Source organism: Balaenoptera borealis, assembly GCF_965194805.1.
Source record: "Balaenoptera borealis genome assembly, chromosome: 13".
In the NCBI taxonomy this organism is placed as follows: domain Eukaryota; kingdom Metazoa; phylum Chordata; class Mammalia; order Artiodactyla; family Balaenopteridae; genus Balaenoptera; species Balaenoptera borealis.
Window position 1 is genome coordinate 42,563,041 of NC_138870.1, and position 288,358 is coordinate 42,851,398.

The 288,358-nt window shown below is 41.8% G+C and overlaps 8 protein-coding genes and 3 long non-coding RNA genes across 21 annotated transcripts; 4 read left to right on the forward strand and 7 right to left on the reverse strand.

The window, feature by feature from the left end:
* Positions 1–462: 462 nt before the first annotated feature.
* On the forward strand, positions 463–23,022 carry ASIC1 (acid sensing ion channel subunit 1). Of its 3 annotated transcripts, XM_082352444.1 has the most exons (11): positions 463–1,191; positions 1,762–1,957; positions 18,282–18,432; positions 19,068–19,195; positions 19,488–19,638; positions 20,016–20,072; positions 20,558–20,711; positions 21,095–21,186; positions 21,383–21,462; positions 21,551–21,655; positions 21,813–23,022. In XM_082352444.1, exons 1-11 carry the CDS (start codon positions 830–832, stop codon positions 21,915–21,917), a joined length of 1,581 nt encoding a protein of 526 aa, XP_082208570.1. In that variant the 5' UTR covers positions 463–829; the 3' UTR covers positions 21,918–23,022. The 3 variants fall into 3 exon arrangements, with proteins under 3 accessions (XP_082208570.1, XP_082208569.1, XP_082208571.1); XM_082352443.1 differs by having other exon boundaries at positions 21,551–21,904; XM_082352445.1 differs by lacking the exons at positions 463–1,191; positions 1,762–1,957 and adding an exon at positions 14,708–15,794.
* LOC309610118 lies at positions 8,442–15,381 on the reverse strand. Its single transcript, XR_014233723.1, has 3 exons — positions 15,316–15,381; positions 12,673–12,792; positions 8,442–9,085 (listed from the first exon to the last, which is right to left on the reverse strand). It is a non-coding gene; the product is annotated as an uncharacterized lncRNA (long non-coding RNA).
* Positions 23,023–24,188: 1,166 nt separating the features above from the next.
* SMARCD1 (SWI/SNF related BAF chromatin remodeling complex subunit D1) lies at positions 24,189–38,619 on the forward strand. Of its 3 annotated transcripts, XM_082352476.1 has the most exons (14): positions 24,189–25,014; positions 25,692–25,879; positions 26,148–26,190; positions 26,287–26,409; positions 26,891–27,013; positions 28,083–28,199; positions 29,486–29,587; positions 29,879–30,040; positions 30,121–30,218; positions 31,440–31,575; positions 33,176–33,298; positions 34,416–34,517; positions 35,192–35,245; positions 38,314–38,619. In XM_082352476.1, exons 1-14 carry the CDS (start codon positions 24,838–24,840, stop codon positions 38,428–38,430), a joined length of 1,665 nt encoding a protein of 554 aa, XP_082208602.1. In that variant the 5' UTR covers positions 24,189–24,837; the 3' UTR covers positions 38,431–38,619. The 3 variants fall into 3 exon arrangements, with proteins under 3 accessions (XP_082208602.1, XP_082208601.1, XP_082208600.1); XM_082352474.1 differs by lacking the exon at positions 38,314–38,619 and having other exon boundaries at positions 24,199–25,014; positions 34,649–36,361; XM_082352475.1 differs by lacking the exons at positions 29,486–29,587; positions 38,314–38,619 and having other exon boundaries at positions 24,193–25,014; positions 34,649–36,361.
* On the reverse strand, positions 37,519–40,904 carry LOC309610123. The gene is made up of 2 exons (XR_014233728.1): positions 40,816–40,904; positions 37,519–37,823 (listed from the first exon to the last, which is right to left on the reverse strand). It is a non-coding gene; the product is annotated as an uncharacterized lncRNA (long non-coding RNA).
* GPD1 (glycerol-3-phosphate dehydrogenase 1) lies at positions 39,301–44,966 on the forward strand. The gene is made up of 8 exons (XM_082352500.1): positions 39,301–39,356; positions 39,886–40,063; positions 40,899–41,039; positions 41,635–41,773; positions 42,013–42,125; positions 42,810–43,043; positions 43,268–43,374; positions 44,320–44,966. Exons 1-8 carry the CDS (start codon positions 39,316–39,318, stop codon positions 44,414–44,416), a joined length of 1,050 nt encoding a protein of 349 aa, XP_082208626.1. The 5' UTR covers positions 39,301–39,315; the 3' UTR covers positions 44,417–44,966.
* Positions 41,417–42,917, reverse strand: LOC309610113. The gene is made up of 3 exons (XR_014233714.1): positions 42,789–42,917; positions 42,304–42,487; positions 41,417–41,522 (listed from the first exon to the last, which is right to left on the reverse strand). It is a non-coding gene; the product is annotated as an uncharacterized lncRNA (long non-coding RNA).
* A 1,965-nt stretch (positions 44,967–46,931) lies between the features above and the next one.
* Positions 46,932–52,017, forward strand: COX14 (cytochrome c oxidase assembly factor COX14). Its single transcript, XM_082352567.1, has 2 exons — positions 46,932–47,179; positions 51,610–52,017. Exon 2 carries the CDS (start codon positions 51,618–51,620, stop codon positions 51,789–51,791), a length of 174 nt encoding a protein of 57 aa, XP_082208693.1. The 5' UTR covers positions 46,932–47,179; positions 51,610–51,617; the 3' UTR covers positions 51,792–52,017.
* A 10,446-nt stretch (positions 52,018–62,463) lies between these two features.
* Positions 62,464–101,030, reverse strand: CERS5 (ceramide synthase 5). 4 transcript variants are annotated; one of them, XM_082352490.1, is made up of 13 exons: positions 100,693–100,795; positions 93,340–93,387; positions 77,407–77,512; positions 76,665–76,795; positions 75,901–75,958; positions 73,591–73,641; positions 72,810–72,902; positions 71,040–71,168; positions 70,832–70,938; positions 69,870–70,026; positions 69,501–69,593; positions 68,923–69,031; positions 67,225–67,360 (listed from the first exon to the last, which is right to left on the reverse strand). In XM_082352490.1, exons 2-13 carry the CDS (start codon positions 93,369–93,371, stop codon positions 67,353–67,355), a joined length of 1,074 nt encoding a protein of 357 aa, XP_082208616.1. In that variant the 5' UTR covers positions 93,372–93,387; positions 100,693–100,795; the 3' UTR covers positions 67,225–67,352. The 4 variants fall into 4 exon arrangements, with proteins under 4 accessions (XP_082208614.1, XP_082208616.1, XP_082208613.1 ...); XM_082352487.1 differs by lacking the exon at positions 93,340–93,387 and having other exon boundaries at positions 100,693–101,030; XM_082352489.1 differs by lacking the exons at positions 69,501–69,593; positions 93,340–93,387 and having other exon boundaries at positions 100,693–101,027.
* Positions 101,031–104,120: 3,090 nt separating this feature from the next.
* LIMA1 (LIM domain and actin binding 1) lies at positions 104,121–190,290 on the reverse strand. 4 transcript variants are annotated; one of them, XM_082352388.1, is made up of 12 exons: positions 190,156–190,277; positions 187,488–187,521; positions 160,175–160,316; positions 147,257–147,302; positions 136,894–137,358; positions 125,862–125,946; positions 124,585–124,733; positions 121,821–121,928; positions 117,283–117,340; positions 115,634–115,746; positions 107,980–108,113; positions 104,121–106,476 (listed from the first exon to the last, which is right to left on the reverse strand). In XM_082352388.1, the coding sequence occupies exons 3-12, from the start codon at positions 160,291–160,293 to the stop codon at positions 105,468–105,470; spliced, it is 2,286 nt and encodes a 761-aa protein (XP_082208514.1). In that variant the 5' UTR covers positions 160,294–160,316; positions 187,488–187,521; positions 190,156–190,277; the 3' UTR covers positions 104,121–105,467. The 4 variants fall into 4 exon arrangements, with proteins under 4 accessions (XP_082208514.1, XP_082208515.1, XP_082208513.1 ...); XM_082352389.1 differs by lacking the exon at positions 187,488–187,521 and having other exon boundaries at positions 115,634–115,743; positions 190,156–190,290; XM_082352387.1 differs by lacking the exon at positions 187,488–187,521 and having other exon boundaries at positions 190,156–190,290.
* Positions 190,291–263,364: 73,074 nt separating this feature from the next.
* On the reverse strand, positions 263,365–265,431 carry FAM186A (family with sequence similarity 186 member A). The gene has a single exon (XM_082352434.1). The coding sequence runs from the start codon at positions 265,212–265,214 to the stop codon at positions 263,448–263,450; it is 1,767 nt and encodes a 588-aa protein (XP_082208560.1). The 5' UTR covers positions 265,215–265,431; the 3' UTR covers positions 263,365–263,447.
* Positions 265,432–265,686: 255 nt separating this feature from the next.
* LOC309610064 (protein FAM186A-like) lies at positions 265,687–269,024 on the reverse strand. The gene has a single exon (XM_082352498.1). It carries the CDS (start codon positions 267,126–267,128, stop codon positions 265,995–265,997), a length of 1,134 nt encoding a protein of 377 aa, XP_082208624.1. The 5' UTR covers positions 267,129–269,024; the 3' UTR covers positions 265,687–265,994.
* Positions 269,025–288,358: the final 19,334 nt, after the last annotated feature.

Here is a 288,358-nt window from a genome sequence, read left to right on the forward strand (position 1 = left end):
CCGATCCCCCCGCCTTTGGCTGCGGGACTCCCCAGCGCCCCGAAGCCGGGACTTTCCTCCCCTCTAGCTTTCCCCAGCTTCTGGGGCGGCTCAGTGGCTGGGGAGGGGGGCGGGGGCCGAGCAGGGGATCTGGCTGCGTCGAGAAGCTAGAACGGGGTTGGGGGGGGGGTGTCCGGGGCGGGGACAGCTCGCTGTCAGAGGGAACCGCGCCCCCATCTCTGTGCAGCCACCTCGGGTTGCCCTCTGCCCCCACCCCACCCCCATCCCAAACATGCACACATACAGCCTGCGCTGTTCGGAGAACCGGAGACGCCCGCAGGTGAGGACTCAGGTGGGCCCCTCCCCACATCCCTGGGGGGTTTCTGGCCCAGGTCTAGCTCATGGGGGCGAAAGCCCAGTCCTGGGGACACCCTTGACTGGGAACTCTTGACCCCGGGTTCATCCCATTTGGGGGAGTTTTCGTCTCCAGGATGGGTGGACATTCCCGTCCCAGAGTGACCCCACATCTGGAGGAAACTCCTGTGCCTGCCTGTGGGAGCACTGGGACTTTCCTCTCATCCTCGGGTGACTGCATCTGGGGTCTCCCCTGGCCTGGGAGTCTTCCCTGGGAGAGCATTCTCTTGGCCTAAGCTGACTCCCAAACCCCTGCATTTGGAGGAACCCTCTTCTGAGAGTGTGTCCCCCAGCCAGCCACCTCTGGGCTTGCACACCAGAGACAGTGACCTCTGGAGATGGGGATGGACACATCTGGAGGGATGCTGTGTGTACTCTCATCCCAGGACCATGACAGACTCCCCCACCCCCTTCCCGCAGGATCCCCTCGGCCAGGATGGAACTGAAGGCTGAGGAGGAGGAGGTGGGTGGCGTCCAGCCGGTGAGCATCCAGGCCTTCGCCAGCAGCTCCACGTTGCACGGCCTGGCCCACATCTTCTCCTATGAGCGGCTGTCTCTGAAGCGGGCGCTCTGGGCCCTCTGCTTCCTGGGCTCACTGGCTGTGCTGCTGTGTGTGTGCACCGAGCGCGTGCAGTACTACTTCCACTACCACCACGTCACCAAGCTCGACGAGGTGGCCGCCTCCCAGCTCACCTTCCCTGCTGTCACGCTGTGCAACCTCAACGAGTTCCGCTTCAGCCAAGTCTCCAAGAACGACCTGTACCACGCTGGGGAGCTGCTGGCTCTGCTCAACAACAGGTGGGAGGTTCCCACCCATCCCGGCCGCCAGACCCCCTGTCAGGGTGCTTCCTCTCTAAGCCACCATACAGCCCATACCACCCTGCCCTCCAGCCCCCCCAAACCTGCCACTCACAGCAAAGAGATCGGGGTACTGCCAAGCACTCAATTAGGGGCACCCAATCTCTGATCCCAGCTGTGAGACATGGCCACCCTCCCTGGAGTGATCTTTGCCCACCCTCCCGCCACTATGTCTCGATATTCTCCTCCCTTGGGGGATCCGGGCATACCATCTTTAAAGGGTAGAAACTATGGTATAAAAGCCATAGTTCCTGCCCTGATCTCTCTGCCCACCCATGTGCTCAGATGCCCAGCCCCTGGGCAGCCACTGCGATCCTCTGCCTTCTCAGACCCCACGGGGCAGATCCTCTAGACATGCCCAGCTCTCCTTTCATGCCTCTGTCCAGGGTTGGATGCTGCCCTCCCCCCAGGGTTGGGCATGGGACACCAGAGGCCAGACGGAGGCAGGAACTGAAGGTCCTGCCGATCCGTGCACTGCTCACACCCCCACCACACCCCACCCTGCTCCAGGTACGAGATACCAGACACACAGATGGCAGATGAAAAGCAGCTGGAGATACTGCAGGACAAGGCCAACTTCCGCAGCTTCAAGCCCAAGCCCTTCAACATGCGCGAGTTCTATGACCGTGCGGGGCACGACATTCGAGACATGCTGCTCTCCTGCCACTTCCGGGGGGAGGTCTGCAGCGCTGAGGACTTCAAGGTGGTGAGTGAGCCCCCTGGCTGGTGTGGGGCGTGAGTCAGCCAGCCCCCAGAGGAGGAGGGGACTAGGAGCGGGCGGCCTCTGGGGAGGAAGTTGTGTGTCCCTAGGGTTCGCTTCTGGCAGGCGGGTACTTTGTTCAGCTCAGGGACGCATTTGCTCTTAGTGAGGGCCTCGGCTTCAGCCTTGTGTCCGTGATGGCAGGAAAGAGAGCCTATAGTGTGCGCGCACACACACACACACACAGCCTGGCAGGGCCCCTGACCCCATCAAGCTTACCTTCTGGGTCACAGGTGTCAGAGCTGGGGGTGGTGATGGGTAAGCTGCAGTCTTGTTACTCAAAATGAGGTCCAAGAACCATCATCTGGGACCTTGAAAGAAATGTAGGACTTTGCCACCCCACTTCCCAGACCTACTGAATCAGAACCTGCAGTTTAACAAAACCCTCAGGTAGTTTGAGTTAAAGTCTGAGAAGCACCATGAAACATGGGAAGTAAGGGAAATTTTCTCTTAAAAAACTGGACAGGTATTCTCTCTGTGCCACCCCTCCCCTACCCCAGCCATTTCACACACACACACACACACACACACACACACACACATACTGTCTGATTGGGTTCCCCCCTTGCCAGCCCACAGAGTCAGGGTCTGAGGAAGAAGAGATGACTTGGGCTACACAGTCATGGCTGAACTGGAGACTCCCTTTGCTTCTTAAAATGGAGATGCCCCACAGATACTCATACCCTCCACACACAGATGGGGCTGCCTCAAAGCCAGTGCCCCAGGGAGGGTTAGGGGAACTGACTGGCATTTCATGTGCCAGGTGATCATGGGCAAGTCATACAGGTTCCTGGGGGGTTAGAAACAGGCAGGGACTGTGGAAAGGGGTCAGAGGACCTGCAGCCATGTATGCAAAAGTATACCAAATGTGAGGCTGGTGCTTGGAACTCTTCCAAATGCTTTCTAGACTGTCCTTCAATCTCCTGGATGAATAGTCATATTATCTCTATTTAACAAGCTGAGACAGAGAGGTAGAATGAGTTGCCCAAGCTCACAGAGCTGGTTAGTGACAGACTCAGGATTAGAACTCATGTCTCATTCAGTCCCAATGCAGTGTGCTCTTTGCGTTAATATTGCTGACCCTGGAGTCATCATGTCCACTTCCAGTTCTGACAATTGCTCTTGAAAACCCAGGCTCCCCTAGGAGTCTTTTTCTGTCCATGCCTGCCCCCAGTTCTCCACTCTCAGATCCTCCCCTTTTCTCCCACACTTGCTTGCTTCCTCCATAGTATTATGGCAGCATGAACTGCATTTGTTTGTGTAGAAAGGTTGGAACCATAGTCATGCTTGTTTTTTCCTGCTGAAGTTACACACGACTTCCCAATCTCTTTAAGTCTTTATCTGAGACCAGTTTCATGGGCCTCTGTCAATACTGCTGGACAAAGTTTACATGACCACAGTCCTTGCTGAGCCAAGCTCATAGGGAGCTTAGCATGATGCAAGAACCATTTCCTTCCCACTTTTCCTTCCTCAAAACAGGAGAGTGCTGGATTCCCCAGGGCCCAAGACCAAAGGGCTCCCAGGCTCACCAACTATATTCCCAAGGGTAGTAGAACTGTAGTTGAAGGTGGAAGTGAAAGCCAGAGGCCTCCTGCTCTGCAACATACCCCACACACAAACAGAAGGAACCATCAAGAAAGATAGAGAAAACCCATTAGATTGAATAGTTTGTAGTGTTTGGATGAGGAAGGGAATTGCTTGGCTCAACCTGGGAAGGTGCTAAGGAACAAAGTGGAGTTCATAGAAAGTATACAGTTGAGGCTCCATCTGTCCCTCACGTCCAGAAAGATTCCAAGTGGTGGTGCTAAGATATGTTTGGTTCATGGAAATGGAGACCCTGAAATGTGATTGGTCCATGTTGTCTGAGGGGACAACCCTACACAGTCAGATGGAGATATGATTGGTTCACAAAGCTCTGGAGCAGCGTGAGTTCTTTCTCTTGCTGGGGGAGAAATACATGGCTAGGATCCCACAGGCCCAGCACTGGCACTTCTTGGTTCTGGGTTGTCAGGAACCAGGTTTTTGCTGTCTCTGAGCCCATGTCAAAGGCCTGACCCTGAACGTAGCTGGACCCAAACCCCTCAGACCTTCCTTCTGCCCTCTCAGGTTGATCTCAACAGCCCCTTTCTACTCTGCCCATAAGAGATGTCCCTACACAGATGGGAGTCTCATTGTGAGTCCGTGTCTGACATCTCCCTGGTGGAGAAGAAGAGCGCTGGCACTCTCCTCCAGCTCCCTGGTCCTAAGGGGCACAGATACCCCTTGCCTGATGCTCCACCTTCTCCCTCCTCTCCCTGGTCCCATAGTTAACATCTGCCTCTCCATCCTTGCTGGTCTCCGCTAGGACACGAGGCGTGTGTCTAGCCCCTGGACAGACGAGGCACTGACAGAAAACATCTCTCTCTCAGGTCAGAGCTTAGGGGAGACGATCTTGGCATCTTCTGCTACCTTGAGAGCAGAGGTTCTTAACTGGGGGTCCGAGTCCAGCTCAAAGTGTTTGCAAAATAGAGTGTGCACAGGCACATGTGGACTTTTTTGTGGGTTCCAAGTGCGACCATCATCCAACAATAGGAATCTTGCTCCTGGAGGACAGTGCAGGGGGCATAGGAAGGGCATCCTCTGGTCCCTTAGATACCTCAGCTCCCATGGTGGGGGTCTGCAGCGACAAGCATTCCCCCCAGATGTGCTTCTGAATCCAGCTGAACCTCAGGGGATGAACGTGGTCCAAGAAGTGTTTGGCCAGGTCCATCCCCCAGCTGTGGCTGAGTCAGCTTGGGAGAGTGGGGGGAACCTGGGCTAAACCTGGGAGAAACTGGCTTGGAAACCCTTTGGGACTGAAGAGGCAGAGGACAATGGGAAGAGTGTCCCCCCAGCAGCCCAACTGGGTAGGCCTCAGTAGCTCTCTCCTGAGCTACCAAAAGAGCTACCAAAGACCCACCCACAGGCCCCCTCTTCCCTCCTCTTTTCCTTCTTGGTGGGGTGCTTGGTTGCCAGGGCAACAGGGTCTGAGGCTCCACTCTCCCACCCCACTTTGAGGCCAGCCAGGCCAAGGCAGGATAGGGGTTCCATGGCGGGGGCCCGGGGGTGCAGCTGTCCGCCGAAGTCTGGGTAGGAGTGGGGTGTTGGGGGGGGTGAGCACAGTCGCAGCTGGTGCCAGCCTCCAGCTGCACCTTATCTGTCCCTGGCAGTGGGAGCTCCGATGTGGCTGGAATGCTGAACAGCACCAAGGGGAGGGGGCTGGCAGATGGTGGCCTGGTCTGCCCTATGCCACTGCCCTCTTCCAGCTGAGTCCCAGAGCCTTTGCCTGGGGGAGAGAAGTGGGAATTCATTTCTGAACCCTGGAAGAGATGGAAGGGGAGGGCAGAGAATGGAAATCCTGGGGGTGGGTATGCAGTGGGGATAATATTCTCTCAGGAGAGGGTGGAATTGGGGGACAAGGGATAGGAGGACAAGAGTCCAGGGGACCCTGGAGTGGGGGCAATCTCCCAGAGGAGAGGTGGGCAAAGAGACCCCCCCCAAGGTTCTGGAGGTGAACAGGACTCTTCTGGAGCACCTGGAGGAGGTGAGATGCTGATATAAAAGGGGGGTGATCCTGAGACCCAGAGGTTGGAGGGAGAGGTCATCTTAAAGCAAGAAGAGCCAGGGATGGCAGGTCCCAGGGAGAGCCAGGACTAGCAATGGGAGCTTCCTTATCCCCAGGGCCGGCTCTGCCCCTTCACTGACACCCCTCATCACACCACCCCACAGCAGCTCAGACCTGGAGTCCCTGGGGAGGGCCCGACCTCACTCCCTGGGCCTGTTCCCTCCAGCTCGGCAGGGGATGGAGGGGCTGCTGAAGGGAAGGGCTGCCCACACTGCTACACACAGAGAGGAAAGGAGGGTTTGGGGGCTGCCCCACCCAGAAGCCCGGTGGTCTTTGTGTGGGCTTGTGGTGGGGTGTGGACGGGGGAGCACGCAGGGAGTGCAGAGGGATAGGAGAGGCTGGAGTGGAGAGGTTAGCTTGGGAAGAGGGGCACCCTGCCCTAGCCGTTCTTGGATACCTCCTCCAGCCTTACCCTTCCCTTCTCTCCCTCCCTCCCTCCCTCAGAAGTGACTGAGGTTGGAAGGAGGAGACTGGAGTTGAGCCAGTTGCAAGAATCCAGGGGACCCTACATTGGGGGTCTCTCTCTCTCTCTCTCTCTCTCACACACACACACACACACACACACACCCCTCCCTCAGGTGACTCAGTTTCCTCTCTCACCCCCGCCCTCTCCTCCCCCATCCCTTGCCATTTCTGACTCTGCCCCTCTCCCAGACGGCTGTCAGCTAAGAGGCTACTCTCAGTTAATTGATCTCCGGCTGTTGGCTAAAGTAATAGGGAGTTGATGTAAGTCAGCAGCTCTGGGGGCAGAGCCGGAAGTGGAGGGGTGGGGAGGAGCACTGCTTCGAAGCCCTGGGCTTTCTCCTGCCCCAGCCCGTGGAGAACTCCATGGTAGGGCCGCCACTGCACCCGGTGTGCATCCAGGAAGCAGAGGGGAGGCCTGCAGAGAGGTCTGAACGTTTCTGCTGTGGGTGGAGGTGGCTTGGGAGCATGCTTCAGCTTTGTGGAAGGCAGTTTCAATTCCTGGGGGATGGTGAGGGAGACTGAATAGTAGGCACGAGGGGCTGGAGTTGGGAGTGTCGAGCTCCACTTGATTCCTTCCCATCAGCGACAGAGCCCCTTGGGAGTGCCAAGTCTCGTGCTGGGCACCAGGGGGCGGCGGTGAACAGGCGGAGCCTGTCCCTGCCCGCAGGGAGCTTCGAGCCACGTGCAGTACTCCCCGGAGGTTCAGAGTGCAGGGTGGTACTAAGGGAAGCCGAAGGGCTTCGGAGCAGAGAATCACGTGCCAGGGATGAGAGGACCCTCCACATCTAGGTGGGGTCCTTCCAACCTCCCCAGCCCAGCTCAGCTATTCAGAAACGCCAGTTCTGGGAATTCCCTGGCGGTCCAGTGGTTAGAACTCTGTGCTCTCACTGCCGAGGACCCGGGTTCGATCCCTGGTTGGGGAACTAAGATCCCACAAGCCATGCGGCGCAGCCTAAAAGAAAGAAAGAAAGAAACTTCAGTTCTGCAGAATGTGTGGTGTCACCCCCAGCCCAGCCTCTCCCAGCTGATGACCAGTCTAGTTCTCTCCAGCAAGGGTCATGGTCTTTGGTCAGGTTCCCGAGGCACAAGCCTTCCCTTACTTTATGTCTGTACCCTGTATGTCTGTACCCTCTGTCTGAGAACCTTCTGGTCAGAACTCTGGCGTGGGGATTCTGGGAGGCAAAGCAGGGAAGGAGACAGCTCGAAGGAGAAGGGAGCCTGGTTTGGGTGGAGGACGCGTCTGGGACTCCTGGGTTCTATTTTGGGCATAGTTTCATCTGGCTCCATTTCTCAGCTTCTAGGCTCAATTTCCTGTGAGCAAAGGGGGCTGTAAATGGATTTTTAAATTATTCTTTGCCGAGGGGCAGCCCCTCCTTCAGCCCCTGGGACACTCTGGCTAAGCCCCCCGCTGGCCCATGTGTAGAATGGGTGTGCAATACCGTTTCCTGGACACATGCATCAGACATCTTCCTCGTGGAAAAGTTTAAAACGAACATGAAACTGCTGTGTAGTCACCTTGAGGGAAAGTTCCCTTAAGAAGCTCTAAGGACAGAGGCTCTCACTCCAGGCTCTCCAAGGCCACTCCTGAGGGAGAGGGAGGGCAAGCTGTGATTTTTCTGAGCTCCTATGAATTCTTGGAAAGAAAACCCTTTCCCACTCCTCTCATCTGCACCCCCTCGATGTGGCTGACAGTCCTGGAGGCCTGGGAGGTTGGGCTGTGTAGCTGAGTATCTGCTGTGTAGCTGAGTGTCTCTGATTGGTGTGTCGGCTCTTTGTGCCCCGCTGGGAACATCCCTCGGGGAGAGACTGCTGCAGTGGCCTTGACCATGGAGAGCAGCCAACTCAGGCTTCCTCACCACACACTGCACGTGTGCCCCAGGTGTGCAAGCACACATGCGCACCTCCCTGTGCATGTCTGAGAGCGGGAGAATGCGGACGTGGACTAGGGTGTGACGTGGACAGGCATGGATGTGCACAGGGGCACACGCAGCTCTCTTCATGTGTCTGCAGGAGAGAGCTCGTGTGCCCACGAACCTGTGGCCCCATGCAGAGCACATACCCGCCAAATTAATCTTCTCTTTCTGTCATGCTTTGCAGTTTACAAATTCCCTTTACTTTAGCTCCTGTGATCCTCCTAATTCTGGGAGGCAGGAAGATGTTAGTATCTTCATTTGAAAGATGAGGAAACTGAGGCTCAGAGGTGTTAACATGACTTGCCTGAGGCCACACAGCCAGTAAATGACAGAGTGACCTCAGATCTTCTAAGCCCGGGTTCTTCGTGCGTGACCATAGGAGCAGGGATGTGTGGTGGAGGAGGCTGCCCATGCTCTGTAAAGAGGTGGTGTGATGAGGCAGGAAGGGAAAAAAAAGGATGCGAAAGAGAAGAACCCCAGCCTCAGTTTGAGTACACCATCTTGTAACTCCTCTGCGTCTTCATTGCACCATTCGGCCAAGTCCCAGCCTTAGATGGACCCGCCACTGGCTTCCTCAGCCACGCTCTACCAGAGGAAGTCGCACGGCTTGGAATCACATTGTGTTCATGATCAACATGCCAGTGCTGCCCTGGCAACCCCACTGTGTTTTCCCGTCAACTTGCTCTCCCCAGTGATTACTGTAAATTTTTCTAGGCCTCTCAAACCACCACCCTTCCTAGCCCCCCTCTCACCCTCAGCAGATGACCTCACCTCCCACTTCACAGAGAAGATAGAAGCCTCAGACAAGATCTCCCCGCTCCTCCGGGTACCTGCCCCGAGAGGGGAACATCCATCTTCTCTAGGCTGAAATCTCAACCTATTCTTACCATCTGATCTCCTTCTATCTTTATGGGAATTTTACCTTAAAGATTCTGCCTCTCCCTCCTTTGTAGTCGGTCTCTCCCTCCTTTGTAGTCGGTCTCTCCCTCTCCAGTGGAACCTTCCGATTGACACTGAAACATGCTTAAGATTCTCCCATCTTAAAATGTATAGCTAAAAAAAAAAAAAAAAAAAATGTATAGCTATAGGGACTTCCCTGGTGGCGCAGCAGTTAAGAACCCACCTGCCCTGCTGGCCTGGACCGACTGCACGGAGGCACTTGGCCGTGATTTTGTTCCCTGCACGCAGAGGAGACACAGCTATTGAAATCTTACTGGGTAAATTCCCAGGTACTGGGAAGTTCATAGATAAGAATCAGCCCAAGTCAGCTTTAAGGGATTTACCGTGACATTGAGAAGAAAAGACCGGGCTTCTAAAAAAAAAAAAAAAGAACCCGCCTGCCAATGCAGGGGGACACGGGTTCGAGCCCTGCTTCAGGAAGATCCCACATGCCACGGAGCAACTAAGCCCGCGCGCCACAACTACCGAGGCTGCGCTCTAGAGCCCGCGAGCCACAACTACTGAGCACCACAAATACTGAAGCCCGTGCGCCTAGAGCCCGTGCTCCGCAACAAGAGAAGCCACCGCAATGAGAAGCCTGGGCACCACAATGAAGAGTAGCCCCCGCTCGCCACAACTAGAGAAAGCCCATGCGCAGCAGTGAAGACCCAACGCAGCCAAAGATAAATAAATAAAATAAATAAATTTTTAAAAAATGTATAGCTATAATGACAGCTAACATTTATTGAGCACTTACTATGTACCAGGCTTTAGGTTAAGATAAAACCCAATAAACAAACGTCTCTCAACTCCACAGCCCCCTCCAGCTCCCACAGTATCTGTTTCTTTTCACAGACAAAATTCTTAAAATTGATGCATAGATTTCACTGTCTCCATTTTCTCATCTCCATCTCACTCTCTGATCCACTCGGGCTGCCTTCCTCCCCCGGCCCCAGCACTCCACCAAAATCGTTCTTGGTAAGGCCGCTAGTGACCTCCATATTTCCAAAACCCACAACCATTTTTTATCCTTGATGTCTCAAAATCATTCCAAATGGTTGACCACCACCTGTGTTTTGCACTATTCTCTTTCCTAACAACGGTACTCGCCTGATTTTCCTCCTTTGTCTAGCCACTCCTGCCTCTGTGCCAGCTCATGCTCTTCCACTTGGCCATTAAATGTTGGCACTGCTCAAGTCTCAATCCCAAGCTTTCCTCTTCTCTTAAATTGTGGGGCTATGATTTAATGGAACAGCTTGATGAATTTTTCATTAGTATATTTTTACATTGGTGTATCTTACGATGTAATATTTGACATATTACATCGGTATGTATTTACATTGGTATAAAATTGTAAAACATTTCTAGTGTCCTGGAAAGTTCCTTCGGGCCCTCTCCTAGTCAACACTACCCGACAAGAATTAACCACATTCAGGCTTCTGTCAGTAGAGATAAGTTACACCCGTTCTTGAACTTCCTAGACTATATGTATCCTCCATGCAGTGTATACATGTCTGTGTCTGTCTTTTTTTGCTCGTGACTATGTCTGTGAGATTCAGTCTCGTTGTATATAGCAGTAGTTAGTTCTTTTTCAATGCTGTGTAGTATTGCCTTATGTAAATAGAGCACAATTTGTTTATCCATTCTACTCTTGCTAGACATTTGGGTTGTTACTACTTCGGGGCTATTATAAATAAATCTACTATGAACGTCCCTGTTCATGTCTTTGGGTTGCCATATGCACTCATTTCTCTTGGGTATATAACTAGGAGCTGTGGTTAAGTCACAGGTTAGGATTCTGTTTAGCTTGGGTGGGTACTGCCACATCAGGCCATTTTTCTTTCTATCTCTTCTAAAAAAACTTTGTATTCTATTCCTGAGTAGTCTCATCTTCACTCGTGATTTCAGTTACCATCTACACACCGACAACTGCCAAATGCATGTCTCAGCCCGGCTCTCTCCTCTTAGTATCAGTTCAGTGGCCAATTTCCCACTTAACATCTCCACTTGGATCTCCCCAAGACTCTAAGACACCAGCATGTGTCAAACCAAGTTCATCGTCTTAGCTCCCAAACTAGTCCTGTACTTGTGTTCCTGATCTAGTGAGCCATTCACCCACTTATGCAAACTAGAAACCATCCCTGACACTCCATCTCCCTCGCCTCCCTTACCAGGTCTGCCAGTGTTGACTCCCAAACATCTCCACTCCATCCCCCTGTTCCAGGCCACCCCACTGCTCCATGTCTCACCTAGACCGCTGCAATGGCTTCCTAACAGGACTTCTAGAATCCCTCAGGCTCCTCCAGAGTGGTCTCTTCAAAACACTGCTCTGATCACTTGAAATCCTTCCATGGGGAATGGGACCAGAATCCTTACCCAGCCTCCAAGGCCCTAAGGGCCTGCTCTCCGGCTATATCCTCCTCTTCTCAGCTCTCTCCTCTCGGAGCCTTTGCACTGACTCTGTTCTCTAGAACACCGCCTGCCCCCCAACACATACACACACAGACCTTTACCTAATCACTCCTCCTTATTCTTTAGATTGCAATTCAAACATCACTTTCTCAGAGAAACCTTCCTCAGTTTCCAGTCTGGTTCAGATTCCCCTGTCATTCACCTCCATGAAACCATATTATTTTTTTCATATCACTTATCATAGTTTGCAATTAAATATTTATTTTTGTGATTAAAAAAAACTCTCCCTCATTAGATAATAAGCTCCACAAGGATCCAGTCCCTTATCTGTTCTCCACGTGTCCTCAGCACATGGACATTCAGGAAATATTTGATGGGTAAATGAAAGAAAGGAGAAGAAGGAAGGGATTTAGAGAGGGATGACCTACTTCCAGTCTCAAGCCTACTACTTGCTCTCCACGAGACTTGAACAGGTCATTGTGCCTCAGTTTCCTCATTTTTCAAATGGGGTGAAATTACTCAAACCTGCTTATTTTGCTGGGTTGTATACGAATCCCCTGAGGCATCAGTTGAAAAGCAGGAGACATTCCACAGATGTGAGGGGTGACCGGAGTTCAGAAAGAGATGTGGAGAAAGTCAGAAAGCACTGGGTGGCCACACACAGCTTAAGAGACCTACCGGGTAGGGAGTGATGTGGGGAGGGGTCGCATCTTTGGATAGAGGGTTCAAAATTGAGTGTCGTTCTGCGAGCGTGTCTGCTTGGGTCCTTCTCCTCTGTGTATGCTCGGGGGTCTGTGTGTGCTGCTTGATCCTTTCCTCACCTCCCCATTACTGTGAAAAATGTGGATTTGTCTACTAGATCGAGATGAGGAGGAGAGAATGTTAGAGGATGGAGGAGGGAGGAAGAGTAGTTGGTGTGTGTGTGTGTGTGTGTGTGTGTGTGTGTGTCTTCGTTGCCCACAAGAGGGCTGTGTGTCTGTGTGTAGTGCTGTGTAGGTGTGCAGTGTAGGTCTTTGTGTTCGTGTGGGGGAAGAAGTGTCCAGCCACACCAGATTTGCTGTCCTCTGAAGCTGCTCCGTGTGTGCACACCCTACTCTCTGGTGAAGCGCCTGGAGCTTCCCAGCCTTAGTTTCTTCCCTCTGGAAGTCCAATCTACTTCCTCTTCCAGAAAGGCTGCAGGAGGGGAACGATGCCCTCTAGTGGGTGTGGGGACGCATGGGCAGCTGCAGCTTTCCCAGCCCAAGCCTCCACCTAGGCTGGCCCACCTCCAACCCAAGTCTGGAACTCACCTCTGAAACGCGTCCTGGGGACGTGCAAAGCCCTCCAAGAGCTGAGGTCCCGTAGGCAGGAAGAAAATGCACACAGGACAGGAAACAGAAGAAGAACCCGCGAATTCATACAGGAGAAGCCTGAGGACAACAGCTGAAGGTGGGAGGTCTCTCCTCATCTCTGCAGTGATTTATCTCTGGTTCCTGTTTCTCCACGTGGCCCCTGGGTCCTGCTCTTTCATTCTCACAGTCCCTGCCCTTAAGGAGCTACTGATCACTACTCATGCTTGAAGGGACTGGAGCAGAACTGGACCTTTCAGTCTGTTCCCTGAGTGGGCACTAACTATGCCCTGTGGAGTCAGGGAAGGCTTCTCGGAGGAGGTAACCTGTGAGCAGGGTCTTGAAAAATGAGTAGAAATTCTCCAGGTGGAGTCCAGGGAAGGCATGGAACTGTGGATGAGCCTCGTGTGTCTGTGGGATGGGAGAAAGACATGGTGGCTGGATGCTGGACCCTGGACTAGGTGGGATGGAGGGGTGGAGAGGTGAGGCTGGAGGGTGACTTGCCAAGGCCGTGTAGGTCCGGGGTGGCGGGGGTTGAATTTTACCAGGAGGCACTGGGGAGTGAGAGAAGGTCTTTATGGGGAAGGGTGGTCGGAATTACGTAGCATGGACTAAAGGTGGGGAGAAACTGCAGGGAGGCAGGGAGTTAGGGAGACCAGCTGGGAGGCGGTTGTTTAGGTAAAAGTGGGAGATCAGTCTGAGGGCAATGGCATGAGGATGGAGAGGGACCAGATCTCAAAGGCTGCTCTTCTTCCCGGGCCTCTGTGTCCCTAGCGGCAAAGCTGAGGCCAGAGGTCCCACATCAGTCAGTTCTGCTAGAACCTGGCACCCTGCCTGCCATCCCCAACACGCTCCAGGCTCTCTGCATGCAAACGGAGGAGGGAAGACATGTGGGAGCAGGGAGGGGGGAGGGAAAGGGGGGCAGGAGCCTGGGGTTGTGGGATGTTTAAGGAATGGAAAGGCCCAAGTAGACTTGTCTGACCCCCACTGGTCCTCCTCTGGCTCTGTGGAGGTAGGGTTAATACGTTTCCCCTCCCTCCCTCCCCTCCTCTCCTCCCCTCAGGTCACCTTCTAGGCCCTGGAGACTTGGCTGGTGGCTCAAGTTCCTCAACCAGTGGCCCTGAGTAATCAGAGCACACAGAGGGGCCAGGGGCCTGGGGGCAGGGACTGATCAACTGGGAGCGAGAGGAGACTCAGAGACTGAGGGGCTGGGGGTTTCTGCGAGGCTGAGGGTTTGGCAGTACCCCAGGTTATTCCCAACACTCTCCACTTGACCCAGGACCCTGTCCCGGTTCTGAGCTCAGTTTCTTCCACCCACCAGAAGAGAATTCCTCCACCTGCTCTCCTGGACTGCTGGGGGATGGGCAAGCTGGGAGGGGGAGCGGTGATCTGCCAGGAAGCTTTTCAGCTGCAAGAGACAGGGTCCCTCCCCCCAGTGCCAGGAACTGGCCATAAGTGAGTCTGTGGTCAGTGAGACACCTCTGCTAATGGAACCTGGGCTGCCCCCCAAGCCACAGAAGGGAGTGCAGCTCGGTGTGGTGGTGGTGGGATGCTGACTGAAGTAGAGTTGGGGGGGGGGTCAGGGGAGGGAGGGGAGGATCAATGGCGTCAGGGATGGTTGGAGGGAAACCGGAGGTCAGGGAGAGAGTAGGGGTTCGGGGCAACCAGGGGTTCAGGAAGTAACTGAGAGTAAATTGTGGTCAGCCCAGTGATCAGAAGGGAACTGAGAATCAGAGGAATAATTAGGGGGAACCGCAGTGTAAGGGTGTATGGGGAGAACTGCGGGGCTCTATAAAATATCTGGGGAGATTCCAAGTCAGGGGGAATTAGGGAAGAATTAGAGGTTAATTAGAGGTGCCGAGAGAGTGTGGGGCTCAGATAACTCAGAGGAATGACTGGACCAGGTGGGAATGAGGGCAGCGGACTCAGAATTGGGGTGGGAAGGCGAGGGGCAGGTGGACTGGGGGGTGAGAGGGAGCCTGAAGGTGTGTGTCTTGGGGGATGGGCAGAGACCCTTGCTGGCCCAAGTCGTGGCAGTGAGAGCAGAGGACTCTGCTAGGTCCCAACTCCCCAGGAGCCCCCGGGCTTTTCCAGCGTTTCCACTCTGTCCTCGACCCTGTCTGTCCTGCTGGAGTTGGTGACGGGAAAGGGGCTCCGGCCCCGCTCCTCTCCATCGGCCTCCCTTTCCCACAGCCATCAATTATTCATCGGCTCAGACAGCCGCCTCCCTGACAGGGCAGGCTGGTCCTCCTCTCCTCTCTAAGCCCCTCCCCACCTCAGCCACACTGCCACAGAGGCCCTGGCAAGGGAGGACGGCCAGCCGGGCAGCAGAGACCTGGCAAGAGGACTGCCGGACCCTGCCTAGGATCACATCTCCTCCCCTGTTCTCCTGCCCACCTCCTGGTGCCAGGGAGCCCCTGGAGAAGATGCCCATTCAGATCTTCTGCTCTGTGTCATTCTCCTCTGGAGAGGAGGCCCCAGGGCCCTTGGGAGATATTTGGGGTCCCCACCAGCGGCAACAGCGGGACAACTCAGAATCAGAAGAGGAGGGAGAAGAGAAGGAAAAGGAGGCAGAGAGGAAGGGGGCCAGAGAGAGGGACTTACCGATGGACTTGGTGGCCTTTGCCAACAGCTGCACCCTTCATGGAGCCAGCCACATCTTTGTGGAAGGGGGTCCAGGGCCACGGCAGGCCCTGTGGGCAGCGGCCTTTATCCTGGCACTGGGTGCCTTCTTGTGCCAGGTCGGGGATCGAGTTGCCTATTACCTCAGCTACCCACATGTGACTCTGCTAGATGAAGTGGCCACGACGGAGCTGGCCTTCCCGGCGGTCACCCTCTGCAACACCAATGCCGTGCGGCTCTCCCAGCTCAGCTACCCCGACTTGCTCTACCTGGCCCCCATGCTGGGGCTGGATGAAAGCGATGACCCCGGGGTGCCCCTCGCCCCACCGGGGCCCGAGGCCTTCTCTGGGGAGCCCTTTAACCTGCACCGCTTCTACAATCGCTCCTGCCACCGGCTGGAGGACATGCTGCTCTATTGCTCCTACTGCGGGGGGCCCTGTGGCCCTCACAACTTCTCAGTGGTGAGTGGGTGCCCAACAGTGTCTGCCGTGGCTCACCCTGACCGTCACCTCCTGGGGCTGGTAACCATCCTGTCTCCCCCCCACCTCACCTGGACCACCCACCCTCTGTGAGAGAGGCCTGGCCAGAGCTTGCCTGGGAGCCCCAGGGTCTGCAGCTGGGCTCCATTTCCAGGGCTGTGCCAGTACTGCCCTCCCTGTTAGACTCTTGAAACACATAGTTGGTAATTAGTTGCTGCCCTGAGACCCCTGGTGTCTCCCTGAATATCCTCCAGCATGTCCAGCCCCTTCCCAGATCCAGCAGGGTCAGCACCTTAATCTATCGCTGAGGTCAACCTTTGATCTGGCGGTGGGTGCCTACGCTTGGCCTTAACAATGTTGACTACCACCCCTGTACTGGAGCTGGGGCAGGTGCCCCCTGGTCTCTGGAGGCGCAAGAGAAGGGTGTGGAAGGGAGGCAGAGGGCTGGGGATATCCCCCCTCCACTCCAGCGTGCCTGTCAGCAGCATCCTCACGTGGTCTTCCTGTGCTCCTCCTGCAGTGTGTGTGTGTGTGTGTGTGTGTGTGTGTGTGTGTGTGTGTGTGTGTGTGTGTGTGGTGAGGGAGAATAACAGGCCTCCTCTAAATCCTCCCCACTCCTCCTCCAGCTCTAAGTGGCCAGGGACCCTCTTCCCAGGGGAAGCCCTCACTAGGAGAGTCTAGGGCCTTCCCTGCTGAGGGACCAAGCGGCACCCCATCCTTTCCCCAGTTCAGCTTCCAGTTCCGTCTGGCCCAACAGGTCCCCTTCTGTCCCCTACAAGTGCCAGATGCCAGGCCTTCCCTTCCCATACACCCGTTTCCCAGTCCCCCACCTTTTCCCTAGTGCAGGGGCAGGTGGGTGTCATCATATCAGTGCATCTTGGACTGACTACAGACAGACAGGAACCTGGAGGTTTTGGCCACTGGGCCTCGGACAGGCCAGGAGGTAGAGGAACATGGACCGAGGAAGGGGTCAACCTGGCTTTCTCGGGATCTAAGGCTGGAGCAGGCACTTCTCAGGCAACACCACCAGGTGGCAGCACAGTCCACCGGTCAGCAGCACAGCCCTCCGAGCCAGCTCAAGGCTGCAGCTCCCAGCTGGCCTCAGCCACCCAGGAGTCCCTCACATCCCCAGGTGGGGGGTAGGCAGGGGTGCGTGTCCAGCCTGGACCCTGTGGCTGAAAGCCACAAAGCCTGGTAGTGGAGCTAGGGGATTACAAGTTTTCTCTCTACCTCCTCTCTGGACTTCACCCACGAAATGGCAGATAGCACCGGTTTTCTTTTCCAGAGGGGGAAGGAAGAGGTTGTTCCAGGAAGGGGGAAGGGGGCAAAGACTCTACTGACTAGTAACCCCTACCGCCTCCCTGTTCCAGTCTCGCCTGACACTCTGTCTCTCTCTTTCTTTGGGCTGTGTCTGTATTCACCTCATGACTCGCTTGGTGGACTCTGTCACCATCGCTCAGTAGCTGAAGCACACTCACCCCATTTGTGGGAACCTGGAGGCATTCTGGGAAGCTGTGGGGAAAGGGCCATAAAGAATAGGTTCACTTTTCTCTCTATTGCTGTGTACTCAGGGCTGCAATAAGGGCTGCTCTGTGGCATGGAGTCGGGGGACTGCCCCCAGGGCTGAGATCCCTTCTGCAGCCCTCATAGTTCTGCACCAGCATTGACGAACATGCCAGGTCCTGGATGTTCAGGTTCTGGTGATAAGGGAACAGTGATGGACATAAGGGACTAATGGCAGAGGAAACTATAAAGCATAGCTTGGTCTTGGGGAGAGCAGGATTTCAGATGCCCGGGGTGAAATCCAGGAGAAGAGAAGATAAGTCTCAGAAGGCCCTGGGCCTGAGGAGAGGGTCCCAAGGAGGGACCAGGCAGTGAGGGGCTCCAGATGATGGAGGTGTGTATGTTAGGGTCCCAGCGGGAAAAAGGTTAACACCTGAATAGTTTAGTTGAAAAGACTAACAAAGGGACTGTTTATAGAATTGTGGGCAGAGTTAAGGAAACAAATGAGGGGGCCTGAGGCACCTAGAAATAGTGGGAAATTGTCCTGTTCAAGCTAAAGGAACATCAAGAGGCAACAGTGCTATGCAGGGAGCCCTCTTAGCAGGATTTGTGGTCACGAAGGGTCTAAGCCACCTCGAGAACACTTGCAGATAAATACCCTTGTCTCTCCCTCCTTCTGTCCTCTGATCCCTTGCTGATACCTCCCACTGGTCAAACCCAACCCGAAGCCCATCCAGGTGGCAAAGGAGCACAGGCAGTGCACCCCACAGGGATCAGCCTTGCAGGGCACACAGCAGGGAAAAGAAGGACAGAACGGGTGAGAAGGAGGACAAGTGGAGAGTGGGCTGCTCAGGAGGGGTCATTCCTGAAGGGTTGAAACTCCACCAGTTGGAGGGTCTGGAGACAGTCCCTGGTGGGCAGAGGGTACTGGCAGGACTCTCAGGCTCTCCGCTCTGCCCCCACCAGGTCTTCACACGGTATGGAAAGTGCTACACGTTCAACTCTGGCCGAGATGGGCGTCCCAGGCTGAAGACCATGAAGGGTGGGACGGGCAATGGGCTGGAGATCATGCTGGACATTCAGCAGGACGAGTACCTGCCCGTGTGGGGGGAGACCGGTATGTTGCCTCTCTCAGGGGGGCCCCCCTCCCTGTGGTTCAGGGCCTCAGCCTCCGTCGGGGGGCTCCTGGGCTCTACTGTGGGCCTGAGGCAGGGCGTGGGCTCTCCTCGCTTCCTCCCAGCATCTCGCCGTCTCCACCTCCACTCTACCTGACTGCCACGCTCACATTCCCCTGGCTCCCCCTTCCTGGCTCAGTTACTCTCCAAGGTAACCAGCCATCCCTTTCCATCCGTGGCCACCACTCACTCTATAAATAACTCCGTCTCTTCTTGGGCTGCCTGCCGTCTGTCTGGTCTCAGGGGCCTTGGGACAGAGAGACGTGGGGGAGAAGGGAGAAAAGGAGGGGGAGAAATGGAGAGCCTCTGAGACAGTGAGAAATAATTTGAAACACCGAGATGCCTAACTGAAGCCAGGTAAGAAAAGAAGTATGTAGGATTCAGGGGTCATCAGGGTAGCATGGAGCTGGTGAACCCAGAAGGAGGCTGGGGATGGGCCAGGGGCCCTTGGACTAACTACCCTCCCCCAGTCTCAGTGTATGTTGTGGTTGTCTCAGGGGAGGTAGGATGCCCCCAGCTCTGAAGGAGGTTAGGGAGTAAGAAGCCCTCCCAACACACACCCCTCTCATTCCCCTAGATGAGACGTCCTTCGAAGCGGGCATCAAAGTGCAGATCCACAGTCAGGATGAACCTCCCTTCATCGACCAGCTGGGCTTTGGTGTAGCCCCAGGGTTCCAGACCTTTGTGGCCTGTCAAGAGCAGCGGGTGAGAGGGCCACAGGAGGCCGGTCCCAGGGTGGGTGGCTGGAGGCTCATGATGGAGGAGGGTGGGCAACCAATAACGGGAGGGACGGGGGAGCTAGGGCCTGGGTAGCCATCTGACTAGTCAGAAGCATGAATGATCTAATGAATGGGATGCTCCGTAAACTCGGAGACCCTCAGAGGCTGCACAGGGAGAGGGGGCAGGACCCCTGAGTTCTGCATCGTGTCAGACAAGTCCATCAAGGTGACTCGGGGAGAAGTCCCCACACCCCCCAGCTCCCCGGCTCTCCCAGCAGCTCATCTACCTGCCCCCGCCCTGGGGCACCTGCAAAGCTGTTACCATGGACTTGGATTTCTTCGACTCCTACAGCATTACCGCCTGCCGCATCGACTGTGAGACCCGCTACCTGGTGGAGAACTGTAACTGCCGCATGGTGCACATGCCAGGTCAGGCCCCAAAGTTCCAAACACGGTCCTGGGCCCCTCAGCCTGCACTGCCCCTCACCGGCTCCCCATGCATGTTATCCTCTGCCAACATGCAAGCAAGGCCAGCTGGCTTCTCTCCACCCCAGTTCCAGCCCCACTCCATACCCATATGGCTCTTGCCTCTCCGACCTCAATTCCTGCCTGGACCCATGGGGATGGGTCAGAAGGGTCCAGGGGGTATGGACTTTGGGGTAGGTCACTTCCAGGACAGACTGGGGGCTGACTATTCCTACCCTCCCACCCTCTCCCAGCTCCCAGCTTCTTGTGACGCTGGTACCACCAGCGTCACAAGACCCCTTTAATCTCCACCCTGCACCCCTGTCTTTTCTCCTCTCTAGGGGATGCCCCATACTGCACTCCAGAGCAGTACAAGGAGTGTGCAGATCCTGCCCTGGGTGAGCGCCCCTGTCCCAGGGAAGTCTGCGGGAGGGAACGAGGAGCTGCCAGCCATATGCATAGGGGTTTCAGAGCAAGCTCCCAGAAGCTTCAAATAACTTCTGGATCAGGCTTCACCTGAACTCTCCTGTGTCTGACTTTAGCAAGGCCAGGAATAGCATCTCTAGAGGCCCCTGTGGAAAATGAACAGGGGTCATCTGGGAGGGGTGGCCTTCACCTCCCAGAAGGCCTTCACCCACCTCTCATGAGCACCTCAGCTGGTTGACCCTGGACGGCCCTGAGAGAATGAGATATAGGATTAAGAAATATCCATGGAGAGTCTGGGTGAGGATCAGCACAGGTGGGCACAGGGCCGAAGGGAAGGACAAGTCAGAAAAAGAGAAGGGGGCTCAGGCCTCCTTTGGGCAGGGCCAGGATGTGCGTGTCGGGAAGGTGCTGGCAGAAGGGCATCACTCAACTGGCACCTCTCACCTGGCTGGCACAGACTTCCTGGTGGAGAAGGACCAGGAGTACTGTGTGTGTGAAATGCCCTGCAACTTGACTCGCTATGGCAAGGAGCTGTCCATGGTCAAGATTCCCAGCAAAGCATCAGCCAAGTACCTGGCCAAGAAGTTCAACAAGTCTGAGCAGTACATAGGGTAAGGGCTCTGACTGTGAAGGGTAATGGGCGGGCTCTGATGGGGGTTGGCAGACAGGAGGAAACTGAGATAACATGGGGAAGGCAACCAAAGAGTCTGAGAACAAGCAGAACAAACAGGGAAAGCACCCCTTTCTCTTTCCTCCTCTCTTCATCCTCATTGCTGTAACTGGGATCACCTCACAATTGCTGGTGCATGGAGCGTCTTTTCAATTACACCATCACATTTAATCCTCACTCTAAAAGGCAGGTATCCACATCAGCATCTTGTTTTATAGATATTGGAGACTGAAATTCAGAGAGGATAACTTGCGAAGGTCACCCAGCTAGTAAGGGACAGAGATGTGACTTGATCCGAGGTCTCCTCTCCCAACCCCTTTGCAGGGAGAACATCCTGGTGCTGGACATTTTCTTTGAAGTCCTCAACTATGAGACCATTGAGCAGAAGAAGGCCTATGAGATCGCAGGACTCCTGGGTGAGCTGCTGATGGCACCTGTCCCCTTCCATGCCGCGGGCATGGTGTGACACGCTACCACCCAAAGCAGGCTGCTCACCTCCGTCCCACAAGGCCTCCTCCCCTGCCAGCCCCAGGGGCCTTCCCGTGTCCCAATGAGCTCTGCCGCTCCCCCTGTGTCCTGACCCCACTGACCTCCCTGTGGGCCCCCCTGCAGGTGACATTGGAGGCCAGATGGGTCTGTTCATCGGGGCCAGCATCCTGACTGTGCTGGAGCTCTTCGACTACGCCTACGAGGCAAGTGGGGGCGGGGCGCCTGCACGCAGCCACGGGAGGGGCGGGGTTCAAGCCCGCCCACCCGCCCACCACCCCTCTTCCCTCCCAGGTGATAAAACACAAGCTGTGCAGACGAGGGAAGTGCCAGAAGGAGGCCAAACGGAGCAGCGCGGACAAGGGCGTGGCCCTCAGCCTGGATGACGTCAAAAGACACGTGAGGGAGCGAGAGAGGGGCGCCCTCCCGCCCCATCCCTTCCCCGACCACCCCAGGACCACCCCCCTTGCCACCTTTTCTCCGTTGCCTCCCCCATGCCCCAGCGGCACCTGTGGCCCTTCCGATAACCAGTGCCTGTCCTGTGCCGTTCCCCCAGAACCCGTGTGAGAGCCTCCGGGGCCATCCTGCCGGGATGACGTATGCTGCCAACATCCTACCTCACCATCCGGCCCGAGGCACTTTTGAGGACTTTACCTGCTGAGCCCCGCAGGCCGCTGTACCAAAGGCCTAGATGGGGAGGGCTAGGAGAGCAAGGGGGCCCCCAGCTGCCCCGCCCTGGAGACTCACTCCCCCATCCAAGGCAGCCCCCCACTCCTGGGCGGTCCTTTCCTCTTGTCTGTGGTGAGGAAGGAGTCTTGACCGTAGAGTCGTCTCCCTGCCTCTATCCCATTCTTTTTTTTTTTTTTTTTTTAACAAAACTAATCTAAAACAGAAACTAAAAAGAGAGAACGGGGCGAGTGACCTCAGGCTGCCCCTCTCTGCTCCATGCTGCCTCCCACAGCTCCCAGCCTGAATTCTGTCTGTCTGGCTGTCTGTCATCTGAGTGTCCACCTACATTTTGCTGCCACCAGTCACCAAAGCCCCCTCCCAGTGGGGGGTGGAGGGGATCCTCGGGGTCTGGAATTTGGCCCCAAACCAGAGAATGTACCTTGAAGGGGAGGGCTAGTAGGGGGGGCTTCCCCAGCCTTAAGAGACCCTCTCAGCCCAGTGACCGCCCCCAACCCCAAGTCTCCAGGCAGGAACCCGAGTCGTGTCTGTTCCCTCCCCACCACCTCACACAGTGTGAAGTCTCTAGGGAGGTAGGGGTGGGGAATCCCCTGAAGAAGTGGCACTGGGGACAAGATGTGGCCCTGGTGCTGTAGGCCACATCCTGATACCTACAAGTTCACCCCCACCCCAGAGCTGCTGGAGAGAAATCCCAAGAGGCGGCCCTCCTCTGCCATCCCATAAAACATCCAGCTGGTTGGCTTCCAGCTCAGGGAGAGGGGCACTGGTGCCTAACCTCACTGGTCCCTCTCCCAGGGGCCCCTGCAGAGGGCCACATCCATAAATTTTCTTATGGAACTCTCCCAAGTCCTCTCCCGCAACATCATTTGCTTCTCTCAACAACTTCATCTGCATTTTCTATTTCTATATGATACAGACTCTATATTGCTATATCTCTGTATATACTTTCCCCTGACTCTGTCTCTACTTCATCCCCTCTTGTCTCTAAGAACCACCCTCCCACTCCAAGTTCCCCTTCTGTGTTTCCACCCCCTCCCTGGTCTCTGAATGCCTTCGCCTGTATAAAGAGTTGGACTCTCCCCTGGTGTCTGTACTGTGTACACACATCCCTCTAAGAAGCACAAGGAGACGACACGCGCATTGTAACCTTCGCACTGTCTCGGTGGCGACATAAAGGAAGCTGTGAATTACAAGCTCTGCCTCTTTCTGGCCTCACCTTCTCTCCCCAACCCGGGTACCCTTTGCCCTCCCTGCAGCCTTAACATTCCCTCCCCTGCTTCACCCACACCAATGTCCTTTGCCTAGCTGACTGTGGCCTCCCCATGGAAGGGGGTTGCTACAGAGAGAGCCCCTACCCATGGGATTGAGATCTGCAGAGACAGAGGGAGCTGTGGGTTGATGACTTCTGCAGCTGAAGCAGCGGGGTGCTGACAGGCAGAGGCTGAGGTCTTCAGTCAGTGGCCTTTGCCTCCTTCTGGATGCCCAGGCCTCTTTGCTCACCTAATACCCAAGCCCACCGCTTATATTTTCTGGTAAGGTACAGTTTGGTAGTGGGAAGAAAGAGACAGGCCTAGAGGGGAAGTTGAAAGCTCTGCTGTTCTGTCCCTCCCTTCCTACCTTAAAGAGAAACCAGCGAGGTAGAGTACCTGCCATGCCCCCTCCACCAGGCATTCCTCCCAGGCCAGAGCCCTGCCCCTTCACAGGCCTTCTCTGCCCAGCTGTCTCAGTCTCCAAACCCAGAACAAGACCTGTGGCAGGTCACCTGTGCATTGGCCTGCAGTTGGAGAGTGAGGATATAGGATCTTTGGGAACTCTTGGCTCCTAGGAGTTCCTTAGAGATCAGACTTCTCCAGAGGGAAGCAGGAGCAAGGCCAAAGGGTGTGCTCCGGTTGGAGAACAGCAGGCAGGGCTATGGGTGACGCATGCCTCTGGTCTAATAAACTGGGTTTTAACTATCTCCTCTTCAGTGTCATTCTTCTCTTATTTGAATAGTATTTAGGCCTTCCCACTAAGTGCTTAGAGCTGAGCTTGACTTGGGGCCAAACAATCAGGGCCGGAGTAAGGAGGCGGAAGCAGGGATACTCTGGTCTTCCTGGGATGGGACAGGCTGACCATCACACCAGGAATGGTTTGAACCACTGCGCAGGGAAAGAGGAAGAGGTCAAAGGCAACAAAGACCCCAAAGAGAAGTCCTAGCACAAAGGATTCTTTGGAGAGGGGTCAGGGTCAAACTTCAAAATAAATTTAAAATCTAGAAGCAGGTTAGGTTAAAGGTCACGGGGAAAGTTGGGTTTAAGTTCGAACGTGAGGTAGTTATTGAAGCACTTTATCTATGGAATGAGCCCCAGACTATGAACCAGAAGATCTGGATTCTATGTTTCGACTTCTACTGCTAACTTGTCGGTTGACTTTGCCAAGTTATTTACTCTCTGAGTTCACCTCTCCTGTTTGTAAAATGGAGTAAACAGTGCGTACTCCTCTTCAGCGAGCTGGGCTTAGAGCAGGAAGAGAAGGAAAGGAAAAACAGCGCTTTGTAAAGTTAAACGCATTGCGCCAAGATGAAGCAGTTACTCCATCACCCTGGGCTGTGGTCCCCCTTTCCAGTTCCTTGTCTTCCTCCGTCGGCCTGGGGGCGCCCGCTCGCCGGACTTCTCTATCCCAGAGCTCCTCTCTATGGTTTTCCCTCCCGGACCGTGAAGGCCGGAGGGAGTGGTCACACGCCTTTTCCGCTTGTCGCCCCCCTCTAGCCCACAGTCTCGCTGCCCCGAGCCTCCCGTGCCGGCGGGCCGGCCGGGCGGACAGGCGGGCGCGCGGGGGGCGCGGGGGGCGCGCGGGGGGCGGGGGGAGTTCCGGTTCCGGTTCTTTGTGCAGCTGCAGCAGCGGCTCCGGGAAAGATGGCGGCCCGGGCGGGTTTCCAGTCTGTGGCTCCGAGCGGCGGCGCCGGAGCCTCAGGAGGGGCGGGCGCGGCGGCTGCTCTGGGTCCGGGCGGGACTCCGGGGCCTCCGGTGCGAATGGGCCCGGCGCCGGGTCAAGGGCTGTACCGCTCCCCGATGCCCGGAGCGGCCTATCCGGTGAGTGGGGCGGGAGGAGGGGCGCGCCGGCCGGGGGCGGGGCCGTGCGGGGGCCTGGGAGTGACAGGGGTGGGGGGAGGAGTAGGAGGGACTCGCCTGGGAGGGATTTCGGGCCGTGAGTCGGGGTGCAGGGAGGCAGTGCGGGGAAGGGAGGGGAGGCAGTTAGCATCCCCATCTGCTCCTAGGGGCATTGTTTTCTTGGGGAGTCAGGGTGTACAACCAGGGTGGACGAAGAAGTGGGGCGAAGCATGGGCCTGTGAGAGCTTGTGTGCAAAAGGGCCTAGGCAGTTCCAGCGCCCAGAGGAACACAGAAGGTGTAGCTGGCAAATTGAGGTCAGCTTCTGAGGAGACAGTAGCTGGCAGTGCTCTCTGAGCAAACGTGGAATTAGAGATGTCCAATGCGCCAGATGCAAAATAGACTGGGGAGAATTGGAGTGTAATCTAGCTGTCTTAGCTTTGGGACTTTATTTTCCTGTGGGGTCACGACTGGAGCAGAGGAAGCTCCAGTTATCTAGATTTCGCAGAGGTAGAGGGCTCTCCTCCCACCCCACCATTGTGCTCCACCCCACCCCCTCAGCCTTGTTTCATTCAAAGAACTCAGGCCTCCCCCACTTTCCCTTTCTTGGTGGGGTTTGCAGGGGAAGCCATGACATTTCTGGGTCCTCTCCCCTGTGTAGAGACCAGGTATGCTACCAGGCAGCCGAATGACACCTCAGGGACCTTCCATGGGACCCCCTGGCTATGGGGGGAACCCTTCAGTCCGACCTGGCCTGGCCCAGTCAGGGATGGACCAGTCCCGCAAGAGACCTGCGCCTCAGCAGATCCAGCAGGTCCAGCAGCAGGCGGTCCAAAATCGGAACCACAAGTAAGATGACCCCAGGGCGGAGGGAGGGAGGGAGGGAGGAGGCCTGTGAGGATGCAGGTGGTGGGAGTCCCTCAACCAAGAAGTGGTGGTGCTGTGTCAGCAGACGGTGCTCATTCTTGAAAATGCTTTGCGTTTTTTGGGGATGGGGGTGTCTGACTTGAGACGGGCTTTGCAGTTCCTTCACTTCACTATAAACGGAGGTGTGGACAGCCTGTCTTCATGTTCTGGCTAGTTCCATCCCATGCTGATAAGAGTTTATTCCAAACAGTGCAAAGAAAAAGAAGATGGCTGACAAAATTCTACCTCAAAGGGTGAGTCCAGGCAATATAGGTCTTCTTGAGGGTGTGGCCAGCTTGAGAATAGAGATGGTCAGCTCTAGATCCCAATGATATCTTTCTGCTCCTAAGATTCGTGAACTGGTACCAGAATCCCAGGCCTATATGGATCTCTTGGCTTTTGAAAGGAAACTGGACCAGACTATCATGAGGAAACGGCTAGATATCCAGGAGGCCTTGAAACGTCCCATCAAGGTAACGCAGGAGAGTGCTAGGCAGAGAGCCAAAGGAGAGGACGTGGGAACCTTCAGCAGGCTTGGGATGAGAAATCAAAGGCGTAGCACAGCTCTCCTTGGCATTTAAATTACATCTCTCCCTTCCGCCTACGAACTGAGAATTACATTAGAAGCATAAGAACAGAACAGCGAAGGGGGAGGGGCTTTTGATATTTCTTGCACCAGAAATATACCCTGTTGGTGTTTTTGCTACAACTGCTCTGCCACCTTGGGAACCTGGCACCTTGCATGACTGTCCATCTGACATCCTGGTGAATGCACTTGCACTCAGGCCAGTGGCCTGTACTCCTCTTCTAGGTGGAATCTCCATCCACCCACCCCAAGGACTGGGTAGACAGTAAGCCAGTCTGTTAGGAGTCATTTTCAGGTTTGGGGAGACCCTTGTCTTCAACATCAAACCACTGAAGCCCCACTATCAATCCTGTTTCTGCCTTCCTCAGCAAAAACGGAAGCTGCGAATTTTCATTTCTAACACTTTCAATCCGGCTAAGTCAGATGCCGAGGATGGGGAAGGGACGGTGGCTTCCTGGGAGCTTCGGGTAGAAGGACGGCTCCTGGAGGATGTGAGTTCAAGGTCCACTGTGGTCGGCATTTAGGGTGGGAGCTGCTGGGAACAAGCAGCATTGTCTGGTTGGCAGGAAGCCTGACTGGTGCTTACAGCTCCTGTTGGGAAAGGCAGGGAGAGGGTCACTGTGTTCCCTGCACTAAAAGACAATGGTTCTTTGTTTCTGGCTCCCACAGCTTGGCCCCCTCTGTGGTATCATATCGAGAACCTTATTGTCGTGGGATTTGATTTGTTGTTTACCTCCTTCCTGATGCTGCTAGCCATTGGACTTGGCAGTATCTGCAGATTTTTCAGTTAGGTTTTTTTTTTTTTTTAAACCAAGTGAGTTTGCACTTAGCATTTAGGCCATGCTTTCCTCTCTGAGTCCTTGAGGTCCTTGATCTCCACTGTGGCATCTCCATCTTCCCAGCTTCCATTGGAGACATTTCACAGTTTACATGGGATAGATTTCTCTGACAGGCTCTTTGTTGCTTCATGGGAACATCAGCTGACAGGTGATAGCCCCCAAACTTCCCACCCCAGAAGCTCCTTGGAGAAGCTCACCTGCCATTCCCTTATACTCTCTGGCTCTCTATTTTTAGCTGTTCACAGGCAAGCCAGTTTGAGTGCATTTTTCAGGAGAACCAGGGCTCAGTGTCAGAGCCTCCTTTTTCTCTATATAGGTCTGGTCCATCTACCGGTGGTGTCATGTCATCCAAATAAAGCTGTTTTTGTTCTGGCTTTTTATTACCTGTGATTCATTTCCCCTCTAGAGTCAGACTTTTCTCTGTTTAGACTCGCTTTATTATGTGCAGAGGTTTGGCTTAACTTGCCCCATTTCCCTTGGGGAAATGAGGTGGGTAAGTCAATCACCCTATATGTGTTACAGGCTGCTTCTTCAGGGTTCTGTTTCAACTGTGACTTGTTCAGTATCCACAGACACCTACCTTGCCATCTCCTAAGAGGTTCTCAGAAGACATTTTTGAGTTTTTTTCCCGTTGCTTTTGTGGGTTCCTTTTTTATGGGACTTTGTTTTGGGGAATATCTTCTGGCCTTTTCTAACATGACCTTTCCTCTCTCTCCTCTAGTCAGCCTTGTCCAAATATGATGCCACCAAACAAAAGAGGAAGTTCTCTTCTTTTTTTAAGTCCTTGGTGATCGAGCTGGACAAAGACCTGTATGGGCCAGATAACCATCTGGTGGAAGTGAGTAGTTCTGTCCTCTAGGCTTTGCGTTGACTTTATGACTGGAGGATGATGGACTTGGGAGCCAAACATTAATGTCTAGGGAAAGGGGAAGGTATGAATAAAGGGTTACCCCAGGTGTACAGTTCCTCCAACGCAGTTTGCACATTGGCCTCCAGGTGGCACTAGCTGTTCAGTTCTGGTACTGTTTGGACCCAAGAGCTTTTGCAGTCTGACTCGTCCCACCTTTTTAATTTTACTGTCTTAGTTGCTGCCCCCACTTTCAAGGGAAATTCTGATGGAGGCCTCTTATACATGCCAAGCCATCTCTGCATCTTGCTTATTAGAAATGGTGAGATGTAGTTATCCACACACCATTCAACCTTTTTCCTGGTAACAAGTGCTGTGATTAAGGGCGTTAACTAATAGGGTTCTAGTCTTTGCCAAGGCTACTTTTACAGATCTGGGACTTGCTTTTGGTCCCTGCTCTGTTTAGATTCACATTCCAAATCATCAAAAATTCTTTATTGTAATGCCTGATTACATAGTGTTCTGAAGACTGTGTTGGCAACAGTGTTCCTTGGGATACACTCAAAACCAGAATGAGACAGTCCAGCGCTCCAAGTGAACTTAACCCGCTCCTTTCTTTGCCAGTGTAGCTGCAGCCCCTTAACCTCAACCACTAAGAGACATGGGAAGGTCTTTACCATCTAATAAGGGAAGTAAGTTATAGAATCAATAGAAATTTGTAAATATATTTAACTTTATAGCAGTAGAGCATAGTGGCTAAGAATGTGGACTGTAGAATCTGACACACCAGAGCTCAGATAGCAGCTCCACCACTTATTGGCTGTTGACCTTAGGCAGCTTACTTCACTCTTCTAAGCATTAGTTTTCTCATCTGTAGAATAAGTTTAATCGTGCCTATCTCGTATGGATGTTGTGGGGATTAAATGTGATAATCCAAGTAAATGTCTTAGAATACTCTTGCACATAGTAAGTACCCAATAGATGATAGCTACGTTATTTTACTATACACATGTATAGTATCCATTTTTGTGGATAAAATTATCACTGAAAGTTCAGGCTAATTTAAATGTGACCCTGAGCAGTCATAATTAAAAGGTCAATCTACTTATAGACAGGAATCCCAAAGTCATATGCAGTTTTTTAAAATGTCTCATGCTGTTGCTCTTCTCCAATAGCTTCAGTAATCACAGTTGAATATTCAGTCATTACAGAAGCTCTTCCCTCCCACCCCAGCTCTTCCTCTGGGAGAGCACCCCCTGACATCTTCCTCTCTGTAGTGGCACAGGACCGCCACTACCCAGGAGACAGATGGCTTCCAGGTGAAGCGGCCAGGAGACGTGAATGTACGGTGTACTGTCCTGCTGATGCTGGATTACCAGGTATCCTGTGCTGTTGTGAGGGGGTCCAGCTTTCACAGCCACATCCCATCAGCAGTCGGACATTTAAAGGTTTAAGTCTAGTTGTGGGTAATTTGCCGCCAGACTGTTACCTCCCTAAATATAGGGATAGGGTCTTAGTCATTTCTGAGTTCCTGTTAGTGTTTTTCTGCCCCAGGGAAAGCACAGCATTAATGCCTGCTGAATGGCCTGAACGTATGGCCGTGCCAAGCACCTCATCATGCACGTAGACTCAGCTCATTAGCCTCATCTCTATACTCTGGTCCTCTGCAGCCTCCTCAGTTCAAACTAGACCCTCGTCTGGCCCGGCTGCTGGGCATCCACACCCAGACCCGTCCGGTGATCATTCAAGCACTGTGGCAATATATTAAGACGCATAAGCTCCAGGACCCACATGAGCGGGAGTTTGTCATCTGTGACAAGTACCTCCAGCAGGTGAGAAAAGGACCCATTCTTTTGCTCAAGTCCACTGGAGCGCTAATTGTGCTCTTAGCTGCTTCTCCTCTTTGCCACAGATCTTTGAGTCTCAACGTATGAAGTTTTCAGAGATCCCCCAACGGCTCCACGCCTTGCTTATGCCACCAGAGCCCATCATCATCAATCATGTCATCAGGTAAGCATGTGTGTGCAAGGCAGTGGTGTGCTGGAGCTGGCTTGCACCAGCTGCAAAAGTCAGTTCTCAGAATTTTCAGGGATTTTGCAAGCAGGTTGTTAAACACAGTCATTATTTAAGGTTAAATTATACAAACTTGCAATTAAATACATTATATTAAAAATAAGGGTAATATATACTCAAAAATTCATCATCTCTGAATTATTATATTAGTTTACCGGTGTTTGTGTGTTCGAGGTTACTTCTGTCTATCGTGTCTGTATGGTGGAAATACTATCTAATGATGTGTTACTGCACATCCCTTCCCAGCTCCTTGATCAGTGATATAATGTTGGCATCTTGAAGTCAATCATGTCGAGAATATTTAAAACACAGAAATCAGCAAATGCTACAAGTCGGGGCTTTTTGTTCTTCTTCTTCTTCTCTTTTGGAGAATCAGTTATTAGACATTTACCAGCTCCTCGCTGATGAGCTAATCTTTTCTCTGGGTGGTAGGACATTGCAAGCTGAGACTCCAGCTCCGTTACCTCCATCTGCTTTTCTGTTCAGAGATGGATGAGCAGGGCATCTCTAGGCAGATACGGAGTGAAGGAAGGCAGTTTCTCCTCAAAGCATGTCTTCTGGCTGGATGTAGTCTTTGCCTTCTTTCCCTTATCCCATATTAATTAGCCTTCTTTTCATTAGACCCTGAACCATCATCACTCAGCCAATAATAACTCCTACAACCCATACACTGGGTCAGTAGAAGCTAGTTTGTCCTGTATTCATGGGCTTAAAGTTAGGCCACTTTTTATTTTGCGTGGTATGTGTTTTATTTGAATTAATTTTCAGGGTCAAGTTTAGTTTAACAGGGGGAAAGATACAGAAGATACTATAGTGATGGTCTCCTTGTGGGGAGGGAGAAACTGACTTTTCATTGGATATCTTTTGTAACATTTGAATTTTTACCATTGAGTTTTTTAAAAAAATTAACTCTGTTGAGGTTTATATGCAATATATTGCACCCACTTAAAGAAAAATTTGATGATTTTTGGCAAATGTATACATCCTGTAGCTATCACCACAAGGAACGTACAGAACATTTCCGTCACACCGAAGAGGTCTCTTGTGCCCTTTTGCAGTCAGCTCCTTGCCCTTCAGTCTTAGACCATCTTTTTGACCCTGTGTAATTAGGTCTTAGGGGACAAGCCCTTTACCAGGCCCCTTTGGTTTCCTCCCCAGTGTTGACCCGAATGATCAGAAAAAGACAGCTTGTTATGACATTGATGTGGAAGTGGATGATACCTTGAAGACCCAGATGAATTCTTTTCTGCTGTCTACTGCCAGCCAGCAGGAGATTGCTACTCTAGACAACAAGGTAGGGACCATGCCCTGGATAGTTGGGTACCACCAGCCCTCTATCACAGCTTCTTGGCTTCTTTTGATTCTTGATATTCACTCAAAATGTACTGCCACCCAGTAAATGCTAGGCACTCTGTTTGGTGCTGGTTGGAGCTAGACACACATGAGTTCTGATTCTTGGCTATACCTCTTAATAGCTTTGAGCTTCAGTTTCTGATCTGCGAAATAGAGACCATAATACGTATTTTTATAAGGTTGTTATGAGGATTAAATGAGACAATGTATGTAAAGACATGACATTGTATCTGGCACATAAAAACAAATGGCAACTGCTGGCTCCTGTTGTCATTATTGATACCATTATCAGACATAGTCCATGCAAATAAAGCCAGAAAGGCTCTGGGAACACAAAGGAGAACAGGGAGGCCTTCCTGGAAGAGCTGATGCCCCAACTAAATCTTGAAGGACGACATGGGAGTCAACGAAAGGGGAGAAAGGAGGATGGTGCTTAGGGGCGTGGGGGGCAGAGGCCATTCCAGAAAGAGGGAGCAGGGTATATGAAGGCCCAAAGATGAGCGGAGAGCCTGGCATGTTCAAGAAGTACAAGCTGTTTACTGTGTTAGATAAAGCTCGGGGTGCTGGGGAAAAGAAACTGGATAGGGAAGCACGATCCTAGTCATGAAGCAGCTTTGCGGGGAAAACTGGCTTATACTTTGTCCTGAAAACTGGAGGGCCTGGTGCTATTTGCATTTAGAATGATCACTGGCAGGATGGTGGGGAGTGAATTGTAATGGGGGCAGATCTGGAGGAAGGAAGCCCAGTTGAGTGGCTGGTGCAGTGATGCATGTGAGATGTGTCGAGGGCCTAAACTTACGGCCCTGACAGTGAGGATGGAAATGAGTAGGTAGATTTGGAAGGTGTCAAGGTGAAATTGCAGGGATTTGGACACTGGATGGAGACGGTGGGGTGAGGTATGAGGGAGAAGAGGCATTATGACGACCCTCAGGTTTTCAGCTGGGGTGCACAGTTGTAGTTATTCAGATTGGGAACAGGAGGAGAAGCAGGTCTCGGGGAAAGGTAGTGAATTTAGTTTCGGAGAGTTTAAGGTGCCTTGAGATGTCAAGCAGGTGGATTGGTTGGAGTTTGGAAAATGGACTCTGGTCTGCAGACTGGGGACTTATTACCTTGTCAGTGGTACTGGAAGACATACAAGTAGATGAAATCGCCAGGAAGAGTATAGAGAATTGAGAAGAGGACAAAGAACAAAACCCACGGACCACAGCTTTTGAGACAGCTCTCTGTACCACTTCTTTTCTACCTGAGAGTGTTTCGGAACCCATTTGTGCTGTGGATTAAACATCTACCATGTAGCATCATCCACAGTGGACACTGTGGAGACTAAAAGGAAAACTTCCCTCACGTGGGGTGTATAGAGACACGGTGCACACCACCTGCTAAGCGAATGCCGAGCGCCGGAGCAGGTGGGGCAGCAGTGCCATTTCTGGGCCGCACTCTGTTCTTAGGTTGGGAGCGGCACAAGAAGTCACACACTGCCTGCCGTTTAACTTTGCATTTCCCCAGTGTGAAAATGTTACGAGCTTCCTTCTTCCTTTCAGATCCATGAGACAATAGAAACTATCAATCAGCTGAAGACCCAGCGAGAGTTCATGCTGAGCTTTGCCAGAGACCCTCAGGGTTTCATCAATGACTGGCTTCAGTCCCAGTGCCGGGACCTCAAGGTAAAGAACCTGGGACGGGTGCAAAGAGACTTAGATCCGTGAGGCATACATTTGCTCCGTTTCCGTAGCATGAGATAGAGAGCTGGGGGGAAGTGAGGGGCCAGACTTTCTTTAGTGAGTTCCAGGGCCCATTTTACAATTAAGTAGGGAAATGGAGGTGGAACCATCAAGTGTTTATCTAGTACTTACTATGTGATGTCACTGTGCACCGTATTGTAGGCGATACAGAGTGGAAAACCTGATCTCTTTCAAAGTAACACACATTCTGTTCGGAGAAACCATGTTAATGTGATTTAAAAAGTAGTAAATCATGTAAGACGTTACTGGAACTCACCAGTACCAAAAAGGTAATACAAAGGAGAAGGGAGATTGATGAGGCTAGAACAGCTGGGGAAAGCTTCATGGAGAATTTGGGATTTGAGTTATATCCCAGAGAGGGGAGCACCATAAGCTCAGGCAGGAAGGTAGGAATGAGCACAGGATGTGTGAGATGTGTCCTCAGTTCTCGCCTATCCTGTGGTGATTGACTGCAGTTAGCCCAAGAAGAGGAGCAAGGGACAGGGGGTGCCTGAAAGGATCCCTGAACAAGGCAATGACTTGTTGACAGCAGAGGCGACTTTGGGTGGTGTTTTAGTGGTTTGCTAGGGCCACCGTAGTAAAGTACCACAAACTGAGTGGCTTAAACAAGGGAAACCATATTGTCTCATGGTTCTGGAGGCTAGAGTCTGAAATCAAGGTGTCAGCAGGGTTCTTCTGAGGCCTGGGAGGGAGAGTCTGTTCCAGGCCTCTGTCCTAGCTTGTGGTAGCTTCAGGCATTCCTTGGTTTGCAGATGGTGTTCTCCATGTGTCTTCATAGCATCTTTCCTCTATGCATGTCTGTCTCTGTGTCTAAGTTTCCCCTTTTATAAGGACACCACTCATATTGGATTAGGCCCACCCTAATGACCTTATCTTAGCTTGATCATCTGCAGAGACCCTATTCCCAGATAAGGTCACATTCACAGGTACTGGGAGGGTTAGGATTTCAACATCTTTTAGGGGATACAATTCAATCCATAACAGATGACAAGGAAGGAAACAAGTCTCTTCTGTGTCTTCCCCCTCCCATCTCCCTCAGACCATGACTGATGTGGTGGGTAACCCAGAGGAAGAGCGCCGAGCTGAGTTCTACTTCCAGCCTTGGGCACAGGAGGCCGTGTGCCGATACTTCTACTCCAAGGTAGGCACCTGGGGTGCACAGGAGAAACTGACAAAAGGCAAGGGGTCTGCACCCTTGGTGGGGGTCAGTGGTGTTAGGTACCAACTTCTGGTTTGTCTCATCTTCCACTCCCTCCACTATTTTCTCCTTAGGTGCAGCAGAGACGACAAGAATTAGAGCAAGCCCTGGGAATCCGAAATACATAGGGCTTCTCCCACAGCCCTGATTTGGCTGCACCGATTTCTTTATTTGGGCCCTGTGCTGCCTGCCTCATAGCACCTGCCTTGGTCTTGCTTGGGGCCTTCCAGGGGATGCTGTTGGTTCTAGGACAACACCAGAATGAAGAGGGTCTCACATGATACCTGTTACCCTCTTCTCCCACCCCATCCCTTCCTACCCCCAGCTTCCCTTTGCCCCAGAAAGTTCCCATGTGCCTGTACCCTCCCCTGGTCTGCATAGGACCTCTAGATAGTATTAGAGAGAGAACCCGTAGTGGTAATCAGTGCATTGAATGGATTGGGCCTAAGGCCAAGTGGTCTTCAAGGGGACCAGCTACACTGATCCTGCCCTTCAGAGACCCAGGAGTTGGGAGCTTTAGCCCCCTTCTCCGAGACTCAGGCCTGGGGGCACTCTATAAGCTAGTTGATCTTGGCTTTCCTGATAACAGAATCCAGTTTCCTTCCTTCCCTCCACAGGTTTGGAGCAAACTGTCCCTTCACTTGTTGCCCTCTAGCACTAAAGGAATCCTGGTTCTTGGGCTCCACTGAGCCCCAGGTCAGTCCGCAGCCCTCTGGATTGGCCTGCTGTCTCAGTGCTTCTCTTGCTCCCTCGTAGGGGGTCCACGTCAGTATTGGAGTTTGTTCTTTAGTATTGCTCCCTCTCACCACACTCCCTGTCGCTGCTTTTTAGGATTCCCTCCTATCTGTCCTAACCCAGGGCATCTGAGTGGGGGAATCTTGCCTTTCCCTGTCAGAGCCCCAAGGGCCCTCACCTAGGGTACTGTCATTGCCAGCAGAGGCTGTTCCTTCCTGCAGTTGCTTGGAGGTGTGACTCATTCATTCATTCCACCCTGCCTCCCCCATCCTTTCATGGAGAAACAGGCCTAAAATCAAACGGGTAAAAGCCCTGGGCCATCCCTGTCTTCCTGTCCCTTGTCTGCCCAGTTGACACCCACTGGTGACTTCTAGGGCACTGAGGAGTGAAAGCGCCTAGGGCTGGAGAATAGCTCTGAGTTGGGTTTGTGACTCTTCCCTCTCCCTGCCTCACAGGATTGTGACTCCCCAGCCCCTGCCCTCAAAAGCTTCAGACCCCTCAGGTAGCAGCAGGACCTTGTGATCTTGGCCCCTTGCAACTGAGATGGTTTTGCATCTTTCCAGGAGAGCCTCAAATTCTTCTTCCAGGTTGTATCACCCCCGAGTTAGCATATCCCAGGCTCGCAGACTCAACACAGCAGGGTGGGAGACAGCTGGGCACAGAGGGGGAATTCTGTTCAGCATGGGCTCTAAACCCGCAGAACTGACAAAGCCCCTGCTTCCCCACCCCCTCCTCAGGCTTCTGCGAGCACATCCCCCAGCCCTGTATCCCTGACTGTTCCACACTGGGGACAGCAGAACTTTCTCCCCGTCTTCCCCTTCCTGTCATTATCCCACTCCTCCCTTGAAAGGTTCTCCCCAGAGTGACACTGGACAGACAACCTCTGTCCCTGGGGCTGGAACCATGAGAAGGAAGCTCAGCACTCCTACACAGTGTCCCTGAAGATAACTGTTTTTATTAACTGAATTATTATGTTTTTTTCATGGACCAAAATTTTTTTTGTACTGTCCCCTTATCGATGTCACCCAGTTTTAATAAAAGAATCTTCTGAAGGATGGGTCCCCCTACCTACTGATGGAGAGCTCTTCCCTGAGCTTTCTTCTTCGATACCATTAGCCATGCTCATGGTGTTTGTTCATTTTATTTGACAAATATTTATTGAGCACCTGCTGTGTGCCAGCTGCGGTTCTAGGCACTGGGGATATGGTGAAAAACAAGATTTCTACCCTGGGGACCTCAGGTTCTCACCTTAGAGCTTGTTCTGTCAGCCCCGGTGGTCCAAGCAGGCCAGGTGCTGGTTGGGATTAGGGGGCTTCATCACTGGATCTGAGAGTCCTGTCCTCAGTTCCCGTTAAGGAAGGTTCTAACAAGACAGTGGCACTGCCATTCTCTCCCTTGTCCTTCTAAACTCCCCAGGGTACCTGCTGGCTCGAGTGTGCTATCCTTGGGTACCTGTGGTCCCTTACACTTGATGAACTTGAGCCACCTCTAGAATTCTCAGGGCTCCTGTCTTCATACGGGCCAGCGCTGTATCAGGACTGAAGACGTTTGTGGTTTGTGTGCCTGCCATTCTTTAAGGTTCCGCTTTCTCAACCCTGAGTAAGAATTTAGTTCCTAAGACTGGCGTGGAAGTGCTGCGCTGTCATCCTCATACTGTGGACAACCAAGCCTTCACTGGTAGAGTTGAGAAGACTTTGTTCAGGATTGGGTCCCATTAGCAGAAGCATGAAGTTCTGCTGCAGTTTCCATCATATGCCTGCTTCCCACCTGGTGGCTCTTTACTTTCCTCCTTTGTGCCATTATCTAGCTTGGTTCTACTCAAGAAGGGGGTTTAGAACTCAGGGTGAAGGCAACTACATTCCAAAGTTGTAGTTAAAAAATTAACTTTTGCCTCCATGCATGTGAACACTCAAGTATTGTGTATATGCAGTCAAACCCACCAAGGATACAACCACTATTCCCAATCTGGAATGTGGGAGTTTATCAGACTTGAGTAGGGAAAGCAGAAGAAGAGTGTGTGTGGGTGATGATAACTTGGGAGTGGAAAAAATTGATGTCAAGGACATTGAAATGGCATCTGTTTTCACCCAGGCTAATTACATGTGTAATGAATGGCTGATGAACCATTATTAATTTCAAGCAAATAATCTGCAGTTTGCTCTTGGGAAAAGAGCTCTAGTGGTACAGATAACTTCCTGTGACAGGCCAATTCTGAATCTGCACGGTCTTTATTCCTATATAAATGAACAAATTATTTGTCTCCATACTACTTAAAATGATCTTAGGGACAAAAAGATGGAAGCATTTAGGCAAAAACAAGAGGTTATTTTATGCATAAACATCCATTCTTTGAGGTTCTCATCCTGTGTGCCAGGGACAGAAGCATTCTTTCTCTTCCATCACCCATAATCAGTGCTCCCAGCTGGCAGCCTGGCACTGGTGCCTTTGTCGCAGTGCCAGTGCAATAACAGTGATCTGTGGGAGGCTGGCTCTGTAGTAGGCATAATTTTGTTCCTGAAAGAAACAATCAACTGCTGATTTCACGTATGTCCCCCTAAGGGAACTCCCTGGCCATGGGAGTAGAGTATGGTGGGCTTTTTCCAGGCAGTCCCTAGAACTTAGGAAACCATTTCTCCCCAGTCTTGACCTCAGGGCCACTTACCCTTACCCAGTGATTGCTTACACAGACTCCCCTCTGGCCCAGTGCTTATCACTGTTAGCAGCCAGCAGCAGCCCAGGGGGATGGAAACACCCACTCAGCAGTTGGCCAGGCCAGGAGGTCAGCACGTGAGCACACAGTGCTGTCTGCCTTCTAGGCCAAGGTACACAGACAGCTGGAGTGTAGAGGGCCTTTGCCCCACTCTCCACATCAGCCTAGAAACCAGAGTTCCCCCTCGTAGTTAAACAGGTTGCTGTGGGTGATGTAGAGCCCTGAACTGCGCTGTGTGTCCCTTCCATCCTCCCTTCCCCGAGAAGCACACACCCCGCTTGCTCTTGAGTACAGCATCTGAGACCACAAAGCTCTACAGGGGTCACAACTGCCCCAGGTCCTGCCTCCCTTCCCCTTTCTGGCTTCTGCAAACTAGCCACTAACCTGAAGGAGCCCCTAGTGTGGGGTTAGCCTGGAAACCCAAGAAAGAAGTGAAGGAAGCTCAATACCTCTCAAGGGAAGTGAACACTTGGGCTGCCTTTTCTCTCCTATCCTCCTCCTCCTCAAGCCCAGAGTCTGCAAAAGACTTGTGGGCCACTTGGCATCAGAGCCTCCAACTTTGACCTTCCCTACCCCCCTTCCTGGGAAACATTCAGGTGAGGAGAGGCCCACTGGTGTGCTTTGTTTCTTGGGCTCATGGGGTCTTTGTATCCTTGGGCTGGGTTGCCCCCAAAGCAGGCCCTTACCTCTTATGTGCTCTTGTTTTTCAAAGGGGCCACACCCACCCACCTCACTCACCCACAGCCCTGCAGTGGGGCTAGCGTGGGGCAACACGTGACCCGTCACCGCCAGAGGCTGAACCCGTAGAGCAGCTTTCTGGGTCCTGGGGGGACAAGTGGGGCGGTTCCTACCTTGGAAAAGAAGGCATGCCTGTATCTGCTGCTAGGACTGAATACAATTTATTCCAGTGCTAGGGGACGGGAGTCGGGGGGACCGGGCACTTGCTGCTTATCTGGGCCTGGTGTTGGCAGACCTTAAAATGAGACCATTGCGGGGAGGGAGCGGGTGAGGACCTGGGCTGGGGCCGAGGGAAGCGGCATGCCAGCACTGTCAGCGGGCAAACCTAAGAGGAAAAGCGGGCCTGGTCTCGGCCCCATTCCTGTTCCCCACCTGTCTCTACCCTTTTCTTCCCTTTCCCTGGCCCTGCCAGACTCTGTCTCCCTGGGTGCCCGCCTCCCCTCCCCTGGAGGGCGGGGCTTGGCTGCACCCACGTGTGTTGGAGTTATATGCTCCCAGCCGGCAGAGGAGCTGGGGAGAGTGGCACCCAGCTGGTGGCTCAGGCAGCGAAGCGGCACCATGGCCGGCAAGAAAGTCTGCATTGTAGGCTCTGGTAACTGGTAAGCGGCTCTGTCAAGGAGTATGGTGGGGGTGGGGGAGGGGAGGCTCCCTCAAGTATACAGGAGGTTAGGGAGGGAGGTCTGGTGGGCAGGAGGCAGCCGGTGGGTGGGAAATGCCTCCAGCTCCTGGCCCACCCCTGTTGCTGTCTTCTGTGCCTACCCCGACAGGACAGACGATGCCCAGACCACTCCTGGCCCTTGCCTCTTGGGCAGCAGCACCTGTTCGCCATGGGAAGGGAGCCTCCAGAATGCTCCCTGCCTGAAAGGCTGCCTGGGTTAGGGGGTCGGGGGGAGATCAGAAGGCTGGCCCCCTTCTCCAGCAGCAAAGTGTGAGGGAAAGGAAACTCAGTCTCCTTTCTACTGCTAGGTCAGGAGAGACGCAGCGTCACAGGGAGGGGGTGACAAGGAAGGGGGCCAGTAAATGCGGTGGCTTCTGTGACATCCTGAGGTGGAGCATTGTCCCCTCCCCTGCCACCGTTCCTCTCTCACGCCCCCGCTCCTCCACTTTCTGTGCTCCCCCTCCTGCCAGGGGCTCAGCCATCGCCAAGATTGTGGGTGGCAATGCAGCCCAGCTGGCACGCTTTGACCCACGGGTGATCATGTGGGTGTTTGAGGAAGACGTCGGGGGCAGAAAGCTGACAGAGGTCATCAACACACAGCATGAGAATGTCAAATACCTGCCAGGGCACAAGTTGCCCCCCAATGTGGTGAGCCCCAACACCCCGTAGGAAGGGAGAGGGAAGTGGAGGGGGTGCTTCCTGATGGGAGGGGGCCACTTCACGTGCCACCTGTACTTGGGGAGCATCTCAGGAGGGCTACTCCAGGCACAGGGCGTCCCTGGGCACAGCCCCCAAACTGCTCCCCTGAGCACTTTCTGGGACTGAGGAGAACCTGAATGCGTCCCCCTGCATCTCCACCCCACCCCGTGGCTCCCAGGCAGGAAAGGGACGGGGAGAGGATGAGGAAGTTGGTCTCTGTGTCAACCAAAGACAGGTTCTCCGGCCCCCAGACTTGGGGTCCGGGTAGTGCCTGCCTCGGGCTCTAATCCTGTTACTCATTCACTGGGTTATTAGTAGACATGGAGACTGCTCCTTGGACTTAAGGTCTTTGGTCAGATCCATGTGGCTTACTCCCCACCTGGAAAGGGGGAGCAGGAAAGACAGCAGGAAGACTGGGGCTCTCCCTTCCCAGCTGGGAGCCCTAAGGAGCAGGGTGATGAAATCTTACTTGGCCTCTTCCTCCTGCCAAGCCCAGACCTCCTTCGGCCTCCCTCACTGTCCCACCGCCAAGGGCTAGGAGAGTGCTGAGAGGTTTCCAGGAGTCCTCAAGAGCCCAGGACAGCTGGAACCTAGAGGGAATGATGGCTAGGCGGAAGGAATAGAAGTGTCTTGTTCCTCCAGGTTCAGCCCTTCCAGATTCAACCCCCAAATTGCCCTTCCTTCTTCCCCACCAGCCTCACCCTGTCTCCTAGATCTCCTGCATGGGGCTCCACAGGGGCTAGAAGAAGTCTGTCAGGCCCATGAACACTGGTCACCCCCACAGGTGGCTGTCCCAGATGTGGTCCAGGCTGCAGTGGATGCTGACATCCTGATCTTCGTGGTACCCCATCAGTTCATTGGCAAGATCTGTGATCAGCTCAAGGGCCACCTGAAGGCAGACGCCATTGGCATATCTCTTATTAAGGTGCCAGGGACACCTTCCTGTGGATGGGGGTGCAGCTAACTGCTGTGGGGCTCAGGGTGGGTGAAGTGCGACAAACAGAAAACAGCAGATGTAGGCCAGGAGTTTTCTGAAGAGAGGAGCTGGCTTTGGGGAGGCTTGAGAAACAGATGCGGGGGGCCATTGGGAAGGGGAGGTTGGTTGGGGAGTAGATAAGAGATCGGTTTGGAGGCAGATGTCTTGGGGAGTTTAGGAGGTGTACAGGGGATGCCTAGGGGATACAAGAAGTGGGCTGGTTTGAGGAGCTGAGAAGGGAAGCTGGTTTGGAGCAGTGGCTGGGATGGAAGTTGGTTTGGGGTACTCAGGAGTGGGCTGTTTAGGGATGTGGAGGGGCTACATTACCTTGGAGAAGTAGGTTGTGGAAGGAGAGTTTTCAGATGGATTCGTTTTCACATGTTATCTGCTCTCCTCACAGCAAGCTTTGGCTGCATTGGAATAGGGGAGGACCTTTGGGGAGGGACATTGATGAACAGTGAATTTGGAATGGGCAGGATTTCTAGGTGGGAAGCCCTCAGTTGGGGACAAAAGGCACCTGGCCTGAGCTCCATCCTGTGCCCAGGGGGTAGACGAGGGCCCCAACGGGCTGAAGCTCATCTCTGAAGTGATTGGGGAGCGCCTTGGCATCCCCATGAGCGTGCTGATGGGGGCCAACATTGCCAGCGAGGTCGCTGATGAGAAGTTCTGTGAGACAACCATTGGTGAGACCCCACCACCCGCACAGATAATGCAACTCCAGTTACATCGCCTCCCCATGCTATATTCCCCACCCACTTAGCCATCTTCCCCCCATAAGGCAGGTGAAGGAAGAAGATCCCAGCATCAAAGGTGAGGGGAGTTGGGGCACCCCTACGGAAAGAGCTATAGGTCCTGCTTAGGGCAGTTGTGGGAAGAAGAGTCAAGAGTCCCCTCTTAAAGCCTTATCCCCTCCCTACTTCAGGCTGCAAGGACCTGGCCCAGGGACAGCTTCTGAAAGAGCTGATGCAGACACCCAATTTCCGCATCACGGTGGTGCAAGAGGTGGACACAGTAGAGATCTGTGGGGCCTTAAAGGTGAGAGGGCTGCAGAGGCAGCTATGGGGTGGGGAGAAGGTCCTGAAAGAGGGCCTGGCTTAGCTGTACAAGGTTGCTGGGACTCCAGGCACTCACTCCCCTTCCCCACCAAGTCTCATACACATGGGAAGAATTGCAGAAGCAAGGCCAGGATCGCTCAGGTCTGCCGATTACTTACCATCAGACATTGGGCTTCCTTCTTCCTTTCCCCTATAGCCCCCTGTGGGACATCCCTGTACCTGGCTCCAAAGGTTGGTCCAGGGGGAAGAGGAGATGCCCTGAGGGAGCACTCAGGCTAACGGGAGATAAGATGTCCAGGACACCCAGACAGATTGATGGCCAGAACTGGATCCTGGACAGACCTATGGATGGATAGCAGGGGCATAGAACAAAATAGCCGTGGTTGGGAGGGCCAGGTAGAAGACTGGTTTTCAGGAAGAGTCCTCAAGGATGGAGTATAGGGCAGGGTTGGGGAGCCAGAAAGCACAAGCCCAGGCTAAAAGAAGGGAGTGCAGCAAGTGGGAAAACCAAGAGGTGGAAATAGTTGAGGAGCCCACCCACCTTCCTTCACTTATTCAGTGGGCGGGTCATGGCTGATGGAAGGAGCATGAGGCAGGTGCTGAGGGCCCCAAGTGCGGCCTGCGGGAGGGGATCCTTTCTCACCCATGACTTCACTCTTCAAAGAATATAGTGGCCGTGGGGGCTGGCTTCTGTGATGGGCTGGGCTTTGGCGACAACACCAAGGCGGCCGTGATCCGACTGGGGCTCATGGAGATGATCGCCTTCACCAAGCTCTTCTGCAGTGGCCCTGTGTCCTCTGCCACCTTCTTGGAGAGCTGTGGTGTTGCTGATCTCATCACTACCTGCTACGGAGGGCGGAACCGCAAGGTGGCCGAGGCCTTCGCCCGCACTGGAAAGGTGGGCCCTGGGGAGGATGAAGAATGGAGGGTGGGCCCTGTAGGTGTTAAGGCAGAGGAACGTGCCTTGAGGCATCTCTTGAACACAGACATTAAGATTGTTGGGAACATTCCCAGCCTTTCTTTCCTCTTAAGACCCACCTCCTCCCAGAGTCCCAGACTCTCTGTCTCACATTGACAACCCTCCTCTCCCATTTCCATCTGCCTGTCCTGTTTTCTTCACAGTCCATTGAGCAGCTGGAGAAAGAGATGCTGAATGGGCAGAAGCTGCAGGGGCCCCAGACAGCCCGGGAGCTACACAGCATCCTCCAGAACAAGGGCCTGCTGGACAAGTAAGTGTCTGCCCCAGCCCCACTGATGGAGGGAACCACCGTCAGAAGTGCTCTCCCCATTCATCATCTTCCTGAACCCTCCTCAATCTGTGAAGTGGGCAGAGAGGGAAATGTTATCTTATGTTTACAGACAGAGCCTAGAGCTTGGAGAGGGTCTGGTATGCCCGCTGTCCCCCAGCTAGGTCATTGTCTTTGATTTCTTTCCAGTCTAGTGCTTTTTATACCACATTGCTTGGACCCCTCTGCGTGGCCTCTCTCTGTCTTTTCCTCCTTGTCCTCTGCTATGGGGCTCACAGGAATACGCTCCTCTGACTGTTCTGCCTCTTTGTCCATCACCCTCAGTCTAAGCTGCTCCCCCAAGGTCAACCCTTTTGTTCTGTGAATCCTGTCTTGGGTGCTGAGGCGTGAGGAAAAGGAAAGTCTCTGCTTCAAGGTGCTCCTTTTCAGGGAGCACAAGACAGCGGGGGTGATGGGCTGATCAGAGCAGAACTCTGTTGATCTGAGAAAGAATCCTAGAGCAAGAGAGTATGAAACAGGCTCAGAAGATCAGCTCACGGCTGGTCAGGGTAAAGCCTCCTGGTGAAGGGAGCAGCCTGGGCAACAGGTTGGGAAGAAGGAAACTGGCACTTATTGAGCACCTTCACATAATTCATAATCACTTCTTCACTACTTTGTTATATTGACCCCGTTTTACAGCTGATGATACTGAGGCTTGCCTAATTGGAACAAAAAGTTCATGCCAGGGAATCACGTAGGCAAGTTCAATATGATAGGGAGCAGGGCAATAAAAACCTGACCCTAAAACCCAGGGCTAGGAAATTCAAATTCTCAGCGATTGGAAATTGAGAGCCAGAGTCTGCCTGAGCTCGAAGGCAGGAGAGTAGGGAGTGGAGGGTTAGGGGGTTTGCCTGGAGGCCAAGCTGGTTCTGTCCTTCCCCATTCTAGGTTCCCTCTGTTCATGGCTGTGTACAAGGTATGCTACGAGAACCAGCCAGTAGGTGAATTCATCCGCTGCCTGCAGAATCATCCAGAACATATGTGAGCAGGGCTGGGGCCCAGGCCAGGCAGCCTCTTTACCCCAACGGAGACAGGCAGAAGCTTGGGGTGCCTGGCCACCACGATCTCTGGGACTCCCCACACAGCAGCATCTTCTCAGCTTTTCACTGGAGGACAGGTGCCTGTGGGCCCGGCCACCTGCCTGGACATCCTGAAGCACAAGCAGCCCGCAGCCTCCTGCCACCACATCGCACCAGAAATGCAGTTGCCTAGTCCCTCTCCATATGTGGGGCTTTCTCCCTGTCCTCCTCCCAGAGGAGGGGTAGAATCAGCCCCAGTGCTGCCTGCTTTGGGTATGTGGGGGGAGGAGGGGAGGGGAGGGAGGCAAGGCAAGGGCTGCTTACTGCTGCCTCACACAGACCAGGACTCCTGTCCCCAAGCCCAGTTAATGGCTAAAGAAGTACCTCAGCTGCAAGAGGGATGAGGCAAGGGCTGCAGGGAGGGGTCTGGGCTTTTGGGCTGACATAGACCTCTGCCAGGCCCCACATGGCATCAATGGATCTCAGTGTTTGTTCGCAAAATACAAAGATCTCAAAACAACCCCCTTCTAGCTTCTCCTAGCAACATCTGCATCCTCAGAAACCTCTGGTCATCCCCTTTCCCCCTCCCCCAGGCTGCCTGGCACCAGAGTTGCTGCCACGCTGGCATCTCTGGCCATGGGGCTTGTCATTCTCTCTTGGGACGTCCCAGTTCCTAGTTCTTTGCCAGCTCCTCCCCACCATGTGTGACCTTTCCAAGCCTCTCTCACCCTCCCTGCCAGCACCCTCACTGGGGAGCAGAACTTAATCTGCTGACAGAGCTACACGTCTTCATAGCAGGCTCAGATCACTCTACTCCCTGTGACCTTTGTAACTGCCCTGCCTCCCTTCTCAGGAGCTCTAGTGGGGGGAGGTGTCAGCTGGGTTCCTCCTGCTGCTATCTCCCCAGGACATCTTGGATCTACCCCTTACCTCCTAAACCCTGTCCCTAATTCTCAGCTACCCCCAGAGCAGCCAAGGCAGCTAACCAGTTCCTGTATCTGGAGGCCAGGGGGCCAGAGAGTGGGTAAGGAAGGATGAGCAGGTCCCCATCTCTGTGGTCTGAATTCCAAGGCCGGCTCTCCTTTGTCACCTGAAGGCCTTCTCATGAGGTATTGACTACTTCAGCGCCTCAGGAGCTGGGAAACTCGTGGAGGAGGAAAAAAATTCAAGCCTCCCTCCCCGCTGGGGTGAGGGAAGAACAGCAAGGGGAGGAGGGAGAGGAGTGTGCCTTGCAGTGGCCTGGCTCCAGGATGGAATGGCAGCCGGAGAATGTCACAGGTCAGCAGCTTGGACCCCTGGCTATAAATAGAGGCCGAGGGCTCCTGTCACATCCAGCAGAGGGTCTCAGCTTCCTGTGTGGCAGCGTCTGGCACGCTGTGGCTCTGGCCAGCATTATGTTAACCCTCCCTTACTCCTGGACAAACCAGGGAGGCACGCTCCTCTCAGCCCCTCGCCCTTGAGAAGTCAGTCTTACCAATGAAGGGCAGAGCTGCCTGGATCTGCGAGCAGCGAGCGTGAGGGGCACAGTCACCCTAGATCTGGCTGGGCCCAGGTTTGGGCGCTGACTGGATCCAGAGCTGCTTCCCCAGGAGGTCAAAGTCAGGGCAGAAAGACAGCTCTCTTCCCTAGGCTGCAGCTGCGACCCTCTTAGATAGTCAAAAACCTTTGCCTACTTTTGCTCACTCCACAATTAACTGAATCTGAGGCTTGCGAACCAGGCCTACTTGTCTACCCAATAAAGGGTGTTTTTTGCAGAAACAAATTAGGGAAGGGCGCTTAAGTGCATGTGGTAGGGCGTATGCAGTGGGGGTGTATCACTGCATGTATGTTTTCACTCATGCCGGAGGAAAAACGAAAAAAGGAAAACTCCTTCCTCGTTCATCCCAGCCATTCCCGGCCCCTTGCAGGTGTGCCCACGCAGCCCCCCTTCCCCCAAATGGCACCCCCTCCCAACCCCTTCCCGGCGCTTCTTTGGGGCTTTATCAAGCCGCCTGCAAGCGGGGAGGTCACATACGGGACAGAAACATTATGGAGATTCGACCCTCGCGCCCACACCGTGGCCACGGCCAAACCTGCCGCAATCCTCGACGGTCCAGGCCTCACAGGGCGGGGCGGGTTCCTGAGCTCGGCTGAAGGCCGGCCCGGGGGAAGAGGGCAGCTCCAGGCTGTAGGGGGCGCGCAGCCCCCGCCAGAGGGCGGACTCCGAGAGAACCTACCCAGCTACCGGAGACGTCACCGCGCCACAGGCTGGGGATTGGCCGGCTCTCTTCTGTGGTGACTGAGTATCCTAAAAGTTCCGGTTCCAGAGTTTGGGTCGCCAAAGACGCTTTCTCATCGGAGAATGACTACAACCCCCAGAAACCAACGGGCCTCTCCGAGAGGAAGGCTCGTCTGAGGATGCGTAGTAAGGGCGGCTGACCCGGAAGCCGGATGTTCAAAGGCAGCAACCAGTCGGAGCTGCAGCCGGCGCGGGCTCTCGCCTCGGTGGGCGGGGTTATGCTGCGTCTGGCGCGCGGGGCTCTATCTCGCGTCGGGAGGAGAATCCTAGAGCTTTAGCGGAGCGTGGGGTGGGAGAAAGGGTGGTGTTCCGTACCAATAGCGCCTCAGCGTTCAGGGTTGGCCCTGGGCGGTACCCTCACTCGTCTGGACCCGGGTGCTGCTTCCGGCTGCGCTAGGAGGTCGCGCAGGCAGGAGGCCTCGGTCGGAAGGGAGGGAACGGCAGCATCCAGGTACGCCGTCTGCCAGGCCCGAGCCAGGGCCGCCTGTCCGCAGAGGCGCGCCCGCTCGGGCCGGCCTTTGCTTTCCGCATCCTCCCACGCCCAGTCTTCGGGCTTCGGCGCCCTTGAGGTTACCGTGTACGCTGTGCCGCGATCTGCGCCGCTTCCAGCCCAGCAAGCTCCTTGCGGCCGTAGGTTCCTGTCACACCTTGACCGCGCGCCTTGGCCCTCCACGCTCTGACTCCAGTAGCTCTGACCCTTCCTTGTCTTGCAGTCCGCTGCGCCCTGAAATGCAGCTTTCCCGGGCACCCTTCCTGCTTATCGATTAACTGGATCCGCTCCTTTGCTGCTTTCAATTCCTGGAATGCTCTCCCCCTCCCTCTTCTCTACCGGTGTAAATCCTGCCCACCCTTCTAAAACGACAGCTCCCCCCCGCCCCCCGTCCCCACCTTTCTGCTAACTTTCCTTGAGCCTCCACCTTGTCTCTGAACTCTCAAAACGCCTCTTCTCTTCTGGTCACCGGCGTCTTCCACTTCGTCTAACAGAATTTGGGGTGCATAGCTTATCCCCATCAGACCATAAGCTCCTTTGAGACAGAAGCCATATTCTCTGCAGCCTTTATAGCACGAGTAAAAGGTAGACAGATAAGTAAGTAAATTTAGGCTGAGGTGGATGGATCCATTTGAGGAAATGAGTTTTCCAGAGGAGAGACCTGAGCCTTGAGGTCCTCCCATGTTTAGGGGGCAGAAAAAGAGAAAAGAGCCACAATCTGAAAAGGTTTTTGCAGATTGCACCCCTGTGTCATTTCCATTATGGTTCTTGTTTTCTTTTTCCTGTTGTTCTGAAACCTTCAGTCTAACCCCATAAAAGACCTAGCCTTGAGCTTTCTTGAGAAAATGGATGTCCCTCAGATGAGAATGTTCTGCTAACCTCAAAATTTTCTTCATTTCCAAGGTTAATCCTTCTACCTGGGCTTCTAATTTCATCTTTTCCTGGGCCATCCTAGATTTTGTTCCATCCCATCCACCTCACTTTTATCCTCAGTTTAGCCACCAGTTTCTTCTCCTCTAAAACATATTCAAATCTCCTTAAAAATAAGCAAAACAAAACTAGAACTTACTTGACCTTGTTACCTTTTCAGGCTGCTGCCCTATCACTCCCGTTCCCTTAACCAGCAAATCACAAGAATATCAATTCTTATCTTTGGGGCGAGAGGGGGTTATGATCCTTCTAATAATCTGTTTTTCTGCGTCCTGGAAAAGTGCATAGACACATGAACCTCGTGGGACGGGGTTCATGGGGCCTGCTGGGGCTCTGGCTAAGAATCCATGCTTTTTACTTAATGCCTGTTCCAATTTAGTGCATTAAATTGACTTCTGTCCTAGGTTTACCTGTGACCTGGTCACCTGTTCCCATCCAGTGATCCCATCTGACCAGTTTTCATGGCACTTAACTTTACAGTAGTGTTTCCCAATTTTTATTCTGGCCCAATACACCCGAAGATACAGCATACCTCTGTCAGTGGTAGTGACTTGATACAGCAGTGATTTTCAACCACTGTTGTAGTTAAATGAAAATGCATCCCAGATGTTTCTGGAATTTCCTGTTTTCTTTCCGTAATTGTTTTCTTCAAACTGGCGTTCCCTTGGCCTCTTTCTTTTGGGTTTTTTTTGTTTTGTTTTGTTTTTTAAATTTTATTTATTTATTTATTTATGGCTGTGTTGGGTCTTCGTTTCTGTGCGAGGGCTTTCTCTAGTTGCGGCAAGTGGGGGCCACTCTTAATCGCGGTGCGCGGGCCTCTCACTATCGTGGCCTCTCTTGTTGCGGAGCACAGGCTCCAGACGCGCAGGCTCAGCAATTGTGGCTCACGGGCCTAGTCACTCCGCGGCATGTGGGATCTTCCCAGACCAGGGCTCGAACCCGTGTCCCCTGCATTGGCAGGCAGATTCTCAACCACTGCGCCACCAGGGAAGCCCCTCTCTTGGGTTTTATCGTCTGTTTCAGTGACACTTGTTATTTCCATATGTATCCGTAGCCTAGCCTCTCTCCTAGGATTTGTTCCATATTTGCATATCCATGTGCCTGACAGACATCATCACATGAATATTGTATTGAGCATCTTTTCTTTCTTGTTTTTTTTTGGGGGGGCTCTGTTGGGTCTTCGTTGCTGCGCGTGGGCTTTCTCTAGTTGCGGAGAGCGGGGTCTACTCTTCGTTGCGGTACACGGGCTTCTCATTGCGGTGGCTTCTCTTGTTGCGGAGCACGGGCTCTAGGCGCGTGGGGCTCAGTGGTTGTGGCTCGCGGGCTCTAGAGCACAGGCTCAGTAGTTGTGGCGCACGGGCTTTGTTGCTCCGTGGCATGTGGGATCTCCCTGGACCAGGGATCGAACCCGTGTCCCCTGCGTTGGCAGGCGGATTCTTAACCACTGCGCCACCAGGGAAGTCCCTTTATTGAGCATCTTAACTTTAACATGTCCAGTTCATGATCTTCTTGACTGATGCTTACTGACACCACCATCCCCATACACACATAGTGACACACACCTGTTTCTTCTTTCTATTAGCAGTATCCCACTCCATAAAGTTTCCTCAATTGTTAACTTGGAGATATTTTCAGCTTTGCCCTAGCCCATTCAGTTAATAAGCCTTGTTCTACTTCTAGAATAACTTCTTCATCTGTCTTCTCTTTTTCCACTGCCCTGCCTTAGCTCAGGATCTGTGAAAAGTTTTTGTTAATTTGAAAATAGGAGAAATCTCAGGTTGGATTAGACAAGAGAGGAAAATGAGGTTCTAGAAAAATTTCATCTGTCAGTAGATCTTCTGTCACTCTTCTAGGCAAGATGTGCTATCCTGTTTCCAGCCTTCCTCCAGCCCTGAGAAGAGGTGGTCCTATAACTGGTTAGCATCTGGCCAGGGTAATGGGGGATAGGAGGAGAAAGAAAAAGTGAGGGGGAGGTTGAAGGCTGCAGGTCTCTTTGCTGGGAGCTTGTTTATTACCTTAGTGTCCTGCTCTGTGTGTTCTTTTTGTTTGTTTTGTTTTTAATAAATTTAATTATTTTGTTTATTTAGTTTTGGCTGCGTTGGGGTTCTTCGTTGCTGCACCCGGGCTTTCTCTAGTTGCCGTGAGCAGGGGCTACTCTTCGTTGCGGTGCGCAGGCTTCTTGTTGTGGAGCACGGGCTCTAGGCACGCGGGCTCTAGAGCGCAGGCTCAGTAGTTGTGGCGCACAGGCTTAGTTGCTCCGCGGCACGTGTGTGTTTTCTTACTGTCTCACAGCTTGGGGTCCTTTCAAACCCCAGATAACCTGAATACAACCCTTTCTCATCTTGTCCCTGTGCCGTTTGGTTTTCTTCCTCTGACCTTATTTAATGTCACTTTCAATAGTCACTTGGAATTATGATTCAAGGAAGCTGTGCCTCAGTTCAGTGTGGGATCTACCCTCAGGGACTGGCTCAAAGGCAGTGTTCCGCCCATGGGACTTACTCTGAGAAGCACTTAGATGTCACACCCTACCCCTGACCCCCTCAACCAGCTAACCTGAACTTTTCTCCTTTCAAATTCTTGACTTTTAAGAAAACTATTCTCACTAACTTCAGTCAGTCTTCTAATTTTAATTCCCTCAACAGAGAGGAGGCTGAGAATACATTCATAGTCCCAAATTGAGAACATTTTGTTCAAGATGAGAGATTCCCATTCTAAACTTTCTCTTGTTCCCTGGCTCAGAATGTCCAGGGAACAGTTAAATTGGAAGTAATTTATCTCATGCAAATGTGAGTTAATTTGCTGGGGACACAGTAAGTTTCGTTTTAGCCCTTGGGATAGGTTCTTCATTTTATGTTTGGAATTCAGGATTAATGCTGTAGAAGGTTATGTCTAATTGAAATAACATAAACATACTGTTGGCACTATTTCAAGTATATTATGGCTTAAACAGATGCTTGAAGACTAACCTGGGAACCTGAGCACCATAAATAAGATGGTTTTATGGGAAAACAAATTGGATATTGCCCAGAAGGCTCCCATTCGATCCTCCTAGAGAGAATAATTCACTGCTAATGTTTAATCTCTGGCTACTTCAATAAATTCCCTACTAGCCAGAAAAACTGATGTGTGCCTAAAGTAATATACCAATTAAGAACATTTCTGGGTGGTCCATACCAGTCACGTCTTTCCATAAACACGGAGGGTCAGGTGTTAGCTGTAATGTCATTCAGATACACCTGGTTCCAGCTGTGTTTCTGTATCTTGTATGCAGACTTTATTTGCCCTTTTGAATCTTAAGAATTCCCAAACAATATCTTCCAGTATAAGACTCTGCATATGTCTAGGGGCCATTCAGAATAGAGTACAGACAAACTAAGAAGTTATAAAATGGCCTTAAACAGGTAAGTGGGCTGGGCAGATGAGGCCTTATCCTTGGGTCTAAATCTAGTCTGTCTTTGTAGGGGACAACATGCCAACTGCCAAGCAACTAGCCGACATTGGCTACAAGACCTTCTCCACCTCCATGATGCTCCTCACTGTTTATGGGGGCTACCTCTGCAGCGCCCGAGTCTACCACTATTTCCAGCGGCGCAGCTCCCAGCGCCAGGCTGCAGAAGAACAGAAGACCTCGGGAGTCCCGTAGAACTGGGGGGCTTTTTTCCTTGACCAGAGAGACCTGAGGCATGTTGTGGAAAGACCTCACCTGCAATCATTTCTGAGTCAAGAGGATCAGGGCCTTAATGGTTTTCAAACTCTGCTGGGAAAAAGTGCCCATGTTTTCTCTGGTAGTCAGTTTGGAGAGGCTATTGAATCATAACAGGAATGGGAGGGTGAGGCACACCTACAGACATTAAATATTTTGCCATGTCTGTGTCTTGGTGTTTTTGTTTACTTGAACGGGGTATGGACTACAGAGGTGGGGTCTTGACTACCAGTTTTCTAGTCACAGACTGGATTTCCATATCTTGAGCTCTTAGCACCCATGAAGTAGGGGATATACAGTTCTAGGAGTAGTAATCTCAGCTCTCCTGATCTCAGAGAAAAGACTGTCCCAGCATCTGTATAAATCCCCTGAGAAGACTCTGTAAAGACCAAAGCTCTTTTGTGGTCAGTGACCATTCCTGGACCAATTAAACTGTGTCCAGGTAATGGAGTTCTCTGGCCAGCTTGGCCACATGTGCACTTCTGAGTCAAGGAGGCAGAGGCCCTTGTTTAACAGCTGTTAAAATTGCACAAAGTGGAGGCGGATAGTTCATAAAATGTGAAGGGCTTTTGGGCAGCCTACAGTAATGCAGTCCATCTCCTTAAGCATAGTGGATATAGTATTAGCATCAGGGTTCATTTCTCACTGTGCCACTGCACAAGAATCTACCTGCAGGTCTGATTGCAGAGTTGTGAAGAGGATTTGAAAGAAAACAATGCATTCAAGGTAAAATCCAACTATGAAGGATATTCTTGCCATCATTTTTTTTTTGGCCACACGGCATGTGGGATCTTAGTTCGAACCCGTGCCCCCTGCAGCGGAAGCCCAGAGTCTTAACCACTAGACCGCCAGGGAAGTCCCACTACCGTTTCATTCATTCATTCATTTATTTATGTATGTATGTATTTATTTATTTATTTATGGCTGTGTTGGGTCTTCGTTTCTGTGCGAGGGCTTTCTCTAGTTGCGGCAAGCGGGGGCCACTCTTCATCGCCGTGCGCGGGCCTCACTATCGCGGCCTCTCTTGTTGCAGAGCACAGGCTCCAGACGCGCAGGCTCAGTAATTGTGGCTCACGGGCCCAGCTGCTCCGCGGCATGTGGGATCTTCCCAGACCAGGGCTCGAACCCGTGTCCCCTGCATTGGCAGGCAGATTCTCAACCACTGCGCCACCAGGGAAGCCCCCTACCATTTCATTTTGAGCTTTGAGGCTTGCTTGTTCACGTCATTCTTGGTGATCGCCCAAAATATCAACCCCTTTGGACACCTGTCCTCTCTCATGTACGTACTGCTCTGACCTTTGTCCCCCATTCCTAAACCTTTCACCTGAAGGCCCTCTTCCATGATTTAAAAGCTCAGCATTCCTATATACTCAACCCATTTACTCCCATTCTCTCTTGATATGTTAACCAAGGACTCCACTGCCTTCTCTGCTTTCTCACTTGCCTGTACAGACAGTAAGGTGACCGTTCTCTCAGCTCCCCAGTGCCACTTCTGAACAGTGTAAAATCAGTCCTTTTTTTTTTTTTTTTTTTTAATTTATTTATTTTAGGCTGCGTTGGGTCTTCGTTGCTGCGTGTGGGGGCTTCTCATTGCGGTAGCTTCTCTTGCTGCAGCGCACGGGCTTCAGTAGTTGTAGCTCGAGGGCTCTAGAGCGCAGGCTCAGTAGTTCTGGCTCGCGGGCTTAGTTGCTCCGCGGCATGTGGGATCTTCCCGGGCCAGGGCTCGAACCCTCATCCCCTGCATTGGCAGGCGGATTCTTAACCACTGCGCCACCAGGGAAGCCCCAAAATCAGTCCTTTTTGAGGAGCTTTCTTATATTCTCATTTTCACTCTATTCGAGAACTTGAATACTTCAAATCTTTGTATTCCTTTTTTTCCTTCCAATCTTTCACCCCTTTTTGGTCTAAACTGCTTCCCTGTCCAGCCTGTGCCCACAGCTGAGCCCCCGAACAGCTGCCCTGCCTCCAGCCTTACCCTTCTCAACCCCAGACCTTGCTCCATTAGTTATCTAACTCACCCTCTTCCTTCTTCTCAGTATATAAACTTGCTTAAGTGGTAGTTTCTAATTTAGAAGATTGGTTTGAGATTAAATGAGACAATTCATATTAATACTCCAGTACCTGACAAGCGATAAATGTCAGCTATTAACACCTGCTGCTGACCTCCACATCTGTATCTTCCAGGTTGACCTTTTGAGCTTCAGATATATCCAATTGCTTGCTATATCCACTCAAATCCTATAGTCCTCTCTAACTTGTCCACGACTAACAGCGTTCCTTCATATCTCCAGGACCTACTTGTTTTTTTTCCCTTATTTTCACTATCATTTAAGTCAGGAATATGGGAGTCTTATTACACCACTCTCTGTACCCTACTCCCAACCAAGTAATTGTCTTATTAAGTTTTACCATTTAAACATCCATTCAGTCAGTTCTACCCTTGTCATTTCTTGCTTATACTTTTGCAGGAGCCTTTTAGGGGTCTTAGTTCCAATCTTGACCTCATATTTGCCACACTGCTGTCAGAGACATCTATTTGGAACAGATTCAATTATGGCATTCTGCTTCGGAGCCCCTCTGAAGCTCAACCATAGACAATAGGTTAAGAATCCCTGACCTATAAGGTCCAGTCCAGACTCCTTGGTATGGTGTATGAGGTCCTTAAGACTTGACCCACCTTATGTTACTACATCACCCTTTGTGTTCTAGTAAAATCAAATGACCTGTGTGGTTGCACGTTGTTTCTTGTCTCCATGCCTGCTCTTGCTTTCTCTCTAAATGGAACATCCTTTCTATCCTCTTTTTCCTAAAAGGTTTCTCTGACCCTTCACCCTCCCATGCTGGGCCAAGTATCTATAGAAGACACCACTTTTTCTCTAAAAAAATCTTTAAAAGCACAGGTATCTAAGACAATTTTGAAAAGAAACAAAGAAGATGGGTTGGGGTTACCAGATATCAAGACATAGTAGAAAGCTAATAGTACTCTAAATGTTGTGGTACTAGTGCAGGAGCAGACAGATAGATCAATGGCACAGAATAATAAACTCAGACACAGATCAATGTATCTGTGAGAAATTGAATATGATAGAGGATACATCACAAACCCATGGGGAAATTCATACTCTATGTTGTTATGGATACATATGTGATTATAATAAAAGTATAAAAAATTGATTGAAAGGACAATAGTAGTCATTACATTGGGGATGAGGTGAGGTGGAACAGGGCAGAGGTTAAAGGGGGTCTTAAATGGAAACTGTTTACTCACAACACTTCTACCACCAAATACGTTTTTCCCACACCAAACAACTCTCCAACTCTCCAGACACCAACTATGTCCTGCAGTTCAATTCTGCCACTAAGCTACGTGGAGTTAGCGCAGACACCACAGGTTAAGGGCTCAGTCATTCACAAGTAGTGGGGTCCCCAGGTTACCCCCACTTTGCCTGACAGCTACAGATCCGTTCCCACGACCTCCTTCTCAGGTTTGCTGTGATGGCTCACATGACTGAACTCAGAAACTATTATTACTAGTTTATTATAAAGGATACCACTCAGGAACAGCCAAATGGAAGAGATGCATAGTGCCCATCCCTGTATCAGCATCTCTGTGTTCCACCCAGAAGCTCTCTGAACCTCATTGTTTATAGAGTTTTAATGGAGGTTCCATTATATAAGCATGATTAAATCATCAGCCATTCAATGATTAACCCAATCCCCAGCACCTCTCCCCTCCCAGGAGATCGGGAATGTGGGGCTGAAAGTTCCAGCTCTCTAATCTGCCTTGTCTTGTTCCTCTGGCAACCAGCTCCCAACCTGAAACTATCTAGGGGCCCACCAAGAGTAACCTCATTAGCAAATAAAAAGATATATCACTCTGGAGATTCCCAAGGGTCTTAGAAGCTCTGTGCCAAGAACCTGGGACTAAGACCAATTATATATTTATTATATCACAATGTCACAGGTCTCTAATTTTTTATTTCTTTTAAAAATAAGATTTGAAGTAAGACAAAATGTTAGAGGTATTAATTTGGGGTATTGGAAATATGAGAGCATATAGCATTCTTAATGTTTTTTTTTTTTTCCAATTTCTCAAAAAGTTGAGGGGAGAAAAAATACTTTTGATAGCTTCCTATTATTTACTACAGTGGTTCTCAGCAGAAGTGGCACCCCATACACACACAACAGAGGTGAAAGTGTTTTGATTGTCACAATGATTGGGAAGCATCTCTGGCGTCTGGTAGGTGGAGGCCAAGGACGCCAGAATTCTTACAGTGTCTGGGATAGTCTTACACAACATACTGTCCCAAGTCCTGCACAACTATCAAATGTCCCCATAAATATTCAAGTGAAAAAATTTATAATTAGCTGAGACTATAACCTCACTCTTTTACCTATAAATATGAAGTATTTTTTGTACAGTTTTTAGTGTACTCTGAATCCTCTAGGCATGCAACTACTGTATAAATGGAGGGGAGATTGTAGTGTAGTTTATTTAGAACTTTTGTTCACCATTTCAAAAAACCATGCCATTGGTGGCAGAGCCTGTTCCTGGCATTTGAATCTCTGACACAACACGATAGTATCAGTCTGCATTTGTAGCCACTGTGTTCATGGTGAATGTACAGAAGTGCAAGCATCTGAGTGCTAGTATAACTATGCCCAATATTTATATGTGGAAATAGTTTTATTATAAATTCTTCTTAAAACATATCCTTTATATTACTACTAGAACATTATGGTGATTTTTAAAAATTACGTGTACAGTAGATAAGTTAAGTATTAATTGCATTTAAGGATAGTAAAGGGAGTGTTTTACAAATATCTGTAACCACCTGGTTTAGAAATAATCCATTCATATTTGGTCAACTTTTGCTATGGTGTTGAGGTGATGGTTAATTTTGTTTCAACTTGGCTAGGCTATGGTGCCCAGTTGTTTTGTCAAACATCAGTCTGCATGTTGCTTTGAAGGTATTTTTTAGGTGTAATTAACATATCAGCCAACTTGGAGTAAAGCACATTGTCCTCCATAATATGGATGGGCCTCACCCAATCAGTTGAGGCCTTAAAAGCAAAGACAGAGTTCCCAAAGAAGGAATTCGGCATTAAGACTGTAACATAGAACCCCTACCTGAGTTTCCAGCCTGTGGATCTTGGACTGCAACATCAACTCTTACCTGCATTTTCAGCCTGCCGGCCTGCTCTAGATTTCAGACCTTCCAGTCCCTACAATTGTGTTAGCCAATTCCTTGAAATAAATCAGTCTCTCTTGCCCTCACTCTTATTCTCTCTCTAATGTATTGGTTCCGATTCTCTGGAGAACTCTAATAGAGTAGATAATATGTAATATGCCAATATATATCCGTCCAGTCTTTCTTACTTCCTGCCTTAGGTTCAGTCCTTTCCTACCTCATTTTCACTTGGAGTACCTACTGTCATTTCAAATAAGCTTGTCAAAACCTAAACTCAAGCAATTGTTTAGTATTTACTGAGCATGAAGTATATTTAATAAAGAAGAATAGACTTATTTGCTGTCAAATTAAGATGAAGGAATATAATTAAGTTCATTGGTTATTACACTAAATATCAATAGACTGAATTCTCCCATTAAAAGACAAAATCTAATAGACTGGGCTAAAAAAGCAAATCCAAATTATATATAGTTTCTAATAAACATACTCACTAATAAAGAGAAGTTGAAAATAGATGGGTAAGACATACCAGAAATGCAAATGAATGTAAAGCAAGAATGGTAATATTAAGAAAGGTTAACAAACACTAAATGGAATAAAGAGATCATCTGGTAATATAAAAAGACATAAATTATGAAGAAAGGGTGGTTATAAATTTGCAACAAACAAAGCAACTAAAAAAACTAGAGCAAAAATTCTTAGGAATACAGGAGAACAGGTTAAAAATACAATTATGGTGAGAGTCTATCATACTTTGTTCAGACTGAACAGCACTAGAAGAATAAAGTAAGGACTGAGAAGAATAATACAAACAACAAACCTTATACACACGTGTGTGTATATAGAATAAGTAGAGAATAGATCATCTTCTGTGAATATCTGTAGTTCACTTATAAACACTAATTGACTATTCAAAACAATTTTTTAACAAATTTAAAAGTAGGAATTTTACAGATTGCAGGAATTTTACAGACTGTATTCTCTGATCACATCCAATAAAATTATAAATAAATAATGATAATCTCAACTACGTGGAAATGAAATATTCCCGGGCAACCCTCAAATCAAAGAGAAAGACCAAAACTGAAATTTCTTACCTTCTTTAAAACAATAAAACAAAATATTTCATATAAAACTGCAGGACACAGCCCAAGATCATGTCAGGAAACGTATGCCCTTAAGTGCCTTTGCAAGAGAAAAAAAAAATGGTATTGGGCTTTTTATAGAGATGAGAACCACTGGCTACTGGGTCAAGGTCAAATTCCCTATCATGATATTTAAGACCTCTTTTTTTTTTTTTTTTTAAAGTGGGATGAATATCAGGAGTCCCACTTTTTTTTTTTCAATTAATTTATTTATTTATGGCTGTGTTGGGTCTTCATTTCTGTGCGAGGGCTTTCTCTAGTTGTGACAAGCGGAGGCCACTCTTCATCGCGGTGCACAGGCCCCTCACTATCGCGGCCTCTCTTGTTGTGGTGCACAGGCTCCAGACGCGCAGGCTCAGTAATTGTGGCTCACGGGCCCAGTTGCTCTGCGGCATGTGAGATCTTCCCAGACCAGGGCTCGAACCCGTGTGCCCCACATTGCCAGGCAGATTCTCAACCACTGTGCCACCAGGGAAGCCCCTAAGACCTCTTTTGTACTCCATAGCAACCACCCCTTTCACAGCACTTTTAATACTTAAATAATACAGGGCAATCTCTTGTTAATGGCAATACAAGTTTGTATAGTCTTTTTCTATCAAAAATTTAAAGTGTCTATACCCTCTTACCTAGTTATTTCACTGCTAGGACTCTTGCCCTTAGAAGTAGTCACACAACTGTACAATATATTCGTACAAGGTTATTATTTGCAGTATTATGTTAATAGTAAAGAACCTTAAATAAGCTCAAGAATTAGTTAATGAATAATGGTATACCCATAAAATGGAATGTTATCAGTCAAAGCCAGAAGAATATGTATGGTATAATCTCATTTTTGTTTTAAAAGAAACACATTTGTATACATTTGGTTATCTGACAAGTGGTTCTAGAAGGCTATATACCAAACTGTTGATAATGATTAGGGTGAATGGAGATGTCATGTACTTAACATTTTTTTACCATGAGCATATAGAGCTTTTATAACAAAAATATTTTTTGAGTTACAAACATATACAAAAGCTGAAGGAATTTAGAAATAAAACCCACATACTTATTCCTCAGTTTTTAACTGTTTTGAACATATTGCCACACTTACTTCAACAGGTTTTTTGCTTTTTGTTTAAGGAAAAAAAAAATGTGTTCATTTGTATCATATCTACTAGTTTGTAACTTCTTAAGGTCAGGACTCAAAACATGAATATATTTTCAATGGAAAATATTTTAAAATACAGATAAATAAAAGTGCCCCTTGTCACTCCGTCCCACCCCCAACACCCCTTCCCATTTCACTACTCAGAAATTGCCTGTGTTAACAGTTTGGTGTATTTTTTTCTACCATTTTCAATGTGTTTACATGTACATAAAGAAATATATGTTGATTGAATTCTCTTTTTGCTGGTCTCGTCAACTATTCAGAGGCCAAAGACTCAGGAGAGAAGGACTAATGGGCAAAGCTTGGGACACCATAGCTCTCCCCACCCTGTGTTAGTCAGGATCAGCTTTGGTAGCAGGGTTATAGCTTGTCCTAGGAACCCTATTGGAGAGAGAGGACAATGAAGGAAAGAGACCAGCCACAAGGAATACCTCCATAACTGCACGAGCCACAATTCCTTATAATAAATTATTACCAGCAAAGCCGTGTTGCTGCTAGAAAGTTTTATATTGTTTCCTAAAAGTCTTTCATAGAAGTCAGTTGAGCGAAAGCAGATCCCAAATCTACTTTTATAGGCTTAGGGCTTGCGGCTAAACTCTTTTTGGTGAGACCTGCCCTACGAGAGACCTTGCTGAACTAGAAGAAAAAACAGAACTGTATGCCGACGGCTGAGGTGAAGGTGGTACAGATAACCCTACTGTGTATTGCCCTAAGCCAATCCATAGGCCCCTTCTTTAAAAAGCCATTTTCTTTACCTCTCTTAGGTTACGTCCCAAGTCCTAGGAAAACCCTCTCTACAACTTTTAGAAGACTCATCTTACTGCTTTAAAACTTTGTGGCTCCCATGACCTACCAGCTAAAATTTAACTCTTTAGCCTGATAGTCAAGGTTCTTCACAATCTGGCCCCAAGCAACCTTCTTATTCTCATCTCCTGCCACTTTGATCCAACTGCAACAGATCAGAGTTCCCTGAAAATGCCACATACTTGTTTTTACATTTAAAAAATTTTTTAAAATGATGAATTATTCCAAACTTATTGAAGAGCACCAGGAATAAAATTTCATACCAAATCCACACCCCCCACTCCATAAAGGTAAGCACTGTCCATCCTGCAGTTGCTGTATGTTTCTGTATGTTTACTACAGAAGTACCCTAAATATATTTTTGGGTTTAAAAAGTAATGTTAATTGCATCAAACGGGACATATTCTTTTGCAACTTGCCTTTTTCATTCAACATTATGTTTCTGATATTTATCCTTCACACTGGTTGATTTTATGTGTCGACTTGGCCACTGAAGGCCCAGACAGAAGGTTAAATAGTATTCCTGGTACATCTGAGAGGGTGTTTCTGGATGAGATTAATATTTGAATCTGTAGACTGAGTAAAGCAAATTGCCTTCCCCAATGGGGTTGGGCCTTATCCAATCCATTAACAGCCTGAATAGAACAAAAAGATGGAGTAAGCTCATACAACTCAATGTAAAAAAACAACCCGATGGACAGAAGACCCGAATAGACGTTTTTCCAAAGAAGACACACAGATGGCCAACATGCACATGATGCTCAACAGTGCTAATCATTAGGGAAATGCAAATCAAAACCACAATGAGATATCATCTCACACCTGTCAGAATGGCTATCATCAAAAAGGCCACAAATAACAAATGTTGGCAAGGATGTGGAGAAAAGGGAACCCTAGTACACTGTTGGTGGGAATGTAAATTGGTGCAGCCATTATGGAAAACAGTATGGAGGTTCCTCAAAAAACTAAAAATGAAAATAACATATGATCCAACAATTCCACTCCTGGGTATATACCTGAAGAAAATGAAAACACTAATTCAAAAAGATATATGTATCCCAATGTTCATAGCAGCATTATTTAAAGTAGCCAAGATATGGAAGCAACTAATGTGTCCATCAACAGATGAATGGATAAAGAAAATGTGGTGTGTGTGTGTGTGTGTGTGTATATATACTATATATATATATATATAATATATATATATAAAATGGAATATTACTCAGCCATAAAGAATGAAAATTTGCCATTTGCAACAACACGGACCTGGAGGGTATTATGCTAAGTGAAATAAGGTAGAGAAAGACAAATACTTTATGTTGTCACTTATATGTGGAATCTAAAAAATATATACCTGAAGCTGATATAATATAAATCAACAATACTTTAATTTTTAAAAAAAGATGGAGTAAGAGGGCAGTCTGTCTACTTGACTGTCTTTGAGCTGGACACTGGTCTTCTCCTGCCTACGGAGTTGGACTGTGACTTACACCACTGGCTTTCCTGGTTGTCAGGCTTTTGGACTCAGATTGGAACTATACCATTAGCCTTCCTGGATCTCCAGCTTGCTGACTGCAGATCCTGAGATTTCTCAGCCTCCAAAACCATATGAACCAATTCCCTATAATAAATTTTTTAAAAATTTATACATAAATATATATATGCCCTACTGTTTCAGACTAATAGATCCATATTAACAGGAAAACTTAGCTCTTCATTTTAATTGCTGTATAATATTCCAATTACATGAGTAGATCAATTTATTCCATTCCTCTAGTGAAAGATCATTGAGTCTCTTCCACTTTTTCCCTCTTATAAACAGCAATGCAATGAGTATCCTTGTACTAGTTTCTATAAAAGACCAATTACTAAGATTTAGCTTTACTAGTTAAGTTGCTTTTCCAGAGCAGTTATGTCAATGTCACTCTCACCAGCAACATTTCCTCATTCTGTTGGTGTCAAGGGGTTTCTATTCATTTTAATTTACATATCATGGATTTCCAGTAAGGTGATCACCTTTTTATTGATTATCCATTGGCATATTCACCCTCTAGGAATTACCTATTCATATCCCTTGCTCCCTCCCCCTCTCCTTTTCTTGCTATTGGTTGTCTTTGTCATTTTTTAAATTATTCATACTCTGGATACTTGTATTTTGTTAGTTATATGTGCTGCAGGTTTGAGGAAATCTTTTGTAACTTTTTTATTTGGTGGGGGGTGGTGGTGGTAGTGTAAGAATCCCACATTGTCTGCATCATCATGTACAGGTCTTTCCAGAGCAGTCCCATAGATAATTGATCTGAAATCAATTTTCCTGCAAGTTTTTTTTTTTTTAACATCTTTATTGGCGTATAATTGCTTCACAATGGTGTGTCAGTTTCTGCCCTATAACAAAGTGAATCAGCTATACATATACATACATTCCCATATCTCCTCCCTCCTGCATCTCCCTCCTTCCCACCCTCCCCATCCCACCCCTCTAGGTGGTCACAAAGCACTGAGCTGATCTCCCTGTGCTATGTGGCTGCTTCCCACTAGCTATCTATTTTACGTTTGGTAGTGTATATATGTCCATGCCACTCTCTCACTTTGTCACATCTTACCCTTCCCCCTCCCCATATCCTCAAGTCCATTCTCTAGTAGGTCTGTGTCTTTATTCCCGTCTTGCCACTAGGTTCTTCATGACCTTTTTTTTTTCCCCTTAGATTCCATATATATGTGTTAGCATACTGTATTTGTTTATCTCTTTCTGACTTACTTCACTCTGTATGACAGACTCTGACTCCATCCACCTCACTACAAATAACTCCATTTCGTTTCTTTTTATGGCTGAGTAATATTCCATTGTATATATGTGCCACATCTTTATCCATTCATCCGATGATGGACATTTAGGTTAAAAATATGGAACGCTTCACGAATTTGCATGTCATCCTTGCACAGGGGCCATGCTAATCTTCTCTGTATCGTTCCAATTTTAGTATATGTGCTGCCGAAGCGAGCACTTCCTGCAAGTTCTTACCTGGGGATGGGGTTGGAGGTTGTCATGTTTCCCAGACCACACAGGAAGTATACATTCAGGTTCTCAGATTCACATGAAGTGTGGGCCCAGAACTTGAGAAAATTCTCAAGAGCATCCTGACTACACAAGCATTCAAATTTCTTTGCTTTCTCCTTTTGCCAACTGTGTGAATTTTTGATAGTTTCCCCCTTTTGCTGTTGCTCTTTCCGGGTCCCAGCTTTAACTGGAGGTCTCAGTTCCAGCTTCCTGCATGGGGCCACAATCTTGTCTCTTGTCAGCATTAAAACCCAAGTCCTTAGGTTATATTCTCCTCTCCCTTCAGTAACTGCATCAGCTGTTTTGCCTTCTGCTCTAGTTTTCAATACCTTTGCATCTTTTGTGTCCCTTTCTTGGAAGCTCAGCTGTGCATTAAAGAAAAAAAAAAAAACACCACAACTTTATCCACCATTCCTGGATGTTTGTCTCAGGTTATTTTAGTCTACATTAAGACAGAACTGATAGCTTTCATATACTCCCATCTCTTCCAAACATAACACCTTCCTATTCCTGTTTTCCTGGCAAAGCTCTACTCATCTTTAATGGCCCAGCTCTACTTTCAAGTTTTCTCCCACCTTGCCAAGAATAATTTAGGTTATCACATTGTATCATTTTTTTTTTCCTTTCCTAACTGCAGTCTGAGATCTTTGAAGTAGAAACCAGATCTTGTTCATCTTTGTGTCCCCAGCTTCTCTGCCACAGTGCCTATCGTAAAGTAGGCACTAAATAAATATTTTATTGAACTGAAAATATCTTCCTGCAGGCATACTGGATCTAAAGTCTGAAGAACTTGGTTTAAAATCAGCATACTATCACCCACTAACCAAACTCATATGATTATTTTTAGGATTGTGATAATGCAAAAGCTCATGATACATTATAGGCAATCTAAGATGTTTGTGTTTTTTGAACAACTTCTGAGACTCAATTTTCTCACTGTGGCAGACTGAATTTTTCAAAGGTGAATGCAACCATACCTCCCATTGCCCATGCTCTTCTGCAGTGACCTCGCCACTGCTTCAAGAGGTAGAATCTATCTCACCACCCCCTTGTATCTAGGTGGTCCCTGTGACTACTTTGATCAACAGGATATAGTGGAGTAATGTGTGCCAGTTCCAGTCAACATTCTTCTTTTTTTTCCTGGCCACACCGCTCGGCTTGCAGGATCTTAGCTCCCCTACCAGGGATTGAACCTGGGCCACCAGGGAAAGCGCTGGCGGCCCTAACCACCAGACCACCAGGAAATTCCCCCAGTCAACATTCTTAATTGGCCTAGTGACTTCTGCTCCCTGCATCATGGAATGCAACCACCCAAGGCATGGAAAGGTCATGTTTAGGTACGTTAGTTGACAGCCCCGACAGAGTTCTTAGGGAACAGCCAGCATTAACTTCTAGCCACACTAGTTAATCACCTTTGACATCCAGCTCAGTTGAGTCTTTAAACTACTCCATTCCCAGCTGCCATCTGACTGCAACCACATGAGATATTTCCCACTGCGCTCATTCAACCAACCAAACCATGAGAAATAATAATTGTTCTTTCAAGCCACTATGTTTTCAGGTGATTAGTTACATAGTAATAGACAATCAGAACATTCATTTATGGAATGGGGATAATAATCCCTACTTTTACAGAAGTGTTCTGAAGTTCACGTTTTGATGTTGTGAAATCATCTTCAGAGCAGTTAAGCACTATACAAACGTGTTATCTTTTCAATAAATAATAAAGTTAAAACTCTTTTACATTCAACAGAGGAGAGGTAATGCCTTGCTTCTCTTACAAATATTCCTAGTTCTCGGGTAGGGATGATGGGTCTGCATCTAACCTGCTCTGCACTGATTTGGGGCCTTCCTCTCAGGCATAAAACCTTCCCAGGCCATCTATAAAACTGGCCTCATGACAGTCTTGCTGCCCCCCGTTAACACTATTATCTTCCGGCTCTGTATTCAAACTCCCTAGCAACCTCTCTCTCATCTCCCACTCTTAACTATATGCATATAGTTCCTCTTCAGAACAAGACCCTGTTCCTATAACTGACCCTAATGTCAATTCACTCATCCAAGGCTAACTCTAATCAGTCTATGCCTCTGGCTAAATGTTTCTTCAACAACTATTTTTCCTCATACGAAGTCTTGGGAAGTGTTACAGTATAGTGGTTAAGAATAGAGACTCTGAGTTTGATTCTTTACTAGCTGTTTGAATTTAGGCAAGTTAACCTATTTTGCTGTATTTTAATCATATGTAAAGTGCTTAATACAGTACCTGGCATGTAATAAAGAGCTATGTGTTAGCAATTATTACTTTAATTATTATACCACTTGGTTGCACCTTGTGTCAGATTAACTGGGCCAACTAATTCAGATTGTATTTACAAAGCAATTGTTCAAATTTCAAAAGGCAATATACATACCTTGTCTGACTTTCAAAAGCATTTTCATTCATATTTCATAATTACTAATTTATTCAACAATACGGCAAATTGAGGAACTAAATGTAAGACCCTAGTCTTTTAGTCTTCCCGACTAGCTCTGACCAAATAACTATGTAAAACTTTTTAGAACTTAATTTTTCCATGCCCTATAGTAAGTCTTTTTAAAATCCAGCCACTCAGTAAGTTTAGTAGAGTCAATATCCCAATAATGTCAATGAACATCAAATGAGTTATCTGATTCTTGGAATAACCTACTTCTTTCAATTTTTATCCATCTCCCTAACAATGAAGCACACCATATGTCTTAATGTACACAAATATCTGGAAATATTTTGGTAATCTGAATATTCACTAAATGGAAAACTATTCTAAGAGATGAATACTACTATTAGTAATTTTGCCTTGACCTCAACTAGAGAAAAATCTAGATTAGGAAGACTGTTTCTCCATAGGCTAAAAGAGAAAACAGAACTAAAAGAGAACACATCTGCTTAGACTCACTTATCGCAATCTTAAGATGTTAACTGGCAGTCTCTGTATTCAATAAAATGGGAAATACAGGAAATACTCAAGGTGTCTTAGCTCTTCAACCACAGCCTTTGTTGCTTTAGTAATATACATGCTTTCATCTGCTCAGTATTTTTTCTTATGGTCACTACACATGTTTATTTTTTCTTAAAATATAAAGCCCTAAAATGCAGGCACTCTCTTTCCAGCATGCACAGAAAGGAAACACTTGGTGTCCAATGGCCTCTAGAATCAGACCTGAAAAAGTTCTTAATTAGATTATGGGTTCAGGGGATTGGGGACAGAGTCACTAAAGAGGTTGAGACAGCAGATGAGGGTTGAAGCACTTTTAATCACAGAAGAGTAAACAATAGTATAAACCGTTAACAGCTCACCCAGTGGCTGCTGTCCTCCAGCCCTCAGCTCACCTGCTCCTCCCACTCCCCCCACTCCCTGCGTACCACTGAATAAAGAGCAGGGTATCTATCAGCAGCTGTCCATCACTACCAGGTGGCAGGAAGGGGACCTAACTAGGGGCCACAGCAATCCTGGCCATCCATTCATGGTTGTCTGTTTCTATATAACGTCATGTGAAACATTCCAGCTCCAAAGGAGGAACAGTGCAGAAACCTGGAGCTGAACTTAGCTGCTCCATTCAGATGGCCAGAGCTTCAAGAGCCATGGGCAACAAGGGAGGGGACTCTCTGGAGCCAGCATAATTCAAGATGCAGCCAAATCTGGGATTGAGGTGGGTTCAAAGGGGACCAGGCTTGTGCCCCAACCTAGGCAACGAAACTCACGCATATGCACAAATACATATGCACATGTGCGCACATATGCACACACGCACGCACACACACAGAGCAAATAACATTACTGAAAGAACCTGGAGGCTATTAAATACAAAATGGCAGAGTTTTTTTAAAAAAAGTGAAAATATTTGCTTCTTTGATTCTCCTCAGTGCCCTGCACACCCCCTAGTCACAGGAGTGCAGATGCGGGGAGGCCCAGAGGAGTGGGTTGCCAGCAGCCCTACAAGTCCATCTATGCTGAAGTCCCCATACCAACCACCTTACTCTTCAGCCAGTAGCTGCCTCCCATGTGACCATTCACCCGACCGGCACCATTGCTGGAGCTGCGGCCACAGGGGCCTTTTGTGCTACTGGTCATATCTTCTTCTTCTGAGCTGCTCTCCACATCACTGCGATCATCCTTAGATACCTGGGTGGGATGGGGCCAAAGGTAGAAAAGGTAAGGACAGAACTTTTCTAGAATCATAAGACAGACAAAGCCCACAGAGCCCATGTTTGGGCACTGCTCCCAATCTGGCCTACTTTCTGGTGGCACCTGACTCAAAATACTATCTGGACCACAGAGACTGTTGTGAATATCCTTTGCCTGCTTTCTGGGTTTCTCTCTCATCATCTCTAATTCCGTTCTCAATGGAATAAGTAGCCATCTTGGTAGAGGAGTTTATCTTTCAGGACCAGCCTAAAAGAGCTGAAATCATTCACCCAGTCATGGTTTAGGTTTGAAGGAAACTCCACAGACACCCTTTCTCCCCCTGTACCTCAAAAAAGAAAAGGCCAACACAAACAATACATATGGCTGTCATCACTGCTTCTGTCTTCTGGTGGTGTGGCCACTACAGTTTTGGTTATTCAGAGTTTTGCTTTATCCCCAAAGCTGATCCACAACTGGGCTCTTCCTGGGCTCAACTATCAACACCCTATGACTAGTGTCATAGGGTGTTGATAGTTACTCCTCTTGAGCAACCCCAAGATACAGAGTATGGTGAAAAGAAAAGCAGACTGGCAGTCAGCGAGTAAAAATTCCCAGTCCCAATCATGCTACTCTCTATGACTCTTTGCCTTTCAACCTGAGCTTTTTGTTCTATATTTTCAAACGAAGGATTTGGATTAGAGCAGTGTTTTTCAATCTGAACTATCCTGCATACCAAGCAAAGTATTTCAGATTCTCTACCGTGGACCATAAAAGTAAAGGAGAGAAACCCAGTGAAACCTATGTCAGACTTTTGCCCTCCCGAACTGAAGGATAATAAATGTGTGGGTTTTTTTTTTTTTAAAGTAACTAAGAGAAGGGGGTGAGAAGGAAACAAAACTACAATTGCTGTTGCCAAGAGGTGGGGTAATTGCTTTGGTTAGCTCTAAGATTCTATGGTTTATTATAGCTATCGACCTCTGAACCCAGATAACGAACTGATTATCTGATCTTTAGGAAATTTCCACCAGAGGGCAGTGTGTCTAGAGTTGAGGGAAAGGGAGGCTCAAAAAGGAGGGGGGCGGTGTATGGGTGGGAAGGAAAGGAAAACAGAAAGGGAAAAAAAAATGAGCAGACTCTAATCTTGCCTCAATTTAGGAAAAAGAATCTGGCAACTTGAGCTCCATGCAACAATGGCCCAACCTGAGCTCAATATAAAATGGCAGAGTTTTTTAAAGAAGTGAAAATATTTGCTTCTTTGATTCTCCTCAGTGCCCTGCACACCCCCTAGTCACAGGAGTGCAGATGTGGGGAGGCCCAGAGGAGTATGTTGCCAGCAGCCCTACAAGTCCGTCTATGCTGAAGTCCCCATACCAACCACCTCACTCTTCAGCCAGTAGCTGCCTCCCATGTGACCATTCATCCGACCTGCACCGTAGCTGGAGTCAGCAGAGATACATCCTCTGATACAACCCAGGGAAACAGAAAGGAAAGCAGGAAGGAAGAGAAACACATTCAGACAGACATGCTTCACTGAACACTAGAAGCACAGATACACTTACATGCAAGAGATGAAACTGTCCAGCTCCCACCAGGCATAGAAAAAAGGAAGGAGGTGAGAAAAGAGTGGAGAGTACAGAGTCTGGGTCTAATCCTTCCCGGATAGGTCACCTGGTCAGGAAAGAGCAGGGGAGAAGAGAGATGTCCAGTAGCTACAGCAAGATGCACAGGCACACTGAGCAAGTTCTGAAACCAATTGCAGCCATAAAGAATAGTGACACAAGGGATCATATATTCCTGGGAAACATTCCATCCCTTTGTCCTAGAGTCAGTGTATCCTCTACCAGAGCCCCTCCCCTTGGGATTGTGTATTACCGAAGCCTGAATCCCCAGCCTGCAGGCTAATCACAGTCTGATTGCTTCAGAATTTGCAAAATTCAGTTATGAGTTTTATCACTGAATGATCTTTCTTTGTGCTTTTGGGCTCTTGGCATAAGATGGGTATTTGAAACCCTGAAGACCTATCTCACTTAAGACCCCTGCCTCATCCAACAGTAAGGTGAGATTGGTACTTAGTCCCTTACATAAACCATATCTTGAACATCACAGTGTGGCCATCTTGGGGTGGCTTGCGACTTACCAAACTACTCCTAGGCAGTCTAACATCTCTGCTTTTATACAGTTTATATCTTGGAGCTCTGCATATGATTTCCTTTGAAAATAGGCTCCCATGCTAAAAACAAAAATATGAAATCCACGAAGTAGGTAGGTAAGGGGTAGGAAATGGTTGAGGTCATCTCCAAACCTAATCCTGTTTATTATTTTACAATGGTCATTCCTAAGGGACAGGAAGAAGGCAGATCCTTCCTCTGACATCTAAGTCATGTCTTAGATGGCTAAACACTCATACTTAAAGAAAAGATGGAAACTTTGGAGCCCTAGGCTCTTTGCTGGGTAATACCTATTTTCCCACCCAGCCCCAAAGAAAGAAGCCATCTTTCATCCTCACCTTTCCTCGGATCAAGGCTTTGAAAGCAATTCGTGCAATTAGGTAGGACCAGATGACATGCAGAACCTGTAGGATCAGGAGAAGGCCATTGAAGAGCCACCAGGAGGGATAGGGCCCGATCATCTCCCAACTCTCAAAGAGGGTCGTGTTCAGAATCCTGTAAGAGGGAGGCCAATGGTCAGATTCCAGAGTCAAAGCCAGACAGATAGGGATGAAGCTGAATTCCCTGGAAAGCAGAACCTTGTGTTTTCTCCCCATACCTTCTATCAGTTGAAGTTCCAGAGATATTCATCCACAGTGAGAAAAGAATAAAGAAAGGGGCCCATGGAGTTTTCTATCTTTAGGGATAAGGAAAGATATAGAAATCTTAGCAACTGATAGAATAAGTCATATTATTAATCACTTCAAATATACAGAGTTTCACAAATTTGGGACACCGATTTTAATCATCATCCTAGGAATTACTCAGATCCTCAGGCACATATAGGACAGCTGGTAGCTGATTCCCTCAGACTAAGGAGAATCTCCAACCCACAGAGAAAATGACTTTGTATCATAAAGTAGTGAGTGTAGAAGTGAGAGTGGTGTATGTGTGTGTTGGTCAGAGTGGGAGACAGGGTATAGAGCAGGAAAACAAGCAAGAGCCTGAGAATTTTGTAATCAGTACAAAAGAAGGCAAAGGAATTACTTAGGCATAAAATGAAGACTGCTCCTCAGAGATGAGTCAGGAGAGCCACAGCTAAGTGAGCTGGATGCTCTCAGTCTAGATCACACCTCACTAGAAATATTGTGCAAGGGAAATGAGGTCCTTTGAGAGTCCATAAAGGGTCAGGTTAGGTCAAGGAAGAAGCAGAGCAATATTTAGGGTTAGGGAACCTTGGTGGTCTGTTCCCTAAACTGGTGAAAGGTATCACCAGTTTATGGCTACGTATCTACCATAGCTCCACAGCCCTAACACTTACCAGAATGGATAGATTCCTAGACGAGTCACCACAAAAATAGCACTGAAGATCACAAAAAGGGTGTCACAGAGACGCTGATACTTGGCATAATTGGCCAGCTTGGCTGCCTGGAGAAAGGAAGACAAGAATTGAGCTGGGGAGAAAGCCAGTTCTCAGGAAGAAAAGTAAAGAAAGAGGAATAGTGAGGAAAGGGGGATTGGGGTCTTACCTCCAGCAAGAAGTCTGAGGCATCATGTAGACACATGACCAGAGTTCCCACTCGAACCATGTTGTTGATGTAGGAGAAGGTAATGAGCCCAATGGTGGCCAAGTGATGCACAAACATGATCAGGAAGTCCTAGGAAGGAATGGAAATAAAACAGGCAGGTAAAGGCAAGGCCATAGAGCTGCCGGCCAACTCAGTGTCCTGCACTGTTCTCAGAGGGTCTTATCCCACCCCTTAGAAGTTCCATTTTGTTTAAGTTCTCCCTCAAGGAGCTGCCTAACATTTGACCCAAAACTCTCTACGTCAATGACTGACCCATAATCTACGTTAATATAGCTCAAAACACAGAAAAGAATCATTTTCTTTGGTAGTTGCAGAACATGTAGAGCTTGGATGCTGAGCTGACACTTGGAAATAATTTCCCAGGTGGTAGTAAGGCATACAAGCCTTAGATATTTCAGATATCCTTGAAAGTCTAAGACTCTTCTGCTTCGATGAAGGAAATTTCAACCAAAGGGACCTAACGGAAAGGGGAGGTTTGTGAAGGGGGCAAAGCTAAACTATTCCAAAACATTTCAGAGACATGCTAAACAATCCATCTTACTACAAGCACTTCCTGCTTTCAGATTTAAAGCTCAAACTTCCTCTTGGGTTCAAATGCCAAGGTTAGTCCTGGAGAAATCTCTAAATACCTGAGTTATTGGACATATCTAATAAATACTTCCCAGCCCAGTGAGGGAGAGAGGGTGGGAGAGGGCAGGTAAATTTGCATCAGAGAAGCAAGGATATAAAGTCTGTGCTCTCCACAGAGACAGATACAATGGTGTATTTTAGCTCTTGAGTTGGGGATGACTTTACAAATACACATTCTAGAATGTTTTAAAACCAACATATGTATTACAAACCTTTTTATATGTGTCATGTATTAAAATAAAATTTTAGTAAGGAGACCTGTGTCTCCTAATCATAGGAGGGTGAAAGGCATCTGAATTGTGTATCAAGCTTCTAGGTTACACAACAACTAATAACCCAGATCAATTTCAATCCATTCCCACAAAGGCTAACCCTGATTTTCCTTACCAAAGATAACCATGAGTTAGTGACAGATTAGGGTTAGAGCTGCTGGAACTGCATTATGTCAGTTATGTCAGGACACCAATAAAAGGTGAAGATTCTGCCCTTTCTGTCTGCTTATAAAAAACTTAAGTCATTTCCAACTTTGCCACTCTGTGGGCAAGTCAACTCACTTCTCTGAATCTTCGTTTCCTAAACAGTAAGAAAAGGGTAAACTAAATCATCTAAAACCCCTTCCAATTGACATTCTTTAAGTAAGTGGGGTCACCAAGAAGGGAGAACAGAGAGGGAACAAGGGTCCCTAGTGCCAAACAAAAGCCAGATCTAGCTTTTCTGGAATCAAGGATTTTCCTGGATCAGGCCTTACTATCCCCATGTCCTGAGCTTAGGGACAAAGCTCAGACTAAGTTTCCTGAGCTTTGGATATGTTAGAACCTTGGAGAAAATGAGGAAAAGGGTATGCTTCTTAGATGGTTAACTGTTTTCATCCTGGGCTGCCCTGAATGCCTCAAATATACTTCATCATTAGTCAGGTCTCACTTCTGAGAACATTACAAAGAGCTAAAGTCCCATTAAACCTACTTTCTCCCTCTTTTGTGGTCCCAATCAGGGCAGAGAATCTATCACAATGACAATAATGATAGCTGCTGGAAAGGAGGATGCAATAAGTCAGGGAGTTGAGGGAGCCAATGTCCTTACCTTTCTTTTAATGTCTGTAAACTGAGAAAACATAAGAGACCAATAGAAAGCCAATTCCATGATATAATAGTAATAAAGCCCATTTGTGAGAGGCTGGAAAAGAGAAAGAAGTAGTTAGAATACCAGCTAGTCAAAGACTCATTCCATCTCCCCAAATTTCTCCGTCTCAGAGGACCCATACCCCAAATTATTAAATAACCTTCCTCTCCATCATCTTCCAAGATCTGCAATAGCTAACAGACCTTGGATTGGTGCAGAGACTTAAACCTCTTCCCTTCCACATACACATCTTCAGCTCTCATCTTTCAGAGATCAGATAAGGTTAACACATACTATAGCACAATCAAATCAGTGTGTCTAGAATTCTGGGCAATTAGTGCTTTTCAGGGGATTGAATACACTGAGGCCTTTCTTTCTTCTACTGTTAGCAGCCCCCTGACATTTTTCTACTATGGACTAGAACCATAGTAGAAAATCTTGAGGGATTCAAAAGGGACACATGAACCAGAAAGCACCTCATTAAGTGCCAGGAAGCTGTTTTTCTTTCCAGCCCAATTAGGGTGAATATAGGAACCTGGAACAAACAGATCACTGGATTTCACTGCTATGGGGACCCCAAAAATAGATACCCTGAATATATGACTCAAAGAGACTCAGTCCCTAATCCCTCAAGAATCCCAAGGAAATGTGCCATCTTTCCTTGGGACTGTCAATGTACTCTCCCCAACCCCATGTTACACACACACATAAAACCCCTGTCTTGAAAGGGCTCAGATCCTACCTGATAAGGGTAACTGTGCCAGCATTGTCGGGTGTCCCAGAACCAAGGCGACTAAGAGAAAACAGATAATCCAAGTCAGCCTTTAGAATTCTCCCCTGGCTCATCTATGTAATCCCTTTCTCTCTATGCTTGGGGCAAAAGAGTTGGGAAAGAAAAAGGAATCCCTCTTGACAGAATTTAGGGTAACTAAACGGCTAGACTTTTCTTCTAGAACAAGAAAGTGTTATTACAAAGAGAGAAACCATGCTTTGAGGTACGTAAGAGCAATGAGAGCTCTAAGATAGTTTCTGGAAACATCACAACCTGGAATATATAGGAAACTGGGAGGCAGGAAGACAATGATTTCATTTAATAACTGAAAGAGAGATCTCCATGCCAAAGATTCACAAGTCAAAAGTAATAATCTCGAATGGAGTTTCAATTAAGTCCATTTCATCTAAGTTGTTGAATTTATTACTATTAAATTGTTCACAATATTGTCTTATTATTCTTTCAATGTCTACAGGATATATAGTGATAACTTCTTCTTTTTTTTTTTAATTTTTGGCCACACCCCGCAGCATGTGGGACCTTAGTTCCCCAACCAGGGATCGAACCTGCACCCCCTGCATTGGAAGGCGGAGTCTTAACATTGGACAACCAGGGAAATCCCCGTGATAGCCTCTTTTTCTCCCTGATACTGGTAATTTGTTTTCTTGTTTTTTTTCTAAGCGTTTATCAATTTTAATTAAACCTTTCAAAGAACCAACTTTTGGCTTTATTAATTTTCTCCATTATTTGTCTAATGCCTATTTCATCGATTTTTGCTTTTTTTTTCTTTTTCCTTTCCTTTAACTTACTTTGGGTTTACTTTGCTCTTCTTTTTCTGGATCTTAAAGTGAAAACTTAGGTCATTGATTTTAAAGCTTTCTTCTTTTCTAATATAAACATTTAAAGTTATAAATTTCCTCTTAAGTATGCTTTAGCTACATGCCACACATTTTGGTATGTTGTATTTTCAGTATCATCCAATTCAAAATATTTTCTAATTTCCCTATGATTTCTTATTTGATCTTTGGGTTATTTAGAAGAGTTGTTTAACTTCCAAATATTTCTCTAGATATCTTATTATTAGTTTGATTTCTATTTTAATTCCATTATGGTCAGAGAACATATTTTGTAAGATTTCAATATTTTAAAATTTGCTGAGGGCTTCCCTGGTGGTGCAGTCGTTAAGAATCCGCCTGCCAATGCAGGGGACACGGGTTCGAGCCCTGGTCCGGGAGGATCCCACGTGCCGCAGAGCAACTAAGCCCGTGCTCCACAACTACTGAGCCCACGTGCCTAGAGCCCGCGAGCCACAACTACTGAGCCCACGCGCTGCATCTACTGAAGCCCACGTGCTCTAGAGCCTGTGCTTGGCAACAAGAGAAGCCTGCGCACCGCAACGAAGAGTAGCCCCCGCTCGCCTCAACTAGAGAAAACCCGCGCGCAGCAATGAGGACCCAATGCAGCCAAAAATAATAAATAAATAAAAATAAATAAATTTATTAAAAAAATAAAAAATAAAAAATAAATAAAATTTGCTGAGACTAATTTTTTGGCCTAACATATGGTCTTAGTTGGTGTTCCATGTGCACTTGAAAATAATACATATCCTTCAGCTGTTGGTGTAGTGTCCTATATATGTCAGTTAGGCCAAACTGGTTGATTGTGTTGTTTAAATCTTCTACATCTTCAGTGATTTTTGCCTAGTGATTTAGTCAATTACGAAGAGTATTAAAATCTCCAAATATGATTGTATATTTGTCTATTCTCTTCCTTTTCCCTTCTTTCTGCCTCTTTATGTTTCATGTATTTTGAAGCCTCAATTATTGCATTTAAAGGAAAACTGTGGTACAGTGAAAAAAAAAAAGAGGACTCATGAATCAAAAAGCCTGAAATTCTTCTTTGACTCTGACAATTAACTGAAAAGCAGGAATAATACCTGTTTTACCCACTTTAATGAGTTACTAACTTCATTTCTGTAATGTCTCCTCCTTGAAAGAACAGGACTTTGTCAAGTGCTTTGTAAACCATCACGTACTATGCTGATTTAATTAATTTTTTAATTACTAGCATTACTTATGGGAGAAACAGTAGTCACGAGGTTACTGATGTCAGGCCCCAGACAGAAGACAATCTATTTAGCTTATCACAAGAAAAAAAAAAAATCACAAGAAAAAAAAAAAAAGGGAGTGAGGGACAAAATCTAAAGGTATTTAACTCTTATCTTCAGGGATGTAGGCATGATTAGAACCCAAAGGAGAACCAGAGAAAGTTCAGACTCACCGACCAGAGAAATCTAACTCCATAGCAGAATATACATAAATAAAAAGTGAATCTCCACCTGGATGGGCAAGAAGTAGAAGTTAGATACATATTCACTCAAAAGAAAGTCTGTGAAGTAAAGAAGTCAAGATAGCAGATTTGGGGATAAGACAGTTACTGGTAAGAAATTAAGTTCCCATAATAGGGACAAATACTGTTACCGAAAAAGCCAAAGAGATAAAAATCTTCCAGCCTCTGTTTAAAATAGATTTCCACAAGTGTATACTGGCTTTAGTAAACTTTTCTTCCATATTAGACTCCCTGATGATAGTGCCTATTATTATAATTTTTTTTGCATGACAATGAGAAATACAGTGCTCGGTGTCCAGAGGATAATCGGCAAAAACCCAGTGAAATGGATTATAGTATGTCCAGAAAAGGGATGCTTCCCACTAAAATGTCAATTTAGAGCAAGCTGGTATTATCTCTACCAAGGTGTACAAGGGTATGCATATCTACCTATGTAAGTGCCGGTATAGGAATTCATTCCCAACTTATTTGGGAAAGGGGCACAAAATGGAACTACATCTAGCTTGGGGGCAAGCATGTCCAAGAAACTAAGGGTGATCAGGCTTCCAGTTCTCTTCTTCCCAGCCTATAACAGAGTTAGCCCTCCACATCTATTGACTGTTATCCTAACAAGAGAAGTGATTTCCAAAAAGAAAACCTTAGTCCAGTCATACTCCACCCTTCTCCTCACTCCCCACCTCCTTCTGCACACCTACATGCTTTCACAGAATTTAGTGAGCGTTGGGGGCTTGTCCTGATTCCTCCGATGGCGAAACCAGCATTGGATTTTTCGGACATCCCAGTCCAGCTGCTTTGACAGGCCCTCCAGCCTTTTCTCATCAGGATACTGCAGATGTATGACCAGAGTCAGAACATCCCTTTTTCTTCAAACATCTCATTAAATCCCTTTGACTAGCTGAATGGCAAAGCGGCGATAACTATAGTGACTTAAGGAATGTTTTTCTTTCCAGCTTTCATCCCCAAAGTCATTTTTAGTACGAAGTACTATTTTACACATCAAGGACCTTTACCATTCATCTATACACATCCTTGTTTGGTCTTCTCCCTCCAGCCCAAGCTAAGTAAAAAGAGATATTAAAACCCAACCGCAAAGGCTATCAGTACCATCTCCATTTGATTATGCAACTAGGTAATGACAAGAGCTGGAGCAGGGAAAAACAAAATCAAAATATGATGTGTGTCTGGGGGAGAAGGAGGGGTGGTGGTGGCTGCTAGGCCCAGAACTCAAATGTATGTAAACGTGACTTATTTAAGGGATCCTGGCCCAAAGGTATTTCCCTGAGTGGATAAAGTTTTCCTAATAGTTCTATGGACTACCCAAATGTGAAAGATCATCCCATCCTATCCCTACCCTTGGAAATACTTGCTCTTTTATCCTCCCCTGCCCTATGGGATAAACCCCCACACGAATCTTCCTCTGTTTCTTTGCCCACTTACCTTGGTAACAGATATGAACACCTTTTCAAGGATGGCATTAGGTTGGGCCTGATAAGGACCACTGTCCTGGATGCCAACATGGAGTGCACAGGGTTTGGCAATATACCTGTAATGGAGAAAACCCAAAAGCCAATTCTAAAAATGGTTTGCCAAGCATGAAGCAAAGATCCTGATTAGGGGACTGATAAGAGGAAAAAGGGGAAACACTTGGCTGGGAGCCAGGACTTTTTGATTTAGTCCTGGATTCTGCCATTGACTCATTTGAGAAGTGACTTGTTGAAGAAATATTGGAACATAAGCTCTCTTTCCATTTTTCCCTGGCTTCCCTTATCACATCTTGAGCTTTAGAGTCAGAGAGAGCTAGATCAAATCACTAGTCTACCATTTACTGCCTGTATGAACTTGGGCAACTTATTTAATCTTGCTAAAGCTCAGTTCTTTCATCTATAAGATTAAGATTCTTGCTACTCAACATAAGGCCAACAGATAAACAGCATTACTGGTTTTTCCTAGAAGCTTTTTAGAAATACAGAATCTTGAACCCCATCTCAGACCAGCAAAATCAGAATCTGCACTAACAAGATTCCCAGGGGATTCATATTCCCATTAAAATGTTAGAAGCGGGTCTACTTTACATGAATCTTGCAGGTACTATGATATTACATATATGAAGACCGTGACACAAGGAAAGTGCTTAATAAATGGTAATTTTCCTTATATCAAATGATCAAGAAGATCTTAATTGGAGGGAAAAGTAGAACTGAGACTGAGCTCTTCCTAAACACAAATATCCCGGGTCATGGTCACCTTCCTGCCTAATCAAAAGACTATACGGAAATACTTAGAACTTTCAGGAGCTCTGAAGAAAGAAATTGGGAAACTATGAAGAGTGGTAAGAAAGAAATTACCTATTAGTACTCAATTCTAGTCCCAGATCTACCACTAATAAGTCACATAAACTTGGTCAAGTCACTCAATTCTTGGGTTTTGGTTTTGTCGTCTAAAAGAAGGGGTTATATGAGATGACGTATAAGACTTTTTTTCTCGGGCTTCCCTGGTGCCGCAGTGGTTAAGAATCCACCTGCCAATGCAGGGGACATGGGTTCGATCCCTGGTCCGGGAAGATCCCACATGCCGCGGAGCAACTAAGCCCGTGTGCCACAACTACTGAGCCTGAGCTCTAGAGCCCGTGAGCCACAACTACTGAGCTCACGTGCCACAACTACTGAAGCCCACGCGCCTAGAGCCCATGCTCCACAACAAGAGAAGCCACCACAATGAGAAGCCCGCACACTGCAATGAAGAGTAGACCCCGCTCGCCACAACTAGAGAAAGCCCGCGTGCAGCAACGAAGACCCAACGCAGCCAAAAATAAATAAATTAAATAAATAAATAAATTTAAAAAATAAAAGATTTTTTTTCTTTCTAAGATTCCATGGTTATATCATTGACTATAACTAACTTATAACTTTTAGATCTTTGAAAATTGAGGAATTATTCCTTGGTTCTTCAAGAAAGATCTCTCTGTTCTCCACAACCATAGATTTTTATGAGCCTCAGCTCTAGGAAAAGCTTTATGTAGTCACTTTCAGAATAAGTCAAAACCAGTTCTAGCTCTCTTAGCATCTTAGGGAGTCTCATGATGAAATTATAACTGGGAGGCGTAAGATGGAATGCTCTTGACCTATTTTCTTGATCTGCATTCGAATCCAGAATTTATCTCTAAGGGAGGGACTGAAAACAAGAAACTTTGTTTATTGTCTTCCTCTATGAAAACTTCTTTTACCTTTATCACCAAAGTTCCTGAGCCATGGGGAAGCGTTGATTCAGATAAAGTAAGCCACATCTGCAACCCATTCTTTTCTCTCTTTTGCACCAGTGGTATAAAAGTTTCATTCAAATGCCAGTGCTAACAGATACTTTAATTTATACTTCCTAGTATATAATTCTGTGTACAAATATTTTAAACCCCCATTCATGTTTAAACTCCTTGTGAACACAGAGAATTCTGTTTTTGTATTTAGCAAGGTTCTGTACTCAGTAGTTGCTGAGCAATTGACAAGGAACAGGTCTAGTGAATTCCACCCTTATTCTGTTGGAGCTCAGTTTGGACCCAGCATTGATCAGCATCCAGAAGAGTAATTAAGGCAGCCATTCTTGGGACTTCCCTAATAGTCCAGTGGTTAGGACTCCGCGTGTCCACTGCAGGGGGCGCAGGTTCGACCCCTGGTCCGGGAACTACAATCCCATGTGCCGTGCCGCAGCACGGCCAGAAAAAAATTTAAAAAAAAAAGGCAGCCATTCTTTGCTGTTGAGTTGGTGCCATATCAGAGATAAAAGCACTGAATCCTCTCTCCCTGTCTCCTCTCACCTATGTTAACTGAATGAAGAGGTAGATCCAAGAACAAAAAACTGCCTTTCCAATTCCTACTTTTACTCCCTGATCCAGGCCTCTTCCTCAATGCAGTCAGGTGATTAAAGGCCCTGGGGTTAGACAGATTTTACCAGCTAAGAGACTTTGTGAAAGCTACTCACCTACAGAATGAGGATAATAATATCTGCTTCACAGGTTTATTTTAAAGATGAGATGACTTGATGCATGCCTAACCCAGTACCTGACATTTTGTAAACATTCATTAAAAGGCAGCTATTATTATTTTTACTAGGAACAGATAGTTCAGTGTGGGTACTCCCTGACGGTACCTCCAGCAAAGTGAGAAGAGCAAGGAACCCTCTTTTACACAACAGGGATGGGTTTGTACCCTGATCACTTGGGTGAAGCCAAGATTGCTTTATTATCTAGACCTTGAAGCAGACTTAATATCCTAGAGTTGTCATAAGCTCACATCCTGCCCTCATTAGTTCAGAGTTCAATGAAAGACATAAAGCTACTGGCATCAAGTCAGTGGCAGCTGTAAGACTCTAAGAAAATTTGTTTATTTGACAAATATTTATTGGGCACTGATTTTGTGCTATAGCATGAAGCACAAAACCAAAAATAAGGACTTATGATTGGAAAAGAATTTTTTTAAAAAAATTTATTTATTTAATCATTCATTTGGCTGCACCAGGTCTTAGCTGCAGCACGAAGGCTCTTCACTGTGGCACGTTTAGTTGCAGCACACGGGTTTCTTAGTTGCGGCATGCGAACTCATAGTTGCCGCATGCCTGTGGGATCTAGTTCACCGACCGGGATCGAACCCAGGCCCCCTGCATTGGGAGCGCAGATTCCTACCCACTGGACCGCCAGGGAAGTCCCAAGAATTTTTTCTGTGATAAAAAAATTCAAATCAGGGGACTTCCCTGGCGGTCCAGTGGTTAAGACTCCATGCTTCCACTGCAGGGGGCACAGGTTGGATCCCTGGTTGGGGAACTAAGATCCCACATGCATTGTGGCGCAACCAAAAGAAAAAAAAAAATTCAAATCAGAACTTTGAGAAACTTCACACCTAGTCATGTGTTCATTCCACATCATTCACCTGGCATTTAGTATAACTTATAAAATAGGTTGGTCAAACTCCAAAGAGCCCAGCATTAGCATTCATCCTTTCTGTTAAATCAGCACTTCTCAAAGCGTGCCTGGAGACCTCTGAAACCCTCTTCAGGAGCTCTGCAAGGTCAAAATTATTCTCATAATTCTATAGTTTCATAATAATTCTTTTCTCTCTCATTCTCTCATGAGTGTACAGTGGAATTTTCCACAGCTTACATGACATATAGCAACAGATCGAATGCAGAACTGATATGAGACTACAGCTACCAGATATTAAAGAGATTCACAAAAATGTAAAATAATGCTATCCTCACATTTTTTTTTTGTTTTGGAAAAGTAATTTTTCATAAAACATTAGTTATATTACCAATACAATCAATGTATTGTTACTTATAAGTGAACTAATAAATACAATTTAAAAAATTTTCTATTTTAATTTCTAAAACAGTACATATTGGTAGATATTATCCATATAAACAAAAACTCTCTGGGGTCCTTGATAATTTTTAATAGTGTAAAAGATTCCTGACATCATAGTTTGAAAACTGCTGTGCTGGACGACATTGTCAAACTCATCTTGTGATTTTCTGTCCTCTCCAGTATCAAGGTTACCCAAGTTTTAAAATAATTTGTAAGACCAGACTACACTTTGCCTAAATATCTGAATAAGTAGGCATCTAGTGGTCTACAATGGTAAACTACTCCTTTCCACCTGCCACTCCAGGAACATAAGTCTAGTGACCCAACCTGATTGTATTGTATCTGTCCTGCTCTAGGGAGATCATTTCATTCTGCCCCTTTCCTGTCCTCCAGATACATGGCAGCAGCTGACCTAAGCCTGGGTTAATTGTGATGAAATTACTCACTGCTTTGCTTTTTCATACCAAAGACAGGAGCTATATCAACAATTCTATATTTGTGACCCATTGTAACATCATTGACGGATATGAACTATACACAAATATATTCAAAAGTCTAGATCGAGCTTCTCAACTAGTGTGTCATGGAAAGTAACACAGATGGGCTATACTTATGTTGAGATACTGCTCTTAGCTCTCAGGGTGGTCCACGGGGTGGGTGGTAGCCAGACACCCTTGTCTGTAGCCTTTGGCCTCATATATCCCACTGTGTGTGCACATATTATTTTCTATGTGTGCAGCAACATGATTGGGTTGGGAAGCACTGGCTTAGATCAATTTCTGGAAAAACATAAAAATGTCAAAATTGATATATAAAGAAGAAAAATAACCATCAAAGAAACTGAAATACAAAACAAGATGAAGAAGGGAAAAATACAATAAAAAGAGAAAGGTCTTATACAGACTGATGAAGATGGTGTATCATTAGGTGAAGAGTATTGAGTAACTAAATATTTTGAACCTGAATACTCCCTCCACCACCCTCCACATAGAGAGACAGACAGACACACACACACAAACATGGAGAGAAGATAGCTGAGATATTTAGAGGCAAATGCAGAATCTCATAGAAAACATTCAGAAAGTCCTTTCCCTTTACAATTGAATTTTTTTTTTTTGGCCGCGCCACTCGGCTTGCGGGATCTTAGTTCCCCAACCAGGGACTGAATCCGATCCCTTGGCAGTGAAAGCGCAGAGTCGTAACCACAGGACTGCCAGGGAATTCCCTACAACTGAATTCTTAATAAACCAATCACATTAAAAAATGTAAGTAGCTTCTGAAGAGTTGAAAGAGAAGGAAAAAGTAAAAAGGACACTCGGGGGCGGAGTCAAGATGGCGAACTAGGAGGATGGGAAATTCCCGTCTCCTCACAACTAGGGCACCTACCAGGCACCAGAGGGGGACCACAGACACCTAAAGGGACGGGAGGAAGCCCCAGCGATCCGGTAGCGCGTGGGGGAAGTGAAGGGGGAGGAGAAGTGGAGGCAGGATGGGACTGGCACCCCTGAAGGGTGGCTCGGGGAGGGGAAAAGGGGGAAATTGTGGGACCATTGGGAGGGCAGAGGATCAAAAGGGAGCATGGCCAGGTTTCCCCTGCCCACCTGCTGAGACCCCGGGCCTGATCCTCTGCCCACCTAGGCCCCCTCCAGCCCGGTGGGTCCTGAGGGAGTGGGAGGGAAGGGGGAGCAAAAGTAAAGGCCAGACCTCCAGGACCAGCACCCCGAGGGGTGGCTGGGGGAGGGGAGGAGTTCCTACACCCAGCGGGACCCACCCATGGTTAGGGGTCCAGTGGCGATGGGGGAGACCCTGGGGGAGACGGTGGGGGAGGGGCACGAAGGAATGGAGCCAGTGCTTACCCTGTCCACTTAGGCACCGGGAAGCCTGTTGGGCTCTCCGGCCTAATCCTCTGCCCTCGGAGCCTCCCTCCTGCCGTGCAGAGCCCAAGCCCCGCCCCTACACCCCCACCCAGGGCCCTGACTCTACACTCGGAGACCCCCTCCAACGAGCTGGGCCTAAACCCCACCCACACACCCTCACTCAGCGCCCTACCTCCAAACTCGGAACTCCACACTCCTGAGGCCCTCCTTTCCACATGCTGCCTCTCCTCTTCCCCACAGGTCCTAAGCAGAGGCCACGCCCCATGCTTAAACGACACCCACCTAGGCCCCACCCCATGCTCAAACGTCACCCCCCCACCTGCCTAAGCCCCGCCCCACCCTAAACACTGCCCCTGCCTAAGTGCCACCCCAGCCTAAACTCCACCCCCATGGCCAAGGCTTTTTTTTTTTCTTTTCTTTTTTCCTCTTTTAGATTGGGGTTCTGTTTTACACTGTTGATTCATTGTTGTTGATTCTTTCATATTTTTATTTTTTCCTAATAAACCTTTTATTTTTCTAATTTTATTTTATTCTTTATACTTTGTTATTGTTCTCTCCTTTTGGCTTGCCCCGCCCCCCCCCCCCTTTTCCTTCTTTTTTCTGTTGTGGTTTTATTTTACCTTGTTGCAGTTGTTTCAATTATAGTTTTATTTTTCCTAATATAATTTTTATCTTTCTAATTCTATTTTGTTTTTTCTCTTTCATGTTGTGCTGCTCCTTTCTTTCTTCCTTTTTTTTTTTTTTTTAACCGTGCCACAAAGCTTGTGGGATCTTGGTTCCCAGGCCGGAGGTTGGGCCCAAGCTCCTGTGGTGGGAGCTCCAAGTCCAAATCGCTGGACTAACAGAGAACCTCAGACCCCAGGGAATATCAGTTGGAGTGAGGCCTCCCAGAGGTCTTCATCTCAGCACCAAGACCCAGCTCTATCCAACTGCCTGCAAATTCCAGTACTGGACGTCTCAGGCCAAACAACCAGTAAGACAGGAATACAGCACCACCCATCAAAAAAAAAAAAAAAAAAAAAGAAACAACAAAAAAAAAGTTACAGACGAAGGAGCAAGGTAAAAACCTACAAGACCAAATAAATGAAGATGAAATGGACAACCTACCTGAAAAAGAATTCAGAATAATGATAGTAAAGATGATCCAAAATCTTGGAAACAGAATGGAGAAAATACAAGAAACATTTAACAAGGATCTAGAAGAATTAAAGAGCTAACAAACAATGGTGAACAACACAATAAATGAAATTAAAAATACTCTAGAAGGAATCAATAACCAAATAACTGGGGCAGAAGAACAGATAAGTGAGCTGGAAGATAAAATGGTGGAAATAACTGCCAGGGAGCAGAATAAAGAAAAAAGAATAAAAAGAATTGAGGACAGTCTCAGAGACCTCTGGGACAACATTAAACACAACAACATTCGAATTATAGGGGTCCCAGAAGAAGAAGAGAAAAAGAAAGGATCTGAGAAAATATTTTAAGAGATTATAGTCGAAAACTTCCGTAACATGGAAAGGAAATAGTCAACCAAGTCCAGGAAGCACAGAGAGTACCATACAGGATAACCCCAAAGAGAAACATGCTGAGAAACGTATTAATCAAACTATCAAAAATTAAATACAAAGAAAAAATATTAAAAGCAGCAAGGGAAAAGCAACAAATAACATACAAGGGAATCCCCATAAGGTTAACAGCTGATCTTTCAGCAGAAACTCTGCAAGCCAGAAGGGAGTGGCAGGAAATATTTAAAGTGATGAAAGGGAAAAACCTACAACCAGGATTACTCTACCCAGCAAGGATCTCATTCAGATTCGATGGAGAAATTAAAACCTTTACAGATAAGCAAAAGTTAAGAGAATTCAGCACCACCAAACCAGCTTTACAACAAATACTAAAGAAACTTCTCTAGGCAAGAAATGCAAGAGGAGGAAAAGACCTACAAAAACAAACCCAAAACAATTAAGAAAATGTAATAGGAACATACATATTGATAATTACCTTAAATGTAAATGGATTAAATGCTCCAACCAAGACAGATGGGCTGAATGGATACAAAAACAAAACCCATACATATGCTGTCTACAAGAGACCCACTTCAGACCTAGGGACACATACAGACTGAAAGTGAGGGCATGGAAAAAGATATTCCATGCAAATGGAAATCAAAAGAAAGCTGGAGTAGCAATTCCCATATTATACAAAACAGACTTTAAAATAAAGACTATTACAAGAGACAAAGAAGGACACTACATAACGATCAAGGGATCAATCCAAGAAGAAGATACAACAATTGTAAATATTTATGCACCCAACCTAGGAGCACCTCAATGCATAAGGCAAATGCTAACAGCCATAAATGGGGAAATCGACAGTAACACAATCATAGTAGGGGACTTTAACACCCCACTTTCACCAATGGATAGATCATCCAAAATGAAAATAAATAAGGAAACACAAGCTTTAAATGACACATTAAATAAGATGGACTTAATTGACATTTATAGGACATTCCATCCAAAAACAACAGAATACACTTTCTTCTCAAGTGCTCATGGAACATTCTCCAGGATAGACCATACCCTGGGTCACAAATCAAGCCTTGGTAAATTTAAGAAAATTGAAATCGTATCAAGTATCTTTTCCGACCACAATGCTATCAATTACAGGAAAAAAACTGTAAAAAATACAAACACGTGGAGGCTAAACAATACGCTACTAAATAACCAAGAGATCACTGAAGAAATCAAATAGGACATCAAAAAATAACTAGAAACAAATGACAATGAAAACATGACAACCCAAAACCTATGGGATGCAGCAAAAGCAGTTCTAAGAGGGAAGTTTATAGCAATACAATCCTGCCTCAAGAAACAAGAAAAACCTCAAATAAACAACCTAACCTTACACCTAAATCAATTAGAGAAAGAAGAAATAAAAAACACAAAATTAACAGAAGGAAAGAAATCATAAAGATCAGATCAGAAATAAATGAAAAAGAAATGAAGGAAACAATAGCAAAGATCAGTAAAACTAAAAGCTGGTTCTTCAAGAAGATAAACAAAATTGATAAACCATTAGCCAGACTCATCAAGTAAAAAATGGAGAACACTCAAATCAACAGAATTAGAAATGAAAAAGAAGTAACAACTGACAGTGCAGAAATACAAAGGATCATGAGAGATTACTACAAGCAACTATATGCCAATAAAATGGACAACCTGGAAGAAATGGACAAATTCTTAAAAAAGCACAGCCTTCCGAGACTGAACCAGGAAGAAATAGAAAATATAAACAGATGAATCACAAGGACTGAAATTGAGACTGTGATTAAAAATCTTCCAACAAATGAAAGCCCCGGACCAGATGGATTCACAGGTAAATTCTATCAAACATTTAGAGAAGAGCTAACACCTATCCTTCTCAAACTCTTCCAAAATATAGCAGAGAGAGGAACACTCCCTAAACTCATTCTACGAGGCCACCATCACCCTGACACCAAAAGTAGACAAAGATGTCACAAAAAAAAACTACTACAGGCCAAAATCATTGATGAACACAGATGCAAAAATCCTCAACAAAATACTCGCAAACAGAATCCAACAGCACATTAAAAGGATCATACACCATGATCAAGTGGGCTTTATCCCAGGAATGCCAAGGATTCTTCAATATATGCAAATCAATCAATGTGATACACCATATTAACAAATTGGAGGATAAAAACCATATGATAATCTCAACAGATGAAGAAAAAGCTTTTGACAAAACTCAACACCCATTTATGATAAAAACTCTCTAGAAAGTGGGCATAGAGGGAACCTACCTCAACATAATAAAGGCCATATATTGACAAACCCACAGCCAACATCGTTCTCAATGGTGAAAAACTGAAAGCATTTCCTCTAAGATCAGGAACAAGACAAGGTTGCCCACTCTCACCACTATTATTCAACAGTTTTGGAAGTTTTAGCCACAGCAATAAGAGAAGAAAAGGAAATAAAAGGAATCCAAATTGGAAAAGAAGAAGTAAAACTGTCACTGTTTGCATATGACATGATACTATTCATAGAGAATCCTAAAGATGCTACCAGAAAACTACTAGAGCTAATCAATGAATTTGGTAGAGTAGCAGGATACAAAATTAATGCACAGAAATCTCTTGCATTCCTATGCACTAATGATGAAAAATCTGAAAGAGAAATTAAAGAAACACTCCCATTTACCACTACAACAAAAAGAATAAAATACCGAGGAATAAACCTACCTAGGAGACAAAAGACCTGTATGCAGAAAACTATAAGACACTGATGAAAGAAATTAAAGATGATACAAACAGGTGGAGAGATATACCATGTTCTTGGATTGGAAGAATCAACATTGTGAAAATGACTATGCTATCCAAAGCAACCCACAGATTCAGTGCAATCCCTATCAAAATACCAATGGCATTTTTCACAGAACTAGAACAAAAAATTTCACAATTCGTATGGAAACACAAAAGACCCCGAAAGAAAAACAGAGCTGGAGGAATCAGGCTCCCTGACTTCAGACTATACTACAAAGCTATAGTAATCAAGACAGTATGGTACTGGCACAAAAACACAAATATGGATCAATGGAACAGGATAGAAAGCCCAGAGATAAATCCACGCACATATGGTCACCTTATCTTTGATAAAGGAGGCAAGAGAATACAATGGAGAGAAGACAGCCTCTTCAATAAGTGGTGCTGGGAAAACTGGACAGCTACATGTAAAATAATGAAATTAGAACACTCCCTAACACCGTATACAAAAATAAACTGAAAATGGATTAATGACCTAAATGTAAGTAAGGCCAGATACTATAAAACTCTTAGAGGAAAACATAGGCAGAACACTCTATGACATAAATCACAGCAAGATCATTTTTGACCCACCTCCTAGAGAAATGGAAATAAAAACAAAAATAAACAAATGGGACCTAATGAAACTTAAAAGCTTTTGCACAGCAAAGAAAACCATAAAAAAGACAAAAAGACAACCCTCAGGATGGGAGAAAATATTTGCAAATGAAGCAACTGACAAAGGATTAATCTCCAAAATATACAAGCGGCTCATGCAGCTCAATATCAAAAAAACAAACAACCCAATCCAAAAATGGGCAGAAGACCTAAATAGATATTTCTCTAAAGAACAAACAACCCAATCCAAAAATGGACAGAAGACCTAAATAGACATTTCTCCAAAGAAGATATACAGATTGGCAACAAACACATGAAAAGATGCTCAACATCACTAAACATTAGAGAAATGCAAATCAAAACTACAGTGAGGTATCACCTCACACCAGTCAGAATGGCCATCATCAAAAAATCTACAAACAATAAATGCTGGAGAGGCTGTGGAGAAAAGGGAACCCTCTTGCACTGTTGGTGGGAATGTAAATTGATACAGCCACTATGGAGAACAGTATGGAGGTTCCTTAAAAAACTAAAAATAGAACTACCATACGACCCAGCAATCCCACTACTGGGCATATACCCTGAGAAAACCATAATTCAAAAAGAGTCATGTACCACAATGTTCACTGCAGCACTATTTACAATAGCCAGGACATGGAAGCAACCTAAGTGTCCATCGACAGATGAATGGACAAAGAAGACGGGGCATATACATACAATGGAATATTACTCAGCCATAAAAAGAGATGAAATTGAGTTATTTGTAGTGAGGTGGATGGACCTAGAGTCTGTCACACAGAGTGAAGTAAGTCAGAAAGAGAAAAACAAACACTGTATGCTAACACATATATATGGAACCTAAAAAAAAAAAAAGGTTCTGATGAACCTAAGGGCAGGACAGGAATAAAGACACGGACATAGAGAACGGACTTGAGGACACGGGGAGGGGGAAGCGTAAGTTGGGACAAAGTGAGAGAGTAGCACTGACATATATACACTACCAAATGTAAAATAGATAGCTAGTGGGAAGTAGCTGCATAGCACAGGGAGATCAGCTCGGTGCTTTGCGACCACCTAGAGTGGTGGGATAAGGAGGTTGGGAGGGAGATGCAAGAGGGAGGGGATATAGGGATATATGTATGTATATAGCTGATTCACTTTGTTACACAGCAGAAACTAACACAACACTGTAAAGCAGTTATACTCCAATAAAGATGTTAAAAAATAAATGTTTTTAAAAGTTAAAAAAAATTAAAAAAATAAAAAGGACACTCAGGCAGAGGGAACAGCATGTACTAAAGCAAAGAGATAAGAAAGGGCTTAGAGAAGTATGCAATGTACAAATCAGGAATGGAGGTGGTGACAATGACAGGGGAAAGAACTATACAAGTAGTTAGGGGCCAGGTCACAGGTACCTTGCATGTTACGCTAAGCTTGAACTTTATCCTGTAGTTAATGGAGAGTCACTGAAAGGCTTTCGGTTATTGTAAAAAATCCATGCTATAAGTAATAAAGCACTGAACTAAGTAAGGCTATAGAAATGGAAAGGCAAGGTTAGATTCAATTGATGGTGAGAAAGTGAAACCGATAGAACTTGGTGACCGGATAGATGTAGGAGGCAAAAGAAAAGGAAAAATCAAGGGTGTCTTCTATGTTTCCGGATTGGGAAACTAAGTTGATTATGGAGCCTCAACCAAGTAGAGAATAAGATAAGAAAAGCAATTTGGGAGTGAAAGATGAGTTGTGTGCATGCTGAATTTGAAGTACCCATGGAACATTGAAATGCAACAGTCTAGAAGGCAAATAAGCTTGGAAAAAGGGCCTAAGATACATACACACAGACACAGACAAAAAGGTATGAGAAAGAAAAAAGAGAAAAAAAGAGAATGAGAGAATGAGAATATAGGTGGTAGCTAAAATTGTGAGGGTGGATGTGACTACATGAGAAAGGAATATAAACTAAAAAGAGAGCCAAGGTCAGAATACTGGGAAACACCAACATAAAAGGTGAATTTAGGGGACAGGAATGTCAGAGGTGGAGTTGTATCAAATGAGGTAGAGATCAAGTAAGACAAGGATTTCAGTATCCCATGGATTTGGCAATTTGGAGACCGGTGGTAACCTTCACCAAAGAAATTCCAATAAAATGGAGACTCTAAAAGATAGCAATGAGTTATAGCAGTAAAAAGATATAAAGGGGAGGAAGAAAGAAGTGGAAATAGCTAAGACTCTCAAGAATCTCCGCTAAGAAGAGAAGGGAATGCCTTCACTTCCTGCATCAGAACCACTTTATCTAAAACTAATATCCCTGTGCTTTATATCCATTCTCTTCCTGATTAGAAATTTCATTCTATTTATTCCTATTTTTTTCTATTACCTTTGGCTTCATTCTCTACTTGTTTCTTCTCATCAGACCTTGAACATGCTCAAGTTTTCCCATGTTAAAACAGTGCTTCCTGTCCCTCACACCCTCTGGCTCTCACCCACCTCACAACTAAAGTTCTTGAAAAAGTCCTCTTCTCATGACTTCTCTTCTAACTCCCACTCATTCCTCAACCTTCCTCTCTCTCTCATCTGGCTTCTGACCCTATACTTCACTGAAGCTGCTCTTGCCAAAGTCATCAATGATCTCCTTATTGTGAAATCAAATGGATGCCTTTCAGGCCTGCATCTTACCTGACCACTTAGTGCCATTTGACATTATTGAGCATGTTCTCCCCCTTGAAATGCTCTTTCCTCTTAGCTTCCTTTCTGTCACACTCTTCCTAGTTTTCTCCCTCTATCTTTCTGGCAGTAGAACTAGACTTCTTGGTGTGCACTGCTAGTTGGGTCACCTTGGACAAGTTACTTAACTTTCTCCTTGCTTCAGTTTTCTCATCTGTAAAATGAGGATAACCACAGTATCTACCTACTTCATAAAGTTACTATGAAGATTCAATGTTTAGTACTTAGAGCAGTGCCTGGGACAAAGTAAGTACTTATTAAATGCTAACTACTGATATTATCAAATACTCTATGGCTGTCATACCTCTTATCTTCTTTTGGGTTTCTTTTTCCTCTGCCTTTTCCTAAAACACAGTGTTTCCTCAGGGTTCTATGCAGATTCTTACCTTACTCTACACACTCAACCCTGGGTGATCTCATTCAATAACGGCAGAGGGTCTGTATGGTCCACAGACCCCAGAGCATCCCTGAGATACTCACTGGGGGCTCATAAAGTCAAAACTATTTTCGTAATAATATTAAGACATTTGCCTTTGTTATGGTGTTGATATTTACAATGATGATGCAAAAAAACCAATGGTGGATAAATTTATGGAAGCTGAGCACAAATCAGGGCAGTGGCACCAAACTGCAGTAGTAGTTATTGTATTCTTTCTTGCTATAGCCTCTTACTTAACAACAACAACAACAACAAAGCCAGTTTCACTAAAGAATGTCCTTGATGAAGCAATACAAATGATTAATTTTATTAAATGCCAACCCTTGAGTACATTCTTAAAAAGTATTCTGTGATAAAATGGGAAGTACACAGAAGGCACTTTTATTGCATACCAACGGATACGGTTGTCTCAAAGAAATGCACTTGTTTGACTGATTGAGTTGTATGCTGAACTAAAATCACTTTTTACAAAGAACACCATTTTTACCCAAAAGAATGACTGACAGACAAACTACGGTTATTCAGGAACTGGGTATTTCAGAGACATTTTTTTAAAAATGAATGAAATAAGCCTGTCATTTCAAAAAACAAACACTCTTGCCATTGATAAAATTCAAGCTTTCAAGTGAAAATTAGAAGTTTAGAGACCATATATCTGCCTTTGAGCTTGACAACGTCCCAATACTTCAAGGTTTTTCTGATGAGATTGTTAAAGTGAGATTAACTATATGATTTTTTAATACTGTGTAATGAAATGTATTAGCATTTAGGATATCTGTATAACTTAGTGAACTAGTATTTTTCAAGTGACCAATACATGATGTCCATTCAAAGTGTAAGACAGACCAGTGGATTTTAACATGAGTGGAAAGCTCATTGATATGGTTTCAGATTCTAACCAACCTCTAAGAAACTACTCCTTGTGTTCTGGTGTAGTATCAAAGATAAAATACTTCCCCCTTCCAATAACATATCTGTGTAAAGCCAGCTTTTATTTATACACTTCAACCAAAACAACATATCACAAGGGGTTGAATGTAGAAGCTGGCAAGGAGAATCCACCTATCTTCTACTAAGCCAGACATTAAAGAGATCTGCAAAAATATAAAATCAATGTTTTCCTCTGAATATTTTTTTGTTTAGAAAATTATCTTTCAAAAATGTTATTTATGTTAACACGTAATAGGCTTTTTTTTTTTTTTAATTTATTTTTGGCTGCTTGGGTCTTTGTTGCTGCGCGCGGGCTTTCTCTAGTAGCAGCGAGTGGCGGCTACTCTTCCTTGCGGTGCGCGGGCTTCTCATTGCAGTGGCTTTTCTTGTTGCGGAGCACGGACTCTAGGCACGTGGGCTTCAGTAATTGTGGCGCACGGGCTTAGTTGCTCCGCAGCATGTGGGATCTTCCTGGACCAGGGATCAAACCCGTGTCTCCTGCATTGGCAGGCAGATTCTTAACCACTGCGCCACCAGGGAAGTCCTATTTTTGTTATTTTTAATGAAATAATAAATATATTTCTTAAATGTCTCGATTTCAATTTCAAATATGAAAAAATTGAGAGGTATATGTAACCTACATCTACAAAAAATCCTTGGGATCCTCAATAATTTTTAAGAGTAAAAAAAAAAAAATGCTGAGAACAAAAGATTCAAGAATTACTAAATTATACTATTTATTCACTTATGTGCTGTTGACTCCCAACCATATATTATTTTGTATATTCCCTATACATATGCATGCACATCAGTGTATTTTTCTGAGTAAATTCTTAAGAGGACAGGATTTGCTATGTACAAGCAAATGTGTCATATACATTTGTTGTACACATATATGCTTGCTGTGTACAAGGTACTGCACTTCTCAAGGACACCTATACCACCAAATCCAACATTTCTTGCATGGTCAGTGCGCAAGTAATCTTTGCAGGTTTTTTTAAGGACTATTTTTTTTTAATTGGCCAATTTGTTATCTTCACTTAGACCTATAAGAGGGCCTTAAAGAATTAAGATGACTAATAACTGTGCAATCTGATGAACCTACTTGGTACTGTGATGAGAAAGAAGGATCAGCATTCTGCTTACACCTTACCTTATTATGAGAGAAGTAAGTCGTGAGATAATAAGAATTACTTAGAGTATATAAGTATTTAAAATGCTTCACAGACACAAACTAATTTAAGACTAAGTGGTAGCTTTATTATACAGTAGCTAATGAATATTTTACTTGCTATAGAGCAGCAAGTAGCAGCAGTTCTCAAAGTATGGCTGGAGAACAGTTGGAGGTCCCTAAGACTCTCATTGTTTAAGAACTCCTCCAACTACCTACATACATTTCTTTCATTAAACATATTTATCTTTTTAATGGGTGAGTAATTATACTACTTAATGCATTTGCTTAAAGTAGGAACACAAATGCATGCATGTTGAATAAGAGGTGGATTAGAGAAAAAGGTTAACAAAAAGCTCTTTCTTAAGAAGTTTTTACCATCCTTCATAATTCAAGAAACAAGTGTTTGTCAGTGGGACATTAAGCCTGTATTTCAGTTAATAACTGTTAAAAGGAACCGAATCCACCTCTTCCAAATTCCCATGACTTAACCTTGTGCATACATTCATTACACTCTATTTTAACCACTGGTTTTCTTGCTCTCTTCCTGCAGGTAGACACCATGACTTACTTTTTTACCCTTGGCACTTAGTTTGATATCTGGCATATACTAAGCTCCCAATGAATAATTGTTGAAGAATGAACAGATGAACAAATGGGTAAAAACTTAATTCTCAACTAAAAGGTAAAGCGTTTCAAGGAAATGTGGCCACCTGTCCTCCTGGGTCATCAGATAACCTACCAGCTACATGTAGGAGGTCAATGATTTCCGGAGAATCAGTAGAAATTCAAGTTAACTAATTTCAGTCTATAACTGTAGATTTCCCCAAGAAGTATTAAACACAACCACAACAATCTGATTTAGTTTGAGACCCTTTGTGCCTATAATTGAGACTTCTTACAAATGCTGACACTACCCCAGAACTAAAGACTACAAGATATATACCCTTTTTAAGAAACTCCATAGTTTTGAGAAAAATACAATAGTTTGATTATTCTCATTGCCTTATCAGGGCTGTGTAGCACCTCATGTACAATGAACTACTTGACAAACTTATTTGTTTACACATCATTAACTACTGGACTTAGGAAATATATGCAGAAGAAAAAAACTCCAGAGCAATACTTGGCTAGAAGGCACTGTTAATCGACAGTTACTCAAAATAGACTATAACTAGTCATTTAAATCATTCAGAAAATGATTTACATTTTAAAAATCCCATTATTCTATAATTTTTTAGAAAGCCCCACTGTTTAAAACCTGGTCCAATATACTCAGGACTAATCACCTTCTGGTGCTTAAAAACAAAATCAGGGACTTCCCTGGTGGTCCAGTGGTAAAGAATCCGCCTTCCAATGCAGGGGACACGGGTTTGATCCTGGTCGGGGAACTAAGATCCCACATGCTACGGGGCAACTAAGCCAGCATGCCACAACTACTGAGCCTGCGTGCCTCAACTAGAGAGCTGGCATGCCACAAACCACAGAGCCCATGTGCTCTGGAGCCCCCGCGCCACAACTAGAGAGAGAAAACCCACACACTACAACTAGAGAGAAGTCCGTGCACCACAACGAAAGATCCTGCAGGCCGCAACTAAGACTGATGCAGACAAAAAAAAATTAAATAAATAAATATTTTTAAAAAACATACTTTAAAATAAATTTAAAAAAATAAAAAATAAATCAAATGTGAATCTACATTAAAATTCTCTTCTTGGTTATTAATACTTATTTGAATCACTATCATCAGCACCGCTCAATAGAAATAATGTGAGCCACATATGTAATTTTAAATTTTCTGATAGGCACTTTAAAAAAAGTAAAAAAGAAACAGGTGAAATTAATTTTGATAATATACTTTATTTAACCCGATATATCCAAAATACTATCATGTCAATATGTAATCAATGTTAAAAATTGAGATAGTTTACATTTTTTTTCCTGCATTAAGTCTTCAAAATCCAGTGTGTATTCTACACTTAGAACACATCTCAATGCTGACCAGTCACAGTTGAAATCCCCAAAAGCTAGTAGCTACTGTACTATCTAGTGGTTCCTATACTGGAAACCACAGTACTAGATAATTCAGAGAGAATTCATATCTAGGAAAACTGCCTTTGCATCTAGGAAAACCAGTTTCAGATTTTTTTTTTAGTTAGAAGTGACTATGGTTAACTCCTTTTGCAGCAACACCTCAATTAACTTCCCCAAAGATAAAGTAGGAGTGGATTCGACCACAAAGAGCCCATAACTCAGTGAATTCTTTAGAAAGCAGCTTTATCTGCCTAAAACTACCTCTGGTGAGGAAGCCAAAATAGGTACATCTCCCCCTCCCCACTCTATAAGGAGGGTACAGAGTTCACTTGATGCCTCCTCTTCTCCCCATTAATTTCCTCTTTACCCAGCTAGGAGACCCTAGTTTTCTGAATCAGGAAGTGGCTAAAGCAAAAATATCTGACATGTTTCTTTTCTGTGAGAAATATATTGTCTCCAGGGGTAAGCCAGGAACCTGACCTCAGTCATGACAGTATTCAGGGTTGTCTGCAGAGCATCAACACCCACTGCACAGAAAGGGCTGGGGAAATTTTTCCAGGAGAGAGGAGGGACACATGAGGCTTCTGATCATCTGGAGCTTAGTAAGAGGTGGGTTCTTAGATAAGGGCAGAGCCATGTGACCATCTTTTTCAATCTCACTCTGCTGGATCTGCAAACCTGACTTAATTCTGTGATTTACAATTCAATAAGGCCCAACAGAATACCTTCAGGGATGTAGTGGAATGGGCAATCTCCCTTACAACCTAGTCAGCAGCTATGTCCATTCCTCCCAATGCCCCTCTCCAGTCTGGAGGACCTACTAATAACTGGGTCACAATGTTGTGACATGACATGGACCTAGAAGGAAGGCAGCAGGTCTGTCAGGAAGAGGAAAAAGGTTCTTCTTCCTCCACTTGGCAGAAGTGGGGAAGAACAGGAAAAAAAAAAAAAAGGCAGCATGCAGCAGAGGTAGCAAGGTTTACAAGAGGAAGATGAAATGAGTGGTTAAGAAATGTGCACAAAAAAATGAGTCACTGCTCTTGTTTCTAGTTACAAGATAGGCCAGTAAGTGAGTCTGTTAGTCCCCTGTGCCAGAGAATGGTATTGAGAAAGTTCCTTAGACATGCCAGTGAGGTTGCCTTGGAAGTAACAGGAGAGAAGAGGGGACTGGAATAATGAACGAGCAGCAAGGAGAGCACTAATCTATCTCCTGTATAATTCACAAAACAATTTTCTCCTGGCAACATAAAGCTCCTATTGCAATACCATATTCAAAATAAATGAGCCTATGTAGCTCTGATGATATCAATATTAAGTCTCAAGCTCATACTTGATCCCAAGGAATAAGTGCTCAGGGACTAGATATTAAATTTCAAACAATTTTATCTTTAAGATCCAATTTAAGTAAGACACGGCAGACCTAGCTTGGACTATTCATTCCCTCAGGTCTCAATCATCAGTGTAATATTAAAAGAAGTTTTTTTTTATTTTTTAATTTTTTATAAATTTATTTATTTATTTATTTTTGGATGTGTTGGGTCTTAGTTTCTGTGCAAGGGCTTTCTCCAGTTGTGGCGAGCGGGGGCCACTCTTCATCGCGGTGCGCGGGCCTCTCACTGTCGCGGCCTCTCCCGTTGCAGAGCACAGGCTCCAGACGCACAGGCTCAGTAGTTGTGGCCCACGGGCCTAGCCGCTCCGCGGCATGTGGGATCTTCCCGGACCGGGGCACGAACCCGCATTGGCAGGCGGATTCCTAACCACTGCGCCACCAGGGAAGCCCTAAAAGAAGTTTTCAAGAACAGGTGGAAGAGTTTCTTATCTCTCTTTTGATAGGGTATAGGGTAGCATGAGTGTGTGCATCGGGGGTGGGGAAAAAGAAAAAGAAACTGCAGAAAGGTGCACAGCATGCAAATATAGTATGGTGAAATTTAACAGAAACAAAGGAATTATAGTTTTGTCTCTCAGTCAAGCCAAACATCTATTTCATGTTGAAGATCTAGATTCCGGTTACTCCTCTGGGCATCTGAGTAGACAAGGGTGGACCCTTCTCAAACATTCAATCAGAATTTACTGACCACATGCCACATCTAAGGTATTTTGCAAGGTGCAGGCCACCATAATGCAACCACTTAGCAGAGTCCCACAAAGGAAAAAGCCTCTATTCTTCAGTAAGTAATAATCTCCTATATGCAGTTCTTTAGCGAAATAGCTAGACACATTAATATATGGTCAGGTGGCTTTTCAAATCGTCCCTATCAGATGAGGCTACAGTTCTCCAGGGAATGTGGGAACTTAAAGAATAAAATGGGGACTTCCCTGGTGGCGCAGTGGTTAAGAATCAGCCTGCCAATGCAGGGGACACGGGTTTAAGCCCTGGCCCAGGAAGCTCCCACATGCCACGGAGCAACTAAGCCCGTGAGCCACAACTACTGAGCCTGCACTCTAGAGCCCTCAAGCCACAACTACTGAGCCCACGTGCCACAACTACCGAAGCCCGCACGCCTAGAGCCCGTGCTCCGCAACAAGAAGCCACCGCATTGAGAAGTCAGCGCACCCCAACCAAGAGTAGCCCCCGCTCACCGCAACTAGAGGAAGCCTGCACACAACAAGGAAGACCCAACTCAGCCATAAATAAATAAATAAATAAAATTATAAAATAATAATAATAAAATAAACAAATGCTTGGTGTGGTTGATGAGAAGAAAGAGAAAGTAAGGATAAACTGTAAACTCTGTATTTTTTCTTTAGGATATTCTTAAAACAACACAGAGATAATTTATCAAAGGGCATAGTGTAAGACATTAATATATGCAGAACAATTTGAAACAAAAAATGCAAATTTCAGGTCAAATACATTACATTAAATAACCAAGAATAAGATGTACATGGATTTGTTCTCCAAATCCTAGAATAGTAGGAATGGCAGGTTAAATCTTAACTCTTGAAAGGGGGTTTTAAGGAATATGAAAAGTGTCCACATCATACAGTGGAAAGAGAATGGGGCTGGGGAAAACACTCTGGATCTTGGTTCTACCTCCTCCCCCAGGTGAGTATGCAGCCTCTGAAAAGCTGCAAAATGTTTCTAAGCCTTAGTTTACTATTTATATAAATGGAGGTTGGAGTTCTAGCTCTTAACAGTTTATGATTATTATATGAATCACTTTTAGAAACTAAGTAGTTAGGATTTGAGAAAGGAGAAAATGTAGGAAAGAGAATAACTGAACCAATATTTCTGATATATCTTTTTCTATACTCTAAAAGTGGCTTCCATTACCTTTACGGAAGTCCAGCACAGTAAGAGAAGAACTCGTAATCCAGCTGTAATTTCTATTGCTAACTAAAGTGGTAGGTCTTAAAGAGAAATCAAAGTAGCAAGACTGCTTCTAGGCTTAAACTTTCCTAAGGTCAAACATGACATGAACAAGGTACCTGTCCTTACTAGCCAAGGAATATCATGCTAGAATGCTTTCACATCAGTATTCCCATCCACCCCTTCTCCCCTGACACTGGAGCACCACAGAAACATTCAGATAGAATTCCCACAGGTAAAAAGGATCCTTTCCAGTGGCTGTGCCAGGGGATATGTCTGTCTTCACAGTCACCTGGGGGCACTCCTGGGAAATCTGAAGATATATATATACATGCAAGCTTATATAAAATGAGTGTTTAGAAGCAACAAGCTAGTTCCTCTTACCACTAACTTGGGGAAATTTCCATATTAGTATATATTTATATGAAAAGCAGAGAATCTTTTCCTAGGACAATGAACTTTTTTTTTCTCTCCTGAATTGTGTATTTTCCTTTTCAGTCATTATACTGTCTTTCTCTTTTTTTTAGCTCTCATATACAGATGCGAAGGTGGAGAGTACCTGGACCTAGGTTACTCCTAAGAGGGACAAGCGGTTTGTGCCTCCACCCCAGGAATACTTAATACAATGACTATACTTAAACTTCTGGCACAGCACTTTGACGACAATACATAAACACTGTTAAATAATGGATGAATGGTGGGAAACATATAACATATATTTTGAAAGATTTATGTGTCAGAAGTAGTAGGCAAATCAAAGAAGTAATCCAAAACAGATAATATTAGATTTTCAGACAGTAACAGAGTAGTCTATCTGCAATATAGTCCCGTCCAGGAAAGGGCATTCCTGCTCTATAGGCCAAAGGAACAAAAGACGTCAAAGTGCCATCCTCATTACCTGAGACCTATGCAGAAAGAAGTCACCTTTCCCGGGGTATGAGTAGACTCGATCAAAATCACTCACAGCTATAAGTCCACATTGTAAAATCACCACCACAAGTCCTCAATGAATATCTTTATCTTAGACAGCAGACAGGAGCCGCTCACTCAATGAAAAGTGAAAACACTTTTTGTCAAGAACACATGGTCACTTAGAAGCTGGCTCAATACAGCTGTTGTCTCAATACAGCTGTTGTCTCAATACAGCTGTTGTCTCATACGCCTTAAGGCTCTCCATCCTTTCAACATGACCACTCCTCCTTCCATTTCAGGCCTCCAAGGCCTGTTCTGCAACTAATTTGACACCTTTCCATACTCTGGAAGCCTCAGGCTCCACCACACCCTATCCCTACCAGGTTTCTACTCTCTTACGGGCTCTGGCAGAATTTTATTGAAACACACACACACACACACACACACACACACACGCGCGCGCGCGCGCGCGCGTCCATGCGGTGTGACGAACCAAGGCTTAGGGCCTAACTAATCCTGTGCCCCTCAACTCTCTGGAACTAAAGTGCCCTCACAAATCTTATCTTCCCATGAACCCATTCCTTCGGCTTGGAACGTCTGGCTCTTGCGCCGACCCTTCAGCTTCCATGCCCCCAACTAGTTCTGGTTCTGGCAGCCCTTTCTTGTTTCCCGCCTCGGGTTCTCGGTCGCAGCTCACACTCAACCTGTTTCTTGGTCTGCAGAATCCTTGGAGGTTGGGGAGAGGCCTATGAGACACCCACCCCGGGCTCTCAAATTGAATGGGTCCAGTGTCCCCTTCGACTCTCACTCTTTCAATGTCCGAGTCCCAAACTCCCTGTCTTTACCTAGGCTCCACGACCACCTCGGCCACCCTCGGAGCATCCCGCGCGCGGCCCAGGCTCTCCCAGCCCCCTGCTTCCGGGCTTCCCCTGCAGTTCGTCTTCCGGTCCTCGACCTCCGCCTCTCCCCCCGGGCCGGCTTCACCAGCCCGCGCCCACAGCCCTTCGCGCGGCTCGCCCGCGGGCTCTCACCGCTCGAAGAGCAGCCTCACGGAGAACACGCCCGCCGCCAGCGGGAACACCGAGAGGATGTGCCGGGCCCGCGGGTAGCCGTAGCCGTCGCCTGGCCCCTCGAGGTCGGCCCAGCTCACGTTCTGGGGCAGCCAGAAGCGCTCGCTCCACAGCCAGCCCCACAGCAGGCCCAGGGCTCCCGCCGCCGTTGTCGCCATCTTACGCCCACCCCGCGGCCACCGCCGCCACAGCTTCAGCTGCCGCCACGGCCAACGGAACCCGCGGGGAGGCGGCCCCGGGGCGGGGCCGGACCGGCGGCCACCCCCTTCCGGCCCCTTCTTGTCCCCGTCACGTCTCAGCCCGCCTCCTCTGCGGGGCCGGGCTTCTTCACCGCCCATCCCGCCTCCCCGCCCACCTCCCTCACCGCAGCCTCCCCGGTCGTCTCTCCTCGGGACTCCGCCCTCCGACCCCGGCCACGCCCCTCCTTTTCCCGCCCCGCCTCCACCCAGCCCTGGTCCCACCCCGCACAGCCAGTCAACGCTTGTGCCGCCCCTTTTTGCTACCGGTTTCGGCCAAGATTTTCCTCCTCCCTCACTCTCCCGTCCAGCTACGGCTACACCCCTTATTTCAGGCATAGCTCCCTTATGGGGACATTCTTCTCAGTCCAGCCAGCTTAAGCTGTTCCTGCTCCCTGGAAGGCCATACCTCTCTCTCGCTCTCTCTCTCCCCGCTCCCTCACAGCCCCCATCTCTCACTAGGGTTTATCGCCATCTCAAATGGTCCCGCCTACTAGCAGCGTTCTTTTTGCTCCCCACCCTTTTTCTCTCTTCGTGCCCCTCCACGATCTCAACCCCCTGTCCTTGTATATCCCTCAAAATGGACTTTTAAAAATCCTTTTATTCTTCTCATGGGGAAAAGGAAATGGAAGATATCCAAAGGAAAATATAAAGGAAAAAGAAAAGTAGATGATGGCCAATGTTTAATGAGGTTTACTATATGCCAGGTACTGCACTGAACATTTACACACATTATTTAACTTCCTCATTCTATGAAGTAGGTGTTTTATTTACTATTTTATGGATGAGTTAACTGAGGTCCAGAGAGCAGCTTGCCCGAGGCTATATAAACAAGTGGTAGAGCTGAGCTTCTGAACTAGAAAGTCTTTAGATTCCAGAACCCTGAGGCTTTATCCTATAAAGCTCCTTAATTTTAGATTTCCACATTGAACATTGAACGCTTTTGTGGATCTACATAAACAGGGAGGGGAGCCATAGACAAGAAACCTTCAAAACATTGAATTCTAAATTGTCCCTCAACTGCTGGAGAATGCTGAACCCTGGGTGCCAACCGTTCAAACCTGGCTACAAGGTTAATTACCACAGGCTACCTAGAATGATCTGAAAAAAGATTAAAGAACTAATCTTGTCCAAGGACAGAGTATCTTTATACTAGTAGGCATGCTTGCAGCAGAAGATAAAGAGTTTCAAAGGTAGAGAAAGAAGAGAAAAAGAAAGGAGCCACCTTAAGGAGTAGACTAGAAGGTCTGCTTTAGTTCAGTGGTTCTCAAACCTTAGTGTGCCACAGCTCAGACATTAGCTTCTCTCATCTCCCACATGGAGGGTTTGCTAAAAGTTTTCTGGGCTCCATCCAAAGAGATTCTGATTCAGGAGGTTCAGGGTAGGCCCATGAATGTGCATTTCTCATTTCTAACAAACTCAGAGGTCATGCCACTGCTGCTGGTCTGAGAACCACACTGCCTGAAGCCATTTTCGTCCAAACCCAGAAATAGCTTAATGGTAACTACCCTATGTTCAAGATACGTTTTAAAAGAAGTAAACTCACAGGACTTCCCTGGTGGTCCAGTGGTTAAGACTCCATGCCCCCACTGCAGGGGGCATGGATTCGATCCCTGGTTGGGGAACTAAGATCCCACATGCCGTGTGGTGTGGCCTAAATAAATAAATAAATAAATAAAAGAAGTAATCTCTCTCTAATCCCATGGGAATTCAAAGCAGAGCCCCAAGGAACAAAGAACATGCTAACTTAGCATGCAGAGGCCAACACACAATGATCTTGGTCTCAAGATCTATTCCCAGAAAAACACATGTGTACCATTTCTCAACCTCTTGACTGTTAGAAAACATATTGCTGACAAAATATGTAATGAAAGCAAATTTAGTACAGGTTTCACTTTGGTCAGGAGTGATCTGACCAGCAAGCTGGTAAAAGAACTAAGTTGGCCCCTGTAGCAGTCATGGACAGAGTCTCCTTAACCATCTCAAGTCCCAAGCTGGCCCCTTTTCCTGCTTTACCAACAGAAAAATTCACATCATCTTATTGTCAACATTGACATAGTCCAACAAGTTGCCTTCATTTAGAGAGCTGAGAGAATAAATGATAAGCACTTTTTATTTGGCTGTAGGTTCTTTTGTTTTCTAAGAATGTTTAGTGTTATCTGGTCATTCTCTTGATAAGAATATCCTTTTATTATATTGACTATGGAGCTAATTCTTGTCTCTACTGTCTGTACCTATGTCTATCTTAGCCCTTGAAAGGCACAGAAAGGAGTTCTTCCAAGGGTAATCTCAGCCCCCAAGTACCTGATATATGGTGACATACTCAACTGATACCCATTAATGCCAGCCATAGGCACTCAGACTTTTTGTATAAGGTTAGTAGATACAGGGAGTACAATGTGGATGGGTTAGAGCAGCAAGCAGTGAGTCACAGAGTAAAGATAGCTAAACTCAAGCCAAGATTGGATAGTTTATAAATGTCAGCAGGAACTTCTGGATTAACTGTTCAGTGAACAGGGCTTTCTAAATGACTTCAGCCTGTGTTGGGGCCAAGAGCAGATAGTAGTACCCGGACATGCACTTAGAAGACCAGGCAAGATGTTGGAACACCCAGTGACCCTGGAAAATGTTAACAGATGACTCAAAAAGTATTTCTATCTCCAAGGAAATCTACACTCCCATTAAAAAAGGTACCTTAATTGGGGCAGTTGCCTCTGCAAGCAAGGAAATCAAACAACCAACTATGCCTCTGCCCAGGGTAGAAAACAAGTCCATTTTCAGCAGAGGCATTTGGAAATTCCATTTAGCATTTAGGTATACTTGTAAGGTAAATTATTAAATGCGGAGTACAATTAACAATAAAAAACCACCACTGCATTTTGAATTGGTAAAACAAACAGCTCATTTTGAATGTACACAATAATTCTCTTGCCAAGTTGCTTTCAATTTTCAAGAAAAATTTGTTTTCTAGGAGGATGAAAGCCTAAGATCAGCCCAACACCACCACCTAGTGGTGAGAGGTATACATTGCATGTCTCTTCAATTGATACCCATCAGACCCATCTGCCTTTTCTACCCAAACTGCTAAGGTAAAAGCAGGTCCTGAGAGACTGTAACAATGTAAAATAATAATGGAAAAGGAACATTGAAAAGTTCAAGTGTAAATTAAAAGCTTTATTGAATAAAAATTTTTCAGAGTAAGCAAGACTGTAAGAAAGCAGAATATTTTACATCTCTAAAAAATATCAGAGCTAAATCTCTAAAAATGCAGTATAAAGAAAAGCCTATACCTTAAAACACCTCTCTCCCCCAACATACAATTTGGAATATCAATTATGTACAACAAATGTACTCAAGTTTATATTGTTCCAAAAACCTTAATACTAGAAAACCATCTCCCAAAAAAGGCCTAAAACTGGTTTAATTGCACCCTAGGAATACTGTCTGCCATAAAAATCAATACATTTCAGAGCTTATAAGTATTAAAAAACTAGTGTCCCAGAAAGGGGATATCAGAAGTAGAATATAGGGTTTGGGGATCTGAGCTCAAGTGGTTTAAGGCATTTTTTTTTTTTCTGTTATTCCTCCTTTAAACTCATCACTTTGCTCTAATATGCAACATGGCAAACAGCAATACAAAAGATCTCATAAAAATATTGCAGCTTACAGTAAATTATGAGAAGCACAGATACCACCAGAGAAGAAAGTAATCACTTGGGGGTGTAGTCAAACTCATTGGCAAATACCATAGCTTATTTGGGACACAATGAATCTCTCCAAGCACTAAGGGTGCTCAAAAGGTGCTCCAAAAAGATGGTTATGCTATATCTCAATAATCCAGTTCAGGATGTGGTTTAGAAAGCAGGATGCAATAAATTCCCCATATATATTGGAGCAAGCAATAAATTCCCCATATATATCAGAGTAAGAAAATTAACCTAAATTTTTTTTAAAAAGACTAAATATTTGATCTCTTAACAGAGGAATACTAAACAATAAATTGGTATCCATGTAAAAATATACAAACTGTGCCCTTTATACTAAAGTGCATTCGGTCACAATGTTTAGGCCCCTAAATTCCTTCTGCATGTTTCCTAATTCCACAATTGAATTTTTAGTGTAACAATGTACTACTAATCATCTCTCCATTCCCATATTGTCTTTTGGGAGTACAGTGGAAGCTGGACCATATCAGCTGGAATATCCGCCCCCCATACACACACACACACACACACACTCCCAACCCCCAAAAGACCTTAAAGCAGTTGTGTATATCATCATTGCTAAAAGAGAGGATTTAAGTAATGTTATCTAGCATTTAGAATTGGTTCACTTAAGCTGCACAGTATGGGATTTTTTTGAAGCAAGAACTCTTTTCCAAAGTTACTTCCACATAAATTACAGCTCATGCTAAGACAGCTGTTTTGTGCATCACTTTGATAAAGGGCAGTGGCTCACTAACACTAACATAAATTTAAGGCCCAGCATCATTGCAATTTGTTATTCCTCATCTTCATCCTCATCATAGTACCGATTTCTCTTTATCTGTTCCTCCACAGAGAGCTCTTTGACTACTTCTCCCTCCCAGAATCCCACATCCTGGGATTTCTGATTCTGAGTAGTGAATTCTTTAGTGGAGGTGTTGTCTGCAAAGCTAGACCAATTTTTAGACTTGGGTTCTAGTGAAGACTGCTGTGTGAGAAGGTTTCTATCACCTTCATCTAAGTTTGCACCATTTTCTATAAGATTTTCACTCCCCATCTCAAAACTGTGAACTTCCTTACTTCTCCTTCCTGCCTCCTCTCCTCTAGATCCCTTGTTTGGCCAGGTTGTTTTTTCCACACTCTCATTCTTCTCAGAGGCGTTGGCATTTTCCATTTGTTTCCTTTCTGCTACTACACCTCCTCCAAACTCCTCACTCTGCTCTGACATGCTCCAGCCTTTCCTGATAGGTGGGGACAAGGTTTTGGGGCTCTTGACTGAAGAGGTTCGAAATGAAGCTGCTACAGTGAATGGGCGGCTTCTCTCCTTCAGTGAAGAAGTTCGTCTTAGCTTCTTCAGATCCAGATCTACATCCTCAGGAGCTTCAGGCTTGCTGATTTCATCCTCAGGAGGCCATTTAGGCTTCGATACTTTGATCCCTTCCTCCAAGGCACTTCCTGAACTGCCAAGTTCAGTAGGGGGTGGCCAGGCAATCCTCAACTTCTTGGTTTCAGCTGGCTTGTCTTCTTTCTCCAGCGGGGACGAGGCCTTGGCTTCCATACTTGCAGTCAGCACACCAACCTTAGCAATGGGGGCATCTTCTACCCCTGGGCTCTGAGGGGTCTCCCCTGCATTTGGAAGCTGGGCTGGTCTCTCCAATGTCTCTTCGTTTTCATTTTTGCTTGCCCACAGATCCTTGTGTGGTCTGTGTCCAAAGCCTTCATCATAGTTGCCTTTAGATTTAAAGAGTTGATTGAAGTGAGGCTTGCAATAGATTCTCCCATGTAAAGAGGCATATGTTCCTAGACTGTTGTTTTTAAAAAAAAGAGCATAAAGTTAACAAAGCTGTATACTCTTATTTACACCAGTAGGCTGAAACCTGGCAACTCCAGTATTTTCAGAAAATGCTAAGTGAAAAAAATACCTTTAAAAGCACATCAGTCACTGAGGATGTCCTTTTAAGTACATTTGTTTTATTATCCTTATAAAAAACATGCTCAATTCTAGGTCTGAACCTTCACAAGACATTCTTCCACCTGGTACATGCTCCCATTTTCAAGTGATTTCACTCCCCTCTGTCAAAACTGTTGAAAAAGTTACTTCTTCCAGGAAGTCTTCCCTAGGTAATCCCACCTAGCTCTGATCATTCATATATTTCCTAAGTATTTCTAACCTATAACTATGTTTAATGATATTCCTTTGTAAAAAGTTGCGTCTTCTCCCTCCTAGTTTCCCAATCGTGTTATAATTTAAAAGCATGTTTTTACCGGAATGGGTATAATGCTCTGCCAACGCTTGGCACTGAGTAGATGTCAATGACTAAATAAAGGAAAGCTATGGTTAATAGGAGAACGGTGAGCAGTAGCCGGAAGTCGGTCTACCCTAACAGGAGTGCTGGACAGGCCTTTAGGACATCTGGTGTCTCTCACAGGGTAACACATTTTAAAGGGGGGTATAAAAACAACAGCATTTCCACAGAAGAAATATAAAAATTCAAAAATTTAGAAAAATGTGCTCTGGAGAAAAAAATACAGTGGGCAGAAAAAGAACCACTGTGTGGAAGTTACAGAGGCACATTTTGGCTCAACAGAACGGAAAGTTTTCAAGCTAGCGCTAACACTGGAACTAGCTGTAGTGGGGTATTAACCCCCGCAGAAGTGCCACGCGGGTGCCAGGACATCTTTCAACAGTATGCTGGAAAGGGTGCTTGCTCTGGAAGGAAGGCTGGAGGAAATGACATCCTAGTTACTTCCTCCTCCAAGGTTCTATGGTTAAAATGAGTTAATACGGAATGTTTCCCCAATTTGCCACATTTATATCCATACTTTGAGTAACTTGGAAGAAATGATACATAATTATTTTCTCAGAAAATAAAATGAAGCAATATACAGAAAAATATATGCCCTTCAGGATCTATTATTATTGCTCTTTTTACCATATACATAGTGTTTGGGATAATTTCAAGGGCTTCAACAAGTATCCTCTTGGGATTTCTTAACTGTATGATTCTATGACACCAAGGGAAAACATTCTACTAAATTAGGTCACAGGGGCAGTTACCTGCAACTTAGATGATTTAAGCTTCAGTCCTAACATGTAAATTAACATGTGAGAGTACCAAGAAGTTCTAAACACCATTATCATTTGATATAAAATGCCTGTCATTAAATGGTACTTTTTACTTTCTTCAGAGGCCCTCAACAGCACACACTATTAGCACCACAGATTTTAGTACCAGTGTTCTAAAATCCAAAGACTCCCTCTGGAGGTCCAACCACACAGAGAGATGGCTTGTTTTGGTCTGGCTTACCTAAGTTTGTTGTTGCAATAGGAACAACGGAAGCAGCTTATGTGAAACACCTGCTTGTTGGCCAAGAGACGCTCCATCGAGTAGACTGTTTTCTGACATTCCACGCAGGTCTCTCTTGCAGGTGCCTGAAACTTCTAGGAAAAGAAAAGGACAACTTTAGCTAGCAAAGGCAGCGATGAGTTAGTACTCTGCTGAAGTGGGCCCCGGGATTTACTTTGTTATCTAAGGGCTCCCTTACCTGGTCTGTCAATTCTCAGAGGAACACTAAGCCAACTGCAATTCTATCGGTTGACTCTCTTAAGCCAAGAGGCTCTCCTGAATTCCTTACCCAGATTGTCTGGCTGCCATAAGTGCAGCAGCCACTGAGGATGGGTGGAGCTAGGGCTGGACTGCAGAGAAAGGCTTAGACAAACCACCACACACACACACACACACACACACACACACACACACACACACACACACACACACAATGATTCCACGCACAGGAAATGAGGAGAAAATACACATACAGAAGAAAGAAGTTTGATGGTTTGATCCAAGTGCCAAATAAGAAGCAGAACAGACTTTTTAAAGACCAGATTCTGAAGGGGGTAACTTTCAAGGAGAGAAAGCATTTGGCTTTGGGAAGTAGGAAAAGACTTTAAACATCTTTATTTATTTATTTATTTATTTTATTGAAGTCGAGTTGATTTACCATGTTATGCCCATCTCTGCTGTACAGCAAAGTGACTCAGTTATACACATAGAGACATTTTCTTTAATATTCGGAAAAGACACTTTGATAAAGCATCTCTCAGTCCCCTCTGCATATAATCTTGACTGCTCAATCCACTAGACATAACATTTTTAAATAAAGCAAAATTGACACATAAATGGAACATTTTAAAAGAGACACAAACTATTTTATTAGGATTCCAGAAGAAAGCATAGCCCAATAAAGCTATAGGTTCTATAATCTTTTTAAAACACCAAATGGAGAATAAAACTAATGTATTGGGTAGGCGGGTGAGTCACAATGGGGATTCATGAACTGTTTGTAAAGTGTGGAATATGGGCGGGGTGAGCACAGCTGTTGCTGGTAAACTCAGTCCTAAACTACATAAAGTAGGTTGTATTAGCACTGATGAAACCTAGAATTCCAAAACCATAAGCTTTTACGTGATAAGAAATAGGGCTTCCCTGGTGGTGCAGTGGTTGAGAGTCTGCCTGCCAATGCAGGGGACATGGGTTCGAGCTCTGGTCTGGGAGGATCCCACATGCCACGGAGCAACTGGGCCTGTGAGCCACAATTGCTGAGCCTGTGCGGCTGGAGCTGGTGCTCCGCAACAAGAGAGGCCGCGATAGTGAGAGGCCCGCGCACCGCGATGAAGAGTGGCCCCCCGCTCACCGCAGCTAGAGAAAGCCCTCGCACAGAAACAAAGACCAAAAAAAAAAATAGTTACATGGCCACTAGAGGCGGGGGTGAGAAGTCCCTAGGTGTGTGTGACTCTTGACTTGTCCCAACAGAAACAGCTCGACCACTAAATGCAGAAGCAGCTTTAGTTAAGGTGGCCTGGAAGCTCTTTCAGGCACCTTGGTGGCCTCTGCCGCCAAGACCGGTATGGTGGTAAATAATACCATTTAGTCCCAAAGCCCAGGGCCTGAATGGTTAAGGTAAGCCTAAGATAAACCAGCTTATGGGTAAGACAGAATTTTGATTAAAAAATCCGAAAATAGACCCATAAAAAAAATTCAGACTGCTGGTTCACTTGCCACATGATTCACTAGGAAGTAAAGCAAAAATAGGAATGGTGTTCCAAGTAGATTTGGACAGAAAATGAGAGTAGAAAATGGGCATAAAATGGAAGTAAAGGTTAATATCTATAAAAGGGAGTTTAATAAAATTAGTGCTCCCAAATAGCACCAAAGAATTTAAAAATGAAGAAGGAGGGCTGAGTGTGAACAGCAGCCCCTCCATTCCTAGGGTTAGAGTCGAAAAGAAAAAAAGAATCAAAGACCACAGCTACAACTTAAGTTTACCAAGCATAAGGGAGGAATTTAAATATGATCAAATGTTATTATACTGAATGCTGCTGGCAGATATTAGGGCGTTATTTGGAGCTCAGAATTGTTTTTTCATTTTCTTTTCTTAAAATTTATTTTATTGAAGTATAGTTGATTTACCATGTTGTGTTGGTTTCTGGTGTACAGAAAAGTGATTCAGTTTTTCATATATATAGTCTTTTTCATATTCTTTTCCATTATGGTTTATTACAGGATATTGAGCATAGTTCCCTGTGCTATGCAGTAGGACCTCGCTGTAGAATTGTTTTTTCTTTCTCTCTTGCTTTTTTTTTTTTTTCTTTGGCCACACCTCATGGCTTGTGAGATTGAACCCAGGCCCTCAGCAGTGAGAGTTTGGAGTCCTAACCACTGGACCGCCAAGGAATTCCGAAATTGTTTTTTCTTATATGGATCGACACATCTAACAAGATAGGAGCTAAGTGGAGATGTCCTTGCATAATTTAATTAGGTTTCTCTAAAAGGACTAGGTCCTTGTCTAGCAAGCAGGAAATACATTAAAAGGCAGAATAAAATTTGGGTATAATAGTACAATTGGAGCCATTGGAGAGCGGCTGTACAAATCACAATTCAGACAATGTAAAAGTTAATAGGACAAATGTATTTACTTATCAGATTGAAAATCTTTTTCAGTTGCAGGATGAATGTTGTATTTATAATACTTAGGAGAATAAGTGCTCATTCTGGTCGCTAAAGACAGAGCAGGAGACAGAAATTTCCCATGGTAGAGGAGGAAATGGGTATTATTCTGCTAAAGGGGACTGGAGGCCTACAGAGCATGCCTCTGTTACACACACACACACACACACACACACACACACACACACACACACACACACACACACAGAACACACGGTAGGAGAAGGGTGCAGCCCAGTGAATAGAAAGGAAAACCTGAGAGAAAGCTGCAAGTTGAGCTCACATTAGGAGGAAAGTGGAAGGCAGGAGCAGAAATTAGGTACCGGGAGCAGGAAGCAGAAGCTGGAAGAGACAAACAGGAACCTTCAATGAATACACAGCATTTGGTGTGCCCTGGAGGGCTTTTTTTTCTGCAGCTGAACTGAAACTCAGTTACAGACTCATATCCAAGAATAAGACCACATTTTCTTTCTTTTTCAAGTAACTCTGCTAATCGTGGCAAAATCAGCCTCACTCACATCTACCTGAGGCTAGATCAGAGTACCAGCTCAGAAAAGAGAGCTTTTATAGCCTTCACCCAAGGAGTGTCTCATTAACAATTCTTTAGTGTCTTTCTACCTCCCACACCTGACCCCGCCCCCCCCACCCCGTGGCTCCCTCTTGAATGGAGCCTTCACCCACAACAAGTGAAAAGGCATTCCTCTCCTTAACATCAAATTAATGGACTGCTAGCGCCAATATCTGACTAACCACAAGCTTCTACCTCGCCAGACCTACCAGATTCCCATTATTCCTCTTCCTTTTTTATATACACCCTTTTCAATATTATTTAATGAAGGTTGATGCGGCAGCTGCCCAAGGGCCCTTATAACATCATAAAGACAAGAGGAGCCCAACATGGTAATATGCCAAGTCAGAGTGACTGTGGCTGTGCATTCCCTTTATTTCCTCTGTCCTGGGCTCTCAGCCACTTTTCTGTAATCGCCCCCATGTCTATTCAGACAGCAGGAAGCACAGTCAGTGCCCAAACCTCTACCGTTATGGTAGGCCTGGCCCACACCCCGCCCAGGCCGTCATGTAATGCCTGAACTTGCACAGCCACCTTTAAAACACTGCCAATACTAGAATGTCAGGCATTTTTTATCTTTCCAATATATTTTTTCAGTTAGTAAGATGTTTTTTCGTCTCCCCTCCCTCACCATTTTTCAAATGTAGAAACTAAGGTACCAGGATGTCAGATGCCTTATAGAAGTTTGCACAGTCAATAAAAGAATTAAGATTAAAACTCAGAATTCCCGACTCACAAACCAATAGAGTATTTTCTCAGTTGTCCTGGAATAAATTTCCATAACTAAAGGAAACCCTTTGGGGAAGGGAGCAGATGCTAACTAACCCAAATGAACATAATTTCACCACAGCATTTTGAACAAACCACAGTCTTCACTTTGTTTCAAATTAAAATATGCAGATAATATCTTCAGGATATTCAGGAATGAGTGAGATAATATATAAATAACTGATGTCCCTAAACACTGTCATGTCTTTCCCATCTGAGGGATGTTACAGGCCTTCTGTAGATCAGCATTTACTTAAAGCTTTTTTACAATAAATTTTTACGACTTCATCTACATTCTTTCACTCTCTTGTCTCATATATATTTTTTAGTCTAATGAAGGCTCCAGTTGGGGTACATGTCTGTGTGTGGGAGGGGAGCAGGTAGCAGCTGGCCATAAATGGTGAAGCTAATTAGCCTTTTAGACACAGTGAAATCAAAAGAAAAATCTGTATTGAAGTCAGGCCTCCATTCCTCAGATAGAACACTATAAAAAGCCTTTCATTTCCTCCTTCCAATTTGTACAAAATATCTGGGTAATTAAATTGAAATTCTTCACCATATAGTAAATGGTTGGGCTGGCTCTGAAGAGCCTTAACCCTTCCCCGAGCTTTCTGTGAAACTCTTTATGAAAGCATTTTGGAGATATTCACACCTTAAACAGATTGCTCTACATGTAGAGGAAAGGTTAGTGCTCTGAGAAAGCAGTAATGATGTAGGTAGTGAGAAAAGATTCTAGATGCCCTTCTAGCATAATTCTGGTAGATTTGCAAAATAGCATAAAACTGCCTACCCTGTCCATGCAGGAAGGGACAGGGCACAGAGGGTACAGCCTCTCATGCAGGCTGCCATGTTTTCTCTAAACATCCATCAGCAGGACCAGCCTAGGAACCTGGGATAGGGCTATCCTAGACCAGTAGGTGTTCCCAGGGCCAGTCACATCTCCTTCCTTATCCTCCCCCCAGAAACATTTAGGGAGTAACTTATTTAAATGGGAGGACATAAAGCTTAAGAGATCTCTGGGTCTCTTGAGTTGAAAGGTTCTGATCCTTCCGACAGGGCCCACTGAGCTCTAGATCCAGAACACCTATTTTGAGAAGGAACCTGCAACGTCAACTTCATTAGTGCCAAGTCTCATCAACTGAATTATCTGGCCAGTGTTCAAAATAGATAAAATCCTTACTTTTAAAGACCAGTATCATTTGAGGGGTGTTTTTTTGTTTTCTGTATTTTTACTTTATTAAGCTAAAATTTGAAATGAATTGAGTCTTTACCTTAGATGTCCTGTTTTCAATAACACACAGGCACCAAGGAGCAGTTTTACCAGGATGTGTGGGACCCACAAATCTATTCTGAGTGAACAAGTTTATTCTTAGCTGTATGTAATTTCCCAGACTGGAGAAACAACTGCTGTTGCATGGTCTATAGCCACAAGACCAGTTATGCCAGTAGGTCTTCCTATAAACACTAAAGTATCTATATACTTGCCTGCAGAATGTAAAGAGTAACTTTGAGGAAGAGAAAATAAATGGCCTGTAAATAAAGTGGAGATGTGATTGGGTACCACCCCGAGCTCTGTACACCATAACCATTTGAGCTTTGGACCATGGGCAAACATAGGCAGTGAGGCCAGTTTACCCCAGTCTTTATACAATGTTCAAAACCTGAGGTGTATGTCTGGTGCAAGCAGGCTTGTCTGCATTCTACTGCTGAGTGACCAGAGCCAAAGAGGCAGGCATGAATCTGGGGCAGGTACAGAGGGAGCTTTTCCTCCATCTCCTCTCCCTGGTGTGCCAGGAAGACCTAAGTGAGGTGCATTCCTTCGCACACTGCTCCTCAGCTCAGACCCTGGAGTATGAGTCAGGAGGAGCCCCAAAGGTCCAACCCAGGACCAGGAGATCTGGCCCAGCAGTTGAGGGAGGGAAGCAAGACTGGACTGAGAATTCAAATATACTTGAGAACAGATTTTAGTTCTTAGGTCAGCCACAGAATTTCCCTAGTCCCTCAGTCACACAGAATCCATGGCCAAGTCAGCTTTGTTAGCTGTTCTTCATCCAGAACCACAACCCAAGGACTCACATCTGGGCAGGGTTGCTGCTGGAGAAGAAATTAACCCCGTGGCATTTGCTACTTTGTTGGACTTCAGATACTGGAAAAAAAAAAGTGCTGATGCCAGCATGAGCAGAACTTCGAGGCCAGAAGAGAGGGTCATGTTAAGTACATGTGCAGATTCCATCACGCAGCTCAGTTCTTTCTCCCTCATTTACTTGCTTTCTCTTGCTACTTTCTTCACTTTTTGTTCCTTTCAATAAACCTTACTCCCCTCTTACATCTCTGCTTCCTTTAAAATTTTCATGTTTACCTTCTTCCCCTGACCTCCCCTTTCCTGGATTCTCCCCTTTCCTCCCTTTGTTCCAAACCCTCACCTATGTCTTAACCTCCATCCTTTCTTTGTTTTTTTTTAAATTAATTTTTATTGGAGTATAGTTGATTTACAATGTTGTGTTAGTTTCTGCTGTACAGCAAAGTGAATCAGTTATACATATACATATATCTACTCTTTTTCAGATTCTTTTCCCATCTAGGTCATTACAGAGTATCTCCATCCTTTCTGTGCATTAGAACTTTCATCAAGAGACCAATCATGCCTACAGTTGTGCGATAGAAACATGGCAGATGTGTGCATGAGGTTGAGGCAGTACAAACCACCTTAAAACTAATTCTACCTATTGAGTTTCTCTCAAATGTTAAAACCTTTGAAACAAAACCCAGCTACTTAAGAGAGCACCAGAGGAGGAAGACACTAAAGAAGTATAAGATATGTTTGTTATTAACCAAGTGGGTAAATCAGCACTGCATTAGCAAAGCATTCAATTAAAACAAGTTAGGTGAGCAGCCTAAAAGAGGTGTTGGATTTTTTTTTTATCTTTGTTTATTTTTATGGGAATATTTACTTGTTCATAGAAAGGGAAAATACTGCTTTTAAAAATTAGTGAATGAAAGGAGACCACAGATTGAGTAGCCTAGTAAAATTTTCCTAGGGTACAAACATCTTGGACATTCCTTAACATCTAATATTATAACCTAGTGTAAGTGTTATCTGAATGGCCATTTTTATAGCAAATGGACTGGCCAACCCCCACTGGAATGCACACATTCTTTCTTTAAATGCGCTGACCACCAATCATGTTATGGTCAAGTTCCTCAGACCAGGGAGCCACTAAATCTTTAACACTGCACATTCCCATCCAATGGGCTGATTTTAACAGATTTTTCATATTGCTCTTTTTATAGGTTTTTACCCATTCATAGATTTATGAATTTGGACTTAACAAGAAAAAAAGTCAGGTTATTTTCTTTAACTTTGGGTTTTCTTTCATGAGCTTTCCAGATTTCAGACTGGAGCGGTATCAGTGAGGCTTCCCACTCCTGGCTCAAACACCTGAGCAAAAGCAGCAAGATTTCCAGGGAAAGTGACTGGCTCAAGTGTGCCCTTATTTGGCATTTTCATCCCCAGGAAAGCAAAAACAGGTTATAATGAACATAAGGATAAAAGATGCAATGAGCTCTACTAGTAAACCAATGTCTACAAGGCTCCAAGAGAAACTGCCATCATACCTTCACTGCTTTGGGAGGAGAACTTTCAGAAAGGCCGGAGGCTCTGGCATCTGGACTTAGTGGCTTGGGATGCACAGGCTGCTGGAACTCACTCTTAACCTGGGAGTTACCTGCTTGAGTTACAAAAGGAAGACATTTTACAGTATCTCAAGGGAAGGCTCAGAAAAGGTTCCTCCCCAAAGCAAATTTTAGGCACCTCCACTAAGGACAGGTCCTTTCAACACCAGGAAAAACATAGCTTTTCCGTTGAAGAAAAGTATTATTCTAATGCTAAAAACTATGCTCTTACGTTCTCTGTTCTCTCACAAGTCAGGGTGTCAACTCAGAGGCTTTCTCACCCTTTGCCACATGCAGCGGGAATCCAAACCACCCTACATAAGGAAACTTCTGCCCTGTAGCATCTGTCATTTTTTAAGGCTGTTTATAGACTTTGATGGCTTTTTGGTAGTTAGTAATCCCAACAACTCCTTCTGGGGCGTTTCAACTGAACTTGGGAAAATGGGGGAATGTGAGGGGAGAAATTTCATAAGATGTGCTCATGTATATGAGTGTGTATAATCTGACACCATCTTTTTGGTCAGTCCTATAGCGAACATCCATGGATGAAGATTATGGAAAAAGACTCCATAAAGTTTTTTTCATAGTCATTGACGTGTCACCTGCATAAGTTAATTTCCTGCCAATATATTTGTTTTATGGAAAACTCAGAAGAGGCACAGAGAAGTCATTCACATAGTTGCTAAGGAACCATAAAAGAATCCCTAAAATCTAGAGTTATGTCAACAAAGTACTGAAAGATTAAGGCTTATTTTTCAAAAAAATGTTTTGCAAACCTAGTCAAAACTCAGAAAAATTTCTAGTCCAAGCAAAATGACTGCAAAAGGAATGTTCTTGGATTCAAGCTGCAAGTTTCTAAAATTTTAAGGCAGGGTTTACTAGAGATCTGTTTGGCTGATACTTCAACTTCTTGCTGAGTTTTCAATGTCTAGTAAACTAATTAACCTAAGGAGAAGCTAGAAATCCATATATATTTTAAAAAATAATACACTGAACATCAGAATCAAAAGTGGACATAGTAAATTTAAAAACTAAGGTTTTTGTCTTTGGGAGAAGAGAGGCTCAAAATGATTCCAAAATAGGATGAAAAGGTGATCAAATTCAGCACCCACAGGAAAATGTCTAGAATCTAGCCAGAGGGAGGATTATAGCACATATTTAGATAAATAAGAAAAAGATATTTTTTAAAGGTTACTCAAATACCAATTCTTTATTCCTGTAAATGAATAAAGTCCTTCTTGGCCAACCTTCTATTAAAATGAAACTTCAAAATTATAGTTTTTATAGCATTAACCCTGAAAAGGTTTGGTACAAAAGACAGGATAAGTTCAATGAGAGAAGCATCAAAAGTATTCAGCTGGCCACAAGTTAATCATATTTCATTGAATTTAACTTCTCTCTTAGGCATGGGATGTGTGAAGGGTACTCAAGCATCAGTCCTTAAAACCAAGTGAAAGATCTGATCAGCTACATTACTGGGTTTAATATGTTACACATTCTCAGCACTGACAGAACTGGGGACCACCCCCGCCAACCAAACAGGGGCTAGAGAACAAGACCCTCTTCCACCAGACCTAAGAATGAAAGCTTACGGGAATCATCTTCAGCAGGGGCGGAACGGGCTGCCAGGCTATTCTCAGATGCAGAAACCTAGAAAAAGAAAGGCAGGGTTGGGGGGGTAGGGGGTGGATTAAGAATCACATTAAAAATAAAAGAGCAAACTGCTATTAATGCCATTAAAACCTGCTGACTCCAGTCAGTCACTGGCTGCCTGGGGGAAATAATGGCCCCCAGAACAGCTGAGCATTTAAACAAAAGGGAGCAAAATGTCTTTTACGAGGATATTAACATGCCTCTCAATTACAGAGTAACTCAAATAACAGACTGCAAGCAACTGCCAAAAGTGTGCATTATCTTCCTTTATAAAAGAAGTTCTAAACCATATCTTTGTACTCTCAAAAAAAAAAAGGGGGAGTGGGGAGGGTACAAAACAAAACCCTCTATCAGGGAGGGCAAAGCTCCTCACCACAAACCACAACTCGTATAACTATAACTCACTCCAAGGCAAGATAAAGTCTTTACATATAGGAACTATTCTTTTATTTTCCTAACTCCTTATTTCCCAACCAAATGCATTCTGCTGAAACAAGCTTGCTGGTACAGAAGACCTTCTGATAGCTATAAAACAAATTTATCTAAAACCAACCTTTGGTATTATCTTCAAGGTTAGTTTCCCTTTTTAGTTCCAGTCTCAAAATGGCAGTGTTTAACAAGATGGCAAATCTTATGTATAGGTGATTATTTTCCCCATTTGGCATCAAATTTAAATAAAAGTACTCTCTACCAGCTCTCTCTCCTTTCTACTGGCCCCTAGGCCATCCTGGTATCTTCCTCCACACTCAAAATCATGAAGGGTCGGGACTGCCCTGCTGGTCCAGCGATTAAGAATCCACCTTCCGATGCAGGGGATGCGGGTTCGATCCCTGGTCAGGGAACTAAGATCCCACATGCCGCGGGGCAACTAAGCCCGTGCGCCCCAACTACTGAGCGTGCGTGCTCTAGAGCCTGTGCGCCGCAACTAAAGAAGCCCACGCACTGCAACGGAAAGACTCCACAGGCCGCAACAAAGATCCCACGTGCTGCAACTAAGACTCAGTGCAGCCAAATAAATAATAAATAAATAATATTAGAAAAAAAAAAAAAAAGAAAGAAAGAAATGCAGAGAACTTCTAGTGAGGTTATGAGGAAGGAATTCCCCCCCCCCCCCCAAAAAAAATCATTAAGGGTCAAGAGGTGACCCAATGTGCACTCCTCGTGAATATTCTTTCATTCAGATGTCAGGGATTTTATGGGTGATGCTGAGTGTTTATAGCAGGATGTCTAATGTACTGAATACATTTACAATGGAGATTAAGTTGTTGGCTGACTGCAACGTGGTCATTTTTTTCCCTTTATTCTCTGTTCATTACAGGAGTTCTGACATGGTATAAAACAAACCAGTATAATAACAGTTAACATTTATTAAATGCTTACTATGTTCCAGGTATTGGAATGACCACTTTACATGCGTTATTTCATCTAATGATACGAAATAAATTTTCTGAAAGTTGTGCATGGCCATAAAAAGCTCTTCAATTCTTGCTAAATTAGGAGGTGCACCCATCCCAGGATGTCCTTCTTTCACCTCCAATTTAGTCACCTTGAACCTGCAGGGTAAACTTAATGCCAATCATGACATCATTGCACACGCCCAACCAGATGACTTCACTGCAGGAATAGCCAGGAGAGAGCATGTGAGATTTTGCTCAAACATTTCATTAAAGAAAAGCACAAATTCATTCACAAGAGGAGAAAGGGAAGAACAATACCTTGACAAAATATCCTATTTCAGGCAAGTTTACCCTGGCATTAATGTCCTTTTGTAACAACTGAAGTTCAGATAGTTCTTAGGTATTGGCTAACAAAAGCTAGGCAAACAGCCAAAAGGATAGCTGAAGCTTTGAAAAATTTTATGAATTTTATGGCAGCCAAGGGTTCATGAACCTACAGTATACACTTGAAGACTATGTACTATCTTTATCTCCTCTCTTCCCCACCCACTTCCCAATTTGTGATTCAGCTGCAATGATACCCTTTTAGGCTATAATTAAAATGTTCTGATCCTCCAATTCAGCTCAGAGTTCCAGGTTCAAATCAATATGAAGACAATCAAGAAGGAAACATGAAATTAGATATAGGGACAATCCAAGCATGATTTTCCGGATGATCATTTCTCAAATTATGCTCCAAGGACAGATGGGAGGATTTCAATGCTGGGAATAGTTTTTTCTCTTAAATGTCTTTTTTACAGTATATAAGAAAAATTCCAAACATATCACTTATACATAAGACATAATCTCCCACTTAAAAAATGGGAAAACCAGGCAGTCTAATTAGAGGACTCACTTGATACAGGACATGTGACATGGAAATAATGCCTGAGCCCACTGTTGCAAGGATGTATGTAATTTGATTATTTTATGATTATGAAACACATTACTGCCACGTAGTTTGTCTTATTATCTCAAAATACATTTGTGATATGGTTTTGTAAAATAAAGCGATTTAATGTTCTTAAATTTTTTCCTGTTCTGTTCTTTGAGTCAAATATTGTAGCCATTAATACGAGACTATTTTTCTGTGTGCCTACTTTGGTCCAAGTGTGTAGTACATCTCATGAGTTCCTGTTGGTATGCTGTCAATATATCTATTTTAAAGTCTGTTATAATCAAATAAGTTTGAGAACTATTGCTCTTGACCCATTTTAATTATCTCCTCACCTTTTGTAGAATGGCCTCAAGGGTGTTAATATGTGTAACAGAAACAATGACTATACTCCTATTAGTCACTGTAATAGACTTGAAAGCTCTTTCTCCTCATCTAACTTAACATTTGATTATCATATTGACTGAAAGACCAACGAGACTGGGTAATGGATTGGCAGAGAAAATGGTAAGTTCACCTGACATATATATTGTTACTTAATCCAACTAAGCCATCCATCTAACCATAAATGTATAAAACCTGATTTGTTTAAAACCTTCCCATGGCTTTCCTCCGACGCAGGACTACAATCATACTCTTAAGGGTTTTTCAAGACCCACCCTGGCCCTCTCCCTCCACCTGTCTCTTACCATTGCCTACAGGTACTTCATGCTCCAGCCAAGTCATCTTGGTTGGGTTCTCTGGTTTCCAAACCTCTGTTGTGTCTGCCTGGAATACCCTTCTCTTTCTTTACTCAACTTTCCCCTTATTCACTTGGCCTATTTCCACACATCCTTCAAGACTTGGCTCAGGTATTACCTTCTTTTTTTTTTTTTAACATTTATTTATTTTATTTTTGGCTGCGTTGGGTCTTTGTTGTTGCATGCGGGCTTTCTCTAGTTGCAGTGTACAGGGGCTGCTCTTCGTTGCGGTGCGCCGGCTTCTCACAACGGTGGCTTGTCTTCGTTGCAGAGCACAGGCTCTAGGCACGCAGGCTTCAATAGTTGTGGCATGGGGGGGCTCAGTAGTTGTGGCTCGTGAGCTCTAGAGTACAGGCTCAGTAGTTGTGACGCACGGGCTTAGTTGCTCCACGGCATGTGGGATCTTCCCGGACCAGGGCTCGAACCCGCATCCCCTGCATTGGCAGGCAGATTCTTAACCACTGTGCCACCAGGGAAGTCCCAGATATCACCTTCTTGAGGAAGTCAGGTTAAGGGTCCTTAGTCCAAGCTTCCATGGCCCCTCATAGCCCTTTCACGGCACTTGTTACACTGTTTTACAATAGCCAACCTACACTCATCTTCCTCCTACTCTGTTAGCTTCCTTGCAGGTAAAGACCACGTGGAATGGTTTGTTCACATTTAGTTGCTAAGCTCAGCATTGCCTGTGCTTAGCATAGTGCCTAGCTTTCAAAATACTTTGAAGTGAAAGAATGACATTTTCTTGCATAAAATGTGTTAAATTAATAATATACAAATAACTTTGAAGATGATATCTCTATTCAAAACAGATTTTAAAAACTTACTTAAGTTGGGCTTCCCTGGTGACACAGTGGTTGAGAATCTGCCTGCCCATGCAGGGGACACGGGTTTGAGCCCGGGTCTGGGAAGATCCCACATGCCGTGGAGCAACTAAGCCCGTGAGCCACAACTACTGAGCCCGTGTGCCACAACTACTGAAGCCCGCGCGCCTAGAGCCCGTGCTCCACAACAAGAGAAGCCACTGCAATGAGAAGCCCGCACACCGCAACCAAGAGTAGCCCCCGCTCACCACAACCAGGGAAAGCCCATGCGCGAAGCAATGAAGACCCAACACAGCCAAAAATAAATAAATAAAATAAATAAATTAAAAAAAAAAAATTACTTAAGCTCTATGTCCTCTGAGCATTTGCTGAGCAAAAGAATTTTCCAATGAAAATTGGTCAGCTATAAGTTGCAGAGCTCCCCAACCAAAATTATGTGACCTCCAAAAAAGACAATCTATCCTGGCAGCTGTTACCAAATTCCCAGACACTCTACAGCCTAGAGTTAGAGTTGTTTCTAATTTTAAGCATCTAATTTAGAACACATGCTTCCCTGGCAAATGGACATCAGACTTTCCAACCCACCTTTTCTCCATCCTGATGGGCGATGCAGACCTCAGGACCCGGGGGCACATTCTCCTTTTGCTCCAATTTATGAGTTTTGATTTCACCACCACTAGCTCTCAACTCATTCTACAAAATAAAAATAGTCTGTGAATTAAAAAAAAAGTCTCATGATTCTCTTCATAGCACATCTATTAAATAAACTGGGAATGTTAAAAAAGAAATTATTTTAAGAGGCTTTAAGTCAAATCAACCCCCTAACTCTCACAAGCAAAACCCACTGACTTGTGAAATGACAAAAGCAGCTTTGTGGACACATACCTCAGAGTTAAATATTTATACAACTAGTCTAAAACTGGATGCTCATTAGAATACAGACACACACACAGACCACCCCCCCGCATACAATGTTCTCGTGATTCACTCTTCTAGCAGCAGAGCTTGTGGGAATGCAAAGCTGGTGAGTTTTACCAGAAAAGACCATTCTGGAGCAGGGGAAAGGAGATGCCAAGTGCCAATAATTAAGAAAATATACTGACCATATATATATAAATGCCCGGCCTGGAAAGAGAGACAGCAATGATGTATACATATAAAAATTGAAATTATACTTAATGATACCATAAAACAGCCTTTCTTTGTGAGACTTTTAAAGACATGTTTTTAGCATAAAATTCTTTCAGTATACTAAAGACATACCTTATTCTACTTCTCATAATAGAGCTTCAACATAAAAAAACAGGCATAAGGAGTCAGAAGGAGTAAGTGTAAACATATTTGTTTTCCTTGCAAAGAACACTTGGGGCAAAATATTAAAATTGACTTTATTACTAGATCCATAATCAGTACAGAGGTAGATGAATATGGACATTTCCTACCTTTAGTCTGCTAGTAATCTAGTACCTTTCTGTTCTCTGTGATTCTTTAGGCATGGGAGAAAAAGAGCGATTTATGGCCACAAGGCCAATGAAGGGAGTGTGAGTGCGACTGACTGATGCAGGTGTGGAATTCCAGGTTGAGGCCTACAGCTCTGGAGGTGCGTCTATGAGGAGGAGCTGGCAGCTAGCACTACAGAAATCAACAGTACAAGAGCCCGAAACTCATTCGTGACCCCACCTCAAAGCCCAGCCTCTGGAATCACTGCCAGAGAGAGTGAGCCTTGCTACAACCATGCTCTATAAGGGGCCTGAGAAATTCTTTGGGGATGAGACAAAACGTGCTTTTTACAAGAATTCCTTAAGACCTTTCAACTCTTAAAATTTACAGAGCAGGCGAACTACAATGCAGAAACTCTTATTTAGGAGTTAAAAAAAACAAAGTCACTGAACAGGTTTTTCCACTTAGGGAGTCACCTGGTAAGAATGTTTATAGCAGGAGGGCACTGAGAAGCACCAAAATCCTATAACAGAGGGAATTAAGCTCCACAGATCATCTGTTTGCTGTATCTCCTGACCTGCCTTTTAAGAAGTCTCATTTTGCCTATTTTTCACACTCCCAGTGAATAACAAGCCTGTGATGTTCCACTTCACTACTGATTTACACACAGTATCTCTTCTTAAATCAATACTGAAAAATCAAGATAAGATTACTCACTGCCCAGAGACTTAGTCCACCAATAAATACTATTGGAAAATGCATACTTCATAATGTGGGGGAAAGAAGGCTCAGCTCCTGGAATACACATTGTGATTTCTAACAGGCACTAGTTCAGCCTGCCAAATAAAAGTCAATACTGTTCTTCCAATTTTATTAAAAAATAACAATCAAGAGATTAATAATTTGTCATTTGAAATCTTAGAAGGAACAACTGTTTGAAAGATATATATGTATGTGTACATGTGTATATACGTGTGTGTACTTATGAATAAATGGCATTTAAAAGGCAACTTCAAATAAACAGTTCGGTCGTGTCCTCCTGCCAGTTAAGCCTAGGAAAGTATAAAGTGGAAAGACCCTCCATTCTACTTAGAATACGACATTTTTGTGCTCACTGAGTGCGTCATCTTCCTGTCATTTCTCTCCCTTTTTCCTATCCACTATTCTATTTGTTTAGAAAATTATTACATCATAAGAAGTAAAGATTAAGTAGACCCTATGTTGTATGATTTAATTTACATGAAATGTCCAGAACAGGAAAATCCATAAAGACAGAAAGTAGATTAGGGGTTGCCAGGGGATGAGGGAAGTGGGGAATTGGGAATCACTGCACAGGTATGGGTTTCTTTTTGGGGTGATGGAAAATTTCTGGAATTAGACAGTGGTGATGATTGCACAACCTTGTGAATATATTAAAAATCACTGAATTGCATATTTAAAAATGGTGATTTTTATGTCAGGTGAATTATATACCAATAAAAATTGCAAAAAACACCCCATCCCACATTAACGTTGAATATATTCAATATTTCTCTCCAGTATTCTCCCTTTCTTCTCTCAAAAACAAAAATAAGTGTTTATGTTAAAACTAATAAAATACTATCAATACTTCTTTAACAACAACAAGATTAAGTAAAAGAGACAGGAAAATTCTCAATGACATTACAGGATGGTAACATCACACAAAAAAATGAGCGGGGTGGGAATGAGGCCTAGGAAAGCAAAGTCAGGATTAGAACATGGTAAGGATTACGAATGAAGCTAGGGTAGGATTTATGTGAAGAGAGAATGGCTGGGGACCAGTAAGGAGCCAAGGCTCACAGGTCAGGGTCTGGGAGACACTTCTAGTTCCCGTGCTCAGTGACCATTTGCTGGATGAATGAACGAATGAATGATGCTGAACACATACTGTATAGTTGGTGGAACTGCTTTGTTTGGACACAGCTGCCTGGTACTTGGCCATTCGATCCTTTATGGAGGTTTCTGACAGGCGTGGGAACTCCAGATTTCGCCTACTCTCGCTTTTCTCTGAGTTGAATCCTGAAGGTGACAACTGACCTGCAAGCATGCAAACAATGTGCTTTATTAGAAGATAAAATGCGATTTGAATGATTTCAAGATTCTAAATTTTGGGCTATTGTAATCTAATATAATCAACCTCTTCTATTAAGAATACAAAGAAGGGGAACTTCCCTGGTGGTGCAGTGGTTAAGAATCAGCCTGCCAATGCAGGGGACACGGGTTCAAGCCCTGGTCTGGGAAGATCCCACATGCCGCGAAGAAACTAAGCCTGTGCGCCACAACTACTGAGCCTGCGCTCTAGAGCCCGTGAGCTGCAACTACTGAGCCCACGTGCCACAACTACTGAAGCCCATGCGCCTAGAGCCTGTGCTCCGCAACAAGAGAAGCCACTGCAATGAGAAGCCCGCACACCGCAACGAAGAGTAAGTAGCCCCTGCTCGCCCCAACTAGAGAAAGCCCATGCAGGGACGAAGACCCAACGCAGCCAGAAAATAAATAAAATAAATAAATTAATTAATTAAAAAAAAAGAATACAAAGAAGGAAATCAGGATTATAACTGTCACTTATAAGGTAACATTCACTCACTTTCCCAACATTAAAAGGAGAACCCTTACCATCACTGAGTGTTATATATTTTAAAATTTTCGTTCATTTAACATGTGAAAAAATTAGATGGCAATGCCATTTTAATTTGCATTTCTTGGATTCCTAGGAGGCTGATGGTTTTCCTATATTAATTGATTTTATTTTCTTTTGTGAAGTGCCTGTATATGCCCCCTTTAAAACATAATAATTCTGCTCTCAAGGTGTTATGTTAGCATCAGTAATACAGGATAACCAATCTTGACATGGGATAATGTCCATCCATGGGAGCCCTCAAGCCCCAGATGACCATGGAGCCAAAACTGTCGGTAACAGTACTTCCCTTATAATCCTGCAAAGTTACCCTTTGGTTAACACAGGTTACCGTTGATAAAGTTGGATTAAAAATACAGAGAAGCTATTTGGAAAAAGCAATGAGATTTGGGAATGGCTTGTATCTAGCAGCCTTTCTTTTAATTTGTACCACTCTTCCTTTAAAAGCATCAGCTTTGAGGTCAAAAGGTATTGTTACTAATGAGTACTTCCTAGAAAACTTCCCACACATGGAACTCTCTGCTTACCTGGGCCTATTTCCAAGTCATCCAGAGAATAGCTGTTTTCAGAGATCTTTCTTCCACCTGCACTTCGGCTTTGGGCCCGAAGAATCTGTTTGGAAAACAAAACCCAGCAATAAGCTTTGCAGTGAGGATGGGAAATCTTGATGCAATGTTCAAAAAGGAGGCCTGCAAATCTCCTTTATAAATAAAATCCAGTAGAGATTAGATTTTATATTAGTTTTTATATACAACAGAGTGTGTTTTTACTACTATAAATATCAAGCACTACATATTCACAGGTGCCCAGGGGAAAATAAGTAACTCTATATAGGTAATGCTTTCTGTGAAATATCACTGCCTAACCACCTTAACCAGAAAGCCTCAGAATTTAACAGTCATTGGAGCAGAATCCTCATGTCCCAGATGAAAATGATGTCTCTCCAAACTGCCAAGTCCCGATGGCAGTATCTGCTGTTGGCCTTCTCTGTCCCATTTTATCCCTGCTGTTGCTGCCTGGTTCATGTCTTCATCATCTTTTCCCTGGACTACTGCATTACCTTTCTTTTTTTTTTTTTTAAAGGAACATTTATTTATTTATTTTTTGGCTGTGTTGGGTTTTCGTTGCTGCACACGGGCTTTCTCTAGTTGTGGTGAGCAGGGGCTACTCTTCATTGCAGTGCACGGGCTTCTCATTGCGGTGACTTCTCGTTGCGAAGCACAGGCTCTAGGTGCGCGGGCTTCAGTAGTTGTGGCTCACGGGCTCTAGAGCGCAGGCTCAGTAGTTGTGACACATGGGCTTAGTTGCTCCGCAGCATGTGGGATCTTCCCAGACCAGGGATCGAACCCATGTCCCCTATGTTGGCAGGTGGATTCTTAACCATTGCACCACCAGGGAAGTCCTTGAATTACCTTTATAATTGGTTCTTCTGCCTTCCAATCAAGGCTCTATGATGCTGCCATTATCCCAAGTAAAACAAAAAAATTATCCCCAAATATAAATCTATGTTACTTGAATTCCCAGGTGCGCAGTGGTTAAGAATCCGCCTGCCAATGCAGGGGACACGGGTTCAAGCCCTGGTCCGGAAAGATCCCACATGCCGTGGAACAACTAAGCCCATGCACCACAACTGCTGAGCCTGTGCTTTGGAGCCCACGTGCCACAACTACTGAAGCCCACGTGCCTAGAGCCCGTGCTCCGCAAGAAGAGAAGCCACTGCAATGAGAAACCTGTGCACTGCAATGAAGAGTAGCCCCCGCTCGCCACTAGAGAAAGCCCGCTCGTAGCAACAAAGACCCAATGCAGCCAAAAATAAATTAATTAATTTAAAAAAATCTATGTTACTCTCTTGTTCAAAATTCTTTAAGAATTCCTAATCACTCCTTGAATTAAATCTAAAGTGCTTAGTATGTCACAAAAGACCAGTTCTAGATCTGGTCCCTTCCTACCCTCTCTGGGTATTCTCTTCCTCACCGCTTACCCTCCAGGAAAAGCAAACCACTGGGAGGTCCACGATATTGTAAATGAGTTCCCTCCACCTGGGTTACTCTTTTATCCTTCTGTTGTCTAACAGTGCCTGTTCCTTCAAGACTCAGTGTAAGCTAAGCAACAGTCCCTCTGCATCTGCCCTACCTCTCTTCCATAAATCTAAATAGCCCTTTCTCTGTTCTCAAGGACCTGGTCACACTTCCATTACAATGCTTATCAAATTGTTGTGCATCCCTATACTGGACTGGAATCTTAGTTTACTGAGGGCAGAGACCATGCTTTTATTTTTTTTTATTAATTAATTAATTAATTTTTGGCTGTGTTGGGTCTTCGTTGCTGCGTGCGGGCTTTCTCTAGTTGCAGCGAGCGGGGGCTACTCTTGGTTGTGGTGCGCGGGCTTCTCATTGCAGTGGCTTCTCTTGTTGCTGAGCACAGGCTCTAGGTACATGGGCTTCAGTAGTTGTGCCACATGGGCTCAGTAGTTATGGCTCACGGGCTCTAGAGCTCAGGCTCAGTAGTTGTGGCGCACGGACTTAGTTGCTCTGCGGCATGTGAGATCTTCCCAGACCAGGGCTCGAACCAGTGTCTTCTGCATTGGCAGGTGGATTCCTAACCACTGCGCTACCAGGGAAGTCCTATTTTTTATTTTTTAAATAGAAAAGTGGAAGGTACAGATTTATGTAATTAAAAAAATGATTCCTGTAAATTACTACATTTGTATCTCTCAAATTTAGGGTAGATCTCTAATGAAAGTTCCAAATTCTAATTTTAAGACTAGAAAAGTAACTCAAGAAAGCCACTTAGTAAGTATCAGAGGATGTTCCCAGACATAATACACAGACAGTATGTCATGTTTATTCAGCTTGCAATGAGAGCCTTCAAGCAGATCCTATCATTGAAATCTCAGTTTATTTCCAGATAACTTAACATGGAAAAGATGTCTGAAATCCAGTATGACAGGAGACAAGAGTAAAACATTTAGCTCCCTTTTGAATTCAACATTAATAAATAATTATTAAACCTTTAAGTTCAATGGACTAATCAACCAACAATAAAGTTTAAGACAGTGAACTATCCCTTTTTCAAGTCCTCCCCACCCCCCCGCCCCCCAGCCCTCTCTCTCTCCTTGGAGATAGAAAATACGCCACTTCAGAAATCAGAGCCAAGGATTTGGTTTGCTTGTACCCTACCAAAAAAGAATACAGTTTCTAGCAAATTCGATATATATTTAATGCATTGCATCTCCAGTCAGCTTTGCTATTTACATTATTGGTTGAATCTATTTACAAAAAAAAAAAACTAAAAGAAGCTGTAGCAACTCTAACCTTGCCACATCATACTCAGGTCAGCTGCACCAACATCAGTCACATCCACATGACTCCTATGATGCAACACATTCTTGCTCTGGGAGCAGCCTACCATTTGGAAATGAAGATCATCAGCCAAAGTGAAAAGATAAGTTTGGCAGAATACCCTCCATCCACATTTTTCTGTTTTTAAAACATTTCTCATTTGCAGATAGTTAAAGGAAATTCCAAAGATTTATTCCAAACGCTGCTGCACTGTAAAATGATCATTATAAAAACTAAAATTTTCAGGGCTCAAAAAGGGAGAAAGCCTGGAAATTTTTTTTTTTTTTTTTTTTTTTAAACCAAAAGGGAATGGGTTCTGCAGTCTTAACACTGGAGCAATATTTCAAATATTTACATTCTGTCAAAGGTAAAGTTTAAGCAGAATTCCAAGAGTATGTGTTACATGTTGCAACCTGCTAGGAGTTTAGTTTTCTGTTTGTGCTTGAAGTTCCTACACTGGTGTTACTGAGAGCAAGACCATTTAGAACCAGAACACATGCCCTGCAAGGTTCTTTGGTTTTAGAAGCATAAAATTTCCCATCTTCACTAGCTTTTTATTTAAATCTTTGGGTTAAATAAAGAGCCATTTCCCGCCCCCCCCCCCCAAAAAAAATCCATGAGGGTTCAATACTCTGAATTATTTTCTTTCAACTATTAAAAAAGTGAATCTGCAAAGTCATTTGGTCTTAGAAAAAAACAGAAAAACGTCTCTGGAAATCAAAGCTATACTGACACTGGTTCTGAGGAGGAATACAGCTGGCTTTTAATGAGCTCCCGGGTGAAGCACTATGCATTTCTTTTAATACCTTTCCACCTCCAAACCACTCAAATATAAAGAATGACAAGATCCCTGCATACCTGAAATGAAATGAACACAATATTGTAAAGCAACTATACTTCAAAACAAAACAAAACAAAACAAAACCAAAACCCCAAGATCTCAAATTCATTTACTATTAATTTTTGATCCTCATTTTACAAGTGGTAATCTGAGGTTCAGGAAGAAGGTGGGGGGTTTCCTCCAATATTTCTCAGGGAAAATAGAGGAGCACAAAAAGAAAAGAAAAGAAAAAAAAAAAAACCTAACACCAGGAATTCTGATATGGAAATACTCTTCTGTAACACATTTTTATTACATCTCAATCTTTTTTATTCAGATGGCTGAGGCAGCCTTAATCATCATACTTTGTTAAGAGAAGAGAGAAAAGATAAGACACTTTAAGACTTTCTGGAATTTCCTAAAGCTTGGCCTCACCCCACCCCACAAGTCCTCCTTCCTGTCAGCTGACTGCAGTAACTCTCATTAGTGTGACCACCCCTTAAATATTTTCATTAAATCCATAAACCAAATGCATCAACATTTACCAGTAAGAAAATAAGAGTCTGGGGCTTTTAGCCAGTAGTCTGTAGAATTTCTTTTCTCTGCAAAGTTTTCTTTAAGAAATAAAGTAAGTTAGGTCCCAAATGTCAAGTGAAAAGCAGGATTTCCTGTCCTGTGTACCCCTATTTTCAGGAAAAATTCTCTTTAAAAGTTGATTCTCAACACTTTAATTTACTGAGAGCCACTTCCTTCAACCTTTCAACTTTGACCTTCCTTCAGACTCTCTCATCTCTCCAAAGTCAAGCGTGGAGGAAGGATGACTTTTAGGGAAAAATGGGACTTTGCTGAACTATGCATGGAGATCATATGGTGTAGATAAAATCTGGCCTTAATTTCTCAAAATACTGAGAGAGAAACATTTCCTTCTCCAGGGACCCTCGCAGAAAAAATACAGCTCATTTAAGTACAAAATACACACAGAAGGAGCACTTATCTCCAGGCAGGGGGATTTCTCTCTCTCTCTCTCCATATATATGTGTGTGTGTGTATATATATGTATATACACACACACACACACATATATGTATAAATATATATACATATAAATATATATAAATGTTTATATATATATGTGTGTGTATATATATATATATATTTTTTTTTTTTTTTTTTTTTTTGCTCGCACTGCGTGGCTTGCGGGATCTCAGATCCCCAGCCAGACTGAACCTGTGCATGGCAGTGAAAACCCCAAATCCTAACCACTAGACCACCAGGGAACTCCCATATTTTGTATTTCTAAGTGTTCTATAAAAATTATGGAGTAGCGCCCACTGGCCGCACCTAGAGAAAGCCCACGCACAGCGACAAAGACCCAGCTCAGCCAAAAATAAATAAAATAAAAATAAATTTTTAAAATAAGTATGTATTACTCTTACAATTAGGAAGAAAAGAAAGGAAGGAGAGGTAATACTTCATATTTTTAAATTAATATAAATAGATAAGAATGATAAAACCAAATGCTGATGAGGAACTGCTGGGGAATTAAATATGTCCTTAGATTGTGCTAGCAGTGTTACAGAATTATGTCTTTTGACCACGATAACATCATTCAGTAATATAGCCCCCCCCATAATTAAAAATAAAATGTTTCTGCCAAGATGCTTAGAGCTTTTTTATTAGGCTAGAAGAGAATCTAATTACTGGGGAATGATTAAAAAGTATAATGAAGTAACATATTGCCATAAAAGGATAACTACATGAACTAGGAAGATACAAAGGAAGGGCTATATAAAAAAGACCAAACCAAAGATAAAGCACACAAAACAGTGAGCACACAGTACCTAAAACCATGTAAAATCTAGTTATGCAACGATAAGAATATCATTGAGCACAATTGGTAAAGGTTACTCTTTTTTCCAGGTTTACTTGGCTTTTTCTGGTTTACTGTGTTGTGTGTGTGTGTGATTGTTCAGATGACTAATTTATATAAGAAAAACAAACCTCCCAAACTCAACAAGCTTCTAACTCAAGAGTTTTAGTACAAATCTCTTGCAGTCCAGTGTACTTCTCTTCATTGCCCTGATGTTTTTTATTCAGTAAAAAGACTATAAAACGTAGGAAGAGGACAGATAGAAAGCTAAAGTCTTTGAGAAGCCGGCTGTTAATATGTTTTAATTCTTTCCTGGTTTCCTTAGATTTCAAAAATATGTAAGGCCAGGGCTTCCCTGGTGGCGCAGTGGTTGAGGGTCTGCCTGCCAGTGCAGGGGACACGGGTTTGAGCCCTGGTCTGGGAGGGTCCCACATGCTGCGGAGCAACTGGGCCCGTGAGCCACAATTACTGAGCCTGCGCGTCTGGAGCCTGTGCTCCGCAACAAGAGAGGCCGCGATAGTGAGGGGCCCGCGCACCGTGATGAAGAGTGGCCCCCGCTTGCCGCAACTGGAGAAAGCCCTCGCACAGAAACTAAGACCCAACACAGACATAAATAAATAAATAAATAAATAGATATATTGGATTAAACAAATAGATCATTAAATTAAAAAAAAAAATGTAAGGCCAGATGTTTTTATCTAATAAATAGCTATTATAATATCCATGAAGATAGTGTTTATGGTAGAAGAGGTACTACACAATTTCAGTTCTTGTTCTGATATTAATTAGCCACATGACATCGGGCATATCAGTTAATTTCTCTGATGTCATCTGTTTCCATCTGTAAAATAGGGATTTTAATATCCTGCGAACAATAAGCTGAATTAAAGAACCTTTTACAATCACTTATAGTTCTAGGATTTATGTCAACAATCTTGATAGGGATTTCTCACTCATTGTAACTCGTTAATGAATTAGAAGGCTAAAGGAAATGACTAATAAATTCATCTGGATACACACCTATGTTGTTTAATCCAGGAGTGAGTCCAATAGCAGAAAGAAAAGGTGATTTTGTGGGGCAAATGATGTCTTCCTGGCCCCTACAAACTCTAATGTAGCCAACCAATGCTTAGAGAATATTCCAGTCTCCTGATATTACTTTTCAACATATTTTATTTTAACGGAACCGGATAGAAACCAGTAAGTAGTTAACTGGCATGAAAATAAGCAGAAAAGAGATGACTGGTCTCTAACTGACACGTCAAAGACAGCCACTTAGGGCAACAAACAGATCAGGATTCCCTGACTGGCATCTTTATACCTGGATCCATTACTGTCTTACCACAAAAGACCAAAGGTTTACTCAGAGTTACTAACTACGGTAAATAAAACTTAATTTATACGAGTAGGAGGCCTTACGAGAAATGTACCGCTACAGAGAGGTCAAAATAACACTGAGAACTTAAGAGTTCATCGACAGATGAATGGTTAAAAAAGATGTGGTGTATATATATATATTGGTTTAATCCTGACCCAAGCAAAAGACAATACTTTAAGTAGGTTATGAAGGTAGAAATACACCTTCCAAATATTTGGTCTTTATTCTCCTATCCAAAGATTTGTGTGAACCAAATAAGTTAGGAACCAAACAGAAAGAATTGAGACTTAAGGAGCCTGTCCCTACATTGTTTGGTGATTTGAATAACCACATCAAGGCCTTTGAAGATTATGGATTCAAATGTCAACATGATGATAACTGAATATTGGTTATAACTGCCTGATCAGCTTTCTCATAAAAGAACGCCCAGAATAGTTACTTTGGCTACCTAAAACCCAGATCAACATACACATGGAGCTAGGGATGCTAAGCCACATTCAGTGTATGTCACTGGGGGGTGGGAGGGGGGCTTCTTTTTCCTCATAACCTATAGGTTACATTAATCCATCCACTGCTCATTTGCTCATAGGAATTAGAACTATCATGTTCAACTAAAACATCTGACCAATATAACCTATCTATTCACCAAAGGTAGAGGATAAGTGAGGAACAGCCTTTAATCAGTTCTCATTATAAGTTATTTGAGTTCTAAGCTTCTTTTCTCCTTTTTATTAAATAAACACTAAGAGCCAAGTCATTGTGCTGACCACTGGGAGATAAAAACGTCATTACTTTGAAAGAATTATAGACTGGGGAGTGTACAAATTCATACATGACTATTAAAGAAAGCATGATATAAGTGGCCAAAGAGAAGTAAAAAGAAAATTCTACAGGAGGGTCAGGAGGGTGAAGGTAATTTCATCTGGGAAAAAACTGAGGTAAGGTCTCACAGTCTTCATAGACCTTGAGGAGTAAGATTTCAAGAGGTAGAAATTAGGGGAAAGATATGACTAATTTAAAATGAGGAGTAATCCAGGGTTTGAGTATAAGATTAGTTATGAGACTGGAAAGGTAGGTTGAGCTCAGACTGTAGAAGACCCAAATATTAAATATGGATTAATTCTGAGACATCCAAAGTTTCTGATCAAGGGAATAACATAATTTACAACTATGTTTAGAAAAATAAATAGCAACAGTGTGGAGGATGGAAGGGAAGAAAAAAATGAGAGGCTAATAGGAAAGGTTGCAGCAATACCACAAGGCAAGATGTAATAAGGCTAAACCATAGAAGTAGATGTGGGACCTCTTGGAGAGAATGGCCCATACTTGAGAGATGTGTAGACTTATGTAGATGGCTTAGTAAGTGACTGACTGAGAAGAGGTAGGCACAAAGAAGAACTGATCCCAAGCTTTACAGACCAGGAGATGTGGTGAATGGTGATGCACTAAGAGACACCAGGGGTAGAGCAGGTTTTGGTTGGAAAGATAATGGATTCTTTTTTAGCCTTCTTGAATTTGAGTGCTTAAGGGATATTCACAAAGAGATGTGTGATCTGGCAGGCAACCACAAAATTGGGGCTGAAGCTTGGGCTAAGAATTCAAGATTAGAATCTAGTTTTAGGATCCATCTCTTGGAGTCCTGGAAAGAGATGAGACTACACAGGGAGGGAGAAAAAAACACGACTGCAGAGAAGAGATCAGGAAGAAAAGTGGACAAGAACAGAAACCATCTCAGACAAAAAGGGAGTAAGAGAGACTAAGAAAAGTAGAACTCAAGCCAATTAACTTGGCCTCCTGTAAATAACTCTGATAAAAAGATTTAGGAGATAAAAAGATTTAGATCATGCATTTCCATTATCTATGTGCTCCCTGACCCTGCTCAGCTAGTTAGTTGAGATTTAGCCCAGTTCTTTAAAATTCTATTATGGAGACAAAGATTCACACGATTTGTACCTAATAAATGCATTTGTCTCACAGAAGTACTAATTTTTTAGCTCTGAAGTAATCATTCTTACCTGTATACTCTTGCTCCTAAAAGGACTGCTAGTGTCTCTACCATATTTCTCAGAGCTTCCTTCCAAAGATCCAATTATATAACTTCCTGATTAAAGCCTTATCCATATTAAAGCTGAAATTATGATAACAATAACCATAACCTAGTTTCAAACTGATTAGTTATTCATTAAACTAAAGTAGACAAAACTTTTTTTTTAAACAGTTTTACTGAAATACTAGACAAACATTTTTAAAGTAATCTAGACTGTTTCCAACATGGGTAATGATGCTTATTTAGAAGCAGCTATAAAACCAAGGGCAGTTGTGTTTTACATTCCCTAAGCAGTCCATTAAATGACAAATGACTATTTAATCAGGAAGTTTAAAAAGCGCCTCCACCCAAAAAAAAAGCCCAGGTCAATCTTAGAACCCCTCCATCTTCCTAGACCGTTAGCAATCAGGCTGAGTGCCAGTGTGATTTGGTAGGATCTTTCTTTATATGAGAATTTTTTTCTCTGCTTTGAGCAGCCACAAACAGACAGGCTTGTTCTGACCCATCTTTCACTAGACATTTACGAGAAAAAAGTCTCTCACCAGATCCTTACACATAATCAGCATTTTGTTTGCTGCAGTCCCAATCATTTCCTACCTTGGGCCAGTTTTGACATGTACCAGCCTTTTGCACTGAATCTACATTGTGTGTGCTGCCATGACATCAGCCGTCCTGCCCCTAACAGGGTCTGAGAGGAGGAGACTTACAATGGTGCTTTGACTCACAACAAAGCCCCTTCCTCTCTATTTAGGATTTCTGACATTTTTTCCTTCCATTTAAAATTCTTCTTCCCATTTAAATTTTTTTAAGTTTTTTTTTTTTTATTAAGACCATAAAGGGGAAAGAGGGAGTTGGCAGGCCTAGAGGACTCAAAATTGAGAGGGATGAGAGTTTAAGAAAAGTCATAAAATGCTTTGTGGTTACATCTCTTGCCAACTGGTTTCAGTGTTAAAACAGAGTAAAAACTCATGCAGAGAAAAGGGTTCTAGCTTTGCAAATCTTTAAAAATTCTTTCTATTGATACACCCTCAAACAGATGATCGCTGAACACTAAAGAACTTTTCCAGGTAGAAAAGCAACAGGCACCGCAAGATACAAGAAGAGATGGCTAAATCACACCAAACATAACTGAGGATTCTAGGATAAGTTATCTAATTTTTACCTCGGAAGAAATGCTTCATACCATTACTTCACAAATGTAGAAATTTGGGCCAATACTTAGCTGAAAAAAATCTGCTTTCCCATCTAAAGGGAATCTAGAGTAAATGATGGCTTTGCTCCCCATCAGATCTGTTTATTTCATTATAATGACTGTTGTAACAAACCAACCCCATGTACAAAGCCAGATATGCAGGAAAGTATGAGAAAACTGGAAAAATTTACCAGCTCTGCGGCCCCTGGATTGTTATAAGTCACCAGCATATGTAACTCATTTTCTAGTTAAGTAATTCCCTCTGGGGACCTGGTCTGCACTCCACATGAAGGATCAAGTTTCATTAGCAGTTGTAGGAAAATGCAACCCTCTGCATTTGCAAGTCAAAACTCCTGAAGGCTATGGCTAGTCTGGCTATCTTCATTGATTTTTCCTGGGATAGGATTTTAGCTGATAGAAAACATTTGTTGGAAGGCACAGATGAGGAAGTTGAGAAGAGAAAGGATTCAGCTAGCAAGGAGACAACTAAGCCTCAGTCTTAATGTTAAACTCTGCCCTTAACACTCAGCCTGCAGCTGTGTCCAGGCAGAGAGAGATTCAGCAGTAATTCCACCCCCTAAAGCTACAAATGACAAAAGGCACAGGAAGACAAATTAAAAGGGCAAGCGTACAAAAACACATAACCCAATCAGCATCAAACTCTTCATTTCTCGATATCGCCCTGAATCCCAGTGTGCACTTGATTTCATGTGAAATTGGGTCACACTCACAAATCTTAGCATCTCTGTAAATAATTCATTTGAGACTTTTTATTAACTACTCATCTAACTTGAATCAAAAGACATACTGACCACATACTCGCCATTACACAAACCGTCTAGACTAGAAAAACAGCTTTGTTTAGTTACGTGAATTGGCTTTTTCAAGTTTTAAACCCACCCAATCCTTACCTTGGTTTGAGTTGGTTCACCTTTCTCAAACATCATCTTAAGCCTGTTCAGCGGAACATTGTATTTCTCTATTTTGTTTGCAGCTTCTGCATTTTCACTTATTTCGGGTTTTCCTACTTCATGCCTGGATTCTCCCAGACAATTTTCCATTTTTTTACTTTCTGCTGAGTGGTCTTTAAGATGCTCACTGTCCTCGATGCGGGGGTACGGATACTGAATAAGAGCTTCAGGAGGCGATTTGATTCTAGGTCTGGGGTGGACTCGTTCCTCTTGGTCAGCCTCGACTCCAGAGGCAGAGCTGTTTGCCACTTCAGCGGGAGGAGGGTCGCCTCTATGCCTGACCTCGGTGCTGCTGTTTCGCACGGAGTCTGGGAGAGAGTCTGCTCCCAGCACTGGGTTCTCCCACTTCTTCTTTAACACGGTCAGGTTCCCCCTTCTAAAGTGCTGGGGGAGATTTTCAGTGTTCTAGAAGAACAAAAAGTGAATGCCAGTTATAACTTGCCTGCTGAAACATTCAAACATGCTGTTCTTTGTAAAATGAAAGTTAAAACTCCAAGCTGCTCCTGGTCCACTGGCGTTTCAGACAGCTGTGAACAGTTACAGCCCTGCCACATGGAGAAAGCATCCACCGCAAGAGAGGGAGAGGGGAAGAGAGAAAAAGTCAGGAGCTAAAGCAGGAAGTGATAAAACAGGATAGCCTTATAAGGACAAAATGAGAAGAAAGGAGAGCCCAGATCTAATGATAGTTACATTGGAGCCAAGGGATTTTTATCCAGAGATTAATAGGGAAAACAGAAAGAAAAAGCAAAATACCAGTTACTTTAAACCCTGTAAATATTCACTAATAAAAGTTCATCATTACATGCCACAAAATTACATCCTGGCTGGGTTTTTTTTCTTCTAAATGAGACAAAGATGCAGTATAGCTTAAACTACGCAATACCAATAATTGTGGACAGTAGCATCAAGAATTGAAACTCTCTGTGGAAATTTAAAGCAGCCACCAGACTTTTACATGTATATATCATCATATCCGACATAATTTACATGAACAGTCAAATTTTATTTTTACATAAGAACCTAATCCTTTTTTCCCCCTGTACTTCTCTACATGTTTGTCCATGTATAAATCCTCAGTTTTCAGAAAATTCACTATTTTCCAGATCCTTTGGTTGAAAAATACCCAGGCTTCATATGAAACACTAATACCACCCCCTCTCTTGATGGAAGGACACACATTTACACATCCAAGAGAGTTCTCTTTCACGTGGGTCAAACTGGAATTAATTTGTACATATAAGACAGATTGAAAACAACCTGGAAAGTGTCAACGTTGTTCCGCAATAAAAGAGGAGACATGCTGGGTGAAGTAAAATTCAATGTCCTAGACTCTGAAAGCACTCCTAAATAAATTAAGCAGCAGCACCTTCCCAACAAAGCACAAACTCCAGTACCTTCTTGCCCTCCATTCCTGTAGTCTGTGGCTCACCGGTCTTTCAACGAAGAAAGGACAAACCACCTAGGACTGAAAGACTCTGGGGAATTAAACAAGATTAGCAGCTATATTGGGAATTAAGTCTCTCACCCTATTACTCTTCTGAATACTCTCTGAGAGCCACTTCATCAAGTAGCACCAAGGCATGGAAAAAAGAAAGTTACAGAAGAACAACTGCTTGATATTTGTGTTTAAATCTTAGCTGACAAGATGCTTCATTGGGGGAAGCATGTATGGACCAGAAATATAAGCAGCAAGAAAAGTTTTCTTGTTGGAAAAGAGAGAATTTAAAAGCTGGTGCTACCATAACTGCCAGAAGCACTCTTGGCTCTGTGCACCCTCCTGAGACACAGTGGATGAGTCATCTGGGTCTCCAACTTCACCTGCTCTGCTCTGCCCTGCCTAAACAGGAGCCCTGAGAATCAAAGTGGCATTTTGCCTTGGTAACTGGACACTACTTTTCTCAGAGACATATCATGTGATCAAAGAATATTTACTGACGTGCAAAGATGCTCATAAGATACTTTTGAGTGAATAAAGCTAATTATAAGACAGCGTGGGGGACTTCCCTGGTGGCGCAGTGGTTAAGAATCCACCTGCCAATGCAGGGGACACGGGTTCGATCCCTGGTCCTGGAAGATCCCACACGCGGCAGAGCAACTAAGCCCATGCACCGCAACTACTGAGCCTGTGTGCTGCAACTACTGAGCCTGTGTGCTGTAACTACTGAAGCCAGAGCTCCTAGAGCCCGTGATCCGCAACAAGAGAAGCCACCACAATGAGAAGTCTGCGCACCGCAAAGAAGAGTAGCCCCCGCTCGCCGCAACCAGAAAAAGCCCGCACGCAGCAACGAAGACCCAACGCAGCCAAAAATTAAAACAAATAATAATAAAATTAAAAATAAAATTAAAAGAAAAGAAAAAAAAAACACAGCATGGGGAATTCCCTGGCAGTCCAGTGTTAGGAGTTGGAGCTTTCACTGCTGTGGGCCTGGGCCTGGGCCTGGGCCTGGATCCAATCCCTGGTCGGGGAACTAAGATCCCACAAGCCACAGCCAAATATTAAAAAAAAAAAAAAAAAGACAGCATGATCCCATTTTATAATACACATATATGTTTCTAAATATAAACATAGAAAAGTAGTCTGGAAGAAAAGACATCAGGATGTTAACAGGTTGCCGCAGGCATTTGTATTTTCTTCTTCTTTTTCTCTTTAGGATAAATGTGCTTTCATTGTGTAATAAAAATGAATACAAAAATAAAATTATGCATCGTCTTCATATCACAAGAAAAAGGTTCTATGGAATATCAAATAATTTTGATGTTACTTGTAAACAGCTTGAAAGTTGTCATCTCTACTTTACTTGTGATGACCTGGAAGAGAGGGATTTGTGTGACGGAGTACCAGCAATGTCCCAAACAAGGACCTGGGTGGAGGACATCCCTTAGGGGGGCATTTTAACAGAGGAGTGAATATGCTCTTTTATTAAAAGGAGTTCTTAAGGATACAAGTTCAAAAGTGCTGGGGTGGGGACAAGTAGGGGAGGGATAGCGCTGTAAGGTCTGACAGCATTAAAGGCCCCAGAACTTGCCATCATTCCTGGCAGCACCACCCAGGTCATGCCAGCTTTCCAGGCCTTTCCTAGAGCTTTCCAGCTTTCCTAGAGCTTGAGGCAAGCAAAGATGGGGCAGAAGCAGTGCCTACAGTCTTTCCGGGGAAGAAAGAGAAGGAAGAAGGCACAGAACAAAAGCTAGAGCTGAAAGCAGACCGGGCAACACAATGAAAAGAGTACTGGACTGAGATAGCCTGGGTTATCATTGGATAGTGGATTATGGGCCACTTACATTTTCTTCTCTTTCTTTATCTGTATTTTCTTTTTAATTAATTTTTAATTGAAGTATAGTTAATTCACAATATTGTGTTAGTTTCAGGTGTACAGCAAAGTGATTCAGTGATTTTTTCTTCAGATTATATTCCATTATAGGTTATTACAAGACACTGAATGTAATTCCCTGTGTTATACAGGAAATCCCTGTTGCTTATCTATTTTATGTATAGTATCTGTATTTCCTACAGTGAACATGCATTACGTATATAATCCAGCTCCATCCAGCCAAATGACCCTGGGCAAGTTTCTTAATTTCTGGAAACTTCCATACAGGGCTACTGTGGAGAATAAATGAGACTATATTAAAGCACATAATGTAGTATTTGACCAGTAGCGGTGACTATTATTAAATGAGTGGCCCTCCCCACTCTCCAGCCATACCTCACAACGGTGATCAACCGCAGTAGCCAGTCATCTCTCAAATCCTGAACTTGGGTTATAGTCACTTACTGTTCTTTCTACTCTCTCTACAGTGTCTACTGTTTCAGAGTAGGGCTGGGGCAGCGGGGGTGGGGGTGGGGCTACAAAATAAGGTGAAATTTTAGTCGATGTCATTTGTGTCAGGGTTTTAACTTTTTCCCAAGTATTTTCCTAGAATAAGGCAGTGGGAGGTCAAGGAGGGTACAAGTTTTCAAGGGCCCCATTGGTTGCTGGACTACCACATCCTCCTTTCTCAAGGTGACATCCAGCACACTGCTCATCCTATCCAGCAAGGCTGAGAATCTCTGCAGACGTCGCCTCTGGACCATAACCGGCTGCCTAAATCTGATCAGGCACACTCAGGAGATGCAATGCAGTGTCCTTTCTGCAGGAGCATTCAACTTGGAAAGGGCCTTAGATAAGTCCCTTCCTCTCTTTGGGTCTGTTATTCCACCCACAAAATGAAGAGGCTGAGTCAAATGAGCTTTAACGTTGAAATCTTGGCAGGGGAATCTTCATCTTAAAAGCAGAAGGAGATTTGGTAGGATACAGCAGTGGGGCTAGAAACCTGGACTACCTGGATGTACAGCCTCCAAGGAAGGGAATAAATTCCTAGGCTAAGAGCTTCTCAGAAAAGTGGTAGCCAGTCATTATGGAGATGAATGCCCAAACAGCACAGATTTCAAGAAGTGACATATCCCATGCTTAAAAGGAACCTGAAAATATAACTGACGGTCGTATTAATGGTCTGTGCTTCTGTGTCCTAGATGCAAGTGGAAGAGGAAGAGAAAAGGAGGGCTGAATTTCTGGGAGTCCAAGCTATCATGTAACCTGATCCTAGTATTTGCTAAAGGAACAAATTTACTCACTTGCTCCTGAATGTTTCTCTACCTTGCTTTCCATGAGTATTCTTTCACCTGGAGTATTCAGGTGAGTATTCTTTCACCTGTAGAGTCACCTCTATAAATTTATATGTACATTTCTCCCTATTCTTCAGGAGACAAATTAGGTCTCTTACAAGTCTGGTGGATCTTAAAAGCAACTGTCTGTCATTAATGGAAAAACTGGTAAGATTTGAATAAAGCCTGTGGTTTAGCTGATAGCATTGCACCGATGTTAATTTCTCAGGTTTAATAAATGTACCACAGCTATAGAAGATGTTAACATTAGGGAAGGCTAGGTGGAGGTGTATGGGAGCTCTCTATACTATCTTAATAACTCTACTGTAAATCCAAAATTATTTTAAAATAAAAAATTTGTTAAAAAAAAGAACCATCCTTCAACTTTGTCTTCTTCCAGCTATTGCTGTCTCCCACATTTCACAGTTAAGGGACTTGAAAGCAGTCTTGTGTAGTTGCTATTTCCACTTAACTACTTTCCATTCCCTCTAATTCTACTACCAAAACACTTCTGAAGTAGCACCAATCAGGATCACCAATTACTTCTTTACATTTTTCATTTCATTATCTTATTTTTAACTTATTACTTTTCTCAATTACAAAAGTAATTTAAAAAACTTATTGGAGGGCTTCCCTGGTGGCGCAGTGGTTGAGAGTCTGCCTGCCAATGCAGGGGACGCAGGTTCGAGCCCTGGTCTGGGAAGATCTCACATGCTGCGGAGTAACTGGGCCCGTGAGCCACAACTACTGAGCCTGCGCGTCTGAAGCCCGTGCTCCGCAACAAGAGAGGCCGCGATAGTGAGAGGCCTGCGCACCGCGATGAAGAGTGGCCCCCACTTGCCGCAACTAGAGAAAGCCCTTGCACGGAAACGAAGACCCAACACAGCTAAAAATAAATAAATAAATAAATAATAAAAATAAAGGAATTCCTTAAAAAAAAAAAAAAGTATTGTGGGGGAGGGCTTCCCCAGTGGCGCAGTGGTTAAGAATCCGCCTGCCAATGCAGGGGACACGGGTTCAAGCCCTGGTCCAGGAAGATCCCACACGCCGCAGAGCAACTAAGCCTGTGCGCCACAACTACTGAGCCTGCGCTCTAGAGCCTGCAAGCCACAGCTACTGAGCCAGCATGCTGCAACTACTGAAGCCCATGTGCCTAGAGCCCGTGCTCCGCAACAAGAGGAGCCACCAACCACAATGAGAAGCCCGCGCACCGCAACGAAGAGGGGCCCCCACTTGCCGCAACTAGAGAAAGCCTGCGCGCAGCAACGAAGACCCGACGCAGCCAAAAATAAGATAAATAAATTTATTTAAAAAACCCAAAACTTATTGGGGGGGAAGTCATAGTCAAGATAGGAATGTATATTTGCCTTGAATATATGCTTTAATTTTCCTATTTGACTCCCCCACTCCTCTCAACCAAGATATCCACTGCCAAGAGTTTGGTGCACATGCTCTCAATTTTTTCCTCATTTTTATACACTATCTGTAATGTTTTTCTACAAAATCATACCATAGTTACTATTCTGCACCTTGCTTTAATCATTAATGTGCTTTTGAGACCTTTCCATGTTACACAAAATCTTAACCACATAGTATAATATCATATATAACATATATGAGGACTTCCCTGGTGGCACAGTGGTTAAGAACCCACCTGCCAATGCAGGGGACAAGGGTTCGAGCCCTGGTCTGGGAAGATCCCACATGCCATTGGAGCAACTAAGCCCGTGTGCCACAAGTACTGAACCTGTGCTCTACAGCTCGCTAGCCACAACTACTGAGCCCGCATGCTGCAACTACTGAGCCCACACAGCTAGAGCCCACGCTCCGCCACAAGAGAAGCCACCGCAATGAGAAGCCTGCGTGCCTCAACAAAGAGTAGCCCCCGCTCACCGCAACTAGAGAAAGCCCGTGCACAGCAACGAAGATCCAACACAGCCAAAAATAAAATAATCAATTTAAAAAAATTATATATGATATATTACTATGATGGATGTAGGTACCATAATTTACTACTACCCCACCAATGGATATTTGCATTATTTCAAATGTTTAAGTACTACAAAGAATCCTGCAATAAATATCCTTTTACTTTTATTTTATTTCACTCGTGAGTTTTTCTCAATGATCAGTCCTAGAAGTAGAATTGCAGGATCAATGCGTACTAAACATATTTAATATTTTAATAGGCATTGCCTAATTGACTTTTCATTAACAGTGGATAAGAATATTCCTCACATGCCAAATATTATTGATCAAAAAAATCTGCCAACTGTTTAGGTTACAATTTATATCTCACAGTTGCTTTATATTTGATTATTAGCGAGGCTAAGCATTTTTTGTATATTTATTGTTTCTTCTTTATTTACCTGTTCATACCCTTTTACCTTTTAACTGCCAATTGCAAGGGGCACTTCTGTTTGTTTTTTTTTTTTTTTTAATTTATTTATTTATGGCTGTGTTGGGTCTTCGTTTCTGTGCGAGGGCTTTCTCTAGTTGCGGCAAGCGGGGGCCACTCTTCATCGCGGTGCGCAGGCCTCTCACCGTCGCGGCCTCTCTTGTTGCGGAGCACAGGCTCCAGATGCGCAGGCTCAGTAATTGTGGCTCACGGGCCCAGTTGCTCCACGGCATGTGGGATCCTCCCAGACCAGGGCTCGAACCCGTGTCCCCTGCATTGGCAGGCAGACTCCCAACCACTGCGCCACCAGGGAAGCCCCGGCACTTCTGTTTTATTTTATTTGATCTCTCTATAGCATCTGGTGTTACTGACCACTCCCCCCTTTAACAGAATTCCTTCCTTCCATGGTTTCTGTGACATCCCTTTTTCCTAGATTTCTTCCCATTTCTCTGGCCACTCTTCAGTTTTTTTTGTTTTTTTTTTATAGGTTTCTCTTCCTCAGTCCCTCCCTGAGGATTGGTGGGGTCTCTCAAGGTTCTGCCTTAGGTTACCTTCTTTACTCACTTTATGTATTTTTCTATAGATGATGTCCTCCTTCTGGTTTCACCCACCAGCTGTCTGTTGATGATTCATGCCCTATTAACTCTAGCCAGATATCTCTCCTTACGTCTCAGTTCTACCTGGAAATCCTATAGACATCTTAAATTCATCCTTGTCTAAAGCTGAAGTCTCGCCTCTCCTCCGTTCACTCCTCACTCTTTAATCTGTTTCTTTTCCTGAATTCTCCATCTTGGTGAATGGGACAATTATCTTTTCAACTGTCCAATGTGCCTGTTCTCTTATGCCTCCATGCTGTGCACGTGCTGCTTCCTCTGCCACTCCTTTGCCCGCTTTGCTTAGCTAATTCCTAGTCATCCTTCAGGCTCAGTCAGGCACTACTTCTTCTGGGAAGTCTTCCTTGACATGTCATAGCCCAGGTTATGAGTCCCTCCTAAATTCCCCCAGCACCTTGAATATTTCTTTAATATGGTACTTATACCACTGGGATTATAAATTCTACTTTCCAAACTCTAAGCAGTTCCTTGAAGGCAGGGACCACATCTTATTCCTCTTTGTGCCTTCAGCACCTGGCACATAAAAGATGCTCCATAAATGTTCATCCATACCTGTGGTATCAACTTTTGTCATCCTACTGTCTTGAACCTAGTCCAATCAGGCCTTTATCCCATCACTCCCAAATAGCACAAAGTGACCAATGACCTTCATATTGCCAAATCTGATGGTCGGTTCTCAGCCTATCTGTGTGTTTGACTCTGTTGATAACATGTCTTTTAGAAACACTTTCTTCACTGGACATCTGGCACTCCATTCTCTTATTTCCACTGCTATCTCACCAGCTGCTCCCTCTCAGTCTCCTTGGCTGGTTCCTCCTTCAATCTCCAACCTTTAAGCAACAAGGTGCCCCTGAGCTCAGTACTCAGACCTCTTTTCTAGCTGTACTCACTCCCCAGGTGATCTCACGCATCTCTTGTCTTTACAAACCACAGATACTTTGATACACACACATCTCACCTCCAGCCTGGATCTCTTCCAATTCCAGATTTGTACATCCAGGTTCCTACTTGACCTCTCCACTTGGATATCTTAATAAAGAATTTTACATTTAACATGTCCAAAACTGAGCTTCTAATAAATATTTCCCCTTCTCTAAACCTGTTTTTACTGCCATCTTCCCCATCTCAATGGCATTTTTCCTGGTGTTTGGGCCAAAAGCATTGTTGCCATTCTTTTTCTCTACCTTCACTATAAATCCTGCCACTTCTCATCACCTATACAGCTACTATTCCAGTCCGATCCATAATCATCTTTTGCCTAAATCACTGCAATTGTCTCGTAATTTGTCTTCATGCTTCTGCCATTGTTCCTCTAGTCTCTTCCTCCTCTTTAAAAAATTTTAGTCAGATCACATTACTCCTTTGCACACAAACCCTCCAAAGGCCCCCATTCGATCACAGTTAAGGTTCAGGTCCTCACAATGGCCCTACATGACATTTCTCTTCCTATTCCTCAAACACACTTAGAATGTTCTTGCCTCGAGGCATTTGCATGTGTTCTTATCTTCTGCCTGAATTATTTTTCTCCCTAGCTCATGTCCTCAGATCTCTGCTCAAATCTCTTCTTGACCTCTATACTCATCCTTCTTACCTGCTTCATGTTGTTTCATACCTGACACATCTTTATTGTCTGCCTCTCCCACCAGAATATAAACTCCATGGTGGTAGAGATGTAGCCTGTATTAGTGCCTAAAGCAGTGCTTGGCATATAGTGGGTGCTCTATGAATACTTGCTAATTGAATAAATGAAAGGAAAAAAAGAAGGAAGAAAAGAGAAAGGGGAAAAATAACACGCAAGAGAGAGAAGGAGGAAAGAAAAGAAAACAGCAGTTGAGTGAAATGATGGTAAGTTTTCTTACAGTGCACCAGAGGGGATCCATTCTCGAATTACAGGAAAATTAAGTCAAAGACCTGTCAGCATTGCCTCCTTAGAGAAAACAAAGTGACAGGGGCATGTTATGTTCTAATTTAAATAGGTTAGGCACTGAAAGCTGCCAGGAGGATGTTTTCGTAATGCCAGCCAAATTAAAGAATTCTTGCCCAAATATGTGAGGTTTTTTTCCCTCATACCATTAAATCAAGTAAGATCTCAAAAGAAAAACACTATCCAGCCCAGCTGGAAGTTAGCCAGCGGGAGAGTACAAATGGGTATGAGCTCAGAGCTGGTTCTGAGGTTTTCACCTTTGGTGGATCCTGCAGCTAAGACACTTGCTAACTAGACTGGGTCAAGAAGTTTGATTTAAACAAAGAACCCAGGGGGATGACAACAGCTGCACAGCTGCTACCATTTAAATGCAGAGAAACATTCTGGTTGTTTGATTTGGAAAAAAGGAAACAGCCTGGGAAGCCCTGTAGCCTAATTTGAGCAGAAGCAGTAAGCCATTTTATAACCACAAGCAAAGTACTTGGCTTTCTATCCTTAACTCAGGAAAGAAAGAGTGGCTCAAAAGGAGAACCTCAGGGAAAAAAATAAGATTCTCTGCACCTGAGCCAAGTTCTCCTGAGCAAATGATTCACCAGTCAGACCAGCTGGCACAAATGCCCGGCTCAGCTGACTCGGAGCCCACGCCCCATAGAGGCTGCAGGTGGCTGAGCCACGTGGGCTCTGCCTGCGAAGTTCCACATGTCCCGGGGCTTCCAAATACTTACACTTCTCCTCTTTTCCATGTTTGCTTCTTCAGCTGCTTTCTGGTACCTTCAGAGAAGAGGGGGGAGAAAAGAGAATGTCCTCAAATTAAACTTATATTTTTACTCTTTCAGACTTTAAGAAAACCACTTCTGCACACCTATCTCTGCCAGGGATTATCTTTAATCAACTCTATCAGAAGAAGCAGAGAATCAGAACAGCCCTCACTTCCTGCACTGTTGCAGTCATCTGCTCTAAGAGAAAGACCCAAGACAATGAGGTCAAATGCTAGTAAACAACTGGATAGAACAGAAAGCCTGGGGCTTTTTTCTGTTTTTTAATACTTATTTATTTATTTGGCTGCTCCGGGTCTTAGTTGGGGCCTGCAAGATCTTTAGTTGCGGCATGAGGGATCTAGTTCCCTGACCAGGGATCGAACCCGGGCCCCCTGCATTGGCAGCGCAGAGTCTTAACCATTGGACCACCAGGGAAGTCCCAAGCCTGGGGTTTTAAAGTCCCAGTTTCATCACTTATTCACTGTGATCTCAGGCAAGTCAACCTCTCTAAGCCTCAGTTTCTTTATCTAGAAAATGATGTACTATAAAGCTGGGAAGATTAAACAAGATCACATGCATAAAAATGCTTTGGAATTAGTCAAAGTATATAGCATTGCGTTAATCCTAGGTTGCACATTTCCCCCTCATTCAAGCCTCTGAAATCTTACAATTCCTGTCGGCCAAATGATCAAGAGGTAGTCACACTGCCTGTATGTGTGTGAACTTAGTCTATGCTGTTGGTAGTGTTGCTTTTGCTCAGTTAAATGTATTTGATGATACTATACATGTTTTAAATACCACTTAAATGTCTTTAGAGAGATTACACTACGATTTGCCATTTAAAGAAAAATTGTTTTACTTTTTATAACTTATGCGTAAGAGTGATACGTGAGAAAAGTTTCTGTGCTAAGCAAGCATTGGTCCTTTTAATTAGCAGTGTTTTTTTCCTTAGTGATGCATAAAATAATGGCCCAGCCTACAGTCAGTGGCATCTTAGAGTTGATAAACAGGCTTATATAATTTTATTATTTTAATTTTATTATTACTTTCATCATTTTATTTTATAATTTTTATTACTTGCTCAGAAGATCCCTGAGAAAGAACTGAAGTCCCAGGGCTTTTCAGGGGGGGGGATCAGGTTTTCTGCATTTGAAGACAAAGAAGGCTTGGCAGGTCCAGGTTACAGCAAATCTCCAAACCACTAAGAACCATCTTAACCTGGCTTCCTCAGAGCCTCTGAGTCAAGCACTGAAGGCAGCACCATCACATGGAGAATCCCCACCGCGTGCCTGCATGTCTAGAACTCACCAACCCAACCCTAGAAAAGGGCACATTCAACGGGCCATTTGTTCCTGCCTTAAGGTAGAATTTCAGAATTCACAAGGCATTTGGGCAAGGAAAAGGAGATGAGACAAAAAGGTAAAGAGCAGTACGGGAAAGGGCCCATTCCTCTACCAAAACCAACGTTCAACTCATAAAAACCTTCACAAGCTCAGAACTTCCTTATTGTGTGTGTTAAATAGAACAACCTCATCCAAAATGGAAGCCAGAGGAAAGTCCTAGGTCTGGCACCATTGCTTACCTGCTATGTAACCTGGGTTTTATCACTTCATTTACTTGGGCCTCATTGACGAAATTAAGTGCATTTGAGAGGATTTCTAACGTCTCTTCCAGTCTTATTATTGTTTAAATTTTAACAGTAATCAGATATCAGTGTCTCATTCACCAGACAGGGTAATACTCTGAAACTGAGCAGAACTTTCTTATAGGGTAGGGTGAAAGGACTTCCAAATTTTTCTGGGATTTCATTGACCACAGGTTATGGAAGAAAATGGGATTAGAACTGCTATAAATCAAATGACAAGCTAGAAAGATATTTGAAACTCACATTACAGACAAAAGGCTGATTTCCCTAAAATACAAAGAACTCTTACAAATCAATAAGAAACTGGTAAACAACTTAATAGAAAAATGGGCATGACCATAAACATACAGTTCACAGAAAATATCAAATGACTCTTAAATAAAAAATAAGAATGTTCAGCCTCAAAATAAAAATTCAAACAACACTAAGAACATTTTTTATCCATCAAGTAGAAAAAGCTTTAAAAAAAAAAAAAGCTAACATACTGAGGGTAAATTAATAAAACCTCTATGGAAGGCATTTTGTCAATTTACAAGAATTACAAAATTACAAAAGCACAAATGTTACGATTCGCCAATTTTATCTTATAGGTATACTCACACAAGCAAAAATGACTTTTACATTAGATTATTTGTCATAGCATTAAATGTGATAGCAAATGACTGAAAACAACCTGAATGTCCATTAACAGAGGACTGGTAAATAAATTATAATGTATTCACGCAGTGGAATACTATGCAACTATATAAAGAACAAAAGCACAGTGGTAATGGTTGCACAACAATGTGAATGTACTTAATGTCACTGAAATGTATACTTAAAAAGGTTAAAATGGTATATTATATGTTATGTACATATTACCAAAATTAAAAAAAAAAAAACAACCCAGTGTGATACTGGCATAAAGACAGACATGTAGATCAACGGAATAGAATAGAGAGCCCAGAAATAAACCCTCACATATATGGCCAAAGGATTTCAACAAGGATGCCAAGACCATCTAATGGGGAAAAGATAGTCTTTTCAATAAATGATGTTGGAAAAACTAGATATCCCCATGCAAAAAAAAGACCTAAGTATAAAAGTTAAAACTATAAAACTCTTAGAAGAAAACAAGGGCAAAGCCTTATGATATTGAATTTGGCAATGATTTCTTGAAATGACACCCAAAGCACAGGCAACAAAAGAAAAAATAGATAAATTGGACTTCAGCAAAATCTGTGAACCAAAGGACACCATCAACAGAGTGAAAAGGCAACCCATGCAATGGCAGAAAATATTTGCAAATCATATATCTGATAAGGGATTAACATCCAAAATATACAAAATTTAAAAAAAAAAACAAATATTGCTCAAGAAGTATGTTCTAGGGGCTTCCCTGGTGGCGCAGTGGTTGGGAATCTGCCTGCTAATGCAGGGGACACGGGTTCGAGCCCTGGTCTGGGAGGATCCCACATGCCGCGGGAGCAACTAGGCCCGTGAGCCACAACTACTGAGCCTGCGCATCTGGAGTCTGTGTCCCGAAACAAGAGAGGCTGCGACAGTGAGAGGCCTGCGCACTGCGATGAAGAGTGGCCCCCGCTTGCCACAAGTAGAGAAAGCCCTCGCACAGAAACAAAGACCCAACACAGCCAAAAATAAATAAATAAATTAATTAATTAATTAAAAAAAAAAAGTATCAGTGTTAATTTAAAAAAAAAAGAAAAAGAAGTATGTTCTAGGGAACTCTCGGGTGGTCCAGTGGTTAGGACTTGGCCCTTTCATTGCCAGTGGGCCCAGGTTCGATCCCTGGTTGGGGAACTAAGATCTCACAAGCCGTGCCGCGAGGCCAAAAAAAAAAAAAAAGAAATATGTTCTAAGCACTAGAGAAAAAGTAGTGAAAGAAATAACCAAAAGAGACATAGGCTAGCTTTGGTTCAGGCTCAGGCAGCCTATAGCTTAAATATTAAACATGTACATGCACACAGACGCACACACACAAATATATACATATACACATACATACACACATATATAGTGTAAATTCTTCAAAGAAAAAGGACAGAGTATTATTCAACAACCTAACAAAGGAACCAAATTGAGAAGGTGGTGGGTGGGGTGTGTATATGTGCGTGTGTGCGCGGGCATGCACGTGTGCGTGCGTGTGTGTGTGAAGGAAAGCCTTGCTGAGGAAGTGACCTTTAGGCTGAGATCTGAAGTTTGATCAGAAGGAGTCAGCCAAGCAAAACGAAGCAAGAAAAGCATTCCAGGCACAGAAGAAGAGCACACACAAAGTCCCCAAGGCAAGACAGTGTCTCATGTGTATAAGATATACAAAGAACTCCAATGTTGCTGAAGCACTCTGCGATAAAGGCAGAGGTCAGGAGATGATGCTGGGAGGCAAGGGCTTTGCAGGCTATGCTAAGGATTTTTTTTTTTTTTTTATAATATGTTTATTATTCCAAGAGACATTCCCCTTTTCTTTCTTTTCAATGAAACTCTGAGATTTTTTATGGTGGCAAGGTGTGTATAGCTGGGTCTACGCCTAAATTTTTTTTTAAAAATTTATTTATTTATGGCTGTGTTGGGTCTCCATTTCTCTGCGAGGGCCCTCTCCAGTTGTGGCAAGCGGGGGCCACTCTTCATCGTGGTGCGCGGGCCTCTCACTATCGCGGCCTCTCCTGTTTCGGAGCACAGGCTCCAGACGCGCAGGTTCAGCAATTGTGGCTCACGGGCCCAGTTGCTCCGCAGCATGTGGGATCTTCCCAGACCAGGGCTCGAACCCGTGTCCTCTGCACCGGTAGGCAGACTCTCAACCACTGCGCCACCAGGGAAGCCCCTATGCTAAGGATTTTGAATGTAATCTTAGGTACAATGAATGGTCACTGACCCAAGCCATGTTTTTAAAAGAGCAGTGGATGCTGTGTGGAGAATGGACTGGAGGGGGCTGAGAATGGAGGCAGCAATAGTGAGAGAAGATGCTGGCTTGGTCCAGGGTGGTGGCACTAGAGATAAAATGAATAGATTTGAGGTATATTTCAGAATCAACAGGATTGGTAATGAGGAAGACAAGGTCAAGAATGACTCCCAGGTTTCCAGCAGATGAGTCAATGGAAGGAGGAGCAAAGTTGGGGATGGGGAAGACAAAGAGTTCAGCGTTAGCCGTGTTAACTAAAGCATCCACTTGGGGGTGGCAGTGATTAGATACACTGCCTAATCAGAGCTCAAAAGAGAGATCTGAGCTAACAATATAAATTTAGGACTTGTCTGTCCACAGATGATACTAAAGCCATGAAAGTATATGATATCATCTATGAAGAGTGCGTAGTGCAAGAAAAAGCCCAGAACTCAGTCCTGGAGACTCTAACATTTAGCAGTCAGAACATGAAGAAGAGGTGATAACAGAGAATGAGAAGGAACAGATGGAGGTAACAGGAAAACCAAGAGACTCCCAGAGAAGCCAAGAGCAGAAAAAATGTGGGAAGAAGTGGCAAGGGGTCATCTAAGACAAAGGCTAACAAACATCTCCTTGATTCAGCAACATAGAAGTCTTTGGTAACCCTGGCAATCCTCTTCCGTTATAAATACAATTTATTAACCCATAGTCCTTTTAATGGGCATTTGGATTATTTCCAGTTATCCATCATTACAAATAGTGCTTTGGTGAATGGCCCTGTACATATATTTTTTTCCCCACTTGTACTACTGTATCTAAGAGTCCCTAAAAATGGAAATGCAGAAACACAGTGGATTATGGCTAGAAAGAAACTTAGGACTGGCCTTGAACTTATGTTTCCACACCCGTTGGGTAATCATCTACAGTATATTACAGCAATAATACAATATATGAAAGCTGGAGCCAATCAGCAGACAGGTTTATTCTTAGCCAATTGTTCTCCAAGGCAAGGAGAACAATTTACACTGTGATTAGTTGGATAAATAAGCTCAGAGGTTCCCCTCCCTTTACTGTCTTAACAGAAACGTATATTTAAAGAAAGATCAAAATAGTTTCCATCTTCAGTCCTATCCTTTTAGCACTGAGTCATCTATCTGTAAGATACAGGTGTATACACTGATGGTTGTCTTGAATTGTTTTGAAACTCCCACTCAAATATCACCACCCTTTATTTGTAATGAAGTACTTGCTAAATAGTAGATACACACCACTACTAGTGGTGTGGAAAGGTTCCACACCACTGCTTTCTTCCAAGTTAGGTCCTTGGTACTTTTACATTTTGACTCTCAGAATGCTAAGAGACGCTGAGGTACAATACTTCCGAATTAAGTGTTAGATCAGGATTCAGGCCTTAGACTTTCCTCAAAGACGCTCGGAGCAACTAGCATTATTCTGACAAAAAATGTGAAGGTCACTGGATAGGGGGAGAAGTGAAGACATTTTAAAGATCCAAATCTGAGGGAAAAAATATTTGCCATGAGATTTCTATAGTTAAAATCTTATCCCTCTTCCCTTCCCAGATTTTCTTGTCCTCCAGTCTCCTCTTCACACAAAGAATTTAATCTTGCAACTGCTCCTTAATGCTCAGCTGTGAGGCAGGCAGCTGATGGAGGATGCTAAAATTATCTGGGGAGTAATAACAGTGTCTCAACCTTTTCTAAGACCAGAAAACAGAGTTCCTGAGCCATGACTCTTGCTTGTATGCCTTCAAATAGAGCAAAGGTCTCACTGAGCCAAAAAAGGAAAAAAGAAACTCCCAAGTTTTAGGAAATGTATTTTCTTCTGGAATAATTTCACCACCAAAATGTTACAGAGAAGCAAAGAAGTTAACCAGGGAGATCTGAGGGTCAAATTTTTTCTTAATGAAGGGAAACTGGTCACAGAAAACTAAATATAAACCCTGTTCTTTCTTGGGACTGTGGAATGGGTAAAGTTATAACAAGAGTGGGAGGAGCAGTGACAGGAGGGCAGGCACGGGTGGTGGAGGAATTAAGTGTCCTGGATTAAGCTCTGCCACTATCTTGGGATGTGATCTTTAGTCATAATTGCTGGACCACAAGTTCCTTATTTGTCAGAGGAATGGGACAAAGGTTAGCCAGATCAGTAGTTCTTTTTTGTTGGAGAATCCTCTTTTCAAATGATAACTTAGAACCTCACATATAAAAGGGATCAAAGCAGAACCGCTGGGGTGGAAGGTCACAGGCTCAGCCCTTTAGATCTTCCCGTCTTCCCAGAACTGGCCCCTGAGGTTCCTCTGAAGAACTCAATTAAGATAGTTTGAAAAGCACTGGGCTAGATTCCCTTCAACTCTAAAAATACATGAGTCAAAGAGGAACCTTCTGCAAAGGAACCGAATTCTACCAAAAGAGTCAAATTTTAATCAAGCAAAGGATTATACTATGCTGCAGTCATTTGTGAGGGAAACCAAAGCTAGCTGTTCAAACTGACCGTTCAAGAGCATCCTCCCTACTCAAATTTAATGCTTTATATAGTATAGAGGTTTAGTAAAAGAAATAAGTCTGGAGTTATAAAGCACTCATAAGACACAAGCTGTGATGCTAGAAAAACCACTCTTATGGATATATCCATGTAAAACATTATCAACAGTTAGAAAGTAAAGACCAGCTAATCTTACAAACAGCAGCCAGATTAAGCTTCCTCCAGATACCATTTTTATATTAGTCTCCGGTCACAAACCTCCCGAGGTTTCCTACAGTCTCTTAACTAGGCTTATATAGGATTTATTAATTGAAAACCCCATAATAGAGATCGTTTCAAAATAAGAGAAAATCAGGTCAGTTGTGTTAGAAGTCAAAATTAATGTACGTTTTGTGGAAAACAGTCCTGCAATCTGCTTTGGGAACCTACTGTGTGTGAATCCTCAAAGCCTTAAGCCGTGTCGGCAATACGTCTCCACCAAGTATGAAACCTGGAGAAGGAATCCAGGCTGATTCTCTGGTTTTCACTGTCTTAAGTGCACATCATGTCCTGTCCCATTTCTGTGTCTTACCTCCTATCACTCCCCTTCCTCTGCAATGTCACCACCATGGTCCCGGCCTACCAAATAAAATTCTATTCATCCTTCAAAACCAGTTCAATAGTAGGACCTATGCATCAGAAGAAAAACACTAGACAGAAAAAAATCAAAATATTAACTTGGGCAGGTTACTCTCTACTCCTCAGTGTTCTCAACTATAAGACAGGGATAATGTCCCTTCCTCACATAGTTTTTTTGTTTTGTTTTGTTGGCCATACCATGCAGCATGCGGGATCTTAGTTCCCCAACCAGGGATTGAACCCGAGGCTCCTGCAGTGGAAGTGCGGAGTCTTAACCACTGGACCACCAGGGAAGTCCCTCCCTCATATCGTTTTTATTAGGATTAGAAATAGTATCGATTTCCATCAAGAGTCTAGCGTACCTGGCATATTGATTCGGATTAATGGCTTCAGGATTTACAGTTTTGCATAACTGCCATTTGCCTTTATAACCTTTGTGGAGAAAAGACAGTCACCCTACTGTTCTATGAGAAGGTGGCCTCTTAAGGTCCCTTTGCACCTTCTCCCTACAAGATTAAGAAGCCCCTAAAATAAGCAGCTTTTTCCAACTTCCTCTCATCAGTGCTACTATAGGACCCAAATCCTCTATCTTGAGAATTGGCTGGAATGGACAATGACAGAATAAAACAATGGGATGGGAACTGAGGAAGGGGTGAGAGTTTCACTGAAGTGACTGAACGAGTTAGGCAGGGAAGGAAGTGAAGCCAGGAAGGGGACTGACATCCATGGCCTGGGTGTCCCGGTTTGGCCAAAGAGCAGGGTCAGTGGGAATAAGAAAGTGGAACAAGTAGAAAAGGAGGCTCTAATCAGAGAGTAGGTTTTCCAGATGCACATTTCAGAGTGGATTCTGGGTGATGAAAAGGTTGGGACTAGATGCAGGGGCATGGGAGACAATGTGCAGGTTGAAGAAGTAGGGAAGATCAAGAAATGATGAGTCCATGGGAATTCCCTGGGGGTCCAGTGATTAGGACTCAGTGCTTTTACTGCCAGGGCCTGAGTTCAGTCCCTGATCGGGAAACTAAGATCCCGCAAGCCGTGTGGCGTGGCCAATAAATAAATAAATAAATAAGAAATGATGAGTCCAAAGTATCAGACCGGTCATTTATGTGGGCCAGTGATTCTACACTGGGGGCACTACTGGCCGGGACATTTGGAAATGTGTGAGAATCTTATTGGGGTCTCTCCCCCACTTTTTTTCGGTTGCCACAATATCATGGGGTACTACTAGCATTTGGAGGAAGGCAAGAAGATGAACATCCTGCACAAGGAAGATCTGCCTAATCCAAAATGCTAATAGCACCCCCATTGAGAAACACTGAGGAGAAAATGAAGCTGGAAGCTAGCGTCCCCAGTGAAGGCAAGGAGCTTGGCACGCCACTGTCCTGAAGGGGAGCATAAGAATACTATGATTAGATGTGAGCTCAAAGCACAGGTTTACAACCTCAGAACAAGGCAAAAAAAAAACAATGGATGGGAAACAGCAGCGGAGATGTAGCACCCCTGACTCCTGGCCCCAGAATATTTCAGGGAAGCATGTGCAGAAAGAGCTGGCACTACTCAGAAACAGAATGCCTGGCGAGGGAAAGCCAAGTTCAGTGAAAGAGAGGTGGGGCTAGGGAGGGTGAAAAGGGTAAGAATGTGGAGAAGTTTCTCTGCAGAACAGGGAGTTTCCAAGTCCCATTAATCACAACTCAGAACTGTCTCAAATCCTTCCCTTCATTTCCACTCCTCCTGCCCCCCACCCTCAATAGCTTTCACTTGGGTTCTCAAGAGAGCCTCAGAATTTGTTTCCATGCTATCAATCTGTCACCTTTCCAATATACCTTTTACATTGTTTCCAGAAGCATCTTTCTAAATACAAGCCTGATAGAGACTTCCCTAGCGGTTCAGTGGTTAAGACTCCACACTTCCATTGCAGGGGACACTGGTTTGATCCCTGGTCAGGGAACTAAGATCCTGCATGCCGCAGCCAAAAAAAAAAAAAAGGGCACTAAATACAAGCCTGATCATAAAAACTTTCCATTGTTTCTGTTGTTTATCTAACTAAATCCTAAACTTAGCATGGCACTCAAGGCCTTCCAGCATCTGGCCCTAACTGAACTGTTCCAGTCCTTTCTCCCTTCTGTATTTCTCCATGCTCGACTGACTCCTTGCTTTCCTATTCCTTTTATTCATGTTCAGCTTCCACAAGCCTTTACTTGAACCTTTACTTGAACAAATAAACCTTATTTGTTCTGCTTTACGTTCAAGTTCACGGCTTTGAGTTCATAAGTCCCTCTCTTCCATTACCAGTGCTTCTTAAACTTCCCTGAAGGTAAAAATCACTAGGATACTTGTTAAAAACACAAACTCCTGGGTCCCATCCCAGATACATCGAATCAGAATCTTTAAGGGAGGAGCCTAAGAAGCCATTTAGGATGGTTTTAAAACATGTCCCCCCAAATCTCTGACATTTCTCTCACCAAAAGGTAGAGTCAAATTCCCCTCCCTCCGAATATGAGCCAGCTTTAGTGACTTGGTCCTAATGAAGAGAATGCGGAAAAAGTGATACTGCATAACTTCTGAGGCTAGGTCATAAAAGGCTACACAACCCCTGGCCCTGACTCCCTTCCTTCTTTGTTCCCTCCTTCCCTCCCTCTCTGGATGCTTGCCCTTGGAACCCAGCCAAGCATCCACATGGAAAAGCCATATGTAGGTGTTCTGATCGTGGCCGCAGCTGAGACCCCAGATGACTGCCAGCATCAACTGCCTGACTTGTGAGTAAGCCTTTAGATGACTACGGCCCCCAGTTCTGAGATAGCGGGGATGGTGAGGGGAACAGAGGCAAGCCCTGCCCAAATTGGAGATTCACAGTAAAATAAGTATTGTCATTATTGCAAGCCACTAAATTTTGAAGATTTTTTTTCCTGTATAGCAATAACTGGAACACCATATTATTCCCCCCACCCTTTTTTTTTTTTTTTGGCCATGCCACTTGGCTGGTGGGATCTCAGTTCCCCAACCAGGGATTGAACCCGGGCCATGGCAGTGAAAGCCCGGAATCCTAACCACTAGGCTACCAGGGAACTCCCTGGAACACCATATTATTAACAGGTACCTCATGTGATTCTTTTTTTTTTTATTAATTTATTTATTCATTTTTGGCTGTGTTGGATCTTCGTTTCTGAGCGAGGGCTTTCTCTAGATGTGGCAAGCGGGGGCCACCCTTCATTGCGGTGCGTGGGCCTCTCACTATCGCGGCCTCTCTTGTTGTGGAGCACAGGCTCCAGACGCGCAGGCTCAGTAGTTGTGGCTCACGGGCCCAGTTGCTCCGCGGCATGTGGGATCCTCCCAGACCAGGGCTCGAACCCGTGTCGCCTGCATTAGCAGGCAAATTCTCAACCACTGTGCCACCAGGGAAGCCCCTTATGTGATTCTTAAGATGAAGGAAGTTTGGGGACTTCCTCTACTATACAAACTATACTAAACTATGGTATTACATTCCTTGAGGTCAGGAATTAAGTCTTAATAGCTTTCCAGAGCTTGACCCCTTTTTTCTGAAATAGCTTTATTGATTTTCTTTTTTTGATAAGAATAATACATTTGACATAAAAATTACAGCAATGTAAAAAGCATAACATAGAAGGTAAAAGAGCTATGCGGTCTCACCCCACCTCCACGCCACCTTAAGTGATAACCATGGTCAACAGGATGGAAGGGCAGTGTTTTCCACAGAGCAGGTGGTTGATGGATTTGTCACTGAAGAAAAGGTGACAGTGCAGATTACAGAAACTTCCTACTGGTATTTAGCTGTATTCTAGATATAGCTACAGAATCACTTTCTTCAAATCTTTACCATCTTTCTTCTCTTAAATGTATCATAGCTTCCTATTAATTAACAAACTCTACTAGTGAGGTAAACTCTGCCCTAAGCTCTATGGCATCTCTATTTGAGTGAAGTTAATGGGCTTACCATCTCTGGTATATTATTAACTTATACCATTCCCTCAAGATTTGTTGAGTGCCTACTATGTTCTAATCACCATGCTACACACTAGGGATATAAAATACACAGGAAAGGGGCCCTCATACCAAAAAACTCATGGTCCCGAGCAGGGGTCAGCAAACTTTTTCTTAAAGAGCCAGATAGTGAATATTTTAGACTTTGAGAGCCATATGGTCTCTATTGCAACTCTGCTGCTGCAACTCTGCTGCACGAAAGCAGCCATGGACAATACACAAAAGGACATGGCTATATTCTAATAAACCTTTATTTACTAAAATAGGCAGCCAGTAGGCTGTAGTCTGCCTACATAGTTTGCACTGTTCAACAGAACCTTATGCAATGGTGAAATGTCTCTGTGATGTCCAGTATGGTAGCCACCAGCTACATGTAGCTATTGGCACTTGAAATGTGGCTAGTGCAGCTGATGAACTGAATTCTAAATATTTTTAATTTTAATTAATTTAAGTTTAAGCAGCCACATATGTAGTGGCTACCTTATTGGACAATGCAGGTATAGAGTGCACCTAATACTCCCTTCAACTAAAAACTTACCTCAAGGGCTTCCCTGGTGACGCAGTGGTTGAGAATCTGCCTGCCAATGCAGGGGACACGGGTTCGAGCCCTGGTCTGGGAGGATCCCACATGCTGCGGAGCAACTAGGCCCGTGAGCCACAACTACTGAGCCTGCGCGTCTGGAGCTTGTGCTCCACGACGAGAGAGGCTGCGACAGTGAGAGGCCCCCGCACCACGATGAAGAGTGGCCCCTGGCTCGCCGCAACTAGAGAAAGCCCTCGCACAGAAACAAAGACCCAACACAGCCAAAAATAAATAAATAAATAAATAATAATTTAAAAGAATCATTTAAAAAAAAAAACAACTTACCTCAAAATTCATCTCAACCAGAAAGCCTTCCTGACTAGCTTCTGCCCATGGTGGTCACTCTCGCTCTCTTATTTTATATCTAGTCCTTACTCCTGTTCATTCTGGACTTGCTGACATTTTGCTTAATAACTAATGTGTTTTATAATTATCTTTTGTGTTTATAACTCTTTCTTTCCCCAACTGAACAAAAATTCAAATATAGAGAATGTGTCTCCTGATTATTATCATCTTCCTTCTCCACAGAGCCTTGCATGGTACTTAAAATCCAGAAGGTGCTCAGAAAAGCCATTTTACACCATGTACTTCCTTTACCAATCTCCCTGACAGGTGGTAATGTTTGCTCAAGACAGATGGTCCTTTTGGACCAGGATCAGCACTTACTTGGAGAATATTTCTACAATAGCCGATGACTTGTTCTTGTTGACAAGAGAAAGTTCTTTGGCCGTAACCCTCAATGATAGTGAAGTCCATTGCCGTCTAGTAAATGGAGTTGATTCCATCTTGTCTACAGATACTGAAATACCTATGGGATAAAGAAAGTCAGAATATCAGACACAGAAGAGGATTCTCCAGCATCCAAGGACTGGCAGCGGTGTGGTGTTAAGTGAGAGAGCAGAGAGCCCTGGAGCAGCAGACTGTAGTCCTCTACCGGTTCTCTCAAAAACTGTAACCTTGGTCAGATGATTGAATTTGGGTTGTAGTTTCCTGTAAAACGAGAAGGTTAGATCAGGTAATCTCTAAGGTCCCTTTCAGTTTCCATCATTTTATGACTGACCCCACTGTGCAAACAGTGATTGGCCTTTCCCTGAACTTAAGCCTGTTCCAAAGTCACATTTGGAGTGAAATGTCCCACTCTTCTGAGTTACATCCCAGGGGAAGTACAATTGGCATCTCTGTAGAGTCAGGTCCAAATTAGGTTCTACCTACATCCAAGTTTTTTTGGCTGCCCTCTCTCCCCAAGTTCTGTAGCAATGACCACTTGGTGCTGGGGAGAGAGCTGTGGATACAGCATAGAATAATACAAAGAGCATGGGCTTTAAGGCAAGGTAGACTTCAAATGAAATCAAAATTTTGTAACCTTGAACAAATTATATAACCTTTTCAGTTTTAGTTGCCTCACTGTAAAATGAGAATACCTACCCTTACAGGGTTTTTGATGTGGGTTTTAAGGAGCTAATATACTTAAAATACTAGGCGGGCTTCCCTGGTGGCGCAGTGGTTGAGAATCTGCCTGCCAATGCAAGGGACACGGGTTCGAGCCCTGGTCTGGGGGGATCCCATATGCCGCGGAGCAACTGGGCCCGTGAGCCACAATTACTGAGCCTGCGCGTCTGGAGCCTGTGCTCCACAAGACAGGCTGCGATAGTGAGAGGCCCGCGCACCGCGATGAAGAGTGGCCCCTGCTCGCCGCAACTAGAGAAAGCCCTCGCACAGAAACGAAGACCCAACGCAACCAAAAAAATAAATAAATAATAAATAAATAATAATAAATAAATTTAAAAAAAATACTAGGCATATTATAGTAGTATGAAGAACATTTTAAGTATAATATAGTAGTATTGGCTTCAAGTCAAAGAACACATAAAGCCATGCCCTTGACATCACCTAGACCCTATCCATTAACTGGATTATTTGTTTTTGCCCCAGTAATTATCAAAGGAGTTCCAACCTTTGTTGGAGGTGAGATTAGAAATGAGTCAGTAGTTTCCTTATTTGAAGACTGAACAATATAAATGAAAGTGCTACTTGCAGCTCTCCTGACAACCACAGAGTGTAACTTATCTGGTAGAATACATGGTTCATCAGGCACTGCTTCCAACAGCCTTGACAACAGCAGAACACACAATGTGCTTAACCAAGCAACGTGGGCTACCATTTCACACTAAAAGTCCTGTGATGCAAAGTAAGTGATAAGTGACCCAAAAAGACCACACTACTTTCCCATTTGTACTACCTGTTCTCCCCACTAAAGCCTTGTCTGAAAACATTAGTTTTGTTGTTTTTGTTTGTTTGTTTAAATCCCCATGTTGTAAGACAACATTGAACCCTCTTATGGTAAGGAGCTCTGGTGTCAAGAGACACATGCACTAAATGGGAGTGTTGGCCCCATTACTTAAAGCTGTGTGTCCTTCCCTAAAACTTAGATTTCTCATCCATAACAACAGTACTTACTTCATGGTATCTTTATGAGGAATAAATAAGATAAAGAAAAAAAAGACCCTGACATAGAATAAGTAAGCAATAAGTGTTAGTTTTTTGTATTATCTCTTCTCCCTGGATAAAATAACCTTAATTCTACACATGTTCTTTGAAATAAACCTGCGTGTATCAAATAATATATGACATTTGTCTATCTGCTTTCCAATTTGTAACTGACAGACCTACCAGACCTTGCCAGGCCTTTCTCTAACAAGAAAATGACACAGCTGTTTATTCAGCTAAACGTAATTATGTATAACCACAATAATGACCCTTTAAGCCAAGTCCACGAAATACCGAACAACACCTTTAGACATTATTTGGTACAATTATGCTTCCAATGTAAGTACAGGTATAAATGTTGTCAGTTCTAAAGGGATCAATTCTGGATCAAAAAAAAAAAAATACAGAATGTATGTTCTCATACTTGTTCATTAAAAAAGGAAAAGCATTAATTATTTGAGGGACTGAATGTGATAAAGAAAAAGGATTTTAATTCCCAAGTCCAATTTTGTGATTTTGATTACTCTCCGCCAGAAAGCCAAGGTAAGTCAGAACAACTATCTTGGTATAAGGCTAGGATAAGCACACTTTATACTCAAGGAATGATGTGGCTCACACCCTGACCACATCTTCACAGAAGCATACTGTTATGTCTTAGCAATGTGATCAGCCACCCTGTGAAACATACAAAGGTGAGAATCAGTACACGATTTTTGATAGACTCTGGTACCAGGTTACTGAGTAACTACTTCCAAATTGTGTATATAATCTGTCGGGCTTGCTAACACACACAAATACTTATAGCACAAGACAGAATGTGGTTAGAGGCAATGAATGTTCTCAGAGTACAGGACTTGATTTCCTGGCATGGTGGGAGAGAAGGGAAGACTAGGGACTTACAAAACTGGCAGAATTTCATCAAGTGAGGGCAGGAGGCGGAAAGTGCATCTCAGATAGGGGGAACAGCATTACACTGCTAGGGAGCTGAAACAACAAAAGATACTTTAATGGAGTTAGACTCTAGATGCAAGAGAAGTTAAAGTAGGGAAAGACAGAATGAGGACATACTGGGAACAGCCTTGAAAACCATGCTAATAGGATTCCCCGGTGGTCCAGTGGTTAGGACTCAGTGCTCTCACTGCCATGGGCCCGGGTTCAATCCCTGGTTGGGGAACTAAGATTCCACAAGCCGAGCGGCACGGCCAAAACAACAACAACAGCAACAAAGAAAACAACACTAAGGAATCTGGACCATATTCCAACAGCAGAAAGAACTAGTCTGTGGGTGAGCAGAGATGAGGTCTAGTTGTCATGTGTCATTCCCTAGCACATGCGTGACCTTTATGGCAAATGAAAAAAAAGATTTCCCTGAGCCTCAATATCCACATCTGTAAGAAAAGAGCTCTGTAGTGGATTACCCAGTCTCAATGGGAGTTTCTGAAAAAGAAAGTAACATAATAAAAGCCATGTTCTAAAAGCTGATCCTGGGACTTCCCTGGTGACGCAGTGGTTAAGACTCCGTGCTCCCAACGTAGGGGGCCTCGGTTCGATCCCTGGTGAGGGAACTAGATCCCATATGCATGCCGCAACTAAGGAGCCAGCGAGCTGCAACTAAGGAGCACACCTGCCACAACTGAGGAGCCCTCTGGCCACAACTAAGTAGCACACGTGCCGCAACTAAAGAGCCAGCGAGCCGCAACTAAGGAGCACACCTGCCCCAACCAAGGAGCACACCTGCCCCAACCAAGACCCAGCACAACCAAATAAATAAAATAAATAAATAAACTATTTAAAAAATGAAAGCTGATTCTGCAGCAGTGTGTAACTTGATAAGACAGGAAAAGATTGGAGTCTTATTTAGTAGTCAAGAAGATCCTAAAACTGCCTAAGTGAAAGGTAATCAAGGTTTAAATTAGCATAGGTGGGAATGGAAAAGTGGGAAGAAAGAATTGAGAGTTCTTAGAATAAAACGGACTTAGGGCGAAAGAAGGAATCAAAGGTGGCATCATCGAACTTGAACCATTAGAAGGTTGTTGATGCCACTAACAGAGAGTAAACAGAGGAAGACGAGGGGGAATGAGGAGTTGTGCTTTACACATGTTGAGATCTACATGTCAGCAAGAAAAATCCTAGTGATACACAGCAGGGAGCTGAAAGGTTAAAAATCAGACTCTTAGAAGGAAAGGAACACTTTAAAACATCTAAAAACATCTAGTTACGCAAAGCACACGTCTCAATCCTCACAACCACTTTAAAGGATTGGTTTTATTAGCTTACATTTGTGATGAAGAAACCGAGGTTCAGAGATATTAAATAACTTTACAATGATTACTTAGCTATAAAGTAGCAGAGCTGGAATTCAAATCCATATTCTGTCTGATCCCAAAGTCAATTTTCTTTCCACTACGAGTATGAGTAATGATTAAGACCATCACCTTTAGCCAAGGTCGAAAACCGGGCAGCAAAATCTCTGAACTCACCTAGCTGCAACCCATACAAATGACCTTTTGGTAAGGGTGTGGTGGCAAGTATCTTCCCAGAATGGTTAGCATCAGAGATAACTTTAAATTTAGCATCAGAGGTAACTTTAAGTTTCTCTGAAAAGAATTTCAGAGAAACTTAAAGTTACCTTGGGCCTGCTTGAAATACTCTCCCATCATGAATATCTCGGCTTTCTGGGCTTGCATTAAATGTGTGATATCTCCCCCAACTCACCCACTCTGTCTCAGATGACAGTCCCATTCTCAGACTTTAGGACAACTTCCTTAATCCTAGAAATCCTGTTAAGAGTGAAAAGGGCATGTACAACACCTAAAAAAACTCTTCCAGAAGGATGTACTCGGTTTGGGCTACAATATCCTTGAATATTTTTTCCAGAGGCCCAGTGGACTTTAAGATCCAATCCATTGCATTGTCATATACAAATAATGACGGCAGCTGTCACTTATCGGGCACTTACTAACTCTAATTCTTACAACACTCCTGGAGACAGACTATTTCCATTAAAAAACAAACACAAACAAACAAACAAAAAAGCCAACTGTGGTTTATAGAGGTTGAATAATTTGCCTAAGGTCATCTAGCTAACATATGGCCCAGGCAGAATTCAGTGTTCAGACTCCAAAACCCAATCTTCAACTGTGAAGGAAGAACTGCTAGATTGGTGGAACTTTGTGCAAGAGTTAAAGGAAACAGATATAACAAAAATAACTCTAAGATCAACCTAGCCTCAGAGACTGGGACAGTGGTACAGCAAGTAATAATGGCATACATAGAAAGGGGAACTATTTGCTAAGAGGAAGATGCCTTCAGTTTCAGATACATATGGCAGATTTTTACATCAAGAGAGAAGCTTAGAAATCAAGTAATCAAATCCCCGTTTTTACAGTAAGGGAATTAAGCCACATAAACACCCAATAACTTTCCCAAACTCACCAGCTAGTCAGGATGAGAGCCAGAGCTATTCCCAGTTCAAAGTTCTTTTATCACACCAGGTAGCTTGAGGTGGAACAGCTAAACCCCTTTGGGTGAGCTATAGCCTAGATATAAAGATCTCTGAACAAAGGTCCTTGAAAATAAAGGGTTGGGCGGTTGGGCAATGACACACTGGGAAGTTTGGCCCCAGGTATCTGCTTCCTCAAGAGATTGCTTAGGGTGAGGCCTGGAGCTGCTTGGGAAACAGCTCTAATAAATTCATCTATAGCTTTACCTAACCAAGCAAATTGTCTCCCAGAAACAAGGCTGGGACAAAAGCAAATGAGCTGCCACTAATAAAATCCTGTTCTTAAAAATCCAATCTCATGGGATTGACATATATACACTACCATGTGTAAAATAGACAGCTAGTGGCAACCTGCTGTACAGTAGCACAGGGAGCTCAGCTCGGTGCTCTGTGGTGACTTAGATGGGTGGGATCAGGAGTAGGGTGGGAGGAAGGCCCAAGAGGGAGGGGATATATGTATACATATAGCTGATTAACTTCGTTGTACAGCAGAAACTAACACAACATTGTAAAGCAACTATACCCCAATTAAAAAACAAAATCCAATCTCAGTCATATCTTTCTTGCTCTCTTTTTTTTTTTTTTTTGCTCCTGAGATGGTTGCTTGTGCAAGAGGCATAGTTGCTTGAATATAACCTCAAAACAGAGAACAAAGTACAAACTCACTTGTTAAGAAAAAACTCACTTGTTAGAAATAGATTGTAGACTTAATTAAAAGAAAAAAAACAATCTAAAAAACTTCAAGGTGCAAAGGGAAATTGTAAGCAAAAGCAACATGAAATGTGTTCCCACATAATGTTTTTTTAGAATATAAACTACATTTATTTCTAAGGTATATTTTTGTACAAAAAATAGTGACTAAATTCCCCCAGGCCGTGCGGCATGTGGGATCTTAGTTCCCCGACCAGGGATTGAACCCTAGTCCCCTGCAGTGGAAGCGCAGAGTCTTAACCACTGGACTGCCAGGGAAGTCCTGATGTTGAAATAATTTTAGATTTACACAGGAGTTGCAAAGATAGTAAAAAGTTTCCATATACTTTTCACCTAGCTTTATCTTACATTACCACAGTACAATTATCAAAATTAAGAAATTAACATTGGTACAGTACTACCAAATAAACTATAAACTGTATTCAAATTTTACCAGGTTTTTCATTAATGTCCTTTTTCTATTCTAGGACCCTATACTGCACTTAGTTGTTGTGCCTCCTTAAGGCTCCTCCAATCTCTGACAGTTCTTCTGTTTTTCCTTGCCTCGAATGGCCTTGACACTTTGAAGAGTACTGGCAGATATTATGTAGACTGTACCTAATTTGGGTTTCCTGGTTTCTCCAATAAAAAGAACCAGGGTTCCTTGGAGAAGTGCTTGATACAGAGCTGGGGAAGGGCAAATACAAGATAAGCCTGGACAGGGAACTACCCTCAGTATCTAACAATAATCTATAAGGGAAAAGAATCTGAAGAAGAATCGATATTATATGTAAATGTATAACTGAATCACTTTGCTGCACACCTGAAACTAACACAACATTATAAATCAACTATACTTCAATTAAAAAAAAGAGATGGGGACTTCCCTGGTGGTCCAGTGGTTAAGAATCTGCCTTCCAGCTGAACTCGGGTTCGATCCCTGTTTGGGGAACTAAGATCCCACATGCCAGGGAGCAACTAAGCCCGCGCACCACAACAAAAGATCCTGCATGCCGCAACCAAGACCCAACACAGCCAAATAAATTAATTAATTTTTAAAAAAGAGATGAAACAAAACAAGATAAGCCTGGAACATCTATCAATGCTCCAAAAAAAGTTTGTTTTTTAAAAAAATATGATGTTTTCTCAGATTAGATTGAGGTTATAGAATCTGGGGAAGAATACTACAGAGCTGATATGCCTCCTCAGTGCATCATATCAGAAGATACATGATTTTGATATCTTATTACTGATGATGTTAACCTTGATCACTTGGTGAAGGTGGTACCTGCCACGCTTCTCCACTGTACAGTGACTATCTTCTTCCCTTTATATCCCTTAGTTCCCCCACCAGGGATCGAACCTGCACCCCCTGCAGTGGAAGCACGGAGTCTTAACTACCAGACCACCAGGGAAGTCCCATACTGTGGTGTTCCAATGGTGATTTTCTATTGCCCTCATTCCTTCTACATTTATTAATTGGAATTATTCTATAAGGAAGAATTATCCTTTCTCCCTCATTTATTTATTCAATCACTTATATATACTAGTATAGACTCATGGATATTTATTTTATTCTCTGGGTTATGATAATTCCTGGATTATTTTATTCCCTGGGTTATGTTATTTTGTTGCATAGATTATTCTACCTTGGCCATTTGGAGCTCTTTCAGCTTGGCTCTGGTGTCCTTTCAAGATACCACCAAATTTTTTTTTTTTTAAGCACTTCCTCACTTTCTAGCTCTGTAAGATGTTCCAGATTCATCTTGTGCTTGCCCTGCCCCAGCTCTGGAATCAACCACTTCTCCAAGGAGGTCTGGTTCCTTTTATTGGAGAAACCAAGACCTGGACATTAGGTGTACTCATTGCTACTGAGATGTCACTGCTTCTAGGCTCTCAGGGGACAGGACTAGGAAATATATGTATGTATATTAACCCACATATATACACATCTATATTTCTATATTTATCTCTATATCTACCTATATATATTTATATTTATATATAAATTTATAAATATATACATATATATTTTTAAACTATAAATTCATAGTGATACTTCTGACTCCAATCTAGCATCACAAAATTCATTCTAGTATTCCCTTTTATTTATTTGTAACTTCTTTCTCTGAGGGTGAGAAGCCTAATTTCATAGAATGTGGAGAGAGATCTAGAATCTCCAAAATGATGCCATTGCCAGTTTCTACTCCCTTGATACACCATATATTTTTTCTTTACACTTAGACTGTTATCCCTTCCTCAATATATTCACCTTTCAAGACTCAAGTGAAAAGACTACCTCCTCAAAGAACCCTTTCCTGAACTGCCCTAGCCTTACCTCAATCAGCATAGTCACTTCCTCTGCCTTATAATAATTTTATAAATCATACTCGATAGCAAGATTCTTGAGGTGAGAGGACAGATCTACTTTGCCTCTTACCCTCTAGTATCTAGTATATTGCTTTTTTAAATAGAAGGAATTCTATAAATATGTCTTGAATAAAACTGCATGAAGGGTCAAATTTTATCCAAAACACTATTAGTACAAAAAATGACTGCCATTATATAGTCCTAAGGCAAGTTGAGATGGTAAATATCATTTTTCAGAACTGTGAATTAGTCAGTAATTTTAGCTTATTCAAACTCTGAGATACACTCAAATGATACGAAAAAAGAAAATGGAACCACTAAATAACTTCAAATACTACACATAAAAGGCTCACTACTCTATTATTCAGCAACATGGTGACATACAAGTCTATATAGCATGTTAGAATAATCATTGCTACTGTTCTTGGAAGAGCTTCAGCCAGGTCTCTGTAGAAACATATATCCTAGACAATAGGGAAATTGTAACAATAACCAAATTCCCACGGGTCAGCATGGATATAGATATTTGCATAAGGACAGAGTCACTTCAATAACATTAGCCTCTTTCTTATATCCTCTATAAGAATATTTTGTTCTTAAAAACACTAAGAGGGAGGGCCTCCCTGGTGGCGCAGTGGTTAAGAATCTGTCTGCCAATGCAGGGGACACGGGTTTGAGCCGTGGTCCGGGAAGATCTCAGATGCCGTGGAACAACTAAGCCCGTGCACCACAACTACTGAGCCCTCGCTCTAGAGTCCGCGAGCCACAACTACTGGGCCCACGTGCCACAACTGCTGAAGCCTGCGCGCCTAGAGCCGGTGCTCCGCAACAAGAGAAGCCACCGCAATGAGAAGCCCGTGCACCGCAACAAAGAGTAGCCCCCGCTCGCTGCAACTAGAGAAAGCCCGCACACAGCAACGAAGACCCAACTCAGCCAATGAATAAATAAATAAAAAGACATTATTTTTTAAAAAAAAGTATTATTAAAAAAAAAAACAAAAACAAAACACTAAGGGAATTCCCTGGCGGTGCAGTGGTTAGGAGTCCGTGCTCTCACTGCTGAGGGCCGGGATTCAATCCCTGGTCAGCCCTCAAGCTGCATGGCCCGGCCCAAAAACCCCAAAACAAAACAAAACAGAAAAGCACTAAGATCCAGGGCAAAAGTAACGAAAAAATAAGTTGTAAAACTGAGAAGCAATTTCACTGGAAACTGCTCACCAAAGAATCAGAGCAATCTTCACTAGGCACTTACAAATATTCACCCTAAGCAATTCACATGTTACTATTCCAGAGATAAAAGAAGAAAGTACCCTCAGATATAATCTTTCCCCCTACCTGGCCTATGTCAGGAGAAAAGTAAGTGTCACAATACTGACTCTTCTATCTTCCCCAGACCCTAACTTTACCTCCACCTCTGACTTTGCCCTAAAAACATGCTCACATTTCTGGGGGGTGTGTGTGTGGAAATTTGGATATATGGATTAAAGAAATAATCCTTTATTCTCTTAAGCCCTTTCCCCCCTCAAACTACCATCTCACCTTGCTCCCATCTTTAGAACCTTAGTTTCCGGGTCCTCATTGTTTCCATTTCCTCATCTTCTATTTATCCCTCTGCCCACTTGGGTGTAGCTTCCACTCCCACCATCCTGTTGAAATTATTCTCCTGAAGATCTCTTACTATCAAATCCAAGGACCATGTCTCAGTTTTTACCACTCTCTGTTGACATTTGAGTTGTTGATTAATCCCTCATTTTTGAAATTGTATTTCCCCTTGTTTTTTCTTAAATGGAACTCTCCTGCTTCCTTTCCTATCTTTTAAATCATTCACAATTTTCTCATGCAATCCTCTCTCCCTCTCTCTCTCCACTCACCCCTGTTCCTAGGCATTACTCAAGGGTCAGTATCTCTCCTCTCTCTGGGTAAGCTCACCTATGCTGAAGTCATCAAAGGTCACTTACACCAAATGATTCCCAAAGCTGTATCATAAGCCCTAACCTTCCTGACTTCCCACTGCATGATGGATAGCTTCATGTGTCACATAAATACACAACATAAAACAGCCTAAATCATATGAATCATCCTTTTACCATTACCCTTCAAATTAAGTTTACTTAACCACAGATAATTTTTCTCCAAAGATGAGCTGGCATATGAATTTTTGCTTATATAAAATAAATAATACAGCATGAAAGACAGTATAACGGTAACAAAATGTGTACAAGGTCTGAAGTCAACAAGAGGACTTCCAGGGTCTCACTCTGCCTCTTTCTAATTGTGTTGACCACAGGCACTTGATTCACCTCTCTCAAGAGTACACCGTCATTAACCTTAGCTCATCAAAAATGCCTAATATGTGACACATAGTGAAGAGAGAATGGCATAGGGGCTACGAGCCTGGGCCTTCCTCCGTACATGTTGCTCCCTCTGTCTGAAAATACTTCAGACCCTCCCTGGCCTTACAATATAGATCCCAGCTTAGATGACATTTTCCTCCAGATGCTTTCCCTAACCCCGAAGACTGGGCTAAGAGGCTCCTCAAGTTTCCAAGGGACTATACCTACCCCAACATTGATCACATTGTATTTTTTGGATCACATTGTATTTTAACTCTCAGAACAGTGCCTGGCACATGGGTGGGTACTCAAGTATTTGTTAAATGAAGGGAGGTTTACCAACTATCTGAAATCATTTGTTGGATTCACCTATTTTTATAAACTAGTACTTTGGGGGAAAGAAAGTGAAACGAAACAGTGGGTTATGTTTGTTTATTCCGAGATAAATCATTCCAAATAATGGGAAACCAGTGGATATAGCCACCGAAAAAATGGTCTCTAGCATTAAACTCAGGCAGAATACAACATAACCTTATCTGTATAGATTGTTTTAGTTCACTCTCTCTGTTGGAATATTTCAGGTATTTTCTTACAAATGCTATTTCTTACAAATAACTGGCTCTTCAGGTAATAAAGCTAAATAGTAATTCTAGAAACTAAAAGAGAGCTAAGATGAGAAATAAAAAGGGGGGAGACTTAATTCAGTAGGTCACTCAAGTGTTCATAAGAAGCACCCAGGAAGCTTGTTTTTTTGTTTTTTTTTTAATTAATTAATTAATTTATTTATTTTTGGCTGTGTTGGGTCTTCGTTTCTGTGCGCGGGCTTTCTCCAGTTGCAGCGAGCGGGGGCCGCTCTTCAACGCGGTGCGCGGGCCTCTCACTGTTGCGGCCTCTCCCGTTGTGGAGCACAGGCTCCAGATGCGCAGGCTCAGTAGTTGTGGCTCATGGGCTTAGTTGCTCCACAGCATGTGGGATCTTCCCAGACCAGGGCTCGAACCCGTGTCCCCTGCATTGGCAGGCAGATTCTTAACCCCTGCGCCACCAGGGAAGCCCAGGAAGCTTGTTTAAAATACAGATTTCCAGGTCCCATGCCACAATTCTGATTCATTAGGTCTGGAGTAGGGTCCAGGAAGACCACATTTTAACAAGAACCTTGACATGATTCTAGTGTTGAAAGTCTCTCCCCATCATATGCTGGAAAACACTGAAGTAAAAAGGTCTAAGATCTATACATATTCCAAGAAAAATGGAAAAACAGCAGCATAAAATGTTTTTATATTGTTCATTTCAAATTTTACATTGTCATTCAAATTTGGCAGTGTAAGAAAAATGGCTGCCCTTCAAAGGTTAACTGAGGTTTGGACAGAATGAACCTGGGTCACTGAACTGATAAATTTGTTGCGCATTATCTAGGTTCATCTAGAACTTCCCTGCCCAGATGGCACAAAATTACTGTGCAGGGACTCCCCTGGTGGTCCAGTAGGTAAGACTCCATGCTCCCAATGCAGGGGGCCCGGGTTCCATACCTGGTCAGGGAACTAGATCCCACATGCATGCTGCAACTAAGAGTTCGCATGCCGCAACTAAGATCCCACATGCTACAACTGGGACCTGGCACAGCCAAAATAAATAAATAAATAAATAAATAAATATTGTGCAGACCAATAACTCATGATAATAAAATTGAGTTCTTTTTTTTTCTGAAGATTTTTTTTTAACGGCTTATTTATTTATTTATTTATTTGCCATGCCTCGAGGCTTGTAGGATCTTAGTTCCCCGGCCAGGAATCAAACCCAGGCCCACCGCAGTGAAAGCACCAAGTCTTAATCACTGGACCACTGGGGACTTCCCAAAGTTGAATTCTTTTTACTCTTTTCTCTCTAGATTGGTTTGTTGCTGAATTTAAAATGTTGCTTCAGAAAAATATACATGGTTAAAAATACGGTATCTGAATAGAAATTCCAATTTATTTTTATCTACTGAATATGAGGGTAACTAAAATTTATTGACATGTTAAAGTTAAAGCAAGAAGCCAACAGGCTTGAGCTCTAATCTTTATTTAATCTGCCACTAATTAACACTATCATCTGCTTAACAAGTCATCTCTCAGGGCCTCAATTTCCTCTTGTGTAAAATGAAGGGGTTAAAATAGCCTAGTTTTTCTAACTGTGGGTCACAATTAATGAGTCATGAAATCATTTTTAGTGGGTCAGAACCAGCATGCTTGTTTGTTTATGTTAATGAAAAATGGAATGAAACAGAAAATGTTAGAGTGTATCACACATAGTAGAGGTAAATATTCTTTTACAAAGCTTTTGTTTCAGTTTGTGTGTGTATAAACTGGATAAGAATGTAAAATAGTTCTTACTGTGGCACGTGGTTAAAAAAAATTATAGTTTGACAAGTGTCGGCGAGGATGTAGACAAACTGAAACCCTCATACACTGCTGATGGGGATCTAAAATGGTGCAGCTGCTTTGCAAAAGAGTTGGCAGTTCCTCAAAAGGTTAAATATATAATTATTGTATGACCTAGCAATTCCACAATTCCACTCCTAGGTATGTATGTATGTATGTATGTGTGTGTATCTTCAAGAGAAACGAAAACACATATCCACATATAAACTTGCCCACGAATGTTTCCGAAAGTGGAAACATTCCCAATGCTCATCAACTGATAACAGATAAACAAAATGTGGTTTATCCATATGAAGGTATATTATTCAGCCATGAAAAGGAAGTACTGATACATGCTACAACATGGATGAACCTTGAAAAAATTATACCAAGTGAAAGAAAACAGTCACAATAGAGTACATATTGTATGATTCCATTTATATAAGATGTCTAGAAGAGGCAAATCTATAGAAAACAGAAAGTAGAGTAGTGGTGGCCTACCACTTGCGGGTGGGGGAGAAGGGACTGACTGCTAATGGTTATGGGGTTTTTCCAGGAAGTGATGAAAATGTTGTAAAATGGACTGTGGTGATAGCTGCACAACTCTGTTAATATACCACAAACCATTGAATTGCACACTTTAAATAGGTAAATTGTATGTTACATGAATTATGTTTCAATAAAACTGTTATTTTAAAAAATTATAGTTTGAAAGTCACTAGACTAGATGATAGATATCACTGAGGTCCCTGAGAATTCTAAGTGTACCCCCATACAGGGCTCACTTCACCCATCCTCCCACAATGGTTATTTGGAGGCAGGGCAGTAAGTTATCATGGAAACACCAACTGACTCCAATTCTGATTCCAGTGCTAACCAGATGCATGGTGACCTCTCTGTACTACCCTTTTCTTCTATGTAAAATGAGGACGATAACCTACCCTACAGGGTTGTTCTAAACATAAAAGGAGATAATAAATGTATACCATGCCTGGCACATAGCTTGAGGTCACAGCCAGATCTTGTCAGTCTCCGTATGCTTCCGTGTCTAAGACACATTCAATAAACATTATTCCAGAGGCTTCATTAACAGGATCCATATTTGGGCTTAGTTTACATGTCACATTGTCTTAACAAGGCCTATGTCATTAGACTCTGATAAAAAATAATTCATAAATGTAATTTTTGCTTCAGCTGTTTGACTTTTTTTTAGTGCAAAAATTACTCTCTTTATAATATTGTATAATGGAAAGAAATTAGTGGTCTCTTTAAAACATTGAAATTTTAATTTCATAATTATTAGAAAAGCTACCCATCTCTTCTCAAATGTTTGTTTTGGGCACTTTGAGCAATTACTTTTTGTAGTTTCTATTCAGAAGTCAAATTAGGGGAATTCCCTGGCAGTCCAGTGGTTAGGACTCTGTGCTTGCACTGCAAGGGGCATGGGTTCGATCCCTGGTTGGGGAACTAAGATCCCACAAGCCTCACGGCGTGGCCAAAAAAAAAAAAAGTCTATTGAGCACTTGAAATGTGACTAGTTTGTATTGAGATGTTCCTTAAGTGTAAAATACATACCAGATTTTATTTAACAACCTAAATGGGAAAAGAATTTGAAAAAGAATAGATACATGTGTATGTGTAACTGAATCACTTTGCTGTGCACCTGAAACTAACACAACATTGTTAATCAACTACACTACAATATAAAATAAAAAGTTAAAAAAGTCAAATTAGGGGCTTCCCTGGTGGCACAGTGGTTAAGAATCCGCCTGCCAATGCATGGGACACGGGTTCGAGTCCTGGTCTGGGAAGATCCCACATGCCGCGGAGCAACTAAGCCCGTGCGCCACAACTACTGAGCCTGTGTTCTAGAGCCCGTGAGCCACAACTACTGAGCCCGAGTGCCTAGAGCCCATGCTCCGCAGCAAGCGAAGCCACCGCAATGAGAAGCCCACGCACTGCGACGAAGAGTAGCCCTCTCTCGCTGCAACTAGAGAAAGCCCACACGCAGTAACGAAGACCCAACGCAGCCAAAAATAAAAATAACTAACTAAATAAATACAATTTTTAAAAAAGTCAAATTAAACATTATTCACTTTAGTATAAACGTAACTAAACTGCAAAAAGGATAAGTCCATATATAAATGTTGGAATGTACAATCAAAATTTTTTTTCTTTAATTAGGTGAGTAGTTTTCAAAAATAGTTCCAGCAGCCAAGGTGTAATCCATCAGCGTCCCTCCCATTTCCCCACACCGCCACCCTCCTTCACCCTCCTCCTTCCTTTTGGGGAACGTCTCCTCCGCTGGTCTCAACAAACACTTCAAGCTGCCATTTTCTTCACTGTCTAGCTTCCTTGGTCAGAGTGACTGGTCAAGGGGTGAGCCTGCTCATCATAAACAATTAGGTGGAAATATATAACATACAAAACAGAAGTCTTGGGCTTCCCTGGTGGCGCAGTGGTTGAGAGTCTGCCTGCCAATGCAGGGGACGCGGGTTCGAGCCCTGGTCTGGGAAGATCCCATATGCCGCGGAGCAACTGGGCCCGTGAGCCACAACTACTGAGCCTGCGCGTCTGGAGCCTGTGCCCCGCAACAAGAGAGGCCGCGACGGTGAAAGGCCCGCGCACCGCGATGAAGAGTGGCCCCGCTTGCCGCAACTGGAGAAAGCCCTCGCACAGAAACGAAGACCCAACACAGCCAAACAAACAAACAAACAAACAAATAAATAAATAAATAAATAAATAAAATGCTGGCTTAACTCCAAAAAAAACAGAAGTCTCTACCTGCTCTTGTCCACCCCAAGCCAATTCTACTTCCCAAAGGTAACCTCTGTCACAGTTTGGAGTAAAGATTTTCTGATATTGCCTCTATATGTTAATAAGAGCAAACACAAAGTACTATGTGTCAGTCACTGTTCTAAGCATTCAGTACACATTATCTCATTTTATCTTCACAACAGCTCATGAGGAAGCTATTATCACTATGCCTATCTTACAAATGAGAAAACTGAGGCACAGAGAAGTTAACACACGTCACACGTGAACACACATTTTTTAAAATTGTAATGGTTTTATGTTGATGTGCTATTCAGTAATTATTTCTTCTTGGACATCTTCCCACATTAAGATGTACAGATCAGATCTACCTCAACCTTTCAGTACCACATACTATTTCACTCTGCAACAGTTTATGACTTATTTAATGAGGCCCGTGTCAATGAACATTTATGTTGTTTTAGGTTCTTCATTTTTAAGAACAGGACTGCAGTGAACATGCTTCTACTATTGCCTACTTTTAGGTGTGCATCTACGGTGTAACTTCCTAAAACAGCATTTCATAGGTTCAAAAGACCTATGTATTAAAATTTTTAATAGACATTTCCAAATGTTCCTCAAAAAAAGTTGTATCAATTTATATGTAATTTTGCATCAATGTATATTTGAACCATTAGCTATATGAGAAAGCTTATTTTCTACATCCTTGTCAATGTTGAGCATTATTTTTTTTAAGTTTTTTTTTTTTTAATGTGTACCATTTTTTAAAGTCTTTATTGAACTTGTTACAATATTGTTTCTGTTTTATGTTTTGGCTTTTCGGCTGCGAGGCATGTGGGATCTTGGCTCCCCCACCAGGGATTGAACACCCACCCCCTGCACTGGAAGGCAAAGTCTTAACCAGTGGACCACCAGGGAAGTCCCATACTGAGCATTATTAATCACTTTTATTTTTTCCAATCTGCTAGATATGTGAAAAATGGTACATCAGTGTTTTAGTTTTTATTCTTTTAATCATAAGGGACGTTGAGCGTATTTTTAAATGTATATTGGCCACTTAATACACTTACTTTTTGAAACTACATTTATTTTTAAAAGGTCATTTATAAATTGTTTATTATCTCTACAACTTAATTACTTCTTAAATTTGCACAAGGACCTTCTGAATATCATGTGTAACTCCTTGTACAATTCAAATTGCCTCTCACAGCAGCTGTCTTTCCTGGTGTCTGATTCCTATCCAGATCTCATTAATATTCTTTCCAAATAGAAATGTTGCTTCACTATACAGATGAGATCTTCGTTTCTGTAGAGTTCTCTTCTGTAGGGCACCCACCCAGTACAGCACAGCACAACCCTGTGAGAAGCCTGACTGACACTATGTGACAATCCAGGCATTAAGATCACTCTCTCTGGTTGTGCTTCAGCTGCTACCCTCAACTAGCCAGTCTAAGGCTTCTTAGTCGTGTGAGGGGTAGGGTGCTCTGAATATCAAGATCATCTTTGGAATCTGAATCTCTCATGCGGAGTCCAAACACGTCTAATTTTTCTGAAAAGGGTCCCCTATGATTCCAATATAAAAACAGCTTTGGGAGTGCAGTTTTGGCTTGATCCCGGGGTCATTAGGTCAGAGCAGGGAGGCAGACATAGACCCTAATCACCCACCATCTAGATGACTGTGTCAGAATCAGGTAAAAGTTTGAGCCACCTTAGCATAGGGATCAGTTATATGCAAAAACATTCATTCCATTTGATCTTATTCACTTAATCCTTAATGATACCATGAAATAAATACTATTCTCGTCTTTCAGAGGAAGAGGCTCAGAAAGGTTAAATAACTTGCTCAACGTAACACAGCTAGTAAGTGGCAGAGCCAGGATTTGAAAAAGTCTGACAGACCCTAATGTCCGTGCTCTGACGATTTACTGAAAATCACATCCTCCCTGTATCTGGGGGTGGTCTGGGCCAGTCTCAAAGTGTCTCAAAACTAGAAATGGAAACGGCTGGGCCACATACCCCAGCCTGTTCCACCTCTAAGTCAATTTTGCCCCAGTTTCTTTCAGCTCAGGTCCACATCTTGAGTCTACCACTTATCTATTTATTTATTTATTTTTTGGCCATACCACCCAGCTTGCGGGATCTTAGTTCCCCAACCACGAATTGAACCCGGGCCCACTGGCAGTGAAAGCACCAAGTCCTAACCACTGGACTGCCAGGAATTCCCAACCACTTATCTATTAAGTAAAATTAGGAAAATCACTCTAAGCCTTAGTTTCATCATCTCTAAGATGTTCTTTTAGCTTAGTGCTAAAATAAGTGCTTAATAAATATTGACAGTAGTGGTGGTAATAACAATAGCTAACATTCATTGAACATTTACCATGTACTAGATATTGTTTTAATTGTTTTGCAAATATAAATTTATTAATCCTCATAGTAACACGCTCAGAATAGTATTGTCCCACTTTACAGATGAAGAAACTGGGGCCCAGAGAGGTTAAATAAATCCTAGCTCTTACTCATTTTTTAGAAGGCTGGGATGGAAACAAAATGATCTCAGGCACAAAGGATAAACCAGAAATGCAGTTCCAATGCACACTGTACTTCATGGTCTACTTATTTTTGTTAAATCAGCAATTTTAAAAAAAGAGCATCTCTGATGTTGTCTCTGAGAAACTGGTAGTTACAACCAGAAAAACTACAGCTGCTCAAAACCCTGACACCATTTCTCTGCACCAAAAAGTCTAAACCTCTGTCAAATTGTACCTTGAAAGGGCCAAATTTTAGGTGTTCTCAACACCTCTGTAAAAACTCTAAGTTGAAGATGATATAATTATCATTTTCTTACATGCTTCTATTACTTTATTCATTCGTTTGAATATCTTATCTTCTTGTACTTTTGAAACCCACATTAGCTTTTTACATAATTGTGGTAATCTTCACAAAGCTTATTTAGACAGTTTAAAGAGTAACCCCCAATTATGGCCTTTACAAACTGACTTCAGTCTAAAATTTTTAGGTCAGGAAGAACCGACCAAGAACCTTTCTAATCTTTTTTTTTTTTCTTTAAATTAAGGAATTACCAGATCTAATCCAATTTTAATTCTATCTCTTCTCTCAAATCTAATTTGTTATTTATTCACTAGGTTCTTCTTCCCCCTTCTCTCCAGTTGATAATTAACTCACTGTAAGGACAAACATAGTCCAATGCAGTGAGGTTTTTTTCCAGTATTTTTTCACACATAGCAAGGAAAATCTCTCCAAGTAAGTAAAAAAAACCAAAACAAACAAAAACACCCAAAAAAACAAAACAAAACCCCCACAGATAATGATGTCAATAACTTCAAATTTAAAGTGAAAATTAGAGAAAAGTACAGTTAATTGGAAAAAGATTATAGAAATTTAGAGTTGACTGAGGCCATTACACAAAACATGGATTTACTCTGAATTCCTGTTTCTTCTTTAACCTTTGTACCATTTCATACTTGAACATCAGATGCATCAAATATCAGTTCCTGGTACAGTGCAGGAGCTCAATAAATATCTGTTATATGAATGAAAAACAGTATTATCCTAGTTCTCAGTTCCCACATATCTTGACAAAGGCCCACCTACATAATTGAGTGTCTGCCTATGAACTACATACTCTCAGTCTTGAAAATTACATGCTAATTAAGACAAAGTGGCTAATTAAAGAGTCTTCTTTGCAATGTCAAAGCAGAAGAAATATATACACTTATTTAAGAAGGCTGCATCTGTTAAAGATATAACCTCCTTATACCAGTCCTTTGTCCTTAATAATTAATCAAGTTTTCTCCAAATACAGGGCTTCTTAGTTTCACTCCTGGCCATTTCCAGGAAGGGCCTGGCTTCCATTCTTCTTATCTGAAATTTTAGATGATGTATTTTTTTCAGGACTTGCTCAATCTTAAAAGCCAGTTCAGATCAATTTAACCAATCCCTTCAAGTAGGAGAATTAAAACGGGTTTACTGAAAAGTGACTCTTCTCTAGGCAAGTTCTCTAATCTTTCCTTTCTGTAAAAATCTGAGAAGCTAACCCAGAACAATGCTTTAATCAAGGACAAGCATAGCCAAGGCTGGTCACATAAAGAATTACCAAATCACACAGTCACAGAAGTGATAAAATTTTGCTACTTATGTGAACCAATGCTATGCATCATATTTCTTAAGGACTGGTTACAAACATATTAATGATTTAATTACATTTTAATGTTTACCTTCTAAAATTACATCAAATTACGGTGCTGTTTTTAAAAAGCCATTGAGAGGCATTTATTGAGTAGTGGTCTTTTATTCACCATGGGAAAGTCAATCAGCTTCTTTGGGTAGGTCTCAGTTTCTTTATCTCAAAAACAGATAATAATTCACAAGGGATGGTTATGAGGATTAAGTGAGAAAATAAAAGTATAACTACTTTGAAAAGTATAAATTGCTATAAAAACTATTATAATTTTTAATAAAATTTCAAGCCAGTTTCAAGGAAAAAAATTAATGGGATTAAAAATTATTCTACCCAATGAGGAGAAATTGGAAAAAAATTAGAACTGATTGCTTAACATTGTCTGGTTTGGCTAGATGTTAACAAGAAACCCCTTGGTTAATTAAGACTGTTGCTAAAAACTTCTCTAATCAATACACTGTCCTATTTCAGGGCATGTAGTAAGTATAATGAAAATAATTTCATCTTTCCTTGAGGATTCTAGGTAGCTTTCTTATTTTTCTCCTAGAGAAGGAAAGCAGAATAAAATTTCTGGTTGCTTGAAAATTCTAGTCAGTTGGCTCTAGTTTTGCTATACTTGCTTTTAAAAATGTAATGAGAGCTAATAGACTAGTATTGGCCAGCAGTAATAACCCTGAAAGTAGATGCTGACAGTGGTAGTAAAATAGTGGCCTGGATCCTGGGAACATCTTGGAAAACCTGCACTCAGGTGGAACTGAATCCTGCCTATCACAGTATCCAAACCTTTGTCCTGCTACCTTCAGAAATCCTCAGAGACTGCTACCTGATTTGAACCCTGATGGAACTATCTCAAGCTGTTGTCCATTAAAAAAAAAAACACACAACAAAACTTTGGATTGCAAACCAAAACAAGACTTGTTAAAAGGAGAAGTCTCTCTTCAAGGCTCATTCATTCATTCAACAAATATCTGAGCACTTACCATGTGTCAAGCAGTGCTCTATTTGCTCAGGATATAACACTAAAAGTGACAGACAAGGTCTCTGCTCTCATGAAGCTTCCATTCCACTGGGGAAGCTGGACAATTAAACACTGTGATTAGTACTGTGAAGGAAATACAAAGAGAGTAACTGGAGTGGTGGTAGGAAAGGGGGCAGATACTTTAGATACTGGTCAGGGAAGGCCTCTCATTTGAGTGAATGACATTTGAGGTGAAACCTGAATGATGGGGAGGAGACAGGCAGCCAGTCAGGTGAAGAGAAGAGATGGGAGAGTTTTCCTGGCAAAGGAAATAGCAAATGCAAAGGCCCTGAGGCAGGAATAATATGGCTAGGGAGTGAGTGAGAAGTATGAAATGATGACAGAGCCAGTTTAAATAGGATTTACAAGGAATGGTAGAAGATTTTAATTTTATTCTAAGTGTGATGTGAAGTCAAACATTGTTAGACAATAGTGTTTGCAAGATGAGATATGTTTAATGTATTCTATGAGTATTTAATTGCTTATTACATGTATAATGGTTGCAAAATGAAAAGGAAACGCAAGGTTCTCACACTTAGAAGGTTTACAATCTATTAAGGAAGCAATAATTCATAAATAGTGACAGCACTAAGGTAAAAAATGAAGTAAAAATAAAGTGCCAACTGAAGGCTGGGGAGGGAGCCACTGATTCAATAGAAGACTTTAGAAAAGGCTTCATTTTTTTAAAGTAGCATTTTATTTGAGCTCTTAAGGAAAAAGGATTTAAGTGGGGGGGGGGGGGGCGGGGGGGAAGAGGGAGGAGTCTGAGGCTGTGGGAACTGCATGAGCAAAGGCACAGAGGCAGGAAGGGACAGGGTGGGTCCAGGAAACCGTGAATCATTGTATGGCTACAGTGCCAGGTGGGTGGGTAGTGATGTGAGAGATAAGCTTGGAAAAAATAGGCTGTCGGGGTGTGGGAGTTGGGGTCTTGAATGGCATGCAGAGAAATTCAGACTTGATTTACTTGGGCTTTGGTTCCCCTTAAGTATGTAAAAGAATCTCTTCAGGTACTTGTTAAAACTGCAGATTCCCATGCCCCATCCCTCCAGATACATTGATTTGTAAGTCTAGGTGGGACCTAAGAATCTCCTTTATAAACCAACACCCCAGGTGATTCTGAAACAGATAATCAGGAAACCATACTTTGAAAATCAGTGTTCTATTTTTTTATGACAAGTCTGGACTGAAAGGGAAAAACTGAAGCCAACTCTAAGGATTGCTCAAGGACTCTAACAAAAAAGGAGGAGCTGGGGACTTCCCTGGTGGTGCAGTGGTTAAGAATCCGCCTGCCAATGCAGGGGACACGGGTTCGATCCCTGGTCTGGGAAGATCCCACATGCCACGGAGCAAGTAGGCCCATGCGCCACAACTACTGAGCCTGCGCTCTAGAGCCCATGAGCCACAACTACTGAAGCTCGTGTGCCTAGAGCCCGTGCTCTGCAACAAGAGAAGCCACCGCAATGAGAAGCCCGCGCACCACAACGAAGAGTAGACCCCGCTTGCTGCAACTAGAGAAAGCCCGCGCACAGCAAGGAAAACCCAACACAGCCAGAAATAAAATAAATAAATTTAAAAAAAAAAAGAAAAGGGGGAGCTGAATTAGAAGAGTGATAAAAGAGCCATTATCACTGTTGGGATAGTATCAACCAAAGCTGGTGATTAAATGTGGGAGGAGAGAAGGACGGAAGTGTTCAACACAACTTCTAGCCTTGTCCTTAGGGAAATTAGGTGGACGCAGGTGCCTGGTGCAGAGGGACCGTCCACATGGTCTACCAGGTGTTGGAAATATGAATCTGGGCTCAGAAGATATGCAAAGGCACTAAACATACTGGTTAGGTACTCCAAAGTAAATTCAAGACAAATTAAAGAATATAAAAAGTAAAACCATAAAATTTAGAAGGAAATTGAAGTGAATACTTAACCCATCTCTGGATGGCAAAAGACTTCTGAACATAAAAGCAACAAAGAAATGCCAGAGAAAAAGATCTATAGATAAGAAATAATATACCACGTACAAAATTAAAATAACTAAACATTTGACCATAGAACAAAGAATTAATATTCTTAAAACGAAGAGCTTATATGGGAATTCCCTGGCGGTCCAGTGGTTAGGACTCAGTGCTTTCACTGCCAGGGCTGGGTTCAATCCCTGGTTGCGGAACTAAGAATTAAAGACAAACAAACAAAAAACCGAAGAGCTTATACAAATCACAAAGAAAAAAACACTAAGAATAGTTTCTGTATGGAATAGTGGAAGTTATTAAATAACTTGGCTTGGTAGCTTAAACATCTTGTCATAAAGAGACTTGCTTTATATGCACTAGAGATGATCGGGCTTTGTGGCATAGATCAGCAGGGCTCATTCGATGTACTTTACCAGGTAATCAAGTGTCAATCTACGGGAGTGCCTAAAAATACCGATTGTTGTAACTTCTATTGTCTTGAGGGTACAAATACATTAAATTGCCCCCAAGCTCCACTAAGCCTTGATACCCCAAGGGAAACTGCCTTTATTGCATCCAGTCTTTCCTTGGATCTATGTATTTAAAATGTGTGCAGGGTTAGGGATGGGACAGAAAACAATTTCACAATGTCTAGTGAGCAGTGGTTCATAAGTCATCCTTTCGATACACAGGTTGTATGGACTTTGGGATCAATAGCCCAACCCTCTCATTTTACAGATGAGGCTCAGAGAAGATGAATGACTTGCCCAAGATCACCTAAGTGGTTGGTTCCCAACACTAAGTTAGGAGTCCTGACTCTTAAGCCAGCACCCTTTCCATTTTGCAGTGCTGCTCCAGCCATCACAAGCTCTGGATTCTCAAAATAATGGACGTGTAAAACACCATAATGTCAACTTCTACACACTTTCCACTTTAATCACTCTACTCATTCAGTTTGGCATAATAAAAACCTGTACTTCCTCCCCCAAAGCCCCAAATAAATGGAAGAACTCCAAACAAACAAATAAAAAACATAATTAAAATATTAAGACATTTAAAAATGGGAACAGATTAACCAAAAGACAATTCACAGAAATGGAAATGAAGGTATGAAAAAATGTTCACTCTCACTAGTAATTAGAGAGATACAAATTAAATCACTTTTGCTTATCAAATTAGTAAAGATAAAAAAATAAGATTCAGTGTTAACGAAGGATGCACTTAGAGGCCCTCACAGTCACTATAGGTGAGAATATTAATCTAGTCATTATGAAAACACAATTTGACAGCAGTATTTTTTAATTTTCATGCCCTTTGACCCAGTAATTAAACTTCTAGGAATCTAACCTAAGGAAATAATGAGTGATTCGTACAAAGATTTATGCATAAATTTGTTCTCAGTTTTTCACTTATTAATAATGGTGTAAAAATCAAAACACCCAAGTACACAGTTAAATTTTGCAACATCAATACAATAGGGTGTTAAACATCCATTAAAATTGTTTCCAAATAATTTTGATGCCATGGAAAATCATGGCATAATGTAAAGTGGAAAAGCAGATACAAAACTCTATCTACTAGGGGCTTCCCTAGTGGCGCAGTGGTTGAGAATCTGCCTGCTAATGCGGGGGACACGGGTTTGAGCCCTGGTCTGGGAAGATCCCACATGCCACGGAGCAACTAGGCCCGTGAGTCACAACTACTGAGCCTGCGCGTCTGGAGCCTGTGCTCCGCAACAAGAGAGGCCACGATAGTGAGAGGCCCGCGCACCGCGATGAAGAGTGGCCCCCGCTTGCCGCAACTAGAGAAAGCCCTCACAGAAACGAAGACCCAACACAGCCAAAAATAAATAAATAATTAAAAAAAAAAAACTCTATCTACTGTAATAAAATGAACCCAATTACCTGTGTGTTTATGTGAGTGTGTTTGTGTGTATCAAAGGAAAAAAAAAAAAGACTGAAAGGAAATACACCAAATAGTACTTCTCTCCAGAACAGATTATGGACTATTTTGTCTCCTTCATAATTTATTTTTTTCCCAGGTTTTCTGTAACTAGCATATATAATTCTTATTTTCAAAATATGTATGGATGTTTGTATATGTGAAAATAAAACAAGAATTATATATATAATATGAAAAGAGGTTTTAAAGATGATTAATTTGTAAATCACTCACATTCAGGTGAAGTTGAAGTAAATCACTCACATTCAGTTGAAGTCATGGAAATAGATCAGATTGCTCGGGGAGAGAGTATAAGGAGAACAGGATGCTGGACAGGACCATGGCAAACACACACATTTAAGGGGCAAAAAGACTGAATTAGTGAAGGAGCATGGAAGGAAATGGTTAGATGGAGAACCAGGTAGAGTCACATCAGGAAAGCCACATGAAAGTGGACAGAAAAGTTGTCCACTTGGTCAAATGTTGTCAAGTGATGAGGAGGACAGTGACAGGGCCATTAGAGGGAAATCACTGGGTACTACGCATGGACAGATCAGTTTCCTCTAGTGCTGGTGATGGAAACCAAATCTGAGCAAATATTACCTGTTCAATAAAATTGACTGTGAGGAAAAGAAGTCCTGTGCTTAAATTATTTGCTTAAGCTTCAGTTTATGGTGGAAAACGGTTGTGGAAATCTAAAACCAAGTAAAAGCATATCGGGATGACTAATCTATGGGTAATGAAACAAAAATTGGCAATACTTTGGTGCACAAGAAAAAGCATATTTGAGGAATTGTAAAGTTTCCATTTAGTGAGCTCCATTATAGGATAAATAAGGGAAAAAACAGCTCCACACTCGTTACCAGAAGTCCAAAAAGCTGTTATCTTTTTTCCCCTAAACATGCAAGTTCTTAGTTTCAGAGCAGTATTAAAGAAATTCTTTAAAAATAAAAATAATGTAAAATTTCATAGTATCATGTTAACATTTTTTTTTTTTTGCCTTTTTTTTTTTTTTTTTTCTGGCCATGCCGCACGGCTTGTGGGATCTTAGTTCCCCGAACAGGGATTGAACCTGGGCCCTCCCTCGGCAGTGAGAGTGTGGAGCCAAGGAATTCCCCATGTTAACGTCTTATGACTGGACATGTGAAGTTTCTAGAAACATTTTCAAATATAAAGAAATCATCTGACATGCTAAATAATGGATTTCTTGTTGGGTCAAACCTCGTCCTGTTTATGAGAAGAGGTCTGCATTAGCACAATAACTTGACTGAGTCTCAAGGACTTTCCCTCCAGCCACAGAATAAACAAATCAGTATGGCCCTACCAAGAGTACCATTTACCATAGAATCTCAATTCCACAACCATTAAGTAGAAACTACTCAACTTACAACCACTCATTTGTTACTAAAGAACCTTGAAGAGTCTGTGTTAAGTAATTTAACATCACCTGGAGATTACTGTACACAATCCAAAATAAAGTACTTTAACTTCCTATCAAAAAACATACAGTGAAAGACCATACCAACCTTAAAAAAAAAAGTCTTTTCTTATGGAAATTCCTGACTTAGGAACCAAGGCACACTTTTTCCTATCTGCAGAAAGAGTACAATTCCAATCTCAGTGAAAGTCACCTATTTATGAGTGTATGGAATTTAGAATGCCTGAAAACTAGTGTTGCTGTCAACATAAATAATGACAAATTCTCCCAATTTGTGGTTAGGTGGCCTTTTATGGCAAAGATGTTTAATGATCTCCCACACTCTCAACATTCTTTTGTGTCTGTGTTGTATATATGTCTTTGATGAACCTTTCTGATACAGAAGCTCTAAATGTTGAAATATACCAGAGGAGGTACTTCCCTGGTGGCGCAGTGGTTAAGAATCCACCTGCCAATGCAGGGGACACGGGTTCGAGCGCTAGTCCGGGGAGATCCCACATGCCGCAGAGCAATTAAGCCCGTGAGCCACAACTACTGAACCTGCGCTCTAGAGCCTCAAGCCACAACTACTGAAGCCCGCGCGCCTAGAGCCTGTGCTCCACAACAAGAGAAGCCACCGCAACGAGAAGCCCACGCACCGCAATGAAGAGTAGACCCTGCTCGCCACAACTAGAGAAAGCCCGTGTGCAGCAACAAAGACCCAACGCAGCCAAAAAAAATAAAATAAGTAAATAAATTTATTAAAAAAAAAAAAAAGAAAGAAAAATACCAGAGGAAATCCAGATATTTGAAACCTTAAGAGGAACAATAATTAAAATTTGTACTTGAAAACATAAGTAAACAACAAAATCATCGTAGATACACAAAATACATGCAAATACATACTGTCTTTCCAAAAATTCCTGGTGGGACCACTTTCCTAGAGTGTGAACAGAGAGAAACAATGTCAAAGGAGGTAAGAAATGTGTTCATCAAGTACCATGGCTCATTGCCAAATGAAACAACCATCATCTGTACTATTAACTCAAAATCTCTATTTCATTTTATTTTTTTTAACATCTTTGTTGGAGTATAATTGCTTTACAATGTTGTGTTAGTTTCTGCTGTATAACAAAGTGAATCAGCTATACATATACATATATCCCCATATCTGCTCCTTCTTGTGCCTCCCTCCCACCCTCCCCATCCCACCCCTCTAGGTGGTCACAAAGTACCGAGCTGATCTCCCTGTGCTATGCAGCTGCTTCCCACTAGCTAGCTATTTTACATTTGGTAATGTATATATGTCCATGCCACTCTCTCACTTCGTCCCAGCTTACCCTTCCCCCTCCCCGCGTCCTCAAGTCCATTCTCTACGTCTGTGTCATTATTCCTGTCCTGCCCCTAGGTTCATCAGAACCATTTTTTTAAAAAATCTCTATTTTAAAAATGAAAAACATAATCATATAGAAGGGACTGTGGCATGTTCATCCTCTATATACTAGAACAGTGGCACACTGTAGGCAGTTATTAAATGCCTGCAGTTTATGAAGAACACTGCAGACTACCACAGACTTCAGATCATTAAAACTCTGCAAAGAATCTTCAAACATTTCTGACCCTTTTCTCCTCCACCCTGTCCCCTGCCCCAAAAAACAAGAAAAGAAAAGAAAGAGAAAGAAAGAAAAAGACATTTTGAGGGCACCTTAGCAAGAAAAAGTATCCTCTGTCATCAAGATGTGCTGTTAATAGAATTGTTTTCACTGCTGAAGCTTTCTTTTCTTAGAATTATTAGGTGGTTAAAATTTGGCCCACCTTTAACCAGACTCTGGAACAAAACTTGAATGTACCAAGCTAAACAAAGTTACATAATAGACCAAGTTTTACAAAATGGCACTGCTTTGCTAATGTTGCCAATACACTATTCTCTTCCCAGAGGCTCTAGAGTTCAGGGACTACATGATAACAACACTTCTAGGCCCAATTCAGAACTGTGAAAATAGCTCCACCAACTATTTACTGAACTACATAGAATTAATGACAAGTCCTAATCCCATTATCAAAAGGCCATAATGTTGACAGAACATAAGGTAAGGAATATGACTGACACAAATACATGGACTGAAGAGAATCACTCACTATTGCTCAAAGGTTTTTCTTATTGTTGTTGTTTATTTCGTTTTGTGTTCAAGGAAAAGCAGAAGAGGGAATTTTTTTTAAACTGTATTCTCTGTGCTCCTCCAGCACTCTGGGTTGATCTCTAGTATAGCACTGGCCTCACTAATACTCTAAGTTGTATCTATTGTCCTGCCTAACCCATTTGATTTTAAGCTATTTTAGAGTAAGAACATTTAGAACTTTGAATCCACAGGGCTGACAATACAAGAGGCACTCAATAAATGTTTTGTCCAAAAAAATGAAATGAGTTCTTAAAGTGATTACCTAGTATCATGTTATCTGTTGTTCTATCAATGCAAAACAAAGAAATACATATGCACACACTCGTTTTTGAAGGTCTACCTAAAACATGATCATCCTTCATCCAGGCTATAACTCCACAGGAGCTTACGAAATGCTCATTGAGGGTCATCTTCTTTTGTGCCTACATCAGACCTCAGAAGAAAGTGTTATTTCATGGTTTCTAAAATACTTATTTGTGAATAGTATTAACAACTATGCAAATGAAAAGTATTCTATTTAAGCACTTAAATCAAGAGCAAAAGAAAGAACACCTAATGCAAAAGAAGACCTCTCCCCTTTTAAAGGGTCACTGTCTTAAAGGCCGATAACTCCCTAAGTATCTTGGACTAACTTGAAAAGTCAAGTCAATAGAACCATCTGGATTAGGCAGACTCTTGAAAGCTGGAATTAGGTGAAAGATAATAGTATTTCAAATATCTCTCACCAGGATTTTAAGCACCAGTAAGGAGGTAAGGAAGGGTGCCAGATGGTTAGCTCCTAGCACCTACAGCTTCAGGCTTAGTAGGTGTAGCCAGGGGTGTACAGTTACCTTATATTAACACCCACGTATTGACAGGTGCCAGCGATATGTACACGATAGCGATTCTGGGGTGACACATCCAGCTGTAAGGACTGCTATATTATCAACATATCTCAAAAGGCTGAATGGAAGGGGAGAAAAATCGAAGAGGGAGAGAATGGCTAAAAATGGAGAATGGAAAAGAGCAGTTGAATTATCAGAATATTTCCCTGGGAGACTATTTTGAATTTTGATGAACTGCCGTCTTCCTTCACCACAACAAAAAAGTATATACTGTTATATATAGTTAGAAAGGAGTGTTCCTGTTGGAAGAGGAGGGGGTCCTATCAGTTCCCGCCCTCAGGCAGCAAAGGCTCCGCTCTACATAATTACTCCAACCGCAGCGCAGTAGCCAGAAGTGAGGAAAGAGCAAAGGATCAGCAGCTCCTCCACTCCCTTTCTCGAGGGGGAGGGGTTCACGCTCCTTGTGTTCCCCCCACCCCCAAAAGTCGCGGGAGAAAGAGGGTGTGGAGGGAATTCGAGGTCTCCGCGCACCCTCCGGCTGTGGAGGATGTGGAGAAAGAAGGCCCTTACCTGGCTAACAGCGGTCTTTTCTCTGCGCTGCTACCAGCCCTGCTACGGGTCCCTGGCGCTTTGCCTCGCGCACCTGTCGCGACCCAGCTGCAACACCTACAGCTCCTTGCGGCCCCGCCCCGGTCCGGCTCAGAGCCCCGCCCCAGACCCCGCCCACCGGCGCGGGGGCGCGCACGTCAGACCATCTCCCGCGCGGCCTCGGGGTGAGCGTGCGTGCCGCCGGCTGCGTGCTCCTCCTCACGGCTGCTCGCGTTGCTCAGCGGTGCGGCGTCGGCGTAGTGAGGGGAGTGGCTGCTTTTTCTAGGAGTCGTGTCTCACTCTTTGTTCTCTGAGGGGGTCCACGCAATTGCACGACCGAGAGCTCTGTGCTTCTGTAGTTTGGCTTTAACCCGCTGACTCAGAGCTTCCACAGTTTGACTCAAGAGCGACTAGGAGGTTTGTCCTAGGTTCAAGTGTAGGCCAGTCACCAACCAGGTTCCTGGTGCTTTGGGGGTAAGTTCTGTGCGCAGGGAGGGTGTTCTAGAGGAGGCCGTGGGGTGTAGTGGAAAGAGCTATAAATTCATCCTGGCTCCACCGCTTGAAGTTCAAGTCGCCTCACCTCACTAGGGCAGAGTTTCTTCATGTAAATGCAGGGGTTGGACAAGGGCAGATCTCCAAGTTCTCCAGCAGCTCTAGCTGTTACCATTCCTTCATTTAGAGCTGTGCTCTAAAGGTTTAGAGTACTTCAGGAGGCCTAGCACTTGGCCATCCTGCCCGCACATTTTGCCCCAGGTACGTGTGGCTGCATGAGGGCCCTTCGACAATGTCCTTTCCTTTTCCTTTTCCTTTGCCCCACGTGTAGTAAGGTTTCAAACCACAAGTTTTCTTAAGCTTTTCAGAATTCATGTAGGTCGATAAGCACTATGCGGGGCTCGTGGTAGTAAACACCTGTATTCACACTTCCTAAAGCAGTTAACAAAGACTTCTAATAAATTTCCAACGGCAGATGATGGATAGACCAATCAGTTGTTTTCTTATTCCTTCAGATACCCAGCCCAGACTGATTCTGAATAGGTATCAAGCGTCAAGACTCATATTCCCGTGCTGCCTGACAGTTTTGTTAGAGACTCCTGGCGAATATATAGGATGGTACTCCAGAAAATGCATTCTATTACCTGTGGAGTTCCCCTAGTATATATCACTCCCCATTTTTTTTTTTTTTTTTTTTTAAACAAGCCGATAAAGGCCCTTATTCTCTGCTAAGAAGATTAAGAAGCCGAACCGGGGTCAGAAATTTGGACCTAGATTTGAATCTTGATTCAGCCACTTGTCAGGCAAATTGCTCCTTGCTGTCCTGGCCTCTTGAAAATAGAGCTAGTAGTACACCACAGTTGGCTTTTACCAGTTTGCAAGGCTGATTGCTATTTTTGGGGGGGATTTTATGAGCTAGTTGTTAAGCATAACCACTATTAAAATCAAATTATATAAATTAACAAATATGTTAAAAACAAGTAATAAATACTCAAAACGTCACTTTTTTGAACTTCATTTTACTAATTACTCTTAAGGTTGTCTATGGTATCTGTAGGATGGAAATACTATATTATGTTGTATGTGTTTCTGCTCAACTCTGTTCGTGTTTGTATGTTTGTCACATATGTAGCATGAAATTGGCTGCAATAGGAGTATTTACACCATGGAAATTGGCAAATGCTACAAATCAGGGCTTGGTTTATTGCTTTGTTGATTTTCTAGACCAAGTGTTTGCAATTTTTTCTGTAAACAGCTGATTAGTGAATATTTAAGGCCTTCCAGTACATATGGTCTTTGTCACAGCTGCTCAACTCTTACATTAAAAGTGGGCATGGCTATGTTCTAATAAAGCTGTATTTATAAAAACAGGGCAATAGGCTAGTGGAGAAAATATTAATAATGCAGAAGTAAACAGTGTATCACATCTGTGGCCTTGACGTTGTGAGTAGCACAAAAGGTTAAGAAAAGTATTGTTCCAGTATTCAAAAACTGTTATCCAATTCAGTAAAGAAGTTCCTTATGTCGTTGACATATGAATGAAGCTCCAACAGTGAAGTTCACTGTTTTGCTTTTTTCTTACTAAATTAAACAAAAATATCAGTCAGCATCCATGTCCAAACTACACTTCTTTGGCAGTGATGTGAGCATTTTTTTTGCTGAATGAAATCATAATCAAGAATTTTTTCTTTTTAGGATTAATCGTTATACTATTACAGTTGGGTCTTACTGTAGAACATAATCAAGAATTTATTCATAGTCTGATTTTGTGAGATATTGTTGGAAAAAGAATTAAAACTGATAGTAGATATTCAAGAAATAGCAAGTCACACTGAAGGTATAGGTATACACTGAAAAGCACAGTTAGTATTTTAGTTTAAAATTCATGCTAAAGACTCCATTAAAACACAAAGTCTGTTGTGTTTCTATACAGTAGCAATGAACTATCAGAATGAGAAATGAAGAAAACAGTCCCATTTACAACTGCATCAAAAAGAATAAAATACTTAGGAATAAATTTAATCAGGAAGGTGAAAAACCTATATATTGAAAACTATAAGACATTAATGAAAGAAATGGAAGAAGACACAGATAAATGGAAAGATATTCCATGCTCATGGATTGGAAGAATCAATATTGTTAAAATGTCCATACAACCCAAAGCAATCTACAGATTCAGTGCAATTCTTATCAAAATCCCCATGGCATTTTTCAAAGGAATAGATATAATCCAAAATTTGAATGGAATCAAACAAAACAAAACAAAACAAAAAACAAACAAAAAACCTGAATAGCCAAAGCAATCTTGAGAAAGAAGAACAAAGCTGGAGGCATCACGCTCCCTGACTTTATATTATAAAGCTATTGTAATTAAAACAGTATGGAATTGGCCTAAAAACAGGCGCATAGATCAGTGGAACAGAATAGAAAGCCCAGAAATAAACCCATGCATATATGGTCAATTAACATATGACAAAGTTACCAAGAATATGTAATGGGGAAAGGATAGTCTCTTCAATAAATGGTGTTAGGGAAGCTGTCTTACACCATAAACAAAAATTACCTTAAAGGGATTAAAGACTGGAATGTAAAACCTGAAACCATAAAACTCCTAGAAGGAAAAATACAGCAGTAAGCTCCTTGACATAGGTCTGGTGATGATTTTTTGAATCTGACACCAAAAGCAGAAATAAATAAGTGGGACTATATCATCCTAAAAAGCTTCTGCACAGCAAAGGAGACCATCAACAAAATGAAAAGGCAACCTACTGAATGGGAGATAATACATATCTGATAAGGAGGTAATATCCAAAGTCTATAAAGATACAATTCATACAACTCAATAGCAAAGAAAAAATCCAATTAAAAAATGGTAGAAGATTTGAATAGACATTTTTCAATAGAAGACATACAGAAGGTAAACAGGTACATGAAAAGATGTTCAACAGCGTTAATCATCAGGGAAGTGCAAATCAAAACCACAATGAGATATCAAAAGCTCACACCTGTCAGAATGTCTGTTATCAAAAAGACAAGAAATAACAAGTGTTGGTGAGGATATGGAGAAAAGGGAACCCTTGTACACTGCTGGTGGGAATGTAAATTGGTGCAGCCACTGTGGAAAACAGTATTAAGATTCCTCAAAAAATTAAAAATAGACTTACTGTATATTACAGCAATTCTACTTTGGAGTATTTATTTAAAGAAAATGAAAACACTCAAAAAGACATATGCACCCCCATGTTTACTGCAGTATTATTTACAAAAACCAAGATACGGAAACAGCCTAGGTGTCTATCAATGGATGGATGAATAAAGAAAATGTGGTATATATACAATGGAATATTACGCACCCATGAGAAAGAATGACATCTTGCCATTTGTGAAAAGATGGATTGAACTTGAGGGCATTATGCTAAGTGAAATAATACAGAAAAAGACAAATACTGTATGATCTCTCTTACATGTGGATCTTTAAGAAAAAAAAAACGAAAAAACAAGTTCATAGATATAGAGAGCAGATTAATGGTTGCCAGAGGCGGGAATGGGGGACAAATGGGTGAAGAGGGTCAAAAGGTTAAAAAAAAAAATTGATGTAAAACAGGCATATATATGCATATTTATATATACACATATTTTTATATATACTAATGTATATGACATAGGTATATAATATATATAAAGGGCTTCCCTGGTGGCGCAGTGGTTGAGAATCTGCCTGCCAATGCAGCAGACACGGGTTTGAGCCCTGGTCCGGGAAGATCCCACATGCCACGGAGCAAACGGGCCCATGAGCCACAATTACTGAGCCTGCGCGTCTGGAGCCTGTGCTCCGCAACGAGAGGTCGCGTTAGTGAGAGGCCCGCGCACCACGATGAAGAGTGGCCCACACTTGCCACAACTAGAGAAAGCCCTCGCACAGAAACGAAGATCCAACACAGCCATAAATAAATAAATAAAAAACCCCACAGATGCATACATATTATTTCTAAAATAATGGAAACAGAATATCACTTTCTAAATCTTTTAGATGAAACCAAATATTAACATATTCTTAGAAGTTTGCATTAAAAAAACTAACACCAAAAGCTAAGAATACCATCTGTGACTTATTTTTACCCAGCTCTACATTTATAAGCAGGGTACAAAATATTGGTTTAGCTAATTACAATGTAGTAAAAACAAATTTAATTAAAAAATAAAATTTATGCTATTTCTAAAATCATATTAAAATTATTTAAAAAAATTTTGTTAACCCCCAAGTACTATTGTGAATTTTACTAACTTAAAATTATTTTTCAGATTCAGATCCCTAAAATGCCAAAGTAACATAGTGACTTATTAAGTTTTTTAAATCTGATGAAGTTTAAAACAGACACAGAAAATGATAGGAGTGAAAATTGTGGGATACCTAAGCTAATGGAAAAAAATTTCAAAGTTGTTGAACAACTAATCATTGAAGAAACACCATCATGGTTAGCAAAGGAAGTAGATAACCTTGTGCTTCCAGATTGTTGGAATGAAAAGACAAGTGTTTATGTTTTCAGAGCAGTACAAATTGCTTGAAATAAAAGAATATAAACTAGTATGTAAGGATTGTTTGATATTTCAGCGTTAGGGAGGGAGAGCAGAAAAGCATGTTCATATGTCCATGGAGGGCATATGGAGTAACCCCAAATGGTACTAATAAAACTACTAGGCACACTTTTCTGAAAAAAAAAAAAAAAATTAGGGAATATGATTTTCGTAAAGACTGTACTAAAATTCGAGATTTGTTAAAAGAATCAACTAATGACTCAATTTCCAATTTATTGTATAAACTAAATAATAAAAATATTGATACTATCATAGATGTTTTTAATACTCTTCACAGTTTAGTAAAACATAGTAGGCCTTTATCTGATAGTGAGGGGAGTAATAAAGTTGAAAGAGGAAAATGGAATAGGCACAATTGTTTACATGCAACAATAACAGCAGACCATATTGCAAAAGAAATTATATGAAGATATTTAAGAATATTATAGAAGAGAATGCCAAATAGGTACTATAATTGATCAGGCATCTACACGTTTGAAGAAAAGAACCTAGTGATTTATCTCCAGTGCACAGTTGAATCAATTTCTGTATTGGTAATGGTATTTGTTGCTTGTGTCAACCACAACAGAGTGTATTTCTAATACATTATTGTCTACTTTAAATGATTGTGGCCTTGATAATATTTGAAAGCAAACTTAATTGCATTTTGTTCTAATGGTGCTTGTACAATAGTGGAAAGGAAGTCTGGAATAGCTGCAAATTTGTTAGAAAATTTTCCTGAAGCCATTATTTGGCACTAAGTCATCAATTGCAATTCAGTATCTGAAATAGAAGTCAATCGTTTAAAAATATTCTGGATAAAATTTATTCTATTTATCACCAATCTAACAAAAATAAAATTGGAAACTGTAGCTAAAGACCTTGAAATTGAGATTATTAAAACTGGTCTATAACACCACATTGTAAATCAACTACAATTTTAAAAAAAAAACTGATCTAGTACTGAGATTGAGATGGGTGGCATGTAGTTTACAAACTGCCACTGCTCTATGTCAGGCATATACTTCATCATATATGCATTTTTCTCATTCTTTTTATTCTGGTTTGGCAAAGAGATTAGCTAAGATTAATTTCTTACAAGACCTTGTTTGTTTGTTTTATTTTTTTTAATTTTATTTTATTTATTTTTATACAGCAGATTCTTATTAGTTATCTGTTTTATACATATTAGTGTATACATGTCAATCCCAATCTCCCAATTCATCCCACCACCACCACCACCACCCCTGCCACTTTCCCCCCTTGATGTCCACACTTTTGTTCTCTACATCTATGTCTCTATTTCTGCCCTGCAAGCCAGTTCATCTGTACCATTTCTCTAGGTTCCACATATATGCATTAATATATGATATTTGTTTTTCTCTTTCTGACTTACTTCACTCTGTATGACAGACTCTAGGTCCATCCACCTCACTACAAATAACTCAATTTCATTTCTTTTTATGGCTGAGTAATATTCCATTGTATATATGTGCCACACCTTCTTTATCCATTCATCTGTCGATGGGAATTTAGGTTGCTTCCATGATCTGGCTATTGTAAATAATGCTGCAGTGAATATTGGGGTGCATGTGTCTTTTTGAATTATGGTTTTCTCTGGGTATATGCCCAGTAGTGGGACTGTTGGGTCGTATGGTAGTTCTATTTTTAGTTTTTTGAGGAACCTCCATACTGTTCTCCATAGTGGCTGTATCAATTTACATTCCCACCAACAGTGCAAGAGGGTTCCCTTTTCTCCACACTCTCTCCAGCATTTGTTGTTTGTAGATTTTCTGATGATGCCCATTCTAACTGGTGTGAGGTGATACCTCATTGTAGTTTTGATTTGCATTTCTCTAATAATTAGTGATGTTGAGCAGCTTTTCATGCACCTCTTGGCCATCTGTATGTCTTCTTTGGAGAAATGACAAGACCTTGTTTTTTTAAATTTATTTTTGGCTGCATTGGGTCTTCGTTGCAGTGTGTGGACTTCTCATTGTGGTGGCTTTTGTTGCGAAGCATGGGCTCTAGGCACACGGGCTTCAGTAGTTGCAGCATGCTGGCTCAGTAGCTGTGGCTTGCGGGCTCTAGAGCGCAGGCTCAGTAGTTGTGGCGCACGGGCTTAGTTGCTCTGCGGCATGTGGGATCTTCCCGGACCAGGGCTTGAACCTGTGTCCCCTGCATTGGCAGGCGGATTCTTAACCACTGCACCACCAGGGAAGCCCAAGACCTTGTTTTAATGATTGGTATTCTTTGAGATTTTTCATTACTTACAATTGCATTGCAATGAAGATCAACTACTATTCAGAAAGTTAAAAAAAATTAAATGCATCATAAAAGCTTTAGAAAATTTAAAATTGGTATTAGAAAGCATGAATCTCATGTCAGAGATTTAAGTCAGATAAGTTTAAAGACATTCCATTTATTTTTGTCAACTTTTTTTTTTTTTTTTGGCTGCGCTTCATGGCCTGTGGGATCCTAGTTCCCCACCAGGGATCAAACCCACACCCCCTGCACTGGAAGCACAGAGCCTTAACCACTGGACCGCCAGGGAAGTCCCAAGACATTCCATTTAATAAAAATAAATTTGAAGCTCTGCCTAGAAATGTGTTACTAAAAAGTAATGAATTTATGTCTTTTATTAGAAACAAAGCATTTTGAATTATTTTGATTTATTAGAACCATCTCCTTGGCCTTGTGAGGAACTAACTTCACCGTGGATAGCTGGTGGGGGGAAATTGTATTATTTAAGTGAAATTTTAAACATGAAATTTTCAGGGATTTGTAGATAATAATATAGAATTAAACAATGTTACAATCCCTGCAACTGTTCAAAAAGCTAAAAAAAAAACCCACTATTGCAGTCAATAGTGCTAAAGCTGAAAAAAGCTTCATTTTAATGAATTTGTACAAGGTGAGAAATGGTAGTTCAGTAGTAGGTCATGTATCAAATTTAATGACAATAAATTTATTGGGAAAAGAGTTAGCAGATTGGGATCATCAAATGATGGTTATACCATGACCCTTTGCTTTTCTCCTGTATTGGGTCCTTCGTTTCTTCACTCCTGATTTCTCAACATTTGCACCATTGACATTAATTATTTATTCTTTATTGTGAGGGACTATCCATATTCATATGTGTAACTAATTCATTTTTAAATGCTTTGAAGTATTCCATTGAAACATATATCACTGCTGGATATTTACATTATTTCCATTTTTTCACTTTATAAACAATGTTAAAAGGACATCCTTGTATGTATATGCTAGAATTGCTAGGTATATACCTCCAGTTTATCCTTCCACCTATAGTGTGAGATCTCATTTCTCTACATCCTTGCCAAAAGTTGGTATTATCAGACTTAAATCTTTGCCAGTTTGATGGGTATGGAATGACAGTATCATTGGTTTAATTTGTACTTGTCTAATTGATAACAGGAATAAATATGTTTTTTCATGCTTATTGGCCATTTGAATTTCTTTGCTGTGAATTGCTTATTCAAATCCTTTGTTCATTTTCCTCCTAGTTCATTTGCTGTGGTTATTTTTCTATAGTTCCCCCTGGCACTTGTGCATTGGTGTACGTATTTTCCATTGCATAAATATAATCTTTATCTTGTTTCCCTTAACTTCATTCAACTTCTTCTAAGTAAAAGTCATTCATTTTTTCATTCAATAAATACTTATTGAGTGCCTACTATATGCTAGATACAGTGCCAAGCACTGGGGAATTCACTGGAGAACAAGACAGGGATTCAGTGGGTTAGGGTTAGTAAATAAATTAATAGACTACTTTAGATAAATATGTAATTGGGAAAAATATAGGAGGCTGTTATAGCCCTTAGAAAGGTTTGGGACTCAAAAGTCTTCCTAGTGGAATTTATGTCTAAACTGAATGGTAAATAAGAATTAGCAAGGCAGAGGGTTGTGTGTGTTTAATTGGTTCACTGGAAGGATAGATTGGATGGGATCAACTGGGGAGACAAAGCATAGTTGGAGTATGCTTTCTTTAAAAATGGGGAAAGGGGCTTCCCTGGTGGCGCAGTGGTTGAGAATCTGCCTGCCAATGCAGGGGGCACGGGTTCGAGCCCTGGTCTGGGAGGATCCCACATGCCACGGAGCAACTAGGCCCGTGAGCCACAATTACTGAGCCTGCGCGTCTGGAGCCTGTGCTCCACAACAAGAGAGGCCGCGATAATGAGAGGCCTGCACACCGCGATGAAGAGTGGCCCCCACTTGCCACAACTAGAGAAAGCCCTCACACAGAAACGAAGACCCAACACAGCCATAAATAAATAAATAAATAAAAATTAAACTTTAAAAAGAATATCACCAAACATTCCAAGAAGCAACTGGCCCTGAATCTGATCAGGGACCACTAAAAAAAAAAAAAAAAAAGGGGGAAATTTTCAATATAGCTTAACCCTATAGTACAGGAAGTAGTAGTCACCTATGAAACCAGAAAGGTAAGCAGGGGCCAGATTTTACAGGGCGTTGGAAGACATGTTAAGGAGTTTGAACTCCACCGTAGAAGAACTGGGGAGCCATTAAACATTGTACTTTAAAGTACGGATTACCTACATCAGAATCACCTACAAGTCGTATTAAAATTGCCCACTCCTATATTCTACCCCAAACCTATTGAATAAAAATCACTGAGGTAGGGATTTCCCTGCGGTCCAGTTGTTAGGACTCCACGCTTCCACTGCAGTGGGCATGGGTTCGATCCCTGGTCAGGAAACTAAGATCCTGCATGCCGTGGGGCCTGGCCAAAGAAATAAAAATAATAAAAATTTAAAATCACTAGGGTAAAGTTCCCAAATCTATGTTTGTTTGTTTGTTTTTTAACAACAATGCCAAGTAATTTCTTAGGCATATTGAAGTTTGTACAGTAAAGTATTTGAGCCCAGGGAATGATATGATCAGATGCGTATTTGGTTGCAACATGAAGAACAGTTTAGAAGGTGGCAAAACTGGAGGCTAGGAGACCCATTAGGTGACTGTTGGAATAATCTAGGTAAGAGAAGTTGATGGCCTGAACTAGATTGGGATTGGAGTTGGAGAAAAGTAGATGAACGAGAGAGATGTAAATGTCAGATTATTTGGAAGATGAATTGTCAAGACTTGATGGTTTGCTTGGATATGAAGGTAACTTATGCAGCTGCATGAATACTGATGCTATTTTCTGATCTGGAGAGAATGCAGGAAAACTAGCAAGTTCCTTATGGTAGTGGTGGAAGAGTAGAAAGGAGAAACCAAGTTCAACTGTGGGCCTGTTAATTTTAACAGAGGAACACAACATTGTAAAGCAACTATACTCCAGTAAAAATTAATTTAAAAAATTTAATGGGGGACTTAAAAGGAGAGATATCCAGTAGGCAACTAGAGGATAGCTCAATAGTCGCTAAGAGAAATATCTGGCTGTAAGATACAGCTATAGCAGAGGCAGATTTGCTGTGAAGCTGATGAAGTTACTCCAGGTCTCTTTTGCAAAGTCTCCTTTCAAGGCTCTGAGACAGGCGCTAAGAATTCTATATTTGAAGAGCTATATTAATTTTCTTAAGTTGTGTGAACTTAATTTTTTAATTTCCCAATTGTGTAAGCTTTAGGCCTCAGAAAACCTTGGATCTGTTTCTGAGCTATATAGGTCAAAATTATCAGTATACAGATGGTAACGAAGTACCCTGAGAAGATGAGATTGCCTTAGGAGAATGTATAGAGTAAAAAACAACAGAGATCTTAATATGTTACACATTGTTTTCCAGGAACAACTATTATTTTAAGTTAGGTATAGAGAAAAATCAGGGGAAAAAATCTTAAAAAACAATGTAAAAAGAGTTTGTAGTCATATGATACACTATGATTTAATTGAACTTAAAAGCTTTATATATTTAAAGTATTATATAAATTTGCCATTTTGGGTAGGCCCATAAGGAATCATTCTAATAACTGAATGAAAGAATTAAACTCTCAAGAGTATTTTTTTTCTAAATCTTAAAAGAAGGATGAAGATTTAAGTTAAGAAATCTTGTGGTTCTTATCTAAATACTTTTAGAATCAGATAAATATCTACTATTTAATGTGTAATAGATCATATATATATCACATATAATATTGGTTTGGCCAAAGAGTTTATTCAACTTTTTCCATAAGATGGCTCTAGTAGCACTTAGTTGTCTTTAACTTCATTCGAAACAATTTTGTTAGATTGTATTGTGACAGCTGTCATATCAGCGTGCATTTAAAAAAAAAAAACTTATCAAAATTGGTGAATTTTTGTGGAGCTATTTTAACATTGAAGTTGGAAGAAAAAAGCGATATTTTTGGCATATTATGCTTTATTATTTCAAGAAAGGTAAAAATGCAACTGAAATGCAAAAAAGAGGTTTGTGCAGTGTATGGAGAAGGTGCTGTGACTGATCGAACATGTCAAAAGTGGTTTGCGAAGTTTCGTGTTGGAGATTTCTCGCTGGATGATGCTCCACGGTCAGGTAGATCAGTTGAAGTTGATAGCGATCAAATCGAGACATTAATTGAAAACAGTCAACTTTAAACCATGCGGGAGATAGCTGACATACTCAAAATATCCAAATCAAGCATTGAAAATCATTTGCACCAGCTTGGTTATCGCTTTGATGTTTGGGTTCCACATAAGTTAAGCGAAAAAAACCTTGTTGACCGTATTTCCACATGCGATTCTCAACTGAAATGTAATGAAAATGTTCCATTTTTAAAACAAATTGTGACGGGCGATGACAAGTGGATACTGTACAATAATGTGGAACGGAAGAGATCGTGAAGCAAGTGAAATGAACCACCACCAACCACACCAAAGGCCTGTCTTTATTCAAAGAAGGTGATGTTGTGTATATGGTGGGATTGGAAGGGAGTCCTCTATTATGAGCTCCTTCTGGAAAACTGAACAATTAGTTCCAACAAGAGCTGCTCCCAATTAGAACAACTGAAAGCAGCCCTTGATGAAAAACGTCTGGAATTAGTCAACAGAAAACACATAGTCTTCCATCAGGATAACGCAAAACCGCATGTTTCTTTGATGACCAGGCAAAAACGGTTACAGCTTGGCTGGGAAGTTCTGATTCATCCACCGTATTCACCAGACATTGCACCTTCGGAATTCCATTTATTTCGGTCTTTACAAAATTCTCTTAATGGAAAAAATTTCAATTCCCTGGAAGACTGTAAAAGGCACCTGGAACAGTTCTTTGCTCAAAAAGATAAAAAGTTTGGGCAAGAAGGAATTATGAAGTTGCCTGAAAAATGGCAGAAGGTAGTGGAACAAAACAGTGAATACGTTGTTCAACAAAGTTCTTGGTGAGGGACTTCCCTGGTGGTCCAGTGGTTAAGACTCTGCGCTTCCACTGCAGGGGGCCTGGGTTCAATCCCTGGTCGGGGAACTAGATCCCTCATGCATGCCACAACTAAGAGTTTGCATGCCCAACTAAAGATCCCACATGCCGCAACTAAAAGATCCCAGGTGCCGCAACTAAGACCCGGTGCAGCCTAAGTAAATATTAAAAAAAATAATAAAGTTCTTGGTGAAAATGAAAAATGTGCCTTTCATTTTTACTTGAAAACTGAAGGCACTTTTTTGCCAACCCAATATATAGATAAGTGTATCATTTACTCTTTGCCTCAAAAAAAATCTATTCTAGTTCAATCAATGGCCTTCTCATCTTCCTTCTTAAAAATTGTCAAGGAAAGGAAATCTTTATAAATTTATTTATTTTATTTATTTTTTATTTATTTATTTTTGGCTGCATTGGGTCTTTGTTGCTGCGCGCAGGCTTTCTCTAGTTGTGGAGAGCGGGGGCTACTCCTTGTTGCGGTGCATGTGCTTCTCATTGAGGTGGCTTCTCTTGTTGTGGAGCACGGGTTCTAGGTGCGCGGGCTTCAGTAGTTGTGGCATTCGGGCTCAGTAGTTGTGGCTCACGGGCTCTAGAGCACAGGCTCAGTAGTTGTGACGCATGGGCTTAGTTGCTCTGCGGCATGTGGGATCTTTCCGGACCAGGGATCGAACCCATGTCCCCTGCATTGGCAGGCAGATTTTTAACCACTGTGCCACCAGGGAAGTCCCAAGAAAGGAAATCTTCAGTAATGTCCCATGATCAGAAATCCCTTATGTCTAATCTAAATCTCTGATTCTCATGCAGGAAGAGGACCATTTTTTAAAAATCAGCTTTATTGAGGTATGTTTTACATATATTAAAATTCATCAGTTTTAAGTGTACATTTCATTGTGTTTTTGACAAATGTGTACAGCAGTGCAACCACCATGACAATCCAGATATATAATATTTCTGTCACCCTCAAATGTTCCCTGTGCCCCTTTGCCATCAGTCTCCCCCACAATCTCTCACCCCTGCCCCAGGCAACCACTGATCTGTTTTCTGTCATTGCAATTTTGACTTCACCAGAATTTCATATAAATGTTTATAGTCTTTTGTGTCCATCTCTGGCTTCTTTCACTTAACACAATGCTTTTGAGATTATCCATGTTGTATCAGTAGTTCATTCCTTTTTAATGCTAAGTAGTATATTCCATTGTATGGATATATCACAATTTATTGATTCACCAGTTGATGGACATTTCAGTTGTTTCTAGTTGGGGGCTATTATGAATAAAGCTGCTATGAATGTTTATATACCAGTTATATATCAGTTCATATTGACATCTGTTTTCATTTCTCTTGAGCAAATAGTCAGGAGTAGGATTGCTTAGGAGTGAGTTGCATTGCAATGTGCATTTAACTTTTTAAAAAACTGCTAGACTTTTCCAAAGTGAATGTAATATTTTGCATTCCCACCAGCAATGTGTGAGTTCTAGTTGCTCCCCATTCTCCGCTGCACTTAGTATTGTTAGTCTTTTTAATTATAGTGATTCTAGTGGGTGTAGTGATATCTCGTGGTTAATTTGCATTTACCTAATAACTAATGATGTGAATCTTTTCATGTGCTTATTTGCATTTCATATATCTTTGTTGGTGGAGTATCTGTTCAAATCTTTTGCCCATTTATTAATTGGATTATTTGTCTTATTGAGTTGTAAAAATTATTTATATATTCTGGATACAAGTCTTTTATCAGATACATGCTTTGAAAGTATTTTCTCCCAGTCTGTGGCTTATTTCTTTTTCTTTTTAAAAAAATTAATTAATTTATTTATTTTTGGCTGTGTTAGGTCCTCGTTGCTGCCCACGGGCTTTCTCTAGTTGTGGTGAGCAGGAGCCACCCTTCATTGCAGTGCGAGGGCTTCTCATTGTGGTGGTTTCTCTTGTTGCAGAGCACGGGCTCTAGGCACGCGGGCTCAGTAGTTGTGGCTCGCAGGCTCTAGGGCACAGGCTCAGTAGTTGTGGCACACGGGCTTAGTTCCTCTGCAGCATGTGGGATCTTCCCAGACCAGGGAATGAACCTGTGTCCCCTGCACTGGCAGGTGGATTCTTAACCACCATGCCACCAGGGAAGTCCACTGTGGCTTATTTCTTAATTTTTCTTAAGTGTCTCAAAAAGCAGAAGAATTTTTTTCTTTTTGGCTTTTTTTTTTTTACTTGTCATACCTTGTATTTTTTAATTGAAATATTGTTGATTTACAATATTATATAAGTTGCAGGTGTACAACATAGTGATTCACGATTTTTAAAGGTTATACTCCGTTTATAGTATTATAAAATATTGGCTATATTCCCTGTGCTGTACAATATATCCTTGTAGCTTATTTATTTTACACATAGTAGTTTTTAGCTCTTAATCTCCTACCCCTATCCTTCCCCTCTCCGCTTCCCTCTTCCCACTGGTAACCACTAGTTTGTTCTCTCTGAGTCTGTTTCTTTTTTGTTATATTTACTAGTTTGTTTTATTTTTTAGATTCCACATATAAGCGGTAACATAAAGTATTTGTCTTTCTCTGTCTGACTTATTTCACTAAGCATAATAACTTCCAAGTCCACACATGTTGTTGCAAATCATGAAATGTCATTCTTTGTTATGGCTGAGTAGTATTCCATTTTATATATATATATATATATATATATATATATATATATATATATATATATATATATATATATATATATATACACACACACACACACACACACACACCACATCTTCTTTATCTGTTCATCTGTTAATGGACGCTTAGGTTGCTTCCATATCTTGGTTATTGTAAATAATGCTGCTACGAATGTTAGGGTGTGTGTATCTTTTCAAATTAGTGTTTTTGTTTTCTTTGGATGTATACGCAGAAGTGGAATTGCTGGATAATATGGTAGTTCTATTTTTAGTTTTTTGAGGCACCTCCATACTGTTTTCCACAGTGGCTGTACCAATTTACATTCCCACCAACATTGCAAGAGGGTTCCCTTTTCTCTACATCCTCACCAACATTTGTTATTTGTGGTCTTTTTGATAATAGCCATTCTGACAGGTGTGAGGTGATATCTCATTGTGGCTTTGATTTGCATTTCTCTGATGATTAGTGATGTTGAGCATCTTTTCATGTGCTATTGTTCATCTGTATGTCTTCTTTGGAAAAATGTGTATTCAGGCCTCCTGCCCATTTTTGGATCAAGTTTTTTTTTTGATGTTGAATTGTATAAGCTGTTTATATATTTTGGACATTATCCCCTTATCAGTCATATCATTTACAAATATTTTCTCCCATTCAGTAGGTTGTCTTTTCATTTTGCTGATGGTTTCCTTTGCTGTGCAAAAGCTTTTAAGTTTAATTAGGTCCCATTTGTTTATTTTTGCTCTTGTTTCCTTTGCCTTAGGAGATAGATCCAAAAAAGTATTGCTGTGATTTATTATGCCAAAGAGTGTTCTGCCTATGTTTTCTTCCAGAAGTTTTATAATTCCTGGTCTTACGTTTAGGTCTTTAATCCGTTTTGAATTTATTTTTGTATATGGTTTGAGAAAATGTTCTAATTTCATTCTTTTACTTGTACCTGTCCAGTTTTTCCAGCATCACCTATTGAAGAGACTGTCTTTTTTCCATTGTATATTCCCAGACAAAAAGAAATAAAAGGAATCCAAACTGGAAAGGAAGAAATAAAACTGTCACTGTTTGCAGACAACATGATACTATACATAGAAAATCCTAAAGACGCCACCAAAAAACTACTAGAGTTCACCAATGAATTTGGTAAAGTTGCAGAATACAAAATTAATATACAGAAATCTGTTGCATTTCTATGCAGTAACAACAAACTATCAGAAGGAGAAATTAAGGAAACAATTCCATTTACAATTGCATCAAAAAGAATAAAATAGCTAGAATAAACCTACCTAACGAGGTAAAAGACCTGGACTAAGAAAACTGTAAGACACTGTTGAAAGAAATTGCAGATGACACAAACAGATGGAAAGATATACTGTGTTCATGGATTGGAAGAATTAATATTGTTAAAACGACCATATTACTTGAGACAATCTACAGATTCAGCACAATCCCTGTGAAAATACCAATGGCATTTTTCACAGAACTAGAAAAAATAATTAAAAATTTGTATAGCAACACAAAAGACCTGAAAAAGTCAAAACAATCTTGACAAACAAGCACAGAGCTGGAGGTATCATGGTCTCTGACTTCAGACTATACTACAAAAAGCAGAAGTTTTAAGTTTTGATGAAGTACAGTTTATCAGCTTTTTTCTTTTATGGCTTTGTGCTTTTTGAATTCTATCTAAGAAATCTTTGTCTAATCCAAGGTCACAAAGATTTTTGTCTGTGTTTTGTAGTTTTAGAAATTTTATAGTTTCATCTCTTACCTATTCTTTTATGATTCATTTCAAGTTAATTTTTTGGTATATGGTGTGAGGTAAGGGTGAAGGTTTTTCCACATGGATATCTAGATGTTCCAGCACCATTTGTTGCAAAGGTTATCTTTTCCCCCATTCAATTACTTTGACCCTTTTGTTGAAAATTAAATGAATATATTTGTGTTGGTCTATTTTTGGACATTCTATTATATTCCATTTAACTGTATGTCTATTATAATCTTTTAGTAATGAAAATAATTTATTTTACTTTGGTGGATAGTATTCTCAAGTTATTCTTAGATATTATGAGAAAGGGCTGAATCCTATACATGTGAAAAATTTTCATTCTCCCCAAACACCTATTACTCTAACTGGAAATGTATATGTGTACTAAAGGATTTTCCCATAAGTAATTCCTAGGATAGTAAGTTATTGTAGGGAATAAACATTTTTTTATGTAATAGACGTAATTAGGCATTTTTTGTTTGCTTATAGCTTCATTTTCTCAGAATGTAAAAAAGAGAGTAAAGTGAACTCTTGTCATGTAGAAATCTTTAAAATAACCAAAACTATGTTCTGTTAAGAAAAAAATGAAAAAATATTGAAAATTTCAAAGAATAAAGCAGAATAAACCTGTTCTTTGGGAATAATAGCAACATAAATACTACAAATCAAGGAAGGGGATTTCCTGACTTCTGCTTCCAAGCAGTTCCAATAAATGAAGGAGGAAGTTATTTTCCTTTTTTAAAAAACTTATTGTTGGCAGGATTAGTGTATTTCCTTTCACTCTTAGGACTTTAAATACATATACACTAATGTTACTGAACTTCATAAACGTTTGGGATTTTTGTCAGATTCTTAGTTTGCAGAGTCTTAAATTGTTTCAGTAAAAAGTCACTTCGTTAAAAAAAAGTCACTCTGTTGTGGAAAAGTCCAGAGCCAGGGAGATGATGCATTACCAAGAGGGACAGAAACACTCAAACATTAACAATTGACTTGGAGGGTCCCTTGCTCTGGTGAAATAAGCATAGGCTTTGGAACCAGAATACATTTGCATTTAATCTCTTTGACTTCTTAACATGAGTTGGGGGCGGGGGCAAGTTTCCTAACTTCTTTAAGTCTCAGCTTCATCCTTGGCAATAATAATACTTGGGTGACACTGTTGTTATGAGGATTATATTAAATGACCTAGTACTCTGCTTACCATATACTACACATTCAGTAAATATCAAATCCCTTTCCCTCTTCTCCCAGTCCTTCCTCATATAGGCTGAGAAGTTTTCTGGAGGTAAATTGTATACCCCACATCAGAAGCTGATCTGTTTGTTCTTCCTTATTTTGGTAACAGACTGATAGAAGTTTGAAAATTACTGGGGAACAGGAGAACAGATGAGCTCAGGGATCAGACTCTAGGATAAGAAACTAGTTCAGCAGGAAGTGTGCACTGTCAGCCCCTTAAGGATCATATGCTCAAGTTGTCCAATCCCATCTCACATGTTTAATACCTCAAATGTCACTTGATGGTAGAAGACTCTCTAGGGAATTCTGCGAGAACAGTACCCAGCTGTAGTGGAAAGCTGACCTGAGAGCACCTTTTAGTCTTTCTCTATCCTTCTTTGTCCTAATGTAATTTAATTATGTCCTCTCTTGCTTCAGCTTTTAAATTCAAAGACACTTATTATTAGTGTTTGTTACCTTAAATTACCAGATTCTGGCCCTCCTCATCTCCTCCCACCTTTATCCTATGAAAGAGACAGTGGCACTGCCTAATTTAAGTTGCTTCTGATTCCTCCTCCCTGCTTCCCCACACACCTGCCCTTTCACAATTAATTTCATTTCTAAAGGCAGGAAAAAACTTTTCAAAATGCCCCAGCTATTTATTGTGAAGACCTCCATATCCCTATTAGCAAACAACAGATCCTCAATTATGTGTGCAAATATCTTAATGTACTTTTTTGGGGATATTGCAGAAAAATTATCAATTTTTATTTTGAGAATATCTGCCAAAACTCAAAACACTCTCAATCAGTTGGACTGATTACACTAACTTACTGTTATGTCTGTATCACTATTCCAATTCTAATGAAGAACAAAATGAAGATTAGACTTTCTATATTGTTTACTCACTGTATTAGACCTTGAGAATATAAAAAGTACAAGATTTGGACTTCATACTTAAGTCACAAGGAAGGCAAGCTAAGATTAGAATTCAAAGGCCCTAATTCTGTTTTCTGGCATGTACAGAAATTCTATTGTATAGTGCATTGGATTTATCTCAAGCATAAAAATACACAGAGCTCTTCCTCTGATTCTATATATAAGATATATTCATATATATGTACATATATTTAACTTAGACTATAACACCTATCAAATAATATTTCACTAATTGGTTGATTTCCAAAAGCTCATTCTTTTCGCTGCTCCTTTTTTTCATGCATAGATTTGAGCCTGCTCAGATATATATGCAAACTTTTTTACACTTTCTGTTACAGTGTCACTCAGATGTAGCAACATCATGAGTAAGAAAAGCACTCAGTCATTAAACACTCTTTTCTGGAAAGAGTTCTTGTTAGAAGAAATAAGTAAAGGTCTTTATGTTTAAGCTATTGCTACATGGATATTCTGGTATGTGCTGCTGAAAGCACCATTGAAGAAATTCAGTCTATGGTTAAAGCATCTGACCTAGATAGGTGTTCTTCCAGATTTTCAAAAACTAGATCATTTAAATCTTATGTAAACATTTCAAGAACTGGAAAAAGTAGAAATACTCTCCAACTCTTTCCATAAGACCATGATAGACTTGATACCAAAACAAGATAAGGAGAAAAAGAAAAAGGCCAATCTTATAAAAATTCTACATAAATTATTAGAAAATTGAATCTAGCAGTGAAAATCATTTCCAACATTAAAATGTTACAAGAATTCTCTCAAACCAGGAACGAGATAAGGATATCTACTATATACCACTTCTAATGAGTAGTTTATAGAAAGTCCTAGACAGTCCTTAGTCCCATAAGTCAAGGAAAAGAAATAGAGATAGGAATAAATCTAACAAAATATATATTAGATACGAGGGGAAATTTTAAATTTTATTGAAAACATTAAAGAAGCTATAAATGAATAGAGAAATATCCCATGTTCATGTGTAGGAGGACTCAATGTCAAAAAGATACTCATTTTGGGGACTTCCCTGGTGGTCCAGTGAGTAAGAATCCATGCTCCCAATGCAGGGGACCCGGGTTCCATCCCTGGTCAGGGAACTAGATCCTGAATGCATGCCTCAAGTAAGAAACCCGCATGCCACAACTAAAGATCCCGAATGCAGCAAAGAAGATCCCGAGTGCTGCAACGAAGACCCGGGGCAGCCAGAAATAAATAAATATTTTTTTAAAAGATAATTATCTATAAATTCAATGCAATCCAATCAAAATCCCAACAGTATTTTTCTAGGAACTTGACAAGCTGATTCTAAAAGTTATAGTAGTTAATATACAATATGGTATTATTGGTGCTAAGATTGGTAAATCAATGAAACAATATAGGGACTAATAACAGATTCCTACCTATAAGGATTAATTTGATATATGATTAAAGATGACATTTCAGATCACTGGCTGATGAGGTGGTCAATAAAGAGTGTTGAGATAATTGACTATTCATATGGAAAAATAGGAAATACTATCCTATTCACATCAAAATAAATTCCAGGTCCAGTAAAGTTCTAATATAAACAGCACGACAAAGCAGAGAATAGAAGAATTTGGAGCTGAGAGACAGTAACTCAATAATTGGTACGTACATCCCACCTGGTACCAATTGGTACCAGTACATTCCATCTCTCACCTAGATCACGGCATGCACAACTTCATTAGCCAGTTTCCCTATGTCTTGTCGTCTGTCTTGTTCTCCCCAGTCCATTCTCTATACCAATAGAGTATGTGCTCTAAAATGAAAATTTTATTGTTACTCCCCAGCTTAAATTCCATTCATGGCTTCTCATTATCCTCAGTATAAAATCTAAAACCCTCAACATGGCCTGATGCCTGCTTATATCTTTAGCCTCATCTCTTAGTTCTCTACCTTCACTCTCACTTCCCTGCAGGGTAGGTCCCAGCTCTTCTGACCTTCTTTAGTTCTTTAAGTACAATACTCTTTCTGGCCTCTGGATCTTCTCATGACATTCTCTTGAACTTGGAATACTTTTTCTTACCCTATTTTGCTTGATTAAATCTTCTTTCTCCTTCAGTCCCATCCTAGGAGTCATTCCTCTGGAAAACTTCCTCTGACACACCAAATTTAGATTAAGCATCCCTTCTAAAATATCCCTTATTAACCTATAAATTTACCCATTATTATTGCATTTATCAAACCGTATGGTAAATGCTTATTTGTTCCCTTACTACTTTCTTCCAATTCATGAAAGCAGGGATGATTATTCTAATTGATCACCAGTGCTTAGCACATTGGTGTATAGGCATTCAAATACTTATTAAATGAATGATCTCAAATATAATTTCCTCATTCTTTTTCTTTTGCCCTTACCTGTCCATAATATAGCTTTGAAGTGTATACATTTTGATTATTATATTTATCAGAAAATGTTATTTCTAGGGAATTCCCTGGAGGTCCAGTGGTTTGGACTCTGCGTTTCCACTACAGGGGGCACAGGTTCGATCCCTGGTCTGGAACTAAGATCCCACATGCTGCAGAGAGTGCGGCCAAAAAACAAAAAATTAAAATTAAAAAAATGTTATTTCTAGTAATGTTTTCATGATAGCTGACTCCACTAACACATGGGTCAGCAAACTATTTCTATAAAGGGCCAGTTAGTAAAAATGTTAGACTTTGTGGGCCACATACAGTCTCTGTTACTTCTCCTCCTTCCTCTTTTTCTTTTACCTTTAAAATTCTTTAAACATGTAAAAACTATTTTAGCTTGTGAACTATACAAAATAGGCCATGGGCCAGATTTGGATCACACGTTATAGGCTGCCAACCTTTGCATTAAAACATACAATTTGAGTTCTGTAGATTTTGTTAAAATTAACTCAGCCAATTGTCATTCATTGCTTATTGTAACCTGATGATTTAGATTGAATATTACTGTTGCCACTTTAGAAATTGGAAATTGAAGCAAAGAGAGATTAGATGACTTACCTAAGATCATACTCTCTGTGTAGTAGACCTCAAACATGTTATTCTCTTGTATCATATGTGTCTTAAATTGGTCCTAAAAATATTCTACCTTTGTAAATAAACTGGGAAAAGTGGAGTAAAAGGAACTAAAAGTTTTAGTTATTGTAATGGTCAGAAATATTATTAACATTTTCTAGATCCTAACATTGAAGGAACACCCTAGAACTTGGTCCATTGGATAAGAGGATGTTGAGGAATATTGTATGATTAAAGCATGCTGGAATAAATACGTAATGATGCCTTCCCAAGGAGTGAGAAAAGGTCAGCAATCTCATCCAGGCCATAACCTTATGGGAACTGACCTCATCTAGAAGGCAAACTATTTATCCCAATCATTTAAATGTGATGGAAGTTCGTGATAATTGAATTCTGGCAGTTGGTTCTAAATAGTGATCTACAGATTTTTTACCCTAAAAGAAGTCCCAGATGTGTTCAATTTATTTCCTTTCATTGGGAGATTATTTTCATTAGATTTATTAGAGAAGTATAGAATTGTGTTTTAGGGTTGCTTGATTGATTCTGCTTTTTAAGTATGAGTGCCAGGATCTTTGGTAAACCAGAGTTTTTAAGTAGAAGATGAATTAGAACTATGAACTCCAATTAGCTCGTTTACCTAGCAGAATTGGAAGCCAGGGCTTTCGTTTCAGCACTCTTGTAATTATAGATTAGTACTTAAAGACTGACCATATTTCTTTATCTTGATTTCTATTAGGTTACTCATTTGTTGAACAGCTAAACTAGATAGAAAAGAAAGGGAGAAAAGAGATGGTCCTTCAGTAACTTCCCTGGTGGCACAGTGGATAAGACTCAGCGCTCCCAATGCAGTGGGTCCAGGTTTGATCCCTGGTCAGGGAGCTAGATCCCACATGCCTGCCACAAATAAGGAGCCTGCGAGCTTCACCTTCATAACCAAATAAATAAATAAAGATACTAAAAAAAAAAAAAAAAGGATATGGTCCTTCCTAAGTAGCTTTTATCCTAGTTGGAGATATTGGAGATAATCACAACTTGTATACAAGAAAGACTTTATACTTATCCTCTCATTTTTTCCTATGCTTGAGGCTCTTGATCAAGGCAAAGCCCTTTAAACTCACACAGGACCAGGTCCAAAATCTTAAATTGCACTATCCTTAAAAGGTATTTGTCTTCCAAACAAGTCAGATAATGGAGCTTCCCATTAGTGAGTCATGCTGACCAAACATAGTTTCTGTGTTTTTCTTGCCATAACCTTTCAATCTTCCCTTTCTTTCTTTCCTATGCCTACTGAATGACTACCGAGAATGCAAGACTCAAAAGTTAACAAATTCCTGCGCACAGTATTTTCATGATTTAAGACATTTCCGTGATCTAGGCATTGACAGCAGACTATATATTCAAAGAACAAATTTTATTTTAGTAGAAAAACAATCCAAATTTTTACTTTTGGTACACCATCGGTGGTGGTTTTAAAACATAATTCACAATTTCTTTGATATTCCTCCCTTCAAAATGTAGGGCCCCTCCCCTGAACATGGGTAGTACTTAGGGACTTGCTTCTAATGAATAGAATGTGGCAGAAATGACAGTGTGGTATTTTTGAGACTAGGTCATAAAATGGCATTGTGGCTTCATCCTTTCTGTCTCTCTTGGATCATTGGTTCTGGGAGAAGCCAGCTACCTAAGGATGTCCTAAGGATACCCAAGAGGCTCTGTGGAGAGATCCATATGACTTAAGCCAACAACTATGTGAGTGAGCCAATTTGAAAGCAGGTCCTCCAGCCCTAGTCAGGCCTTCAGATGACTGCAGCCCCAGGCAACATCTTGACTGCAACCTCATGAGAGACCTTGATCCAGAACCAGCTAGCTAAACTGATTCTGAACTCCTGACCCACAAAAATTGTGAGATAACATATGTGTGTTGTTTTAAGCCACTAAATTTTGGAGGTACTTTGTTATTCAGCAATAGAGAACTGACATACCATCAAGTAATATTTTGTAGTAAAAGTTTTGATAAACCTTTTATCTGTCTTATAGATAAGCCAACCAACATTGTTTTTAGTTCTCCTAAATTCTTACTTTTTTGTTATTATTTCTTTGGACTTTCTTGGACTGAGAGATAGGCATTAAAGTCGTTATTAGCATTATTAGCATTTTTCTGTCTATTTCTCCAAATTTCTCCTGTAGTTGCTACTTTACAAAAATTGTTGCTGTATTATTTGTTGCATAGATATTTGTGACTATTATATCTTCATAGTGAATTGTAGCTTTTAGCACTGTGAAGTGTCCTTCTTTTTCTCATTTGATGCTTTTTTGCTTGAATGTTACCTTGTCTGGTATTAAGATTATAACGCTTGCTTTTTAAAATTTGCCTTTACCCAGTACATCTTTGTTTATTCTTTTTTTTTTTCTTTTATAAATTTATTTATTTATTTTTGGCTGTGTTGGGTCTTCGTTGCCGCACGCGGGCTTTCTCTGGTTGTGGCGAGCAGGGGCTACTCTTCGTTGCGGTGCGCGGGCTTCTCACTGCGGTGGCTTCTCTTGTTGTGGAGCACGGGCTCTAGGCTCATGGGCTTCAGTAGTTGTGGCACGTGGGCTCAGTAGTTGTGGCTCGCGGGATCTAGAGCAGAGGCTCAGTAGTTGTGGAACACAGTCTTAGTTGCTCCATGGCATGTGGGATCCTCCCCAACCAGGGCTCGAACCCATGTCCCCTGCATTGGCAGGTGGATTCTTAACCACTTCACCACCAGGGAAGTCCCTCTTTGTTCATTCTTTTAGGCTCTCTTATATCAGCCCAGAATTAGGTTCTATTTTGTGAGTCAATCTGAAAATCTTTTTCTTCTTACAAGTGATTTAAGCCCATATATATGTGTGTGTAAGCCCATATGTATATATGTGTGTGTATACACACACACACACACACACACACACACACACACACACACCTGCTATGTTTGATCTCAATTATGTCATCTTTATAAATACAAAACAATTTATGGTCTTCCAGAAAACTGTGTTCGGTTTTCTTTGCTCTTTGCTTTATTTGTATGTTTTTCTCTTGATATTTAGGAAAATTTGTATTTTTTGTTCTAATGATTTCCTTTATACCAGTACTCATATAATACCTTGGTCCTATTTTTCTTTACACATTGACTGTTAGTTTCCTGCTTGGAGCAATAAGGAACGAACTTGAAACCACCTTCTCTTTCCTGTGTGCCCTCCACCATCCAAATTTAGTTAATAATGTTACTTTTCTTAATGTTTATTTTTGTCCTCCTAAATATGTTATGGTGTATAATATTCAGTAGTTGGCTTTAAATGACATTCTTTAACTCCCACTTTTAAATTTTTAGACAATCAGTGAGATTATTCTACTCTTTTCTCTCTCCACCATCTCTCATTTTTTTTTAGTTATGACTATATTGTCAGAGCATATAAAATTTATATACTATTCTTATTCCCACCTTTGTTTTAGTCTTAGATATATAGCTAAATATATAATCTCTTTGTTTCACCATTCTTATTTCCATCCTCTGTTTCCTAAATGATATATTTATTCCTAGTTACTCTTTTTTGTTGTTTTAGGTTGCATTTCCTGGGACACAGACTCTGAGACAGAGATTTGTATACATGAAGTTTACTGGAGAGTACCTTTGGGATCAACACTTGTGACAATGTTAAGGAAGGAGTATTGGACAGTAGGAGGAGCTGAGCTGCAATTAGTGGTATGCTGGTAACGGTTTAACAACCAGTTCTCAGGGTGGGTGGGAAGGCGGGGGCGGGAAGCCCTGATTTGCAGCATTTCCAGCATGTAAATACTTCCATCATGGCCAATTTTAAGCTACCAACATGAGTCGCTGAACATGGATCTGCATAGTAGCACCCATACAGATACAATAGATATAACAGGAGCATAGATAATAGTAAATGTAGTAAAATAATTAGGAAGTAATGAGTATTGAGTATTCATTACCTTGGTTTTGAATATAATTTATTTAATTTTGTTTTATATAATTTGTTTTAGTAATGGCTATGGTTAGCAACCTGCTTGCAAAATTCCTAAAAATGTTAATTGGCTCTCACAAGCCAGTAAGAGCCAGCTCCAGCACATCACTGACAATGACCAGTCACAACAAAGGTCTTAGCCCACATCATGAAGAGCTTTGAAGTTGGAATGGCCCTTCAGCATGTTCCTCCTTGAGGCAAGGGCCTGTTCATCTTGTCATTGGAGACAGGTGGACCCTGGGGAGAGGGTTAGACCTTGGGTGAGGGAGTTTTCTTTGGCTAAAGGAAGTACTCAGAGAAGGACTCAGCTTCCAACATTCCAGCAACTTGGGGTATTATGGTGTCAGTCCTAAAGCGGGTATCTGGAGAGCACACCACAGGATCCACTACACTTGTGTCTTGTAGTTTAGTCTTGGTTTCTGTTTTGGGACAGCATTTTTTTCTGGTATACTTTCATCTGTCAAAACCTGTGACTTGTTTCTGTTTTTTGTTTTTTCTTACAGTACTTTTGTATGGATACTGATTTTTTTTTGGTTACTGTTATTCATGTCTGAATATGTTGGAGTTTTCTGGGTCAGCTTTTACAGATGGATCTTCTGGAGAGAATGGAGAGGGGTTTGAGTGCCTTTCCTGGTTTTTCAGCTCAAGTGCTCCCTCTTCTGTTGCTGTAGTGAAGAGCAGTTTTCTTAATTATAATGTGTGCGAGGGTTTTTTTTGGTGTTTTTTTGTTTTGTTTTGTTTTTGTAGTCAGACTTCTGACTCTCCTATTCTTTTTTTCAGTGCATTACTTATTACCACTAACTATTTTTCTTTCTTCCAATTACCATGGGCTGCTGTCTCCAAAGAACATGACTTTCTTTCCAAAGTGCCTCTTTATCCTTAAAGCGGCACTTCTCAAGACTGCCACCTTTGTTCCTATGAATTTTTTGAGCCCTATGTTTTGACTTCTCTTGCCAGTGCAGCTCTGCCAATTTTCAGACCACATCTCAGCTGTTCCCACTAAGGTTTGGGTGATTTCCTCCTGGACGTGAATCGTTGATGTTACTGGGTTCTACCAACACTAAGACCCTCCATGTTTCCTTACTCTTTCAAACAGATTCTGTGACCACAGATACACTTGTGGGGATTCCAGATGGTCCCTACTGTATTTTTCCCAACCTGCATGTAAACTGGAGATTGTAGGATTTTTTTTCTTTCTTTCTGTATTTAGTATCAGTTGTGGGATTGTTTTTTTATATGATTACTTCTCCAATTTGTTTCACTTTATTTATTTATTTATTTATTTTGATGATCTTTGTCAATTATTATTTGATATAAAATGGGATACTGAATTATATTATGCTTACTTAAAGCAAAGCAAAACAAAACAAAACAGTAATTCCTATATCTCCATTAATTCTTTCCCAGGAAATATTCACTAACATAATTTTGAGTCAAAGAAACAGTTGTTGATGTTATTTTATAAACAGACTTATTTAGGAGTAATTTTACATCTTTCATTCTTTGATAGCTCATCTTAATTTTAAAAAAGAACAAATAACAAATAAGCAAGCAAACAAACAAAAAATTCCCTAAGTATGTTCATAGAGTATGGTATTGCTATATTGTAATTTTCATTTTAGTCTTAGCAGACAGTTTGTATCCTACAGTCATTTTTCAAAAATAGGCGAAATTGTTGTTAATATTGTGGGAAAAATGAACAATTTTCTGATATCATTTTTTATATCTTTCAAAGGAAATTTTACCCACAGCACAAGAATAGCCTCACAGTATATATCAGATAGCCCTATACATCACCGAACTTCTTGATCTCTTTGTGGCATCCGTTATTTTCTAATCTTGCTTATTGCCTGTCACAGAATTATTCAGTCTTCTTTTCCTCTTGCCATCTGTTATCTGGCTCATTCTCTCTTTTTTTCTTTTTTTTAAACATCTTTATCAGAGTATAACTGATTTACAATGTTGTGTTAGTTTCTGCTGTATAACAAAGTGAAGTAGCTATATGTATACGTATATCCCCATATCCCCTCCCTCTTGCATCTCCCTCCCACTCTCCCTATCCCAACCCTCTAGGTGGTTGCAAAGCACTGAGCTGATCTCCCTGTGCTATGCAGCTGCTTCCCACTAGCTATCTGTTTTACATTTGGTAGTGTGTATATGTCAATGCCACTCTCTCACTTCATCCCAGCTTACCCTTTCCCCTCCCTGTGTCCTCAAGTCCATTCTCTACGTCTGCATCTTTATTCCTGTCCTGCCCCTAGGTTCTTCAGAATCATTCTTTTTTTTTTTTTTAGATTCCATATATATGTGTTAGCATACAGTATTTGTTTTTCTCTTTCTGACTTAACTTCACTCGTATGACAGACTCTAGGTCCATCTACCTCACTACAAATAACTCAATTTCATTTCTTTTTATGGCTGAGTAATATTCCATTGTATATATGTGCCACACCTTCTTTATCCATTCATCTGTCGATGGACACTTACGTTGCTACCATGTCCTGGCTATTGTAAATAGTGCTGCAGTGAACATTGTGGTACATACTCTTTATGAATTTCGGTTTTCTCAGGGTATATGCCCAGTAGTGGGACTGTTGGGTCGTATGGTAGTTCTATTTTTAGTTTTTTAAGGAACCTCCATACTGTTCTCCATAGTGGCTGTATCAATTTACATTCCCACCAACAGTGCAAGAGGGTTCCCTTTTCTCCACACCCTCTCCAGCATTTATTGTTTGTAGATTTTTTGATGATGGCCATTCTGACTGGTGTGAGGTGATACCTCACTGTAGTTTTGATTTGCATTTCTCTAATGATTAGTGATGTTGAGCATCCTTTCATATGTTTGTTGGCCATCTGTATATCTTCTTTGGAGAAATGTCTATTTAGGTCTTCTGCCCATTTTTGGATTGGGTTGTTTGTTTTTTTGATATTGAGCTGCATGAGCTGTTTGTATATTTTGGAAATTAATCCTTTGTCAGTTGCTTTGTTTGCAAATATTTTCTCCCATTCTGAGAGTTGTCTTTTCATCTTGTTTATGGTTTCCTTTACTGTGCAAAAGCTTTTAAGTTTCATTAGGTCACATTTGTTTATTTTTGTTTTTATTTCCATTTCTCTAGGAGGTGGGTCAAAAAGGATCTTGCTGTGATTTATATAATAGAGTGTTCTGCCTATGTTTTCCTCTAAGAGTTTTATAGTATCTGGCCTTACATTTAGGTCTTTCATCCGTTTTGAGGTTAGCTTTGTGTATGGTGTTAGGGAGTGTTCTAATTTCATTCTTTTACATGTAGCTATCCAGTTTTCCCAGCACCACTTATTGAAGAGGCTGTCTTTTCTCCATTATATATTCTTCCCTCCTTTATCAAAAATAAGGTGACCATATGTGCGTGGGTTTATCTCTGGGCTTTCTATCCTGTTCCATTGATCTATATTTCTGTTTTTGTGCCAGTACCATACTGTCTTGATTACTGTAGCTTTGTAGTATAGTCTGAAGCCCAGGAGCCTGATTCCTCCAGCTCCATTTTTCTTTCTCAAGATTGCTTTGGCTATTCGGGCTCTTTTGTGTTTCCATACAAATTGTGAAATTTTTTGTTCTAGTTCTGTGAAAATGCCAGTGGTAGTTTGATAGGGATTGCATTAAATCTGTAGATTGCTTTGGGTAGTATAGTCATTTTCACAATGTTGATTCTTGCAGTCCAAGAACATGGTATATCTCTCCACCTGTTTGTATCATCTTTAATTTCTTTCATCAGTGTCTTATAGTTTTCTGCATACAGGTCTTTTGTCTCCTTAGGTAGCTTATTCCTAGGTATTTTATTCTTTTTGTTGCAATGGTAAATGGGAGTGTTTCCTTAATTTCTCTTTCAGATTTTTCATCATTAGTGTTTAGGAATGCAAGAGATTTCTGTACATTAATTTTGTATCCTGCAACTTTACCAAATTCATTGATTAGCTCTAGTAGTTTTCTGGTAGCATCTTTAGGATTCTCTATGTATAGTATCATGTCATCTGCAAACAGTGACAGTTCTACTTCTTCGTTTCCGATTTGGATTCCTTTTATTTCTTTTTCTTCTCTGATTGCTGTGGCTAAAATTTCCAAAACTATGTTGAATAATAGTGGTAAAAGTGGGCAACCTTGTCTTTTTCCTGATCTTAGTGGAAATGCTTGCAGTTTTTCACCATTGAGAACGATGTTGGCTGTAGTTTTGTCATATATGACCTTTATTATGTTGAGGTAAGTTCCCTCTATGCCTACTTTCTGGAGAGTTTTTATCATAAATGGCTGTTGAATTTTGTCGAAAGCTTTTTATGCATCTATGGAGATTATCATATGGTTTTTATCCTTCAGTTTGTTAATATGGTGTACCACATTGATTGATTTGCGTATATTGAAGAATTCTTGCATTCCTGGGATAAATCCCACTTGATCATGGTGTATGATCCTTTTAAGGTGCTGTTGGATTCTGTTTGCTATTATTTTGTTGAGCATTTTTGTATCTTTGTTCATCAGTGATATTGGCCTGTAGTTTTCTTTTTCTGTGACATCTTTGTTTGGTTTTGGTATCAGGGTGATGGTGGCCTCATAGAATGAGTTTGGGTGTGTTCCTCTCTCTGCTGTATTTTGGAAGAGTTTGAGAAGGATAGGTTTAGCTCTTCTCTAAATGTTTGATAGAATTCACCTGTGAAGCCATCTGGTCCTGGGCTTTTGTTTGTTGGAAGATTTTTAATCAGAGTTTCAATTTCAGTTCTTGTGATTGGTCTGTTTATATTTTCTATTTCTTCCTGGTTCAGTCTTGGAAGGTTGTGCTTTTCTAAGAATTTGTCTATTTCTTCCAGGTTGTCCATTTTATCAGCATATAGTTGCTTGTAGAAATCTCTCATGATCCTTTGTATTTCTGCAGTGTCAGTTGTTACTTCTCCTTTTTCATTTGTAATTCTGTTGATTTGAGTCTTTCCCTTTTTTCTTGATGAGTCTGGCTAATGGTTTATCAATTTTGTTTATCTTCTCAAAGATCCAGCTTTTAGTTTTATTTATCTTTGCTATTGTGTCCTTCATTTCTTTTTCATTTATTTCTGATCTGTTTTTTATGATTTCTTTCCTTCTGCTAACTTTGGGTTTTTTTTGTTCCTCTTTCTCTAAGTGCTTTAGGTGTAAGGTTAGGTTGTTTATTTGAGATTTTTCTTGTTTCTTGAGGTAGGATTGTATTGCTGTAAACTTCCCTCTTAGAACTGCTTTTGCTGCATCCCATAAGTTTTGGATCATTGTGCTTTCATTGTCATTTGTTTCTAGGTATTTTTTGATTTCCTCTTTGATTTCTTCAGTGATCTCTTGGTTATTTAGTAGTGTATTGTTTAGCCTCCATGTGTTTTTATTTTTTACAGTTTTTTCCTGTAATTGATATCTAGTCTCATAGTGTTGTGGTCAGAAAAGATACTGGATACGATTTCCATTTTCTTAAATTTACTGAGGCTTGATTTGTGACCCAAGGTGTGATCTATCCTGGAGAATGTTCCATGAGCACTTGAGAAGAAAGTGTATTCTGTTGTTTTTGGATGGAATGTCCTATAAATATCAATTAAGTCCCTCTTGTTTAATGTGTCATTTAAAGCTTGTGTTTCCTTATTTATTTTCATTTTGGATGATGTGTCCCTTGGTGAAAGTGGGGTGTTAAAGTCCCCTACTATGATTGTGTTACTGTCAATTTCCCCTTTTATGGCTCTTAGCATTTGCCTTATGTGTTGATGTGCTCCTATGTTGGGTGCATAAATATTTACAATTGTTATATCTTCTTCTCGGATTGATCCCTTGATCATTATGTAGTGTCCTTCCTTGTCTCTTGTAACATTCTTTATTTTAAAGTCTATTTTGTGTGATATGAGAATTGCTACTCCAGCTTTCTTTTGATTTCCATTTGCATGGAATATCTTTTTCCATGCCCTCACTTTCAGTCTGTATGTGTCCCTAGGTCTGAAGTGGGTCTCTTGTAGACAGCATATGTATGCGTCTTGTTTTTGTATCCATTCATCCAGTCTATGTCTTTTGGTTGGAGCATTTAATCCATTTACACTTAAGGTAATTATTGATATGTATGTTCCTATTACCATTTTCTTAATTGTTTTGGGTTTGTTTTTGTAGGTCTTTTCTTTCTCTTGTGTTTCCTGCCTAGAGAAGTTCCTTTAGCATTCGTTGTAAAGCTGGTTTGGTGGTGCTGAATTCTGTTAGCTTTTGCTTGTCTGTATTTTAATTTCTCCGCCAAATCTGAATGAGATCCTTGCTGGGTAGAGTAATCTTGGTTGTAGGTTTTTCCCTTTCATCATTTTAAATATGTCCTGCCACTCCCTTCTGGTGTGCAGAATTTCTGCTGAAAGATCGGCTGTTAACTTTATGGGGATTCCCTTGTATGTTATTTGTTGCTTTTCCCTTGCTGCTTTTAATATTTTTTCTTTGCATTTAATTGTTGATAGTTTGATTAATATGTGTCTTGGCGTGTTTCTCCTTGGATTTATCCTGTTTGGACTCTCTGTGCTTCCTGGACTTGATTGACTCTTGCCTTTCCCATAATAGGGAAGTTTTCAACTATAATCTCTTCAAATATTTTCTCAGTCCCTTTCTTTTTCTCTTCTTCTGGGATCCCTACAATTCGAATGTTGGTGCATTTAATGTTGTCCCAGAGGTCTCTGAGACTGTCCTCAATTCTTTTCATTCTCTTTTCTTTATTCTGCTCTGCGGTAGTTATTTCCACTATTTTATCTTCCAGGTCACTTATCCGTTCTTCTGCCTCAGTTATTCTGCTATTGATTCCCTCTAGAGAATTTTTGATTTCATTTATTTTGTTCATCATTGTTTGTTTGATCTTTAGTTGTTCTAGGTCCTTGTTAAACATTTCTTGTATTTTCTCCATTCAGTTTCCAAGATTTTGGATCATCTTTACTGTCATTACTCTGAATTCTTTTTCAGGTAGACTGCCTATTTCCTCTTCATCTGTTTGATCTGGTGGGTTTTTACTTTGCTCCTTCATCTGCTGCGTATTTCTCTGTTTTCTCATTTAGTTTAACTTACTGTGTTTGCGGTCTCCTTTTCGCAGGCTGCAGGTTCGTAGTTCCTGTTGTTTTTGGTGTCTGCCCCCAGTGGGTAAGGTTGGTTCAGTGGGTTGTGTAGGCTTCCTGGTAGAGGGGACTGGTGCCTGTGTTCTGGTGGATGAGGCTGGATCTTGTCTTTCTGGTGGGCAGGACCGTATCTTGTGGTGTGTTTTGGGGTGTCTGTGAACTTATTATGATTTTAGGCAGCCTCTCTGATAATGTGTGGGGTTGTGTTCCTGTCTTGCTAGTTGTTTGGCATGGGGTGTCCAGCACTGGAGCTTGCTGGTCGTTGAGTGGAGCTGGGTCTTAGCGTTGAGACAGAGATCTCTGGGAGAGCTCTCGCCAATTGATATTATGTGGGGCTGTGGCATCTCTGGTGGTCCAATGTCCTGAAATCAGCTCTACCACCTCAGAGGCTCAGGCCTGACACCTGGCTGGAGGAGCAAGACCCTGTCAGCCACACAGCTCAGAAGAGAAGGGAGAAAATAAATATACAAACAAACAAATAAATAAATAAATGTTATAAAATAAAATTAAAAAATTATTAAAATACAAAATTTTTTAAAGTAAAAAAAAAAAAAAGAGAGCAACCAAACCAATAAACAAATCCACCAGTGATAACAAGCGCTAAAAACTATACTATGATAAACATAAAAATCAATAACTAGTCTGTCGCATACAGCAAACCCCAAATCTACAGTTGCTCCCAAATTCCACTGCTTCAATTTTGGGTTGATTTGTTGTCTATTCAGGTATTCCACTGATGCAGCGTACATCAAGTTGATTGTGGAGATTTAATCCACTGCTCCTGAGGCTGCATGGCGAAATTTCCCTTTCACTTCTTTGTTCGTACAGCTCCTGGGGTTCAACTTTGGATTTGGCCCCGCCTCTGCATGTAGGTCACCCTCTGGCGTCTGTTCTTCACCCAGACATGAGGGGGTTAAAGGAGCGGCTGATTAGGGGGCTCGGGCTCACTCAAGCCGGGGGGGAGGAATGGGTATAGAATGCCGGGCAAGCCTGTGGCGGCAGAGGCCGGCATGATGTTGCACCAGCCTGAGGTGTGCTGTGTGTTCTCCCTGGGAAGTTGTCCCTGGATCATGGGACCCTGGCAGCGGCGGGCTGCCCAGGCTCCCAGAAGGGGAGGTGTGTATAGTGACCTGTGCTTGCACACAGGATTCTTGGTGGCTGCAGTAGCAGCCTTAGCGTTTCATGCTTGTCTCTGGTGTCCGCACTGGTAGCCGCGGCTCACGCCTTTCTCTGAAGCTCATTTAGTTGGTGTTCTGAATCTCCTCTCCTCGTGCACCCCGAAACAATGGTCTCTTGACTCTTAGGCAGTTCCAGACTCTTTCCCCGACTCCTTCCCAGTTAGCTGTAGCAGTGTAGCCCCCTTCAGGTTGTGTTCACGCAGCCAACCCCAGTCCTCCCTGGGATCTGACCTCCAAAGCCGGAGCCTCAGCTCCTAGCCCCTACCCACCCTGGCGGGTGAGCAGACAAGCCTCTCAGGCTGGTGAGTGCTGGTCGGCCCCAATCCTTTGTGTGGGAACCTCTCTGCTTTGCCCTCTGCACCCCTGTTGCTGAGCTCTCCTCTGTGGCTCCGAAGCTTCCCCCCGCCACACCCCACCATCTTCCACCAGTGAAGGGGCTTCCTAGTGCATGGAAACTTTTTCTCCTTCACAGCTCCCTCCCAGAGGTGCAGGTCCCATCCCTATTCTTTTGTCTCTGTTTTTTCTTTTTTCTTTTGCCCTGCCCAGGGACATGGGGAGTTTCCTGCCTTTTGGGAAGTCTGAGGTCTTCTGCCTGCATTCAGTAGGTGTTCTGTAGGAGTTGTTCCACATGTAGATGTATTTTTGAGATATTTGTGGGGAGGAAGGTGATCTCCATGTCTTACTTCTCCACCATCTTGAAGGTTCTTCACCCATTTATTTGTTCTTTTGTCTCTATCTTGTTGTTGCTGTTGTTTTTAAAATTTCTGTAGTGTGCTAGGTCTTAATAGTTTGTATTATTATCCTCTTTGTAATTTTCTTTTTCAAAACTGACTCATCTTTTCATGGACTACTATTCCATATACATTTTATTTTGGCTGCGCGGCTTTTGGGATCTTAGTTCCCTGACCAGGGATCGAAACCGGGCCCTTGGCAGTGAGAGTGCAGAGTCCTAAACACTGGACCACTAGGGAATTCCCTCCATATCTATTTTAGAATGAGCTTGTCAAGTTTCTAAAAAGTTCCAGCTTACATTTTTAAAAAGATTTGAGCTAATTGATTAATTTAGGAAGAGTTGACATCTTTACTAAGCTAAATTGTTTTATCTAAGAATGTAGTTTATCTATTTTTTCTGATCTTCTTTTATATCCTTTATTAAAGTTTCAGGTTTTTCAGGGAAAAGGTATTGTGTCATATTTGTGGAATAATTGTTAAATATTTTATAATTTTTAGCGCTGTTGTGAATGGTAGCTTGCCATTTCTGGTTTGTTATTGCTAGTGTAGAGAAATAATATTTGTTTTTCTGCAGAAATTTTAAAATAAATGTTTAACTTTACTACATGTTTTATTCTGAAAGTCTTGGGATGAATATGTGATTTTTTTTCTCCTTTAATTCATAGATATGGTCAGTAACATTGATAGTTTTCTCATGCTAAGCCATTCTTGTGTTCCTGGAAGAACATCTTGACTGTTGAATTTGGTCATATAATATTTATTTGCATCTATTTTTTAAAATCTATTTTCATTAGTGACATGGATTATGATTCTCTTTTCTTGTACTGTCTATCTGATTTTGGAATAATTTTTTTCCCTCTTTTCCTATTTCCTGGAACAATTTAATTGATAAAAGGATTATTGTTTCCTTGAAGGCTTGGTAAAACTCACTATAAAACCATATAAGCCTGAGGCTTTTTTCTAAGTGTAAGGTCTTAATTACTTTTAAATTTATTTGTAGGTATTTGGTCTGTCCATATTTTTAATTTCTTTTGCCAATTTTGGCATTTTATAATTTTCCAAAAATCATCTACTTCACTTAAGTTTAGTGAATGAGTCTATGATTAACCATAATATTCTTTTCTATCTCTGTTGTAGCTGTTGCTAGTTCCCTTGATTTCATTATGTGATTTGAGTATTTACATCTTTTTTGCTAATTAACTCATTAGAGAGTTGTCCATCTTACTCATCTTTATAAATAAAATGGCAAAAATAAGTTCTGAGTCAGCTCTACCCACCACCAGAGCCTCCCATCAAGCCTCTTAGATAGCCTCAACCAGCAGAGGGCAGACAGCAGAAGCAAGAAAAACTATAATCCTGCAGCCGGTGGAACAAAAACCACATTCACAGAAAGACAGACAAGATGAAAAGGCAGAGGGCTATATACCAGATGAAGGAACAAGATAAAACCCCAGAAAAACAACTAAATGAAGTGGAGATAGGCAACCTTCCAGAAAAAGAATTCAGAATAATGATAGTGAAGATGATCCAGGACCTCAGAATAAGAATGGAGACAAAGATCGAGAAGATGTAAGAAATGTTTAACAAAGACCTAGAAGAATTAAAGAACAAACAAACAGAGATGAACAATACAATAACTGAAATGAAAACTACACTAGAAGGAATCAATAGCAGAATAACTGAGGCAGAAGAACGGATAAGTGACCTGGAAGGCAGAATGGTGGAATTCACTGCTGCGGAACAGACTAAAGAAAAAAGAATGAAAAGAAATGAAGACAGCCTAAGAGACCTCTGGGACAACATTAAACGCAACAACATTTGCATTATAGGGGTCCCAGAAAGAGAAGAGAGAGAGAAAGGACCAGAGAAAATATTTGAAGAGATTATAGTCGAAAACTTCCCTAACATGGGAAAGGAAATAGGCACCCAAGTCCAGGAAGTGCAGCAAGTCCCATACAGGATAAACCCAAGGAGAAACACACCGAGACACATAGTAATCAAATTGGCAAAAATTAAAGACAAAGAAAAATTATTGAAAGCAGCAAGGGAAAAACAACAAATAACATACAAGGGAACTCCCATAAGGTTAACAGCTGATTTCTCAGCAGAAACTCTACAAGCCAGAAGGGAGTGGCATGATATACTTAAAGTGATGAAAGGGAAGAACCTACAACCAAGATTACTCTACCTAGCAAGGATCTCATTTAGATTTGATGGAGAAATCAAAAGCTTTACAGACAAGCAAAAGCTAAGAGAATTCAGCACCACCAAACCAGCTCTACAACAAATGCTAAAGGAACTTCTCTAAGTGGGAAACACAAGAGAAGAAAATGACCTACAAAAACAAACCCAAAACAATTAGAAAATGGTCATACGAACATACATATCAATAATTACCTTAAACGTGAATGGATTAAATGCTCCAACCAAAAGACACAGGCTTGCTGAATGGATACAAAAACAAGACCCATATATATGCTGTCTACAAGAGACCCACTTTAGACCTAGGGACACATACAGACTGAAAGTGAGGGGATGGAAAAAGATATTCCATGCAAATGGAAATCAAGAGAAAGCTGGAGTAGCTATACTCATATCAGATAAAATAGACTTTAAAATAAAGAATGTTACAAGAGACAAGGAAGGACACTACATAATGATCAAGGGATCAATCCAAGAAGAAGATATAACAATTATAAATATATATGCACCCAACATAGGAGCACATCAATACATAAGGCAAACGCTAACAGCTATAAAAGAAGAAATTGACAGTAACACAATAATAGTGGGGGACGTTAACACCTCACTTACACCAATGGACAGATCATCCAAAATGAAAATAAATAAGGAAACAGAAGCTTTAAATGACACAATAGACCAGATAGATTTAATTGATATTTATAGGACATTCCATCCAAAAACGGCAGATTACACGTTCTTCTCAAGTGCGCACGGAACATTCTCCAGGATAGATCACATCTTGGGTCACAAATCAAGCTCAGTAAATTTAAGATAATTGAAATCATATCAAGCATCTTTTCTGACCACAACGCTATGAGATTAAAAATGAATTACAGGGAAAAAAACGTAAAAAACACAAACACATGGAGGCTAAACAATACGTTACTAAATAACCAAGAGATCACTGAAGAAATCAAAGAGGAAATCAAAAAATACCTAGAGACAAATGACAATGAAAACACGACGACCCAAAACCTATGGGATGCAGCAAAAGCAGTTCTGAGAGGGAAGTTTATAGCTATACAAGCCTACCTAAAGAAACAAGAAAAATCTCAAGTAAACAATCTAACCTTACACCTAAAGAAACTAGAGAAAGAAGAACAAACAAAACCCAAAGTTAGCAGAAGGAAAGAAATCATAAAGATCAGAGCGGAAATAAAAACAAAGAAAACAATAGCACAGATCAATAAAACTAAAAGCTGGTTCTTTGAGAAGATAAACAAAATTGATAAGCCATTAGCCAGACTCATCAAGAAAAAGAAGAAGAGGACTCACATCAATAAAATCAGAAATGAAAAAGGAGAAGTTACGACAGACACCGCAGAAATACAAAGCATCCTAAGAGACTACTACAAGCAACTCTATGCCATTAAATGGACAACCTGGAAGAAATGGACAAATTCTTAGAAAGGTATAACCTTCCAAGACTGAACCAGGAAGAAGCAGAAAATATGAACAGACCAATCACAGGTAATGAAATTGAAACTGTGATTAAAAATTTTCCAACAAACAAAAGTCCAGGACCAGATGGTTTCACAGGTGAATTCTATCACACATTTAGAGAAGAGCTAACACCTATCCTTCTCAAACTCTTCCAAAAAATTGCAGAGGAAGGAACACTCCCAAACTCATTCTATGAGGCCACCATCACCCTGATACCAAAACCAGACAAAGACACTACAAAAAAAGAAAATTACAGACCAATATACTGATGAATATAGATGCAAAAATCCTCAACAAAATACTAGCAAACAGAATCCAACAACACATTAAAAGGATCATACACCACGATCAAGTGGGATTTATCCCAGGGATGCAAGGATTCTTCAGTATTCGCAAATCAATCAATGTGATACACCATATTAACAACTGAAGAATAAAAACCATATGATCATCTCAATAGATGCAGAGAAAGCTTTTGACAAAATTCAACACCGATTTATGATAAAAACTCTCCAGAAAGTGGGCATAGAGGGAACCTACCTCAACATAATAAAGGCCATATATGACAAACCCACAGCAAACATCATTCTCAACAGTGAAAAACTGAAAGCATTTCCTCTAAGATCAGGAACGAGACAAGAATGTCCACTCTCACCACTATTATTCAACATAGTTCTGGAAGTCCTAGCCATGGCAATCAGAGAAGAAAAAGAAATAAAAGGAATACAAATTGGAAAAGAAGAAGTAAAACTGTCACTGTTTGCAGATGACATGATACTATACATAGAGAATCCTAAAACTGCCACCAGAAAACTGCTAGAGCTAATCAATGAATATGGTAAAGTTGCAGGATACAAAATTAATGCACAGAAATCTCTTGCATTCCTATACACTAATGATGAAAAATCTGAAAGAGAAATTATGGAAACACTCCCATTTACCATTGCAACAAAAAGAATAAAATACCTAGGGATAAACCTACCTAGGGAGACAAAAGACCTGTATGCAGAAAACTATAAGACACTGATGAAAGAAATTAAAGATGATACCAACAGATGGAGAGATATACCATGTTCTTGGATTGGAAGAATCAACATTGTGAAAATGACTATACTGCCCAAAGCAATCTACAGATTCAGTGCAATCCCTATCAAATTACCAATGGCATTTTTTACGGAGCTAGAACAAATCATCTTAAAATTTGTATGGAGACACAAAAGACCCCAAATAGCCAAAGCAGTCTTGAGGGAAAAAAACGGAGCTGGAGGAATCAGACTCCCTGACTTCAGACTATACTACAAAGCTACAGTAATCAAGACAATATGGTACTGGCACTAAAACAGAAACATAGATCAATGGAACAAGATAGAAAGCCCAGAGATAAACCCATGCACCTACGGTCAACTAATCTATGACAAAGGAGGGAAAGATATACAATGGAGAAAAGACAGTCTCTTCAATAAGTGGTGCTGGGAAAACTGGACAGCTACATGTAAAAGAATGAAATTAGAATACTCCCTAACACCATACACAAAAATAAACTCAAAATGGATTAGAGACCTAAATGTAAGACTGGACACTATAAAACTCTTAGAGGAAAACATAGGAAGAACACTCTTTGACATAAATCACAGCAAGATCTTTTTTGATCCACCTCCTAGAGTAATGGAAATAAAAACAAAAATAAACAAATGGGACCTAATGAAACTTCAAAGCTTTTGCACAGCAAAGGAAACCATAAACAAGACGAAAAGACAACCCTCAGAATGGGAGAAAATATTTGCAAACGAATCAACGGACAAAGGATTAATCTCCAAAATATATAAACAGCTCATTCAGCTCAATATTAAAGAAACAAACACCCCAATCCAAAAATGGGCCGAAGACCTAAATAGACATTTCTCCAAAGAAGACATACAGACGGCCACGAAGCACATGAAAAGATGCTCAACATCACTAATTATTAGAGAAATGCAAATCAAAACTACAATGAGGTATCACCTCACACCAGTTAGAATGGGCATCATCAGAAAATCTACAAACAACAAATGCTGGAGAGGGTGTGGAGAAAAGGGAACCCTCTTGCACTGTTGGTGGGAATGTAAATTGATACAACCACTATGGAGAACAATATGGAGGTTCCTTAAAAAACTAAAAATAGGATTACCATATGACCCAGCAATCCCACTACTGGGCATATACCCAGAGAAAACTGTAATTCTAAAAGACACATGCACCCGAATGTTCATTGCAGCACTATTTACAATAGCCAGGTCATGGAAGCAACCTAAATGCCCATCAACAGAGAAATGGATAAAGAAGTTGTGGTACATATATACAATGGAATATTACTCAGCCATAAAAAGGAAGGAAATTGAGTCATTTGTTGAGACGTGGATGGATCTAGAGACTGTCATACAGAGTGAAGTAAGTCAGAAAGAGAAAAACAAATATCGTATATTAACGCATGTATGTGGAACCTAGAAAAATGGTACAGATGAGCCAGTTTGCAGGGCAGAAGTTGAGGCACAGATGTAGAGAATGGACATATGGACACCAAGGGGGGAAAACTGCGGTGGGGTGGGGATGGTGGTGTGCTGAATTGGGCGATTGGGATTGACATGTATACACTGATGTGTATAAAATTGATGCCTAATAAGAACCTGCAGTATAAAAAAACAAACAAACAAAACAACTAATACTAAACTGGGTTATTTGTATGGAAATATGTTAATATAAATGTTTCAGACATTACATGAAATTTCTAAAAATCTTATATGTTCTGGTATAATGTTATAAGTCATAATCCTAGTTATTACTTTAAAATGTATATCTCAGAAATAACTAATTTTCTTGTCAACTGCATTATTATGAACTTTCATCAAATCTTTAACCGTGGTCATTTTTAAGTCTTTTGTCATTTACAGACAGTTCTGGGTATACTCTGATGCTTTTGCAAATATGTTCCTATAAAAGGGTTTCATCTTCAAGAAATTCATGGAAGAGACTCTGACAAGTACAGGTTTCTGGTAACTGACTGTACTGCTGAACTGATTGAATAAGCATTTTCAGAACTCTAATGAAAAACTGATGAACTCAAAAAAGTGCTAACAAAAGATCAAGATAAAAAAAATTAATTACATGGGACTGAGTGAACTGATAAGGATGAGTATAATTTTTGTGACTTTCTGTTTGAATTAAAAAAAAAAAATCCCACAAGGACTCAGAGGCAAAGAATATACAAATCAATTTTCACTGCAAAGTAAGGGAGCTGTTACAGTGGAGGATTACTGGACTGAATGTCAATATTATGACATAGTAGGAGTGTGTTTCATGTTTGGTAATTGCAATCATTGTTGCTTTTGTTGTGGTCATCCATGTACAATGCTTGGTGTCAGTCTATTTATCTCTTGTAAAAATAAAATACAGTGTGTGCGTGTGAAAAAAAAAATTAAGGTCTACCAATATATTATTATGAGACACATTTAAAATGAAAGAATATGGACAAATTGAAAGTAGAGATATAAGTAGATATTTCAGTCTAATATGAGCAGAAACACCAAACAAACAAATGCAGAAACAAAACAGATAGCTGTTTTATATAAGGTTCAAGGTACAAATTCAAGGTGAGAAGTATCAGGGACAAAGCATAAGGAGTAGGCAGACTATCAGGAGCTCAACCATGTGGTGATATCAAGTGGATAGTTGGATATATAGGATTAGAATTCAGGGGCAAAGTTCAGAAGCAAAATAAGAGCTGAGTTATAAATTTGGAGTCATCAGCATACATATGGTATTTAAAGCCATGAGACTGAGTGAGACTATCAAGGAAGTGTAAACAAGAAAAGAGGTCCAAGGAGTAAACTCTGAACCACTACAGCATTCTGAGGTCAGGGAGATGAAGAGGAACCAGCAAAAAGATGTAGAAGTGGCCAGAAAGATAGGAGCCAAACGAGGAGAGCATCATGTCCTGGAACCACGTGAAAAAATGATTTCAGAGGAAGAGAGTGATTAGCAGTTTCAAATGTTGCTGACAGGCCAAATAAGAGGAGGACTGCAAATTGACCTTTGGATTTAACAGTCTGGAGGTTGTTGGTGACGTCCCTAGGAGCAAGTTTGATGATGGAGTTGGGGCAAAGACCTGATTAGAGTGGGTTCACGAGAGGAGAGTAATTTGAGACAGTGAGTTTACACAGTTTTTTTTTTAAAATTAATTAATTAATTTAGTTAGTTAGTTTGGCTGCGTTGGGTCTTCATTGCTGTGTGCGGGCTATCTCTAGTTGCGGCGAGCGGGGGCTACTCTTTGTTGCGGTGTGTGGGCTTCTCATTGCGGTGGCTTCTCTTGTTGCAGAGTATGGGCTGTAAGCACACGGGCTTCAGTAATTGTGGCACATGGGCTCAGTAGTTGTGGCTCACGGGCTCTAGAGCACAAGCTCAGTAGTTGTGGTGCACAGGCTTAGTTGCTCCGCAGCATGTGGGATCTTCCTGGACCAGGACTTGAACCTGTGTCCCCTGCGTTGGCAGGCGGATTCTTAACCACTGCGCCACCAAGGAAGACCCTACACAGTTTTTAAAAGGAGTTTTGCTGCTAAAGGAAGGAGAGAAATGGGGCAATAACTGGCAGCAGAGGTGGATCTAAGAGAGTTGTTTGTTTGTTTTTAAGTTAAAACTTAAGAAAAATAACATCATGTTAGAGAAGCAAAAGTCGGTACTGAGAGAAATGGGAGAATTACTGAACCAATGTCCTTGAATAGAAGAGATCTAGTGTGCAAGTAGAGAGGCTGGCATTAAATAGGAGTCATATAGTTCATCCACAGGTAACAAGAGAGAAAGTGGAATATATAAGGACAAATTCAGATAATTATGGAGATGTGTGGTTAATAATGTAGAATTAATAATGATTGCTTCCATTTTCTCAGTGCAGTAGGGAGCTAGATCATCGGCCAAGAAAGAAGATGGAAGAGAAGGCTGCAGAGATCTGAAGAGACAGGAGAAAATACAGAATTTTGTCCAGGAAAGTCAGAGTGAATGAATTAGGGAAACATAGTATATTTGCCAGGCAGCATTATGGGCCACTTGAGGTTAATGATTATTTAAAGTAAGACCAGTCAGCAAGTTTGAATGTTTTCCTGAAGCCACATTCAACTTCCAGGGTGCAGCTGTGGAGTAGGCAGAGAAAACTGGATTTAAGCTGGGCTGTGGTCAGCCAAGGAGTATTTCAGAGCAAGAGAAAAACAAATGAGTTCGAGTTGAGAGCATATACCAGAAACTGATTATAATTATCAACTATGGAATTCTAGCTGGGTTACAAAGGAAGTGAGGACATGAAGGGGTGAGAGACAGTAAGAAGGTGGTAGAATTAATGAAGGAAAGGTCTCTGTGGAGTTCAAAAGGATTGTGGAGTTGGGGTACTAGAAGGAGCGAGCTATAAAGAGGTGATGTTTGGAGAATGAATTATTTGAAACCAAGACTATGGAAGGGTTGCAGTTTTCCTTTTTTTTTTTCCATTAGTCATATCCTTGACAAGGTCAAGGATATGACTAATGGGTAGAGGATTAAATCTCTGAAGGAGAACAGATCAAAGCATTGTGAGGCCAGGTGTTGGAAAGAGCTATATGAATATTGAAATTACCAGAGATTATGACAGATGTACTGGATAAAAGTGACAGTGAGCAAGGAGGAGGTAAATGACTGCAACGGAGAGAGCAATGGGTGGTATACAGTCTCATGACAGGAGATTTAAAGCTGAGTCTTATTAGAGATTAGGGGAGAATGATCTGGAAATAGCGCTGAGGAATGAGGAAGATCCCTACCTCATTTCCAGGCCAAGTGATAAGGGGGATGTGAAAGTTAAAATAGACATCCTTTGAGAGGGCTGCAAGTGAGGCAGTATTATCAGGGGAGAGCAAGGGGTCAGTTATTACTTTGCGTATTTTGAGGTTATATTGTTATAAGCATCTATATTAACAATATAGATGTATGATATTATCTCTATATTACACATTTTTGATCTACTGTCTCCCTTTGCCCCTAATGATGCTTCTTGACTTGAATTCTATTTTTGCCTGTTATTAGATGTCTGCTTGGCTTTTGGGGGGGTTCATATTTGTCTTTTTCTATCTCTTTGTTTTAACTTTGTCCTGTCTTTTTTTTTTTTTTTAATAATTCTCCATTATCATTTACTGGTTCAGGTACTTTTTATTAATTTATTTATTTATTATTTTTGGCTGTGTTGGGTCTTCGTTTCTGTGCGAGGGCTTTCTCTAGTTGTGGCAAGCAGGGGCCACTCTTCATCGCGGTGCGCGGGCCTCTCACTATCACAGCCTCTCTTGTTGCGGAGCACAGGCTCCAGACGCGCAGGCTTAGTAGTTGTGGCTCACGGGCCTAGTTGCTCCGCGGCATGTGGGATCTTCCCAGACCAGGGCTCGAACCCGTGTCCCCTGCATTAGCAGGCAGATTCTCAACCACTGCACCACCAGGGAAGCCCTGTCCTGTCCTTTTTTAAAAATTTTTATTGGAGTATAGTCAATTTACAATGTTGGGATAGTTTCTGCTGTACAGTAAAGTGAATCAGTTATACATATACATATATCCACTCTTTTTTAGATTCTTTTTGTCCTGTCCTTCTTTTAAGTGTGTCTCTTGTAGACATTATATTGCTAGATCTTGTTTGTAAATTAAATCTGAGAATTCTACCTTTTCTTGGTAAATTTAACTAATATATTAAATTCCTTTTATGGTGAACATTTTATTTCATCTTAGATTAAATTTTCTTTCATTTTTTTCTTGTTTATTTACTTATATTAGTTTTTTCTATGGGTTTGAAAAGTATGCATTTTATATTTGTTCTTCCACTGGTTATCTTTAACTTAAGACTCTTACTTGTATTTATCTTTCCCAACTTATGAAACTTATCAACACCTATCTGTATCTTCCCCCGTAGTGGGACAAATACTTTAACATACACACTCTTGCCTACCTGTGGATGTTGCACTTTGTTATATCTGGTGTGTGTGTGTGTGTGTGTGTGTGTGTGTGTGTGTAGTGTATGTTTACAATGCTTTTTAGACACCAACAAGCTTTACAAAATTATTTTCTCATTTTTACTATCTTATATTTTATAGCATTTCCTAAAAGTTTCATTTGATAGATCACTTCCTTCAAGAGTATTTTCAAAGAGGATCTTAATGATACTGCTGAGACCTTGAAGGTCTGAGAATATATTTGTTGTACCCTCACATTTAAGCAATAGCTTAGCTGAATATAGCTTAGATTCAAAGTTCTGTTTTCAATATTTTAAAAATATTTATTATTTTCCTGTCTCTAATGTTGCTCCTGAGAAATCTGACATTCTGATTCATTCTCTTTGTGGGTGAGCTGCTTTTCTTAGAATTTTCTCTTTGCCTTTGGAGTTCTTAAATTTCATTAAAATATCACTAAGTATTCATTTTTTCTATATCTGCCCTATTTATGCCCACTCCCCATATACCCTTCCAATATCAGTCTTTCTTTGGAGGTTCTCACTTGTTTTTTTCATATATCATCTTCCCTCCATTAACTTATTCTCTCCTGCTAGGACTTGTATTATATAAATGCTGTCTTTTCTATGTCTAGCTTCATAAATTTGTATATTTTTTCATCTCTTATTCATTCTCAATGTCTTCTGGAAAAGTTTCTTGACCTGATCTTGGGTTATGTTCATTTTGCTGTTTATATCATCTAGTGAGTTTATTTCAATTGTGTATTGAATATTCAGTAATCCTGCTTGGTTCTTCATAATTGTTTGTTTCTGCTTCAGTATCAATATCCTCTTTGGGAACATTTATTTGGCCTGTATTCTATTAATTCTTGTCATCTAGAGTAGGTTATTCAATTTATTGTCTTGCTAACTGTCTAGTTATTTTTCCCTGTGAGGTCATTTTCCTTTACGAGTATCAGTTATCTTGGTGAGTAATGGAAGGAGAGAGGGGTGGGAGGAGTCAAAACCCGCCTTTAGCTTGTACAACTCCTGGTGAGTGGGTGGGTCCGACTTTGAATATCTTTATATCTATTGCTCTCATCAGAGGGCTTTGCCCCTTAGCGAAGGTCTCTGTACCCTAGGCTTTGTTTTTTTTTTTTTTTTTTTTTGGCTGCTTTGGGTCATTGTTGCTGTGCGTGGGCTTTCTCTAGTTGCAGCGAGTGGGGGCTACTCTTCGTTGCGGTGGGTCGGCTTCTCATTGCGGTGGCTTCTCTTGTTGCGGAGCACGGGCTCTAGGCGCACAGGCTTCAGTAGTTGTGGCACACGGGCTCAGTAGTTGTGGCATGCGGGCTCTAGAGCACAGGCTCAGTAGTTGTGGCGCATGGGCTTAGTTGCTCCGTGGCATGTGGGATCTTCCCGGACCAGGGATTGAACCTGTGTCCCTTGCATTGGCAGGAGGATTCTTAACCACTGCACCACCAGGGAAGTCCCCTTAGGCTTTGTTCTTTTCTAAGAATGTATTTGTCTAGCCCCCTGGGTGAAAAGAAAGCCTATGAGGAAAGGTAGGAGGAAACCCTTAGGTGTTTGTTGGCTGAGCCAGCAGTTGCTGTTTTTTTTACCCTACATCCCAGTAGTGTAACCCTATAAACTTGCTTTCTGGTATTGTAGAGGGCTGATGGGGAAGGCAGTGATCTACTCTAGGCAATGCAGTGGATAAAAAAGAGCCCAACTCAAAATTTCTCCCCAAATCTCCATGTTGGAAGCTGGGCCCTCCTTTGTCTAGGGCTACTATTTCCCTTCACTATCAAACCATAACCATCTTCTGACCCTCCAGGGGTTTCTGCTGGTTTCATTTTCTTTCTTTTTTTTTTTTTTTTACCCATTCATTTCTTATTTCTGAGTCATCTTTGGGCTTGAGTTGGGTGGGGGAGGTAGACTGTGCCACTTTGCCATCATATCAGGGATCAATTTGTGATAGCCTACCTCAGTGTTTGTTGAAGCTTTGTGTTTCAAGTAATTTAGAGCAGAAGATGTTCTTTCTTGAGTGGTTATGGTAGTAGTCTGGAAATGAAGATGTTTAACCTGAAGAACTACAGGCAGAATATAAAAGTATAGGTTGGACAGAGCAATGTATATACATGAAAGAAAGCAAAATAGGCATTTTACTGAAACATTGAAATTTACTTTCAACATGCTTGTGTTTAAATTTACAGTCACTTGGGAATCTTCTTAAACCTGGAAACAAGACGAGAAAATAAATCTTATTACAAATTGCTCTTGAACACATTTGTGGGAAAACAGATGATTCACAGGGAAATTAAGAGTGCCACCAGAACTCACAAAGTTAAACTAGTAAAATCAGTATGTAATCCATATCTATAAAAGTCACCTTCACAAGGCAGAATGTCTCCCAGGACCAAAATCAGGAAGAGCAGGACCTGGCAATAGTTTATACTTATTACACAGTATTCTTACACCTAAAGTTAGAACACAGCCTAAATATTGACAATGGTTGTTATTTCTGGGCATGGACTTGTCTGTATTTTCCAAATTTTTTATGATGAACATTCATTACTTTTGTAATTGGAAAAAATTATTTTAATGGAATTTTCAAAGTGAAATCATCATATAAATATACAAACTTGTGCAAGGATATTTGCTGCAGCATTGTTTGCAATGTTGAAAAAGATCCAAATTTCTATCAGTAGGAGAACTGTTCAATAAATTATGATAGATCTTTATAAGAAATATCATGCAAACAATAAAGATGATGATGTAAGTCTATATTAATATAGAAAAATTTCAAAGATTTACTGTTAAGTGAAACAAAGTAGGTTAAAAGACATGTCTGAAATGAGCCCATTTTTGCAACCAAAAAGTAAGTGCACAGAAATTTTTTGAAAAATATATGCAAAAAGTTTCTACTCAATCTTAACAGCAAGTAAAAAGTTGAACAAAGTGAAAACTCAGCGACTCTTCTTTGATTCTTCGGAGAAGTGAGGTCACAGGGCAAACCATTGCCCCCAAAATTGGAGAGACAGACAGATGATATAGAGAATTACAACTTAACTAGAACAGAAACTCATGAGCAGAAACTTCTGCAGGAACCAGTGCCTGGTAAAAAACCTAAACTGTAATTGATGAATTGCTGGAGGCTCAGTATAAACAAGTCTGAGAGTTAAAAACTCCAGGGGACCTAGTCAAAGGGATCTTCAGAAACTCTACTAGGTCCTGATAGTGAAGATTGGAGAAAAATCCCCTCATGTTTACCCCAGAGGAAGGGGGAAGGTAACCATTCTGAAATACAGCAGAGCATTCTGTTCTTCTTAACAAATCTGCCCTCAGGAGAAACTATTTTACCAGAGTCTAACATGCTGGGGTTTTATCAGGGCCTAACCTACTTGGAGGAAGGGAAATACGCAACTCCAGTCAGCTGTAGCCATCCTGTCCCATCTAAGGTGGAGTGGGAGTCATGGGTACTGAGAAGCACTGGTAAAGTTCATAGTCCAGAGGCATAGGCTCTCCAAAAGACTGAGACCTAATCATAGAACTATAAAATGTTTCCCCTTCTCCCATACTTCACCACACCACTAAAGGCCTATTTGCCAGAGTTTCTTTCACCTAGTACATCATGTCTGGATTTTAATTAAAAAATTACAAGGCACACTAAAAGGCAAAAAATACAGTTTGAAGAGGCTGAACACGCATCAGAACCAGAGTCAGATATGGTAGTGATGTTGTAATTATGATAATTATAATCATAATTAACTGTAATTAATATGCTAAGGACTTTGATGAAAAAGTAGACAGCAGGCAGGAACATTGGATAATGTGAATTTTCTTCAAAGAAGAACTCTCAAGAGAAATTTTAAAATATTTTGAACTAAATGAAAATGAAAATACAAACATCAAAATTTGTGAGGTGCAGCAAAAGCGGTGTGCTTAGAGGGAAATTTATAGCATTGAATGCACATGTTAGGAAAGAAAAAAATCTTAAATCAATAATCTAAGCTTCCACCTTGGGAAACTAAAAAAAGAGGAGCAAACTAAATCCAAAATAAGCAGAAGAAAAGAAGTAATAAAAATTAGAGCAGAAATCAATAGAGAAAATCAACAGATTTAACTGGGCATCTTGCTCATCCCTCAACCATGTGTTTATGTTGTTTAGAGTTACATATATAGTTAAGTATAAAGCCAAATGTGTAGAAATATTAACAGCAAATTCAGTATAGTGGTTTCTATGGAGCAAGAAGGAGAAAAATGTCATTGGTTAGGGGTACACAGAGGAATTCACTCTTATGTGTGTTTGTATTATTAATTTTTGCTTTTTGGGTTTTTCCTTTTTTAAAAAAAATTTATTTTATTTATTTATTTTTGGCCACGTTGGGCCTTTGTTGCTGCACACAGGCTTTCTCCAGTTGCGGTGAGCGGGGGCTACTCTGTGTTGCAGTGCGAGGGCTCCTCGCTGCAGTGGCTTCTCTTGTTGTGGAGCACGGGCTCTAGGTGCGTGGGCTTCAGTAGTTGTGGTGCACGGGCTCTAGAGCACAGGCTCAGTAGTTGTGGCACACAGGCTTAGTTGCTCCAGGGCATGTGGGATCCTCTCGGACCAGGGCTTGAACCCGTGTCCCCTGCATTGGCAGGCGGATTCCTAACCACTGCACCACCAGGGGAGCCCTTTCCTTTCTTTTTTAAAGAGCATGTTTTATTTCTTTTTCTTTTTAATTTTATTTATTTATTTATTTAGGCCACATCTCACGGCATGTGGGATCTTAGTTCCCCAACCAGGGATCGAACCTGCACCCCCTGCAGTGGAAGTGCAGAATCTTAACCACTGGACCACCGGGAAAGTCCCCACATGTTTTATTTCTTAAGCTTAGTGTTGCATTTGCAGATTTTTGAATATTACTGTGCTTTTTGCTGTCTGAAATATTGATAATAAATATCTTTAAAATATTTGGTAGCCCTCTAGATAAAGTCCAGGGAACCTAATATGGATTACAAACACCTTCATGGTTTCTCTGACCCTACTTACCTCTCTAATCTTGCCACTTCCAGTTTGTACACAGTGCTCCGACCAGGCTGACCAGTTTTCCTCAAAAGACCTGCAAGCCTTTGCCATTCCCTCTCTCCAGCACAGCCAGCCCTCCTCCCCTTTTCACCCATCTTCCTCTTGTTATTAAATCTTCGCTTAATTGTCCATAGCTTTAGGAAAACTTCTCTGGCACTTTATCTTTGTGTGGGTTGAGTACTTCTTTGCAATTCCAAAACATTTAGTACTTTCACCATCTCTTACCACTTATTCACACCATATTGGAATTGTTGATTTACTTCTCTGTAGCTCCCATTTGAATATAAAAGTATAGAAACTGTCTCATTTATCTTAACATCCCTGACCTCTGCCTAGTACCTGGCAGTAATAGGCCCTCAGTAAATATTCTTCTAGGAGTCAATTAGTTAGTTAATGATGGGCTGGTTTACTTAACATTCTTGAGGCATGCTATAATTTAATTTTTAATGTGAACCCTGTTTAATAATCAGTATTTAGTTGGAATCATAAATCTTAACCATCCCATAGTGTGGTTAGAAATAATTACCTGGAAAACAAAAACAAAAATAAAAACAAACAAAACCCAAAACAGAAATCATTGCCTGGAATAAAGTTCTCTTCAGTCATTCGTATATCAAAGTTTGGGTTAAACTAGGTCTTGCTTTTATTTTTTAGGATTAGCTCATAGTAGGTGTTCATCAGATTGTACAAACCATTCTTAGGCAAATGTGGTAAGGTTCTTAAAGTTGCTTTTTATTTTTATAAATTCAAATTTGACGACTATAATAGGTATTACTCTAATGGATGGTAGGTATGTACTGATACCACTTGCATTTAATGAAACTAATAAAAATGCCATTGTTACTTATATTTTCTTCTTAGTCTGCTCTTTTGCTTCATTTTCCTTAGAGTCCATGTGCTGCTAACTAAAGATTGTGATTTACGAACAGCTCCTAACCCCGTATATAAAAAAACATACTTTAAATAAATAAATATTTATTTATTTATTTATTTGGCTGTTTCGGGTCTTCGTTGCAGCTCGCAGGCTTCTCTCTAGTTGTGGCGTGCGGGTCTTTTTCTCTCTCTAGTTGTGGCGCACGGGTTCCAGAGCACGTGGGCTCTGTAGTCTGCGGCTCATGGGCTCTGTAGTCTGCGGCTCACGGGCTCTCTGGTTGAGGCACTCGAGCTCAGTAGTTGTGGCGCACGGGCTTAGTTGCCGCGCAGCATGTGGGATCTTAGTTCCCCGACCAGGAATCAAACCCGCATCCCCTGCATTGGAAGGTGGATTCTTTACCACTGGACCACCAGGAAGATATAATATTGTTTTATATCTTAATAAAATAATACAACTTTCCTTTTCAAACAAAAGTTATATGCCAAAATGTTAGCAGCAGTATCATCCCTGAATGGTAGGGGTCCAAAGTAATTTTTAAATTTTCTTTGTTATACTTTCTTATGCTTTATATATTTTTGAAATATTTTTGTAAAAATGTATCAAATTATCCTTGGAAAAAAGCAATTCCCCATTTTAAAAAAAAAACTTTAAGATATATTTAAATTATTTAGGAAAAAGACTTTAAGTGGAATGGCAGATGGTCAGCATGGAAACAAGAAGCATGGGGTCACAGAAGAGTCTCTGGAGAAGCAACATGCTGTGTAGCCAGCATAACTGTCCAGGTTGTTGGTCAGGTACATACTTATAGTGGAGATGAATCCACATCATAATCTTATGTCACAACCATTGATATCACATAAGCAGCTGCTTCTGCCCTGATTCTGTACTTGCCAGACAACTTTCTAATTTCTGATTTATGTCCTAAGTAGTTTTTCCCCCTTTAGGGAAAATGCTCTAATAAGCCAAGGCAAACATCTGAACCATTTCCTTATTTTCAAGTGTGCAAGCCCCCTGCTAGGACCAGCCCTTAGAAAAAATAAAGAATTATGACATATCACACAAGGGACTTCCCTGGTGGCACAGTGGTTAAGACTCTGCACTCCCAATGCAGGGGGCCTGGGTTCGATACCTGGTCAGGGAACTAGATCCCACATGCATGCCACAACTAAGAGTTCACATGCCACAACAAAGGAGCGGGCAACCTGCAACTAAGGAGCCCGCCTGCCGCAACTAAGACCTGGTGCAGCCAAATAAATAAATAAATATTTTTTTAAAAAAAGAATGAATGACATATCACACTGTATGCCAGCTTTCTCTACCCATCTTTTAAACAAAGATTTGAGTAGTGAAAGACAGAAAGGCATGTGTACGTGTTTGCTTATGTGTGACACAGAAAGTGGCAGGGACATAGGGTGAATGACAGAAACAGCAAATCCAATCATTCTGAGTGACTCTAACCTTTGTCTACTGTATGGTAAGTAAGAATTTTCACATCAGATGGTCTTTATCTCAGTGAGAGAGAAATATTTAAACCATTTAGCTTAAGGTAAATTTCAGGTATCTTTGGTGTGGCATGTAGAACTTGTTTGAAATTCTGGTTCTGCTTCAGCTTCCTATTCTTTAAAATGCTTGCTCTCTTTACCTTATCAGGATGGCTGTGAGGTTTAAATTTGATATTAGATTCACTGTTTGTGAAAAGCACCACACAACTGTGAAGTGTTATTGTTATTACTATTACTTGACAGGTAATAGTACTTCCCTCAATAAAAATTGCACCAGATAGCCTGCAGTTTCCAAAGCTTCCTCTGCCCTAAGAGAGTCCTGTTGAAAACTGTTCTTTTGGGAATTCCCAGTGGTTAGGACTCAGCACTTTCACTGCCGGGGCCCGGGTGCAGTCCCTGGTCAGGGAACTAAAATCCCACAACTTGTACAGTGCAGCCAATAAATAAATAAATAGATAAATAAATAAATATTTAAAAACATATTTTTTAAAAAAGGAAACTGTTCTTTTGAGAGTTGCTGTCTTTTGTGATTCCTCAGTATTTTATCACCCCCTGCTTTGATTATTACATCTTTGGAGAAAGAAACATAGATTTATTCATTCATTCAACATTGAAATTTTTTGGATATCTCTAATGGGTCAAAATGTCAGATCTCCTAGGATACAAAGAGACAGATGCATAAACAGATCATTATAATACATGTGGTAAATACAATGATAGAGTAATAATCTTAGGATATTATGGGAGTTTGGGGAAATGGCACATAAGGACAATAGGGAAGATTAGGAAAAGCTTTCCTCAGGGGAAAAAAAGTATAAACTGATTAAGTCAGTAATATTTTGCACTGCAAGTAACAGAATCCCTACCCTCTTGCACTGTTGGTGGGAATGTAAATTGATACAGCCACTATGGAGAACAGTATGGAGGTTCCTTAAAAAACTAAAAATAGAACTACCATATGACCCAGCAATCCCACTACTGGGCATATACCCTGAGAAAACCATAATTCAAAAAGAGTCATGTACCACAATGTTCACTGCAGCTCTGTTTGCAATAGCCAGGACATGGAAGCAACCTAAATGTCCATCGACAGATGAATGGATAAAGAAGATGTGGCACATATATACAATGGAATATTACTCAGCCATAAAAAGAAACGACATTTAGTTATTTGTAGTGAGGTGGATGGATCTAGAGTCTGTCATACAGAGTGAAGTAAGTCAGAAAGAGAAAAACAAATACCGTATGCTAACACATATATATGGAATCTAAAAAAAAAAAAAAAAAGGTTCTGAAGAACCTAGGGGCAGGACAGGAGTAGAGACGCAGATATAGAGAATGGACTTGAGGACACGGGGAGTGGGAAGGGTAAGCTGGGACAAAGTGAGAGAGTGGCATGGACATATATACACTACCAAATGTAAAATAGATAGCTAGTGGGAAGCAGCCGCATAGCACAGGGAGATCAGCTCGTGCTTTGTGACCACCTAGAGGGGTGGGATAGGGAGGGTGGGAGGGAGACGCAAGAGAGAGGGGATATGGGGATATATGTATATGTATAGCTGATTCACTTTGTTATAAAGCAGAAATTAATACACCGTTGTAAAGCAATTATATTCCAATAAAGATGTTAAGAAAAAAAAAGTAACAGAATCCCTGACTAAGGATGGTTGAAACTAAAAAGTCATTTATTCCTCACTTAACAAAAAGGCCAGAGGCAGGTGTACTCAGGGTTGTTCCAGCAACTTAATGTTATCAAAGATAGGATTTCATTTATCTTCTTCCTCAGTAATTCTTGGTGTATTGTCTTTTTGTCCTGTGGTTATCACCTCAGGGTTGCTAAAGATGACAATAGCTCCAAGCATCACATGACACATCAAGGCAGGAAGAGAAATTTTAGTTCTAGTCACCTCTGTTGGAAACAGGAAGAAAGGGTACTGGGGAGTAGGGAGGTTTTGGTTTTTATATATTTTTAATTAAAAATAAATCATTTATTTATTTGGCTGCCTTGGGTCTTAGTTGTGGCACATAGGATCTTCGTTGTGGTCCACGGGCCTCTCTCTAGTTGTGGCACGCGGGCTCCAGAGCATGTGGGCTTAGTTGCCCCGAGGCATGTGGGATCTTAGTTCCCTGACCAGGGATGGAACCCACGTCCCCTGCATTGGAAGGCGGATTCTTAACCACTGGACCACCAGGGAAGTTCCTATATTTTAAATTTTTAAAAAAAATTTTTATGAGGTAAAGTAAAAGAAGAAATATGTTATCGGCCCTGGATTTTTGCACGTATTGTTCCTTCTGCCTGGCATCCATGGTCTCTTGAACCCTTTCCACATATTGTATCTCAGTGCCTCATTATAGTACCTGGCACATAGGAAGCAGTAACTATTTTTGAAAGGAAAGCAGGCAGAGCAAAAATAGAGGCAGTTGAACACAACAGGCAGCTAATCTTAAAACATATTGTCTAGGGGCTTCCCTGGTGGCACAGTGGTTAAGAATCCGTCTGCCAATGCAGGGGTCACGGGTTCGAGCCCTGGTCCAGGAAGATCCCACATACCACGGAGCAACTAAGCCCATGGGCCACAACTACTGAGTCTGCGCTCTAGAGCCCGCGAGCCACAACTACTGTGCCCGTGTGCCACAGCTACTGAAGCCTGCGTACCTAGAGCCCGTGCTCCTAAACAAGAGAAGCCACCACAATGAGAAGCCCGCACACCGCAATGAAGAGTAGCCCCCGCTCGCTACAACTAGAGAAAGCCCGCGTGCAGCAACGAAGACCCAACGCAGCCAAAATAAATAAATAAATAAATAAATAAATAAATAAATATATAAATAAAAACCATATTGTCTAAAATCAGGGGATGTAAGTAATAAGGCAATTACAATACAGAATGGTAAGTGCTAAGATAGTGTTAATTATAAGACGCTATGGGAGAACATAGGAGTCAGAGAAGACAGCTCGGAAAGAGTGATTGGGGACTTCCCTGGTGGTCCAGTGGTTAAGACTCTGTGCTTCTAATGCAGGAGGCGGGTGTTCGATCCCTGATCAGGGAACTAGGATCCCACATGCCCTGCGGCATGGCCAAAAAAAAAAAAAGTTGAGAAAAAAAAAGAAAGAGTGATTGTTTAAACTGAGATCCAAAGGATGGTAGAAATAACCAAACCCAGAGGGGAAAAAGTCTCTTGGTTTAGACTATAATTGCCACAAAGTAAAAAAAAATATAATCCTCTTTGAGGGAGAAAGACCTTGAAGAGATTCTAGGGAGAAAAAAAGAGGGGGAGGATGGCAAATAGTAACGGATCATATAGTGCCCATTATTACTAATTAAAGATGCCTTAAAAATAGGTTTAGTGAAAAATAGAAAAAAATCCAAGTCTTTAATTCTTCTATGTCCTATAATGTCTTATTAAAGTTTTTCACTGTTTTCAGCATCTCCTACTCTGAAACTTTTCAAACATCTAACTCTATAACTCAAACTCCTAATACATATTTTGTATCTAATATCATGTAAAAATGGAAGTTTTGGCAAAGCACAATAGAAGGGTTGCCAGATTAAATACAGGGTGCCTAGTCAAATTTGAACTTCAGATAAACAATAAATAATTTTTTACAATTACATGGACCATACTTATACTAAATCACTTGCTGTTTATCTGAAATTAAAATTTAACTGGGTGTCCTACCTTTTTATTTGCTAAATCTGGCAACCCTAACAATGGATACCAAATTCCAAAGAGAAGTGCTAGACTAGGATTTACAAAGAAATTAACTCTTAATCTTTTAACTCACTCTGAGGGTATGAGATGGTCAAGGAGAAGAGGATTTTGAGAGTGCTTCTACCCTTCCTCCACTCCAAGAACTTAACACGAGCCTCCAATTTGGAGGCCCAGTAGACAAGGGCCTGATTCCATACCTGAAAAAAAACCATACCTGACTGATTGGCTAGCTGCTCTAATGGCAGAAACAAAGAAAAAGCTGCTGCTGCGTTGGGATAGGCCTTCAGCCTCAGAGTTTATCTGGACAAAGAAGGCTCAAGTGTTTCCTATAGACTAGATGAGGGCCACACCTACATATATACCCAGGAGAGATGACATAGGGCTGTCATGTATTCTGTCCAGGAGAACTGCCTAAATATGCAAACACATCTCAGCAGAGAGAAGCTGGGGGTATCAAAAATGCAAACAACCAGTTGGAATAGAAATGTATCTGCCATGATGAAGAAATCTGCAGGGAATTCCCTGGCAGTCCAGTGGTTAGGACTCCGCACTCTCACTGCCAAGGGCCTGGGTTCCATCCCTGGTCGGGGAACTAAGATCCCACAAGCCGTGGGGTGTGGCCAAAAAGAAGAAAAATTGCAGAAGAAATCTGCAGATGAGTGATCTCCAGTGATGATGATCACCAAGGAACTCACCAAGTACTCCCATGAAAGAGTCATCTTCAAAAATCTGTCACATCCAGGAAGCGATGATGTGAGAAAATGCAACAGTGGTAGTCAGTAAGAACTTTCTCTTTCCCTTTCCCTCTCCTCCCTTCTAAGAACTGTAATCCATAAGAGGTCCAATACTAGCAAGCTGGAAAAGTAGGAACAAAAGCAGTAGGCCACAAAAGAGAAAATAAGCTGTTCATGTCCTCCTTCCCTGACTGTTAAGTTGCAATAGTCTAAGCTGGAAGAGAGGAGAACTTTAAAACAAAATTAAAGCTTTATTATACATGGTTCTGGACATTTTAATTACCGACTAGATAAACTTACATTATTAAAAAGTTACCAGAAATGGGGACTTCCCTGGTGGTCCAGTGGTAAAGAATCCATCTTCCAACGCAGGGGACATGAGTTCGATCCCTGGTCGGGGAATTAAGATCCCACCTGCTGCGGGGCAACTGAACATGCCCACCACAACTACTGAGCCTGAGTGCCTCAACTAGAGAGGCCGTGTGCCTGCAAACTACAGAGCCCACGCTCTCTGGAGCCCACACGCCCCAGCAAAAGATCCCACATGCCACAACAAAGATCCCGCCTGCCGCAGCTAAGAATAAATATTCGCGACGCAGCCAAGAATAAAATAAATAAATTAAATAGATTAAATAAATATTTTTAAAAATACTATATAAAAAAAAAGTTACCAGAAATGTCATGGAACCATCTAGGTTTTCATCTGGAGGCAGGGTAAGAACTAGCTTCACTGAATAAATGTAAAGGGATGTAAAATCACTTTGGAAAATAGCTTAGCCATTTCTTATAAAGTAAATATACACTTATCATACAACCCAGCAATCCCACACCTGGGTATTTTTCTAGGAGAATTGAAAACTTACATTCACCCCAAAACCTGTATATGAATTTTTATAGCAGTTTTATTCATAATTGCCAAAAACTGGAAACAACTCAGATGTCTTTGACCTGGTGAATGGATAAAGTAATATGGTATAGCCATACAGTGGAATAATACTAGTCAGGAAATAAAAGGAAATGAATTACTGATACATGTAACAATATGGATGAATCACGTGAGTTATGCCAAGTGGAAAAAGCCGGATTCAAAAGATTACATACTATTACTTCCATTTATATGACATTCTGGAAAAGAGAAAACTATAGGGACTGCAAGCAGATTAGTGGTTGCCATAACTCTGCACTTGTCAAGACTCAGAACTGTACCCTAAAGAGGTTAAATGTATATACATTGTACCTTAAAAAAAAAAAATCTATGGAAAGCTCCTTGATTCTGAGTACTTCGAAACAGTAAATTAAAAGTAAGAGTCTCACTAACTTTGTAGGATTTAGCATGAGTAAGAAGTGAAGAGTTAGGTCAGTAGTATATCTAATAGTTGAAGCTAGCTGTGGAATGGAGTTAAAGGAAATATTATTCAAAGAAAAATTTATACATCTTGTCCCAAGCACTATAGGCATTAAATTAGCAATGTTATCTCTCCAAATAACCTAAGTTAATTAATTTAATTACTCAAAAAATGTAAGGGAAAATGGGAGACAAAAAGAAAGCTGCTTTCTGATTATAACCTATAACTTAGGAGTCATACTTGTTCAACTTAATGGTTACATTTGATTTGGTTACTTTTTTTCATGAACACTTGTGCTCACGGTATATGATTTTATATTGTATACATTATATAATATTTTTGCTATTATTTTACTTTATTATAGAATTTTAAGTGTCTTATTTCATGGTGTCTGCTACCTAAACAAATTGATGAGTTAACACTATTTCTTCTTATCCCAGGACTTGGATTTCACCAGAATAAATCAGACTGGTCCCACAAACTCTTTCATGTTACAAAAGTTCCATTTCTAAATTCTTAGCTTAGAACATTAACGAATTCTCTTACTTGAAAGAGGTAATGGAGACTCAAAAACTCTTCACTTCTACTAGAATGGTTTCCAATAGTTTCAGTGAGAATCTGGTTTAACAGAATTTGGAAATGTGGAACCACATGACCACCTTACCTGTTCTCTCCGAGTTTCTTCAGTGCATCCTGGGATATAAGCACTGAATTTACTTCAAATTTGGCCTAGATATGACAACTGCATTTAAGGTCATGTTACTGAATCATGAAGTGGGCGAAAGCATTCTACTACGGTCTTTCTGGTTCTTCCAGTAATAAATCCCTAAGGGTGGAATTCAAAGTGGACCTATGTAGTGCTAGATTAGGTTTCATGGTATTATAACTGCTTTTTGTCTGTTTGTTTGTTTGTTTATATTATTCCAGTAGTGACATCTATAGGCCTATGAAGAGAAACACTAAAAGACTAACGTTGAATTTACCTGTACTATTTTATGGCTGGTGTGAGTCTGACCTCACACCAAGAAACTACTTTTGGTAGCTCCCTGGTGCTGTAAGAGAAAGTCAAGTTAGGGAAACAAAAGGTATGTGACCAAAGGCCCAATTACCAGAGTGCTCCCTCCCAGTCCTTAACTTACTTTGATTGAACGCATGTAAGAGATCTTCTGAACATAGACTGAACATCTAACTGGAGCAGCATAGGAATATCTGGGTACCCACCCAGCTGGGCCCAGAGTGAATACATTGATGTCTTCTCTGTTACTGGGTAACTTGAAGTGGATAGATCAGCATTCCAGATGGCTTCCATTTGGTCTTCTTGTGTAGAGAATCAGAGAGCAAGCACCACTTGGAAGCATCAAACTCTCCTGAACTCCATAACCATTCAAAAGAATGGCTTCAAAAGCCATTCTCCCCCCTTCTCTTCACCACCACTGTGTCCTATAAAACCCCGCTGGCACCGAGGAACATTAGCTATGCCCATTTTGACTGGGAGATGGATTAAAACAGCAGAATTTGCAGAAATAACGTTTTTTCCCCCTGAAAGTTGCATTTCCATGACTTCACCTACTAATATGTTTTAAAACGACTTTCTTAGCTTCATGGAGTATACACTCCATATGCAGGCTATGTTTCCCCCACAGCAATCTTTTCCCCTTCCTTCCCAAAGTTCCTACCTTCTTAAAAAAAAAAAAGTAATGCTTCTAAGTTTCTTCACTGTGTGTATTAAAATAATTTGTTTCTTCATAAGGAAGAATCAACTTCATTTTTTTTTAAGGAACTCAAAATTAGATATTAAATATTTAAGTAGAAATAAGCCTTTTGCTAAATTAGCTAAGAAAATTAATATTCTCCCCTGAACCATATCATAACTGTGGAGAAGGGGAAGCTCTTGGGCAGGAAAAAAAAGCATGAGGTCCCACATATTATCCAAAGAAAGTTTAATGTCAGTCTTTCCTACCACATACCTGAACTTACTGAATATGTCATACTTTTTGTCCTCTTCTTTTAGGATTGGCTGTTGAACAAATTTGGTAGAGGCAGATATTTGCTTCTTTTTGATGATCAAAGGGATAGGTTGATTTAGATTCAATTTATATATCTCTTGAAGCTAAACATAAATAAATCAGAAAAAGGAAATCATGAAAAGAAAGGACCAGAGTCTTTAGGAAGGTCTTCCTAGTGGGCCTTAGCTAAAATATGACACTTCCTTTTCCTTGGAAAAGGAATTCTCTTTCTCCATGCCCTTTCTCCCTTCCTCCTGCCACTCCTCAACCTCTACCTGCCTCCAACACACGATTTCAGAGTTGGCAGCTATGATATATAAAAACCGTGGTCCTGCATTAAGTTCTAGTGTTAGTCCTCTCATTTCCTAGCTTTGTGACTTTGAGTTGCTAGTTTTATCTGCACTTCTTTCTTCTCATTTCTAAAACAAGAATAATAAACACAGGGCTCTTATGAGAGTTGTATAAGACAATATATTCATCAGTTGTGAAACACTGTGCAAATATAATGATAGCTAACATTGACTGTCAGGTGCTTTCTATGTATTAATTTATTTGATATTTACTACCTTACGAGATAGGTGCTATTATTATCCTTGTCTTACATATGGGGATATGAAGCTCAGAAAAGTTAAGTGGCTTACCCAAGGTCTCTTAGCTAGTATGTGGTAAAGCTGATTTGAACCCAATCTGGTAGCAGAACCAGCCTCTTGACCACCACTCTGATTCAGTGTAGGTATTTATTCATTTCTACCCTTTTCTTCCTTTTTGCTTTTTCCCCTCCCTTCTTGATGCCTTGATACCCACCTCATCATCTAGATTCTAGCTTCCCTGACCCCAGACCCTTATTAATCCTCTGAAATGCCCTAGACATTGTAATTCCTGTTAGACAGTTCATGACACTGCCAATTCATCTTGCTTTACTCCATTTACATTGGTCATATTTTCCAAACCCAGAACTGTCAAAAATATCCAATTTTTGAGGTCAGAGAGTTTTAATGTTTAAAATGTACTTTTAGGGACTTCCTTGGTAGTCCAGTGGGTAAGACTCAGTGCTCCCAACGCAGGGGGCCCAGGTTCAATCCCTGGTCAAGGAATGAGATCCCGCATGCATGCCGCAACTAAGACCTGGTGCAGCCAAAGTAAATAAAATAAAATAAAATAAAATGTAACTTCTGGGGAGTTCCCTGATGGCCTAGTGGTTAGGATTCCAGGCTTTCACTGCTGTGACCTGGATTCAATCCTTGGTCAGGGAACTGAGATCCTGCAAACCACGTGGCGCGGCCAAAAAAAAAAAAAGAAAAGAAAAAGTAACTTCTGGAAAATTCACAATATGTCTATAATGAGAAGTCTCTCTGTACCTTCTAGAGTAGCAAGTAAACTAATCTTGTAAATTAATTACTTTAGTAAAAGCAAATGATGTATAACTATAAAATATTCCTAGAACTCCAAGAATGTTCCAGAACTCCATGCTGGAGAAAATAATGGGAGCATATAATCCCAGAACAAAGAACTCTAATCTCAGCTCTATAACTTTTGGGAGGTATCACTTCCAAAAGCATACTGATGGTCATCTCAGAGAGGGCTCTGAGACATAATTGGGTGATGTCAGAGTTTAGCAGGATCTTCTGTGCCTGGTGCTATGTAAGCAAGTTAAGTAAACCCTTATCTCCTTTTTTTGTAAATACATATTAAAACTTGCTTTCTGATAGTTTTGAGGAATGTAACCACAAAGAATCAGCTGGAGAGCAGTGACCTCAAGAGATTTCATATCTAGAGGCTGGTAGATGTGGGTTGACTAGGAAGGAGTTGAGCATTTCTGGAAGTCTCTCCTATTCTAATCTTTTCTCATCTAGAGAGTCCAGCCAGTATTCCAGTTGTCAATTTAGGAGTTTCACTGAAGTCGCAGTGTAGTGGATTGAATGGTGAACTCCCCAAAAGATATGTTCACTCAGAACATGTGAATGTGACCTTATTTGGAAAAAGGGTCTTTACAGATGTAGTTAAGGATCTCAAGATGAGGTCATCCTGGTTTAACCAGATGAGTCCTAAATCCAATGGCACATGGCTTTATAAGAGGAGAGAACATAAAACACACTAGGAAGAAGGCCATGGGAAAGACAGAGGCAGAGATTGGAGTTTTGCAGCTACAAGCCAAGGAATGCCAAGGATTGTCTAATAGCCACCAAAATCTAGAAGAGAGACTTGGAACAAATTTCTCCCTCAGAGCCTCCAGAAGGAACCAACCCTGCCAACACCTTGATTTCTCGAACTGACCTCCAGAACTGTAAGAGAATACATTTCTGTTGTTTTAAGCCATGAAATTTGTAGTATGTTATGGTATCTCCAGGTAACTGTTATTTTCAAAGCCTGCCACTTTCACTTTTCTTACAGCACACTGGGGAGAGGGAAAAGAAAACAGATTACCTGGCTGAATAAGTACATCATTTTCCTCAGGCACTGATTCCGTTTCTGCTGTAGCGACTTCTGCTTCTCTGTGCAGATCTGCATCACCTTTTTTTGATAGTCATCAATTCTGCTCAGCATTATGTAGAGGTTCTGGGTCTCATAACCTCTCCCAGTACTCTAGATGGCTTGTAACCATTTAATTATGTTGTTTCTTGGAAAAATTAACAAGAATTATATTCATATAATTACTGACACTAACTCAGCAAACCTGGTGTCACCATTCTCATCTCATCCTTAGTAAGTAGAGAGAGACAGTATAGGGGTGGCAGGCTTGCTTAATGAAACCTTAATCTAGTTCCCTATATGACTAAACTTTCAAAACTCTATATGACTGTCAAATTTTCATTAACTCCTCACAGAGTTTTTGGTGTTAAAATAGTGTTGTTTATTATTTTTTAAATATATTATATTTTAGTATTGATATGTATACAACATATAGAAGGTACTTAATACAATTATGAAAAAGAGTGTCCTTGCCTTCAAAGCACTTACAAGCCAGATTAGGAGACTAATAAATTGTGTCAGAGAGAGAATGAAATAAATGCTAAATAGCAATTTAGCTGTTTGAGCAAAAAGGAAAACATAATTAATTCTAACAAGAGGAATAAAGAATGCTTCATAGGAAGATATTGAATAGGCTCTTGAGGAACAGTCATAAAAATGTAGTACTCTCTTTACTATAATGTACACCACAACGTTTGGGCCTCCAAAACATAGTTTTCTGCCATCCGCATTCTACAGGAGAGGAAAAGGAATCTGAGCAATGTTAAGTAATTTTCAAAGGCCATAATTGATAAATAACAGATTTGGGAAGCAAACCCAGATCTTTACTCTTTCCACAATACCAGTATTTCTCAAAGTGTGGACCCTAATCACCTGGACTGAATCATTTTGTTGGGGGTGGGAGGGTGGTGCTTATTGATAATGCAGATTCCATGGTGCATCCCCAGACCTTTTGAATAAACTATCTTGGTGGTAAGCTTCAGGATCTGTATTTTTAAAAAAATCTCAGGTAAACCTTACAGCCACTGAAGTTTGAGAAAAAGGGGATGAAGAATTCCAGGTTGAGGGAACACTATAAATAAAGGCAAGACAATGAAAGTTATATTTTGGGAGTGGTAAGTAGTCTGGAACTTTTAGACCACAGATATGTGAAAGGATATAGTGGGGGATGAGACTGACATAGCTGGATTATGAAAGGCTTTAATCAGCATGTTATGGAGTTTGGATTTTGGGGGAGGTAGGCAATGGGAACCCACTGAAGATGTTTTTCTGAATATATGTATTTCACATATATAGAGAGAGGGGGAAGGGAATAACTCTTAGGTCTCTTTGTGGGTTGTAATAGCTTAGAACCTACTGTATATATGGATCATTTAATACTTAAATATATTAACTTTCTGAGTTAATTTTATATCTTTTTATTATTATTATTTTTGGCTGCGTTGGGTTTTCATTGCTGCGTTCGGGCTTTCTCTAGTTGTGGTGAAAGGGGGCTACTCTTTGTTGTGGTGCAGGGGCTTCTCATTGCAGTGGCTTCTCTTGCTGCGGAGCATGGACTCTAGGCACGTGGGCTTCAGTAGTTGCAGCACACGGGCTCAGTAGTTGCAGCGAGCGGGCTCTAGAGTGCAGGCTCAGTAGTTGCGGTACACGGGCTTAGTTGCTCCATGGCATGTGGGATCTTCCCAGACCAGGGATCGTCCCCTGCATTGACAGGCGGATTCTCAACCTCTGCGCCACCAGGGAAGTCCCCTTGCAACCATTCTTTGAAATAATTATCATTACATCAATTTCACAAATTTGACTCAGCACATTTAAGTCTTAGAGAAGTTCAGAACTGGAAATTCGAGCCAAGGTCTTCCTGACATCAGAGAAAAAGCATGATCAGAATTTGGATATAAAACTATTACTACCCTCCTACACTGTTGGTGGGAATGTAAATTGGTGCAGCCTCTATGGAGAACAGGATGGAGGTTCCCTAAAAAACTAAAAATAGAGTTACCATATGATCCTGCAATCCCACTTCTGGGCATATATCTGGAGAAAACTCTAATTCGAAAAGATACATGCACCCCAGTGTTCATAGCAGCACCATTTACCATAGCCAAGACATGGAAGCAACCTAAATGTCCATCAACAGATGAATGGATAAAGATGTGGTATATATATACAATGGAATATTACTCAGCCATAAAAAGAATGAAATAATGCCATTTGCAGCATATGGATGGACCCAAATTTGATCATATTAAGTGAAGTAAGTCAGACAGAGAAAGACAAATATCATATGATATCACTGATATGGGTCATCCGAAAAAATGGTACAGGGAATTCCCTGGTGGTCCAGTGGTTAGGACTCCATGCTTCTGTGCTTCCACTGCAGGGGACACGGGTTCGATCCCTGGTCGAACTAAGATCCTGCAAGCCACGTGGCATGGCCAAAAAGAGAAAAAGATAAAGATGAACTTATTTACAAAGCAGAAATAGACTCATAGACATAGAAAACAAACTTATGGTTACCAAAGTGGATACCAGGGGGTGGGGGAGATGAATTAAGAGTTTGGGATTAACATATACACACTACTAAATATAAAACAGGTAAACAACAAGGACCTGCTGTATAGCACAGGAAACTATACTCAGTATCTTGTAATAACCTATAATGGAAAAGAATCTGAAAAAGAATGTATATATATTTATATGTATATATGTATAACTGAATCACTTTGCAACGAACACAACATTGTAAATTAACTATATATCAATTTTTAAAAATTAAAAAATAAATAAATAAAAATACTTTATTGCTAAAAAATTCTAACAGTCATCTGAGCTGGTAGAGAATCTTGCCTCAGTACTGATGGCTGCTGACTGATCAGGTGGTGGTTGCTGAAGGTTTGGGTGGCTTTGGCAATTTCTTAAAAAAAGACAACAATGAAGTTTGCCGCATCCATTGACTTGTCCTTTTACGAATGATATCTCTGTAGCCTGCAAAGCTGTTTGATAGCATTTTATCCATGGTAGAACTTCTTTTAAAATTGGAGTCAGTCCTCTCAAACCCTGCCACTGCTTTAACAGCTAAGTTTATGTAATATTCTACATCCTTTGCTGTCATTTCAACAGTCTTCCCAGCATCTTCATCAGAAGACTCTATCTCAAGAAACCACTTTCTTTGCTCTTCCATAAGAAGCAACTCCCCATCTATTCAAGTTTCATCATGAGATGGTAGCAATTCAGTCCCATCTTCAGGCTCTACTTCTAATTCTAGTTCTCTTGCTGTTTCCACCACATCGGCAGTTACTTCTTACACTGAAGTCTTGAGCTGCTCAGTTATCCACGACGGTTGGAATCAACTTCTTCTAAACTCCTATTCACGTTGGTATTTTGCCTTCTTTCCATGAATCATAAATGATCTTAATGACACCTAGAATGTTGAATCCTTTCCAGAAGGTTTTTGATTGACTTTGCCCAGATCCATTATCTATGGCAGCTACTGTATAGCCTTACGAAATCTATTTCTTAAATAATAAGACTTGAAAGTCGAAATTACTCCTTGATCCATGGGCTAAAGAGTGGAAGCTGTGTTAGCAGGCATGAAAACAACGTGAATCTTAACGGAGATTAAGATTAATGGAGCATCTCCATTAGAGCTCTTGGGTGACCAGGTGCATTGTCAATGAGCAGTAATATTTTGAAAGGAATCTTTTTTTTCTGAGCAGTAGGTCTCAATAGTAGGCCTAAAATATTTAGTAAACCATGTTGTCAATAGTTGTGCTGTCATCTAAGCTTTGTTGTTTCGTTGATAGAACATAGCAGAGTAGATTTAGCATGGTTAATGAGCACTGGCTTCAACTTAAAGTCACCAGCTGCATTAGCCCCTAACAAGAGAGTCAGCCTGTCCTTCAAAGCTCTGAAGCCTTGAAGCCAAGCATTGACTAATCCTCTCTAGCTATGAAAGTCCTAGATGGCATCTTCTTCCAATATAAGGCTGTTTTGTATACATTGTAAATCTGTTTTTTAATATAGCCACCTTCATTACTTATTTTAGCTAGATCTGGATAACTTGCTCCAGCTTCTACATTAGCACGTTCTGCTTCACCTTGCACTTTGATGTTATGAAGAGGCTTCTTTCCTTAAACCTCATAAATCAACCTCTGCTAGCTTCAGACTTTTCTTCTGCAGCTTTCTCACCTCTCTCAGCCTTCATAGAATTGAAGAGACTTAGGGCCTTGCTCTGGATTAGGCTTTCAATTAAGGGAATGTTGTGGCTGGTTTGGTCTTCTATCCAGACCACTAAAACTTTCTCTACATCAGCAATAAGGCTGTTTGTCTTTCTTATCATTCGTGTGTTCACTAGAGTAGCACTTTCAATTTCCTTCAAGGACTTTTCCTTTGCATTCACAACTTAGCTAACTGTGCAAAAGGCCTAGCTTTCAGCCTTTCTCGGCTTTCAACATGCCTTCCTTACTAAGCTCATTCATATCTAGCTTTTGACTTAAAGTGAGAGACATGAGACTCTTCCTTCCACTTTAACACTTAGAGGCCATTGTAGGGTTATTAATTGGCCTAACTTCAATATTATTGTGTGTCTCAGGGAATAGGGAAGCCCAAGGAGAGGGAGAGAGATGGGGGAATGGCCGATTGGTGGAGCAGTCAGAACACACAAAACATTTATCATTTAAATTCGCCATCTTATATGGATATGGTTCATCGTACCCCGAAACAGTTACTGGTTTCCACCGACAGACACACACAAACACACACACACACACACACACACAACTTTGCTTCTTTCTTCCTTTCTTTGTCCTGCTAGACTCTCTGCCTTTGCTGCCTTACTGACTTTTACTAGTTCTTTGAGACATAGTTCAAAGGTCTGGACTCCTAGAAGCTTTACCTAACTCTCCCCTCTCCTCAGTCCTCTTGTATAGAGTAGGTGATATACCATCATTGTTCTTTCCACATCATACTATATAATCATCTGTTTGTATGACTGTCTCTGAGTAGGCTTTGAGTGCCCTCAAGGCAGGGATATGGCTTATCCATTTTTGTATCCTTCCACCCTCTACCCCCTGGGCCTAACCCAGCCCCTGGCATGTAGTGGATATTTTAAATGTTAATGAATTAAATGATAAGTTAAATCCTATGTAGTCGCCACAACATTTAGTATCTTTAAGGACTTTCTTCAATATATATGGAAATGAAATGTTTCATTATCAGCATCTGGTGTAATTTTACATTCTTTCCATCATTGCTTTTCAGGTATATTACACTGATCATGTGGTAATACAACTCTAAAACTATATTTTAGCGTTTAAACATGTAATCTTTACTTACAGAGGTTCTACAAAACTTTCTTTATTCAAAAATAGTTTATATTATTATACTTTATATTTTCTCTCCCATGTAATGTTAGAATCTTCTTGACTCAGCCATTTTTATTATGGAATCTTTCATCTGTCAATATTTAATTCCTTGTTATACCTGTTGGTGATTTGATTATTATAACATTGAATATTAAAGAAGAGCTTTCTGAAAAATGAACAAATTGATCCTTGATGGGATTAAAGTTATAAGTGTATAAATTAAATATTGTTGTGAAATGTTGATCTATATATTTCAATTTTTAAATGATTTTACTAAAACAGGTCACATCGTGTCACTAGGTCTTCAAAATCTTCAATAAAACTAAACAACCTTAATTGCCATATAAAAATTAAGAAAGTTGTCATAGAATTCCCCCCCAAAAGTACCAAGCCCATATAATATCATAGGTGAAATCTACCAAACTTTCAAAGAATAGCTAATTTTATCATTAAACTGTTCCAGAGCATAGAAAAAAAATAAGCTTTCACATTTTTTAAATGATATAAACTTAAAATTATACCAAAATTTGACAAAGATAGCTCCTAAAGAAGTAAACCACCAAACTTACTAATGAATATCAATGCAGAGTAAAATCCTAAATAAAATATTAGCAAATGTAACACATTCAAAGAAAGGTACAACAAGGACAAATTCCAGGGATGCGATGATGGTTTAAAATAATCATATTAATAGATCTGAGGAGAAAATATGTTCTCTAATAACCATGAAAATGAAGTGCTGAAATGACATTTATCAAAATGTGATTTAATAAATTTAACAAAATTCAACATCCACTCTTGATTTAAAAAAAATAATGAAACAGGAGCTGATGGATACTTCTTTAATATGATAAAATGTATTTCAACCCAAAAGCCAGCATTTTTTAATGACATATACTAGAAAGATGTCCACTATCACCACTATAATAATTAGCAATGAAAGGACTTACATTTTGGCATTCTGAGTTACAAAGGAATGGAGAAAATAACCCCCCTCAAAATGAAATTGACTAAGGTTAAAGTTGTTTTGTAACTTTTTCAGAAAGGAGAATATAAATATAAACAATCCTTTTAAATGTTCTTGAAGGTGAGTTTTTCCTACAAAAAAATAACATGGGACCATGGAAGGGCACTACTAGCTGTTACTCAGGGCAAGTCAAATGAGCAAAGATGGCCCTGTGGCCACATCACCAAGATTTTTTAGTATAGTTCTGAAGGTACTAATCAATTCAGGTAGACAGGGACAGAAATGAGATGTTTAAAAGTTGGAAATTCTAGATGTAAAAAATTATTATTTGCAGGTGATATGATTATGTAATTGGAAAACTCAAGAATATCAACTGAAAAACTATCACATGCTTTTGAATACAGTAAGATGGCTGCATACAAAATTGATATAGAGAAATCTAGCCTTCATTTATACAAGTAACAACCAGTTAGAAGGTATCATAGAAGAAGAGAGTCCATTTACAATAGTAACAACAAAAATAAAAACTAACAAGATATACACTTATGGCAGAATATGCAAGAACTAGATGAAAACTTTAGAATGCTCCAACAGGACACACACACACACACACACACGTGCCCATGCACACACACACGACCTGAACAAAAACAAAGGTATATCATTTTCTTGAATAGGAAGACTATATTAGTAAAGATAAGCTGGGTTTTGCATTTTTTATAATGCAAAATATTGAAAACAACATAAATGTTCATCAGAGGTTAAGTAAATTCTGGTAAATCTAGACATTGGAATACTATGAAACTATAAAATGGATGAGTAGCCTTTTTATATATTAATACCTAAATTCTAACTTGTTATAAAAAAAATCAAACATTGTAACTTTAAAATTTGTAAAGAGAGGGATAAAAGAGCATATATACTTTGCTGCATATGCAGAAAATATTTCTGGGTGGAATACATTAGTAGCCCAGGGGAGGGACCTAATGGCCAAGAATAGGACTATTAAGGAGGCTTTTCACTCTACCATTTATATGTTTAGAATATCATATCAAAAAAAATATATTGTACCAGGTGAATGTGCAATTTATTTATTTTAATTTAAATATAACAAAGGAAAAAAGACATAAGGGAACTGGAGAATGACCAGAAACATGTTATTTAAAGTTCTCAAGTGTTTCATCCATTTTTTTACATGTTTACATGTAAAAACAGATTTAAAGGACTAGGAATATTCATTCTGGAAAGAGAAAACTAAAGACAGCTATAGAGCAGAATATTTTTCAACAATTCTAAGATAAGCTTTGAAATGAAGATTTCTGCCTATATACTGGATGTCTTTCTTTTGCACCTTGTTGTTCCAGTGCTTAGTTTTCAAATGATTTCAATCCTCAAAAATGTAAATTTCGTGAGAACAGGGTACTTTGTTTTATTCACTACTGTATCCCTGGCACCTAGAACAAGGCCTGCCACATAGTACACATTCAATAAATATTTGTTGAATAAATGACATAGATTGTTCCTATAATTAATGATAGCTTTTTTTATCATAGGTCTTAGTTTGGCATCTTGTAATTTTAGGTTAAAAAAATTCTCCAAATAAGCTAACAAAATATCGTAAATCAACTATTAAAAAAAGGGGAAAAAAATTCTACAATAAAAAATAACTTTTTTTAAATCCCCAAAATAGTAAGTTGGTAACCTCAAACACAAAGACCAAGAATGGCAGACTAATTGTCACTTTCCTGACCGATTTCTGATATTTGCAATTAAAAAAATTCAGGACTAGAATCTTTCCTCCAGGTCACTCCAGCTGCAAGGCTGCCATGGCAACACAATGTACATAAACCTGCCATCTACCACTTTAAGAATCATAAATCTTCTCTTCAACTTTACTTCAATAAAAAATAAATTAAAAAAAAAAAGAATCATAGATCTTCTGGTGAACCCAAGATGAAAGTAATTCAGAGTAACTGGAAGCATTTCTAAACTTCTGAAGTTGATATTTTGGAGACCAACCATGATCCACAAAATATACTTAAACATCTCTGCTAGAGACATAAATGAATGAAATAGATGTTATAAGACATTTTTTATTTCCTAAAAAATATACCTCCTTTTACTATCTTAAATATGCTTCCATTCCACAGACGTTCTATAAGAAAATCTTTTAGAACATCTAATCTGACAAATATGTATATACTTATAGGGCAATGAGGGAGGATATTTGAAATCAGGACTAAACCTGATTTCAGAAAACTGGACACACAATATTTATATCTACCTTGCACACTGGATCAGCCTATAGGCAATGTACTTGCGGAATAGGTATCCCAGCCGAACTTTGTCCGTATGAAGTGTCTCAATTATGAGATTCCTAGCTGTTGTGTGTAGTTGTGAAGGGAGTGTAGAAGATTTTGTCGCCTGATTTAAGAGAATCAGGTTCTTCCGCTGAGCCTCCACATCAACAAAATAGTTCTGTTCTTTGAGCTCTTGGGGATAGGAAGTGGGCACCATCATCTTGGGTTTCTTGGTACCTGAAAGTGAAGTCAGTATCCAGGGCTTATCTATACGGGGAAATCGGGATTTCTGGTCCCATTCAGAAGGTGAGCTCTGTGATGTTTTGCGTAGTTGAGTAGTAAGAGAAGGTAGTGATATTACAGGCTTAATTAGAGTAGGAAGGGCCCCCTCATCAGTGTAAGGGGTTTGGGATACTGGTGTCCTGTAATCAGTGAGATAGGACTTAAATGTTCTAAATTGTTCCATGGCAAAAGGATCTCGGGGTCTCTGGATTTCTTCATAAGTGTCAGAGACCTCTGATATTTGGAACTTCTTAGTGGTGAAAGGGGCTTGAGGTACCTTGAAACTTGGAGCACTGGGATGGACCAATGCTGATTTAGGTTTCAGAGAAGAAATAATTGACAATCTTTCCTTACTTTTCTTAGAGACAGGAGAGGACAAATTTTTCTGGGGCTTTCCAGGGGTTGAGGGAGCCCACAGTGTAGGGGCATGCCCAGGGGTGGGAGGGATCCATAGTGGGGAAGCTTGCCCAGGAAGGGCCCATGGTGACAGATGCTGCCTAAGGGTAGAAGGGGCTTGTAGATAGGGAGATTGCTCATGGGTGGCAGAGGTCTGGAATGCCTGAGGCTGCTCAGAGAGGGTTAAGGGTCCAGATTCCAAGAGTTCCTCAGGGGTGGAAGAGACCCCAGGAACCAAGCACTTCCCAGGAGAGAAAGGAGCCCAGATACTGGAAATCTGTGTGGAGGCGGCTGGGACTCCAGATATAAGGGGCTGTCTGGGGTCAAGAAGGGGCTTCGATATCAGAGGCAAATGGGGAGTCACAACGTCCCTAGATATGAAGAATTGCCTAGAACTAAGAAGGGCCTCTGGTGCAAGGGGCTGCCCTGGAGTGGGAGAGGGCCCAGATATTGGGCTGGGGACTGGAGTTGGGAACCGAACAGAGGTGGATTGACCCTTAGAAACTGGGGTCTGTCTAGAGGAAGGAAAAGTCTGTGATGCCAGGAGCTTCCTGGGTTCTGAAGGAATCCTCATTCGCAAGAATTTCCCAGGGACAAAGGGGGCTTGTGTAAGAGGAGACCTTGATATCTGCAAAGGAGTAGAAGAGACCTCAAATATAGGGGACTTCTCAGCAACAGGAGCAGATGATACTGGGGACTGCTTAGGAATGTGAGGAGCACGTGTTGTGACAGATTTATCAGTAATGGAAAAGATCCCAACTGCCAGGGTATGTCCTGACCAGCCCTGGGTGGTAAGGGCTGCTCATTAATGAGAAGAGCTCCTAATTTTAGGTCCTGCTCAGACCTAAGAGTAATACCCATGGACTGCGCCTGTCCTGGGGTGAAAGTGGCTCCCAAAGGTTGGGTTTGTTCTGGGATGTGGGGAGAGTCTAAGGTATAGTTGTTATCTGAGGTGGGAGGAACTCCTAATTCCTCAAACTGTTCTGGAGAGAGAGAAACCCCCAATGCTTGAGCCTGTCCTAAAGTGAAAGGGGCCCCCAAGTCCTGGGCCTGCTGAGGGGTGACATGGATCCCCAGTGCCTGGGCCTGTTGAGGGGTGAGAGTGATCCCCAGTGCCTGGGTCTGCTGAGCGGTGACATGGGTCCCCAGGGCCTGGACCTGCTGAGGGGTGAGAGTGACCCTCAGTGCCTGGGCCTGCTCAGGTGTGTGGGCTGCTCCCAAACCCTGAGACATCTTAGGAGTAGGGGTTTCCCCCAATTCCTGAACCTGATGAGAGGTGGGGGTGATTCCCAGTGCCTTGGCCTCTTCAGGGGTGAGGTCAATTTCCATTGCCTGGGCCTGCTGAGGGGTAAGAGTAATGGACTTTGTGGGAGACTGTCCAGAAATAGAAAAGGCTCCTGATGAGGAAGATTGTGTAGAGATGGGAGGAATGATTGGTATGGGGTGTTTTCCATCAGCCAGATTCTCTAATTTCTTAAGATTCCCATTGAACTCTCTTCTTTGGTGTAACTGCAATGCGTCTTTTGGCGTGCTATGCCACCTGGAAGGCAATGTCACTGAAGTGTGACTGAGCACCTGTTCTAGTTGTTCAAAAGTCTTCATCTCCTTTGCTGTTTTCTGCTTCTGCCTTTCATGGTCCTCTACCTTTCTCCTTGGCTTCTGCTTCTCCTCCTCTCTCTCCCAACTGCTTTCTTGTTCCAGATATCTCACTTCCTTCTGAACCTGCATCATCTGCTGTCCTTTCTCCTTCTCCAAGGGCACTCCTTGTTCTTTCATTTTTTGCTTCCATGCTTCCAGCTGCTGCTGCTTTGACTTCTGATGCCCTTCTTTCTCCTCTTCCCTTTTCTTTTGCTTCTCATCTGGCTCAATCTGCTTTTGCAGCCTCTGTTTTTGGTGTCCCTTCCATACCTCTTCTTCCTGCCACTGTTTCTGCTTCTGTTGCCCTTGCTTTCCCTCCTTCATTGGGAGCCATGCCTCTTCCTTTTCCAAATTCTTATTTATCATCTCATAGCTCCTTTCTTCTAGCCTTTGTTTTTCCTTCTCCTTATGGTCTTTCCCTACCATTGAGGCTACTGGAACATCCCTTTCACTTTCGATTTCAGCCAAGATCATTTGTATTAAATTGTCAGTTAGTGGGTCAAGGCTCTCCTGTGAAAGTAAGGTGCTAATTTCCGACTTCGCGGTAATCTGCTTCTGAAAATGCAATTCTGGCATAAATGAGACCAGCTTTTTTAGTTTCATAGGTTTCTCTCCAATTTGTCCTGCATTTTTTATATCTTTGTATTTTCTCAAGATTTTTGTCACAGTTTCAGCCACTTTTTGGAAATATTCCTCCATTTTTGCCTTTATGATTCCTAATTTTTCAACTTCTGCTCTTTTTTTTTTTTAATAAATTTATTTATTTATTTTTATTTTTGGCTGTGCTGGGTCTTCGTTTCTGTGCGAGGGCTTTCTCTAGTTGTGGCAAGCGGGGGCCACTCTTCATCGCGGTGCGCGGGCCTCTCACTATCGCAGCCTCTCTTGTTGCGGAGCACGGGCTCCAGACGCGCAGGCTCAGTAACTGTGGCTCACGGGCCCAGTTGCTCCGCGGCATGTGGGATCTTCCCAGACCAGGGCTCGAACCCGTGTCCCCTGCATTGGCAGGCAGATTCTCAACCACTGCGCCACCAGGGAAGCCCCTGCTCTTTTTAATAATAACTCTTCTTTTGACCTAGTCTTTTTATCCAAAGGCTTTCTTATGTTATCAATTTTCTCTTTTAGGAATGACACTATGGCTTTCTGAAATTCTTCTAGGTTACTCTGTTCTCTTTTGCCATCTGGAATTCCTGAAATCTCTTTAGTTATCCTAGATTGTGATTTAACAAGTTCAAGAGACTTGACTTTCTTGGCGAAGACTGACATATCCTTCTCTTCAGTTTTTTCTTCTTTGCTTATAATGGTTCCTGGAGAGATTTGGTGTTTCTTTCCTTTTATTTTCATTTTCTCAGAGGAATAATCAGGTTGGCTCAACCTGGATGGCTCTGCTTGGCTACTCATCTCACTTCTGCCTTCTTCATCCATTGACTCAGTGGTGAGTTCCTCTTTATTCTCTGAAGAAATTTGACTTTTGCTATGTGACTATTCAGGTTTGGCTTTCCTGAGTCTTTCCCATATACTACTTGTTCCACTTTTGCCACCTTGGCTCTTTGTGTCAGAAGGGAAATCAGAAGGGAAATGTTGACTTTTTGATTCAGTGAGTGAGTTTGATTTGCCTTCAGAAAAGGATTTTATTTCTTTTCTCTTCTTTTCTAGTGCTTGTAATTCAAAGTGGTGATCAAGTTTGGTCCCTGAGACTTTCTGTTTACCTTTATCATCATTCACATTTGATTCAGAGGTCTCCTGCACATATGGGCCTTTTGTGCGCTTTCCTTTCTGTGATTGGTACTGATCAGTCCCATCTTTATGAAAGGCACCGCCTTTCTTCGCTGATATCTTATCTGTAATGATATCGTCAGTGATCTCTTCAGAAGCCTTTTTCTGTTTTTTTTCAGGTAAAGGGTATTGCTGGTCAGTTATATCTGGGATCGTCTCACCTTGGGCTGTATATGAAGGAGATGAGTCCCACTTGATCCCCAAGGCTTTGGTCCCTTTTGGGGGGGCCTCATCTACAACAATTTCAAATTCTTTGGCCAAAATATTATCTACACTGTCTTCTGTGTCAGCTTGGCTAATGACTAATTGTGGAGAAGGCTCAGGTAACACTCTCAGTGTTGACGTGGGCAATGCTTGGTGATCTACGCCTTTGGATCGAATTAGGTGTTCATATTTTTCTTCTGCTTCTTGAAGTTTCTGCTGAAGCATTTCATTTTTTTTACTGAGATCTTGTATTATCTTCAGAGAAATCTCTTTTTCTTTTTCACTTGTCTCATTTGTATACATATTGGCACTTTGGAGGTTAATAACTTTCACTTCATCATTTAGTGTACTCAGAGCTTTAGAAAGGTTTACTATTGTTGATGACATATATTTAATAGCATTGTTTTCCAATTTATTGAACACTGCAGTACCTATGAGTTCCTGTAGCATATCTTGGATTTCTGAAACCTTTGTATTTGTTGCAAATTGATCACTAATCATCTGATCTGGTCTTAACGCATGAGCTGTTGCAGGTCGCTTTATAACTCTTTCTTTCCAAGATTTCCATAGAGAACCTCTAGATGCTAGAAGAATAAATAAATAAATAAATAAATAAATTAAATAATGAGATTGCATTTCTTCTTTTGTGCTGTGCTCTATGTTTAAGCCTAAGGAATTTAGCCTAAATTAACAGATAGATATAGGATAAAATTTCATCAGGAAGTTTGGCCCCAAAATAAACAGCATTATTTTCAAAAGAATGACTCTTTTCCCACAATCATCTAGAAGTTCTTCTTCCAGAGTTTAGGAGAAGAACTCAGCTGTGACCTCAACTTACTTTTGATTACAATTTTGAGATTAGACATAAGGTAAACCAGAACTTTCCTTTGGTTTTGATTATGCTTGGTGCTTTCCATTTTCTTTCTTGGGTTCCTATCTTTCTTTTCTCCCTTTTCTGAGTCGAAGCTAACCTTGGTTCTTTCAAAAGGATCACAAAAGAATAGAAGACAAACATTTGAAGGGATTTCCAAAATGGCTGAATGAGAAACTCAGCAAATTTTTCCCAAAAAGGCAATGAAAAAACTGAGCAAAACTGCCAAAAACAATCATTTTAGGACTTTGGAAACTGACCAAAGGCATACAACAAATTGAGAAGAATTTATTCAAGAAAAATTTGCTATGATGTTTTAGCCTGGAGCTGCTTCCATCTCCAACTCCCTAGCCCTATGGCCTGGTAGTTCTACCAGAGTGAGGCAGCCTGTGAGGACTGACAGCTCTACTGCCTGAGGGGGTTGATTTGATCTGGAGCAAAGCAATTCTTTAACAATAATACTTTAACCCATACACAGATCCATTAGCAAAGAGTAGAAGCCTTACTGGATCAATCTGGATTAATTAACGATTGACTAATCATTGACTGACCACTAAGCTATGCTGACCCAAAAGTAACCCCTAAAATTCGGGCTTAAAAATAAAAACAAACAAACAAAAACCCACAACTGAGCAGAGATATCAGTGGCTGCCCACTGTGGGGGATACAGACTCCACCAAATTAGTCCAGACAAGTCACTAAAAAACAAACCAAAAAGGCAACAAAAACAAACTCTGGAGGTTGTAAGGAGAATCAAAATCCAGAGCTGCTACAATATATTACCTAAAATGTCCAATTTTCAACATAAAAAAAAGCATGCAAAGAAACAGAAAAGTGTGACCCATACACAGGAGGAAAAGCAGTCAATAGAAATTGTCTCAGGGACCAGGGAGAGGAGGTGGGCAGATGTTGGACTTATCAGAAAAAAGAAGCAGTTATAAATACGTCCAAAAAACTAAAAGAAACCATATTTTAAAATAAAAGTATGATGACAGTTACTCGTCAAATAGAGCATATCATTAAAGAGATGAAAATTGGAAAACCAAGTGGAAAAATTAGAGTTGAGTAGTACAATAACTGAAATGAAAAATTCACCAAAAGGGCTCAACAGCATATTTGAGCTTACAGAAGAAAATAACCAGCAAACCTGATGCTAGATTACTAGAGGTTGTCTACTCTGAAGAACAGGGAGGAAAAAGAATAAAGAAAAATGAACAAAGCCTCAGAGACTTGTAGGATACCATCAAGCATACCAATGTACAAGCAATAGAAGTCCCAGAAGAAGAAGACAGTGGGGCATTAAAAATATTTGAAGAAATAATGGCCAGATCATCCCAATTTTGATGAAAAACATTAATCAACACATTCAAGAAGCTCAGCAAATTCTAAGTGGGATAAATACCGAAAGATTGATACTTAGAACATCATGGTCAAACTGTTGAAAACCAGACAAAGTGAGAATCTTTAAAGCAAAAAGAGAAAAATGATTCATCACAATCAAAGGAGACTCATTTAGAACAGGGGAACCACAGTAAATTTAACAGGTCACTTCTTATCGGAAACAGTGGAGGCAGAAGGCAGTGGGATGGTATATTCATAGTGCTGAAAGAATAATACTATTAACCAAGAATTCTATATCCAGCAAAACTATTCAAAAATAACCAGCAAACTTGATGCTAGTTTACCAGAAGTTAAGACATCCATTCCCTGAAATAACACTCCTCCCAAAGTAGCATGAATGTACAGCCCTCACAACCATCATCATTACATGTTTTTAAACACTTCTCTAAATGTATTACAGAAGAGCTTTCACATCCATTCACTGAAATAACACTCCTGTCAAAGTTGCTTTCAGTGAACACTCATATATCCATAGTTAATACATGTATATTTAAACTCTTCTCTAAATGCATTACAGAATGTCTGTCACATCCATTCACTGAGATAAGTACATGCTTCTCAAAGTAGCATGCATGTACAACTCTTTTTTTTTAATGAAGGTAAGAAATAATATATACTGACAGCAAGTAAGCATATGAGAAGATGCTCAATATCACTTGTCATTAGAGAATTGAAATTACGATGAGATACTGTTACACACCTATTAAAATAGCTAAAATCAAAAAAAAAAAAAAGATAATACCAATGCTAGCAAGGATATGGAGTAACCGGAACTTCTGTTTATTGCTGGTGGGAATGAAAAATGGTACAGATACTTGAGAAGACAGTTTGGCAGTTTCTTACAAAATTGCTTACAAAATAACGTAGTCTTTTTTTTTAATTTACTACTATTATTTATTTATTTATTTATTTATTTATTTATTTTTGCCTGCATGGGGTATTTTTTGCTACGCACGGGCTTTCTCTAGTTGTGGTGAGTGGGGGCTATACTCTTCATTGTGGTGCACGGGCTTCTCATGGCTTCTCTTGTTGTGGAGCACAGGCTTTAGGCGCGTGGGCTTCAGTAGTTGTGGCACGTGGGCTCAGTAGTTGTGGCTCGCGGGCTCTAGAGTGCAGGCTTATTAGTAGTTGTGGTGCACGGGCTTAGTTGCTCTGCGGCACGTGGGATCTCCCCAGACCAGGGATCGAACCTGTGTCCCTGCGTTGGCAGGCGGATTCTTAACCACTGTGCCACCAGGGAAGTCCCAAATATTTATTTATTTATTTGGCTGCACCAGGTCTTAGTTGCGGCACGCAGGATCTTCGTTGCGGCATGCAGACTTCTTAGTTGCGGCATGTGGACTCTTAGTTGCGGCACGTGGGATTTAGTTCCCTGACCAGGGATGGAACCCGGGCCTGCATTGGGAGCGCAAAGTCTTGACCACTGGACCACCAGGGAAGTCCCAATGTAGTCTTATATGATTCAGCAATCATGCTTCTCGGTATTTACCCAGTTAATTTGAAAACTTACGTCCACACAAAAAACTTGCGTGAGAATGTTTATAGTAGCTTTATTCTTAATCACCAAAACCTGGAAGCAGCCAAAATGTCCTTCAATAGGGAGATAAACAAACTGTGGTACATCTGTACAATGAAATATTATTCAGCAATAAAAAGAAATAAGCTATTAAGCCACAAAAAGTTATGGAGGAAACTTAAATGTGTATTGCTAAGAGATAGAAACCTGTCTGGAAAAGCTACATACTGCATAATTCCAATTATATGACATTCTTGAAAAGTCAAAACTATAGGGACCCTAAAAAAATAGTGGTTGCCAGAGTCTTGGAGAGAGAGGGGAAGGATTAAACACAGGGGATTTTTAGGATGGAGAAACTATTCTGTATGATACTGTAATGGTGGATACATGACAGTATACATTTGTCAAACCCCACAGAACTCTACAGTACAAAGAGTGAAACTACGTAGGCAAATTTTTAAAAGTAACCATCTAGGAGGTAAGGGGATCCCAGGAAGGAATTCAGACTGTGATACGAGAATCTAACCGTATTAGAAATGTGTGACACAACCTCACTGAAAGAAATGGCAGGGGTGGGGAAGAGGGAGTGTTGCTGACCTAAGTACCTGGAAATGAAAGGATTCTGTAAGACCAAGACAAAAGGAACTACATATGAGGGCTGTACTCTAGTTGATAAGTTGTTTCCCATGGGAGTATGGGTTAATAATTCTGATACTGCTATACATGTATACTGGGCTGAACAATTAAGTAAATGGATGGCAGATGGTAGGAACAGGTTCCTCACTGTTTTGGGTAGGAATTTACTGATAAGCAAGGGGAGAGAGCTAGAATGATCCATGTGATAATGAATTAGAGTTAGAGACATTGACAAGAACTCATGTTTAGCTTAATGTAGTTACAGATGATTATATACATAAATGTTTATAGATACGTGTATATTCATGGGTCAGCACACGCACACATTTTTTTTGCTCTGTCAGATGAGAGGGCCAAGGGAATTCCCTGGTGGTCTGGTGGTTAGGACTCCAAGCTCTCACTCCCAAGGGCCCAGGTTGAATCCCTGGTCAGGGAACTAAGACCCCACAAGCCAAAAAAAAAAAAAGAAAAAAAGAAAGATGAGAGGGCCAAACAGAAATAACAACCTAGTAGCAATGACCACACATAGCAACCAGATCTTGGTTTTTAATACTATTCTCTAATGAAAGGAACCAGAAGTCCTCGGAGAAATGACAGATTCTAGAACTGGGGGAGGAAATATTCAAGACGAACCTGAAGCATCTTGTAACTTGTAAGTACCAGAAAGTAAGGAAGTGCTAAAAAGGAAAGATAGAGAGAATAAACCACATTGATGCGGGTATGTGAAAGGGGCACAAGAACCAAATGAAAGAGGTTCTGATGGCCAAAGCTGGAACTTGAGCAAGAAAATAAAGTAGTATTAGGTTATAACCCAAAGTATTAAATATCTGTGAGTTCATTTTGATATAAATAAATAATCTAATAAATTACTAAATAGGAGAGAAGAGACAAACTCCTGTGCTTAAAAGTTCAAATAATTTATGAAGATACTCCACCCTAGAGGAGGGGGCGCATAACTCTCCATTCCTTAAACGTGGGCTGCACATATAGACTTCCTTTTAAAGAGAACAATATGGAAAATGAGGAAAAAACTAACTTTGCAGTGGAGAAACCTGACAAGCACTATTTTAGCTAGGTGATCAAGGTCAACACTGAGTCATAAATCATTTGATAATATGTACCCTTGAAATGATATTGTGACAATAGTACTTTACCTCTGTGATCTTTCTCTCAAAACCCCATAGCCCCAGGGTAAATATGAGAAAAATATCAGCTGAATTCCAATAGAGGGGCATCTTACAATACACCTGACTGGTACTCCTCAAACCCATTAGGGACATCAAACACAAGGAAAAATCTGAGAAACTGTCACAGCCAAGAAAGCCTAAGGAGGCATGGCAACTAAATGTAATCTGGTACCCTGGATGGGCTCCTGAAACAGAAAAAGGACATTAGGTAAAAACAAGGAATTATTAATCAATTACAAACTTTAATTAATAATGTCTCAATATTGGTTTGTTAATTATAACAAATGCATCATACTAATGTAAATATTAATAATAATAAAGTATGGTGAGATAAATGGAACTTTATTATATTCTCAATTTTTCTCTAAATCTAAAACTGCCTTAAAAAAATGAATGTGAAATGAAGACATTGCCAGATAAGCAACGACTTGGTGCTGGTAGACTGGCCTTACAAGACATAGTAAAGAAGTCTTTTAGGTTGAAAGAAAATGACACCAGAGGATAATGCAATTACACACAAGAAACAAAGAACACCAGTATATGTAAGTAAATTAAAAAGACGGTAAAAATATTGTTTTTCTTTTTTCTCTCTTAGTCAATTAAAAAGACAATCGTATAAAACAATAATTTATACAGACTTCCCTGGTGGCACAGTGGTTAAGAATCCACCTGCCAATGCAAGGGATGTGGGTTCAACCCCTGGTCCAGGAAGATCCCACATGCCTTGGAGCAACTAAGCCCGTGTGCCACAACTACTGAGCCCACATGCCACAACCACTGAAGCCCACGTGCCTAGAGCCTGTGCGCCGCAACAAGAGAAGCCACCACAATGAGAAGCCTGCGCACTGCAATGAAGAGTAGCCCCCGCTCGCTCCAACTAGAGAAAGCCTGCGTGCAGCAGCGAAGACCCAACACAGCCAAAAATAAATAAGTAAATAAATAAATAACAATAATTATAAAGCTATATTGTTGGGCATATAATGCGTAAATATGTAATATATATGACAAAGCACAAAAGAGGGGAAGAGAATGGAGCTATTGGAGCAAAGATTCTATATTTTGCTGGAATTAAGTTAGTACTAATCTCTAGCAGATTGTGGTAATTTAAGATGTATACTGCAATTCCTAGAACAACCACTAAGAAAATTACTCCAAAAATGTAGGAAAAAATGGAATTAAAAGGTAGACTAGAAAATATCTGTTTAGGGGACTTCCCTGGTGCCGCAGTGGTTAAGATCCACCTGCCAATGCAGGGGACACGGCTTTGATCCCTGGTCCGGGAAGATCCCACATGCCATGGAGCAAGTAAGCCCATGTGCTACAACTACTGAGCCTGCGCTCTAGAGCCCACGAGCCACAACTACTGAGCCCGTGTGGCACAAGTACTGAAGCCCACATGCCTAGAGCCTGTGCTCTGCAACAAGAGAAGCCACCGCAATGAGAAGCCCGCGAACCGCAACGAAGAGTAGCCCCCGCTTGCTGCAACTGGAGGAAGCCTGCATGCAGCAACGAAGACCCAACACAGCTAAAAATTAAATAAATAAAAATAAAATATCTGTTTAACACAGAAGGCAGTAAAAGAAGAATAGAAGAAGAAAAAGATATATGAGACATATGGAAAACAGCAAAATAGCAGGTATATATCCAACCATATCAATAATTACATTAAATATGAATTAAACACTCCAGCCAAAAGTCAGAGATTGCCATATTGTATTTAAAAAAAAAAACCCACAAGATCCAACTATAAGCAACACATCCTAGATTCAGTCTTGCTAACAGTAACCACAGGGGAGCTAGAGAGACTATACTAATATCAGACAAAATAAACTTTAAGGCAAAAAAAAAAAAAAAAATGGTTCTAGAGACAACAGAAGACATTTTATAATGATAAAAGGGTCAGTTCATCAGGAAGCTAACACAATTATAAACATATGTGCATCTAACAACAGAGCCTTAAAATACAGGAAGCAAAAAAACTGACGAATTAAAGAGAGAAATAACAATAATAGTTGGAGAGTTCAATATCCCGCTCTCAATAATGGATAGAACAACTAGATAGAAAAATCAGCAAAGAGATACATAGAAGGCTAGAACAACAATATAAACCAACTATAAAACACTGCACCTGACAACAACCAGATATATATTCTTTTCAAGAACACATGGAATACTCTCCAGAATAGCTCATATGCTAGGCTATAAAACAAGTCCCAATAAATTTAAAAGAATTAAAATAATACAGAGCATGTTCCTCAATTGCAATGTGATAGATAGATGGATAGATAGATTATATATAATCTCCTTCTGGTTCTGCTCTCATGGTTGAATGCTGACTGATACAAGTTCATAATACAACACTAAAACCATGATCCATATAAGAAAAAAATGATAAATTGATGGAACGTCATCAAAATTAAACACTTTGGGGCTTCAAGGCACCATTAAGAAAATGAAAGACAAGCCACAGACTGGGAGAAAACATTTGTAAATCACTTTTCTGATAAAGGACTTGTATCCAGGATATATAAGGAACTCTTAAAACTCAATAATAAAAATGGCTAGGTATTTGAATAGACATTTCATCAAAGATATAGGAATGACTAATAAGCACATGAAAAAATGCTCAACATCATTAATCATTAGGGAAATGCAAATTAAAACCACAATGAGACACCACTTCACACTTATTAGAAAGGCTATAATAAAAAAGACAGACAATGACAAGTGTTGTTGAGGATGTGAAGAAACTGGAACCCTAATACACTGCTGATGGAAATTGAAATGGTGCTGTCACTTGGGAAATCAGTTAACAATTTCTTAAAAAGTTAAACATAAGTTTACCAGCAATGGATAAATAAATGACATGGAAATTCTACTCCTAGGTATCTCCAAAAAGAAATGAAATTTTGTGTCCACACAAAAACTTATACATGTGTGTTCATAGCAGCATTATTCATAAAAGCCAAAAAGTGGGAGCAATGCAAATGTCCATGCACTGGTAAATAGATAAGCAAAGTTTGGTATATGCAAACAATGGTGTACAATTGGCAATAGAAAGGAAGAAACTACTGATACATCCTATAACATGGCTGAACCTCAAAAACGTTATGCTAAATGAAAGACACCAGACATAAAAGACTACCTAAAATATGATTCCACTTTATGAAATATCCAGGAAAAGCAAATCTATTGAGACAGAAAAGAGATTAGTGGTTGTCTGGGGCTGAGGGTGGGAATGAGGATTGATTACAAATGGGCCTGAGAGATCTTTGGGGGATGATAAAAATGTTCTAAAGTTAGATTGTGGTGATAGTTGCACAACTCTAAATTTATTAAAAGTCATTGAATTGTACATTTATCGTGGGTAAATTTTATGGCACGTAAATTATAAAGCTCTTTTTTAGAAAAGGTCAAATCTATTTCCAGAGTCTTAGAGCACTCTTACCTGTTTTTTTCTTTTGTTTCTTCTTTTCTTCAAGCAAAGATGTACTAATTCTGCTCAGTAGCTTGACATTGCTCTCGATAGCTTTGAGCGTTTCTGGTAACATCTCCATTTGTGCTATACAGTGGTGGTGTTCATCAATATCAATTGTAGTCATCTCAGACAAAATGACATCTTGAAGAGAGTAAAAATAAATTACTTTTGTGCAGAAAAATAAATAATTATAACCATATAGGCTTATAATATTGGCTACCTATTCAATATTGTAGCATTGGGAAATATAGGTATCTCGTAATTATTTCTATTCTGAGGCTTCTCTCTATGAAGAAATAAAAAAAAAAAAAGAGACTTGGAATAGAAGGCCGAACAGTAAGTCTTGGCCATGAAAATATGGTTAAAAGGTGTCTAATTTGTTAGTTCCCTGACTTCAGGGATGGAGATATCTAAAATGTGAACATGTGCTTTAATATTGGAGATCTAAACCCCAATTAACTCCTTTGGTAAGTTTTCTAGTATTTTATAACCCCTGTTACATGAGATTTCTTGTAACTAAATGAAATTTCTCTTTTTTGTATTCTTAGCTTATTCATTCTTTCATTCAATGTGTCTCCTCTGTCATGTACTGTTCTAGATCCTGAAGATACAGCATTGAATAAAACAAATTCCCTAACTTCATACTATTTACATTCTAGTGAAAGGACACAGACAAAAAAAAATTAATGTGTCTTTTTAAAAGACACATTAATTATACATTAATTATATAGTATGTCAGATGGTAAGAAATGCTATAGACAAAAATAAAGAAGAGTAAAGAATAATGGACAGTGCCAGTGGGTAGAGAATGGGGATGGTCAGAGAACACCTCATTTTAAAGAGAGATATAAGCAGAGAATGAGCCATGTGGCTACCTGATGGAAAATGTTCCAGGCAAGGGACTAGGAAGCATAAGGACACCGGGCAGGAGTATGCTGGCATGCTTGAAGAAAAGCACGGACGCCAGAATAGCTGGTACTAAGTGAGAGAGCTTATATTTTCCTTATTCTATTCTTCCTGGAACAGAGAGCACCTGTTCTCTAAATAACCACCTTAGTCTTTTCTTGTTTAGTCTTCTTCTAATCCTTTGTAATTTGCTTATAATTCCATTCTCTAGCTTTTTCATTAACTTTAAATCACTTCTGGAAACTTACTCCATTCTTCCAACCAGGGCAGAATGTAGACAAGAGTCTTTTCTTTAATTTCAGCAGTCTTGGCACAAGTAACTATTTTCTCCAGCAGACTTGCTCTCCATTTCTTATGTTCTGTAAGGGATATTTTCCTTCCAGAGTGCACATTCTCATCCATAGTATAGCGATTTATTATCCACTGCACATTCTGCATGATGTCACCTAGCTGCATATTAAGGTCCTATAAGAATAAGAAGGGGGAATACATTAATAAATCCTCTGTTTGACAATAAGCATTGACCACCTTTCTTCCCAGAATGTCAGTGACAGTCACTATAAAGCTGTCTAATCAAAGGCCTGCTAATTCTAGTTTTTTGTTGTTGTTGTCTTTTGTTTGTTTGTTTGTTTTTGGCTGCATGGCATGTGAGATCTTAGTATCCTGACCAGGGATCAAATCCGCACCCCCCTTCAGTGGAAGCACAGTCTTAACCATGGACCACCAGGGAAGTCCCCTAATTCTGGTTTTTCTGTGAGTCTCAGATTTTCCTCTTAAATTTTTTTTCTCTGCCTTCATCCTAGCATTGCTATGATATAATGAAAAGAATATTGGGTCTGAAAGCATATCTGGATTCCACCTCTAGCTCTCTCATTAAAATGACTTTTAATAAATCACTTAACAATTCTGAGCTGCCCTGACTCATCTGTAAAATAATGGAGATGCTGAGTTTACAGTTGATGTGAGACACGTAAGATGTGTGAAATGCCTTATAAACTGTGGCTGCTATAAACAAACTAATTAATTACTAATTAATTAAAGGAAGTTACTTCTTTTTCTTTTTTTAATCAACACTTACACCTGGAAAGCAGCTATCAGAATATTCCACAACATGACTTCTACTTCATTATTTCCCCTACTCAAGAATCTATCAGCAGATTCTCAGTGGGGGTAATTACTGCCTCATATGGGCATTTAGAAATTTGTGGGGACTTCCCTGGTGGAGCAGTGGTTAAGAATCCACCTGCCAATGCAATGGACAGGGGTTCGATCCCTGGTCGGGGAAGATCCCACATGCTGCAGAGCAAATAAGCCCACGTGCCATAACTACTGAGACTGCACTCTAGAGCCCACGAGCCACAACTACTGAGCCCACACACTGCAACTACTGAAGCCCGCATGCCTAGAGCCCGTGCTCCGCAACAAGACTGGCCACTGCAACGAGAAGCCCGTGCACCCCAACAAAGAGTAGCTCCCGCTCACCACGACTAGAGAAAGCCCGCACGCAGCAATGAAGACCCAACGCAGCCTAAATAAATAAATAAATAAATAAATAAATAGGAAAAAAAAGAAGAGAAAAAAAAAATAAGAATCCACCTGCCGATGCAGGGGACATGGGTTCGAGCCCTGGTCCGGGGTGATCCCACATGCCGCAGAGCAGCTAAGCCCGTGTGCCACAACTACTGAGCCTGCACTCTAGAGCCCGTGAGCCACAACTACTGAGCCCACGTGCCACAACTACTGAAGCCCGCGTGCCTAGAGCCTGTGCTCTGCAACAAAAGAAGCCACCACGAGAAGCCTGCGCACCGCAACGAAGAGTAGCCCCCACTCGCAGCAGCCAGAGAAAAGCCCGCCCGCAGCAATGAAGACCCAATGCAGCCAAAAACAATAAATAAATAAAATAAAATAATAACATAAATAAATTTATTTAAAAAAAAGGGGAATGGTAAATCTGATAGATGGAGAATCACTGCTCCATCTTTTCCAAATTTATCAATTACTCTCTCAGTTTGGCTTCAGACAAACCTAACTCTCTCTACACTCCTTACAATAACATTAAAATTTGGATTTTGCAAGCCAAATCACCATGTCAAAAGAGTAATCAAATGTTAGGTTCTAGAATTACTGCAATCAGAAATAGGTAATGCAGTTGCAGCAAATTATCAGAAATACAGGAGAGCAGAGAAAAAGTTTGATAAGCCGTGATGAAGAATAACATTACAAACTAACACACAGCATGGTGATTAAAGAAAAAGTATCACCAACTTCTCATAAATTCTCCCAGAAAATTGAAGAGAAAGGAACCTTTCTCAACTCATTCTTTGTGGCCAGAATTACCCTCATACCAAAGTCAGATAAAGATACTGCAAAACAAAACAAACAGAAAAACTACAGACCAACATCTCTAAACATTGTTGCAAAAATCCTCAACAAAATACTAGTAAACAGAATTAAACAGCACATTAATAGAATTACATACCATGACCACATGGGGTTTTTTCCAGGGATGCAAAAATGGTTCAACAGGTGAAAATCAATGAATGAAATATACCAAATTTACAAAATGAAGGGGAAAAAATCGTATGATCATCTCAATTGATGCAGAATAAACATGTGACAAAATTCAACACCCTTTCATGATGAAAACTCTCAACAAAGCAGGAATAGAGGGAACATACCTCAATATAATAAATGCCCTATATGACAAGCCCACAGCTAACATCATACTGAAAAGTGAAAATCTGAAAATTATTCCTCTAAGATTAGGAACAAGGCAAGGATGCCCACTCTTACCAGTTCTATTCAACATATTACTGGAAGTCCTAGCCAGAGTAATTAGGCAAGAAAAAAGAAATAGGGACTTCCCTGGTGGTGCAGTGGTTAAGAATCCACCTGCCAATGCAGGGGACACAGTTTCAATCCCTGATCTGAGAAGATCTCACATGTTGTGGAGCAACTAAGCCTGTGTACCACAATTACTGAGCCTGCACTCTAGAACCTGTGAGCCACAGCTACTGAACCTGCATGCCACAACTACTGAAGCCCATGCACCTAAAGCCTGTGCTCCACAACAAGAGAAGCCTGTGCACCGCAATGAAGAGTAGACCCCACTCACCGCGACTAGAGAAAGCCCACCCGCAGCAACAAAGACTCAACGCAGCCAAAAATAAATAAATAAATTTTTTAAAAAAGAAAAAGAAATAAAAGACATCCATGTTGGAAAGGAGGAAATATTATATTTGTTTGCAGATGATATAATCTTATATATAGAAAACTCTATAAAGATTCCATCAAAAGGGACTTCCCTGGTGGCACAGTGGTTAAGAATCTGCCTGCCAATGCAGGGGACATGGGTTCGATCCCTGGTCTGGGAAGAGTCCACATGCCATGGAGCACCTAAGCCCGTGCGCCACAACTACTGAGGCTGTGCTCTTGAACCCACAAGCCACAACTACTGGGCCCGTGTGCCACAACTACTGAAGCCTGCATGCCTAGAGTCCATGCTCCGCAAAAGAGAAGCCACCGCAATGAGAAGCCCACACACCACAACGAAGAGTAACCCCTGCTCGGCACAACTAGAGAAAGCCCGCGTGCAGCAACAAAGACCCAACACAGCCAAAAAAAAAAAAAAAAGTTTCCATCAAAAAACAACAACAGCAACAACAACAAAAAACAAACCTGTTAGAACAAATAAATGAATTCATGAAAGTTGCAGGATACAAAATCATACACAAAAATGTTTAATTTCCTATATACTAATAATGAACTATCAGAAAGAGAAATTAAGAAAGTAATCCCATTTACAACTTCATCAAAAAGAATAAAATACCTGGGACTAAATTTAACCAAGGAGGTGAAAGACCTGTATATTGGAAACTACAAGACATTAATGAAAGAAATTGAAGAAGACACACATGGAAAAGTATTTCATGCTCATACACTGTGAGAATTAATATTGTTAAAATATCTATACTACCCAAAGCAATCTACAGGTTGAATACAATCCTTTTCAAAATTCCAATTACATTTTTTACAGAAATAGAACAAAAAAATCCTAAAAATAGAACAAAAAATCCTGAAATTTTTTACAGAAGTAGAACAAAAAATCGTAAAATTTGATTCTTTTGGAATCATAAAAGACCCTGAAGAGCTAAAGCAATATTGAGAAAAAAGACAAAAGCTGGAGGCATCAAGCTCCCTGATTTCAAACAATATTACAAAGCTATAGAAATTAAAGCAGTATGGTATCAGCATAAAAATAGACACATACATCAATGGAACAGAAAAGAGAGCCTGGAAATAAACCCCCACACACATATCATCAGTTTATGACAAAGGAACCAAGAATATACAATGGGGAAAGGAAAGTCTTTTCAATATATGGTGCTGGGAAAATTGGACAGCCACATGCAAAAGAGTGAAACTGGATTTCTATCTTATACCATACATAAAAATTAACTCAAAATGGATGAAAGACTTGAATGTAAGACCTGGAACTATAAAAATTCTGGAAGAAAACAGGTAGTAATCTCCTTGACATTTCTCTTAGTGATAATTTTTTGGATTTGACACCAATAGCAAAGGTAACAAAAACAAAAATAAACAAGTGGGACGACATCAAACTAAAAAGCTTCTGGGGACTTCCCTGGTGGTCCAGTGGGTAAGACTACATGCTCCCAGTGCAGGTGGTCTGGGTTTGATCCCCAGTCAGGGAACTAGATCCCACATGCATACCACAACTAACAGTCCACATGACCCAACTAAGAGTCTGCGTGCCACAACTAAGAAGTCCTCATGCTGCAACTAAAAAATCCCGTATGCTGCAATGAAGATCCCAAGTGCCTCAACTAAGACCTGGTGCAGCCTAAATAAATAAATAAATAGCTTCTGCACAGCAGAGGAAACCATCAACAAAATGAAAAAGCAACCTACCGAATGGGAGAAAATATTGCAAATCATATATCTGATGAGGGGCTAATATACAAAATATGTAAAGAACTCATACAACTCAATAGCAAAAACCCAAACAATCTGATTTAAAAAATGGACAGAAGATATGCATAAACATTTTTCCAACGAAGACATACAGATGGCCAATGGATGGGTACATGAAAAGATGCTCTACCATTATTAATCATCAGGGAAATACAAATCAAAACCATAATGAAATGTACCTCACACCTGTTAGAATGGTTGTTATCAAAAAGACTAAAATTAACAACACTTCTTAGTGTTGACAAGGATGTGGAGAAAAGGGAACCCTTGTGCATTGTTGGTGGGAATGTAAATTGGTGCAGCTACTATGGAAAACAAAATGGAGTTTCCTCAAAAGATTAAAAATAGAACTACCATATGATTCAGCAATTCCACCTTTGGGTATTTATCTGAAGAAAACAAAAATACTAATTAGAAAAGATATTTGCACTCCCATGTTCACTGTAGCATTATTTACAATAGCCAAGATATGGAAACAAACCAAGCATACACAAATATACAATGGAATATTATTCAACCACAGAAAAGAATGAAGTTTTGCCATTTACAACAACACAGATGGACTTTGAGTGCATTATGCTAAGTGAAATAAGTGAGACAGAGAAACACAAATACCGTATGATCTTTCTTATATGTGCAATCTAAAATAAAACTAAATTCATAGCTACAGAGAACAGTTTGGTGGTTACCAAAGGTAGGGGTAGGGACAGTGTGAAAAATGGGTGAACTATTTCTTTTTTTAGTTTAGTTTAAATAAATTGAATTTTTAAAAAATCAGTTGTGTTGTTATACACTAACCGTTAACAATCTGAAAAGGAAATTAAGAAAACATTTCTACTTACAGTAGCATCAAAAGAATAAAATACTTATAATAAACTTAACCAAGGAGATGAAAGACAATGTTAAAACATCAGTACTACTGAACCAGTCTACAGACAGTACAATCCCTAACAAAACCCCAATGGTGTTTTTTGCAGAAATAGAAAAATCCATCTTTAGGATTTATGTGGAATCTCAAGGTACCCCAAATACCCAAAACCATCTTGAAAAAGAAGAATAAAGTTGTAGAGCTTATACTTCTTATTTTCAAATATTACTGTAAATCTACAATAATTAAAATAACATACTGTCATAAAAGACATATAGACCAGTAGAATAGAATACAGAGCCCAGAAATAAACTTTTGCATATATGGCCAAATAATTTTTGACAAGAGTGCCAAGACCATTCAATGGGAAAGGACAATCTGCCAACAAATGATGTTGGGAAAACTGGATACCCACATGCAAGAATGAAGTTGGACCCTTATCTTATACTATATAAAAAAATTGACTCAAAATGGATCAAAAACCTAAGCATAAGACCTAAAACTATAAAACAGAGGAAACATAGAGAGAAAAGCTTCATGACGTTGGATTTGGCAATGATTTCTTAGATATGACACCAAAAGTACAGGCAATAAAAGTAAAAATAGATAGATTGGACTAAATCAAAATTTAAAACTTGTGCATCAAAGGACACAATCAACAGAGTGAAAAGGTAACCTATGGAGTGAAAAAAATTTTTGCAAATCATATATCTAATGAAGGGTTTATATCCACAGTATATAAAGAACTCTTGGGACTTCCCTGGGGGCACAGTGGATAAGACTCCACGCTCCCTATGCAGCGGGCCCAGGTTCGATCCCTGGTTAGAGAACTAGATCCCACACGCATGCTGCAACTAAGAGTTGGCATGCCACAACTAAGGAGCCCATGTGCTGCAACTAAGAACCAGTGCAATCAAATAAATAAATAAATATTTTTTAAAAACTTATTTAAAAATAAACTCTCAACATCAAATAAATAAATAACCCAATTCAAAAATGGGCAAAGGACTTGAATAGACATTCAAAGAAGATATATAAAATAGCCAAAAGATATATGAAGAAAAGCTCAACATCACTAATCATTAAGGAAATGCAAATCAAAACCACAATGAGATACCACTTCACACCCATTTAGATGGCTACTATCAAAAACAAACAAACAAGTGAAAAATAGAAAATAAATGTTGGCAAGGATGTGAAAATTGGAACTCTTGTGCACTATTGGTGAGAATATAAAATGATGCAGCCACTATGGAAAATGTATGGCAGTTCCTCAAAATATTAAAAATGGAATTACCATATGATCCAGCAATTCTACTTCTGGGTATATACCTGAAATAATTGAAAACAGGGTCCCTAAGAGATCTTAGTACACCTATGTTCATAGTAACATTATTCACAATAGCCAAGAGATAGAAGCAACCCAAGTGTGCATTAACAGCTGAATGGATAACAAAATGTGGTATATACATACATAATGTGGTATATACATGCATAAGGTACATGGATGAACCTTAAGACATTAAACTAAGTGAAATAAGCCAGTCGTAAAAAACAAATACAGTATGATTTCACTAATATGAGATATCTAGAATAGTAGAATTTATAGAAACAAGTAAAATGGTGGTTTCCAGAGGCTAAAGGGAAGAGGGAAATAGGATATTGTTGTTTAATAGGTGTAGAGTTTTAGTTTTGCAAGATGAAAAAGTTCTGGGGGAATCCCCTGGCGGTCCAGTGGTTAGGACTCCATGCTCTCACTGCTAAGGGCTGTGCAGTGGGGCCAAAAAAAGAAAAAAAAGATGAAAAAGTTCTGGAGGTTGATTGCACAACAATGTGATTATACTTAATACTACTGAACTATATACTTAAAAATGGTTAAGATGGTAAAATTTATGTTATGTGTATTCTACCACAATTAAAATTAGACAAAAACTTTTTTTACTTAAAATAAGGAGTAATCAGGCTTCCCTGGTGGCACAGTGGTTGAGAGTCTGCCTGCCAATGCAGGGTACATGGGTTCGAGCCCTGGTCAGGGAGGATCCCACATGCCGCGGAGCGACTGAGCCCGTGAGCCACAACTACTGAGCCTGCGCGTCTGGAGCCTGTGCTCCGCAACAAGGGAGGCCGCGATAATGAGAGGCCCGCGCACCGCGATGAAGAGTGGCCCCCGCTCGCCGCAGCTGGAGAGGGCCCTCGCACAGAAACGAAGACCCAACACAGCCAAAAAATAAATAAATAAATAAATATAAATAAATAAATAAATTTATTAAAAAAAAAATAAGGAGTAATCAGATGTTAAGTGCTGGAAATATTGCAATAAGAAACAGATGATCCAGTTGCAGCAAGTAATTTAACTCAGGTATACAGGAGAGCAGAGTCAAACTTTGCTAGGTCAAGTGATGAAAAATAACATTACGAGCTAACCAGCTGCTCATAAATTCTTCCAGAAAACTGAACAGGAAAGAACATTTCCCAACTTATTCTTTGAGGCCAGCATTATCCTGATATCCAAACCAGACAAAGACATAAGAAAATAAACTATATATCAATATTCTTTATGAACACAGTCACAAAAATGCTTAACAAAATATTAGAAATTAGATCAAACAATGGATTAAAAAGAAAACATTATGAACAAGTGGGGTTTATTCCTAGAACACAAGGTTGATTCAAAACTGGAAAATTAATAAATGTAAATCACCATATCAATAGTCTAAATAAGAAAAAACATATGATCATCTCAATAGATGCAGAAAAAGCAGTTGACAACATTCATTCATGATTTTTTTTAAAATTCTATAGCAAACTAGGAATAGAGGATAACTTCCCCAATGTGATGAAGAAGATTTACAAAAAATTTACAGCTAGGATTATACTTAATGGTGAAAGTTTAAATTGCTCTAAGGATTCATTTTTATTCAATCTTGTGTTAAGGTCCTACCCAATGCAATAAAGTAAGAAAAGGAAATAAAAGAATATTCATTGGAAAGGGAGAAATAAAAGGTTTGTATTTACAGACCAAACGAAAACAAAAACAAACCAAAAATCAAACAAACACAAAACTGTCTGTGTAAAAACTCCCAAAGAATCTATAAAAAAGAGCTGCCAGTATACAAAAATCGAAATCATATTTCTATACACTAGCAATAAACAATTGGAAATTGAAATTTAATATAACAGTACCATTTGCAATTACACTAAAAACATGAAATACTTAAGTACAAATCTAACAAGATAAGTGCAAGATCTGTACACTGAAGATTACAAAGCATTGATGAAAGAAATCAAAGAAGATCTAAATAAATTATGACAATTCTAAGCACAGACAAGGATGTAGAGCAACTGGAACTCTTATACTTTCCCAGTGGGAATGCAAAATAGTAAAGCTATTTAAGATAACAGTTTGGCAGTTTTTTGTAAACGTTTGCTACCATATGACCTAGCAATACCATTCCTAGGTATTTAGCCAAGAGACGAAAACTTACGTTTATACAAGAATTTATACATGAATGTTTGTAATGACTTTACTTGTAATTGCTCCAAACTGGAAACAACCCCAATATCCTTCAACTAGCGAATGCATGCTTTATGCTAAGACAGATTCAAATGATATAGGGTATGATTCCCTTTGTGTGGCATTCAGGAAAGGGAAAACTATAAGGATAGAAAACTAATGGCTTCAGAGGTCTATCAGCCAGGGAGGGGTTGGCCACAAAAGGGCATAAGGGGATTTTTCGAGGAGACAGAATTGTTTTAAATCTGAATTTTGATGGTGATTACATGTCTTTGTCAAAACTCTTGAACAGTATACCAAAAAGTGGGAATTTTACCTTAATTAAAAAAAAAAGTTACAGGCAGTAGAATCAGACTACCTGGATTTTATTTTATTTTTTAAATTTTTAAATTTTTTTGGCTGCGTTGGGTCTTCATTGCTGTGAGTGGGCTTTCTCTAGTTGTGGTGAGCGGGGGCTATTCTTTGTTGTGGTGCACAGGCTTCTCATGGTGGCTTCTCTTGTTGTGGAACACAGGCTCTAGGCACACAGGCTTCAGCAGTTGCAGCACTCGGGCTCAGTAGTTGTGGTGCACAGGATTAGTTGCTCTGCAGCATGTGGGATCTTCCTGGACCAGGGATCAAACCCGTGTCCCCTGTATTGGCAGGTGGATTCCCAACCACTGCACCACCAGGGAAGTCCCACACTACTGGATTTGATTCAGATCCACTACGTGTAAAAACTGTGACCTTTAGGCAGGCCTCAAATAGTCTCAATTTCCCATCCGTGAAATAGGATTAATAGTAATACCTATCCATGTTGAATTAATCATGGGAATTAAATGAGATAATCTGTAAATAAACTTTTACCATAGGTAACATGGTAAACACTTTAAATGCTACCAGGTTATTAAGTGCTTACTATATGCCAGAGGGGTGAAAGGGTCAAAGTAAGAAGAAGGGTAGAGAAAGCGCCATAGCCTGGAGCAGGATAGAATGTGAGAAGCAGATAATAGCAATAGCAAAATGAACACAGTGTACCTATTCCCCAGTTGAAAAAACAGAAAATCTTTAAAGTCTCCTGTGTTCCCCGTATCAATTGCATCCCTTTCCCAATGCCCAGAGATAATTTGAATTATCTCTGAATTTGATAATCTATATAATTAGATTATAATAATTATCTAATATTCTAATAGTTTGAATCTATCCTGAATTTTAATCTCTATACTTTTAACACTGTAGTAAACTGAATGACGTCCCCATCCCCCAAAGATATTGTTAGTGAACACAAGTTCCTGCACAGTGAGGCCAAACAAATCTAAATGTTGGAGTTTGGAGCAGAGAAAGGTTTATTGCAGGGCCAAGCAAGGAGAATGGGTGGCTCTTGCTCAGAAACCCACAAATCTCCAATGGTTTGCGGGGGGGAGAAGTTTTTACAGGCAAAATTGGGGGTGAGGGCTGCAGAGTGTGTGACTTTCTTCTGATTAGGTTGGTGGTGAGGTAACAGGGTGGTGCTCTAGGAATCTTGTGTTCAGCCTGAAGTTACCATCCTAAACATGGGTGGAGGCCTTAGTACCTGCAGAAGAGCTCAAAGGTATTGTTATGTATATTCCTTGCAGAGGAACCAGGACCCTGCCCCAAGGCTGCACTGTTGTTTCTTGACTGCTCTTCCTTTGCTTCTGCATTCCCTCCCTTCCTTGATTAGCAACTATTTGAATCTGCCCTTTAGAACTCAGGGAAGGTCGAGGAGGTTGAAGACTTTGCCTGCAAGTAAGAAACCGGGACACAGAAAGGATTTGTAACAGGGAGGGCCCCACAGGGTCTTACTCCATTTCAGTATCAGGTCATAATCCCTGGAATGTGTAAAAGTTACTTTATATGGAAAAAGGGTTTTTGCAGATGTGTTTAAATTAATGATCTTGGGGTGGAGAGATTATTCTGGATTATCTAGGAGAGCCCTATTGCAATCACAAGTGTCCTTATAAAAGGGAGGAAGAGGGACAAAATTTTACAGACACATACAGAAGAGAAGGTTCAATGTGAAGATGGAGCAGAGAGAGATTTGAACCTGCTGGCCTTGGAGATTGGAGTGATGTGGCCACAGCCAAGGAATGCCAGCAGCTAACAGAAACTGCAAGAGACAAGGAATGGATTCTCAGAGTCCAGAGAGAGTGCAGCCCTGCTGACATCTTGACTTCAGCCCAGTGATGCAGATTTCAGACCTCTAGAATTTCTGACCTTTAGAATTGTGAGAGATTAAATATCTGTTGTTTTATACCACGTGGTTGTGGATATTTGTTACAGCAGTGAAGGAAACCATGATATGTCACCCCAAAATATGCCTCTGACATAAAAATTATTTTGAGCCGAAGGCTATTAAGAATTAGCAAACGTGGGAATCCCCTGGCTGTCCAGTGGTTAAAACTCCTGCTTTCACTGCCGAGGGCCTGGGTTCAATCCCTGGTTGAATCCCGCAAGCTGTGTGGCATGGCCAAAAAAAAAAAAAACAGCAAATGCC

Excerpts from the sequence above, each read along its gene's own strand:
- ASIC1 (XM_082352445.1), top strand. The coding sequence starts at position 15,138 with ATGCCCATTCAGATCTTCTGCTCTGTGTCATTCTCCTCTGGAGAGGAG. Across the intron at positions 15,795-18,281 it reads GCCCTCACAACTTCTCAGTG|GTCTTCACACGGTATGGAAA; the intron begins GTGAGTGGGTGC and ends TGCCCCCACCAG. Across the intron at positions 21,656-21,812 it reads TGGATGACGTCAAAAGACAC|AACCCGTGTGAGAGCCTCCG; the intron begins GTGAGGGAGCGA and ends CCGTTCCCCCAG.
- SMARCD1 (XM_082352476.1), top strand. The coding sequence starts at position 24,838 with ATGGCGGCCCGGGCGGGTTTCCAGTCTGTGGCTCCGAGCGGCGGCGCC. Across the intron at positions 26,191-26,286 it reads ACAAAATTCTACCTCAAAGG|ATTCGTGAACTGGTACCAGA; the intron begins GTGAGTCCAGGC and ends TCTGCTCCTAAG. Across the intron at positions 33,299-34,415 it reads CCCAGTGCCGGGACCTCAAG|ACCATGACTGATGTGGTGGG; the intron begins GTAAAGAACCTG and ends CATCTCCCTCAG.
- GPD1 (XM_082352500.1), top strand. The coding sequence starts at position 39,316 with ATGGCCGGCAAGAAAGTCTGCATTGTAGGCTCTGGTAACTG. Across the intron at positions 40,064-40,898 it reads ACAAGTTGCCCCCCAATGTG|GTGGCTGTCCCAGATGTGGT; the intron begins GTGAGCCCCAAC and ends TCACCCCCACAG. Across the intron at positions 43,044-43,267 it reads CCTTCGCCCGCACTGGAAAG|TCCATTGAGCAGCTGGAGAA; the intron begins GTGGGCCCTGGG and ends TTTTCTTCACAG.
- COX14 (XM_082352567.1), top strand. The coding sequence starts at position 51,618 with ATGCCAACTGCCAAGCAACTAGCCGACATTGGCTACAAGACCTTCTCC.
- CERS5 (XM_082352487.1), bottom strand. The coding sequence starts at position 100,889 with ATGGCGACAACGGCGGCGGGAGCCCTGGGCCTGCTGTGGGGCTGGCTG. Across the intron at positions 73,642-75,900 it reads GAGTTAGATTTCTCTGGTCG|TCGCCTTGGTTCTGGGACAC; the intron begins GTGAGTCTGAAC and ends GTTTTCTCTTAG. Across the intron at positions 72,903-73,590 it reads GGCACAGTTACCCTTATCAG|CCTCTCACAAATGGGCTTTA; the intron begins GTAGGATCTGAG and ends TCTCTTTTCCAG.
- LIMA1 (XM_082352387.1), bottom strand. The coding sequence starts at position 160,293 with ATGGAATCAACTCCATTTACTAGACGGCAATGGACTTCACTATCATTG. Across the intron at positions 137,359-147,256 it reads ACATGGAAAAGAGGAGAAGT|AACACTGAAAATCTCCCCCA; the intron begins GTAAGTATTTGG and ends TTGTTCTTCTAG. Across the intron at positions 106,477-107,979 it reads TATTGCAACAACAAACTTAG|TCTAGGAACATATGCCTCTT; the intron begins GTAAGCCAGACC and ends TAAAAACAACAG.
- FAM186A (XM_082352434.1), bottom strand. The coding sequence starts at position 265,214 with ATGGAGGAATATTTCCAAAAAGTGGCTGAAACTGTGACAAAAATCTTG.
- LOC309610064 (XM_082352498.1), bottom strand. The coding sequence starts at position 267,128 with ATGCAATCTCATTATTTAATTTATTTATTTATTTATTTATTTATTCTT.